The sequence below is a fragment of the Canis aureus genome, chromosome 33 (assembly GCF_053574225.1).
Source record: "Canis aureus isolate CA01 chromosome 33, VMU_Caureus_v.1.0, whole genome shotgun sequence".
Lineage (NCBI taxonomy): Eukaryota > Metazoa > Chordata > Mammalia > Carnivora > Canidae > Canis > Canis aureus.
Window position 1 is genome coordinate 28472166 of NC_135643.1, and position 288358 is coordinate 28760523.

General features: G+C 39.1%; 2 protein-coding genes, 3 long non-coding RNA genes and 2 pseudogenes across 32 annotated transcripts; 3 read left to right on the forward strand and 4 right to left on the reverse strand.

Moving 5' to 3' along the window:
* Nucleotides 1–10262: 10262 nt before the first annotated feature.
* On the reverse strand, nt 10263–109669 carry PAPSS1 (3'-phosphoadenosine 5'-phosphosulfate synthase 1). 2 transcript variants are annotated; one of them, XM_077882216.1, is made up of 13 exons: nt 109510–109664; nt 101649–101759; nt 95587–95701; nt 89554–89789; nt 83324–83462; nt 78086–78204; nt 61575–61688; nt 58924–59035; nt 57029–57234; nt 53929–54064; nt 40674–40942; nt 24534–24763; nt 10263–10983 (listed from the first exon to the last, which is right to left on the reverse strand). In XM_077882216.1, the coding sequence occupies exons 1-13, from the start codon at nt 109570–109572 to the stop codon at nt 10845–10847; spliced, it is 1989 nt and encodes a 662-aa protein (XP_077738342.1). In that variant the 5' UTR covers nt 109573–109664; the 3' UTR covers nt 10263–10844. The 2 variants fall into 2 exon arrangements, with proteins under 2 accessions (XP_077738342.1, XP_077738343.1); XM_077882217.1 differs by lacking the exon at nt 101649–101759 and having other exon boundaries at nt 109510–109669.
* Nucleotides 35981–36520, forward strand: LOC144303827 (large ribosomal subunit protein eL21 pseudogene; annotated as a pseudogene).
* LOC144303925 (cytochrome b-c1 complex subunit 7 pseudogene) lies at nt 90087–90861 on the reverse strand (annotated as a pseudogene).
* A 191-nt stretch (nt 109670–109860) lies between the features above and the next one.
* LOC144303835 (uncharacterized) lies at nt 109861–130053 on the forward strand. 3 transcript variants are annotated; one of them, XR_013370812.1, is made up of 7 exons: nt 109861–109976; nt 110249–110428; nt 111072–111482; nt 114778–114948; nt 117068–117164; nt 123497–123625; nt 129070–130053. It is a non-coding gene; the product is annotated as an uncharacterized LOC144303835 (long non-coding RNA). The 3 variants fall into 3 exon arrangements; XR_013370813.1 differs by lacking the exon at nt 129070–130053 and adding an exon at nt 122924–123084 and having other exon boundaries at nt 123497–125265; XR_013370811.1 differs by lacking the exon at nt 129070–130053 and having other exon boundaries at nt 123497–125265.
* A 21230-nt stretch (nt 130054–151283) lies between these two features.
* Nucleotides 151284–281486, forward strand: SGMS2 (sphingomyelin synthase 2). 25 transcript variants are annotated; one of them, XM_077882225.1, is made up of 11 exons: nt 151284–151430; nt 153747–153855; nt 179630–179797; nt 182903–183021; nt 228084–228193; nt 252269–252359; nt 259988–260687; nt 264524–264641; nt 270042–270195; nt 275157–275323; nt 276859–281486. In XM_077882225.1, the coding sequence occupies exons 7-11, from the start codon at nt 260233–260235 to the stop codon at nt 277060–277062; spliced, it is 1098 nt and encodes a 365-aa protein (XP_077738351.1). In that variant the 5' UTR covers nt 151284–151430; nt 153747–153855; nt 179630–179797; nt 182903–183021; nt 228084–228193; nt 252269–252359; nt 259988–260232; the 3' UTR covers nt 277063–281486. The 25 variants fall into 25 exon arrangements, with proteins under 25 accessions (XP_077738351.1, XP_077738353.1, XP_077738352.1 ...); XM_077882227.1 differs by having other exon boundaries at nt 151317–151430; nt 153750–153855; XM_077882226.1 differs by lacking the exon at nt 151284–151430 and having other exon boundaries at nt 153728–153855.
* Nucleotides 215702–257728, reverse strand: LOC144303836 (uncharacterized). Its single transcript, XR_013370815.1, has 4 exons — nt 257406–257728; nt 221367–221441; nt 216685–217232; nt 215702–216301 (listed from the first exon to the last, which is right to left on the reverse strand). It is a non-coding gene; the product is annotated as an uncharacterized LOC144303836 (long non-coding RNA).
* On the reverse strand, nt 236109–251982 carry LOC144303837 (uncharacterized). Its single transcript, XR_013370816.1, has 2 exons — nt 251348–251982; nt 236109–236333 (listed from the first exon to the last, which is right to left on the reverse strand). It is a non-coding gene; the product is annotated as an uncharacterized LOC144303837 (long non-coding RNA).
* Nucleotides 281487–288358: the final 6872 nt, after the last annotated feature.

Here is a 288358-nt window from a genome sequence, read left to right on the forward strand (position 1 = left end):
TAAAATCACATAACAGCGGGAGCGTTTCCAAACATCCAATTTCAAAATGCTTTGTTCATAGCAGGAGTTTCTTTTGAAAAGCAATTACTTTTTCATTGTTAAAACATCACTTTAAACTTGGAGGACAGATTAAGTGTGTTTATATTTTCAAGAAATGTCGGCTGGGTAGCAAACTATTGACAACAACTTGTCAGCACAGAAGAGGACAGCAAATTTGGAACACTTGTCTTTTTTGTTTAAAAAAATGCAAAATGCATCTTTAAGTTGAACAACTTTTTAGTACTTTGCCAGGAGACATATAGTGAGTGCAACTGTTAAGGTACAAAAGGATTTCCACAGTCTCTTTCCATCTCTTTACAAAATCCATTGTTTTATTTTCTTTTTGTAAAATTAAGTGTACCAGCATTCTGTATCATGGAAAATGCAATAATACTTCAGGACAGGATTGTAGTACATGAAAGAGAGAGGGAGCAACATCAAGCCCACTGCCTGGTGGGACTCCTGCTTTAATAAAGTGCAGAAATAACCACAACATATCTCCCTCCTAGCCTTTGCAATGTGACCTTGCAATTTGTCTTTGCAGCTTCCTCCATCAAGAGATAGAGACTACAGTGCACCCTTGAACAACATGGAGGTTAGCGGTACCCACCCTTGCACAGCCAAAAATCCACCTACAACTTTGGACTTCCCCAGAACTTAACTAGTAATAGCCTACTTTTAACTGGAAGCCTTATTGATAACAGAAGTCACTGATTAACATATATTTTGGGGAGGTACCTGGATGGCTCATTTGGTTAAGCAAGCAACTGTTAATTTTGGCTCAGATCATGATCTCAGGATCCTGAGATCGAGTCCACCCACTGGACTCCACACTCAGCAGGGGGTCCTTGAGATTCTCTTTCTTCCTCTTCTTCTGCCTTCCCCCCACTTGCATGCTCTCTCTCTTAAAAACAAATGAGTACATCTTTAAAAAACCATATATTTTGTATGTCATGCATATTATATACTGTATTCTTACAACAAAGTAAACTAAAGAAAATGTTATTTTAAAAAATCATAAGGAAGGGACGACTGGGTGGCTCAGCAGTTGGGCATCTGCCTTTGGCTCAGGGCGTAATTTTGGAGTTTCGGGATGGAGTCCTGCATTGGGCTCCTGCATGGAGCCTGCTTCTCCTCGCTCTGCCTGTGTCTCTGACTCTCTCTCTGTATCTCTCATGAATAAATAAATACAATTTTTAAAAATAAATAAATAAAAATCAATAAATAAATCATAAGGAAGAGAAAATACATTTATGGTACTGTGCTGTATTTATCAAAAACAAAAAACCTGCACAGTTTAAACCCATGTTGTTCAAGGATCAAGTGTAGTTTCCCTCCCTTTAAATCTGGGCAGCTTTGTGACTTGTTTTGGCCAATGGAATATGGCAGGAAAAAAAAAAAAAGGAATATGGCAGGAGCACCAGGGTGCATGTTTCAAATCTGGCCCACTAGACACTGAATGCTTCCGCTCTTGTTCCTGGAACTCTGTCCTCCCACCCCCACGCACCCCCACCGTGATCAAGTAGGGACTTCTTAGAAATGCAAATCTCTCCACCCCTTCCCTCTAGAGATTCTGCTTCAGTGGGTCTAGGGATGCACATTTTTATCAAGCATCAGAAGCCATTCTGATCAGGAGGGCTTCAGATAACACTTCAGAAAAACCTGTGAGTCTTGATTACAGAACAGCCTCAACTCTAAGCATATTATAAGAATCAGAAAGTACATATGAATTAGTGTTCACTCATAGACTGAAACATGTGCCATCTTTGCAAAATTCCTGAGTTTGGATCTAGTCCTGACTTTGCATTTTATTAGCTCCCTGATCTTGAATAATTTCCCTAACCTCTCTAAACGTCAGTTTTCCTATTTATAAAATGGAAATTTTATTTAGCTCCAAGGTTATGCAAGAATGAAATAAGCACTCAACATAGAACCTCGTGCACAGTAGATGTTCAGCTATTTATTATTCTTGTCTCATTCATATATTGTTACCTTAAAGTACCTACTCCTCTCAAAGGGTTAATTTGTGATTCTGGACACCTCTAAACCGCTCAACAGAAACTATCTCACACAAAGTTAGGCTCTGGGATCAATCACACCCTGGTTCCTATTCCAAACTCCACACCTATTAGCATGTGACCTTAAGACTTAACCCAAATGTCAGTTTTTGCATCTGTGAAACAGAGACAAAGGCATTACCTTATACCACAGGGCTATGAAGATTAGAAAAATTAATGTACAAAAAGCCCTTTACCCAATGCCTGGCACATTGTAATCCACAGCAAATACTGCCTGTTAGCATTATTTCCTCAGGGCTCATCCTCATACACCCTAAAATTCCAATCAAGGAAATTTTGTGTGGCTAGCTGTATCCTCTCTCTCTCTTGTGAGGAAAGCAAAGCCCCCACTCCAAACAGAATTCCTCTTAGGTCTCGGTGGCCCAAATTGGTCCTCATGGCTGATGATAGCTACAAGGGAGGCTGGGAAAACTGGATCAAGATCAGCCTAAGTGCTTCCTGAACCTTCCTCTAGGGCTTGGCACATTAGGACCCTGTCTGTAAAGAACGTGGAATGAAGACAACTCATAGTGTCCACCTTGAAAGGGAAGGAAGCAAACATATGTTCAACACCTACTATATGGAAAGTTCTGGAACAAGTACTGACATTTTTAAAAATCTCATTTAACATAATATCCCAAACTCCCCTGTAAACAGAGCTCTTTGCTTTTACCATATTGTCTCTGCTCTCTTTCAGAGTTATCACAGTATAAATCCTCATTCTAGACACCTTTCTAAAAAGACTGTCTTTTAAAAGTTTCCACTTAATGTAAATTTAATCACTCAAAACTGAGTTTTCAAGTTTGTCTCTAAGCTATGTTATACTTTCTTTTCCTTTATTAAGGTTCTTTGTTCTCTTTTATTTCTGGCAGTAAGAAAAACTTTTTATGAAAATCTTGAGCACAATACTTTTAATCCATTAGATATATGAATAAAAGGAACCAAATCCCTTCCCTATTGTTCCAAAGATTTAAAAATATAAAGAACTTAAGACTCCCAGTACAGCTATTATTCGCTATATCAGGATCACCTTGAGAGATTGCAACATTAAGATTTTTCTTTTGTTCTCATGTTTTAAAAGGAAACTAAATGCAAAGAAAAATGTTAATACAATGCATATGATACAAATTAAAACATGGAAGTCAGGAAATGCAAAGGTGAATGATCTCATAGGAACCTTAGCTCGTGTACACTGACCACATGCATGATGATCTATCAGCACTACATACTTGGCATTTCTGCTGATAAATCTGATGTTCTGACCACCAACCTTTGTGAATTTGTAATTGCCTGGACAGTCATTATAAGTGCAGAAGTGAAAAACTACTATTGGAATTATTGCTTTTTAAAATTCTTATTTTTACTATCTGCATTTTATCTACTTAAAAAATATAATTATTTGTATTCATAATTTTTTAGTTCCTATGACCAGAAGAAATGTTACTGAATCAATATGTTGCTAAAAACTGGTCTAGTGGTGCCAGGGTGGCCCAGTCAGTTAAGTGTCTGCCTTCAGGTCAAGTCATGATCTCAGGATCCTGGGATGGAACCCTAAGTCTGGCTGCCTGCTCAGTGAGGAGTCTGCTTCACTCTCTTCCTCTGCCCCACCTCCCCAACTCAGGCACACTCTCTCTCAAATAAACAAAATCTTAAAAAACAAACTGGTCTATTCGGTGAACAGTTCAGTCAACATAGCCCTGAACTGAGTCAGGCTGAATGTCTGACAGTTGGATTATTTAGACGTTTTAGTTTCATAAACAACCAATCTCACTTCCATCATACGAGGCAACTGAGCATACATCACCCTGATTTCTTTGACTTTGTGAGGTTAAATCTGCTGAAGGGTCTGGGTCTCCTCCCCTTAGCCATCGCCTCCTACCCACCCACTCCCCTCCAAGTCAGAGAAGGGAATGAAAGAGCGAGACACAGACTAACTATGGTGTGCATTGTTTCATGCCCCAAGCCTGTCTCTTCCTCTGGTAGAAACTCCATGCTGTAGAAGTGTTGGTCAGTCTGCTTTCCAAGCCAAAAGGTCTCTGACTCCACTATTCAACTCTGCTCTCGGAGCACAAAAGTAGCCATAGACCATGCTTAAACAAATGTGTATAGCCATGTGCCAACACAACTTTGTTTACAAAGACAGGAAGCACGCCAGGTTTGCCAACTCCTGATCTGGGGAACTCTGCTTATCTTTTTCGTATTTTACCAGGAATATGGTCTATTTTATAGCTCAATAACTCAGCACCGTTGTTTTTTTTTTTTAAATATACACTGTTGCCTAATTCTATTCTGTATCTTGTCAACACTACTCTGATTCTATAATTTATTCTTCTAATTATAAAGCTTCTAGCCCTTGTACTCCTGATCCTTTTATTTTTCTCTACCTTCAACAACAATCCCAATTTCCCCAGCCTTCATCTGCTGGGGGGTACAACTGAGTCAGGATACATGAGCTTTAATACCTGTATTAATTAGTGATTGCCATAAAACAAAGTGGCTTAAAACAACTACTTATTATTTTTCATGAATCTTTGGGTGAGTCAAGTCTCCCCCTCACTTCTCATAATTTTCTTGCTTATTCTTGGTAGTTATTATTCCAAATGAACTAATAAAATTATTTCATCTAATTCACACATACCCCCTAAAAAATTGAGGTTTTAAGTGCCTCAAACACTTATTAACCTTAGGAAGATTAATTTTTAAAATTCTTATTTTTACTATCTGCATTTGGTATGGTATACCATATACCAAATACTATGGTATTAAGTCTTTTCATCTAGTACGATAGTATACTGCTCCAGTTATTTTAGATGTTTTATATCTTTTCATAACATTTTATAGTTTTTCTCAACTAGATACTGTTCTTAATTTTTTGTTAAGTATTTTACAGGTTGTGTGGCTATCGTCATTGGGACATTTTGGTTCCTAAACATGGGAAATTCCTGGAGAAATCTGAAACCAGCCCCCACACAGGGAGGGCAAGGAGAGGGGAAGAGGCAGGCTACTGCAGAGGGGAAGTGGCAAGTTTAAGGAGCAGGGGAACCTATCTAGGAGGCTTGTCTAGGCAGTGTGAAGATGGATAGATCTCCACACCAGCCTACCAAAATCTTAAAAGATTATATACAGGGCTTAACAGGCTTTACTCACTTGTACTTTCCAGATAGTCCCCAAAACATTGCTCTCTCAAGTCTGCATCCTTGAAAAGGGCTCCCACTCTGGCAGTGGGGGGGTCACAAAAGCACATTTCAAAGCACAGGATGCAGGTAGGAGGAGCCCTCAGTTGACTGGGGTCATTGATCGCTGGGTCAATCAGCAGTCATGGTCTCCCTATGACTTCCTTCAACAGATATTTTCATTTGTAGTCAATTATAATTAATAGAGATTTTTGGTTTTGCACATTTATCTTATATCCAACCTCTTTAACAGAGTTATCTTTTAATTTCTCTTCTAGCAAAATGATGTTATACTCAATTTTTATTTCAATACTCATTTTTAAACATTTGCTTTTCCCTTCTCCTTTCTTCATATTCTTTACTATGCCAGTTATTATTATAAGCCCTAAATAAAATAATACACGTAAAGCACTTAACACAGTGTATGGCAAATAAAATTAAGCATTCAGTAAACATTAGCTATTAAGATTTTGATGATGTTTATTCAAGATAAATTTAAATTTTACACTATTTTTTATTCATCATCCTACTCTTAGCTATGAGATCTTTTGACAATATGAGCAGGAAAAGAATCCCCAGGTAGAAAACTCTGGGAACAGTATAAAATTTCGTATTTCATATTCCTAATACCCTAATACATTATATCCCCAGAAGATGAAAATAATTAGCTAATACATGCCGCACCATTTGTAGTGCAATTCTAAAAGATTTAAGATTTTATGCTTTGATCAGGGTATCAAACGAGCTGAACTCAACTTTTATATGAAAAGTGTAACACTTGCAAAATGTAGCATTAATATAACTAATGACCACATTAATTAAAGCAGACCTTCCTCATGAAACTTAATATTGAGAACTCCTTCTAATCCTGATCTTCCATTCCTCATTTTAAGACTTATCTTTCATTGATTCTGTTTCCCAAAGTGCTATTTTTTCAGTAATTTTGTTTTTTGCATTTGATTAGTCTATGCTTATTTTAGACAAATGTGTGTTTTTCTGCTTTTTCTCTTGGCAAAAATGCACTTGTTTTCTTTTTTTTTGTTTGTTTTTTCACTTGTTTTCTTAATATAGAAACACAGGAGAAGCTGGACACAAGGAAAAAGTGAGAGAAAAAAGTATGGCTGAATCGGGAACAGTTTTGATTGCCTTAGATTTGCATGTAACATATATGCGCATTTAGTCACTTTGCTCAGTGGGCTAGAGAACAGTATTATGAAGCAAAGATTATTACAAGGTATCCTCTCAAAGATACTGCTATCACTGTTTCTCCACCACAAGACTGCATCTTTACATATAACAATAATAAAAAAGGAGCAGTGTTTTACACACATTGTCTCATATAATTTCTGACTATAACCTTCACTCCATGGATAAGGAAACTGAATCCTCATGAAGCTGCAGGTCACAAAACCAACAAGGAATTGGTCAAATTTGATTTCCAAGCCTAAATTCTTAATAACAAAACTATACCCTCCTTTAAGTTTGTTCTTCAGCTATAGCCAAACATCTTGATATCTAAGCTTTTAACTTTCTTCTCATTCAAAATTCTTTAATGGGTACATGTGACTAGCTCATTGGAATTAGACCACATTAATAAAAGTCAAATTCCTACAACTGTGATATTGTAATACACATATACAGGCCCCTAGACCACACAAAATAGCACTAGCCACACCGAAGTTCAAAATCTTTTGGGACAAGTTCTGGGAAGCCAGGCAGGTGAATCCAGGTGTGTCAGATAGAATTCATCTTTCTTTTGAATTCCTCAAACTCAGGTGGTTTTTCTTGGGGAGGTAATTGTGAGCAAGGCCTCAGTATGTTTACTTTTAACAGATGCTTATGTTCTTTTGGGCAAGTGGATTGGTTGTGTTCTTGGGGGAAACAAACACTTTTTGAAGAGGATAGGCTGGAGCTGTTGTGAGAAAGGCAGAGAGGGAGCCCATGTTCTAATTCATTTCAGCGATGTTTTTCTTTTCCTGACAAAGGCCGATCATTATAGATGCTCAGGGTTGTCGTTCTGGAAGATAAAGGTCTGTGATGAAATTTTCCATGTTTCCTATTTCATTCCCTCAAACCTAGGCCCTAAATTCCCTGGGAATCTGGGGAAGCAGCAAGTCAAGACAAGGAGGTGACCTTAATCTTAACAAACCCCTGCTTAATCGGCTCTCAAGTACATAAATTTAGAAAGGCCGGCTTTTAGCTCAGTCCAGAGAAGACTGCCTGGAATTTAGGTGGGCAGGATGTTCTTTGTGCAATTTATATATAGCTATATTCAAAACAAGAATATGTGGAGCAGGGAATGGAATCCAGCAGAAATATAACCAAAGAGGTTTGTAAACCCTCTAAGAAATATACCACACGCATAAAAGAGGCCCAGTGGCCAAATACTTCCTTACTTTGTGAGCCAACCCACCCCTGGACACATATGTGCTAATAAAAATAGACCATATGTGGGGAGCATGACTTCCGAATTTTTCTTGATAAAGTATTTGAATGCTGACTTCCAAGAGATAGACATAATTGCTCCCCTCTTGAATAAAAATGAAACTCAAATATGTGGTCTTGATTACCAGAGTAGAACAGAGAATTGACAGATTTAAAACATTATATTTCTGCCAAGATGATTGCACTTTCTTTTCCTCCTTTAAAAAGTCTTTTTCCATTCCCTTTTCCAGTTGATGAATAGATAAAAATGGCACTAAGATTTCCAAGACCACTTGGCAGGAGAGGTTTGGTAAAAGGGTTGAATGTTTTAAAGATTGGTTTGGACTTTTTTTTATGAAGTGGGAAGAGGAAAAATTAAATTTCTGTGTGTATCAGAGTTGTAGATTAAAGACACACATACCAACCTGTGGACAGGCAGAAATCATTGGGTGCTTTTATTTTCTTCCTCCTTTCTCTAGAACACACAAGTGGGCAGCCAATCCCAAGGACCCAGGATCACATTGTCATCATGTCCCTCCTTTGGTGGCTGGAGGCCAGGAGGCACAGAGGAGACTAGATTCACAAAAGAATCTAGTTTTATATTCTATATATGATAGAACAGAAAGTTCCTTTTTAGACCACATCTCACTTTAATGCTGTTAACTTCTCTTCATGTTTTCATCTTGATTTTATGAGTACAATTTTGTAGTTTTGAAAGGATGTTTCCCTAAGTGCCAAGTTTTTAAAAATGTTTTCTACCATATTTTTAACTCTTAAAATATGCTGCTGAAATTTAACAGTATCAAGATTTTTATGTGAAATACATTTTTCTCACATGCTTATATTATAATCAGGGTTCTTGTTGGCAAACAATAGAAATTCCAGATAATTTTGGTAGCAAAGGAATTTATAGAAAGGCTATTGAGTATCTTATAGAATCTATAGAAAATGCAAGAGAATGAGGCATAGGAAATGATCAGGAACAAAAGGGTGCTGCTATGGAGGACTGATCCATGCTCACACCACTGGAATACTGTAGATCAGATACTATGTCTGCACAGGAGACCCTATCCCCATGCGCTTCCCTCCCACTAGACACTAATAGCCCCCAGAATCTCTCTACCACTGCCACCATGAAACCATAATTCATTTGGTCTCTATTATCTTTGTATCACTTCCCATTCCACATTTTAGGTAGGAGTTTGTAAATTACCTAGGTGTTATGTTATACCTTAGCTGTTTGTGGTTGGAGAATGAAAATCTATGGTGCCCTCCAACCTTTGTAAACTTATATAGAGTTCTCCTTAAACAGCTCTAGATAATGGGCTCCAAAAACATATCAACTGTCACCTCTAGTTGTTCCCATAAACATATCCATCCATATATGCTCTACATCATCACCTAATAATTTTTATTCAATATCCACTAGTGAATTAATCTATCCACTAGAAAATATCTACTCATAGTCTCTATACTATTTACCAACTTTCTCACTAACTGAATCCCTCTGTAATCCATTCATATTTTTTTTGCATTTTTCTATTTCTCTGCCTAATGGTATTTTATTCCCATTTACCTTAATGACTATACATTATCTCTATATATACTCTGACATCTCTTTTTAATGGTGAATTTTTAAGACCAGATCATGATTATTTCATGATCGCAAATAAAAAATGCTGGCATCCCCGGGGTGCCTGGATGGCTCAGTCGGTTAAATGTCCAACTCCTGATCTCAGCTCAGATCTTGATCTCAGCGTCGTGAGTTCAAGTTCTAAGTTGGACTCCACCCTGGGTGTGGCGAGCCTACTTAAAAGTTAAAAATAAGGGACACCTGGGTGGCTCAGTGGTTGAGCATCTGCCTTTGGCTCAGGGCATGATACTGGGATCCGGGATCAAGTCCCGCATCAGGCTCCCTGTGGAGAGCCTGCTTCTCCCTCTGCCTGTGTCTCTGCCTTTCTGTGTGTCTGTCTCTCATGAATGAATGCATGAATGATAAATCTTTTAAAAATAAATAAATTAAATTAAATTAAAATTAAAATGGGTACTTGGGTGGCTCAGTTGGTTAGGTGTTCAACTCTTGATCCCAGCCCAGATCCTGATCTTAGGGTCATGTGTTCAAGCTTTGCATTGTGCTCCACACCAAGCATGGAGCTCACTTACAAAAAAAAAAAAAAATGCTGGTGTCCCAACCAAAACTGTATATCCAGCTCCTAAATAAACATCTCCACTTGAATAATCTACTTGAGGATATTCTACAAAAATAAACTTGATACACTTCCCCCTCCCCAAATGGACTAATTGTTATCCCCCACTCCTTCTATCAGATCTCTGTTACTGGTACCACCACCTTAGGTGTTCAATAATACGAGAGATATTTGGGGAAACTGGTTGAGATTTTGGATAGACGGAGAATACATTATCATCTTCCTACTTAAAAATTCACTATGAAACACAGTTTAGGAACTAATTATTAGATTTCAGTAATGAAAGATGCCTATACTTCCCCTCCTCCATCAGATATGTTTCACAAGAAGGAAAGGTTATATATAACAAAACATCACAGAAATAAGAAGCCAAAAAGTTTAATGTTATTGAATAAAGAAAGTTCATTCAGGGCTTATACAGATCATAAGAACAGATTATAACAGCTAAGAGATCAATAGCTTATTGGAAGAAAGAAAGCAGTTTATATTTTCAATGTAGAAAAAGAAAATCTAATTGCTACAGATGTCTTGTAAAATTCCCAAAACAAAGTCTAGCCAAGTTTATTGTCTAGTAGGTTTTTTTTTTCCAAGGGATGAAAAATGAGATTCAATGTGTATACTATTGGTTACAACTAATATAACAGCTTGAAAAAATCATAAGACAGAAGCATAAATATAATATAAAAAGACAAGATTTTAAAATTGTACTGTAGGAATATTAACTATAATAAGTGGAAAAGATACATTAAAACCAGCCTTGTGTTACACTAGTTCAAAACAAAACTCATAAGGCAGACCAAAACCAATGCTAGTTAAGGAAAAGTGGTCTGTTTTTAGGAAGGGTGTCCAGACAGACACCACCACAAAGAAATGCCAACAGTAACTATGTGGTCCCCTCTTGTTACTCAGTAAAGTGTCAAAGGTGGAGTGACTGGGTCAATAGCTTAAGCTTTCTCCAAGGATTTGTAGTATTCCATCAGCACGGTCCAGGCTTTGGGAGCCATGAAACCTTCTGGAGGTTTCTGGCCTTCTCGGGCAAGTTTTCGCATTCGTGTTCCTGAAATAAATTCAAAGTCTTCATGGCTGAAAGATAAAAAAAGAAGATGTTTTCCCATTTTTAGAATCTTAATGATAAAGCAGTTGTTTTCCTATTCGTGGTAGATAAGCTTAATGGGAAAAAAATCTGGGTAAAACATAATACTTATAAATGAATGATCAATCTGATTTCAAATTTGTCATTGAATAAAAAACACCATGCTATCAAAAATGACATTTTTAGAACTAGGAAATGAATTTTAATTGAAATGTTTATTAGATCATTATATATTCACATACAATTGTAAGAAATAATACAGTGAGAGGTCATGTACTTTTTACCCAGTTTCCCCAATGATAGTATCTTGTAAAACTATAGCATAATATCACAATCAGATTATCAGCATGGACACAATCTACCAATCTGAATCAGATTTCCCCAGTTCTACCTGTACTCAATTCTCTATGTATTTAGTTCTATTCAATTTTATCACATATGTAGGTTGATGTATCCACCACAGTCGAGATGCATCAACAGTTCCAAAACTATGGCTGCCCTTTTTCAGCCATACCCATCTCTCCTCCTCACTTCCTCCTCCGTAGCCCATGCTAACTACTAATTTAGAACTAGAGATGCTTAAAAAACCCAAAAAAGTATTAAATCCAATTTACCTAGCACAGAATGAAAACTTAGAAAATTTGAATCTGTAAGGTTAAATGCATTATGGAACATTAAGAGAAAAACTATCATTTTTTTTTTCATAGCAAAAACAAGTATCAATAATTGATACCATCCCACTGGTAAGATACCATAAAAATAGTTTTTCTCCTCTTCTCATATTCAAAAACACACAAAGGTCCTTAAAACCATTAAGCTCTGAGCACCTACGCTATGCCACATACTGTCTACTAGTAATTTCATCCTCTTCCCTCAAACAAGGAGAGCCAATCTACATAGCAAACCAGGATCCATCAAAAGCTCTGCATCACTTAGATCACATGCTGTTTTTACTCCTTGTTAGGAGCTGTAGGTTTCCTTTTCACTTCATTATTTGTGGAGTTAGCCTGGGGGTCATAAATCATAAACTGCCACATGCTTATAGAAGGATGCCAAGTATGTTTTTTAACTAAGAATCACACTTCCAGGAATCTACATTTAGGAAATAATCAGATGCACACAAATGTTACACATAAAGAAAGCTATCTGAAAGTTGTTTTAGGATGTAAAATATTGTTGTTGTTGTTTTTAAAGATTTTATTTATTTATTCATGAGAGACACACAGAGAGAGGCAGAAACACAGGAAGAGGGAGGAGAAGCAGGCTCCATGCAGAGAGCCCGATGCAGGACTCGATCCTAGGACTCTGGGATCACGCCCTAAGCCAAAGGCAGACTACTCAACCACTGAGCCACCCAGGCGTCCCAGGATGTAAAATATTGTAAGTGACCTGAAGGTTCTAAATAAATTATGGTACAGCCCTGAGTAAAATAATCAGGACACAAAACTTTATATGCAATACAAATGCAATTTTGTTAAAATATAGAGCATGTGGAGATGCAGCTATAAAGAAATATACCCAAATATTAATAGTGGTCATTTCCATACAGTATTATGAAAAGTGCTTTTAATTTTGCTCATGTTTTCTGTAGTTTTCTACAATGATTTTTATCAATATCAAAATCAAATAAAAATACAAATATCAGTAATAATTTTTACGAGTAAAAGCTTGTTTAAAAAAATTTCTACCCAAAGTGATTTTAAATAATTTTCTAAAAATTAACCTTAAATTTACCTAAAACCTCAATCACTTAGAATACTGCCCCTGAAGAAAGCAGATACATAAGGTGCTGCAATAGCATTATGCTTCCTATTCTAGTCTCACAGTAGTTATAATGGCTTTTAATTTATATTTACAGAGCAGGCATTACTTAACAGTAAAGAGTGTACGAACAGTAAAAAGTATATGAATGGTGCTAGAGACACAAAAATGTATACTAACTAGTGATTGGATACTTACTAGCTTTCAGATTAGGAACTCAATAAATATTAGGTGAAACAGAAAAGAATGAAATGGTGTATGTATAGAAAAATTCTACTGGTTCAATACAGAACCATGTATAGTCTTAAATGAGTCACTACTCTTTATCTTCTGACAAAAAAAGGGGACTACAGGATCTCTGATTGCTGGAGTTAATCTGAGCTACTTTTATGTTCCCTTTTACCTAAATCTAGATTACTCCCACTAGAGATTTCTACATGACCTTCATAATGATCTCTTCCATAATCATTTTCTGATCTGCCTTCTCTCTGATCTTGCTCAACTCCACTTTAGGCAGGGCAATGCACATACCACCTTCCTAACTGGTCCACTTAAATCTATCTATGAGCTCTCAGACTGTGGGCTCCAGGCCAAGAAAGACCAAGTACTCCCGATCCAAATCGTGTACTGGTTTCTCGTCTCTCTTTCTGCTTTTGTCTGTGTGTTCAATGACCCCAATGCTCACTTGACTTCTAAAGCTTGCAACAAAGAGGCTCTGTGTACTTCTTTCATGAGGCCAGGCCCTATGCATCACCAAATTTGTTAGTTCCTCAGATCACTACCTCTTCAATTCACTGCTGGCCCCATTTCTGGCCTTTCCAACTCCCCAGTGGGATACCCAGATTTTAGTGAATCCCCCAATCCCCCAAACTTAAGTTTTATTCTGGAATACTACACTTGTAGGATATCAGTACAAAACAGTGTGACTCATTTCACAAGAAAATCATCTCTTATCATTAAGCAGAAAGGCACTACTTTATTTTTTTTTAAATATTTTATTTACTTATTCATGACAGACACACACAGGGGGGCAGGCAGAGACACAGGCAGAGGGAGAAGCAGGTTCCATACAGGGAACCCAACGTAGGACTTGATCCCAGGTCTCCAGGATCAGACCCTGGGCTGAAGGCGGCGCTAAACCGCTGAGCCACCCGGGCTGCCCAACACTACTTTAATTTAGGCACACACCTTCCCCTAGTTACCCTGCAGGCTTTTCTTATTCCCTCAACTCTGAAAAAGACGGGAAGATATACATATGCATTCACCTCGACATTTCAACAGCTCTCATCTGCTTAGGTAAAATACCTTTTAAATGTCTATGTAAATTTTCAGTGATGATCAATAAAAATGAAAGGTTAACAGATACTGCTTAAAAGACGGATTCAGAGAGCTTCAATCTAAAGGCTCTCACTTCTATCATCTCTTCAATATGCAAGACAAGTCAGATCTTCTAAAACATACAGGCCCATGCAGATGGCTGGTTACCACAGCTGACACGGAAAGTAAGCCAACATCTTTCTCTTATACAAATGACGATCTAAAGAAAGACAAAGAAATTGACTGCATGTGAGATGGGTTTAGAAAAGAAGCAAGACTGCAAAAGGAGATGTCAAAACATTCAGTAAGGTTGGGTTAGAACCAATTTGTAAATTTATCAACACTAAAATGAAAGCAGAGTTGGAGAAAATGGGTAAACTCTCCAAAGAAAGACGACTCAGCAAAAGGAAAAGCATTTGTCAAAGGAGTAGGAAGAAAACCAAGATGACATGGAGGTTATAGAAGAAGAGAAATTCTCAAGTGTTAAAGCCACACAGAAGCTGAGAAAAATGATTGAAGGAAAGAAGAAAGAGTGATGATCTGGAGTTAGAAGACACGGTTGTTAATGCAGGAGGGTCTCAACCTTCTCAATAAAGATGTGAAGACTGCCTTAAAGAGTAACAAGAAGCTGTGCAGGAATGGATTAATAACAGCATCAACACTGCTGACTCCAGACCAGCCAGGTTACCCCTGGGGGCAGGGCTTAGCAAAGCCCAGGTCAGAGGGGAAACCAAGAGGATAGAAGGGTCCAGATAGCCATCTGACTGTATCTAAACATCCTCGTTCCAACCTGATGTAAAATCAGTTAGTTTAGCTCAGGAGGTTCACTGATTGGCTCCCTAAATAAGCTTCACTGAGGAAAATTATAACCCTAGAGCTTTATGGCCACGTAAACTTTAAAGTTTGATTTCAACAAAGGAAACCTTGTGTCCCATGCATCAAGTGCCTGTTCTTGATGGCAATGAAAAAGAAGTGAGAGCATAGCTTGCAAGATGACTCTGTCCTGACTATTTGATGAAAGGGAAAAAGCCAGACCAATTATAGCTCGCTCTTTTCCCCACAATGCCAAACGATCTGGAACCCAGAAGTTTGCTTGCATTCCTTCTGAAATTGCATTTTAAAACCAAGGTCCCTGGGTACCTCTTTTCCTGATGCTATTTCACACTCCATCTGCCCTGCATGCCACAAACATTTCTTCATCACATGAAATGGGAGTTTCTATTCCCACATGGTGGTAGTTCCACTCCACCCTGGATACAGAAAACACATTTATTTCCTCTGCCTCATACTTGTTCTGTCACATAAGGGTTTTACTTTTTATCAGAAGTCAGGTGCAAGGACTTGGCACATTATCCATCATCAAATCGTATTTTTCACAGTTCATCTTAAATTAGATATCATCTTACAAAAATAATTAAATCTAGTAAAAACTCAGGCAGTTGGAGAATAATCTAAAATTAGCTCCCAACTTTACCTGTGAATAATCAAGAATCTGCCAGAAGCAGAAAAGGCCACTAAGTAAATGACCAAGAGGCTTTTACTACAAAGCAATTCTTATAAGCCATCTAATTACACTAGTTAACCAATCTCCCATGGCACCTGAAAAAAGAAAACACAAATATGTTTGATTTTTCTTCCTTCTCAAAACCACTTGGTTGTAGGTTCTCATAATCCACAGCTCTTAAAGGGGTTAGAATGGCAGGGAGGGGAAAAAGCACAGCATCTAGCAAGCTATGTGGGACCCTGTGGAATGGATCAGCGTCTTGTCCCACGTGGGATATAATAACTACATGTGGCCAGCATCTTGACAAACTCCAAAGTACAATGACTCTTGGCCACTTGTTGAAGATTTTAAATCTTTACAACCATCTGCTGTCTCTTAGTCCACATATGTGGCCATCAGAGCCACCAGCACAAGTTATACAAATGGACAAGAGCTGGGGTCAGCAGATGGCCCATCAAGTGTATCTTTTGAAGGTTCACACTCAATTAGATTGGCTTTTTAAAAAATGTTAACTAGACGATAAGCAATCTAATGAACTATTTTTGGTCTAAATAACTTTTCATCCAACTTAAAAGAAGCTCATATATGATACCGTGTAGATCAAAACACTAATTCTTAGGTGTGAGGTCAAAAGTCATCTCTTCAAAACCAGATTTTTTTTTTTTAAGATTTTATTTATTTATTCATGAGAGAGGCAGAGACACAGGCAGAGGGAGAAGCAGGCTCCATGCAGGGAGCCCAATGTGGGACTCGATTCTGAGACTCCAGGATCACGCCCTGAGCCGAAGGTAGACGCTTAACCGCTGAGCCACCCAGACATCCCAAAACCAGATAGTTATTTATGGCTTTTTTCCCAGGAACAAAAAACACTGGCTAACATCATACAACATAAATTTAACAATTTTTAAGTTTCAAACGAAAGACCAACTGAAATACACAAAAACTTATCTGGAACCTACTTAGCCAAAATCCTTAATTCATCATGTTTTTCTCCCAGCATTCCAATGTTATAAGTAAAAGCTAGAGAATAGCGCCTATCAGATATTCAGTCAACGAATTCCCAGGATTGTCCTAAAATGTACTGAAGTCAACTCAATCTTCTTTACCAAATAGGGTCATGAAACCTATACTCTACCACAGTGTAGAAGAATGGAGGTTTTTAACTGGGTGCCAGTGAACAGGTTTCAAAAGGATTCCAAAATATCTTAACGGGCAAAATGGGGATTCTGTGCTTTCAAACCAGGAAAGAGCATGTCAATTTCCACCTGCTTCTGAAAGAAGTCTCTGATTACTCAAGAGTGGATCCCAATTTTCAGAAAGCTAAACTCAGATGCTCTTAGATGCCCATCATAAAAAATAAAATTGGATGGCATGGGGTCCATGGCTGAACTCTGGTTATTGAAAGACTTCCTCCCAGCCTCCTGCCATGACTTATTCTGCTGTCTTTGGGTCCTGCTTCCTATATACAGCCTGCTTAGTTTCAGAAAGTTATAGACACAGAAATAATAAATTTTCAAAGGGTTTTTCAAAATTAGGAACCCAAACAGCTTACGTATCCATGAGTTAACCAGAAAATTAGGTAAACCCAGGACATGGCTAGATAATGACCACAGTAAATAATTTCCTTTATGTTTGTCATCAGGATTTCTTTGAGACACATGTGACTATCCTCATTTATTTAGAAACCAGGACTTCTATTACTCTCAGAACATCTAGATCAGCTCCAACTATGAAAGTAAAAAGAAGTCTGAAGTAATTAAAAAAAAAAAAACCACACACTTGGACATGTGACTAATGATGAATAATTAAAAAGAAAATAAGTACCCAGATATGCCAATATTGTTGCAGACCTCTGATTCTCAACAGAAGTGATTTTGCAACCTCATCTCCCCCACCTCAGGGTAAATATCCTAGAATGCACCAGACCCCCCACCCAACCAACAAATTATCTGGCCCCAAAAGTCAATAATGCCAAGGTTAAGAAAGCCTCCTAATTGTCATGTTTGTTTGTCTTTTTAATTTTTATTTATTTATTTATTTATTTGACACAGAGAGCGAGCAAGTGAAAGCAGGGGGAGCAGCAGGCAGAGGGAGAAGCAGGCTCCCCACTGAGCAGGAAGTCCAACATGGGATTCAATCCCAGGGCCCTGAGATCATGAACTGAGCCAAAGGCAGATGCCACCTAGCGCTCCTAAATGACATGTTATTGAGAAAGAAATTGATTTGATATTGTTATAATAAGGAAAATCACAGTCCTATCCCCCAAATGGCAGAAAACATAAGAAAAGTGAGAAGATCCCAAAGTCACAGGAAAAAAGAAAAGCAGAAAAAACAGTCAAGACACAAAACACAACACTGCAGCTCTTTCCTCCTGGAACCCTGCAGTAAGCAAGATCAGTGATGACATGGCACAGCTCTATAGTCCGAGGGGAGAGCATAGCCAAGTCCCAGCAGTGCACCATTTGAAGGTACAGATATAGAAAAACTATACTCCATGTGTGCTGGACAACGGGTAGAAGAGATGAGACTAGCTACCATCAGCAGATGCTACCTGCCCTTGGTGATACCCAAGGATGCAAGTGAGCTGTGAGGAAGCCTCTGGGCCAGTCAGGTTCTGTAGCACGGAGGGGCCTGCATACCTTCCTCGCTCCGACCTGTGATGCCCACACAACCACTGGGACTTGTGGCACAGAATGGTACCAGAACGAACAAAAGGAGCCATTGGAATGTGTACACAGAGCTTCTAATAATGTGGAAAGATGCTCATGAAAAGTAAATAATTAAAAGCGGGATAAGAAATTCTACTATGTCTGGAGCGACTGGGTGGCTCCATCGGTTAAGTGTCTGCTTTCAGCTTAGGTCATGATCCCAGGGTCCTGGGATCAAGCCCTGTGTCAGGCTCCCTGATCAGCAGGGAGTCTGTGTCTCCCTCTCCCTCTGCTCCTCTTCCTGCTTTTGTTCTCTCACACTATCTCAAATAAATAAATCTTCAAAAAAAAAATTCTACTATGCTATAAATTCAACTACGTTAAATGAATATAAATAATAAAATCAAAACAGAAAAAAATGGGTGATGGCATGAGTGTTATTTTTAAATTGCTAATATTATCTTTTTCTCCTTTTAAATGCTTTTATAATTTTTTTTAAACATAGGTTGTTTTTTTTATTGGCTGGCCACTGAGGGAACTCATCCTATTCATTACTCACCCAAAAATGCATAAAAATCAGGGTATCCCATCCACCCAGAAAGAAGCAACTTTTTACGAACAAAGGTTTTAAAGAGCAAGAGCACATGATTGTGGCCTATTTTTCTTCCACCAGGCTGGAGTATTGCTCTACTGGAATACCCAGATTACTCTATCCTAAGCTCTAAGGGAAATATTTTCCTGAGAACTGTCCCATTTGCTCTACTTTTTCTCTAGTACTTATATGATTATGTCCATTTACCTCATAAGGGTACTTAAAACTGGCCAGGGCTTTGGGGTAGAGAGAAGAAGATCTTTGGCCTTGTTTGGTTCAAGGCTACTTTGGTGTTCCTGGTAGTAAAGAGATAAATCTTCATCTAGTCTTCTAGCACAGCAGAATTCTTATTGGGACTTCTACATTGTTGGTTACCCTTCAATGTATGGCCCTCTCTCCTTGTCCCCACCACTTCTCACTTTCTGATGTTACAAGATGATTAAGTGCAGGACACGATTACTATTGGATTTTATAATGAAAATATTACAACATCGGGGCAGCCTGAGTGGCTCAGCGGTTTAGCGCCTGCGTTCGGCCCAGGGCGTGATCCTGGAGACCCAGGACGGAGACCCACATCAGGCTCCCTGCATGGAGCCTGCTCCTCCCTCTGCCTATGTCTCTGTCTCTCTCCCTCTCTGTGTCTCTCATGAATAAATAAATAAAATCTTAAAAAAAAAAAAAAAAAAGAAAAGAAAACATCACAACATCTCCTTAGGATGTCCTATCTATTTTTCCTAATATTAACCATCAGAGAAAATCTTTACTTTTATTTTATTCCTAGAAAACAAAAGCTTCTCACGGCTCTAGAATGGTTTCAACAGATGGGTCTATGAAAGGATGAAGACAAATAACATTACTACCACTAGGTCGGGATCCCTGCGTGGCGCAGCGGTTTGGCGCCTGCCTTTGGCCCAGGGCGCGATCCTGGAGACCCAGGATCGAATCCCACATCGGGCTCCTGGTGCATGGAGCCTGCCTCTCTCTCTGCCTATGTCTCTGCCTCTCTCTCTCTCTGTGACTATCATAAATAAATAAAAAATTAAAAAAAAAAAAAAATAAATACTACCACTAGGTCATTTGTATGGCAAAGGGGATTTGTGCAGATGCAATGAGTTACTAATCAAATGATCTCAAATAGCGAAATTATCTGAGTGGGTCTAACCTAATTACTGGGGCCCTTTTTTTTTTTTCCTAAATTTTTATTTATTTATTTATGATAGTCACAGAGAGAGAGAGGCAGAGACACAGGCAGAGGGAGAAGCAGGCCCCATGCACCGGGAGCCTGATGTGGGATTCGATCCCGGGTCTCCAGGATCACGCCCTAGGCCAAAGGCAGGCGCCAAACCGCTGCGCCACCCAGGGATCCCTTACTGGGGCCCTTTAAAAACAAAGACTTTTCTCAGCTGACAGCAGAAGGGAAAGTCAGGGAGATGTGAAGTATGAGACGGATTTACCATGAAGGAGGATTTATTGCTGGGATGGAGGTGTCCACAAGAAAGGACCTAAAATGGCTTCTAGGAGCAGAGAGCAATCCTTAGCCAACATCCAGTAAGAAGATGGGACTTCAGCCCCACAAGTGCAAGAAACTGAATCCTGCCAACAAGGGTCATCTTGGAAGTGGATTCTTTCCAGAACTTTAAGATAAGAGCCCAGCCTGGCCAGAGAATCCAATGTAGTCCACCCAGATTTCTGATCTAAAGAACTGTGAGATAATACATAGTATTGTTGCATTAGAAAGCTAACTAAATTAGCAACTTGGAAATGCTGAAGTATAGCTTTAAGAGTCTTCACACAGAAACCACTAGAAAAGAGCTTTCCTGTGGAAAGTATATAAAAGAAAGGAAGGCTAAATGAAAAAGTGCTGAGAGATGCCTACATTAGAGTATTTTTTTTTAAAGACACTAATGGTACATGAATTAAGATTTACTCCAGCATTGAAACTATGAAAATACTCTACTGATAATGTGGAAATAACCCGACCGCAATCATTTTCATCTACCTGTCTCTCCATTCACCCACTGCCATAAGGAACTCTTACTCATGTGTGCTTTTTGTTGAGTTGCTATTTTAGGATTCTGAACCATAATTTTGCATTTTTCTACCCAAATACAAAGATTTACTGCATAAAGGAGACATTACAAATAACTGAATTCTAAGTTTGTTTGTAATATCCGAAAGAATGGGGTTTTTAATCTTGTAGTCCTAAAACTAAATTTCCTTGAGTCACTATTACAGCAAATATGAACCTACTTAACTTCCTAAGTAAAAACAGATGATTTTTATCATAATTCCTATCAATATCTTGCTTGAAATCTTCATGAAGTTTTTTTCTCCCTAAGCCTTGTCTTACACTAATATTTAATTAAATCAAAAGCTACAAAATCATTAATTACATAAAAGCTGGCATTGAATAACGTCCATTAATCAAACATAAGACAACCTCATATGTGCATAATTAATAACTGTGTTTTCTCACTACATCAAAGACTATCGCCTTTCCACAAAATTTTAATCACTTTCCAACATATTCCCATCAACTTAATTATATTTGAACACAAATATAAAAAATTAGAAAACTAAGGCAGTTTTAAGGCTTCCCAAGTTACAATTTATTAAGATTTGGTAACTCAAAAAATTCCAAGAAAATGAGCCACTCATGCAACTAATATAGAATTCATCATTGGAAAATCTTATGAGAACTGATGTAATTATTTAGCTTTTGAATGATTAAAAGAGAGACTTAAAGCAATACTACACAGATTTAACAAAACATGAAAGTTATCAAGGGCTTCCCAGCACATCAGTCAACCACATACAGATGGGTTCTGGGTCCTGCGGGTGACTGAATCACCTGATAATGCATGCAAAGAAACCACAGTAATGAGACATAAGAACACGGAGAAGTGTAAAAGAAAAGCTCAGCTCTATTTAGTTTTGTTTCCTTAATTCACCAACATGCAAACTCACCTAAGTTTTAACTATCTGGCCACTAGCAGAATGATTCTATTTCTCTCCTTACTCTGTAACTAATCATTGCTTTCAGAACAAGATTACGTTCATAACATTGTACACCAACTAAACAAGACAGCTGCATGCTGGATGAGAAGTAAAACATTGCCCAGCACAGCATTCCATCTCTGACACTCCATGTTTTATAAATTTGTAGAAAGCTATGCTACCCTCCAACAAGGGTTCTCGGCTGGGGAGCTTTCAAAGAACTACTGGTGTGTAGGCCTGTCCTCACAGTAATACGTAAATTAGATTCTCTGAGGGTGGGCCTACATAATCTTAACCACAAAAGGATAGGACTGTATTAGAAACTTTTTTTTTTTTTTTACTTTCCTTAATATTTAATTTATATCTTTAGTTTCAATTACTTTTTGTGGTGATTTAGTTCAAAGTTTACTCAAATTGCTTTTATTTTTCTTAAAATTCTCTTGTTAAAGCTCCCGAGGTATCCCTTTGGAAGAAAAGGCCCATGTGCAATTCTTAGCACACCCCTCTTACAGCTGCACTGTTTGTAAGACAGTGAAATTGCACTGTGTGTACACATGTAAGTAAATGTACACATGCATACATATATATATATATATATTAAACATACAAACAACATACACAGACATATATATTTTTAGGCCGAAACAAAACATGCCACGATTTAAAACTATTTCTATGTGTTGGCAAACACTGGTCTTTTATAAAAGTAAAAATGGTCTGGATTATTGCAAATTCTTCTCTTGGTGTAGTTCAGAAGTATACTGGAATCTGGGCCACATTTCAGATCTTCAGAAAATAAGTTTAGAATAGCTTCTGTCTTGAATTCCACACCTAGGCCACAGAGTATAGGTAGGAGTTGCCTGCATCAGTTATATAAGCCTCTTCTGTTCATTGACTCGTAAGATTTTCCTGTATTTTAGCTATTGGTCGTCACTCTGAAAAGCCTGCTATTGCCGAAAATTATGCATTTGTTTTTCTCCAGAATTATTCAGATCATTAAATGGGAAGCCAATATAAAAATAGTATTTCTTTACCCAGCTTATCATTTATCACAAAGAAAGAAATCAAATAACACAGAACTTTATGTCGCTTTTAGAAACAAGAAATTGTTTTGATCTTTACAATGTTTCTTTTTCTTTCTTGTCCTCACCATTACAAAATGGGCCACACCAAATGAGGACACAGGGTCAGAATCAGCATTATTTCTGAACACAGAATTAACTGTAAAGTATCAAAGAAGAATGGATGAGGCTCTCAGATTAAAGGTTATTAGACCATGGCTGATTTTCAGTTAGCACCTGTCAGTAGAGGTAAATGTAAGAAAACACAAAAAATACTTGTGTTTTACTTGCTGAACATGAACTGTGATTTGTACAAAAGAAATAGATGTACTAAATAAGGAGATGTACATTGTACTAAAAAAGCATCAACAAAACAAGTATCTGCTAACATATAAAAATAACGATGCTACAGGATCATGGAAGTAACTACAGATTTTAAGTTAGGATGGAATCAACTCTTCCACTGCCATTATTATTATTATTATTTTTTAAGATTTTATTTATTTGACAAGAGAGAGGGAGAGGGAGAAGCAAGCTCCCCACTGAGCAGGGAGCCCAATGCAGAACTCGATCCCAGAATTCTGGGATCATGACCTGAGCCAAACTCTGCCATCATTTTAGAAAAGAAACAAGGCCAGAGGCACAGGGCTCTCTAGTCACAAAGCAAGGACAGGCCTAGAACCCATAACTTCCTATTCTAGAGCTTTACACTGCCACTCTAAAGTTAGATTGATATTATTGATAGATAACAATCAATACAACAGATACATGTTCATACTACCAATAATCTGTACTAAAAGTTTGTTCATTTTTCGCTCCTAAAATTTTTGAATAAGTTGTACTTTTATTTTAAAATATTTTATTTATTTGAGAGAGAGAGAGAGAGAGAGACTGTGTGTGTGTGTGTGTGTGTGTGTGTGTAGAGAGAGAATGAGCTGCGGGGGCAGGGGCAGAGGGAGAGCGAGCAGCAGACTCCCCACTTAGCAGAGCTCCATCCCAGGACTCTGAGATCACGACCTGAGCCAAAGGCAGATGCTCAACCGACTGAGCCACCCAGGTGCCCAGAAGTTGCACTCTTAGTAGTCAACAGCACAGGCTCTGGAGCTACACTGCTTGGCTTCAACTGCTGGGCTGCCATTTACTGCTCTGTGGCTTTATACAAGCTACTGAACTGTGTATGTCTCAGCTTACCACTAATCTATAAAATAAGGCTAATAGCAATACCATAGGATTAGTGTGAGGAATAATTAATACCTATAAAGCAAGTAGGAGAATGCCTATCACATAGTGATTTCACAAATATTAAATTCTCTCTCACTACATAAATTTTCTGGGCTTACCAGAGTAATCATCACTAAGTCTCTGGACTTAGTGCTCTATAACACACAGTAAATGACAGACACAGAAATGTCAATACTGCCCTTAAGAACTCTGCAACAAAATTCCTGAAATCATGAACCACGAAATCAGATTTACTTTTTATTTCTGCTTCTAACTGCTGGAATATTGAGAAGTTAGTCCCTAGGTTGGGTCTTTCTCTGAAATGGGTACAACAAAGCCTGCCATCAGAAAGTTATTGCAAAGCTGGGACAACATGGTGATATCCCAGGAGCAGCTTAGATCACAAGGTGTTTCATAGATTTGTGAATATAAAACTTACTGTTCAGAGTCATAGTAGTCCATACGCTTCTTTTTCTTGTTGTAAGCTGCAACTCGAAAGGGAACTATTTCCAAGGTAATTAGGCCAGGGGCCATTGTCAGCACTTTAGCACCATGAGTTGGCTCATAAAGATCCTTCCCTGTTTCTGGATGAGGCATACCAGCAGGGTCTCGTCCAACAATGTAAAAATTGGCTCCGGCAACCATCCGTGCTCTGCAATGCCACTGGACCTAGAATGGAAAATTTTCATATCCAATAACTATGCTTTTATGCCAGTATCTAGAAGTAATAAACAAATAATAAATGCATGTATACAGGTAGCCCCCAAATTTATAGTCCCCAACTTTATGATGGTGCAAAAGTATACACATTCAGTAGAAACTATTTCTCTAATTTTGAATTCTGGTATTTTCCCAGGCATGCAATATGCAGTAGAATCCTCTCATGATGCTGGGCAGGTGCAGTGAGCCACACTTCCTAATCAGTCGTGCAATCACGAGGGTAAACAATCCACTCATTTACTACCATTCTGCACCTGTAAAACCACTTTGTTTTTCACATTCAGTACAGCATTCAATGATATTATTCAATACTTCATTATAAAAGAGGTTGTGTTAGATGATTTCGCCCAACTGTGCTAACATGAGTGCTCTGCACATTTAAGGTAGGCTAGGCTAACTTATCATGTTCAGTAGGTTAGATGGCAAAACACAATGATAAAATACTTTTATGCCTCATACATGCCACCTCTTCCTCTAATCACTCTGAGATTCAGCACTTCATGAAAATTCTTCTCATCCACTCTGCCCCTTCACTGTAGATACATAAGACCTTTGCTAGACCAGACTCAGATTTTTTTTTAAGATTTATTTATTCATGAGAGACACGGGGGGGGGGGGGGGAAGGGAGGGATTGATTGAGAGAGAGAGAGAGAGAGAGAGAGAGAGAGAGGCAGAGACACAGGCAGAGAGAGAAGCAAACTCCATGCAGGGAGCCTGACGTGGGTCTTGATCCCAGGTCTCCAGGATTACGCCCTGGGTGGAAGGCAAGCGCTAAACCGCTGAGCCACACGGGCTGACCCCAGACTCAGATTTTTATCAAGAGTCAACCGACAATTCTGCAACTTAAGTGGATTATCATTTCGGCCTCATACAAATTAACTACTGCTTACAGAGTTAGATTTATTTATTTTTTTTTAATTTATTTTTTATTGGTGTTCAATTTACCAACATACAGAATAACCCCCAGTGCCCATTACCCATTCACTCCCACCCCCCGCCCTCCTCCCCTTCTACCACCCCTAGTTCATTTCCCAGAGTTAGCCGTCTTTACGTTCGGTCTCCCTTTCTGATATTTCCCACACATTTCTTCTCCCTTCCCTTACATTCCCTTTCACTATTATTTATATTCCCCAAATGAATGAGAACATATAATGTTTGTCCTTCTCCGATTGACTTATTTCACTCCGCATAATACCCTCCAGTTCCATCCACGTTGAAGCAAATGGTGGGTATTTGTCATTTCTAATAGCTGAGTAATATTCTATTGTATACATAAACCACATCTTCTTTCGATGGACACCGAGGCTCATTCCACAGCTTGGCTATTGTGGCCATTGCTGCTATAAACATCGGGGTGCAGGTGTCCCTGCGTTTCATTGCATCTATATCTTTGGGTAAAAGGGTGGAGGGGGTTGGATTAAATGATCTGATCTTCCTTACATATTAAAATTAAGCCATACATCCCTGGCTCATTGGCCATTTGGTACTTGAATGATTTTAAGTATCTAAACATAAATATTTAATGAGCAAAGTAAGTTCACCTAAATTTTTAAATTTTTAAATCTAACTCTGACAAGTAAAAAGGGCAATCTAAGTTCTCTGAATTTAGGTGAACTTACTTTGCTCATTAAATATTTATGTTTAGATACTTAAAATCATTCAAGTACCAAATGGCCAATGAGCCAGGGATGTATGGCTTAATTTTAATATGTAAGGAAGATCAGATCATTTAATCCAACCCCCTCCACCCTTTTAAAAGGAGAAAAAACTGAAGCCGGAAAAATTAGTACCTTACAGGATCACAAAGTAACCAGCAGAGGCCAGTTCTAATTTTGACTTGTAAAATAACCCAAAAATTTAATTGCCTCCTTGATTTATTCTAGAGGTTCAATGAGGAATTAAACACAACAAACATGGATGAGTCAATATTCTCCTGCAAGTGACCGAATAATTTCAATTTACATGTTACTGAGTGGTTTCCCTCTGACAATACTTTTAAAACTAGCAACTAGAATAAGCAAATCACATGTAGTAACTTTTCCAAGAACGCCTGGTGTGAATCAACTTAAAACCGACTGAAAAGGTAACGTGCTTTCAAGAGAATGAATGCAAGTCAGCCCATAGCCATCCTGTATCTGGTTTAGGAACTCAGGCTTTAGAAACAGACTGTTCTAGATTTAAATCCTGGTTTTGCCCCTTAATGATAGAATGCCTTAGTCACTTTCCTAATAGAAGCCTCAGTTTCCAAATTTGTAAAAATGACAAAGATAATGTTTAACCCATAAGATTGACAGGAGATTTGAAAACACTCAAGATAGCACATGGCGCTCAACAAAGGACAGTCACAAATACTGCCACTGTTACTATTACTCTATGAGAAAGTCCAGACAGTTCCAGTTGCATTTAATTGCTTCCTAGCCAGTGTTTCTAAAGAAAATTCAGTTACTCTATGAAAAACATGACATGCTGCTCAGAACATGGTCAGTAAAACCCTGAAAGCTGTCTGTTTATCCCTCCAGCACAAAGGCCAAGATGTATTATCTTGTTATGGCCAGTGTCATGCATGTTTGGAATACTGAATGCATATGAAGAAGGAATGTAAGGTGATGTCTACAGGTTTCCTATAGAGTCAAGAATCCGTAAGTAGCCAACCTAACAAGAGACTTATATTCTGCTTTACTTGAATCTGTCTGCCAAATAAGATTGGCTTTTTTTCTAATTACAAAAGTAATTTAACTCCTATGTGGCAAATAGAGCTACATGTCTTTACAGCAACTGATTTTTCTTTGCCCTGATCTATTTCTTGATGACAGAAACCTCAGTCTAGAGAATGAAAATGCCAGCGCCTTGTTTTTGCAGCCTTCCTTGCCATACAGTCATATAGCCATACAGTATGGGCATCTGAGCAAATAATAGGACCTCTGAGGAAGTCGGCTGAAGGATTTCTTTAAAACATTTTCCTAATAAAATTCTCAACTCTCATTTATCTGAAAATGTCTTGACTTCACCTTCATTTTTCCTTGAATATAGAATTCTAGATTAACAGACATTTTTGTTTTTCTTTTATAGATGTCAGTCCATTGTTTCTGGTTCATATTGTTCCTAAGAAAACAGCCATCATTCCTACTATTTCCCTACTGTTCCCTCTTCTTCCTTCTCTCCATCATCTATTTATTTTAGAGAGATAATTTTTTAAGATTATTTATTTTAGAGAGAGAGAGAGAGAGAAAGTGTGCAAGCAGGTGGTGGTGGGGGGGGCAAGCAGACTCCACACTGAGCACAGAGCTCAAAAGGGGTGCTCATCTCATAACCCTAAACTAAGATCATGACCTGAGCTGAAACCAAGAGTCAGACAATCACTTAACCAACTGAGCCACCCAGGGTCTCTATTGCTTTGCTTTTTTTTTTTTTTTTTTTTTTTTTAATTTTTTATTTATTTATGATAGGCACACAGTGAGAGAGAGAGAGAGGCAGAGACACAGGCAGAGGGAGAAGCAGGCTCCATGCACCGGAAGCCCGACGTGGGATTCGATCCCGGGTCTCCAGGATCGCGCCCTGGGCCAAAGGCAGGCGCCAAACCGCTGCGCCACCCAGGGATCCCTATTGCTTTGCTTTTAAAGGGTCCTCTTTATATTATGAAATTTCAGCAGATAGACTGCTTGTGCTTAAGTGTGGTTTTCTTTGGATTTATTAAGCTTCTTCAATTTGTAGGTGGACATTTTCCACCAAGTTTGGAAAACTTTTAACCAACATTTTTTTTTTTTTTTCAAAAAACCTCTTCTGCCACATTTTTTCTCTCTCTCCTTCTTTCAGAACTCCAATTATACATATGTTAGATGGCTTGATATTACCCACAGGTCACTGAGGCTCTGCTCATTTTTCCCCCTATATTTTTTTTTTTGCCAATAATTTCAAATAATTTTGTTTTGACTTCTTGCTCACTGACCTTTCCTTTTGCCAACTCCAGTCTGTATTTATGTCCATCCAATAGATGTTTTCATTTCAGATCCACCTTAGTTCTTGAATTTCTATTTGATTCTTCTTTACATAGTTTCCATTTTTTTGAGATTCTTCATCTATAACCATATTCGCTTTTAAGAAGCTTTAATGCTCTGAATTGCTAATTCCTACATCCGCATTATCTCAAGGTATGTTTCTAGCACTTTTATTCTGGATTATAGGTCACACTTTTCTGCTTCTTTATATTTTAATTATTTGTTATTGTATGGTAGATCTGTGCATGTTTTCTTCCAAGGAGTATGAATTGTATTGTTTTTCTTTAGAGTATCAATGGCTTCATTCTAGATGGCAGATAATTTACTGGCACCTCTCATTTTTTTGAGATTTACTTTTTTCCTTTTTGGGCATGTCACTTTATAGCTTTTTTTTCTTTTTCTCCTTTGGTAAGATTTATTTTTATTTACTTGAGAAGAAGAGAGAGCATAAGAGAGCACATGGGGATGGGGAGCAGAGGAGAAGATCCCAAGCAGACTCCCTACTGAGCCCTGAGCCCCATGTGGGGCTCAATCCAATGACCCTGAAATCACAACCCAAGCCAAGAGTCCAACAGTTGACTGACAGAGCAACCCAAGTGACCCACCACTCTATAGCTTTTTGTGCCAATTATCAATCTATCAATCTATCAGAGAGATCTATCAATCTCTCAATCTTAAATTCACCCTTCAGTACTTGATCTGAGATAATGGACTGAACTCTTTAAGCATTTCTCCCTTATAGTGAGCACAATGTTAAGTTTTATCAGTAGAGGGCATCATAGGGACATTATAGGAGGAAGGGGGCATCAAAGGTGACTGTGTATAGGGATACTGAGTGGCACTCTGGTCCATGGACAAGCCCAAAGTGCACAAGCCTTCAATGACCCCAAAGACTTAGCCTGAGCCCAATGACCACTCACTGCTACCTTCCTAGTGTAGACACTGATACACCCACCAGCCTGTGCTCACCTGTGTTCCAGAGGGCTGTTTCCTGCATTCACCTCAATATAGGGATCACACTCTGCACTGCTCTGGCAGCAAGCGGGCTCCCTCCCGATACCCTGACCCACCCTGAGCACTAGTCTGTCAGCCTCAGCTAGCCTGTTCACCAGAGAGTTGTTTCCTACTTTCTGGTTTCTGTGAGCCCAGACAGTCCACTGAATTTATCCACCATCTGGTTGGGATGAAACCATGCCTTTTTCAATGACATCTATAGCCCAGTCTTAGTGAGGGGGATCTCTTCTCCAAGTTTATCTTTCCTTTAGTAATCTCCCTCAAACCTAGGGTACCCTTTGAGTTCACTTCACATTTTTATGATTACTCTCTATTGAAGTTTAGTAATTCTTTAAACTTCCCCTGTTCAAATTCTAACATTAAGGTTCAACAATTATCTCACTTCACTTTCAAATCAGGTTTGAGAATTGTCTAATCAAAATGTTACACAGAATACGGTATACTCAGAATCAATTACTATAGTTAAAATAGGTATTTGTTTAGTTCCTTAAAATTAGAATTGCTCTTGATTTGTCGCAATATAGCCATCTTACCTAGAAGAGTATCTTACTTGTTTTTCTCTTACCTATCTTTAATTGACATCTCTTTTGATAAACAAAGTCTCATTTGCTCCCTGACTCCATTAAAAAAATGATATTCATCATCTATCCCTCTACTCCTGAACCTGGCAAAGATTTTGGTAAATTTCATTTTTAGCAGTTTCTGAAACAAAAAAATAAACACACTTTCCAAATTTAAAACTACATTATAAAAATATGTAACTGCACTATATTATTTACATATAATACCATGACTACTACACCATCCTCTCCTGCCCCAATTGAGAAATTCCACTATCCTAGAAGCCTGGCAGATGAAGTATATTTCTTCAATTTTTCTTAATCAAAAATACTGATATTTAATTAAGAGCCAAAACTCTTGATTTGGGCTTGGGTCACGATCTCAGGGTCATGAGATCAAGTCTCATGTTGGACTCCATGCTTAAAGCCTGCTTGGGATTCTCTCTCTCCTTCTGCTCCTTCTTCCTCTTCGCCCAACTCCCGCTTGTACACTCTTGCTTTAAAAAAAAAGAAAAAAAGAACTGAGGATAACAAATGAAACAATTTAAGTCCAACTTAGGTAACCTATTTCTTTATATATTCACTCTGAAATTTGCTTTTTTATAAGTGTAATAAATTTTATTAAAGTCAACATTCCATATGGCAAAACTCAAATACTCAACTGGTTTACAAAAGAATGTTAGGCACAGAAACCATTTTCTTACATAAATGTGCAAATTTTCCTTTCCAAACTATCAAAAGTGTACTTATTTTAATAGTACAGAAATTCTTTATAAAGTAAAATCCATGACCTATTTTTGTTGGGTAAAAACTCTTTACATTCATTCATCTCACGAATTCCATGTCAAAATAACCTTCTCTCTTCTTTGTACACTATTACATCCTTCTAATATTAATCTATTTTCTTGAAATTCCCAAATCATAATGGCCTGCCTCCTAACTCTAGCAGTAGGAGTCATTTTAAACTCTTTAAGTGACTGGGAAAATCTAGAGAGGCAAATGAAAAAGGAGGTTCATCTTTCCCATTATTAGATTCTGGGTTCTTATAGCTTTTGATCTTAATTGTGCAACTAGTACTCTGAATGCTTCTACCAATTTCTATCACTCTATATGGGTACTGAATAATATCTAGTCCTCACAAGAGTCACATTTCCAATGTGCAATCCAAAAATCACAAATTTGACTTAGAAGTTTCATTCTGCAGCTTGTAGAAGAGATTTACAATTTACAATTACTCTCATCACAAATCCTAAGAGTTTAGACCGTGGAATCCAAAGCCTTCATTCTGCAAATCAAGAAACTGAGATGTGACATTCAAATTACAAGTTTTCCCAAAGATTCCCTTTATTTCCAAGGAACCTCAATTGTTTGAGTCTTTGAAATAACACAACTGAAATGCAGGAGATGTATTTGTTCAGAGCCATCAGCAACCAAACTTATTTTATTCTTATAAATTATGATCCTCTGGCTGAGCCCAGCTTTGCAGAGCGAGACAATCGGGAAAAGAGGATAAATCCACCATGGCCCATCTCACTCCTGCCTCTCAAGCCCAGGGGCCCCCAAACTTGCTTTTGATAAAAGACAGAAGTACTTGATTTTCTTCTGCCTCTCCACCCTCTCACCTATTATTATTTTAAGGAATCATAGGTGGTATGGCAGTGGAAAACATTTCATGAAGTCCTTTACCAAGGTGAGAGAAGATCAAAATAGATACCAATTACTGAGCTCCTCCTAATATGCTAGTCATTGTACAAAATGTTTTATAAATATTTTCTCATTTAATGTTTACAGCAAATTGATCAGTTTCTATTCCTTTTTCAAAATAAGAAAATGGAGACTTGGAGTTTCAGTAACATGTCGAAGATACAAAATGACAAACTGAGAAAACATTATTCCTGAGTATCATCAACCCCCAAATCCATGCATACCTAGTCTTACTGAGTCCCTTACACTGTGTCAGGCCCTACAGAAAGACAGGATGTCAGGAGGACAAATTCTGGTTAGCACTACACTTAGGGAAGAAACAGTATAGACTACCTAACTGCATAAAAACTGTACTAACAGACCATACTAGACCATGATGCTCCCTCACTAAGAAATAAAAACAGATGTGGAGTAGAAAGAAACCAGGAGGAAAAAAAGGGGATTTTCTATAAAGAAACCAGGAGGAAAAAAAGGGCATTTTTCCCCCATAAAAAGCATCCTAAAACATCTGCAAAATCTAATGTTTCTGAATTAAATTAATAATTTTGGTTATCAAGAAACTATATATAAGCTAAAAATATATAAAATACCAGACTACTCAGATCCCCAAAATTATTTTCAAAATATACCAACAGATTCTAAATGTTTCTGTATACAGACCCACAACTGCTTATCCAAAAACCTGAAATCTGAATTTTTCCAGCTTTGAGATATAATTGACATATGACATTATCTGAGTTTAATGTATACAATACGATATATGTACATTTTGTGAAATTACCACAATTAGGTAATGCACGCATCTGAAATTGAAAAACCTCCATCTATCTAGTTTTTAAAAGTAATTTAGTAACAAAACCTGATCAAAAGTGACACAGAGTTTGTTATGGGCTCTACTGATCCCACTTGGTGTGAAAAATCATTCACTGTGCCACAGAAATATTAATGTGCTTTATATCCCAGGAGAATTAGGTAATATGTAACCCTAAAGATCCTGGATAAGAGCCTATGTCGCACTACTCCAGAAACATGAATAATATAAATGAGAAGACAAAATCATCAGACTGCAAAGATCAAAGTTTACAATTAAAACTGGGGAGTCTATGGCTCCTAATAATTAGGCTTAAATCTCCAGAAGAAATGTCTCTGTAGGTTGGTTGGAATTCTCAGAAATGCTTACAGGGAGGAACAGATTTAAATCCTAACAGACATCCTATTTAAGCTGCAGATACTGGTACAAAACACAAACTAAATACACTGGCATCCACGAGGCAATATATTCCTACTGTCCCAGTGTAGGGAACCTGCTCATTTGCACAGAAACAGTTTCTATTAAGGAGTCATTTACTAATGCATGGATAACTTTCAGGATAAAGAGAAATCCTTACCTCCAACTATATGTTTCCTCCAAAATTCAGCTGGTTATCCTTAATAACATGTCTTAACCAACAGATAAAGCTGTTAGTTGCACATACTCACATTCCAAAATACATCGTACTTTCAGCACTTTCACGCATTATTTATACTTTACAAAAACAGATTTAGTATTTTGTGAGAAGGGACAACCACAATTTCCTATAGTCGATGAATATTTCACAAAAATGAAAATGTACACATATAACACCTTTTTGGCATTAAAAAGTAACTCTCCCTCCACATGCGTCCCGTCCCCCACCCACCCAATTCCTAAAATGGAATTTAGGAATCAAGCTATTAAAATTATACAGACTGGAAAATCAGGGACATCCTGTTGATAACCAGACAGGCTTAACAGCTGCTCATTGCTCTGAAAAGTATTTGTGCTAGGGAAACAAATCTGGTACCAATGCCTTCTAAATGACCTACAGAAAATGATTAAAGGAGAGTCATTGTTTTTTATTTTATTATTATTAGTTGGCAAACAAGTATCACTGGCAGACTTTTTCCTGATGTCACTGGAAAAGCTACAAAAATGAATGTTTTTTTAATTACAAAAAAATTCTTCACTTAAAGCTGTGAATAAGCCAAATAAGTCAAACACTCAAGGGGGGCACTTGAGAAGAAGAAATGGATAGTTTTCACAAGCCATTCAATCTAACAGTTTACATCCTGCCAGATCATAAATCAGTAAAACATTTTTAAGGGTTTAAAATGCGGAGATGTTTATAAGAAATTCTAGTTTGTTCTTTAAAAGTTCAGAAGTTAAAAACTGCCTTTTGCTCAGGTACCAGATCCAGTGCTTTCTGACAAGAACCACACCTCTCAGCTCCTATCAGAGACTCCAGATAGACACCTAGAGGCCGATACAACTTCAAGGTGTTTTCATACCTTTTCACAAAACCTGAGTGCTCTGTGCAGCCCCCTGACTTCCTTGCCCTCCCACGCACTGCCAAAGCACAGGACCCTTAGAGATTTCCAGGCAGCAAGGAGCTCTGGAGAAAAGAAGAGCAGGCCATGGAGTCAGACTGGCCTGAGTTTCAGTCCCAGCTCTGCAGTCATACTGGTGAAGCTCGACTTCTAGTGAGAACTCCTCCAAGCCCTTGAAGTCTCGACCTTCAGTGTTCATCCATGTAGGCCCTGTGTTAGCCAGTTTTAGCAAACCTCTTGCTAAGTCAGGTTCACAGAAACTCCCAATCCTCAAAACATGTGATCAAATTCTTCACCACCCACCACCCCAAAGTGATATCTGATCAGCTGGCTTGCTTTCAGCAAGAATCCTGTGAGGTCTTTTGTTTTTTAAGATTTTATTTATTTATTCATGAGAGTCACAGACAGAGGCAGAGACATAGGCAGGGGGAGAAGCAGGCTCCCTGCGGGGAGCCCGATGCAGGACTCGATCCCAGGACCCCAGGATCACCACCTGAGCCGAAGGCAGATGCTCAACCACTGAGCCACCCAGATGTCCCTTTATGAGGTCTGTTTAACCACAACCATCTTTTGCCTGTAATTTCTGATCCTGTTGATTTTCTATCCACTGAGCACTCACCACCACCCACTCTGCCCACTGGCTATCAATCCCCACTTGTCTACATCCTATTCAGAACTGAGCCCAGTTTTACCTTGAGGTCTCTTTTCCCCCACTGTGACAGTTCCTGAATAAAATCTGCTTTTACCACTTTACTGCCCAGCTCTGATGTTCTCTGATGAACCACCATTGTGACCTGGCCTCTCTGAACTTCAATAACCTCTATAAAAAGGGATTACAGCTGTCTCACTGAGTTGTTGTGGGGATGAGGTTATACAATGTAGGCAAAGAATCTACTCAGTTTGTGACAGACACATTCCCAAGTACTCAAAAGGTGGTTATTCTCATGTTCTTTATATATTATCTCAAACACCTAAGGACATTCCAAATCAAAGGATGCATGCTCTGACATGAAGTCTGTTCAGGAGGTCATCACAGGCTCTCTGCCAAAGCTGAAATTCTGAAACTTCACACAGACAACAAGAGTCCTAAGGTGTAGGCAGCTCCCCTGATGTGGGGACAGAACCCCAAGGGTGTTGAGAACTTGTAGCAAAGTGGTTTGTTATTGTTTTTTAGTAAAAGCAGTTGATATTCATCACTATGTTCTGCTACCAACTAGGCAATGTGTTAAATGATTTACATCATCCTATCTACCCCTCATAATAACAACAAAAACACTGGCAGGTATTACTAATACCATGAGGCAGGTATCATAAGAATACAAAGACCAAGAATACAGATGAACAAAGAGTATCACAATGCACAATTCTAGGCTGTAATAAAATAAAAGTTTGAAAGCCACTGTACAGAGGTTCCTCCTCTAATGAATGCCAGCCAGGGCCATCCTACCTCACTATTTTGGAACTCCTATAGGATATTTTAAGAATTTATTTCCAGTCTATTTTCAAAACATGTCGCCACTTATTTTAAAACCTATTTATAGCTTCCTTTCGGCCGGAACCGCCATCTTCCAGTAATTCGCCAAAATGACCAACACAAAGGGAAAGAGGAGAGGTACCCGCTATATGTTCTCTAGGCCTTTTAGAAAACATTGAGTTGTTCCTTTGGCCACATACATGCGAATCTATAAGAAAGGTGATATTGTGGACATCAAGGGAATGGGCACTGTTCAAAAAGGAATGCCCCACAAATGTTACCATGGCAAAACTGGAAGGGTCTACAATGTTACTCAGCATGCTGTTGGCATTGTTGTAAACAAACAAGTTAAGGGCAAGATTCTTGCCAAGAGAATTAATGTCCGCATTGAGCATATTAAACACTCAAAGAGCCGAGATAGCTTCCTGAAGCGTGTGAAGGAAAATGATCAGAAAAAGAAGGAAGCCAAAGAGAAAGGTACTTGGGTCCAACTGAAGCGCCAGCCTGCCCCACCCAGAGAAGCACACTTTGTGAGAACCAATGGAAAGGAGCCTGAACTGCTGGAACCCATTCCCTATGAATTCATGGCATGATAACTGTAAAAAAAATAAAAGACCTCACGATTGTAAAAAAATAAAAAAAATAAAAAATAAATAAAACCTATTTATATAATATACCGCAAGATAAAAAAATATTCTGTGGAAGTTATAGTACATGGCCCCATAGCCAAACTATCTAGACTACTCTGTGATCTGAAACAAGTTTTTTTAACAGATCTACTTCTGTTTCCTCATCTGTAAACTGAGAATCATAATCATACCTACCCTCTTAGTGTTATTGTAAGGATGAAGTTGGCTAATGTATGTAAAAACCCTTGAAATATTGCTGGGCAGATACAGTAAAAACTCAATGAAAATGAGCTATTATTATATTCTATTTCTCAATCACTACATATAAATACAACTCATTTACTGTTTCTCCACTTCCTCTTCAGTGAAATTGGTTCAGTAACAACATTTTTGAGGTTGGTTAAGAAATAGTAAATTATTGTAAAATGCATGGCTAAATAGTCAGGCTCAAGGACCAAACTGGCTGAATTGAAAAAGATAATAAAGGGGTACCCAGGTGGCACAGCTCATTAAGTGTTGGACTCTTGGTTTCCACTCAAGTCACAATCTCAGGGTGGTGAGATCAAGTCTCGTGTTGGGCTCCACACCTAATGTGGAATTGGCTTGAGACTCTCCCTCACCTTCCACCCCTCCATAACTCATAAGCACATGCACTCTCTCTTAATAAATAAATAAAAAGATGAAAGATAGATACATAGATAGATAGATAGATAGATAGATAGATAGATAGATAATCAAGTATAAGTGAGGAAATACTTATTTTCTCACTTGGAAGAGTAAAATGGTAAAACCACATTAGAAAATCCAATGACAGCACTTACCAAAACTCAACAAATGCATACCTCATAACCCAGCAATGCTACCCCTAAGTAAACACCAACACAAATGTCCACGAAAAGATATGCACTAAAATCATACCAGCACTTTCCTTACTAGCGAAGCACTGGAAACTGCCACACACTCACCAACGGTATTTGGTATAGTCACATGATGAACACACGGCAGTACGGAGTATGACCAACTACGATAACTATACCCAAGAGGCTGAGTTCCAGAAACAATGTAAAGTGAAAGAAGCCAGACACAAAAAAGCATATACTGTATGATTTCAGTTATAAAAAGGCTGGGCTGGACACTGATACAACACTCAGGTCCCCCCAGGGAAAAAGGACTATTCCTCAGTCTCTAGGAGAGCTGCCAGCACACAGCCAGCAGCTGTCAGCCCTCTTCAGAAACTGCCTCTGTGGAAAAGAGCAGCAATGCCCAAGGTCATGCCCCTTCCCTGGGCAGCCAATCATGGTCGACATGGGGGCAAAAATGCCTATTTCTTGTGTAACATGTAACATTTCTGAGGGCCTTTCCAGAACTCCATAAAGGGTCAACTAAGGCTTCTCCAAGACTGAATCACAGCTTAACTTTTCCTCTGCCCAGTCTCACTCCCTTCCTCTCTTTTTCCACAAGCATTGATCCCAAAGGCTCTAATAAATTTCCTGAACTCTAATCTTGCTCTCAGCGTCTGCTGCCCAGAGTATCCAAACTTTGGCACAAGCAAACTGGATCCATGATGTGAGAAGTGAGCATACTGGTGACCACTGGGGGAGAATATGGAGGAAACAGGACAGGAAGGACAGCGTCTAGGATGAAGTGTTTTTTTTTGTTTGTTTGTTTGTTTGTTTGTTTTTAAGACTGGATGCTGGTTATATGATTGTTCAAGTGGGAAAAATCCACTTAGCCATTCATCTATGAAATACGTACTGTTCCCCACATATACTATACTTAAAAATGAAGTTAAAAGAAACTAAGACTAATTAGAAAATGCTCTGGAACAGACCTTTCAGGAATATTTAGTTCAGTCTCCTTGTGCACCAGTTAAATAACCATTTATCGTGCACTTAAACATAACTCAAAGAAATTTAAAGAAGCCGAATCTGAGATCACAAACCAGTGGGAGGGGCAAACTGGAACCACGCTTTGACTCCTTGACAGCAGACTTGTATTGTGTTCACCAGACCATGTCCTGGGGGGCAGCAACAGGCATCAAATCTCACACCAAGGAAGGGTTTGCTGTGGCCTGCTCACCAACTAGTCAGCTATGCTTGCAAAGAACACAGCTTTCCAGGAAGCCAAAATGCACTCCAAAGGCACCATTACGTATCTTCACCTTTGAATTTTTTTTAAAGATTTTATTTATTTGAGAGAGAGCAAGCAAGTGAGAGAGAGCATGCACATAAGCAGGGGGAGGGGCATAGGGAGAGAGACAGACTCCCCACTGAGCAGGGAGCCCGACATCGGGCTCAGACAGGGCGCTCAGGTTCCATCCCAGGACTTAAGATCATGCCCTGAGCTGAAGGTAGATGCTTAACCGACTGAACCACCCAGGCATCCCCACCTTTGAATCTTTCTTAAGAAACATACCTGGTTCTGAAATTAGAAAATATAAGAATCTTTGCAATGTAGACAAAACAGCATGCTTTAATCCTTTGTGGTGTTCTCTCAAGAAAGCATAATCTGTTTTACCAGAGCCATCTATTTTTATTATTTATCTATCTTCTCATCCTTACCTTTTTTTTAATTTATTTTTTTCATCCTCACCTTTTTAAAAGCAATTTTTAGTTTACTTAAAACATCATCTCTCTTCCCCTTTTAGATAGGAAGTAAGAAATGAAACACAAAGATGACAAGATATATCTTGAATTGGGAAGGTAAATCTCTTTACTTTTCTAGGTGGCCTATTCCTGACCCTGAACTCACTTGGGTCACTCCTACTTTAAAAACCATTCATCCTATAATTTTATCTGGGGAATTTTGGACCAAATGATTCCTTTAAAATGATGATGATGAAAACAGCACCAAAGGAAAGTTTGAGCAACTACTAAAACAAAATTTGTCACTTTATCTCCAAAACAATGTAGCGCCTCTTTGACACAGAAGTTGTGGTAGTCTCTAGGAAACTTAAAGGGTGATCTCCTGCCTATTTCTCATGAACCTGTGATACCACCAAAGAAGAGTAGGAGGAATTTTACCCACTGAAGTTCCAATGCATTATTTAGGCTGGATCTAAGAGAAGAGTCAAATAATTTTAATCTTTCAGGTTTTTTTTATTATTGTTTTTTCTTTCCCTGTTTTTCTTGGATAAAGAGAACTAAGAGTCTACAAACCCACAACTAAGCCCCAATAAAAATGTTTAGGCTTGAGCCTGAAGAATAGCCAAACACACTTGGATTTCCCTAACTTCTTTGGAGGAAGACATCACAGAATACATAGAAATTATTTAGATCCTTTTTAAGAGGGTTTGCTCCCAAATAAACTTAAATAAATTCATTTCCCTTCAAGAGCTGAAAAAGAATGCAATAATAATGTACATTCCAGTCTTCATCTTGAAAATTCAACAAGAAGCTGGCTAGGAATTTCCCACACACTGTTTTTAAGGTCATTTATTGATTTACTCATCTATTCAACAAATATGTCTTGAATACCTATTCTGTCTTGAAGCAAAAACCTGAGTAAGTCCTCTTCGATATGTATATGGTCATAAAAAGATCTCAAAACATTTTTTGACCACTAAATAAAACTCCGGAACCCTCTCCACACCCAATATCAAGAAGTAATTTTACTTCCTGACTCTAATTATGCTCCAGTCTTTCACAAAAGAACAGATGAAAAATGTCTTCTGAATGTTTTTTAAAGGGTACTAAGCTTACTTTCCCACTGAAATACCTTTGGCCCTTCCAAAATTCAGAAGCAGCAAAAATCAGACCAAGTCTGTCTCAGGAAGAATGACAGTACTTTGTTAAAGGGCTAAGAGGGTATTATCAGAGCTCTGTCTGTAACTGGGCCAACAGTTTTAAGAGGTGCTTCTGCTATACCTTTCCCTCTGTCTGTAGGGAATGTTCCCTTCCTCACAAAACTGAGACTAAGAACCACAATAACAGCAAGAGAAGCCTCTCCCTGTCTTCCCATTCCCAAGAAGACTAGTTTTGGGGGGTCACCTCTAAAGAACATTGTAGTGGAGCATGAGAGTACTCTGGGCATGCTGAATGTCTGGAACAGATCAACAGATCAGAGGAAAATCAACACTAGCTGTGTCAGTAATATAGTTTCAACTCTGCTACAGTGAAAATCTTAAAAGCAGTCTACCTCAGTTGGCCCAGCATACATCATGGGAGATGGGAAGATGGCCACCACTGTTGTTTCAGGATTCAGGATTCCTTCCTCCAGCACTGCAGCATGCTGCTTCATTCGCCACATCAATGGAACATCATCATCTTTTGTCCAGCCACCAAGAGGGTGAAGGAGAAGGACAGGGCGCCGATAGCCCCTCTCTAAAAGTTGCTTATGGGTATCCTGCATTAACAGAGCATGTCCATTGTGCACTGGATTGCGTAATTGAAATGCAAAGACAGCATCTGAAAAGAGAATTTCCAGAGTCAAGAATAGTACATTTCTAACAGCTTACCTTCCAAAGGACAAGTAATTCTTCTTAAAGTTTGATGCCTAGGATTAAGCAAACATACGTGTCCATAGAGACTGGTAAAAAACATGCCCTGCTTTGACCATTTACTCCAAGGCCAACTTATCCTATCCTTCTGCCATGTTTTTACTTTACAAATCTTACATGTCTGTGGATGTGTAATAGAATGGTCAAGGATTTGCAACAACTGTTTTCTGCATTCATGGTGAACAAGAATAACCAGCAGACTTTCTGGTCCGAACATCCTGGTCCAAGTGCTTACAATGGATATAATTTCTTGGCCTGTGCCTTAATTACACACCAGGTCAAACCCTCCACAGGACCTAAAACACTGCTTTATTAAAGAGAGACAGAAAGGTAAAGAAATCCATATTTTAAAAAATTTACTTACTATCCAAATATGCTCATTTATACTGATTACTTTGTTTGACTGGAACTCCATGTTGTTTTGTGATGCCAGGTCTGGATTTTGGATTACAGATTAGCAACAACACTATCCCTTACAAAAGCCATTGCTATTACCCAAAGATTAATTAAACTGGTTAACTCTGTATCTTCTGCTTAACCACCCTGGTTTTACTCCTGCACAGGGTTGAATCGGGAGACATTTTTAGAAAGCATGGGTCTTTAAGGTCATAGAGAAATTTCACAGTATAGTTCACAACCCAGTTAGAAGAGTTCTGTATTTTATTGCCCTGCTAACAACTGGTATAGAATCATGCCATGGTCATCCAAGCCTGACTAAGAAGAGAGGAAGATACTCTTCTCTCTAACAATTTTAAGCCAAATAGTACAAACATCTTCCCCAATCTGTTCTCAATTCTGATCCTCTTCTATCATGATGACCAACGGCCACAGGAGGAAATTTGTGGGAGTCTACTTGACCAGGGATTCAGGGTTTTTTGGGAGCTAAGATTCTCAACTGTAGGAGATGGAAGGCATAACTACAGAAAGGAGAAAGGTCAGAATAGACTATGTGGTACTGGATTAAGACTGAAAGGATCAGGGACACCTGGCTGGCTCAGTGGTTGAGCATCTACCTTCAGCTTAGGTCATGATCCTGGGGTCCTGGAATCAAGTCCCACATTGGGCTCCCCTTCTGGGAGCCTGATTATCCTTCTGCCTAAGTCTCTGCCTCTCTGTGTCTCTCGTAAATAAATAAACAAAATCTTAAAAAAAAAAAAAAAGACTGAAAGGATCAGCATAAGCTCACAGTTTTCAGCTATGTAGAGGATACAAGAACAAACATAAATGTGTGTGTGTTGGTACATTAAGTGTGTGTATGAGTATACACAAGCACATTTCTTAGTTCTATCCACTGAAAGATCCTACAAGCAACCACTACCCATGACAACGAGCAAAACAAAAGCACAAATTTTACATTCTAAATACCACTGGCAAAATGGCTGATTCTAAGGCTAGAGCAAGAGAAGTACAACATGTGCTAGAACATAAGAATGTGTATCATCAAGAATGGAAGGGCTCAAAAAATGATGGAAATGTCAAAAGTACATAGCAACCAATGTCTGACCCTATGATTGGCCCCAACGGTCAACCCAGGACAAGTTAAACACTAACAAAAATAATCATAGTAATGAACTGTAACCTACCGAGTAAAATAGGAATCTGTGAGTCGATAAAGAATAATAAATCAATAAAGCAAAGGAAAGAAGGGGGAAAACCAACCTTTTGGTAGGTAGAAGGTCAACAATAAACATAGGAAGAATGACATTAGAAAAATCACCATCTGGCGTCAATGTGCTAAAACTAGTGGGTATAAGTTTGATAACAACAGGATATTTATAGTTTCAAAATCTCTTCCCCAAAATACTTTTTAGTAAGTACAAAGTAATTTGTTAACTTTATAGCAGAAAATCCTGGCAAACACAATCTTAAACAAGAGACAATAGCAAACTTTTTTAGAAAGTTAACCTTAAAACAAAAGTTCAGGACGATCAAAATTGTAAAACACCAAATATGACAACTGCTTCCAGTAGTATCTCTGACAAAAATGTGTAGCCTGAAGCTAATCATGAGGAAACAGCTGATAAATCCAAACTGACAGACATTCAACAACGTAAATGATAGAATGACTCTTGAAAAATGTCAAGATCATAAACGACATAATAAAGACTAAATGACCCTTCCAGACTGAAGTAGACTATGAAAAGACATGACTGAGGGCAGCCCGGGTGGCTCAGCGGTTTAGCAGTTTAGCACTGCCTTCAGCCCAGGGCATAATCCTGGAGACCCAGGATGGAGTCCCGCGTCAGGATCCCTGCATGGAGCCTGCTTCTCCCTCTGCCTGTGTCTCTGCCTCTCTCTGTGTCTCTCATGAATAAATAAAATCTTAAAAAAAGAAAAAAAGAAAAGAAAAGAGAAGAAAAGAAAAGACATGATTGAGTCCTGAACCAGAAAGGAAAGGTAGCAAAGAAAAAACCTGATTGCTGCTGTTGGTTGTGCTATTAGGGACCTTATTAGGACAATAGCATGATCTGAATGGCATATACAGGTGAGACTGTGTTATATCAATGTTATTTTCCAGACTTGGATGAGGACACTATGGTTAGGTAGAAGACTATTACTTTTAGGAAATGCATGTGGACATACTAAGGGGTAATGAGGTATCCCATCATGTCTACAGCTTTCAAAGAGAGTGAGCACGAGAAAGCAAATAACATATAACGTTAGTAACTACAGATTCTGGATGAATATATGGAAGTTCTTGGTCCTATCCTTATAATTTTTCTGTAAATTTAAAAACTATTTCAAAATAAAAAGTTAAAAAGCAAAGTGAAAAATTATGACAAAAGACATATGAAGCAAATACAATATGTGAACCTTATTTAGATCCCGATTCAAACAAACTATTAAAAAACTGTGACTACTATGAAATTATTAGAAATCTGAACACTGAATGGATATCTGATTATATTAAGACTATTATTATTATTATTGTTACTTAGGGGCAATAGTGGTACCATGGGTGTCCTTTGTTAAGTCCCTATGTTTAAGAGATAAGTACTGAAATATTTAGATGAAAAAAGGGGATTTGAGCTCTGTGTCAGAATCATATGCAGGGGTGAGGCTGGGAGTGGGGTACAGATGCAACAAGATTAGCCACGAGTTAATAACTACTAGAGCTGGGCTACAGGCACACAGGGCTTCATTATACTATGATCTCTACTTACAAATAATGTAAATTTGAAATTTTCCATGATAACAAATTCTAAAAGAGAAGACACATGCAGGGTACCAAAAGAAGCATTGCTTTGGAACAGGATTATTTATGGGTTCAAATCATAAGTATACCAATTTCCAGTCATGGACTCTGGGCCTTAAGGACTGAATTTCACCTTCTACATTTTTTAAATGGGGGTGATACTAAGGTTATTGTTATGAAGATAATATAAAATACCCAGCATAGTGAAATGCATATTGTAGTCACTTCTATAAGTTCCTTAATTCTTAGAGAAAAAAAAGAAACAGAAAAGAAAGGAAAAGAAAAAAAAAAAAAAAAAGATAAGACATCTACATATTCTTGGCAAGAAACTGAACCCACTGTTCTACTGGTGGCTCAAAGTCCACTCTGGTACAAACTGACACTTAGCTAGTATCTCCAAAATGAGAACGTGCTAGCTCTGTGCTCATTAGCTTTTGTCCCCCTTAATCAGGAACAGGCGTCTAGCTTTGAATAGGACTCCTGGGTGATACATCTCAAGTATATGATGACTACATGCCTAGACTTCAATCAGGTCAAATCTGATTTTGTAAAATCACCATTTGGCAGGATTATTTATATGACAGGATGTGCAAAAGGAAACATGTAAAATAAATGGTCTAAAATACACATATTTCACAGATCCTAATAATTTATCTATGTAGGCTTTCTTTCCAAAAAGAATTAATCTAGCTCCACACTGGACATTTAACAGATAAAGTGAAGATGGATGACTTAGTAAAAGTTCACATTAGCAGCATATAAAGGACTTCACTGCCAAAATTTCTTCCAAGTAGAAATATTTCCTTATTAGTTCTACTCAGAAATCCAATGACCATTTGATCAGTCTGCCCATTTTTTTCTTGCCAATATTACCAAGTCTTTCCTAAACTTCTACTTAATCCCTCTTAACTATTTATCAATGAACTACACAAATGGCTTTAACTGTTAGTTCCAGACTGTATTTTCATCCTTACCATCTGGTTTCTCCACTAGATAACTTACATGGGTGAACGATGTAATAAGAGTACCTGATCCACTGGAAGCTTATAGTCCCAGGGTGCTGCCCCAGCTAACACAACCTAATATGCATCACTATTAGATTTTTGTTCATTAATTTGCTGGCAAGGATGGAAAAAAAATTATGGGCCACTATGGGCCTGGGGCCACTAATACTTACAGCCTCACACCCTCATCCTCTTTCTAAAGGACAGTGATTTCCTCTTTGTCACACCACTATCAGTGTCAAATATTTGTCTTTCCACTTATAATTCCTTATAGCTTAGTCTAAGACTGTTTTACCTAAGTCCGTGGTTTCAACTGTGCTTGAAAATGGGAAATGATCTACAAAATTACTGAAATTTAATATTAACATTTATGATTTCCATCTCTTTCTAGCTCTCTGTCCCCATATTCCTGGGAAAAGACCAGGAATTCTAGAATCTTTTTTTTTTTTTTTAAGATTTTATTTATTCATGAGAGACACACAGAGAGAAGCAGAGACACAGGCAGAGGGAGAAGCAGGCTCCCCACAGGGAGCCCAATGCGGAACTCGATCCTAGGACCCCATGATCATGACCTGAGCCAAAGGCAGATGCTCAACCACTGAACCATCAAGGTGCCCCAGGAATTCTATAATCTTGACTTCTACAGGGTATACTGTGAAGCTGCTGACACCATGCATAAAAAGCAAACTTTTTCCATAAAGAGCCAGAGTGACTATTTTAAGCTTTGCAGGCCACGGGGGTTTCTGCTACAACTATGCCAACCCTGGTGTAGTGGTGTAAAACAGCCACAGACAATGGATAACCAGTGAGTAAGGCTGTTCCTCAATAAAACTTTATTTATAAAAACAGGCTGTTGTTTACTAACCTCTGAAAGACAAATGAAATGTGGAGGACAGAAGTCAAAAGAGCACTGCAACCAAGTGGGTTGGTGTGAGAAAAAGTGTGAAGGCAGGAAAACAGAGATGTATCCAGGGAACAGAGAATCATCCATTTTGTCAAAGATGGATCCAAAACCTGGCACGAGATTATTATGTAGAATTTTGAATGCCAGGTTAGGAAGGACACTGTGTACAAAACAGAGGCTGTAAGTGAATCAGTCATGCAGTCATGTTTTACAGAAAATCAGTCTCCACAGGACTGTGCAGGATTGAGGTGGGGCAGAGCACAGCAAGTGGAGAAGACAAAACCAAAGCCTGCTGCTGAGGAACATGTTCCCCCATTTCCACTAAAATAAAACTTCCACCAATTCTACCATCCATTCCACATACTTAATTTATCTCTCCACAACCCCCCCCCCCACCCCGGATATGGACAGGCTCCTCTGACAGACCACAATCTATAGGCTGGTGAGTAAGGTCCCACACAATGGCAATAGTGAAGACAGGCATACACCCTCCCTCAGACCTCTCTTCATCCCATACCTCCATGTCTGAGGTGCACCAAGCACGGCTGTATGTTAGTGTCTCATAAATCTGTGTCCTCTGACCAAAGCTCTCCCCTAAGCTCCAGACAGACTCCCCAGCTGCCTTCTAGCACTGCATGGGCATCTGCGTCTCTACTCTTGCCAGCCTCCCTGTTGGTCTCTGGGCCTCCTCCAGCCCCCTCTGAGTGCACAGAGCCATTATCCACCTCAGGGCCTTGGACTCGGTTCCCTCCCTCGTCCTCCATGTGCAGTGAATCACCCTGTCCCTACATCTCAGCTCCGCTTGCTCCACTACTGGTGCACACATCAACCTTTATCACTTCTTCACTAGTCTTGGCTATGAACCGGCCCCCTCTTCCATCCAGACTCCATGCAGCCCCCAGAGCAGGATGAGGCAGGGAAGAAACCAATTTGGGACAGAATGGAAATGCTGTTTTAGATATGCTGCCCTGAGGTGACAACAGTAAAAATGGTCCTGCTCCCAGGAGCTTACAATCTATAATCAGAGGAGGAGAAATAAGCATTCACTAATCAGAGGATAAATGTGTGATCAAAGGAATATATGTCCTTCAACGCCAACAGGACATGACTGCATCTTTGTTTTCAGAAGGTAAGTCTAGTAACAGTGGAAGGATCAAGTGATAGAAGAATGGGACTCTATTCAATCCCTCAACCAATTCCTTCCCACATTACTTCATGAGTATGAGACCCCTGCCAAATCCAGCGGGTACCTTCCTGTCCTCTCCACTGCCCCTGACAACAAACACCAACCCACAGTCTTCACAGCTTCAGGGCCTGCTAACCCTGGCACTAGCCTTTTCTATTTTATCTTCCTCTTTACCCTTTTAAGTAAAAACCATGAAACGCTGAAGAAATTTGGGAGAGGGGATGAGATTACCCACAATGCACTATCCTAACATAGCTGGTTTGGGTTGTTTTGCACAATCTCCTGGTTTTCTCCTCATACATATGTTTTTACACACTTGTAATCATATGTGTATGACATTTTATACTCTGCTTGGCCATTTTGGGTCAATCACCTGTTTCTGACATCTTGTGGTCCTCTTGGAGCAATAGGTTCATTTCTGAGTCCTAGAAGTTCCTCATGGATTCATTCAGGAAACTCATTCGTTCACCTGGATTCAATTACTACGCACATACAGATGGCTTCTGTTAGCTGCATCTCTAATCCTTACCGTCCAATTCATCAGTTATAGCGACTTATGACTGAAAGCATTGCAATATATATTACTCATTACTGTCCTCATTCCCTCAATCCTTCCACCTTCGCTATTACTCAAGCCAAATGCAGGTCTAAACTCCAAAACCTACTCCTTCTATATTTCATGTCTAAGTAAAAAGACAGCCCAATAATGCAGGTTCTGTTCCTTTCCCTCTAGTCCAACAGCCAACACACTATGGAAACAAGTATGGTCTAGTATCTTTCCTTCCAGAAGATGGGAGAGGAAGAAGAAAAGGAGAAAAGTTCTCCTGAGCATGTGCTGATTTTGTGACAGGGGAAGGAAATGGCAACCATTAGCTCTTCCAGTGGTGGGAAAAGGATGAGCACTGAGTTCCCTGGATTCATGCAGGACGTGGGTTGCACACATCACTGCCAGCAAACATTGCTGTGCCATGGCGCAAAGAACCTGGCTCGGACCCTGCTCTGCAACTTCTCAGCCGAGTGCCCATAGACAACTTCAGCTCTCAGGGGAGGGCTGTTCCAATCAACAATAAGGTGAGGAGCAGGAAAGTGCTCCTGACTCTTAGTCACCCTTCCCCCAGATCTCTCAGAACTATGCTTTGCTGTGCTGCCCACAGTCAGAGCCCTGGTATGCATTCCAACCACTAAATCAGAGTTACATTTCCCTGTTCCCTCCCGTTTCAACTTCTTCTCTGTAAAACTGTCCTACGTACAGTAGTAATTAATAAGTCTCGTCTCCCAGTCCCACCCAAACTTTATTATCTGCCACTTTATCCAATCCAAAGTTCTAGTACCTGGCATTTCTGAACTTCTCTAAGTCAACATAGTAGCTGAATAAGAGTACTAGAGTACAACAGTTCTAGAGCTATTAGGAAAGGTGGTTTGTTTAATGTTTGTCTTTGGTGGGAGTTTTTTTTGTTTTTTTTTAAAGAGAGCTGGAAGTAACAAAGAGTTTGATTTCCTCTCCTTCCTCTGGACGGTCATAAATTACTGGTCTTTCTTTTACTTAAGCTGCTTATGAGGGGGGAAAAGAAATCAATAAGACAGGTCACTTGAGTAAATATGAACATATTAATTGGCATTTTTCACAAACTGGTACTCTTACAACCCCAAAGTATGGGAGCAATAAATTGATTTCCATTCTTTTTTTTTTAAAGTATTTTTTTTAATTTTTATTTATTTATGATAGTCACACACAGAGAGAGAGGCAGAGACTTAGGCAGAGGGAGAAGCAGGCTCCATGCACCGGGAGCCCGACGTGGGATTCGATCCCGGGTCTCCAGGATCGCGCCCTGGGCCAAAGGCAGGCGCTAAACCGCTGCGCTACCCAGGGATCCCTTGATTTCCATTCTTAAGCCTAGAAATGCTTTCAAATTGTGGTTAAAAAAATAATGCTGAATATGAAGCTTTTTGTCAACTGGGCTCTGCTGCTTGTTCTCTATTCTCCTCCTATTCCTTTTTTTTTTATTTTTCAAGATTTTATTTATTTATTCATGAGACACACAGAGAGAGAGGCAGATACATGGGCAAGGGACAAGCAGGCTTCCTGCAAGGAGCCCGGCATGGGACTCGATCCCAGACCCCGGCATCAGGCCCTGAGCCAAAGGCAAACAATCAACCGCTGAGCCACCCAGGCATCCCCCCTCCTGTCTATTCTGTCTTGTGTCTGTGTGTGTCAGGGTTTGGGGGGAGATAGTGGAGAGGAGCTGTGCTCCTGCCTCCAGCATGTGGGAAACATTAGCAGGCAACCAAAGAATAGAGAAAGTTGGGGGGAGTTCTTGCCCCAGTAGCATCATCCTTCTTTAGCACTGTGATTCTGGCCATACTCCCATCCCCCTACCGCCAGCTTCCAGTCACTGCCCCTCCTCACAGCTCCAGCATCTCTGATCCAGCTTCAGAAATATTTTCTCCTTCCAGAGCCCTCAGGAGTGGTAACACAACATGGTCTCAACATTCCTTTCAGGTTCCCTTAACCCTGCCACCCTTCTTCAAAGACTTGCTTTGTTAAATTCTGTTGAGAGCCTTGATCAGACTGACAGAAGTTGCCCACACTTTAGATTACAGTATCTTCAGCTGTTATTTGTGCTCAAGAAAGTTTAGTGCCTACAGAGACTATCTGCTTCTGCTTCAGCCTTCTCATGTATCATTCTCAACTCTGCCTAAAACATCATTCAAATGTCTCCATCCATTCATTAAGATGTAGTTTGTAGGTAGAGGTGTCTGGGTGGCTCAGTTGGCTAAGCATCTGACTCTTGACTTCGGCTCAGACATGATCTCAGGATCATGAAATCGAGTTCCATGTCGGGCTCCACACTCAGCAGGGAGTCTGCTTAAGGTTCTCTCTCCCTTCCCCCAACCCCCACATACTCTTTCTCTCCTTCTCTCTAAAATAAATAAATAAATCTTTTTAAAAGAAAAATAGGGGGATCCCTGGGTAGCTCAGAGGTTTAGCGCCTGCCTTTGGTCCAGGGTGTGAGCGTGATCCTGGAGTCCCGGGATCGAGTCCCACATCAGGCTCCCTGCATGGAGCCTGCTTCTCCCTCTGCCTGTGTCTCTGCCTCTCTCTCTCTGTGTCTCTCATGAATAAATAAAATCTTAAAAAAAAAAAAAAGTAAAAAATAAAATGTAGTTTGTAGTTAACTCTACAAAGCTTTCTCAGATTTCTTCAAATCTGATACTAGTATTAGCCTGAAAGAAGTTATGTCAACTTTCCCCTTGGTAGTCCAGCAAAATAGCAGTATTCTGTGTGTAATAAATACTAACTGGCTCTTACTTGGCTTAAGTGAAACCTATCCTTCTCCAGGATAGTAGCCAACCATCAGTGATTCAAAGAACCTGCCCTCTGGAACAGTGTCACCTTGCAATCACTGAGGTGGCTATTAAAGACTGCCGAATCCTTCCAGCTACAGAACAGTCTCAGAATAGCAAAACTGATCATACTAATGAGCATAAGACAATAGCTCACATCAGGTAATCAAAATTCTTGTTCAATGACAAGGTGGTGGCACAATCAGTTAAGTATCTGCCTTTCAGCTCAGGTCATGATCCTACTAGCATCCTGGGATGGAGGCCAACATTGGGCTCCCTACTCAGTGGGGAGTCTGCTTCTCCCTCTGTCCCTGTCTCCTGCTGCTCATGCTTGCGCGCCCATGCACGCGCGCACTCTCTCTCTCTCTAAAATAAGTAAAATCTTAAAAAAAGAAAAGGGGAGGGGAGGAAAAAGAGGAAGAGGTAGGAAAAGAAACCCCAGGTAAAAGAAAAAATAGTCTGTTTTCTCTCCTTGAACTATGTACCAGAAAGCAGAAGACTCCAAGCAGAGGACTTACTAATGGCCCTCCTAAAAAAGGGAACAAGAACTACAAAGGAAACTTCTGGGTCTGTTGCTTATTTGCCTTAGTCTAAAATGGAAAAGTAAACAAAATAATATTCCACAATCTTTGTTGTCTGATGTAAGGATAACTGGCTCTCAGCTACTTTAAACAAAGTTGCAATCACTCATTATGCAACAAATTCTCTAAATGATTTAAAATGTTTGGCTCTCAAAGAAGAGTCAAAAACAGATGTAATATTAAAGATTCCAATTATGCATAATTCCTTGATAAGACTCCTCACCAGTGCCAACAATTAATTTACTAACATGAATTACAGTTATGAATTTAAATTTTGGCAAAAAATTAAAGTAAATGAGGTGGTCTCAGCACATCTTCCATCAAACATGTTCTTGTTCACCAGAAAAAAAAAAAAAAAAAAAAAAAGGCAAAAGCCTCTATGTATTAAACCATCAGATTACTCTGGTTGCAAATGAAATAAGATACAACTAGAAGTGTCTTAATTCAAACATACATTAAGTCGTTGAATAAGAAATCTGGATATAGGGAATTCTAGAACTGGATCAGAAATTCAGACAGGGTAAGATTCTCATGGATTCTCATAGATAGTTACCAGAGCTCCAAGCACTGTAGCCTTCCATGATAGCATCCAAAGCAGGAAGAAAAATGATAAGAAAAGACAACTTTTTGTCCTAAGCCAGTTTCTTCTCAAGAAGAAGACCCTCTTCTAGAAGCCCCTCTCTCTTACAATTCAATGGGCAAAACTTACACTAGGACCCATAAACTGCTGGCAAAAGAGAATGAGGTGTTCTCACTAACTTACAGCAATCATGATATACTCCCCTCTGACTGGGTCCAAAACATCTTAGCAAAAAAGAAAACACACTGTAGTATAAATAGGCAGGCACCACATGTAGCATTCAGAGAAACTCCTGCACAAATAGTTTAAGCTATGCTTTAGATACAGAGATGAGCGACATTAAGGAGGGACGGAGGGACAGGAGTCCTACATTCAGATACTGTTCACGGGCGAAGCAGAAACTGAATAAATGAGGCAAGCTGGGTGGGAACTGCACAGCTCTGAACAGTGTGTGGCTGCTAGTTCCTGACCTATTTTAAGCTCTTATTTCAAATATAAGCAAAGTACTCTAACCTCTACACAAATACAGGTGAGACTAGCTTCAGACTCAGAAATTATGACATGTTAACCTCTTACTATGGACCAGGTGCCATTTACAGCACCTTACACAACTTACTTCATTTCATTTTTTTGTTTGTTTGTTTTTCTGAGAGAGAAGAGAGCATGCACGCAAGTAAGCATGTGGCAGGGTTCGGGGGGGGGGGGTGTAGAGAGAGGGAGAGAAAGAATACTAAGCAGGCTCCACACTTAGTGCAGAGCCAGATGTGGGGCTCAATCCCACAACCTGGAGATCATGACAGGAGCCAAAATTAAGAGTCAGATACTTAACCAACTGAGCCACCCTGGCACCCCCTTCACTTCGCTTTTTAAAATAAAACATTATTCTTTAAGTACTACTACTGTCTTCATTTTTACAACTGGAATAAATGAGCCTTACAAAGGAAGTAATTTCTCCACAACCACATGATTTCTAGGTCGTGAAGCAGGGGACAGTGTGCACACTAAATGACTATCAGGATCTGGAGTTCACAGAAGCTAGACACAACTCATGAAACGAAGTGTTCTTGACCAGGTTCTGTAGTCACCTGGGAAGGGGGTTTCTGGTTAACAAATATGGCTGGGTAGCCAGCTAGTTCCTTAAAAAGCAACCACATTAACAGACTTTTCTTGGCCATGCCCACTCCATTTATTTCTACACAGAAAATACTTTTTAAAAGCAGCACCAATGCTCAGGGCTTAACCATTTCTGTAGTAGGTGAGAATTAATTGGTTGCATGATTGCAGGATCTTTCAAATTCTTCCCACCTTAAAAAAGCCTCCCAAACTCTATAGTAAATGCTAGTCCCTGACACAGAAACTTGGATTTCTTAGTGTGGGTGCACCAGTGTAAATACATCATTTACCTACCTCTGAGTGAAAGATCTGGTAATAGCAAACTGTCGGATTAATAAAAATCCCATCCTGGAGTATTTTATTAAACAATATTAAGAACAGCATCTATATAGACTCTACTTGTACAACTCCATTTTATCCTAATCCAGAAATCTGAAAACATTATTAACCTACTCTTCAACAATTTTTCCTGTTATCTGTTTAATGTCTTTCTCTTCTACACCATAACCTCCTGTCTTATTTATTTATGGATCCCCAGGACTCGGCATCCTGGCATAAAGATGCACACCAAACATTTGTTGAATGAATAGCAAACATGATATTATTATTCTATTATTTTCTGCAGTGATACATTAAACTCATAAGATGTTCTGAAATATACAGCACACCAGTGAATTACTCCAATGATTTCTCTTCAATAGTTCTATTCAGCTTTAGCATATGAGTTAATACACAAATAAAACGTCAGTTTGTTATTGGCAACCATCTCCCACACAGTATACAAAATCACATTAGATCAAATTACACCAATATAATAAAACTGGCTAGGCAGGTCTAGATCAACTACTTCTCCAACATATTCCACAGCTACATTTATCTTTATTCAATATTCTCTTTTAAGCAAATAGAAAAATTCTTCTAGAACATCCCCATCAAGAAAAGATTCCAAGTAGTCCCATGTTAGATAATTAGATCCATGTCTTACCAGCATTCATATCTTTAAACTTTTGCTTTAGCTCAGTAGGAGTGAAACGATATTGATCAAGACCATCATTCCAGTAAATTCTGTCCAAGACCTGAAGATCTCCTCCAATCAGCCAATCTCCTTGTTCCATAACCATCTAATGGAGGAATAAGAAAGAAATTTTTTAAACAGAAACCAAGATCAAAATAAGTAAGAACATCTCTCATACAAGCTATTTATAGTTAGTTGTAAATTACTACTATCTTAAGACCAATGGTAAATCTTAGTTTATCAACTTGGTTTATCAACTCAGTTTGGTTTATCAACTGAATTGGGATTAGAGATGCTTTAAAATTAGAATGTATTTTATAACATCTCAGAGGGCTTTGTGATTCAACTATGATATTTATATATGAAAGGCAAACAAAACCAACATGAATAATCATGATCGTTAAGTAACAAACACATTCTCTTCATTGTTGTTGTATGCTAATGGACACAAGTTCATATCTTCTGATCTCACACCACCTCAAATTTCCCACAGCTTCACTAATGTTCTTTCCCTGCATTTGAGAGGATGGATGTTACCCCTGGGACCTGTTCATTTCTATGTAGCACAGCTCAAGCTCACCCTTCCCCTGCCCCCTACTCCCCTGCTTCAGTTTATATGCTAATAACATACCTAGATTGCTGTAGTCCCTCCCTATCTGGTCTTGCTTGCTAGAAAGTCCTTCCCTGTCCATCAAACCATTCATTCAATAAGTATCAAGTAACTGGTACATGCCAGGGTCTGCGCTAGGCACTGGGGAATGCAGCAGCAAATAGGAGAAAGATCTTCCCTAACAGAGCTTGCATTCTAGTAGGACAGACCGAGTAGAAATCAGACAAGTGTCAGCTAGTGATGAGTGTTACAGAGGAAACAACCAGGGCAGTGGAGCACAACACCCAGGGAGCAGCCTGAATGCCATTTAGGAAAAAGGAGTCAACAAAGATCTCTCTGAGGAGGGTGGCTTTGAACCTGAAATGACTAAAAAGATCCAGCAACGGAGATAAAATATTTCAGGCAGAGGGGCAGCAAGTAAAAAGTTCTGAAGCAGAAACAAAGTCCTGGAGCTTTTGTCCTTGAGTGGAAAGAGGAGCAGAGATAGAGTGAGAGAGACCATGAATAAGCAGGCCAGGGCTGGCCCTACTGGGCCTTGCAGGCCATAGTAAGGCACTTGGATTTTATTCTAATTACAATGAGCAACCACTGGAGAGTTTGAAAAGGTGGAGTGATATGCTCAGATATATATATATTTTTTTAAAGGCTCACTCTGGTTGCTCCAAGGAAAACAGACTACAGTGGGCATGAGGAAGTAGGATCACAGCTGGGACATGACTGTATCCATCTAGGCTGAAGACCTCGAGAGCTTAGACAGTATTGGTGCAAGCGGAGTGAGCTGGGGACACCCTGCACAAGAACCCCAGGCCAAGCTTCCTAAAGCACCACACGTTGTTTGTGACTCACTCACACTCACCAAGGCTGCCTGTGACCTCTCCACTCCTAGCAAGGCAGAGCAGCACAAAAGATCTAGGACAGACTCTAATCCTGATTCCTAACTGGCACCTCTACAGTTCTGGGCAAATTGAACCCAGCCTAAAGACTCCTCAGGATTCTACCTCCAAGGATCATTGGAAGGACCAAACACTAGAAATGTGGTTTGAAACACATGAAGCATAAATACATGTAAAACATTATTGTAACTGAACAAAATTTTAACATCTAGGGGTAGAATGCTAAGCCCTCTGTCTTCCCAAAGTCCTCTCTCCCACTCAACAACCAGCCATCTCTCAAATGCATGGAGTCTTTGTTCCTCCAACTCCCTCCAACTGGACAGTTTCCTCCTATCAAAATTCTGCTGGCTCCTCAAAGTTGTACACCAGGGACTATCTTAAGAAGCCTCGCAGATTACTCTAAATAAAAGTGGCACATACACCAATAATTGCTCTCTATTACAGATTATGGGAGATGGCTTTGAAGGCCAAAGTTCTAAATTCAAATCAGACCCTCATCCCATCTATTAGCTGCATAATTTCAGTCAAGACATTGATCACGAGTTAAGTCTCAATGTCTCTATGCATAGAATGAAAATGACACCCACTATATAGGCTTGCTATGTGGTTCAAAAAATTTACATAACTAATCATGTTTTGTAAACTATATGCTATTTGTTATTTAATAATAGAATTTTAACATTGAAGGACTGACACCATGACTAATTCAAACTCCTATTTTCTAAAGCAGTATATCTCCCTATTTTAAAAAGTTTATCATTTTTTATCCTTCACGAGATTTAGCACACTCACATCTAAACAGATGTCATAAAAATTTTCTAGATAAAGCTACTAAAATTTCACTTAATTTCTTTCAAAGGTCAGAGTGTACTTTAAAACAACAAAAATTTTACTTCAGTGATGGCATTTCAAATACAACACATAAAATATGAGGCCCTTTGAAAAGATTATTTGGATTTCAATGCTTTCATACCAGACACACAACATTCAATTAGAAGCCCAGACTAGATAAAATCACCCTGCCACTGGCTCCCAAAGCACCCTGCCCTCAAAGCCTACAGTACATGATGTCTGCTCCCCACCAAACAGTAAGCTCCAAACATGTAAAGACTGTGCCCACTGTGTACATCAGCCCTGTATTCCCAGAAGTAGCACCTAACTCAGTACCTAATGTACAGAGGATGTTTAAAAAAGATTTACTAGAGGTGCGTGAGTGGCTCAGTTGGTTAAGCATCTGACTCTTGATATCAGCTCAGATCATGAATCAGATCAAGTCCCACATCAGCCTCTGCAATGGGCATGGAGCCAGCTTAGGATTTTCTTTCCCTCTCCCTCAGCCATCCCCTTTTTTCCCTCTTAAAACAAACAAAAAAGATTTACTGAACAAATATTTATCTGGGCCAAAATGACAAGATCATGTGTTCAACACACTAATCAAAGATCCAATATTCATTCTGCAAAATACTAACAATTCCAACAGGATACTCAACATACAGGTAATGTCCACACTTCAACACAAACATTACTGGTAAATTGAGCTTAAAATGTGGTAAAGTTTGCTCAGGACCTTGATGTAAGGGTGGTTCTTGCATGTTGTTCCCCACTGTCTGGCACAGCGTTCCTCCTTCCTGTGCTCAAAAAACTCTGGGTTGCGAAGAATAGCCACACGGCGGCCCTCATACATCAGAGCAAATGCTGTACAGCCGTCCAGCCTCTCTTTATCTTCATGAGTAGCCGGCAGAACTATAGGCACTGACAAGTTAATGACACCCCCTGCAGGGCACAAAAGAATATAAAGCACACAGCCTGGATTACTCAACAGGCCTTACTTATGTCCACCCTTCACTTCAGTGGACACTCTTCAAATAATGAAAGATTTATGGGTCCGGTGACAGCACCTGGCACAGAAAATCAGGAAAGAGAACAAACAACTCCATAGGTTAAAAAAAAAAAAAACAGTGAAAATTAAGAGCATCAACACTGTGTAGCAATGTACTTTTCACAACATTTCATGAAAACAGTCTTCAGAAAGAAAAAATTGGTATAAAATCACAGCAGTAAAAGAAATGGCTTAACAAGGAAAACTCAACTGGTTAAGCCTAATGTCACCAAAAATATGCTGAGCACCTCCAATATATGAGTAAGACAAAGAACTATGTCTAAGAGACTTTCCAGGAAAATCTAAATCCTTTCTGATATTTTGAGTGGCAAGGTAAGTATACTTGAGCATACCTGGGATACTTGGGTTTCCTTGTGATAGGAGGACAAAAACACTCAAGTGTTTTTTATTTCCTTGTTTTTTAATCAGAATTGAATGAATGTTGGCAATTACTGGCCAAGAAACAAAGGAAGTAATCAGTGCCTCTATTTGAACCAAAATGTATGGTCAGTGAGACAAAAAGCACATTCTCAGTTTCCAACCTTTCAAGCTCTGAAAGTTGTTTTTTTTTTCTACTTGTTCTGCCCAGCTTAGAAAAATAAAATACACTCTCAAATTCATATGTGGATCTTATTTATGTACTGAATAAAAGCACACTTTTTTGGAAGTCATGGCATGCCTTCTTTGGACTGAAGATGTCAACAAAACCCATGATAACTGCGTGGCTGCTTTAAAGTTACCACCACAAGGTAGTGTTGAAAAGGGAAAATTAATAGGGAGATTTGCATCAAACCCAGACTAAATCATGACTAAGGAGGCAGTCTACAAAAACTTAACCACCGGTTCCAAGGAAGAAAAATTAAAAAGCAATATTTAACACTAATGTTCTTGTGATAAAGTTTCTTGAGAAGAATGATTAGGAATTATAATTTCTAAAATTGATTTCAGAATATCAGAAGTCATAACAGAAGAACATGGTAGCAATTTAGTAGGGCTCTGTGACATGTAAAAACATTTTCTTTAATGTAATAAACTAATCTTACCAACAGTATACAAAAGTTTCAGGTAACTGAACTGTCATTACAATATACAAAACATCAATTTCTTTGGCAAGTTTTTTTTTTTTTAGTGTTTTTAAGAGGAGAAAGAACCATCCCTTTAACCATCTATTTCAGGACTCCTTAGTACCTAATGTACAGAGGGAACTGGGATTCCCTGATTCCTTATTAGAACACTCAAGCATGGATCTCTCAGTAGAGCAAAATTCAGAATAGATGTGCACTTTTCAAGACAGGCTTCTCACAGTGATTGGTGGATACATCATAAGGAAACTATATTTGCTTTTTAAACCCATTTTCACCCTTATCCCCAGGTTTTCCTTTTCTCTCTACAATAAATCACAATCAGGAAAAGAAACGGGGAAAAAAAAGATCTCACAGTTCACTTAAAGTATTCAGTACTACTATAACTTAGTCTTAAAATGCTACTTCCATTAAAGACATCACCACTACTTTTTATAAAGTGATTTATCTGTGTAATTTCTCTTCTGTGCTCGATGTACTATATAATGTAAATAGTCTTACCATCCAGAAGACAATCAAAGTGAAGGCACTGCAAGTATTCTCTCTCTCTCATAAAGCCATTCAGTGGGGTTGCCCAACCTTCTGCCAAAACCTGCACCCACTGCATATCCACCTAGTAAACGAGACCGTAAAGTTTTCTACTTCATATACTTACGAACAAAAGCAGTAATAACCTCTAGGAGTTTAATTTTTAAAGCAATAGAAACAAATACCACAAGAATGATTACAGATTATCAAAACCTAATAAAGATTAAGGGCACTAGGAAAATGTGCATTAAATAACATTAGGCTTCAAAGCATTTCTATTAAGAATAGCATCTCTTACACTAGTGGTTCTCAAGCTTTAATATGTTATAAGAAACCCAGAGAAGGCCTTTATTAATATAAAGATTGTTCCATCTTCACAGATTCTATTTCAATCACTTTGCTCTGGGCCCAAGAATTTGTATTCTTAATAGGTCCCCAGAAAATGCTAACAAAGATGGTCTGGAAATTAGACTTTGATAACTACTGCCTTAAAACAAACTTTACATAAAAATATTTACCGAAACAAGTGCCTCACCAATGGCAAGAGTACCCCTCATCTCACAAAAATTCTATCATTTCTTATCTTTAAGATATCTAGCATCTCCTACCAGAACATTAAGGAATTGATGGACTATGTAACATAAGCTGGATATGCTCATTTTTTTAACTGAATACTTGTGTGCATATATTGTGTGTGTGCACACATGCACACAAGCATGCATCAGTGGCTCTCAAATGAGAAAAGAGGAAGCAGCTGGCCAAGTAGCGTGCAGTAAAATGTAGCTTACTCTGTATTCCCAAAGTATATTGGCCAGGGTATTCCACTTCACATTCAAATAACAGGTATTCCCCTCCTTCAAGTCACAGGAAAAATCGTATACCAAGACCAAACTGTTTCACTTACTTTCAAGCTTTCCTCTTGTCAATTATTCCTAAGCCTTGGACAATGGCCATTATTTGTCTCCACTGGAATCCAATTTTAGACGGTATATGTTATGAATTAAATGTGTGTGTCCCCCTCAAATTCATATGTTGAAAACCTAATCCCCAATGTGACTATATTTGAAGATGTGGCCTATAAGGATGCAACAAGGTTAAATGAAGTCATAAGGGTGGGGCTCTAATCCAACAGGTCTAGTGCCGTCATAGGAAGAGGAAGAGACACCAGATCTCGCTCTCTCCACTCTGTGAGAACACAGAGAGTAAAGCAGTTGTCAGCAAGCCAGGAAGACAGTCTCACCAGGAACTGCATCAGCCAGCACCTTGATCTTAGACTTTCAACCTCCATAACTGTGAGAAGAATAATTTTTGTTGTTTAAGCCACCTAGTGTATAGTATTTGTTATGGCATCCCACACTAATACACTATTTGACTTTAAGATGATTTTCTTCGTTAATTACTTCTCATACTGCCATGCAAAAAAACAAACCACTATATTATACCAGAGCTACTACGTTTCTGGGTTGCACTACTACGTTTCTGGGTTGCAGAGTTTGATCCGGATTCATATTCATTCATTCTCATATTCTTTCTCTCTCTCTCTGACCATGTATGTGTGTTCATTCCATGCAAAGTATGTCAGTGACAACATCTGTTCCTTTGCAACATTCATGTTCCTGAATGGCTCTGCTATCCAACTCTCCCTCTCTGCTCCTCCAGCATGTCTTAGCTTCTGGTCAGAGACCCAATGACAGAAAGTACATCAAGTAATCTACTTCTAATCAGGGATTTGAAAAGCCACTTAAAAAGCCACTTAACAGTGGCTTTCTCTAAGCCTAGAAGTTTGTTGGTGGGCATTTTTTTCTTTTCCTCCTCCCTTTAAGATTTGGTGGATTTTTACTAACTAAAAGAAAGGCTGGAAAATTCAACTTCTGATCCAGAATCTTAGTCCTTAATTTCCCCGTTTTTAAAGTACTTCTAAATGATAAAGCTTAAAATTCTCTAATATTTGAAAATGGTAAATTATAGTTTCCCTTGTCTTCATATGTAGTTTAACTCAATAGTTCTTTTTGGGTGGGGAAGCTGGGCGGGGGGGGGGGGGGGGACAATCAATGACATTGGAACTAAAATATATACAGAATTACTCTTAAAAAAGAAATTCAGGGTTTTGACAGGATTATAAAACACGTTTGGAAGGAAAAATGTTCATTTTAATTATATTTATAATATTTTGAAGCTTTAAGAAACCATTCTTTCTGATAAGCCCAAAACTTTTACACAATCTTTAGCCTTTGCTATTTCAAAATAGGTAAATACTGGGGGTGGCTCAGATAACCTTCTGACTCGATTTCAGCTTAGGTCATGATCTCAGGGTCATGAGATTAAGTCCCACTTCGGGCTACATGATGGGTATGGAGCCTGCTTAAGATTTTTCTCTCCCTCTTCCCTGCACTTAAAAAAAAGGTCAATATTATGACTAAAACCAAATCAAAGCCATGATATTTGGGGAATATGGTTTCACAAATTAAATACATTTCCCATGCCAGGAAATTGTGACATAAGCCACAACTATGCCCCCTACCACCATCACCCATGCCCTCAAACATAGCTATAAAACAAATTTTACAGATAAAAACTATATATAAGTTTAAATCACTTGGTATGAAAAGCAAAAAAGCACTTACTTTATTAATTTTCAAGGCTGGTAATGTTTCTGCATCTGTTTTTGCCAGATGGAGTTTATTTTCAGGCACATACAATTCTTTTACTTCGTAAGAAGCATCCACAGGTACAATATCCTATATAACAAAAAAAGTACAATTAAATGTTTGATTCAACAACTTAAAGTTCTCTAAAGGAAAAAAAAAATTAAGTTCTCCAAAGGGTGTCTTAATGAACAATAGCATTTCAAAATGAGACTTTAAAAATGAAGTATAAAAGAGGGCTCTGAATGTATTGTGTCTCCCCAGTCAACTTTCATAATGTCAGGGATCCACTCTCAGCACATACACATATCCCACATACAAGAAGTCCTTAAGTATCAAGTCCCATTACCTAGTGAAAAACAATACTTCTGAGAATGTGCCACATATGTCAAAATCAGGCAATTGCAAACAACAGATGACCTCAAGTAAAAGGTAACAATAAAAAGAATTTGGAAACAAAATCACTCTAAATATAATCTCTATCATCTTTAACAGGTCACAAAGCCATTTTATTCTTTCACATCTTTACTCCTAGTGTCACTACAGCCACCTTACCTTCTCGGTCATGCCACATGGTACTCTGAGTATGTCAGCTTTACTCCCACTGTTGAGGTTGGAGAAATAGTACTTTCTGATCCCACATGAAATGCAGCCTAGAAGTTTGAACTCCAAGTACTCATTTACACAACACTGGGACAGTGCTTATCTCTAAGAATGTACAGAAATGTATTTGTGACTACCACAACACAGCTCCTTAGGTGATCTTTACAGGCTTGCTCACAATACTTTGTCAGACCTTGAGGAATAATTACTAAATGTGTTTAATTACTTCAACTTTTTTTTTAAGCCAAATCTATTAGGGTCACCTTTATAAGCATGCAAAATGAGTAAGGGTTTTTCATACATGTATCTCATCCAAGCAATATTTATTATTCAAAATAAATTCTCAAGAGAATGAGTAGATAAGCCATAGTCTGGGAGAAAATACTTACAAAAGGCTTATCTGAAAAAGGACTATTTTCTAAAACACACAAAGAACTTAAAACTCAGTGATATGAGAACAAACAGCCTGATTTTTTTTTTAAAAGGGGCCAAAGACCTGAACAGAAATCTTACCAAATAAGATATACAAATGACCAATAAGCATATAAAATAATACATCACGTCATCAGGGGAATGCAAATTAAAACAAGATACCAGGACATGACATACCTATTAGACTAGCCAAAATGCAAAATACTGACAACACCAAATGTGGGTGAGACTCCGGAGCAACAGGAACTTTCACTGACTGCTGATGGGAATGCAAATAGTATAAACATTTTGGAAATCAATTTGGCAGTTTCTTACAAAACTAATCATGCTCTTACCATACGATTCAGCAATTGTGCTCCTTGGTATTTATCCAAATGAGCTGAAACCTATATCCATGCAAAAACCTGCACAGACATTTATAGCAGCCTTATTCATAATTGCCAAGACTCTGAAACACCAAATGTGGGTGAAGACGTCCTTCAGTAGGTGAATGGATAAACTGTTACATCCAGACAATGAAAAGACATGGAAGAACCTTAAATGCATATTACTAAGTACCAGAAGCCTAGCTGAAAAGGCTCCATACTGTGTGATCCCAACTATACGACATTCTGGAAAAGGAAAAACTATGGAGACGGTGAAAACATCAGTGTTGCCAGGAGTTACAGGCCAGGGGGATGTAGAGGGGAGGTGAACACCAAAGAAGAGGGAATTTTTAGAGCTGTGAAATTATGATACTGTAACAAAAGTGTCATTACACATCTGTCAAAACCTAGAGAAGTACAACTGGAAACTATGAATTTGTGACAATGTATCAGAGTAGGTGCATCAACAGTAACAACTGTACCACTCTGGTGAGGGGTGTTGATAGGATAGGCTATGCCTGTGAGGGAGGGGAATGGGGTAAATGGGAACTCACGCTACCTTCCACTCAGTTTTGCGCGAACCTAAAACTGCTCTAAAAAATAGTCCATTAAAAAAAACGCAAACAACAAAAGTGTAATTCAAAGTAAATATCAATGGAAGAATCAGATTTTTGAAGACATACCCTGCTACTTTCCTGACCATTAACTGTGGGAAGAAACTTCCAACTTATATCTGGGCTTACATTAATATCTTCAAGTAGAGAAAAAAAGCAGTCAGGTATGTGTATCAAAGCTAGATGATCTCATGAAAGGCCTGATGTCACTACTCAAGCAGCCCCTGTGGGTCCTGAAAAATCTTGAAAGATTTATTCTCTCACATTTCTCCTTCCAAAATTGGACAAAAGAGACGCAGTTCAGTATCAGCTAAATCATGTGTCAGAATCAGTCTGCTCGTACTGGTAATTCAAGGCCTCTGATCTTTCTCATGATAACGCAAGAATAAAGAGAGTAAACATGAAGGAAAGGAGAAAAGAACTAATAAAATTTAAATACAGGGAGGGAGGGAAGAAGAAAGAAAGAAAATAAAGGAAGGAAGAGAAAGAAAGAAGAAAGAAAGAAAGAAAGAAAGAAAGAAAGAAAGAAAGAAAGAAAGAAAAGAAAAGAAAAGAAAAGAAAAGAAAAGAAAAGAAAAGAAAAGAAAAGAAAAGAAAAGAAAAGAAAAGGAAGGAAAGGAAGGAAAGGAAGGAAAGGAAGGAAAGGAAGGAAAGGAAGGAAAGGAAGGAAAGGAAGGAAAGGAAGGAAAGGAAGGAAAGGAAGGAAAGGAAGGAAAGGAAGGAAAGGAAGGAAAGGAAGGAAAGGAAGGAAAGGAAGGAAAGGAAGGAAAGGAAGGAAAGGAAGGAAAGGAAGGAAAGGAAGGAAAGGAAGGAAAGGAAGGAAAGGAAGGAAAGGAAGGAGAAGAGAAGAGAAGAGAAGAGAAGAGAAGAGAAGAGAAGAGAAGAGAAGAGAAGAGAAGAGAAAGGCAAGTGGGCAGACAGCTTGCTCCAGTACCAAGTTTAACTCATTGTTCCTGGTATGCAGATACGAAGGGTACTTTCTGGGGGCCCCTCTGTCCCTTGAGCATCCTACTGCTCACAGGAGGAGGAAAGTGGAAAAATGAGTGCCTAAAACAAACCATACACCACACAGGGCACTTCATATACCTTCCAGGCCTTCTGCCAATGAAGCGTCCAGCAGGCACCCACAGCTGAAGGCTATTCGTTGTATTCACAGGGCAAATACTACATGAGGGCACTGAAGACAATGATGAAGGAAAGAAAGACACCTTCTACCAGCTGCCTCTTTTCTCTGTAGATATAAATACTATACAACCTTGTATTAATGAGGCAGATTTTTTTTTTTTTTTTTGAGAGCAAGAGCGTGAACATGGGAGTAGGAGGTGGTGGAAGAGGGAAAGAGAGAATCCCAAGCAGACCCCCCGTTCAGCATGGAGCCCAAGGAGGGCTCGGTCCCAGATGAGGTGAAATCAAGAGTCAGATACTTAACCAACTGAACCACCCAGGCACCCTAAAGCATATTTCTAATAATGCCAAGCTAAAGAGGGCATGTCTCAAATTTTACCAGTGGGGTCAAAGAAGTGGTAAATATACATCAACAATTTATACATGATACTTGATTTCACAGTGTACCTGAAGAGGAAATCACATATAGAAAAGTCCCTTGTTTTCTCTGTATGTCAACTTTATCTCAATCAAATTGGAAGGAAAAAAAATACTCTTCTTATAATCTAGCAAAAGAAATAGCTTAATCTATTCCATTCTGTGCAATAACAAGCAATAATTCCAGGAATTATTAATACATTTAAATTATAAAATAGCAGTAAAGAGAATTTGGAATTGAGAAAAACAAATCATCGCACATATGGTTATCATTGTCATTTTTATATATTCCCTTCCCATTACAGGGCATTGGTCATTTCAGGAATCTGTACAAAACCTATTATTTCACCAACTAGAAAATAAAAATTCAGAATCAACTTTTCCTACAAGAACAATATGACATGCATTAAGAGAACTGCACGCACTCTATCTGTTCAATTAGCTTCTTGGATATGTAAAGCTCTCAAAGATGTCTTGAGACATACCCATTTTTCCAGCTGCAAAATAAAGAACTAAAATCCTCCACACTAGGAATCAACTATAATTTTAAATTACACAAAAAGTCAGGCATTTGTTAGGATTTTCATGAGGAAGAGTATAATATAGTTTCACAAAACAGACTTAAAATTAAATACGTTAATCACAAAACATTAGAGACACATCTTCAAAGCCAAAAGGAGGCAAGAGAAATTAACAGGGGTCTACAGGTTAGTTATTTCTGACGTTTACACCTAAGATCTGAGTTCAAATTCTACCACTGCACTCCTAAGCAGGTTACCAAAGACCTCTGAACTGATCTCCTTCTCAGGTGTCCCAAAGAGACATATATGCACATATGTTACAGGTCTGTTGTGAAATTTGGTAACTCAAAATACCTGAACTGCAGGGACTAATGTTAGCTGGATGCTTACTACAATATCAGCACTGTCCCAAGGGCTTCATAGGGATGAATTCATTTAATCTTTATACAATCCTGTTGGGTTTTTTTTAAAGATTTTTTTTATTTATTCATGAGAGACAGAGAGAGAGAGAGAGAGGCAGAGACACAGGCAGAGGGAGAAACAGGCTCCATGCAGGGAGTCCGATGTGGGACTCCATCCCAGGACTCCAGGATCACGCCCTGGGCCAAAGGCAGGCACTACACTGCTGAGCCACCCAGGGATCCCCTAATCTTTATACAATCCTACCTAGGAAGATAGAAATCTTATCCTTGAACAGATTTGGAAATTGAGGCTCAGAAGAGGTTAATAACTGGCCCTGAATCTCTGCTATTCTGTCTTCCAATACACTTAACACACAATAAATAATATAGTGTGGTTGCTATATTCCAGGAGCTGTTCTGAACACTCTATGCATGTTAACTCAGAGAATCCTCAGTACAATTCTAAGACAGGCACTATTACTTCTTGTACAAACAAAAGAACTGAAGCCAGAGAAATTAGGTATTTTTTCCAAGGTCACCCAGTTAATTGATAAATGTTAGAACTGGGATTCCAACTGAGGTTCCAATATTATTCTCCTCCAAAAAAATAAAAAATAACTGTTACTGCTTCTCTCATGAAAACTAAGATACGAAACATTGTCACACAAATTGTCCTTAGTTAATCTTCATGATTTTATTAAACATTCACAATTCCCAAGGTTGTTGGTAGGTGATCTTTATGTGTTGATAAAGTTCTAGACAAAAAGTAAAAGATACTCAACATTTCAATTAGGCCTTAACATTTCTAAGAAGGTTAAGTGAGCAATTCTCAAACTTTTCCAAACCACATTACAATGAATAAATTGAAAACCTCCATTTCCACCACATTGGACCCCTTAGAACTTCAAAAACCCAGAATCCAGTAATGCAACAAATGACATAGGGACTCCAGGGAAGAGAATTTCACTGACACCAACCATTCTATATAAAGTTTTCTTTGCCATCTCTGAAGCCTACATTATTTTAAGGATAGGAGATCTTTTTTATGTTGTAGGGGTGACTATTCTCTTCCACTTCATTTACTGCTGATAACTGTCAACAGTTTTGGAGGGCCAGAGGAGAGCATCCAACAGATGAGTCTCCTGATCTTTGTTGGATGCAACGGGCATTTTTTAGCTGGTTTCCTAAGCCAGCATCACTAGATTCAGCTTACAAATACTAACAGCAGCAGTGCCCACTGCCCACTCTGATGCTCTAGGCATGTGGCTGGGTCCGTGCTCCCCATCTCCACCCTGGAATCTCTCCTCTCCACAACCACACTGGAGGTTACACCTACGCATGTCAATCTACTCCCTCTGAAAAGATCAATCTACTCCCTCTGAAAAGATGTTCAAAGTAAGAACTGAGAACTAACAATATTTCTATACATCTTTTCTCTCCAACCATATCCTAAGAAAACAAATATACAAATAACTTGTGAGCAAATCTATGTGTCTCCAAGAGAACTAGTTGGAACATGAAAGAGTAATATCTATACTATCAGCTCAACTAAATCATTTTTTCAATGTTTTGTGCACTCGTATGTCCATGAATACATTTGGGATAAATACATATTTAGTTAATGTGCTGCTTTACACGCATGAACAAAGAAGCTACAATCATTTTCCTTTCAAGAAAGGGGGAATTATTTTCTTGAGTCAAAATAATTTTTTTCATTATTAAACATTACACACAACTGTTCCCTTTTCAAAATTCACATCTAGCAAGATTTTTAAATGAATCTTAGCTTCACAACTTAAATATAAATTCTTCTGATGCCTAACTGAAGTAAAACAAAAGTTCAAGAGGTTGCTACTGTTTTTCTCGTCTAAAAAAAAAATTACATCAAGTGAATATTTTTTGATTAGCACAAACCTAACAGCATGAATTGAAAGGAACATGGAATATTTACTCAAAGGAAGCGAGTTCTATATAAATTCTATGTGTAGAGAGAAGAGAACTCTCTATCAGGAATACATAATTTTTAAACACAGACACACCCAATTTCTAGCACATTCTACTGACAAATCTTCTCAGTTTCCAAAACCACTATTAAACATCTAAAAGGAGCAAAACCACCTCAAAGTAAGACAAGATATCTGGACAACATAATGTGAAGTCCCTGCCACATGAGTTGTCCATTTTATTTGGGATTCATTAAGATTTCCAGAGACACAGTCAGCTATTAGAAAACAAAGTGTTCTTCTTCAACTTGTACATATAAGACCTTTTATTTCATAGCATTTCCTTTAAAACAAAACAGACCACAAGCCAGGCCAAAAGCAAGTGTTTATATACCTAAACCTCTCACCCACCAATGTTGGGAGCACTACAATCACCTAGCATTTATGGGTAAAGAGAATACAAGGGGGGCTCCTGGGTCGGGGCGGGGGGGGTCAGTAAACATTTCACATGCTATAAATCACGTAGGCCTAGAAATATTTATTATGAATGTATAAATAGTAAATTAATTCTAAATGTTACATGGGTTCTTAAAACTTTTTTTGCTTGACTCAACACAATCTAAGAGCTAACATATACTGTATCTGTAATCTTTGTTCAAAAGGACAGTTGTTAGGTTTTTATCTGGACCAACAGACAGAACATTCACTACCTGAAAATAGTACTATTCTTGTCTTCTCTTTCAAATCTTCCTAAAGAACTGTGAACATGTTAATAAACATAGTGATTCCACATTCTAAGTTTTGCCATTAAGTATTTTCTGTACTTTTTTCTTGAGCCAAATCTGCTCAACAGATTTGAAGGCTAGAGCTCATTCATATTTTATGTAACTTTTAAATTTCTATTATCTAAACTACATGCATCCAAAGCATGAACACCAAACGACATTCTGGCAACACTTTAAAACTGAGCTGTGAAGTCAGGTTTTTATGTGCAGTATAAAATCCATTTAGAGCACTAAACCACCATTTCATAAAAAGACAAACCTTTAAATAATTTATAGCACTAGTAAATCTAGTAGACTTAAAAACAGTATTTAAAATATCACTTTAGATTAAAACCAGCAGCAAGAAGCCTACATCTTTATGTCATAACACACCAAGTTAAAATGCAATACTAGCAGGCCATCTAGTGACTATCCAAGGGTTAGGGGAAAAATGTGAATCCAAAAATCCTCTGTATTTTTCAGTGTCTTCTATTTTCTTGAATAAAATATGCCCAAATGAAGCACATTAAGAAAATAAAGATGCTCTGACCAAGCACTGAGAAATTATTTATATAAATGAACATATTTCTTTGCCCCAATTACATTACACAGGCCAGATCAAAAGAGAAAGAAAACAATCCAGAGATGACTGAGGATACATAATATTACACTAACCAAAATACCTATCATCCTAAAATATCCTTTGTACAGAACATCAAAAACATGTTTTTCTTGGACAATGAAGCCATTATCTCAGAGTAAAGAACGTTAAAGAAACAATATCTGGTATAATTCATTTTAGGAGGGTCTCTCCTAAGTAATACCAAGCATCAGATAGAAAAAAATCCTTTGCTCTTATGGACAGCCCTTCTCAAACATCTGCATTCTCTAGAAAGCCCCAAAACATGCTGCCCTCTCTGCTCCAATAAAAAACTTTCCACATATTACAATGGGAAATATATATTTAGTCTTTGTGTCTAGTTCCAGGCACAGAGCTCTTAAAACCCTTGGAACCTCCTGATTGGTTAAGAGTGTGTTTGGTACAAAAATGTGATGGCTCCAGGCTAAGGTGGTCCTCAAGAAAGACCATGCCATACTTATATCAGAAGGCCGGAACTTTCAACTCCATCCCCAGAACTGAGCTGGGGTAGAGGCTGATGGAACCTCCATAAAAACCCCTAAAGGACAGATTCAGAGACACACTGAGTTAGTGACAGCATGCCCACAGAGTGTGTAGAAGCACCATGGCTCTCTCCCGGACCCATACCTTGTTCCATATGCCTCTTCCGTTTGGCTGTTCCAGAGTCACATCCTTTATAATAAACTGGTAATGGTAATGGTAAATAAAGTGCTTTTGTGACTTCTGTGAGTCAAATTACTGAACCGGGGGTGGGGGGGGGGGGTCTGGGTAACCCCTGAATGTGCAGTCAGCCATTGGGTATCTGGGCACCCAATTTATAGCTATCTGAAGTAGCGGCACTCTTATGAGACTGAACCCTTAACCTGCAGTTTCTTTTCTTTTTTTTTTTTTTTTTTTAACCTGCAGTTTCTGAGCTGTGGACAGTTACTGTCAGAACAGAATCAAATTGTTGAACACCCAGTTAGTGTCAATTAGTTGAGTATGAGGGGAAAAAAAAAAACCCAAAAGTCTAACAAATGGAGCCTGTAAGAGGAAATAAAACGTACTTACCTTTATTATTTTAGAAATAAGATTTTGTTTTATATGGTTTAATAACCCAAGGCACTCATTTACCATTTATTTTTTTAATACCTTTGCCATTTCTTTTTTTTTTTTTTTGTATTTATTTATTCATGAGAGACACACAGAAAGAGGCAGAGACATAGGCAGACAGAGAAGCAGGCTCCCTACGGGGAGCCTGAGGGGAGACTCAATTCCAGGACCCCGGGATCATGCCCTGAGGCAAAGGCAGATGCTCAATGGCTGAGTCACTCAGGTGTCCCTCATTTACCATTTAGATTTAGGTTTCAGGACCTAAGTAAATTAATTCAGCTGGCATGAGGTACCCCAGCTTTACAAGGTAAATTAGGTAACTGACAATCACTTCCTACTTCACACTACCTAGAACGAACCTTTCACACTAACTGGTGACAGGCATGGGCAGTTTACAACTTTATAAGTCAGTATTCCTTCCAATCCAGACAGTGCCGCCTCTGAACTGCTCTGAAGTACTTTGAAAATATTCTAGGGATGCCTGGGTAGCTCAGTGATTAGCATCTGCCTCTGGGTCAGGTTGTGATCCCGGGGACCTGGGATCAAGTCCTCCATCAGGCTCTCCGCAGGGAGCCTGCTTCTCTCTCCGCCTATGTCTGTCTTTCACTGTGTGTGTGCGTCTCATGAATAAATAAAATGAAAGAAAGAAAGAAAAAGAGAGAGAGAGAGAGAGAGAGAAAGAAAGAAAGAAAGAAAGAAAGAAAGAAAGAAAGAAAGAAAGAAAGAAAGAAAGAAAGAAAGAAAGAAAAAAAGAAGAAAGAGAAAGAAAGAGAGAAAAGTATTCTAAAAACATCAGTTCTTTCTAAGACCCAATACTCTCAAGTTCTCAACCCAATGTCATTTAGGAAAAAATGATCAAGGAATGTGAAAGAGAGCCACAGGAAAGGCGTATTTCAGAAACAAACTGGAAATGGAAAGAATCTAGGTATAAGGAAAGGCAGTGTAGAAAAGTGTGGGTTGCAGCATCTAGCAGACCATGTTCAAATCCCACTCTGCTCCCTCAACAGCACTGTCCTGGGACAGACAACTTCACCTCTCTGAATCGTCTCCCATTGGTAAAAGGAGGATAATTATAACTACTACTCTGAATTTTAACACATTACTGTGCTACCAATGTAACTACTAAAAGGCCTTGCCTCTGCAAGAATTCTTGCTGGTTTCCATCTCTGCACAAAACATTCCCTTCTAGTGAACACAATTATATTCTTAGACATAATGATGATTAGTGCAGAACCTCTAATCTTTATATCCCCACTCCTCACTTTGACCCCTGCCCTAGGAATGTCAGCCCCTTCACCTCGCAATCTAGATTTATGAAATTAGCTCTACTCTGTGACCTCACATAACCCATTTTTAGAAAACCTTACAGATGCCTCTGTGATGACAACAAAGTTGCACTGCATGTGCCACCCGCATCACCAGGGATAGTTTGCTTTGGAAGGTACACACCGCACTGAGTTCCCTTGCGATCAGGTTGCAGCAGGCAAATGGACTCCTTGTATTGCCAACTAACCATCAACTCCGAGCTGAATGTCAGGTATTCACTGGCTTACCGACATGCCCTAATGCTCATTTGAGATTCGACTTTGTAAGAAAAACGACTGAAGGAGGGGACGCCTGGGTGGCTCAGCATTTGAGGATCTGCCTTTGGCTCAGGGTGTGATCATGGAATCCAGGATCGAGTCCTACATCGGACTCCCCTCAAGGAGCCTGCTTCTCCCTCTGCTTGTGTCTCTCTGTCTCTCATGAGTAAATAAAATCTTTGAAAAAACAAAACAAAAAAACAAAAATGATCGAAGGAGAATCAACGCCAGAACAGAAATAGTCACCTGTGTATGTATGTATTTCTTCCTTTGCCTGTATTCTTAAATTCCATACCATGCTATAAAAGAAAAAAAATGAAGATATTTACACTGTCAGTCTAGTCTATAACTGTAAATAAAGGTGATAAGGACCAAAAATTAAGGTCCATGAGGCAGGAATTTTTACTGTTTAATTCACTGCCATGTCCTCAGTGTTTTACAACAGTACCTAGCATGCAGGCACTAAATTAACAGAATCAACCAAGTAAAACACAGAAATACATACTTTCAATGGGAAGTGAAGCCATATCTTTTCCCCAAAGGACAGTGGCACTAAAAGAAAGCAACTGCATTCTGCTCCTTTTTTCTCTCTAAACAAAAAGAAAAGGAGGAAGTGGTAGAGGAGCAGGAGGAGGGAGAGAGAAGAGAAGGAGAGGAAGAGAGGGGAGGGGAGGGGAAACAAGGGGCACCTGGGTGGTTCAGATGGTTAAACATCTGACTTGATTTGGGCTCAGATCATGATCTCAGGGTTATGTGATCAAGCTCCATGTCAGGCTACATGCTGGGCATGGAGTCTGCTTGAGATTCCCTCTCTCCATCTCTGCCCCTCTTTTCTATCTCTCTCAAAAAAATAAAAAATTTAAAAAAGGCAATTGCATTAAGGAGCCATTTGCATTTCTTCTGTTACCACCAAGCTTTAGAATAAAAATAAATAATTTTTCAAAAGAAAATTTCTCCATCTTTAATATAAGCAGAACACCTTTCTGGTTGTAGATTTAATTACATTGCACTTTAGGTACAATGACAAGGCTGTTGAAAGTAAAAGCCAGAGGCATATGGAAATCAATCTTAGGAAATCATACACTGGAATAATAGGTGTAGAATCCAGAACATCCATGAGCAAGTTATTTAGTTATCTTGGGAATGATAGAAAACATATATAAAAGTACTCAGCACAAAGACCACTTGGAAGCTGTCACAGCAATTCAAGTGAGAAGTGGTTAGAAGCTAAACTAGGAGAAAGGCCACTGGCCCTCAGATTCTAACAATCAAAACAAATACTTTAAAAGACAGTGCCCTACATTACAGGACCCTTAGAGTAAGTATTCAGTAAATGTTAATTTTTTTATCTATCCCTTTTTCAAACCTTGAATGAAACAGTCCAATTATCAGATTATCTAGCAGGCATAATATAGGGTAACATCTCTTTTAAAAAGCAATTCGTAAATCAGTAATTAGGGGATATTAGAAGAAAAGCTTTAATTAAAGTCACAGAGATGAAGGCAACGGCACCAAAACATAAATAAATAAATAAATAAATAAATAAATAAATAAATAAATACTATGACAGTGAAAAGATGCTCCATGTCATTCATCATCAGGGAAATACAAATCAAAACCACAATGAGATACCACCTCACAGCTGTCAGATTGGCAAAAATTAACATGTCAACAAACAAGAGATGTTGGCGAGGATGCAGAGGAAGGGGAACCTTCATACACTATGGGTGGGAATGTAAACTGGTGTAGCCACTCTGGAGAACGGAATAGAGGCTCCTCAAAAAGTTTAAAATAGGGGCAATTGGGTGGCTAAGACTGTTGGGCATCTACCTTTGGCTCAGGTCCTGATCTTGGGGTCCTGGGATCAAGCACCGTATCAGGTCCCCTCCTTAGCAGGGAGCCTGCTTCTCCCTTTCCCTCTATTCCTACCCCCACTCATGAATAAATCAGTAAAATCCTTAAAAAAAAAAAAAAAAAAAAAACCCACACCCTCTCTCTTGCTCGCTCTCTCTCTCTCAAAAAATAAAATAAAATAAAATAAAATCTTAAAAAAAAAGTTGAAAATAGAGCTACCCTATGACCTAGCAATTAGACTACTGGGTATGTACCGCAAAGATACAAATGAGGTGATCCAAAGGGGCACGTGTACCCCAATGTTTATAGCAGCAATGTTCACAACAGCCAAACTATAGAAAGAGCCCAGATGTCCACTGATAGATGAATGCATAAAGAAGACATGGTATAAAGTATCTATGTGTATTTTCCTGATGTTCTATAAAACACTTACAAATCACTGATTAGACATGAAAACTAGATAACCCAAACTAGCAGAAAATAAAAATCTGTATAGCTTTCTAACATTGATAAGACAAATCTCAAGTTAAAAAAAGGTAAGCTCCATGTACAAAAAAACGCCAACAAAATTATAATCAAAATAAAAAGGAAAAATACTGGAAACACAGACAACTACTCCAGAAGAGTAAAAGCAGAGCAAGAATAAGCAGTCTGCTGAAAATTAAACAGAGATTCCAGGATAGAACTTCATGTAACAAGAGGAAAAGCCAGCCAATCTACAAAATCATAAACATTCCTGTGCCCACCACAGAGCTGAGGTCCTAAAGCAGTACCAAGAACAGCTTCCAAAGAGTGACAAGTTCCACCAAGAAAAGACAAGACTCATGAACATGCCCTTTAGGAGTATACGGGAGGAAGAGGTGGCTGCAATAAAAGCAGGAAAGAACAGCAGCTAAATGTTTTAGCACTCTTCAAGGCTGAGTGAGGACTGGTGTGTCAGGTTCACAAACCTGGGAACCCCAAACACCAGCAGTTCTCTACACTCACTCACAAGCAAGTCTACCAGGGTGCTTGGACGCAAGATCGGGAGCAGGTCTGGAGACTAGAGAGCTCCCCGCAGTGGCACACAGGTACAAAACTCTGCCCAGTCCCTGGACCACTGTCTCATACAACACACAGGGTCTTCAGCTGATGGGGCAGGGCAGGAAACTCTCCCAGGGCCCACTGTTTCTAGAGGAAGGGTAGAAGTAAAAATAATCTGCTGAAGGGACATGGAGGAAACTCTCTTGGCCCAGGATATCCTGAACTGATACAAACCAGAAATCTCCATATGCATGTGACCAAGACCATCCAGGTTCAAAGCAGAGATTGGCTACCATGCAGGGAGGTGAAGGGACACTGACAAAGACCCACTCTAAGACCCCAGAGTATAGGTCCTGCCTAAGATTGGGGCTGGATCAGCAGAATTAAGAACCACCACTGCTTCCCCGTCATGAGCCTAAAACCAAGTCCTAAGCAACAGCGGACTCTTTCCACTGAGAAAAGAGTGACAGCACGTAGAGGGACTCAATATGAGGTGCAGGCATCCAGGGAAGCTCAGAGTGGAGCAGAAACACTAAGAAAAACCCGCTAGCAGGCCAGATCCCACATTAGGTACAAGGTAGGACAGCCTACCCCTAGAGGAATTTGAAGCTAGTGGTGCATTAAGAGTAGCTACAGAATAAGGAAACCCAAATCCAACTGAGCTACTAACTAAATTAACTCAACATACTACACTTACAGTGTGACACTTACAGAAATAAATCTTTGGGGGGGGGGGGTGGAAATAGTGACAGAACAGAGCATCTAAAAGCTGTGGGATAGTATTACATTGCCTAACGTATGTGTAACTAGAATCCCAGGAGGAAAAAGAATAGGGTCAAAGAAATATCTGAATAGATAATAGTTAAGAGTTTCAAAATCAAATAAGGGGAACAAGAAAGCCAAGGAACTCTAAACTGAAAGAAAAAAAACTAAAAATACTGCAAGACCTAGACACAACATACTAAAACTGCTAAAATTGGGCAGCCCTGGTGGCTCAGTGGTTTAGCGCCGCCTTCAGCCCAGGGTGGGATCCTAGAGACCCAGGATCAAGTCCCACATCAGGCTCCCTGCATGGAGCCTGCTTCTCCCTCTGCCTGCGTCTCTGCCGCTCTCGCTCTCTCACTCTCTGTCTCTCATGCATAAATAAAATCTTTAAAAAAAAAGGTTAAAAAACAAAAACAAAAACACCTCAGCTTTAAAAAAATAAAAATAAAACTGCTAAAATCTAAGGTATAAGAGAAAATCTTGAATTGAGGCAGAAACAAAAAGAAACATTACAAGGAGAGGAGCCAAGAAAAGAACTGCATCAGACTTCTCATCAGAAATACTGCAAAACAGAGGACCATGGAGCATCATCTTTAAAGTATTAAAAGGGGGAAAAAAAAAAAAAAAAAAAAGGAACCTGTCTAACCTGTCTACCCAAAATACTATGCCCAGCAAAAATAAAAAAAGGGGCCCCTCGGTGGCTCAGTCAGTCAGACACATGACTCTTGATTTCACCTTGAGTTGTGACCTCAGGCCCTGCATCAGGCTCTGCGCTCTATGAGTCTGCTTGTCCCTCTCCCTCTGCTCTTCTCTCCCAAATAAATTAAATCTTAAAAAAAAAATAAATGAGCAAACCAATTAGAAAGGTTTTATATCAAATCTTTCTCAACTCACTCCACTGTGCATCCCAGAGTACTATGCACATGCTGAAATCATGTTTCTAATGCACCTTCTAGCAGTTGAACGTTCATTCCAATTTTCATCACCTGGTATATAAATCCCTCAAGGACAGAGACACAACTGGTTAATCTTTGTATTGCTAGTGCCTCAAACTGTGACAAACTACAATAGTGGGCTTTTGATAGACGTCTGATTGCTGATGCTGTAAGAATGGATACTGAAGAGAGGGAAGCCAAAGACACAGCAGCAGGACCAGCACCAGAGCTCAGAAGCTAGTTAACAGGAAACCCAGACAGCAGAGAGACAAAGCATAAAACCTCACAGGATGGGGTCTCATGAACCTGCAAACAGTACAGCGGTGTGTATAAAGAAAAACATCAGAGCAGTACCATTATGCATTATTTCATTTATTCAACTAAAATGTTTAGATAAGGGAAATATATTAGGAAGGTGGGTCCCACGTTAATTATCACATTTACAATATGAAAAATTTCTAAGGCTAACCACTTATAATATATTCAGACATAGGTAATTTCTTTAAGTTATATGTCTAATATATCCAGTAAGAGATACTAGATGAAAGAGGTTTATGGTAATACAATTTTAAAAATCAAGAGAATGTTCAGATGCGATTGGCCACAGTTAGGACAGAATGGGGCACAATGAGGCATTGCTGTCTGTATACCACTATGTCAGGAGTCCCTGCACAGCACTAGGCAGCAAAGGTAAGGACATCCTGACTAGGAGAAGAAGGAGTAACTACTGACACCCATACAAAAGCCTGATCCTTCCCAACTAAGTAAACTATGTGACCCTCTGTTGGGACCAGGAGAGTATGAAGAAAGAAGCAGGGAAGGAAAGAAGAAGAATTTCTAAAAACTGAACTGGACTAAACTCTGAGAATCATGTACCTCCTAGAAGGCCTGTGTGCTTGAGAAGCCTCTTTACACTTCCAAATGCTCAGGAACCAGAGAAAGATCTTTAGGTCTTCAAACCTTGCCTCCCTAAAACTCAACCATAAGGATATCATCATGCTGCACATGTTACACATCTGGGCACTCTCTAAAAGTCTAGGAAAAGTTAACTACATTACTACATTATGTACCTCAAATTAAAAAAAAGTACAATAATATCAAGTTGAAGAGCTGAATAATCAAAATTGAATATATTAGATGTTTGTGCGGTAAAATTACTGGTAAATAAATAAAAGACTATCTGGCTTTCAAACTTCCTATGGTTTACGTTGACCAGGATATTTCTTATGTTGTATACACTGGCACCCCCACAACACCTAACACAGGGACATACATGCTTAGAAAACTGTCAGCACCATAAAGACTTTGAAATACAAACAGTACTCCATATTACCACCACCTGTTTTTTTGGCAGGGGAAGCGTATATGACGGATATACTTAATCTGATAATTCCCTCTTGGACCTTCTCTTACCCGTTCCTGTAGAAGTTCTACCACCTGCTGGACACAGTCGTTCACATCACAGGAGTCTGTCTTCAGCACCAGTTCAGGAGCTTCTGGTTTTTCATACTCAGAATCGATACCAGTGAAGCCTACAAAAGGTACCAGATGGTAGAGGAGGTGTAAATTAAAATGGGTTTATCTCTTCAGTGTGAGTCTCTGCTAAATAGAATGAAGTTCGTATTTACGCTGCCCCTTCTGAGTTACAGGGTTATAGTACTGAAACTTCTTTCTTGGGAGAAGATTTTTTTATTTTTTTAAAGATTTTATTTATTCATGAGAGACACAGAGAGAGAGAGACAGAGACACAGGTGGAGAGAGAAGCAGGTTCCATGCAGGGAGCCCGATACGGGACTCGATCCCAGGACTCCAGGATCAGGCCCTGGGCTGAAGGCAGACGCTCAACCGCTGAGCCACCCTGGTGTTCCTTGAGAGAAGCTTTCTTTTTTTGGGGGGGCGGGGGGAGGGAGAGGGGAGAAGATTTCTGATTAAACTTTCATTTCTCCCTTAAACATGTACTGTCAACTCTCATTCACATTTCAATTGAATTGCATGAACACCAAATCGCTGGTTCCTAGGGGAAACGTGGGGTTAGGTTCCTGCCTCAGTCACCACAAAATATTTTGATCATTCTTTGTGGTATGAAAACTAAAACACAAAGGCTAAGTGCCACTTTGTTCAACCTCAGCTGGGAACACATACTTGGAGTGACTAAAATTTTCGCCACTCTGAATGTGTCTACAAGTGACGGCCAAGGCAGTGTGAGTATTGATATGGGGGTTAAAAAACTGGGCAGCCCGGGTGGCTCAGCGGTTTAGCACAGCCTTCGGTCCAGGGCGTGATCCCGGAGTACCGGGATCGAGTCCCACGTCAGGCTCCCTGCATGGAGCCTGCTTCTCCCTCTGCCTGTGTCTCTGCCTCTCTCTCTCTCTCTGTCTCTCATGAATAAATAAATAAAACCTTAAAAAATAAAAATAAAAAAACTTAGTGAGTAGAAAAACTTGCAAGTATGGACTCTCCAAATAATGAGGGCTGTCTATTCTTCTTTCATCTTTTCTAAGGAAATACCTAAACTGCCTATGGAGAAATAGGAATTAATATCAAGGGATCCAGAGCATCTTAATTTCTCCATAGGATTATAGGATCCATATCCTATACCTATATGGAGTTTGGCTTATACCTAAACCCTGGGTATAAGACAAACTCAACAAGGTTCTCTTCCTCTCAATGCAAAAACTGACACCAAATTATAATCACAGGGATTATCTGTAGGCAAATTGAAGCTCTGCAGGCTGCTTCTGCCACCAGAATTAAGCATTCAGGCAAGATAAATTAACTACTGTTAGTCTTAGCAAAACATTATAAGGAAGGTAATCCTATGATATCACAAAATATACTCACAACCAAACAAAATTAGTTTAGATATTAATCATTATTTAGATTTTCCCTTTAAACATGGAATTGCCAAGAAGAGAAAGAATGCCTGATGTTTCCTAAGAACAGGCTGAGCTGAAGATATCCTGTTCCTACCCTACACCCTTGGTATTAATTACCCCATACATAAGTCACTTAGGGCCTATCTGCCTAGGAGTGCTCAGGTCAACCTTGAGGTAGAATGGTAAACATTAATTTAAAATCATTACTATTAAGAGGAACAGTCACCAAAAGAGTTCTAAAATATATACTATAGGGCATCTCGGGTGGCTCAGCGGTTTAGCACTGCCTTCAGCCCAGGACCTGATCCTGGGGACCCGGGATCAAGTCCCACATCAGGCTCCCTACATGGAGCCTGCTTCTCCCTCTGCCGGTGTCTCTGCCTCTCTCTCTCCTCTCTGTATTCTCATGAATAAACAAATAAAATCTTTAAAAAATAAAATAAAATATATACTATAGTCTACAGCCAACTTATTTTTTTCTATTTCATATTTCTTAGTATCACATGAAGTTCTGAGTCCAAGAAGGAGATTTCTGTATTACCAATATTCTTAATAGTCACAATAAAATAGCTGTGGAAAAATAATTCTGGTCAAAACACTAGTTTCGGGTTTTTGTTGTTGTTGTTGTTGTTTAGAGAAAGCATGTGCCTGGTGTGAGGAAGGGCAGAGGGAGAGAGAGAAGGAGACAATCTTTTTTTTTCTTTTTTTTAAAGATTTTATTTATTCATTCATGAGAGACAGAGACAGAGACACAGAGAGAGGCAGAAGACACAGGCAGAGGGAGAAGCAGGCTCCATGCAGGGAGCCCGAAGTGGGACTCAATCCCAGGACTCCAGAATCATGCCCTGGGCCAAAGGCAGGCGCCCAACTGCTGAGCCACCCAGAGATCGCCAAGAAAGAGACAATCTTAAACAGGCTCCATGTCCAATGCAGAGCCTGATGCAAGGCTTGATCTTACAACCCTGAGATCATGACCTGAGCCAAAATCAAGAGTTGGACATTTAACCAAGCCACTCAGGTGCCTCTAAAACACTAGTTTTTAAGCTCCAATTCTCAAATGGAGCTATACAATGGAATCACCAGGTCCCATCCCATGAGATTCTGATTTCACTGGTTTCAGATTTTTAAAAGTTCCCCCATGTAATGCTAATGCATAGCAAAGCTTGAAAACCACTGTTAGAAGACCTGGCTTATTATAGCATTTTAGCATTTAGCCCTGGAATTATCTTCCTAGCTAATTTATCCTATAAGTGATTATAATAAACATATACTTAAGAACAACATTAATGGGATGCCTGGTGGCTCAACAGTTAAGCATCTGCCTTTGGCTCGGGATGTGATCCTGGGGTTCCGGGATCAAGTCCCACATCGGGCTTCTGCATGGAGCCTGCTTCTCCTCCCTCTGCCTGTCTCTGCCTCTCTGTCTCTCTCATGAATAAATAAGTAAAATCTTAAAAAAAAAATGTATATTTAGGTAGATAATAACTATTACAGTAGTAATCATGAAAATAATCTAGCATTAGAATGGCTGACACAGGGGTGCATTTACAGTTTAGTAAATGTCACATAAAGGCCTATAAAAACCTGAGGTCTGCTGAATGTACGCAATCTCTTCTGCCCTCAAATGCTTACCACCATGCCTCTGAAACAGCATTGATAGGGAACTTTCAAGCCCCATTCTGACAATGAGTAAATGATTTTTTTTAAAACAAACAACTCTACAATCAGGAACTCTAACACCATGGCAAACACAAATAAATGTTTGTACACAGACACACACACACACATATATATTAACCTAAGGAACATTTTATCAACATCAACTCGGAGGAATTTTTAAAAAATATTTATCTATTTATTTGGTGGAGAAAGAGAGAATTCAAGCACACATGCACACAAGCAAGAGGAGGAGCAGAGGGAGAGGGAAAGAATCCCCTCATCCACTCCTGCTGAGGAGGGAGCCCACCATGAGGCTCAATGCCAGGACTCTGAGATCATGACCTGAGCCTAAACCAAGAGTCAGACAACCAATTGAGCCACTCATGTGCCCTTACTCAGAGGAATTTTAAAATGCTCAGGAAATAACAGAGAAAACTAAGCTAATACAAACACACTCCTAAATACAAATACATAATGTAAATTATACATGATTCCAGGTATTCTGCATGTGTTCTTATTCATCTTGGCATCCCAGCACCTTGGAAAGAGAAGGCATTGATCAATGTATGTTGACATCCATTTCCACTACCTCTTCTAAACTATCCAACAAGTATGTGTGTGTCAGGTATCAGGCTTTGGGCCTCACACTGTGCCAAACTCTAATGATACTCATAAGTAGCTTACTCCAGAGCCAGAGACAAAATTACCTCCCTCATCAATCGATCCTTGCAAAAACAACAAAACCAACTACATTAAAATAAGATTTAGACTTCAGGATCCTAGACACACCACTTTGCTTCTCTTTGTCAAATCTCTATTATGAAAAACTGAAGTGAAAACTGGTCATCAACAGACAGAGGGTGATACAGATGATACAGAGCTAAACTGGTTTCCCTCCCAATGTCATCAATTATTCAAGTCAGGCAACCTGTTGAGTCAAGAAAGTGCAGGCTTCATGGCTGAAACTGAGTCTCCATGCTGGCACAACTGGATGTCAGCCTGGCCTAAGTAACTAGACTTCACCATGGCAGGCAGAACTTGCCCCAACTGCTAACGTGTCCTCAGGTCCAAATATAGAGAAGCCCAAAATAATAAGCATTGTCCTTCGTGTTCCACCTTTTCCTACATAGGGCCAGAAGCTGAATGACAAAATCTTGAATTCTCAGAGCCCCCAGGAGCTTCTGTAATAGTCCCAGACATCATACTCCCTATTGGGAAGACATCAAAGTTACCTGTATAAATCATTGATCCCTACACAGTGCTGACCAAATAACTGATCCTTAATTTTTTTTTTTTTTTTAATGCTGGCATGTCTTCTGTTAACAATAATAGAACAGAACTAATATCCAAGGATGTCTAAAATATGATTGGTATCAAAGGCCACAGCAGACAGGTTCTGAATGAGGTCTCTTGCACCCAAATGTTCTTCTCCACAGCTGAAACTCTAGGAGCAAACCATAAAACCTAAAAAGCAAGGTATCTCTATTTTGATGGAATCGGCAATATGTTAATTCAACCTAATTCAATAATTGTACAAAGAATGATTAAGGGACCATTCCAAACACCATGATATAAACAAGAACAAGACACTCTTTGCTCTCGATAATGTTTGTAATTCGGGCATTTTTCCCATTAGCTATGGAATTTTCTTCATTTTCATGGGAACAAAAAGCAGAAGTGACAGCAGCTAGCAATTGATACCCAGTGTAATGATAGGTACCTAATTACACCAAATAGGTTTCCAGCAGTCCCTAAGGACCCAACCTTCTAAAACTCTGTCTTGTGAGTAGGATTCCAATCTGATCAACAATCGCAACTTATACACAGTGCCAGGTAGCACTGGTAGACCTCAGAGACACAAGAGTATAGTAAGACCCATCCTCTCTTCTTAAGGAGTTCCAACTTGTTTGAATACACCTAATCTCTTAGTAAAAACCATCAGTCTCAGATATGGTAAGATTAAATATGCTGGCTGGCTGGTTCAGTCAGGAGAGCACAGAGCTCTTGATTTCAGTTTGAGTTCGATCCCCACATTGGGTGTAGAAATTACTTAAAAGTAAAATATTTTTTTAAAAAATGCAAGCAAAGAGAAATTAGGAAAAACAATAATATTTACCTTTAATTTCTCCAGCCCGTGCTTTTTTGTAGAGTCCTTTGACATCCCTCTGTTCACAAACATGCAGAGGAGCATCAACAAATACTTCAAAAAAAGGTAAACTTGCACCTTCATGAATTTGCCTTGCATTGTTGCGATCCTTGGAAAAAAGACATACAGAAACATCATAAAAAGTGCTCATATGAATCAAAGGCACTAGAAATATCAGGGATGAATAAAAGTACTTTTTCAGCTGAGTCAATGGAAAATAAATACTACACAAAACTTAACTTACATTTTAAAATATAACCTGAGGTATTGCCTGGGACCCAGTCAGCTAAGCCTCAGACTTCAACTCAGGTCATGATCTCAGAGTCCTGGGATCTAGCCCAGTGTCATGCTCCATGCTCAGCAGGGAGTCTGCTTGAGGATTATTTCTCTCTCCTTCTGCTCCTCCCTACTCTCATGCGAATGCACTTGCTGTCTCAAATAAAAAAAATCTAAAAATATATATGTATGTATCTATAAACTGAAAAAAAATAAATCCAGGAAATCATTACGTTAACATACCCATTCTTTATAACAATTTTAAAAGGTATACTATTCCAAAAATCCAAGATACTGGGGAATTCCAGGAGGGAAAACAATAGATATCCCACAAAAACGTTCACCTAAATTTTTTGAGGAACCAAAGCCAAAGCCTAGCCAAAAAGCAGAGATGTCACCAAGCCTCTCTCTCATAACATGTTCAACTTCAGCCTTAGCTGGCTTGAAAGCAACATCACTTCCCAAGAAGTTCATTCAGAACCCTGAGGATGGTTTATCCACTTGCCAAATACAAACTCCTGTGGCCACTTCTCATCTCGTGCATTCCCAAAACTTTACTTTTCTGCCCTGCCCCTAACCCCCCTACCACTCTCTCTCTGGTCATCACCATCACTCCACCCCATCCTCTGGTACGGTTTCCTATCTGAGTCAACCTCTTCTTTCTGGTCTTAGCTAAAACCAAGTACCCCCTTGAGATCCACTCATCTTTCCATTCCCAAGTATAAGCTCCACATTCATACTCTGTACACAAGCAGTGGCAGTGTCTCCAAAGCCAGCCCCTGCAACTCCCACCATTCTATCCTCACTTGGTTCATTTTAGCATTCACATTCCTTTTGGCCCCTCTGACAAACCATGCCTACTTCCACTGTCACTACTCTCATCTTTCCTATTTCAAAAAGAAAATCTCCAGGCACGAATGCTCTCCACCTCCTCTCTGCCACATAAATGTATCTATATGCCCAATAACCTTTGTCTCTCTCACTCCTGCCACTTCTCCCTTCCAATTCCAGAGTCCCTTCTCTCTAATGGACCGGCCTTGTTCAATCCATTAGCCCTACTCCATCTGAAATCTTCAGCCTCTGCCCTCTCTACCTGCTTTATCCCCTGCAACAAACTACAAGTCACTCATCCACAAAAAAACAAGTGAATTAACAAATCACCCAAAATCCCTTAATTGTGGGTACTCTTCAGCCTTCAAATCACAGGACTTTCTACTGCATCTCATACTATGAACCCAGCGTATCCCGATGATGCTACTCCTTGGTCATTCCTAACGCAGGCTCCCCTGGGCTCTTCCTACTTTCACATCCCTTCAACACTGGTGTCACCCACACTTCTTTAGGAGTCCACTGAAGAAGTCCCACATTAAGTCCTTGAGCACTTTTCTTGGCAGCCTTCACAATGTCAACTATAATATATACACCAACGCTTAAGCCTGAGCCAAGCCCATTTTCCTGAAATTACACACTCGTTTCAAACTTCCTCCAAAATATGCCCACTTGGGAGATCCCACAGGTACCTCAAAATTAATATGTCCACAACTAAGTTCATTCCTTTTTCCCCAAGCTAGCATCCCATCCATACTGCCCAAATCAAGGATGATAACGCTATTTACCCAGAATCCCAAGAGTTATTCTGGTTCCTTCCCTCTGCCCCACACCCTCACTCTCTGTGCACTGTCACAAAGTCCTTTGGATTTTGCCTTTCAATATTATATCAACCCAGTTTGCATTTCTTCCCTACTCCCTAGTTCAACCTCATTCCTCCTCTGGTCAACTGCTATACCCTTTCATTTTTTATTTTTATTTTTATTTTTAAATTTTATTTATTTATTTATGATAGTCACACACACAGAGAGAGAGAGGCAGAGGCACAGGCAGAAGGAGAAGCAGGCTCCATGCACCGGGAGCCCGACATGGGATTCGATCCTGAGTCTCCAGGATCGCGCCCTGGGCCAAAGGCAGGCACCAAACCACTGTGCCACCCAGGGATCCCGCTATACCCTTTTAAAAGTTTGTTGGCTTCTAGCTTTGATCTACTCAAAGTCATACTCTAACACTGTCCCTGATAACAGAGGATGCAAATTCAACCACGTCACTAACATCTCAGAGATTCTCCACCACCATCTGGGTAAAATCCAAACTTCTTAAATGGAAAAAAAAAAAAAAAAAATCCAAACTTCTTGGTGTGAGGCATCAGGCCTTCTATACCTGGCCACACCATTCTCAGTCTTGCACTTGATGTTCTATTAATAATTAATACCTGCCTGGTTTACAAGGCTGTTTGGGCCTTATGCCTTAGCCATCCCTCCCCGCCAGAAAGCCTCCACTTCTCTCTTCTGCCTAAAGCAATGTGCTGGGCCCCTGGGGGGCCGGGCACCTGGGGGGGGGGGGGGGCGGCGGCAGGGGAGGCGACTCTAAAGCAGCACGACTCCGTGAAGTCTTCCAGGAAGCTCAACCTGCATGCCCAGGCTGACGGAGGGCCCTCCTTCCTCTGGCTTCTCAGAGAACCCACTGTATACTTGTCATAGTTCTTATTCTGATATAGTGATATTTTTTCATTAGCTTTACAACCATAGCATGTAGCAGAATGATTAAGTTGTGACCTTAATGGATTCTGACTGTCCTTTTTATTTATTTATTCATGAGGAACACAGAGAGGAAGGCAGAGACATAGGCAGAGGGAGAAGAAGGCTCCATGCAGGGAGCCCAATGTGGGACTCAATCCCGGGTCTCCAGGATCATGCCCTGGGCTGAAGGGAGGTGCTCAACCGCTGAGCCACCCAGGCGTCCCCCAACTGTTCTTTTTAAATGAAGCTCAACTTCAACCAGGATTCAATTAACTAAGTTAATGATTCTGAAATCCATCTCAATTCTACACAGCTTTCTTGAGTTCAATGACCCACTTAGATAGCCACCAGGATTTCAAACCTAATCTACCTAAAATGAAAGAGTCATCTCCTCCCTGCCCATCTTGTATTTTCTACCTAAATCAGTCCATCTTCTATTCAGAAAGCACCATCCTTTATGTTCACCCCAAATTCAGCAATCAGCCACCATATCCTACTGATGCTACAGGCTCAAGAGCCCTCAAATACACCCCATCTTTTCCATTCCCATTGTTGCTGCTTGAATTCAAAAGTCTCACTAGTCTCCTATCTCCAGACCACTCTTATTCCAGACTTTAAAGAGAACCTCACTAAAATGCAAACCCAGAGACAGCATTCCGTAATACAATCTCAAACTGTTAAGTCCTCTATCGGGCAAAGTTCTGAGCAACCAAGATTCATCATCAGACCTCTGCCAACTACTCTAACTTCATCTCCCCTCAAATTCATTCTACACGGCAGTTGTAACAAACTACCAACAGTTTCCCCAAAAGACCAAACTCCCTCACATTTCCATGCTGCTGCAAACACTGTACTGTTTCCTCTGTTGAAACAGCTTTCTTCCTCTGGTCTCACTGGTATGCTCTGATTCATTCTCTAGGACTTATTTCAAGCAGCATCTCCTCTGTGATTCTTCCACAGCACCTTTCATATATACATTTACCTAATCACCTGCTGCAACATATTGTAACTGTTCACATCTCTATTCCCACCAGACTAGCTAGGAACTATCGGGTTTATTTTTAGAACCAAGATGCCAAGTTCAGTGGTGACATAGAATATACATATCCCATATTTTTTTTTTTTACATATCCCATATTATGTGGTTTGATGTGAATATCACAGATTTTGACATGTCCTAAGCATAGTCCAAACCTCATTCTTCGTGCTTTTAGAGATGAGATCAACAAATTTTGCTCGATACTATGGAAATAAGGGGACCAAAAAGCAGATCAGCATATACTTTTAGAGACCCAGGTGACAGCTCTCCAAATCCCATGTTACTCTCTTCTCTTCCAAAGTTACACAAATTCCCAAAAAGTGCAAGAATATCAATTACAATATTACTATGAAAACTGTTCATATCCAAGGATTCAAGAACTCAAAACAACTATTATTCTCTTACACACTTCATTATCTAGTATACTTTAAACTGATATATTGACACTCTTCCCAGTATTTCAGGAAAATAAAAAGTAGGCCTCACAGGACCTTTTAGGACTCCTGCCATGGTTCAATTAAGTGAATCTTTATAATAACACTCCATGTGATACTTACCTATAACTCCTACAACTCATACTTTGATGCTGCTTTTAAAAAAAGTCTAACAATCCAAATTCATATACAGTACTACAACCATGCTTTTATTTATTATATTCACTGAATACTTATCACACCAGGCACTGTGCTAAGAGCTCTGACTGCATGATTTTCCTCAGAGAAACCTTATGACGTAGGCATTATCTGAGCTTCTGAAGGTTAAGTCAACTGGCCAAGGTCATAACAGTAACTGGCAGGGTTGAGATTCCAACCCATTATTTCTGGTCCCAAAGCCCCTCACTTTAACCACCTACTAATTTACCTGTTCTTTCATATCTGAGTTATGCTGTGATTTAATAAACACTAAATATCTACTGTGTTCCAGGAGATGGACTTGGTTACAAAGATAAACAAGACAAAGTTTCAGCCTTTGAGGAACCAGTGGAGTTTAGAGGTAACAAAGCATGATGGGTGAGAGCATGGATTCCAGTGACACTGGGTACATATCTTTGCTCTACCATGTACAGTATAAGACCCTTAGTAATTTATACCGGTCTCCCCAACCTCTGCCTTTTTTAAAGACTTTTTTTATTTGTGAGATAGTGAGTGAATGGGAGTAGAAGCAGGGGGGGTGGAGAGGAAAAGAATCTTTAGCAGACGTCACACTAAGTGCAGAGCCCCAAGTGGGGCTTGATCTCAAGACCTTGAAACCATGACCTAAGATGAAACCAAGAGTCAGACACTTAACAGACTGAGTCACCCAGGTGCTCCACCTCTGCCTTCTTCATTGGGTGATGAGAACTAAGTGAGTTAATTTATATACATAGTTGCTGTTCAATAAATGTTAGCTGCTATGATTTTTATTATTACTATTATTGCTGCTACTATTAGCACCACCAACCAATGAACTGGTATTCATAATAAAATAATGCATTAAGGTACAAAAATAAGGGCACCAAAGACAGATACCCCACAAAGACCAAGGGACAAAGGGAAGGTACTCAGGAGGAGATACCGAACCTGAATCTCAAAGCATGAATAGAAGTCAACAGACAAGGAGAAGAGTGCCTTCTGGGCAGAGACAAAAATCTCACAGTGAGAAATACAATGATTTTTTAAAAGAGAAATACAAAAAAGTGAAATGGTACTAAAATAAGAGGGAGGGTGTAATGAAAGAGGAGACTGAAGACCTGGGAGTAAAGAAGCCATGGTCAGGCATATGTGAAGAAACTTAAGACTTTCCCTGGTGTCTAACACATGTTGGGTGTTTACCGTATGTCTATTGAATAGTCAAGCCTGAAATAATTTGGCCACTGGCTTGAGGTCAACAAGTTCAGTTATACTTCTGGAGGGGGCGGGGGTCATAGCAGGTTTTATCAAAACTGAATTTACTTAGAAAGTCACAGCACAGAAATGTTGTAAGCTAATTATTTCAATTTGAATTTAGCTTCGGGGAACCTGGGTGGCTCAGTCAGTTAAGTGTCTGCCTCTGGATCAGGTCATGATCCTAAAGGCTCAGGTCATGATCCTAAGGTCCTGGGATTGAGTCCAGCATCGGGCTTCCTGCTCCACTGGGAACCTGCTTCTCCCTCTCCCTCTGCTCCCCCTGCTTATGCTCTCTCTCTCCCTGTCAAATGAATAAACAAAATCTTAAAAAAAAAAAAAAAAAAAGGAAGAATTTAGTTTCAAAGCACATGTCAGTGTTTAAACTGTTCTGCCTGACAGCATATTCTCAGTCAATGATATGAGAACAGCAATAGTACCAAAGCCACATACCTGAGTATAAGGTGATATAAAACTTGTGATGCATACTAAGCCGGCATCTGCAAACAGCTTAGCAACTTCTGCAATACGTCGAACATTCTCTTCTCTGTCTTCAGGACTAAAGCCAAGATTTTTATTGAGACCTTGACGAATGTTGTCACCATCCAAAGTGTAGCATGGGATACCATGACAAACCAAGTACTCCTCTAAAGCCATGCTCACTGTGGTCTTTCCTGCTCCAGATAAGCCTAAAATTCAACAGTCCAAGCACATTTCAGATGCAACGTTAAATGGATAACTACTTAGTAATAAAGAATTTAAATCACAGCTGTAATGACATTCATTATTCATAGCAATTTCTCAATAATACTTATCCCACATTTCTCTATAAGATTTACATCTTAGCTAGAAAAACATCTGCAGTTCAAATAAAATAAGCATTTGTGGTTTTGTGGTCTTTTTAAATCACAATAGACATTTATTTAAAGTAATACATTTGCAGCTCAAATAGTCCTCAATTGCACATTTCAGGTTTACCCAAACTCTTAAAAATATTTGAGAGAGTTGCAACCATAGATTTCAACTCTATGATTACTTCTTTGTCCATTCCTCTCTCTTCTTTGCTGAGTAATTTCTTTCAGATAGGCTTCAAGGTAGAAATTACACACCTTATGTTTTGTCCACCATTCTTTAGGCAAGATCTGCTTCCTCCTGATCAGATCCAGTGCTCTCTGAATGTTCAAACACCCTGTGGTTATAAAGGTTCTCAGGAAGCTTTATGGCCTCTTCACATCATCATTCTCATATACTGCATCAGCTCACATTAACTCCAGTTTATTGAACTGTGCAGCACTGGATACCACTTCTGAATACCCTCTAGCCACCGGCTTGATGCTATGAGAGCAGGTCTGTTCGCCATTCTGACCTGACTACAGCGTTGACTACTTAAGCATTTATATTTTTAATAATTCCTGTTTATGCCCTAAGGTATCCTAGAAATTACAGTTTCAGAGAGTATATATTCACTTTGTTCTTGTTACCACTATTCCAAAGCTACATGCCGAAGTAAAAAGAGTGACGTGCCCAAATTATTTTCTGTGAGGTAAGAAAAAGGACAAAAGTAAAACTAAATATTATAAAGTCACCTCTATATCCCAGGATCAACACATCCCATAGACTACCATGATAAAAGTATCTGGATATGCAATTTATAATATAATTAACTTTGAAAGAATATCCTCATTTCAACTCACCTTCCTCTACCAATGATGTTTACTTCCTAAACAACAAGAAGGAAAAGGAAAGCATACATTTATGCACTAATACTTGCAACCTTGATGAGTATATAAGTACAGAATTCACAGCTAAGACAGTGATCAGGTAAGAGATAAAAAGTGAGGTCTCATGTAGATTCCCTTGAAAGAAGTCATGATAGCATAGAAGGCTAACTTAAAAAAAAAAATGTTGTTAGGAGGATCAATAGTATTAGTTGCTTTATATATTAAAAACTTGTATTTGGGGTGCCTGGAAGGCACAGTAGGTTAAGTGAGAGACTCTTGGTGTCAGCTCAGATCTTGATCTCATGGTTGGGAGATCGAGCTCTATTGGGCTCCGCACCCAGTGTGGAGTCTGCTTGAGATTCTCTCTCCCTCTGCCCCTCCCTTTCGTGCTCTCTCTCTCAAATAAATAAATCTAAAAACAAAACAAAACAAAAAACGTGCATTAATAACAGATGGTATTTTCCAAAGACGGCTGCAACAGATTTTCCCATCTGCAATCTCTGAAAATGTGACATCGCCATTGTCACATCAAGAGGTAGAGTCTAACTCCCTACCCAATCTGGGCTGTACTTAGGATTCACCTACTGCCAAAAGGATGTAGTGAAAATAACAATGTGTGACTTCCAAGGCAGGATCAGGAAAAGCTATTATGCAGTTTCTCTTGGACCCTCCATTTGAGAGAAGCCTGCTCTTAAATATCCTGAGGCTACCATGCTAGCAGAATCAAGAGCAGGTGGTTCAGCCAACTAAGCTCCCAGCTGACAAGTAGCATCAAGTGAGTTAATGATCACTGACACCAGCCAGGTGAGCCTCTAGACATCAGGGAAAACAACCCAGCTGAGCCCTCCTGAATTCCTCAAGCACAAAATGGTAAGTAGATTAAAAATTTGCTTTATTCCACTAGGTTTTGGGTAATTTGTTACACAGCAACAATAACTGAACAAAAACATGGAGGCAGAAGTTTCTGTTTTTTGTTGTTTTTAACCAGCAGCTGAGCATTAAGTATGAGGGGAAGAAAAACTCTGAAACCTGAACTCTTAGACTTTTTATACATGACAAACAGATAATAAAAATATCTATTTACGGATGCCTGGGTGGCTCAGCAGTTGAGCACCTCCCTTAGGCCCACAGCATGATCCTGGAGTCCTGGAATCAAGTCCCACATCAGGCTCCCTGCATGGAGCCTGCTTCTCTCTCTGGTATGTTTCTGCCTCTCCCATTTCTCTCTCTCTCTCTCTCTCTCTCTCTCTCTCTGTGTGTCTCTCATGAGTAAATAAATAAAATCTTTAAAAGGGAAAAAAAAGAGTACCTATTTATACATACATGTGTATATATACTGATTTTATGTATATATTAAATTTGAAACAAAGTAAGAAGAGAAATTGCTAAAAACCTAATTACTGACATAGGAAGCTTCATTGAGATGATTACAGTGAACAGAGACAAAAAAGGCAAAGAAATTAAAGCAGGTAGAAAAGACTTAATTACTGGAGAGATAATATAAAACTTTGATAAGGAAAAGTAGCATACCTGAAGAAACCAAATGTACTAGAATAATTAGCCCCCTCCCCGCATTCATATACACCTGGAAGCTCAGAATGTGGCTTTAGTTGGAAACAGGGTCTTTGTGGATGTAATTAATTAAAATGAGGTCACACAGTATTAGCATGGGCACTAAATCCAGCGAATAGTGTCACTGTACCAGGTCCATGAGGATGAAAGCAGGGATTGGAGCTCTACATCTGCAAACCAAGGAGCACCAAAGATTGCCAACAACCTCCAAAAGCTAGGAGAGAGGCCAGGGCAGATTCTCCCAGAAGGAACTAACCCCAGAACCTTCATTTCAGACTCCCAGCCTCCAGAACTGTAAGAGAATTAATTCCTACTGTTTAGCCACCCTGTTGCTTGAAATAATCTATTTCAACGGCCCTGGGAAACTAGTATACCAACCAATATAAAAATACAAAACAAACAAACAAAGAAAAAATATATATATAAAACAAAGTTTATCTGAAATAAAATCTGAGAAAAAGCAAACTACACTCCAGAGAAATGGCAAACCACTCAATAGCTTGATGGATCCTGGTTAAGCCACTGAATTGCAAGAAAAAAAATCTTTACGTTCATTTCCAACAATGAAATGATTTTTTTTTTTTGTCAAAAAAAAAAAATCAACATAGGCTATAGAAGACTGAAAAACATAATTAACAAGCTTGATCTAATGAACATATAATGGAACACTGCACACTAAGGGAATAGATATTCTTTTCAAATATATATTTATAGGGCAGCCCGGGTGGCTCAGCGGTTTAGCACCACCTTTGGCCCAGGGCATGATCCCGGAGTTCTGGGATCAAGTCCCATGTCAGGCTCCCTGCACGGAGCCTGTTTCTCCCTCTGCCTGTGCCTCTGCCTCTCTTTATGTGTGTGTGTCACTCATAAATAAATAAAAATATTTTAAAAAGAATATATATATATATATATATATTTATAAAGACTGAATATATACTATATCATAAAGCAATCACCAAAATATTTATAAGCATCACTAGTGGTAAGATCAATGGAATATACTATGTTTAAGAAAAGGATTACTCAATATGCTAAACATCAATTTCCCCCAAAATTGACCTTTTCATAAAATGTAATCCCAAACTAAATCCCTACTAGGTTTTGGAGGAACTGGTTAAACCAATTATAAACTTTATACCTTAATGTGGAGGAGCCAAAGAAAAAAAAGTCAAGATGTTACTGATGAAAGAATAAGATGACTTACTTCACGGTATTTCAAGACTTAGAAATACACAACAGTAAAGACAATGTGGTAATAAGAGAGTATTAGAACAGAAGAATAGATCAGAGAGCCCAGAAATAAATCCACGCATAAGTAGAAAACTGACATATAACAGCTGACTTTGCATAAAAAAAACAGGATGCCCTCATCAATATATGCTCTTGAGAAAAAGGATTATCCACATGGAAAAAAAAAAATAGATTCCTCCCTCAAATACACACAAAAATCAACTGCAGGTAGATAAAGGGACTAGATGAGAAAGGTAAAACTTCTAAAATATAGGAAAAGAAACAATTTTTCAGGGATCAAGAAAAAAGGAATGCTCCTAAAAAGAAAAATCAAATTTCTTCACATCATTTAATACCAGAAGACAGTGGAATTAATGTTTTAAGACAATGGAATAATGTTTTAAGAATTCCAAGACAAAAAAAAGTATGAACTAAATATAAATTTTACCCAACCAAATCACTATAAAAAATAGGCAGACATTCTCAAACATAAAAACCCAGGGAATTCAAAATCCAGTGAACACTATCTTACAAAAACAACAATGAAATATAAACACTTAAATCTAAACCTAGACTAAGAGCTCATGAGTGGACATGCCATAAAAAAATTAAAAAATTAAAAATTAAAAATTAAAAAAAATTTTTAAAAAACTGATGGTAAGTTGATTGATATGGAATCAATTTACTTACAGAACTTAAACAAGCAATTATGAAAACTTAATGTGTTACGAACCTGGACAATGGAAAATTAACAATTTAACAACAATCTAGACAAGAATGAGTAGACTATGATGATGATGTCTTCCTTCACATAGAAACAAACAGACTTATCTATAATTGGAGCATGTAATTTAAAAAATATTTATAAATAAATAAAATCTTTTAAAAAAAAATACTCACAAAAAATAAGAATGCCACTTTTTACCAATCAGCAAAAATTTTAAGGATTGGTAATATCCATGTTGATGAGGATATTACAAAATGGAACCTCTCCCACACTGTGGATAGGAAAGTAAATAGGTATAAAATTTTGGTAGTTAATTTGACAAGATACATCAAAATTTTATTTTATTTTTTAAACTTTATTTATTCATGAGAGACACACAGAGAGAGAGAGAGGCAGAGACACAGGCAGAGGGAGAAGCAGGTTCCAAGCAGGGAGCCCAGATCCGGGACTCCAGGATCATGCTCTGGGCTGAAGGCAGGCACTTAACCGCTGAGCCACCCAGGGATCCCCTACATCAAAATTTTAAATATGAATCATAGAAGTAAAAGAATCCATCATTCTTAAAACCACTTCCAAAGTCTGGATTAACTGACCCTCTCTCCAGCCTACTATGACCGAGCCCAAAAGGAGACTCTGGGAAAACCAATGCAAGAACCAATCAGAGGCCAAAGCAAAAGAAATGGATGTGAAATTCTTTATCACTCATTTTTTCTCTTCATATGGTTTACATTATTAGCTTCTTGAAGAAGAATCCAGGTCTTGTTTGCATGTAAAAGTAACTTTGTGTGTGTTTTTTAAAAGGTTTTATTTATTCATTTTAGAGAGAAAGCACACACACATGAATGAGGGGAGGAGCAGAGGGGAAGGAAGAGGGAGAGAATCTCCAGCGGACTCCATGCTGAGCAGGGAGCTCTATGCAGGGCTCAATCTCACAACACTGATCAGGACCTGCACCGAGACCAAGAGTTGAACACTTAACCGACTGAACCACCCAGGTGCCCCTAGAAAGTAGTTTTAAGATGCATTCTGGTTTTCTCCTTTATTTCAACAGCAATTCTGTAAAGACTAAAAGGAATTACAAAAAAGGAAATATAATTAAGCAATGTTGTTAGTTACATATAGTGATGTTTCAGATACAAGAACAGCTCAAAATTTAAATAAATATGCTTCATCCTGGTTCAAGGCTGTGTATAAACACGCCTTTTGAAATTAACTGGTTTATCTCCTTGACCTTACCTGTTAGCCAAACTGTACAACCACGAAAACCACCTCTGGTTCCAACGACCTGACCTCTCTTGTTCCTGCTGACATGATGAGCTTGATAGGTGACATTAGTTGCTCTCTGCATCCCCTGGAAAAGAGAAACAAAAATTCGGATTCACCTGAGTCTTTAAAAAGTAAATACATATTCCTTACTGTCAACTATTCTATATAACATGCCAAAAGCAAACAAAAAGATTAAAACTAATAGCTGGGATCCCTGGGTGGCGCACCGGTTTAGCGCCTGCCTTTGGCCCAGGGCGCGATCCTGGAGACCCGGGATTGAATCCCACATCGGGCTCCCGGTGCATGGAGCCTGCTTCTCCCTCTGCCTGTGTCTCTGCCCCTCTCTCTCTCTCTCTCTCTCTCTCTGTGTGTGACTATCATAAATAAATAAAAATTTTTAAAAAAATAAATAAATAAAAAATAAAACTAATAGCTTTCTTTCCTTTATAGTACCTATCATGACCTCTGGTACTTTACATATGCCAATTAATTTAACCCTTAGAGCCACTCATGAACACAAGGACTCTTACTACCATGGTTTTACAAATGAAGATGTTAAACCTGAGAAAAGTTAAACAACTTGCCCAAGTTCCCATAACAAGGGAGTGATGGACTCCACAGCCCAGTCCTGCATTCAATCATTCACTCAACCAGTATTTACTGAGGCCCTACTAGTATACCAAGTGAACTAAACAGGATCCCCTACCCTCACTGAACTTATATTCCACTGACGGAGACAAAGAAATAAAACTCAACTGTAATATCAGAGAGTGACAAGTGCATTCTTGAAAACATACAGGGTAAGACTGAGAAAAAGGATCAAGGATAACTGCCTCTTTAGACAGGACAATCAAGAAAAGCCTCTGAGAAGGTGGCATCTGGGCAGACTCCTGAATGAAGTGTGGAAGGAATGTCTGTAGGCATCATAAAATACATGATGGAAAAAAGTGGACTGCATTGCTTATTCATGGTTATTCCACAAAAAAAAAAAAAAAAAAAAAAAGTGGAATGCAATTTTTCTTCCAAATTCTCTTCTTAAACAAAAATAGCATAAATTTACACAGGTCTCAAAGAATCTGAATGGACATTTCTCCAAAGGAAAACTACAAATGACAAAATAAGCAGATTAAAAGATGTCCAGGGATGCCTGGGTGGCTCAGTCAGTTGAGCATCTGACTTTTGATTTCAGCTCAGGTCAGGATCTCAGGGTATGAGACTGGAGCCGCACGTTGGGCTCCACACTGGGTGTGGAGTCTGCCTGGGATGCTCTCCCCCACTCCCTCTGCACCCCTGTCCCTCTCTCTCCCTCTCAAAAAAAAAAAAAAATTCAGTATCATTAGCCATCAGAAAAAGGCATATCAAATCAAAACCACAAGGAGGTTATCTCTACAACCCACTCGGATGGCTATAATCAAAAAAACAGTGACAAGTGCTAGTGAGAATACTGAGAATTTAGAATCCTCACATTGGCTGGTGAAAATGTAAAATAATAATACAGCCACTTTGGAAAACAGCACTTCTGCAAAATATTAAATATACAGTCATCATATGATCAAATAATTAAAAGTCCTAGATATATACTCAAGACATGAAAACATGTCCATGCAAAACATAATAACCAAGTTCATAGCAGCATTAAAGTCCAAAACGTAGAAATAAGTCAATTGTCCATCAATTGATAATTAGATGAAATATTTTAAAATTTATAAATCTATCCAAATCTGGTAATAAAAAGGAATGAAGTACTCAAACATGTTAAAACTTAGATGAACCTCAAAAACATTAAGTGAAGGAAGCCAGTCATAGAGACCATATACAGTGTTAATTCCATTTATTTGAACAGTCCAAAACAGGAAAATCTACAGAGACAGAAATCAGATTAGTGTTTGCCTGAGGCTGGGAGGTTGGGGGAATGGGGAGTAGCCGCTAATGGGTAGAGGAATCTTTTTGGGGACGATAAAAATGCTGTAAAATTGTGACGACAGCTGTACAACTCTGTAAATATACTAAAAACCTTTTAACCATATGCTTTAAGCAGATAACTTGAATGGTATGCAAATTTTATCTCAAAAAAGCTATTTTATACAAAACAAAAAAATGAATTACAGAGTCTCTATTTTCTCTTCCTAGGAAACAAAACATAATTTAGGTCCTTTTTTTTTTTTTTTCTTTTTTAATTTATGGGGGGGTGGGTAGGGGCAGAGGAAGAGAGAATCTCAAGCAGACTGCACTGAGTGCTGAGTCCCACATGGGGCTCAATTCCACAATCCTGAGATCAAGACCTGAGCTGAAATCAAGAGTCAGACCCCTAGCCAACTGAGCCAACCAGGTGCCTCTAATTTAAGTTTTAACAGCATGTCTTTATAAAATAGGTATGTGACAGCATTTTTTTTGATAAGGCGTTTGTATTTGATACCGCTTACAGCTCTTTTCAAGACAATTTTATTCAACATTCATTCAAAACTATTTACTGAAGGCATACTACACGCTTGACATTCTTCTAGGTGCTAATGAAACTAGAGTGAACAGTACCAACAAAAATCACTGTCCTCATGGGACTACTCTAGTCCACACTCCTAGAGCCATGGCTCTCAAGGGGTGGCCCCTGAGGAAGCAACTTCGGCATCTCCTGGGAACTGCTAGAAATGCAAATGATCAGGTCCTGCCTCCAGGCCAACTGAATGGGAAATTCTGGGGCAGGGCCCACAATCTGTATTTTAAATCCCTCCAACTGATAATGATGCAAGCTGGAGATTGAAAGCATGGGCTTATGGTAGAGATGGGGGAGAATAAATAATTATATAATTTAGGCAGGAATAAGTATCAAAAAGAAAAAAGTAAATAAAGCAAAATTGTGAAGAAATATCAGAGAAGTGATGTTCAGACAGGGTGGCCAGGCAAGGCTTCACCAAAAAGGGGACACTGTGATGAGTTCTGGGGAGAGCATCTCCAAACAGAGCACAGCGAGCACAAGGAAAACTGAAAAAGTGACTACGGAAATCTAGAATAGTTGCTGGGCAGTCCAACTCATGTGAAACCAACAATCAAATCCAAAGCAAAACTAGTCACCAGGATCATGTTTTCTACAGCCACATCAGGGACACACAATGGAGCATGAAACAACTGGGATGGATCCAACCAGGGCTGTGATTTGGCCCAGAGGTCTTTTTTTTTTTTTTTTTTTTTTTTTTTTTTTAAGATTTTATTTACTTATGTGAGACAGAGACATAGGTAGAGGGAGAAGCAGGCTCCCTCTGGAAAGCTTGATGAGGAACTGGATCCCAGGACCCAGGGATCATGAACTGAGCCAAAGGCAGACAGACGTTCAACCGCTGAGCCAGCCAGGCACCCCTGGCCCAAGTGGTCTGCAAAATGGGGAACAAAGAGCCTTGCAGGTATAGAAGCATGAACTTTGTTTTGGGGTTTTGTTTTGTTTTGTTTTAGAAATATGAACTTTGTAAAGGAATGTATTTGTATCCAGATCTTCAGCTTCTGGATGGTATTCCTTTCTAAAAAAGGGTCTGCCTGAGGTGTCAGATCTCTTTTCCCACCTCCCTCTCCATGATCCTCCTAATGTCCATGACAAAGTATCTCTGCCTTTCTGAGTTCTACTATCACTCACTGCAGAAAATCCTCTGGGGCAAAGGGACAATCTGACAATTCTTTTAATAGGCAACACCACACAAGCTGCACCCCTCCCCTACTAATCATCTCATTAACAACTGCATTTCCAGTGAAATTATGCTCTCCGCGTTCAATAAACACGAAAAATTATAATATGGGTCTCCCGACCTATTTCTTTTCAATGAACTAATAATGAAGCAAACATTACTTTACAGCTCTACATTTCTGAGATCTTCAACAAAAACAAAGTTCCACACACAGATATCCTCATCTCTTGGGAATCAGGGACACCTCTTCCCAGAGGTCACTAATGTCAACTCAACTCCCAGCTGCCGGGGAGGGGAGAAGGGAGCAGAGTCTGAAAGAAGGAGGGTTGAGGGAGTGGTTTGGAAGAGAGTGCTATGAAAGTTAGCTGCCTACACTTGCAGAACCTGTTTGGCTCAGGTCATTTTGCTTTGGGATTTATTCTAAGTTATTTCGCTTTGGGGCAAGAAGAAACATGTATCTAATGAATTTTAATTTATTCTGGCCCTGTACAGTATCTCCTGATTTTCTTTTTAAACTGAGTAGAATGTACAAAATTATCTGAGAAGCTATCAACGGTTGAGGACGTGGTTTGGAGAAAATAAAAGATAAGCAGAGGTCATCTGTTTTAATCGTTAGAAAAGAATGCTACCTGGGGGGTTCCTTGCATCCTACCCTTAAGAAAATTCTGGCAGCAGATATGGCAGGCAACCTAAGGAGGCTTATCGTTTACATATTTTCGATATTTTTCATATTAAAAAACAATCTTAAAAAAAAAGATTTGCCACAATCCCCCACCTCCCAGTTCTCAGAGTAAATCAAAGAGCATTTTTTAGTACTGGAATGGCAATGTAGTGGGATTATGCCTACATTTTCTGAGAATCTAAAGGCCACTTCCACAGGCAATCTTCTTTCAGTTCCCCTTCCTTTCTGTTCCACCCACGCCAGCAAAATCCTTCCTATAATTCCACCCAAAAGAAAGGTCATTAGTGACTCACTAAGGGCCAAGTGTGAGTTATTTCCTTCGGACTCTACATTCCTACTCTCAGTCCTCAATGCCCTAGGCTTCTCTCCACAGAAAGGAGAAATCAGGTTTACTGTTTCTTTCCTAAGAAAAAACCTGGGTGACTTAAAGAAATATTTATGTGGCTTGGTATGTACGCCAAGGCAGTCCCTGTAGTATTTGCTGCCTATAAGATTTGTTACTTAGGGACCGTATTTACACTTCCAGGTGTCTGTGTATGTGTTTTGACTTCCTTGGGAGGGCAGATCAAGCCCATGGGTCACAGTTCTTTCTATTTTCCTCAGTGCCCAACCTCTTTTCTTGTGCCTAGTCAGTGCTCAGTAAAAGTTAAATAGAAGGCATTTATTTTAAAGTCATTTGTTTTCGCTGCATAACTTGCAAATGAAGTGATCACTGCCATTCAGAAATCTTAAGTCTAGCAGAAGTGGAAAAATTCATTTCAAGAGAATTTACTCATTTTCTACCTTTGGGGTTAACCAACTATCAGTCCTGTTACTAGGGTAACATGAAGCCTCTGATATTTGATATTTGTGGTGCACATTTCCTACATTCTACAACTTCTGTCATAACACACCAACTGGCCCTGTGTGCCTTTTTTGACCTACCTTAATTTCCTCATGGCGGTTTCATTATTTTATCTACTTCCCTACTGGACAAATTAACTTCTTCTATGATGTCATTTAGAAAAAAATTCTATGCCTTGTGAGTTTATTATGATTTAATGAACAACTCTGACTTTTTAAGTGAAATTTGTAAGAACACAGAGCATGTACCAAATATCAAGCGTAATTCTGGACTTAACATCCATCACCCACACCATCACATGAACTGACTGCTAAATAGTGTCTTTCTTTCAAGGAGAATCTCTGAAATTATAAGAGGCATGTTTCTTTTATGTCTCAAGACATATTATGGAGAGATGGTAGGGTATCATGTGAATAAATTGAAGAGATGGTCAAGTACATACGATGAGAAGAAGCCTTTTACTTCACAGGGTTACTGATAACTTAGTTCAGGTACTGATAATTGAAGTTAGTTTTTTAAACACTAACAAGCCAAAGACAGCAAAAGTGAAGATCATACATTCCTGGAGGCTGAGAAAACTTGGAAATGCTCTACTTAAAACTCTGCTACTGCAAAACACATTGCACAGCAACACTGGAATGATGTTTCTTGACAGGAAGTAAATCTCAGGCTCTATCCCAACCTCCTGAATCAAAACTAAGTTACCAGCAGGCTTATTTGATTGCCATCAACCATCATGCATGTGCTCTGTGTATACATGACAGCTTTCCAATGAGTCTGTTTTAAAGATCAAGTAATATTTAATTATTTAATGGAGATTTTAAAATATCCATACCTTTAATGGAAGGGCCCCTGGATGACCTCCAGGTGGAAAGCCCAGCTCTAAGAGATTCCTAGAAGTCAGAAACGAATCTAAGACTATTTGATGATTGATCCCTTCGAGATACTGGGGATAAAATAAAACAAAAACATTTCAGAGAAGGAGACAAACTATAAACAGATAAAGAAATCATTACACCATGTCAGACCCTGCACCTCCCACCAGGGTGACAGTGGGGCACTCCCTACACATATGAAGGAGTTCAGAAGCTGGGCAAAGACTAGTATCTACCGCAGAAGTTGAAATTAACTACTAAAATCATACGAGGGTATACACAAAAGCATGTACACAAATGTTCACAGCAACACTACGCATAACAGCCAAAGAACAGAAACAACTCAAACGTCTATCAACTGATGGATAAACACAATGTGATCTATATCCATAAAATGGACTATTATCCAACTATCTAAAGGAATGAAGTCTGATAACATGCTACAACATGGAGGAACCTTGAAAACATTATGCTAGGGGTGCCTGGGTGGCTCAGTCAGTTAAGCATCTGCCTTTGGCTCAGGCCATGATCCTGTAGTACTGGGAGACTGGGATGGAGTCCCACATCTGGGTCCCTGCTCAGCAAGGAGTCTCCTTCTCCCTCTGCCCCTCCCCTACTCATGCACGCTCTCTCCCACACTCTCACATGTGCTCTCTCATAATTTTTTTTTTAAAAAAGAAAACATTATGCTAGGCTAAAGAAGCTAGATGCATATGTTATATATGATTTCATTTACAGAAAAGTTGGAATAGGGAAATCCAGAGACAGAAAGTAGATTATTGGTTGTAAGGAGCCTCAGAGGAGGAAGGGGTAGGAAAGAGAATGACTGCTCATGGGCATGGGATTTCTTTTTGGGGCAATGAAAATGTTCTAGAATTAAATATGGGTGATGGTTGTACAACTCTATGAATACACTAAGAAACAATGAACTGTGTGCACTTAAATGTATGAGAGAGAATGACACAAGGATGCAAGCATCGAAGAAAGAGAGAAGAGACAGAATGCGTACGTTCATCTAAAATTAGAAATTAGATTTTTGGATAATGTCTAATATTCCCACTATTTTTATTCAGTTAAAACTCATTTGGTAAAGAACTATATCCTTAAAAAATGATATCCTTAAAAAACGGTATTTCACAGAAATAATTACCACTTAGGCAAATACCAAAAAACGAAAAGTTATTATCTTCACTTAAATTATTTAGGAACTTGCTTTCAAAATAATTCAGGGGGGCAGCCCTGGTGGCGCAGCGGTTTAGCGCCGCCTGCAGCCCAGGGCATGATCCTGGAGACCTGGGATCAAGTCCTGCATCGAGCTCCCTGCATGGAGTCTGCTTCTCCCTCTGCCTGTGTCTCTGCCTCTGTGTGTGTGTGTGTGTCTCTATTAATAAATAAATAAAATCTTTAAAAATAATAATAATAATTCAAGGTTGGAGTTTCAGTGTTTTGTCATCAGTATACTATTAGTAATTGATCTGTCTCGGGATCCCTGGGTGGCGCAGCGGTTTGGCGCCTGCCTTTGGCCCAGGGCGCGATCCTGGAGACCCGGGATCGAATCCCACGTCGGGCTCCCGGTGCATGGAGCCTGCTTCTCCCTCTACCTGTGTCTCTGCCTCCCTCTCTCTCTCTCTGTAACTATCATAAATAAATTAAAAAAAAAAAAAAAAAATTTAAAAAAAAAAAAAAAAGTAATTGATCTGTCTCAAAGCAAAAGATGGTAACTTCCAAACTGATGGATGAGAAAATGTTACTATCAACTGGATTTTACTTTAAACTACTAATTTTTCATTTCAGTTATGCAATCAAAACTGTCTCCAGACACTGCCAAACGCCCCCCTAGGAGTGGCAAAATTCTATTTGGTTGCGAACCACTGGAGTAGAGAACTAGCCCTTTGAAATTCAATGTAACAGAGCAAAGCAAAGCTTATTTAATAATTCACATTTAGAGACACAACTATGAGAAGGGAAGGCTAACACTGCTGGTATCCTGCCAGAAGCCAGGGATGCAAAACTGCCCAGAACGATGATTCTAAACAGCTATTATCTCTTGAAATTTCCTTGCCCTGAAAGAAAGTAAAAATGAATACATAAATATGCATAGAGTAAAAAATGTTGGCAGCCATCCCAAAGTTACTATCTAGACCTGTCCTGTCCAATACAACTTTCTGAGACCATGAAAATGTTCTATACTGCACTGTCCACTACATTGGCACTAGCTACATATGGCAGTGTTAGCATGGGAAATGTGGCTAGTGCAACTAAGGAAAAGAATTTTTTATTTTACTTAATGTTAACTAAATTCAAGCTGCGACAGGTGGCTATTAACTATCAGATTAGACAACAGATATCCAGACCTTGCTATCATTCTTCTCGTTATTGTTGTTAATCAACATTAAGAGTACATTCTTAGCAGAGGTCCAACTTTCCCTCTTCTTTAGGCAATTTTTCCAGCAGCATCTCCCTGGCTTCCAGGGTAGGAAGATCAATACCTGACCCTGACCACAGTCAGGCCAATACTCTGAAGAATGAATATACTGGCCACTTCCTCAACTTTTCATCAGCTCTCTGCAAGCTTCTCTTTTGTCCAACTTCAATCTTCCCCAAAACCTAGAATGAGCTACTGGCCTTCTATGAAAGGCATCTAGGGACATATTGCTCAGAAAGGTAGAACTGGTAAAGGGAAAATTATCTTATTCATGTGTTTGCCTTTTAGTTCTCTTTCCCAGACAGAACACAATATCCATGAGAGTAGGTAGGACTGTTTTTACCACTGCATCCCCCAGCACATAGAACAAAGGGTTGTACAAAGTTAGGTGTTAAATATTTTATTAATAAATAATAAGAACACCACCTTAAAGAGTGTTCATATGCCAGGCACCACCATAGTGCTTCAAAAAAATTGACTTATTTAAACCTTACTATGACTCTAGGAGGTATGTACTATTATCTCCATTATATTTTATTGTCCACATTATTACCTCTTAGGAATGAGGCACAGAGGTGTTAGGTAATGTGCCCAAGATCACACAGATGATAAGGGACAAAACTGTAATTTTTTTATTTTTAAGATTTTATTTATTTGACAGAGAGAGCACAGCAGAGGGAGCACCAGGCAAGAGGGAGAAGCAGGCTCCCCCCTGAGCAGGGAGCCGATGCAGGACTCAATCCCAGAACCCTGAGATCATGACCTGAGCTAAAGGCAGATGCTTAACCAACTGCACGACCCAGACGCCTTCAAAACTGTAATTTGAATGCTACCACATATGGAGCTTATTCGGTAACTTAAGCTGTGCTATTAATGTTATCTAAGGCTTTTAATATCTGAAGCATCCAAGCTTACTCTGTACCATACTCCTTATCCCTATTGTTATATGAGCTCAGTGTAGACACAAAGCATCTGTAATGAAATATCACTACATAATACATAATAGCAGCATGCAACACAATACAGGGGTGCACAAACAACTCAGCAATGTACAAGAGCATGTGCACACAGAAAGGCCATACCATATGGTAAAGCAGCCCACAGCTCTGAAGATTTTAGCAAGTGAGAAAGGTTAACAGGCACCCCAGGCAGAAGGCTTATGCAAAACCATGAGGGTGGAAGGTACAGAAAGAAAGTTGGGGCTAGAGATGCAGAGCTATGCAAATGTGGGGAGTGGTGGGAGAGAGGGGACTGGAATGGCAAACCAGAGTGAGACTGTATATGCTTCTCAATGTCAGATCACTCTGTGGGCAGTAGGCTCCAGTTCTACTGTAAGGCAAGTCTAAGCAAGGAATTCAACCCAACATGATTCTACCAAACTGGTGAATAACACCTGAGCCTGAACTGAAAGACCCACATTTCCCTCAGCCCAGCTCACACACACCCAAGAGCAGATAAAAGCTGATCCCATTGGAGAAAGATTCTATCAGATGGAGAATGCTATTCATTACATCCAATGCTTTGTCAGACTGAGCTAAGAAGGAAGCTAATTAATGGAGCAAGCTTACTCCTGATTTCTCTTTACCATTCTTGTAGATGTATGGAGACATCTTCCTGTACTAAATAACATTCCCCAATGCTATGACATTACATTTTCCCATGTCTTTGCCTATCTCTCATGAATACATTTCTTTTACCTGCTCCCTCACAGGAGATACTACTCAAAGCTTAGAACTTACTCTCATTTTTCTCTATATTCTCTAACTCAGATTTAACCATCAAATCTTTATTTCCAACTTTAACCTAAATCAATCCCTATCATTGTGTTGTCCACAGGCCCCTACCAAGTATTTGAAAAGAGGCTAGTCTGAACTGAGAGGTATATATGTAAAATACACAAGTAAAATATCTTAGTAATTTTATATTGATTATGGTAGCATTGCAGTTACATTTTTATTGAAGTCTGTTTTAGATATATTGGGGTAAATAAAATAATTATTAAAATTTATTTCAACCTGTTTCTTTTTACTTTAATGGGCCCTCTAGAAAATTTTAAACTATATATGTGGCTCACATTATATTTCTACTGGATAGCATATCTACTAAGGCTGCCCCTCACACACAGCATGCTTAAAACTGGATCCATCACTAACAAAATCTATGACCTCTCTATGCCTCGGTTTCTTCATCTATAATGGGGAAATACTAATTGGAATAAAGAGATTAACTGTAAAAATAAATAATAAGTAAATAAATAAATACCACACACAATACTTACCATATGCCAGACACTGTTCTACGTATTTTTCATATGTTAGCTTCTTTAAATCTTCCCAATACCCCAGTAAGACTAGCACTTCCATTTTACATAGGAACAAACAAGCACAGAGAAATTAAATGACTAGCCAAAGGTTACATGGTTAGTAAATAGTGGAGCCCAGACCTGAGCACAGGCAGCATTAAATGACTATCTCTCATAACATCTACTTCAGAAATATCACAAAAACCAAGTTAATTTAGGTAAAACATTTCAACCTGTACCTGGCACACAGTAAACTCCTTCAGTGTTTAACTATTATCACCATTTCCCCAGTCCCCAACGTACTTTTCTGCATTTCTCAGCATGTCCCCACCTTTCTCTCCATTTCCCAGGTTAAAACCTCAGAATCAACTTTTAACCCGCCTCCCTCTTTTATCCCCTAATTTTAGTCAGCTACTTCTTACTCTTCTTTGAATGTTTTTAATGTACCTATTCCACTATTCCCACTACCACTTTAGCCTAACCTTGTACTCTCACACTAGGTGAATACCAAAAATAACTTAAATAGTGCTCATGCATGCTTCAAATCTACTAATTCATTTAAACCTCACTATAACCCTGTCTTTTCTCCAGGATTTCCACATCTGGGCTCTAGCAAGATCTAATGTTCTCAGTAGACCAGTCTTCATGGAAATCCAATTTTGTCATGTGATGGAAAATTTAAAGGTGTATGGGTTCTTTACACCACTGTCTATCAGCTGACTTAAGTATGTGAAAAAGAAATACGATGAATGTTCTCTATTGGGGAAAAAAAGACTTAGAAGGCCCATAAAATTAAAAATTCTAGTCTCTTCAAAAATCTCCCATGAAGGGACACCTGGGTGGCTCAGTGGTTGAGCGTATGCCTTCAGCTCAGGTCATGATCCCGGGGTCCTGGGATGGAGTGCCACATCGGGCTCCCCGCAGGGATGTTCTCCTTCTGCCTATGTCTCCGCATCTCTCTGTCTCTCTCATGAATAAATAAATAAAATCTTTTAAAAAATAAAAATAAAAAATAAAAATCTCCCATGGAATTAAGTCTTAATTCAGCAGCCAAACATTAACAACTGCTCAATCTAGTCCCACACTACCCATTCAAACGTATCTCCACTCCTCAATAAAAATTCTCCAGAGTAGGGGCACCTGGGTGGCTCTGGTCAATTAAGCATTCAGCTCTTGGATTCTGCATAGGTCATGATCTTATGGGTCTTGAGATCCAGCCCTGCAGCAGGCTCTATGCTCATCAGGAGTCAGCTTGAAGATTCTTTCCCTCTGCCCCTCCTCCCAAACTTCTCCTGCATGTTCTCTAGAGCTCTCTCTCAAATAAATAAATAAAAATCTTTTTTTTTTTAATTCTCCAGAGTAGATAAGATTTTTTCATTGTCCCTGGAGTAAAAAAATAGTATTAATTCTTATCCTCAACCCTTAATCATTCATTGCCTCTCTGCCTCACAAATTTAAGCACATTTCTCCATAAACCTCCCCAAACACCCAAAATAAACTAATCTCTCCTCTAATTTATGATAAAACACGCCTTATACCACTCACTGTGGTCTGATATACTCAGTACCCGGCAAATGGCACTAACAAGCGCGACCAGGCCATGAGCAATTGGAAGGTAAGCACGGAACCCTTACTTTTTATCTTCTCCATGAGCAGCACAGGTCTCTACAAAGCACACACGCACATACCGATTTGGCAAATAGTTAATAAATAAATTAGGGATGGTGTAACTGAAATTATCTGTAAATGCTCTTAAATTTAGACAACCTTATTTCCCTAACTAAAAAAATACTTCAAGGTACAGAAGTATTAGGTACACTAAGTAACATGGTAGTGGTTTCACCGCATCTTCAAATTCATTATCTTTACTCCTCAAAACAGCCCAGTGAAGTGCACACTATTACACCCTTGTTAAGTGGGCTACGGTTTAAAGAAATATTTTTTCTCAGGAGCCCTCAGCTACTAAATGGCAAAGCTGGGACCACAGACCAGGCCAGTAGTCCAGCGCTCTTTCCAATGTTGGAATTCACCTTTTATCTCCTTTTTCTCCTTATCACATAAGGTCGAATAACTAAAAGGAGAAAGGAATCAGATGAAAATCCTTGGTAACAAGATACGGTAAATTCACGACTTCAAATGAATTATCTGCCTGAGATGGCTTTTTTTTTTTCTTTGACTCATCGAGGGCAATGATGATCCGCAAGGCTGCCTTTAAAATTAAACCTCATCATCGTACTGTATTGTGAAATAAAAAACTATCTAAACCAGTGCCTTTCCTGACTCCCAAGTCCGACACCGCCTTCCCGTCCCCCTCCCCCACTGCCATCTACTCTATACTTACAAAATCTTAAGGCTGTTTCTCATCAAAGAATTAAGGAAGGAAGCAACCTTCTGAGGACACAGCACTTGACCATCAAATCCAACGGGCGGTCCTTGATAAACGTTATAAACCATTGCTCTTTCCATACCTTACTGTCTGCAGAAATCAAGTCCTTTAAAACTCCATGTTATTTGTTAGACTTTCCTATTTAACACCGAGTCACAAAGAACCTCAGTGCAGAGCAGTCTCAATTCATGAATGGCCACATTGTTGGGTACTCTCCCTTCACACTGAAACTCAGAAATAAATGGAAAGACGTGGCGAAGGATCCAAACCTGGGCTAACCGCACTGGCAGAGCCAAGAAAAACCAGAACGCACCGAACGCGCCCGCCTTCGCCTCCTCCGCAGAGCTTCAGGCCAATCCAGGGGATGCGCGCAGCATCCCCCGGCCGGGCTGCACGCCTCGGCAGCCGCCAGCTCACTCCCCAGATTTCCCTCCAGGTCTCCTCTGAGCCGAGGCGCTGGGGAAGGGTGCCTTCTTCCCCCTGAGGGTGGGTCGGACCGCACACTGCGCCCAGCCCGAGACCCCTGCCGCGCCAGCCAGTCTGGCACCCCCGCCCCCCCCCCAAACCCAGCTGGGAGGCGCCGCGGCCTCGGGTACCATCCCCGAGCCCCAGGGAGGATGCAGAGGAGGCGGGAGGAAAGCAGTGGCTCCGGAACGAGCCACAAGCCGGAGCCTCCCCGAGCCGCCTCCGCTCCTCCACCCGACTCACCCAGTTCTGCGCATTATTATTGCTCAGCTTGACTTTCTTGCACAGGCTCCCGGGGACCTCCATAACCGCAGAGCGCGCTCGGGGGCCGGGAGCCTCCGCGCCCACAGGTTAGTTAGCTGGCGGAGAGGCCGGCGGGGGCGGGGGCGGGGCCGGGCTGGGGGGCGGGGCCTCCCCCGCGCTCGGGTCGGCGCGCGCTGACGTACGCACGCACGCGCTCGTGCCTCCTCCTGCGTGGCGCGGCGCGGGCGCCTCCGCAATGGGGCTGGAGCCGAGAGGTACGTGTGAGGAGGGGCGAAGCGGCGGGCGCGAACCTTAGGCCGGGGTGAGGGGGCGGGGCCTTGGCGCTCGCGTCCGGGCGAGCGCGCGCGACGCTCCTCCCCCTGGCTTCTGAGGAAGGGGCGGGGCCGAGGGAGGTCGTCGTGGAAGTCTCCTGGCTTCTCCCTTGCCGGCGCCGCAGGCCTCTCAGGGTAAGGGCGGCACCTGGCTCCCGGCTCCCGGCTCCCGGCTCCCGGCTCCCGGCTCCCGGCCCCAGCGTGCTTGGCTCCTCGCCGCTCACGCCGGCTGGGAGAAGGCGTTGAGGTGGCCTCCTGCCCCTCTGGCTTCTCCTCCTTAAGCCTGGCCACCAGGCTGCTGTCTGCCCAGTCTGTATCTACCTGGCGCCCTGGCCACATTTTAAAAAGGGATTTTTCCAGCCGCGCAGAGGGAAGAACTGTTTTACCAGACAATTCATTCTCCACAGGTTCCGTTTGGTGGCTTTAAAATTCTGCTCAGCGCCCAACTTCAAAAAACAGTCAATGACCCATCCTTAGTCATCAGTAATTAATATCTCGACTGGGATGAGGTGGTTATCTGCAAGGAGCCTTGCACTTTGGAGACCTCTCCTCATACCCGGAGCTATTCTGTCCAGTAATTCTCTCAGGTAGGCTCAAAGGATCCCCTATGTTATTAGCTTTTCCGTAAATTCTTAGGGCACTGAAATCTAGGCGTAAGGAGGGCTGCTGGTTACCACACGGTAGAATGCCCACCTATGCAGAACATTTTCAAATCCACCTAATTATCACAGGGCTAGTTCATAGGAAAATGGGCTGGGGGGGGGGGGGGTTCCTCCACGAGTTCTCGCCCCCCTCCCATTACGCGAAGGGTTTTCCACAGCTTACCCGTGGCACAGAAATAGTTGTTTGAATCTCTGCTCCTCCTTAACCCAGTTTTTTCCACCTCACACCACACATACACCATCTTCAATCACTAAGACCTAAAAGCCATTGGTTTTTTTTAATAACTAGCAAATCAGCAAATCAATAAATATTTATTTCCCCTACTGTTAATGTCTTTTATTAGGCCTTCCCCATATCCAAGATGAATCACAACCAATCCCCTTAACTAGGCATCCTCCCACCTGTGCAACTGCTGCCCACACCTCTGTCATACACTCCATTACTAAAGTAGAAATCTGACCTTGACCATGTAAAATGCCAGTAGTTCCCTATAGCTTTTCCTAGGGAATGTTTAAGTTGAAGTCTGCATGTAGTACTGAATTTCAGTATACTTCTCGATTTTGCCAGTAACAGGAAGGAACTTGGAAGTTCAAATGAGAACACAGCACCCCATTTGGAATCAGCTGTCTCTCCAAGAAGTCCTCGGAAATGGTATTCAGAGGGAAATGATATAAAGAAATCACAATCTGGGCTTCTAGTTGTGCTCATTGCTTCTCAGTCCACATTTCTGAGCTTTTCCAATGAAAGACATTTTTAGAGTCAAAATACATCATGAGTTTGCATTGATACTCTCAGTTCAAAATCATGATTCCAGGCATCAGCAACCGAAAACAAGGAAATTACAAAAAAAGACTAGAATTAAACAAACAACAACAAAAACCACAGGATTATGTCGAAAGAACTCAGAAGCCAACTTCAAGAAGTTTTCTCGTGTCAAAGATGGCACAATTAGAGCTCTAAAGGGATAATAACTATAAGGTATTAAAACAAAATATGTTTAAATGTAGATGTTGATATGATATTGATGATGATTTTTTTTTATTTTTTTTTATTTATTTACGATTGTCACACACACACACACACACACACACACAGAGAGAGAGAGAGAGAGAGGCAGAGACACAGGCAGAGGGAGAAGCAGGCTCCATGCACCGGGAGCCCGACATGGGATTCAATCCCGGGTCTCCAGGATCACGCCCTGAGCCAAAAGCAGGCACTAAACCGCTGCACCACCCAGGGATCCCAATATTGATGATGATTAAAAGAGAATTCATTGTTATCCTTGGAGGATGCTAAGGAACCAACTCATTTTGAAAATATAAACAAAAGGAAAAAATTAAACATTTACCCTGCTTTCTCTGCATTATCTGTAAGTCAGATAATGAAAAAATTGATGAGGGGACCCCTGGGTGGCACAGTTTTCAGCTCAGGTCATGATCTCAGGGTTTTGAGATCAAGCCCCATGTCCGGCTCTGTGCTGAGCACAGTCACTTGAGATTCTCTCTCCCTCTCCCTCTGTCCCTCCTGCTTATGCTCTCATTTTCTCTCTCTCTCTCAAATAAATAAATAAATCTTTTTTTTAAAAATGGATAAGAAGGGCGTGCCTGGGTGGCTCAGTCGTTAAAGCATTTGTTTTCAGCTCAGGTTATGATCTGGAGTCCTGGGATGGAGCCCCGCATTAGGCTCTCTGCTCAGTGGGGAGCCTGCTTCTCCCTCTACTCCTCCCTCTTGCTCTGCTGTCTCTCTCTCTCTCTCTCAAATAAATAAAATCTTTTTAAAAATTTATGAGAAGTTTTCCTTGTAGAAATATAGCTAATAAATAAAGAAGGAAAGATTATAATATCGCCATCTTTACCTTCTAATCAAGTAATGGATAAAGACAATGATGCTCATGGCTGCTAACATCATAGAAATAAAGAACATCAGAACTTTTTTGCCTCCTCATGATTTTTTGCCTCCTGTAGTATTAATGCCCCTCAGAATCACCTGATTCTAACCAAGCTTTCAGGTCTAATTGCCAGTTTATAGTTAATGCAGAGAAAAGAGGAAGATGTAAAATCACCATATATGCAAGTAGCCAAATTCAAATTGTAGAAAAGCCTACATCATAGTGAACTGATTCTTAAATAATTCAACTAAAGGGGGAAAAAAACTAATGAAGAACTAAAGATTAAAAGAAAACTTAAGAGAACTATTCGACAATTGAAATATATGGAAATTTAACCACTGACTTGCATAGAGAATCTTTTTCCCATGGAGAATTTTTAATGTATATATAGCAAGGATTTTGAAGAGTCCCTGGATTCTTGATATTAAAAGCTAACAATTTTTTGGTAATAATAGCTCTAAACCTATGTAGCTCTAAAATTAGAGCTACATATTGAAAGATGTGTCAATGAAATGGCAATGCCATAAGTATTCAGAACTAAAATGAGGCTCTTGGAAATTAAAAGCAAGATAGCAGGAGTGGAAGAAAAGGTGAAGGTATCTCCCAGAATGCAGAGCAAAAAATTCCCCAAAATAGAAGTGGAATTTTTTTTTTTTTAACTTTTATTTATTTATGATAGGCACACAGTAAGAGAGAGAGAGGCAGAGACACAGGCAGAGGGAGAGGCAGGCTCCACGCACCGGGAGCCCGACGTGGGATTCGATCCCGGGTCTCCAGGATCGCGCCCTGGGCCAAAGGCAGGCGCCAAACCGCTGCGCCACCCAGGGATCCCCAGAAGTGGAATTTTTAAAGAAAAAACAGTCCAGGAAACCCAACATCCAAATATTAGGAATTCCAGAAGAGAAAAATCACAGGAGGAAATAACCAAGGAAATTATTCAAGAAAATTTCCTAGAAGTGAAGGACTTGAGTCTCTCCCCAAATGTCCAGCTCAGCACATAAAAATTGAACATACAAAACATAGCACTGTTGTTTGGAAATCCTACAAGCTTCCAAGGAGGAGATTTCAAAAGCAAACAATCAGGAATGAAAATAAATTGAGGGTACCAAGAAAAACACTGAGAGCTAGAAGGCAAATAGAACAATATCTTTAGAGTTCCAAAAGAATTTCCAACCTGAAATTTGGAGTTACATACACCCTTTCTCAAGAAATTATTGGAGGATATGCTCCACTTAAATGGAAAAAGGAAGACATGGCATTTAGAAAACAGGAGTTTCCACAGAGGAGACAGCTGAAAAGGAATTCCCAGGTTGATGGTGAAGGAAGATCTAGGGATGAGTACCATGTACTGGGTCTGGAGGATACTCAATCAGAAGGGTCTCCAAGAAGTCAGAAGGCCCTTGGAGAGCCTTGTTTAGGAAGACAAAATTAATAGAGCATCTGATAGAAATGACCATACTGAAAATGATTCAGGCAACTGAAACGGAGTTTGAGGTTATATTAGTCATAACTATTTAGAAAAGTAAGTCATCAAAAAGGACACATTTATCACACCCTTTCCAAACAAACTATATCTCTGGGTAATCAAATAGTTGATGAAGAATAGTTCATACTGATAAAATTTGAACTAATAAATGCAGAAGGATTGTTGGAACTTAAAAATTACCATTTTTGATGGGTAGCAAGGAAGACACTTGTTTTGATGAGCCCTGGCTATTGTAGGTAAGTGATGAATAATGAATTCTACTCCAGAAATCAATATTGCACTGTATGTTAACCTAAAATTTAAATTAAAGAGAAAGGAAAGAAGGAAGGAAAAGGAAAGGAAAGGAAAGAAAAAATCACCATTTTAGGGGCGTCTGGGTGGCTCAGTGGTTGAGATCTGCCTTTGGCTCAGGTCATGATCCCAGGATCGTGGGTCCCACGTCAGGCTCCCCATAGAGAGCCTGCTTCTCCCTCTGCCTATGTCTCTGTCTCTGTGTGTCTCATGAATAAATAAAACAAATCTTTAAAAAAAATGAATAAATAAAAATCACTATTTTAAACACCTGATGAGGTAATTAATATAGGCAATAATCATTAATGTCTGCTGAAAGTATTAGGTGAAAGATAGTGTGATGGTTAATTTTATGTATCAACCTGAATGGCTCACAGAGCGCCCAGATATTTGGTTAAACATTATACTGGGTGAGTCTGTGAGAGTTTTGCTGGATGAGATTAACATTTGAATCAATAGACTAAGTAAATTACTCTCTAAAGTGGGTAGGCCTCATCCAATCATTCAAAGGCATGATTAGAACAAAAAGATGACTCTTCTACAAGTAAGAGGGGACTCCAGGAGCCTTACTTCTTTGAGCTGAGACATTGGTCTTTTCCTGCCTTCAGACTTGAACTGAAACATTGGCTCTTTGATCTCAAGCCTGCTATCTTTCAGACTGGAACTTATGCCATCAGCTCTTCTGACTCTCAGGCTTTGGAACTAGGAGTGAAACTACCATCAGCCCTTCTCCAGCTTGCTGACTGCAGATCTTGAGACTTCTCAGCCTCCATGATCACGTGAGCCAATTCCTTATAATAAATCTCCATCTATCTATACTATTGGTTCTGTTTCTCTGGAAAACTCTAATAGAGGTAGGAAAGAGAATTTTACAATGGAGGGATGAGGCTGATACCACCTGTACCCACTTAGCGATTTTAGCATCTTCTAAAACTGGTATACCGGATATTATGTACCTTAAATGTGATATAATGAGAAATCCTCAGCACTAATTGTCCTAATTTGTGTTGTTCAAGAAGTAGGGCATGGAAAGAATATGATTACAAGTCATTTATTTGGGAGGTGATCCCAGGAAACACCATTAGTAAAGTGGGAACATGATACAGGAACATGAAGGAAGTCAATAAAGCAGCCATTGTAAGTAACTGGAGCTTAATCCCACTGAGTAACTCTGAGAAAGTGTTGATTATATGCTTCAAAACATATTATCTGAGAGGAGAGAGCTGGGATATTTATACCACTCCCTTCAGTCATTATTCAAGGACTATTCCTAGGGAGTGGAGTGTTCATTCCCTGGTAATTTTGGATTGCAATTCATACAAGTAGAGAGGGCACTGGTCCTAAAGAAAGCCTTCATGCGAAGAAATAGAGGTATATTCACAAGTGAAAGTCAGGATGATATGTTCCACAATAGTACGGGCTGAAAGGATATGCATGCAGCACCAGAAGTGTTTGCTATAACCTCTTATGAGTATTCTTTAAAAAAAAAAAAAAGCAAGGATATATGTCTCTCTTCTTTTTTACATAAGAGGTTACTTATTTTTAAGAGAACAATAAAGAACTCCACAAAGAGAACCACACACAAACACACACACACACACACACACACACACACACAAAGGAAAGAAAAAAAAGAAACTATCTTCAGAGTAAAACTATCATGGTGGAAAGGAAGGATGTTTACCTACATGGCTCAGCTCTTTTTTTTTTTTTATAAATTTATTTTTTTATTGGTGTTCAATTTGCCAACATATAGAATAACACCCAGTGCTCATCCCATCAAGTGCCCCCACTCAGTGCCCGTCACCCAGTCACCCCCACCCCGACACCCCCCGCCCATCTCCCCTTCTCCCACCCCTAGTTCGTTTCCCAGAGTTAGGAGTCTCTCATGTTCTGTCTCCCTTTCTGATATTTCCCACTCATTTTTTCTCCTTTCCCCTTTATTCCCTTTCACTATTTTTTATATTCCCCAAATGAATGAGACCATATAATGTTTGTCCTTCTCCAATTGACATTTCACTCAGCATAATACCCTCCAGTTCCATCCACGTTGAAGCAAATGGTGGGCATTTGTCATTTCTAATGGCTGAGTAATATTCCATTGTATACATAAACCACATCTTCTTTATCCGTCTATCTTTCGATGGACACCGAGGCTCCTTCCACAGTTTGGCTGTTGTGGACATTGCTGCTAGAAACATCGGGGTGCAGGTGTCCTGGTGTTTCATTGCATCTGTATCTTTGGGGTAAATCCCCAGCAGTGTAATTGCTGGGTCGTAGGGCAGATCTATTTTTAACTCTTTGAGGAACCTCCACACAGTTTTCCAGAGTGGCTGTACCAGTTCACATTCCCACAACAGTGCAGGAGGGTTCCCCTTTCTCCACATCCTCTCCAACATTTGTGGTTTTCTGCCTTGTTAATTATCCCCATTCTCACTGGTGTGAGGTGGGATCTCATTATGGTTTTGATTTGTATTTCCCTGATGGCAAGTGATGCGGAGCATTTTCTCATGTGCTTGTTGGCATGGCTCAGCTCTAAATCACACATACTTAGTCATAGTAATATACACACATGTGTGATGGTGACAGAAGAAGAAAGAGAAATAAATCTTCATTTTCCAAGGCGAGAAACCCATAGATATTGCCTAAAGCTTAAAGACCAAAAGTAGCAATACATCTATTATTTTAAGATATGGAAATATGTACGAAGAGATTTACCTGAAAGACTTAAGAGTCGTTGCCTCTAGGGAAGGAAAATTGGGAGAGGAGATGAAGATGATGAGGGATAAATGTTCTTTGTCTTAAAATTCCTTATAGAATCATTTCAGTCTAAACTATTTGGATATATCATTTTGACAAAAATGTACAAAAAAACTTTTTTAAAATATTGAATTCAAGGTCAAACGAAGTGAGCATGTGGAGACAACCCCAGATGTTTGGCTTAAAAAAAGGAATAGAGAAATGAAAGAGAGCTGAAGACCAATACAGAATCAAGGTAGGATTTTTTTTTAAGATTTTATTTATTCATGAGACAGAGAGAGAGAGAGAGAGGCAGAGACATAAGCAGAGGGAGAAGCAGGCTCCATGCAGAGAGCCCAATGTGGGACTTGATCCTGGGACTTCAGGATCCTGAAGCCGAAGGCAAATGCTTAACTGCTGAGCCATCCAGGCGTCCCAAAGTAGGATATTTTTAAAAGAAAGGATAAACTAAAGCAAATTATATGCTGATGAGCATGACCCCAACAAAGAGCAAAGGTAATTAACTGATGGATAGAGATCCTTGAGGGTTGGAATCCAGGGCACAAGTGAAGGTGGGCCTTTGATGAGGAGTAGGTAATACCTGCAAAATAAAGTAAAAAGAGAAGACAGGCACAGATGCCAGCCCATTGGTATAGGAGGTGGGATGATGAGAGACTTTGCACTGAGGGTTTTTATTTTCTCATGTAAGTGTGAGGTAAAGCCATTAGTGAGAGAGGACCATCTGAGAACTACTGCTCTAAATAATGGATGGGCATTCTTAGATACCTGAGATAGTTACCCTTATAACATATTGTATATTCCAACAGTCACTAAAACTGTAAAGAGCACATTAAATATTTTAAGCTAAACCAAGGAGCTATAAAAATTAGAAACCCCAGAGCAAAGTGTATCTTAACCCTTTCAGGAGCACAGGTATTCTCAAGAAGAGGGTAACGGTAATGTAAAAGCTTGGTAATATCATATTGTAAGTCACTCACCTAGGTGGTAGCAGAGCATCAGTCTCAGAAGGTGGTCTGAGATGAATAGAACTTAAAAGTTGCTGCACAAACCAGAGGTAATGTGCATGAGCATCCCATTCATCCCCCCACCCTCTCTATTGTTAGTTAAACCGCCACCAACTGAGAAATGGAAGGGATGATTGGAAGGCAGGCAGGGATATTTTATTTCCATTCGGAAGGAATCACTGGAGATTCTGAAGAATTCCCTCTCATCCAGTCACTTCAAGTCTCTAGGCTTGCAGGAGGCCAGTTTGTAGAGAAAATCACCCCTGTGGTCAAGGCCATTCCATTTCTTCACATTTTGCATATATGGAGAAAATACATGAATATATCTAAAGACATATCTTCAGCAAGGGGATTTGACTGAATAAAGAACAAGAGAAATAGGGCTGAAAAATCTTTGAAACATCACCAATTTCATCTGAAGCATTTTCTGGTGGTTATTGCTATTTTTTACCTTAGAAAAAAGCCCCCAAATAGTGAATTTCATAAGATGGGTTACTAAAAATTGTCATATTTTAGAATTATGGTTTGTTCATAATTCAAAAGAGATCTTTTTCACAGTGAATAGAGACAACTTGCTAGAGTTCTAGGTTTTCTACTAACTTAAGAACCTTGGGTAAGTCATGTAACTTCTGGGGCTGAAGCAGGGGATCAGTTGGATAAATTCATCTCAAGGAATTTTTCCAGTTCTAAAATTATTCTTGATTCTTTTTTTGTAAGATTTATTTTATTTATTTGAGAGGAAGAGGGAGAGAAAAGCAGACTCTGTGCTGAGCAGAGAACCAGACTTGGTCCCAAGACCCTGAAATCATGACCTGAGCTGAAGGCAGATGTTTAACTGACTGACCACCCAGGTGCCCCTTATTCTAGGTTCTTAATTTAGGTGTCACTTGTACCTGAAAACAAGAATTTAATCAAACCCACAAATTATCTGTAAGCACCTTACTGTGTAAAACATTGTGTCAATAATTTCTGTATGTTAAAGTAGCTGAGTAATAAGTAATGGGAAGCAACACCAAACACAGCATATATTCTTTTCCCTAGGTTCTTTCAGCATAATTATGATGAAATACATCCATGTTGTTATGTGTGTTGACAGTTTATTCCATTTTGTTGATGACTAGTATTCCACTGTACAGTGTTAAGATTTTGTTAAATTAACATTTGTTAAGTAAAGCACAGGTGCTATAGATGGTGAATTTTGGCTTAACAATAGAACACAAAAGAAATAAGAACCATTATTACTCATAATAAACCTCAAGGACCTTTATTACTCATAGGTCCTTGAGGAAGTACATGGCACACTTTGAGAGGCCACACAAGGCCAGGTGCAGGCAGAGAAAAAGGCAGGACCTGGGGCAAATGCCTTCATTGGGATCCCAAGGTGGAATGCTCTGGGGTTCCCAGGCTAAGGCCAGATTGATTAATTCAAATCAAAGAGAGCAGAGTTTCTGGTAAGCTCTACAGGGGTCTCATCTTTATTTTTTTTTTTTTAAGATTTTATTTATTTATTTATTTATTTATTTATTTATTTGAGAGAGAGAGAAAGAGAGAAACAATGAGCAGGGAGGAGGGCCAGAAGAAGAGGGAGAAGCACACTCCCCACTGGGCAGGGAGCCTGACAATACAGGGCTGGATCCCAGGACCCTGAGATCGTGACCTGAGCTGAAGGCAGATGCTTACTGACTGAGCCACCAGATGCCCCTCATCTTTTTTTCTTTTTTTTCAAAGATTTTATTTATTCATGAGAGAGAGAGAGAGAGAGAGAGAGAACAAGCATGGGGAGGAGCAGAGGGAGAGGGAGAAACTGGCTCAATCCCAGGACCCTGGGATCAGGACCTGAGTGGAAGACAGATGCTTAACTGACTGAGCCACCCAGGTGCCCCTGTGGGGGGGGGTCTCAGGGGCACATAGGGGAAAGTCCTAGAAGGCCAGGAAGACTGTTGATCACAAGGGCAGTTGGGGAGGTCTTATCAGGACATTACATTTGCTTGTGACTCTGTGGGCTGTTATCTAGGGTATGTGCTTGTATGAAGGGCTAGTGTCAGTTTAAGGTCCCTGCAGGTCCCTTGGTAAGCCAAAATAGATGCCAAGGCAGCAATATCATGGAGTAGTTTAGTTAAACTCACAATATGCGGATATGCCATGATTTGTTTATTATCTGTTGAAGGATATTTGGGTAACTTCAATTTGAGGCTCTTGCAAATAAAATTACCATGAACACTCATATGCAAGTCTTTGTGTGAGCAGATACTTTCTCCCCCTACCCCCCACCCAGGGAAAGAAACCTAGGCATATCAATACTAGAGGAATGATTACGCCATATGGTAGGCATATATATAATTTTTTGAAAAACAGTCAAAACCATTGGTAAATGGTGGTACAATTTTACATTCCTGCTAGCAGTGTATGAGAATTATAGTTGCTCCACATTCTTGCCAATAGATTGGTATGGTTGGTCTTTTTAATTTTAGTCACTGTAATAGTATGCAATAGTATATCATTATAGTTTTAATTTTCACTTCTCTGGGAGCCTGGGTGGCTTAGTGGTTAAGCATCTGCCTTTGGCTCAGGTCATATCCTAGAGTTCCAGGATCGAGTCCTGCATCGGGCTCCCCACAGGGAGCCTGCTTCCCCCTCTGCCTATGTCTCTATTCTCTCTCTGTGTCTCTCATGAATAAATAAATAAAATATTTTTTTTTAATTGCACTTCCCTAATGACTAATGTTAAACATCTTTTCATGTGCTTATTTGCTATCTGTATATTTTCTTTTTTTTAAAAAATAATTTATTTATTCATGAGAGACACAGAGAGGTGGAGACAGAGGTGGAGGGAGAAGCAGGCTCCCAGTGGAGAACCTGATGTGGGACTCGATCCCAGGACCTGGGATCATGCCCTGAGCCAAAGGCAGACGCTCAAATCACTGAGCCACCCAGGTGTTCCACTATCTGTATATTTTCTTTGGTTAAGGATCTGATCAGATCTTTTTGCCCATTTTCTCTTTTTTTTTTTTTTAATTTTTTATTTATTTATGATAGTCACACACAGAGAGAGAGAGAGAGAGAGAGAGAGAGAGAGAGAGAGGCAGAGACATAGGCAGAGGGAGAAGCAGGCTCCATGCACCGGGAGCCCGACGTGGGATTCGATCCCGGGTTTCCAGGATCGCGCCCTGGGCCAAAGGCAGGCGCTAAACCGCTGCGCCACCCAGGGTTCCCTTTTTGCCCATTTTCTAATTGAACTGTTTGTTCTCGGGATCCCTGGGTGGCGCAACGGTTTGGCACCTGCCTTTGGCCCAGGGCGCGATCCTGGAGACCCGGGATCGAATCCCACGTCGGGCTCCCGGTGCATGGAGCCTGCTTCTCCCTCTGCCTATGTCTCTGCCTCTCTCTCTCTCTCTCTCTCTCTCTGTGACTATCATAAATAAATAAATAAATAATTTTTAAAAAATGAACTGTTTGTTTTATTACTGAGTTTTGGAAATTCTGTATATATTCTATCTCAAACATTTTCTTCTTCATCTCAAGAAGTTCAACATGGGTCTCATTTTATTTTATATTTTTCTTTTGAGAAAGTGAGAGTGGGAGAGGCAGAGGGAAAGAGAGAGAAAGAATCCCAAGCAGGCTCCATGTCCAGCACAGAGCCCAGCTTGGGGCTCAATTTCACGACCTGGAGATCATGACCTGAGCAGAAATTGAGAGAGCCGGCATTTAACCAACTAAGCCACCCAGGCACCCCAACATGGGTCTCTTTTTAAAAATGTATCTTCCATGCCTCCATTCCACATGAGCAATCCTTCCCCTACTTGTTTGAATATATGTAAAATAACCATCTTAACATCCTTATCCACTAATTCTGTTTTCTGTGTTTATATCTCATCACATTGACTCATTTTTCTCAGTCTAGGTCATATTCTCCTCTTTCCCTGCCCCTTTCCTGCTCCTTACCAGACTCCTGATGTTGTGAATTTTACCTTCTAGCATGCTGCATGTTTTTGTAGCCCTGTACATTTTTTTCAGCTTTATTTCTGGGTCATGGTTAGGTTACTTAGAAATAGTTTGGTCCTTTCAAGGCCTTAGCCTATGACTAATTGTGCCCCACCACTCAGAATACCATTTTGAGTACTTTGCCCAAAGCCAAGGATTTCCACTCTGGCTAGTGGGAACACAGCCTATTTTCTGTTGGTTGTGAGCTCAGGGCATATTCCCCTTTGCTCCTTTTGGATGGTATTTTTCTCTGCCCGATATTAGTTTTTCTCACTTGCCTTTGCCCCAGTGCACTTTCTGCCATCTCTGGAGCTTTCTCTGTGGTAGTTCTGTCTTCTTAAGTACTATATCCTGTCATCCTGACTCCCAGCATCAACTTCCTAAATCAGCGGGACCACAGATTTCTGCCTGGATTACTCTGCCTGCACTGTGGCCAGGAAACTCTGTCTCAGATATTAAGCTGAGGCAGCTGTAAGGATTAATCTCATTATTTCCCAATCTCAGGGATCACTGTCCTGCCCTGCCTGGTATCCAATGTCTGAAAGTCATTTTTTCAAATATTATTTTAGTGGGTTTTCTTAGCTGTTTCTGGTGGGAGATCAGATCCAATCACTGATACTTTATCTTCCTAGAAGTAGAAGTTGCTTTTTTATGTGGTTACTTTTATAGTAATAACTTATTTGCCTTTTTTTTAGCTTCACTATTTAACATATATCCTTAGTGTAATTTAGTCTTGACAATTTAAAAAGTGTGTCATGTCTTTAAAATGATTTTATTTTTAAAGATTTTATTTATTTATTTGAGAGAATGAGCAGTGGGAAGGGGCAGAGGAAGAGAGAGAAGCAGATTCCCCGCTGAGCAAAAAACCTAATATGAGGCTCAATCCCAGGACCGTGAGATCATGACCTGAGCTGAAGGTAGATGTTTAAGCAGCTGAGCCACCCAGGCACCTCTTTAAAATGATTTTAATCTCTAAACTTACTCCTCCATCCTTTTCATTTCCTTATAGTGCCTCTAAAGGGGACTAGGGTGCACAGTAAATTTGGAAATATATGGAGTCTGAAACTAATGGAAAAGGAACTGCATATAACCACTGTACTAATTGATAAAGTCATTCTCCATAAGGGGACAGGTTAACAATTCTGATGCAACTGTACATATGTTAAACAAGTAAGTGGATGGCACAAGGTAAGAGCCAAGTTTCTTACCTTTGGAGTGAGAGTGACATAAGCAAGGGGGTTGGGTGGGAGGAAGCCATAAATTTGCTAGTGGATTAGTAAGAACTCATGTTTAGGGATCCCTGGGTGGCACAGCGGTTTAGCACCTGCCTTTGGCCCAGGGCGCGATCCTGGAGACCCAGGATCGAATCCCACATCGGGCTCCCCGTGCATGGAGCCTGCTTCTCCCTCTGCCTGTGTCTCTGCCTCTCTGCCTCTCTCTCTGTGACTATCATACATAAATACATAAAATTAAAAAAAAAAAGAACTCATATTTAATACAGATACAAATGATTACAGATAGAAATATTTATAGATGTGTTTATGTACCCATAAGTGATATACCTGTTTCTTTGTTCTGTCAGCTGAGAAGGCTCTAAAGAAACAGCATCCCAGTAGCAGTGAGTCCAGATCTTGGTTTCTAATACCATTTCCAATGGAAGAACTTTTTTCAAGAAATGGCTAATTCCAGGACTAGTAAAGAAATATACAAGGTGAGCCTGGAACACTTTGAAGTGTGAGAGTGTTTTTGAAGTACAAAAAATAAAAAACAAAAACAACAAAACAATGAAACACCACATTCATGTAGGTCTGTCAAAGGAGCCAAATGAAAGACCTCCCAGTGGCCAAAGATAGACAAATTTGAGGAATAAAATAAATAAAGTAGTATAGGGTTATCACAAGTATAAAATATTTTTGAGTCCATTTTGGCAAATAAATGACTGAATAAATAAATGGGGAGATGAGACAAATATCCCAAATATCCCATGCAGAAGAATTCCAAATAATTTATATAGATCCTCAAATCTCAAGGAGAGGGAACATAAATTTCTACTCCTTAAATATGGGCTGTGCTCACTTCCTCTACATTATGGAAACAGAAAGCAAAGGGTAACTTCACGGTGAAGAAGCTTGACAAATACCATCTCAGCCAAATAAGCAAGATCAACATTGTAAGTAATAAATCATGGTGATGGTATGTAGTGTTGGTATGATGTGATGAAAATGACACTTTACCCCTGTGGTCTTCCTCCAAAAACCCATAATCTTCCTCCAAAAACCCTTTTCATGAGGAAAATATCAGACAAATTCCATTAGACAGACAACCTACAAAATACTTTACCAGTATTCTTCAAAACTGCCAACATCATCAAAAACAAAGCAAGTCTGAGAAACTATCACAGCCAAGAGGAGCCTAAGAAGGCATGACAACTAAATGTAATGTGGTATCCTGGTTAGGGTCCTGGAACAGAAAAAGAAAGTAGGTAAAAACTAAAAAACTAAGGAAATCCAAATAAACCATGGACTTTAGCTAATAATAATGTATCAGTATTGATTCATTAAGTGTAACAATATCTCATACAAAGTTAAATGCTAACAATAGGGAAAACTGAGTGTGGAGGTATATGGGAACTTTCTGTACCATCTGCTTAATTTATCTGTAAATGTAAAACTTTTTAGAAAATAAAATCTATTAAAAAAAAAAAAAAAAGGAATCCTGACACCAAATGGTAAATCCCCAAATAATCAGTATCCACTGAGCCTGTCCGAACAATAGCAGGCAAGTTCTGTTTACTCCTGGTATCTCAACTTACTATCTCTTCTCACTGATATTCTAGATATACATTTCTGTGGTCTTATCTGAGTTTTCTGGGTGCTGTTTCCCACTCCATACCACCTTCTCCTAATAAATCCCCTAAGGAGTTGCTGTATTTTGACTCCACCACAGGCTTGGACTAGTGGCCAGCAAACCTTTCTCTTCATTTTCCACTGTTCCCTAGAAGAGCTCTGCTTTAGTAATTGGTGAAATTTGCACAATTCCAGCTTCCCTGGTGTCCATATGCTCGTTCCTTCCACCTGCACCTTCCTCCTATAATTAATTTTCTCATTATTCCTACCAGTAGTCAGTCAGTGGGGAAAAATAACCTATCCAGAGCTAGAATTTTTATCATATATTTCTGAGATCCTTTAAAGAAAAAATATTCGCGTATAGCCAGTTTATTCTACAGCTATTGATCAATAGAGTTTTCTACAACAGTTGAAAACACTGAGAGTTCATTTGTTAGCTGACTATCCTACCTATTGTTGGGCCTGCTAGTAGGAACTCCTACTTACTGTGTTCGCGTGCTCAAGGAGGGCCTTTTTTTTTTTTTTTTTTTTTTTTATGATAGTCACAGAGAGAGAGGCAGAGACACAGGCAGAGGGAGAAGCATGCTCCATGCACCGGGAGCCCGATGTGGGATTCAATCCCGGGTCTCCAGGATCGCGCCCCGGACCAAAGGCAGGCGCCAAACCGCTGCGCCACCCAGGGATCCCAAGGAGGGCCTTGTCAAAGCGGCACTGCTCCCCTGACTATAAGATTGAATAGAGTATTTTCTCATTCTGAATAGGAGAACAGGGATGCTCAGCTGGTTGAGTGATTGAGCGATTGAGCGATTGAGCGTCTGCCTTCAGCTCAGGGCCTGATCCTGGGATCCACATCGGGTTCCCTGCGAGGAGCCTGCGCTCCCTCTCCCTATGTCTCTGCCTCTTTCTATGTGTCTCTCATGAATAAATAAATAAAATCTTTTTAAAAAAATTAATAAGAAAACATAGGCCTCACTCCCTGACATCATGTACTAATTAGACTCTTTCAGATAGTAAGAAATAGGTACACAGATGGCCACCTTAGTGGGATTAATCTAAAGATGGGAGAAGAAAGGGAAAGAAGGAGTTTTCAGCAGCCACACAAAATAGGATAGTGAAGAAATAGCACCAAGGGTGACTACGTGGCTCAATCAGTTAAGTGTCTGCCTTTGGCTCAGGTCATGATCTTGGGGTCCTGGAATCAAGCCCCACCCTGGGCTTCCTGCACAATGGAGAGTCTGCTTCTCTCTCTCCCTTTGCCTCTCCCATCTTCCTTGTCCTTATGTTCTCTCTCTCTCTCAAATAAAGAAATAAAATCTTAAAAAGAAAAAAAAGGGATCCCTGGGTGGCGCAGCGGTTTAGCGCCTGCCTTTGGCCCAGGGCGCGATCCTGGAGACCCAGGATCGAATCCCACATCGGGCTCCCGGTGCATGGAGCCTGCTTCTCCCTCTGCCTGTGTCTCTGCCTCTCTCTCTCTCTCTCTCTGTGTGACTATAATAAATAAATAAAAATTAAAAAAAAAAAATAGCACCATAGTGCACCATAGAATGTAAACTCCTTTATTCTCCACTTCTGCTTCTTATTACTTCTACCTCTCCCAACTAACTGATTTTTTCACAAACTGCCCAAGTGACAGGATCTAATTTGATCAGCCTATCACAATCCAATTTAGGCTACCCCTTTTGGTAAAATCTCTCATGCCAGCATATCTTTTAAGTTGCTGGTTAACTGACAGGTGCCTCTAGGTCAGGTTGTCCATCTGGAGTCTAATCCCCTGCAACCAGGAGGTAAGGTTCTATAGTCTAAGGTAAAGCAATTAATTCATTAGAAAGCACCCATATGGGGGTTGTAGGTCTGGAAGAAACTCAGAATCATATACTCTTCTCTCACATAACAGATCTGTTTTCCCAAAGTTCCTTCTGTTGAAAATACCAATTCTTTGTAATGTCAACATGTGTTTTGTGGAAAAGGATTCTGTGATAATTCTGATTCAACAAATATTGCTAAGTGATTACTAAGTGGCAGATATAGTTCTATGCACTTAAATGTGTAGGAAATATGGGTTAAACTAAATTCTTATACTGTAAAATCCTGTTTTTAGTGTGCCATTATTATAAGCTCAAGAGAAGGGCTATGGTTTATACTGTCTCCCAAATCTTTTAAACCAAGTTCCCTTTTTCTGAAAAGCATTTCTTAAACTTCAGATTACATGAAAGATGTATCTTGAGAAAAGCTCGATTTTATCACTGAGGTTCCAGGAAATGATGTTGTCAAGGGACACATGTGCTGTAGTAGCTAGTCTCCACAAGATATCTCCTCTCCCCTGATGAACCACCCCTGCTGGTATTCACTCCCTTGTGTAGTCCTCTCCCACACTGGATCTAGACTGATCTTATGGCTTACTATAGCTAACAGAATGCAGCGGAAATGACTGTGTCCATTCCAGGCTTAAGCCTGATAATTTAAGAAATCTTGCTACCTTGCCCAAAGTCCAACATGAAGAGGCCACAGGGAGAAAGAGAGGCTCTGATACTACATGGAAAAGACCCAGTAATCCAACCAACAGGGAGAAACAAAGCCCTAAGCATCTGACTCCAGTGGAACTATACAAGCCAAACCGCATAGTTCAATCCATCCTAGCTAAAATGGCAGACATGTGAGTGAAGAAGTCATCCTGGACATTCTGGTCCTAGTGGTGAAATACATAAGCCATGGCCAAATCCCAATCCATAGAATTGTGAGGCATAATAAATGGTGGTTGTTTTAAGCCCCTGTTTTGAAGTAGTTTGTTAGACAGCAATTGGTAAACAATATATAAAAATAATTTTAAAAATTATTGCATAAACTTAATATATTGTTCCTAAATTATAAGTACATGTGTCTGTTTCAGAAATGACCTGTTTTAGAGGAAATATAAGTATTTATTTATAAATACTTGAATAATTTTGCTGTTTGCTACAATCGCTTACCTTTTATTTTTGGAAATAACCACTTTATCAGTAAAAATTAAAAACCAAATAAAAGAAGTTTTGAAATATTTAATCACAGAAAAGCCAATTTAACTGCATACTTCTTGCAGTAAACAAAATTAAAATACTTTCATACAATAAGGAACTAAGAAAAAATTGAACTTGAGGCATCCATTTGTTTATAATTGGCAAATCTAATTTAAAAGTGCATCTGCTCTGTTTAGCCTGCAAATATCAATAGCAATTAGGAAATTATAAATTCCTAACCTTAAAACAAAATCCAAATTTCAGTCAGGGAACTTTATCCTTTATTTATAAGTTTGGGGATACTAATTATTTACTAATTATTTACAAAGGATAAAATGTTAAACACAATCCTTCTTCCTCCCCCTCTTTTCCCCTTCTCTTCTGCTCTGCCTTCCCCTTATTCCTAATTCTTTTCTCCCTAGATGTCCAGAAAATTGAGTAGGTCACACTGGCCTGAGTATTTGTAAGGTAAAATTCTGAGAAACCCATGCATTCATTTCAAATAAGCCACTCAAGCCCAGACCTTGTGTTACTATGTTGTCATAGCAAGCAATCATCCCCACTTTAGGATTTGTCTCTTTCTAGGTGAGCAGTGTAGCAACCTAAAATGCATAGGATCCTAAATCAGAGCTCTTCACTCCTTACATAAAAGTTGTAGTTTTTATTGGACACAACATCCAGATATTCACATGAAAATTCTTCCATATAAGTATTCGAGTAAATGAAATTTATGAAAGCAAAGTTGTAGAATAAGAATTTAAATATTTAGGAGTAAGTTTTTATTTTGAAATCATAGGAGCACATTTCATGATAATATGAAGAAACACACTAGATGACGGTATGTCCAATAAAACACAAAGTTAATGTTGTTAAAGGAAAAACTGGAAGGAAGGCATTGTAGAGCATCAGAAATAAATATCTTCAAACTAATGTGTCATGGTGCTTTCTACATTTGTGTCCTCCCAAAATTCACATATTGAATCCTAATCTCCAAAGGTGATGGTGTTAGTAGGTGGGGCCCTTAAGGGCTGAGGTACGAGGGTAGAGCCCTCATGAATGGGATTAGTACCTTATAAAAAAGACCCCACCAAGATCCCTAGCCCATGTGAGTGCACAGCAAGAATGCACCAGCTACAAACAAGGCAAATGGCCTTTACCAGAAGGCAACCATGCTGGAGCCTTGATCTTAGACTTGAGATCTGGAGGTTTCCAGAACTATGAGAAATAAATGTCTATTGGTTATAAGTCACCCAGTATGTGGCATTTTGTTATAGCAGCCCAAATGGACTAGGTGCTTATTTCTATTGTTTCTCCAGGGCATTCATTTATGTCTCAGTTTGTAATTTATGCAGAAACCCAACTCAAGAACCAGAGTCCATAAATATTCAGGTATAGTTCCTTTAATGAAATATTTCCTCCCAAGATATAAATTGGTGATAATGGTCTGTTTCCTTGAATACAACAGTTCCTCTTAAGATTAGTATAGTAGGATCTGATTTATAATTAGAAGACAAAGGACAACGAAGCACCTGGGTGGCTTAGTCAGTTAAGCGTCTGATTCTTGATCTCAGCTTAGGTCTGGATCTCATGGTCATGAGTTCAAACTCCGTGTTGGGCTCCATGCTCGGTGTAAAGTCTACTTTAAAAAAAAAAAAAGGGATGCCTGGGTGGCTCAGTGGTTGAGCATCTGCATTCAGCTCGGTATGATCACAGAGTCCTGAGATCGAGTCCTACATGGGGCTCCCTGCATGGAGCCTGTTTCTCCTCCATCTGCCTATGTCTCTGCCCCTCTCTCTGTGTACCTCTCGTGAATAAATAAATAAAATCTTTAAAAATAAAAAAATTTTAAATTTAAAAGAAAAAGAAAAGAGTTAAAACTAGCTATTGCAAACTAAAAGATGAAACAAAGTAAAGTAAGATAATATTGTTACTTGACAGAACTCATGAATTCTTACAGGAGATAGAGATGAAAGTCCGCCCAAAATTGTAATATTCCTCTATTAAACATGTGTTTTTATGCCCCAGCATTTACCTTGGAATAGTAAAAATATAGGAAAGAGACTGAAAGGTCAAACCTGAAGAGAATGAAGCCATCTATGTTAAAAGAAAAACAAATGCAATTAACACTATGCTGACATTCAAATACTGGGCTGCAAGAAAGAGAAAAATAATTCTGTGTTATATTCAAGAGTAAACCTGGATAAAGCAAAAAATATAGAGAAATATATGTAAGTATATCTGTCATCAAATCCTAAAAAGGTCATTTTATCTGAAGAGAAATCAAGATGAATAAATTTTTTTATATATTTACTCCATTTTCTATTATCCTGTGTGTATGTGTGTTGTGTGTGCAGGGGTGGGGGAATATATGGGGTGTGGAGGTGGGAGATGAGGCTGGTATATATATACTATATAAAAACATGCCAAGTTTTTTTCATTTGGGCACCGAGTTGGAGGTACTATAAATGTTTGTTAAAGGAGAATTTTTAGGGAAAAGTCTTTGTTTACCAATTAACTATTTTATTTACCCAATAAAATTAGTGAAGTCTTTTGGTTTATAATGACTGAAATCATTTAAATGGATTTAAGCTGAAAATTAGGCCTAGCTGGTTCTAAGTGTTCAAGGATATTTGGACTGTTTCTATCTTTCCTTTGGCTCTGCTTTCCTCTGTGCCAGCTTTATAATCAGGAAAGTTTTTATCAAGAAATATCAGTTTGGGGGATCCCTGGGTAGCTCAGCAGTTTAGCGCCTGCCTTTGGCCCAGGGCTTGATACTAGAGTCCCAGGATCGATTCCCACATCGGGCTCCCTGCATGGAGCCTGCTTTTCCCTCTGCCTGTGTCTCTGCCTCTCTCTCTCTCTCTCTCTCTGTCTCTCATGAATAAATAGATAAAATCTTAAAAAAAAAAAAAAAAAAAGAAATATCAGTTTGGTCAGCAGTAACTCCAAGGCTTATGTCCTTGCCTAGCAACCACAGATGAAAGAGAAGAGCCAGGGCAGCCCCGGTGGCTCAGCGGTTTAGCGCTGCCTTTAGTCCGGGGTGTGATCCTGGAGACCCGGGATTGAGTCCTATGTCAGGCTCCCTGCATGGAGCTTGCTTCTCCCTCTGCCTGTGTCTCTGCCAATTTCTCTCTCTCTCTCTCTCTCTCTCTCTCTCTCTCTCTCTGTGTCTCATGAATAAATAAATAAAATCTTAAAAAAAAAAAAAAAAGAGCCAGAGTGATGGCAGAGAGTCAGGGAGAAGTCCTAGGAAGTGTCTGGGACTGAATCTCATGAGTCTGTACTGGATAATGTGCCTAACTATTCTAAATTAGTCATAGGACTAGGGAAGAGGGATGGTAGTGATATGTTCTGAGGCTAGACTCCGCCATAAGTCTTCCTGAACTTGTGCAGGAGTAACAGAGTAGGGATGGATGTTATCCCCACAAAAACCACAGGGAGGGATCCCTGAGTGGCTCAGCGGGTTATAGCGCCTGCCTTAGCCCGGGGCATGATCCTGGAGTCCCAGGATCGAGTCCCACATCAGGTTCCCTGCATGGAGCCTGCGTCTCCCTCTGCCTGTGTCTCTGCCTGTGTCTCTATCTGTGTCTCTGCTTCTCTCTCTCTCTCTCTCTCTCTCTGTATGTCTCATGAATAAATAAATAAAATCTTAAAAAAAAAAAAACACAGGGAAAGACTGGGGGAAGGAATGAGGAAAAGGAAAGTTGAGGGGTTCTTATACCAATGTAAGGAAGAATGAATGACCACTTGGCAACCCACATCTTCATATTAACCTGCCTAACATTTTTTTCTTTCCTACAAAGGTACACAATGGGTGGGGTGAGGGATCAGCTATTTGTGCTTAATAGTTATCTGAATTCTAGACCAGGGAGAGTTTTATCCAGTGAAAATAAAAATAGATTCAAGAAAAGGTTAAGGACTATGGAAATGACAATTAGGTCTCAGAGAGATGTACCACCTGAGCAGCTGGTCAAAGAATCATACCACTGAGGTTTTGAAGTTGTTTCTCTTTGTGTGCCTTTTCTGGTATGCCACCATCCTTTGAGAATCCTTTCTCTGCCTGGGCAATTTCCTGCCTTTTGATCCACTTCCACAAGGCAGAAGAAGCCAGATACTCATTCTCCACACTCAGCTCACAGATGGGTTGCAGGCATGAAGCCTAGGTTCCTCCAATCACACACTCATGTGGGATATCAAACCAGAAATGAGCTAAATGACAAGGCAAGGTGAAGACTGCAGGAAATCCTTTTTTGGTTTGTTTTTGCCAAGGTGACAGTTTAGATGTCATCTTTCATTGAAAGAGGACTTTACCTTCATTTTGACTTCAATCTATACATTTTAGCTAAGTTCTTCTTTCTAGCTTATGTTTTAAATCAGTCAAAAGACCTGATGGGCAAAGCATCTTCTGATGGGATCCCAAACTACCCCTCAAGCAATAATGACTGCCCTGTAAGACTCTGCATAAGTGACCCCAAGACAATGATTTAACCTGAACTTCATGGCCCATGTCCCCACCTACCTTTGTCCCGCATTTCCTTACTTAAATTTAGAAGTATTTGAAGACAGTCTTTGAGACATTAGTTCCCTGTCTTCCAGGTACTGGCCTCATGGAAATAATCCATTTATTGTTTCACCACCGCTCATCTCTTTACCTTTGTATTTTGTCAGCTGCGAGTGGTCTAAACTTGCCTGTTTGGGACACCCAGAACCAGGTGCTCTTGTACCCTTGGACCTCAGTTACAACATGATCAGAAGATGAAGTTCTGGCATCTCATGTCTAGAGTGAGTGGCATGCATTATAGCACCCGGTTTCATTGAAGCTGTTACTGGCACAATCTCACTATGTGATTTAGGCATTGTTTTTCTGAAATGCCTCGCCTCCAAACCTGGCTCTCTTGTCCTCCAAAGATTCTCTGAGCTATCTACTTTTCCTTGAGAAGTGTCTCTTCTCTTTAAACTAGCAAGGATGTTTGTATTTTTTTTTAACTAAGACCCTCATTAATACAGTAACTGTACTAGTTGGCGAGGGTCACCATAATTGCCATAGATCCACGGATTCAGTCTTAACCAACAGAAGTTTATTTTCTCACAGTTCTGGAGCTGGAAGTCTGGGATCAGATGTTGGCAGGGACAGTTTCTTCTGAGGCCTCTCTCCTCAGCCTAGAGATGGCAGTAGAAATAGCTATTCCTTGTGCTTTCACACAGTCTTGCCTCTGTAACCATCTGTGTCCAAATTTCCTCTTAAAAGGATACCAGTCATGTTGGATTAGGGCCACCCTAGTGACCTCAAATTAAATTAATTACCTCGCTAAAGACCTTATCTCCAAATATAATCACATGCTGAGGTACTGGGAGTTAGGACTGCAATATATGAGTTGGAGGTGGGACACAACTCATCATAGTGACCATAGCTGGGCTGGTGATCAGAAGATCAAGAGTTGAGGAGAAGAAATTTAGCACCATACTAAAGAAGAAGTCAATATATATACTTTTCAAATGAGAGTAAAATACTATAACATTTTTATATGAAAAAATATATATGTACTAAAGTTTGCCAAGAGTACAAACATAGATGTAAAAGGGAAAACTGAGCACCTGTTGGATGAGTTTACCAGTGCTAACACCGGACCTAGATAATAAAAATAAAATTTGGTCAAAATTATTTAGATAGTTGACTTAACTTTCTATCTAACGTTGCATAGTGACTTCAGCCTAAGCTCTGTAGTTATTTTAAAAGGAAGAATAGTACATGGATTAAGAGCATGGATATTGGAGCCAGTTCCTTGGTTTAGACAAATCACAGCTTGTATCTCAATTTTTTCATCTTAAGTGGGAGTTACTAACAGAATGATTATATAGAAGTCAAATATGTATTACATCCAAAGCACTTAGAATAACTGGCACTCACTAAAGCCTCAACAAGTGGGAGATTTTATCTAAAAAAGAAAAAAATCCCTCAAAAGTTGTAAAGATAAAATACATTTTATTTTTTTAATTTCCCATCCAATATATATCAATGACCAATTGCACTATTTTCCTATCTCTTCAAAGACTTGACCCTCAACCTTCTCCTCACATTTTTTTTATTCTTCCTAAAAGATCCTGTGTAATTGCCATTTTCTCCCTCACTCATTTCTATCCTCACATATATATACACATACATCTTTAGTAACCTCTTATTTTTTTAATTATAAAAACTGCTCAGTTACCTCAGGAAACTCTCTCTTGATCTCTGGCTCCAAAGTCAGAGTCAAGATGTTAAATACATTTTGAAATCATCTGTCCAGATTACACTAATTTTATGAGATCAACTCTAAAACTGAACACTAGATGGCAACATTCCTAAATTGTGCTGTTTTCCTAAGGCTGGGTTGGGAGTATATAATTCTTGAATTTCTGAAATATTTTGGCTTTGTTTTAAAAATAGAATAAGCCTTTGGATATCTCCATAAAGGAACTCTCCAGTGACTCATTTTTTTCCAGTGGCTCATTTTTAAAAATTAATTATTCTTGTTCATACCTTGTATAATCACTAATTTTTCCCTTCTAAAAAGAACAGGTGAATCTTGCTTGGTTTTTTTCCTTAAAATAATAGAAATATAAGTTGTGTCTTTTTAAATTATGTTAGATTCTATATGTGGAATTGTAGGTAAATTTAGTTCTCTGACATAACAAATAAGTTTTTATTTAACTCACAGGGATCCAGAAATGATATTTTACATGATAGACATAACAGAAGGATACGCACATTTTTCTCCCGTTCTTTATGTTTTTCTTATGGAATTTTGAGCTCAGAGATGAGAAAAAAATAGAAAATAATAGCTATTAATTTCCTCATAGTAAGGATGAGAAGTGCATTTTCTTTGAAAAGGGAATTATATAAATCTTCTGATTTTCCTTAGGAAATTAAAATATTAACTGGGATCACATCTCTTGTGAAATGTAAAATTTATTAAATAAAAGTACATTTATTGTTGTTAAGGCAAGGAGATTTTATTTATTTTTCTATATTTTTTTATTGGAGTTCTATATGCCAACATATAGCATAATACCCAGTGCTCATCCCGTCAAGTGCCCCCCTCAGTGCCCCTCACCCAGTCACCCCAACCCCCCCGCCCACCTCCCCTTTTACTACCCTTTGTTCATTTCCCAGAGTTAGGAGTCTCTCATGTTCTGTCACCCTCTCTGATATTTCCCACTCCTTTTCTCTCCTTTCCCCTTTAATCCCTTTCACTATTTTTTATATTCCCCAAATGAATGAGACCATATAATGTTTGTCCTTCTCCGATTGACTTACTTCACTCAGCATAATACCCTCCAGTTCTATCCACGAAGCAAATGGTGGGTATTTGTCGTTTCTAATGGCTGAGTAATATTCCATTGTATACATAGACCACATCTTCTTTATCTATTCATCTTTCGATGGACACCGAGGCTCCTTCCACAGTTTGGCTATTGTGAACATTGCTGCTGCTATAAAGATTGGGGTGCAGGTGTCCTGCCATTTCACAGCATCTGTATATTTGGGGTAAATCTCCAGTAGTGCAATTGCTGGGTCATAGGGCAGTTCTATTTTTAACTCTTTGAGGAACCTCCACACAGTTTTCCAGAGTGGCTGCACCAGTTCACATTCCCACCAACAGTGCAGGAGAGTTCCCCTCTCTCCACATCCTCTCCAACATTTGTTGTTTCCTGTCTTGTTAATTTCCCCATTCTCACTGGTGTGAGGTGGGATCTCATGGTGGTTTTGATTTGTATTTCCCTGATGGCAAGTGATGCGGAGCGTTTTCTCATGTGTTTGTTGGCCATGTCTATGTCTTCCTCTGTGAAATTTCCATTCATATCTTTTGCCCATTTCATGATTGGATTGTTTTTCTTTGCTGTTGAGTTTAAAGTTCTTTATAGATCTTGGATACTAGCCCTTTATCTGATATGTCATTTCTTCTCCCATTCTGTAGGTTGTCTTTTAATTTGTTGACTGTTTCTTTTGCTTACAGAAGCTTTTTATCTTGATTAAGTCCCAATAATTCATTTTTGCTTTTGTATCCCTTGCCTTCATAGATGTATCTTGCAAGAAGTTGCTGTGGCCAAGTTCAAAAAGGGTGTTTCCTGTGTTCTCCTCTAGGATTTTGATGGAATCTTGTCTCACATTTAGCTCTTTCATCCATTTTGAGTTTATCTTTGTGATGGTGTAAGAGAATGGTCCAGTTTCTTTCTTCTACACGTGGCTGTCCAATTTTCCCAAAACCATTTGTTGACGACACTGTCCTTTTTCCAGTGAATAGTCTTTCCTGCCTTGTTGAATATTAGTTGACCATAGAGTTGAGGGACCATTCTCGGGGTTCCACTGATCTATGTGTCTGTTTTTGTGCCAGTACTACACTGTCTTGATCACAGCTTTGTAGTACAACCTGAAATCCGGCATTGTGCCATGTGCCAATACTACAATGGTGATGCCCCCAGCTCTGGTTTTCTTTTTCAATATTCCCCTCGTTATTTGGGGTCTTTTCTGATTCCACACAAATCTTAAGATGATTTGTTCCAACTCTCTGAAGAAAGTCCATGGTATTTTGATAGGGATGGCACTGAATGTGTAAATTGCCCTGAGAAGTATTGGCATTTTCACAATTTTAATTCTGCCAATCCATGAGCATGGAATATTTATCCATCTCTTTGTGTCTTCCTCAATTTCTTTCAGAAGTGTTCTATAGTTTTTAGGGTATAGATCCATTACCTCTTTGGTTAGGTTTATTCCTAGGTATCTTATGCTTTTGGGTGAAATTGTAAATGGGATTGACTCCTTAATTTCTCTTTCTTCAGTTTCATTGTTAGTGTATAGAAAAGCCACGGATTTCTGGGCATTGATTTTGTATCCTGCCACACTGCTGAATTGCTATTTGATTTCTAGCAATCTTGGGGTAGGGTCATTTGGGTTTTCTATGTACAGTATCATGTCATCTGCAAAGATGGAGAGTTTGACTTCTTTTTTGCCTATTTGAATGCCTTTTATTTCTTTTTGTTGCCTGATTGCTGAAACTAGGCCTTCTAGTACTATGTTGAATAGCAGTGGTGAGAGCGGACATCCCTGTCGTGTTCCTAATCTTAGGGGAAAGGCTCCCAGTGTTTCCCCATTGAGAATGATATTTGCTGTGGGCTTTTCATAGCTGGCTTTTAAGATGCTGAGGAATGTTCCCTCTATCCCTATACTCTGAAGAGTTTTGATCAGGAATGGATGCTGTATTTTGTCAAATGCTTTCTCTGCATCTATTGTGAGGATCATATGGTTCTTGTTTTTTCTCTTGATGATATCATCTATCACATTGATTGCTTTATGAGTGTTGAACCAGCCTTGCACCCTGGGGATAAATCCCACTTGGTCATGGTGAATAATCTTCTTAATGTATTGTTGGATCCTATTGGCTAGTATCTTGTTGAGAATGTTTGCATCTGTGTTCATCAGGGATATTGGTCTATAATTCTCCATTTTGGTGGGGTCTTTGTCTGGTTTTGGAATTAAGGTGATGCTGGCCTCATAGAACGAGTTTGGAAGTATTCCATCCCTTTCTACCTTTCAGAACAGCTTTAGTAGAATAAGTATTGTTTTTTCTTTAAACGTTTGATAGAATTCCCCTGGGAAGCCATCTGGCCCTGGACTTTTGTGTCTTGGGAGGTTTTTGATGACTGCTTCACTTTCCTCCCTGGTTATCGGCCTGTTCAGGTTTTCTATTTCTTCTTGTTTCAGTTTTGGTAGTTTGTGGTTTTCCAGAAATGCATCCATTTCTTCTAGATTGCCTAATTCTAGCTGCTCATAATATGTTTTTAAAATCGTTTGTATTTCCTGGGTATTGGTTGTGATCTCTCTTTTTCATTCATGATTTTATTAATTAGAGTCTTTTCTCTTTTGTTTTTAATAAGGCTGGCTAATGATTTATGTATCTTATTAATTCTTTCAAAGAACCAACTCCTGGTTTTGTTGATCTGTTCTACAGTTCTTCTGGTCTCTATTTCATTGAGTTCTGCTCAAATCTTTATTAAATCTTCTTCAGCTTGGTGTAGGTTTTATTTGCTGTTCTCTCTCCAGTTCCTTTAGGTGCAAGGTTAGCTTGTGTATTTGAGTTTTTCCCAATTTTTTGAGGGATGCTTGTATTGAGATGTATTTCCCTCTCAGGACTGCTTTTGCTATATAAGATTTTGAACAGTTGTATCTTCAATCTCATTAGTTTCCATGAATCTTTTTAATTCTCTAACTTACTGGTTGACCTTTCATCTTTTAGCAAGATGGTCTTTAACCTCCACGTGTTTGAATTTCTTCCAAATTTCTTCTTATGATTGAGTTCAAGTTTCAAAGCATTATGGTCTGAAAATATGCAGGGGACAATCCCAATCTTTTGGTATTGGTTGAGACCTGATTTGTGACCCACTATGTGGTCTATTCTGGAGAAAGTTCCGTGTGCACTTGAGAAGAATGTGTATTCAGTTGCATTTGGATGTAAAGTTCTGTAAATATCTGTGAAATCCATCTGGTCCGTGTATCATTCAAAGCTCTTGTTTCTTTGTAGATGTTGTGTTTGAATATATGTCGTTTGCAGGAACTGCTGTATTGAAGTCTCCTACTATTGGTGTATTATCATTTAAGTATGTCTTTAGTTTGGCTATTAATTGATTGATATACTTGGCAGCTCCCACATTCAGGGCATAAATATTCATGATTGTTAGGTCCTCCTGTTGGATAGATACTTTAAGTATGATATAGTGTCCCTCTTCATCTCTTACTACAGTCTTTGGGATAAACTTTATCTGAAAATGAGGATTGCTACCCCTGCTTTCTTTTGAGGATCATTTGAATGATAAATGGTTCTCCAACCTTTTATTTTCAGGCTGTGGTGTCCTTAGGTCTAAAATGAGTCGCTTGTAGACAGCAAATAGATGGGTCTTGCTTTTTTATCTAGTCTGAAACCCTGCGTCTTTTGATGAGATCATTAAGCCCATTCACGTTCAGAGTTACTATTGAAAGATATGAATTTACTGTCATCATAATACCTATTCAGCCCCTGTTTTTGTGGGTTATTTCTTTGGGCATCCTCTTTCTTTTACAGAGTCCCTCTAAACATTTCTCATAGAGCTGGTTTGGTGGTCACATATTCTTTAAGTTTCTGCCTATCTTGGAAGCTCTTTCTCTCTCCTTCTATTCTGAATGAGAGCCTTGCTGAATAGAGTATTCCTGGCTGCATGTTCTTCTCATTTAAGACCCTGAATATATCCTGCCAGCCCTTTCTGGCCTGCCAGGTCTCTGTGAAGAGGTCTCCTGTTAATCTAATATTTCTCCCCATATAAGTTAGGGATCTCTTGTCTCTTGCTGCTTTAAGGATTTTCTCTTTATCTTGGAATTTGCAAGTTTCACTATTAGATGTCAAGGTGTTGAACAGTTTTTATTGATTTTAGGGGGGATCTCTCTATCTCCTGCATCTGAATGCCTGTTTCCCTCCCCAAGTTAGGGAAGTTCTCAGCTATGATTTGTTCCGATATGCTTTCTGGTCCTCTGTCCCTTTCGGTGCCCTCTGGCACCCTAATTAAATGTAGATTTTTCCTTCTGAGGCTGTCATTTATTTCCCTTAACCTTTCCTCATTGCCTTTTCAGTGTTTTTCTCTTTTTTCCTCAGCTTGCTTCCTTGCCATCAACTTGTCTTCTATGTCACTCACTCTTTCTTCTACCTCATTAACCCTCGTTGTTAGGACCTCCAGTTTGGATTGCATGTCATTTGATTTTTAATTTCAGCCGGATTAGATCTAGATTCTGCAGTCATGAAGTCTCTTGAATCCTTTATGCTTTTGTCCAGAGCCACCAGTAGCTTTATAATTGTGCTTCTGAATTGTCTTTCTGACATTGAATTATAATCCAAACTCTGTAACTCTGTGGCAGAGAGTACTGTTTCTGATTCTTTTGTGGTGATTTCTTCTTTCTAGTCATTTTGCTCAGTGCAGAGTGGCTTGTTAGAAGCACAAACTCTTCTCTCTGTAGCATTCCAGCTGTTCTCTCTTTAAATCTCAGGTCAAATTCATAGGTTTTCAGGATGATTTGAAAGTTATCCTATGACTTTAAGTTTAGCAGGTCTACTGCCTCGAATCCTCAGTCCTTGAGGACATGCACTCACTATTTAAACCCCTTCAATATGCAATACTTTCATCTGCCTTGCACCTTACATTCTTACTGAGAAACACTCTTCCTGGGATCTTGACCTGAAGACATCATTAAGAAAATAAAGAGACGCACAGCAGAAAGAGTCATGCCCTTGTCCCAGGGAAGCCTCGGCAAGGAGCTTTTAATACGAAGTTCATTTAGGACTCCAGGAAGAAAAGGACAAAGGATATGAACAGTAAACTAAAGAAGAAATGGAAAAAGCCACCTCCCACATGAAGAAAGTTGAAAATTAAAAGCATTTAAAAAAGCAAAAGTGGGACACCTGGGTGGCTCAGCAGTTGAGCATTTGCCTTCAGCTCAGGGTGTGATTCCTGGGTCCAGGGATCAAGTCCCACCCACATCAGCTTGCCTCTCCCTCTGCCTATGTCTCTGCCTGTGTCTCTCATGAATAAATAAATTTAAAATCTTAAAAAAAAAAAAAAAAAGCAGGGCAGCTCTGGTGGCGCAGTGGTTTAGCGCCGCCTGCAGCCAAGGGCGAGATCCTGGAGACCCTGAATTGAGTCCCACGTCGGGCTCTCTGCATGGAGCCTGCTTCTCCCTCTGCCTGTGTTTCTGCCTCTCTCTCTCTGCATCTCTATAAATAAATAAAATCTTTAAAAAAAAAAAAAAAGTAAAATTTCTGTATCTAAAAACAGATAAAGGGGGGGATCCCTGGGTGACTCAGCAGTTCAGCACCCGCCTTTGGCCCAGGGCATGATCCGGGAGTCCCGGGATCAAATCCCACGACCGGCTCCCTGCGTGGAGCCTGCTTCTTGCTTCTCCCTCGGCCTGTGTCTCTGCCTCTCTCTCTTTCTCTGTGTCTCTCTTATTTACTTATTCATGAGAGACACAGGCCGAGGGAGAAGCAGGCTCCACGCAGGGAGCCCGATGCGGGACTCGATCCCGGGTCTACTGGATCACGCCCTGGTCTGAAGGCGGCGCTAAACTGCTGAGCCACCCGGGCTGCCCAAATAAATAAAATCTTTAAAAAAAAGAATTATTAAAAAATAAAAATAAAAACAATGCTTGGTTTCCCCCCTCCTTATATTAATAGAATATACTGTCAGAACAGTTCAAAATCCCAGCTCAGAAATTGGCCTGCTACGTGATCCTGGTCAGATTTTTTTTACCTCTCTTTTCTGCAATTTCCTAACCTGTGAAATGGGATTAATCTGGAAAATGAGGGCTAAATGAGTTAATATAAGTAAAGTTCTTAAAAGAGTACTTCATTGAAATGATAGTACTTCAGGAATATGGAGTTAAATAAAATATATTATTTTTTAAATGTTTTAAAGAGTACTTGGCACATGTTTATCTAATGTATGTAGCAGTAATGTTAGCACTATATAAATGTTACCTAATATAACAATTCTAACTTAAACACAGATTGGAGGATTGGATATAGAATATATACTGAAACAAACAATGAAATTATTTAAATTACAATGGAATTAAACAATGAAATTAAAGGTAAGCAGGCAATACAAGACCAATAGGAATAATCTGATCTAAAAAAGAAGCAAAGGATTTTCTAGAAATGTAATTATTAAATTAGAAAAAATCAATAAGAAGATTAAACAGGTTTTAAGACACCTAGATATAAGGGCAGCTGGGTGCCTCAGTGGTTGAGCAGCTGCCTTTGGCTCAGGTCGTGATCCCAGGGTCCCCACAAGGAGCCTGCTTCTTTCTCTGCTTATGTCTCCACCTCTCTATCTGTGTCTCTCATGAATAAATAAAATATTTTTAAAAAGACACATAAAAATAAATTCAGATATATCAATAATCATCATAAAAATAAATGAACTAAACTCACCTGTTAAATGATAGATTGCTCAATTGTATTAGGAAATCCAGTCAAATACTGTTTAGAAGAAAGGGACATAAAACATAAGGACATATAAAAGTTGAAAGTAAAAGTAAATGAAAAGACATACTTGGCAGGTATTAGCTAAAGGAAAGTTTGATGGCATGTTAGCATTGAAATAGGTTTTATGACCAAACAGAAATCAAAAAACCCAAAACATTATTAAACAAGATTGAGTTCATCAAGAGTATATAATAATTTTAATTTTGTATGCGTCTGATAAGACAGGCTTAAAAATATAGAACAATAAGTAATAGAATTATAGAAAGATATTAACAAATCTACCACATAATCCAAGGTTTAATATCCATCCATTAACTTTACTCAGTGAATATATATGGGTGCCTGCATGCTAAGAAGTCCTACTTATTGGTGATACGGCTATGAATAAAACAAACAAAAAAATCCTCAAGCTTTTTGTAGCTCTTTTTATAATGGAAGGAGAGAACAAAATATACAACTAAATAAAACCTTGTAAAAATATACCCCAAATCTCATGAATTCTGAGATTATGGAATGGAAAATTTGCTTCCATCTACCAACAGAACCCCACAGGTAGAACAAAGGAAGGATGGAGACTAAAGCTTTTATCTTCTGAGGTTGGGAAATGGTATCTGGGACAGGTAGAGTGGGGGGAGCCAAGCAGAAAAAAAACACGAAACCCAGAGGGAAGGTGTTCAGTAATCTCCCAACTCAATATTCCCAAAGTGGGCCCAGACAACTGGCATGCTTGAGCCAGGAATTTCCTGGAACCATTGATGCTTTTCTGAAGTCCAATCAGCTACAGACGGAGTTGCTCCCAACAATGTGTAAGCTGGAATGGATAATCACCACCAGATGGTGCCAAACTGCAGTGGGGGGACCAGGATGGATGCGGACATTGAAGCAACAACCCCAGCACTGTGCAGGCTTTCCTACTCATTTTGTTAATCTTACTCTGAGAGACAGGAAGAAATAAATCAAAGACAAGGGTGGAAAAGAAGACAAAGGGTTTCATTATTTCACAAATGATAACGATAATCTCCTTAAAACTCTAAAAGACAACTTACAATAAGACATACGAGTTTACTGTGAGATCAATATGCAAAACTCAACTGCATTTCTATAAAATCTGATAAGCACTCAGCAAACATTTCTATAACAAGCACATAAAAAACATAATTTAAAAAGATTTTCCATTTAAATAGCTCAAATATAAGATGTTTAAAATTAAATCTACTAGATGTATAAGGCTGGTACAGGAAAAAAGAAACTATGAAATATTATAAAAGGACACTCAGAAGACCTAAATGAATGGAGAAATATGCTATGTTTGTGGAAAGGAAAGTTCAACTTTTTTTTAAAAAGTGAAGTCTCATCAATGTGCAGAAATCTGTTGTATTTCTATATGCCAATAATGAAGCAGCAGAAAAAGAAATCAAGGAATCAATCCCATTTGCAATTGCACCAAAAACTAAGATATCTAGGAATAAACTCAACCAAATAGGTAAAAGATGTGTACTCTTAAAACTATAGATCACTTATGAAAGAAATGGAAGAGGACATAAAGAAATGGAAAATCATTCTGTGCTCATGGATTGGAAAAACAAACATTGATAAAACGTCTATACTACCCAAAGCAATCTACACCTCTAGTATACTCCCTATGAAAATACCACCAGCATTTTTCACAGAACTAGAACAAACAACCCTAAAGTTTGTATGGAACCACAAAACCCTGAATAGCCAAAGCAATTTTGAAAAAGAAAAACAAAACTGGAGGCATCACAATTCTGGATTTCAAGATCTGTTACAAAGCTGTAGTCAAGACAGTATGGTACTGGCACAAAGACACATAGATCAATGGAAAAGAATACAGTATCCAAAAATGGACCCAAAACTAAATGGTCAACTAACCTTCGACAAAGCAGGAAAGAATATCCAATGGAAAAAAGACAATTTCTTTTTTGGTGTGGGGAAAACTGGATAGCAACATGCAGAAGAATGAAACTGGAACACTTTCTTATATCATACACAAAAATAAATTCAAAATGTATGAAAGACCTAAATGTGAGATAGGAATCCATCAAAACTCTAGAGGAAAAAAAAAAAAAAAAACTCTAGAGGAGAACACAGGCAGAAACCTCTTTGAGCTCAGCCACAGCAACTTCATGCTGGACACATTTCCAAAGGCAAGGGGAAAAAATGAACTATTGGGACTTCATCGGGATAAAAATGTAAAAATGTTCTACACAGCAAAGGAAGCAATCAACAAAACTAAAAGGCAGCCTATGGAATGGGAGAAGATATTGGCAAACAACGTATTTGATAAAGGGTTAGTATCCAAAATCTATAAAGAACTTATAAACTCAACACCCAAAAAACAAATAATCCAATTAAGAAATGGGTGCAAGGGGCAGCCCGGGTGGCTCAGCGGTTTAGCGCCGCCTTCAGCCCAGGGCGAGATCCGGGAGACCCGAAATCGAGTCCCACGTCGGGCTCCCTGCATGGAGCCTGCTTTTCCCTCTGCCTGTGTCTCTGCCTCTCTCTCTCTCTCTGTGTCTCTCATGAATAAATAAATAAAATCTTAAGAAAAAAAAAAAAAGAAATGAGTGGAAGATGTGAATAGACACTTTTCCAAAGAAGACATCCAGATGGCTAATGGACACATGAAAAGGTGCTCAACATCACTCATCATCAGGGAAATACAAATCAAAACCATAATGAGATACCACCTCACACTTGTCAGAATGGCTAAAATTAACAAATCAGGAAATGACAGATATTGACAAGGATTCAGAGAAAGAGGAGCCCTCTTGCACTGTTGATGGGAATGCAAACTGGTGCAGCCACTCTGGAGAACAGTATGGAGGTTCTTCAAAAAGTTTGTTTATAGCAGCATTATCAACAATAGCCAAACTATGGAGAAGAGCCCAAATGTCCATCGACTGATGAATGGATAAAGAAGACGTGGTATATATATACACAATGGAATATTACTCGGCCATCAGAAAAAGAAATTTTGCCATTTGCAACGATGTGGATAGAGCTAGAGTGATTATACTAAATGAAATAAGTCAAAGAAAAATACTATATGATCTCTTCATATGTGGAATTTAAGAAACAAAACAGATGAACATATGGGAAAGGAGAAAAGGAGAAAAGAAGGGAAACAAGCCATAAGAGACTCTTAATGATAGAGAAAACTCCAGGGTAGTTGGAGGGAGGTGGGTTGGGAATGAGGAAGATGGGTCATGAGTATTAAAGAGGGCACTTGTGATGGGCACAGTGTATTGTATGTAAGTGATGAATCACTGTATTCTACTCCAGAAACCAATATTGCACTGTATGTCACTAACATTTAAGTTACAAAAAAATTAAGTGCTAGGGTCAGGGCCAATTACATTGTTACATTGGTTCATGTGGTCTTTAGCACACCCCTCTGCAATGGGTGTTAACCACATTTTGCAGGTGAGGAACTTGAGGTGAAGAAAGTTGCGCTGAGCCCCATATCAGTGATCTGTAGAAGTGGGACTCCCACTCTGCCAAGCACAAACCCAGGATAGATCCTGATTCAGCTACTTCCTGTTTTTCCAGCCACCAGCAGTTTGTGGGTCACTTAAATCTGAGGAGCCACAGTTTCTTCAGGTGGACATAATAAGGAGGTCCACAAAATTTAGCAAGAATTACCATGTGGCATTGCTTAGACTAGCAGCAATAAACAAAATAACAAAACAAAAACCCTACCTGAAATGTCCACTAGAAGCTGATTTACTGAGGTGATGTGGTGTATATTATATGGTGAAGTATATTAAATTAAGTCAACTAAATAAATTAATATATTCAATTTCATAATTAAATATATTGAATTAAATTGGATGTATTAAGTAAGTGTTGACAGCAGAAGATGCTCATAATAAAACTTAAGTTACAAAAAAGTACTTACTGGGAGACTTTTGGGTTAAATATGATAATAAATATAACTAATATCTATACAAATATAAATAATACAATAAAAATGAATTCTCCCAAAATTGACCAGTAGAGCTAATATAATTCCAGGTATCAACAGAAGTTTTTGTGAAACATGACAGCTGATATTGATATGTTATATGGCAAAGGGAAGTATCCAAGGCACTCCTTAATAATAAGAGGGAACTTGGCCAACCAGACACTGAAACTAATGATGAAGTCATGATAATTGATAGTGTTGCTTTGGCAAAGGGAAAACCAAATGACTAGTTGAACAAGAGAGCCCAGAAAGATTCAAGAACATATGGAAAGTTGATATATGACAGATGTTGCCATGCTGATCAGTGATGAAAGTTCAAACTTAGATTAAAGAAACAGATGAGTTTCTACTAATAATAAATAAATAAGGAAGAAGGAAGAATTTTCCCATATAGTAGAATTTCATGCAGAAGGAATGATGAAAAAAAAAAAAAGAAGGAATGATGGAGGTAGAAAATCACCATTTGGCAAGCATTGTAGTAAAAATTGACTCAGGCAAAATTATCAATGGATTCCAAAACTATTGGGTTGATATTTGATGAAGAACAGGATAGTTACATAGTCTCAAAGATCTCTCCACAAATTACTTATTATTTACAATGGGGGAAATAGTGCTTATAAAGTGGATAAACCTGGAAGACATCATCTTAACCAACAAATCCAAGTTGCCATCACCAAAAATGGAGAAAAATGACATATGGGTTTCCTGAGTGTTGCACTGAAAAGGACATGACCTCACTTACATAGTAATCCTGCCAAAAATTCACAACCTAAATCTAATTATGAAGAAACATTCTATGAAGAAACCCCACACTGAAGGACAGTCACAAAGTAATTGGCCTGAACTGTTAAAAAATCTGAAGGTCAAAAAACACAAAGACTGAGGAACTGTTCCAGATCAAGTGAAACTGGAGAAAACTAAACAGAATATGTGACCCTGACCTGGATCCTTTGGTAGGGGATGTGGGCTATGGCCATGGAGGAGTGGAGTGGGACAGCTATAAAGCATATTTTATTAGGGTAAACGTGAAAATTTGAACGTGGACTGTAGATAATTGAGTAACATAAGCAGTGTTAAATTTTCTGATTTTGATAACTGAGTGTGTTTAATACTTATTTTTAGAAAACATACACCCAAGTATTTAGAGGCAAAGGAGCATGCTATATGCAATTTATTCTCAAATGCTTCAGAAATAACACTATGCATAAGAGAAAGAGAACCAGAAAACAAATATGGCAAACTGATCATTGCTGAATCTATTGAAGGGTATGCAGGAACTTTTTTGTAATATTTTTAAAACTTTTCTGTGCTTTAAATTGTTTTAAAACAAAAAGTTAAAAAATAGCAAGAGAATGATAAATACAAAACCTCTGGGAGGGAGGAGAAACCAGAGAATAGGAAAGGGAAGAACACAGGTAGATGTAACAGTACTATTATGTTCCAGTTCCTAAATTAAACAATGGGATTGTGGACATTCATTTTATTATTTAGCTTTAACAATGATATATACTATATATTTTGTCCATATCAAATAATATATTTTAAAAAAGAGTAAAACAAAAGAGTAAACGGGAATTCAGTAGGTTAAAGGTCTACCTTCAGTTCAGGTCATGATCTCAGGATCCTGGGATTGAGCTCCCTGCTCAGTGGGGAGTCTGATTCTCCCTCTTTCTCCACCTGCTTGTGCTTGCTTGTGTGCTCTCTCTCTCTCAATAAATAAATAAATAAATAAATAAATTTTTAAAAAGAGAATGAAAGAGAAAACGAAAAACATAATACGGCATGAATCAGGTATCTGATGAGCTATGTGTATGTGTGACCCACATGCCCTTGAGCATGCTTCTTTTCCTTCCTGCAGTTCACTTTCTTCACCTATGGAAAGGAGATAAAAGACCCACTGTGCATTTTGGTTGAAAGGGCTTGGCAGTTAGTGCTCATTAAGTGGCAACTGCTTTTTTATTTGCTCTGATAAGGCAGAGATAAAGGGAGTACACCTATGGCAGTAGGCTTGGTTAAAGTGATAAAGGTTTCAAATCGTCTATATAGCCAATTGGAAAAGAGGGTATCTAGGGAGTAAAATTGAGCTCATGTTGGAAATCCATCAAATAATTACAAAGCCAGTGAGCTCTGTGTATCTTTTTCCAAACTGTGCTTCATAATCTAGAAGTAAGCTTTGGAAAAAAACAAAAACAAAAAAACAGATATTTAGGTTGGAAGGTCTAGAGGAAGGTCAATGAAGCAAAAAGTCTACTGAGTATGAGGCAGGTTTAACTGGTCAGGGCATCCTGCCTAGGCAGTAAGCTTCCTTTTATCTAAAATTCTGAGAAAGGAGGCTATTTATAGGAGGTGGAAGATATAAAGTAAGCTGATAATTTAGTAGATTAATTAGACACAGTAGGAAAGCACACCTAGCAGAATAATGCTTTTCCCAGTGCAATTTAAATGAATCCATTCCTGCCTCTTTCTAGCACATAAAAAATAATTCTTACATGATATATGTACACTCTGTTTAAACAAATTCCCTTATGGCTTACCTACTTTTTATATACCAAAAGCCTTGAACAAATTGCAAAAAACAACAAAAAAGCCAGCAAATGTGTATTGAGCAGCCACTTAATTTAAAGATAGCTCTGTTATAAGGGACAACATAGAGGAGCTATTATAAGCCAGTCCATAGTTGATTTAAATTTAATTTTTCAACATTAATGGCTTTATAAAAATGAGTATATGTATATACACATAGCTAACTTAAGCTCATCACACATAAAACTAAATTCATAAAGTGTGAACAGTAGAGCAAATTTGATGATGTTTATACATTACTAACAGTCAATTCAGTGAAGAAATCAATAATATCAATTGTTTGCCATCTCAAACCCCAACGGTTTTTCCGTTTAGATAGCATACAGAGATTATCTATCACCCTAAGTCACTAGAAATATTGCCAAAGAACAACTACCCTAGCTGTTAGTATATAGGAGATGCTTTTGGTTACTTGATTTGGTGTTTAGTTTCTTAAATATTAATTATTTAAATTTTATATCAACTATTATCACTTTATTTTTATATTGATATAATACATACATTCATTAACACAGTTTTATCCATAATTTTCCTTTCCTTGCTTCATATACTGTAAATACACAGATAATTCCAGAGATGAAGGCAGGCATATATAATATTAAAGTTGGGGATTTTAAAAGAAATTCATTATAAAATTCTTAGAGTTATATGTACAAGAATTGGTAACCCGAATATCGCCTTGTTTTTACCTTGGCAGTTTTATATCAGCCACTGTGTTCTCCAGAAATATAATTATACAGAGAAGTTATAATAACTAATGTAAATGTACTGAGAAATGCAATTTTAAAGGAATTAGAGAGTATGGAAAAGGATGATACACTTGCAGAGACATAAGAATGTTGTATTTGAATCAATGTGATAAACTAATCACAGGGAGGCACTGGTGAAAGGAAAGGATTTTCAAAAGAATGATAAGTCATGTGTGAACAACTGAAAATCACATTTTCCAAGGCAGTTCAAAGAATGGTAATGTTAATCTTATTTTAATCCTATTGATTAAAAAAAATGATGACTCAATTCATTACTTATATTTCTGCCAAAATTATCTTTGAAAAACAAATTTCATAATGAAAGGTAAAGAAAATAATGTGCTATCACAGGATTTTAAATAAAAATAGGGGTTTCTGATTCAATATGGTAAATAGAACGCAACACTTCCATTCTCTCCTGAATGCCCCTTACAGTGACAATAATCATATCTAAAATATACAGGTCTAAAATATTTTTTTAAAAGCTCAGGAGAGAAGACACAGTAGGAAGGAAATATCAACATGCTTTGGAGGATGGAAAGCTGATGACTTAGAAGAGTAGGAGAAGCTGAACCTGGGTGTCTTTGGCAGGAGGAAAGAGAACAAGCTGCAAAAGCTTGAGAATGGGGTTTTGTAGAAAGGGACTTTGAGGTGCACATCTGGGATTAAGAGAATCATTTAGAAGTGAGTGTAAGTGACATTAGGTCTCATAGAGCCTGGTGACTTTCTCTCCCAAATTCTCAGATTTAAGATTGATTCCCTATAGAGCATGAATCAAAAAGATTCTGAGCTTAAAGACAGCAGGTACGGAAAGCTCCAGGGGAGCTGAGGGGCTAAAAATTGGTAGATTAAATGGAAGTCCATGTAATTATCAGAGAAAAACATCCTCACCTACCTACCACCAGCCCTCTTTCCCTATCTAGGTCCTTGAACGTGTCAGCCAGACACAAGACCTGAGTCTCTTTCTGTGCAGAAACTGAATGCCCCCTGAGAATACCCTGCATACTCAAAGCCATTTGTAGGCCATTTGTAGGCACTCAAAGTCTCAAACAAATAGGAAGAAAACCTGTAAAGAAGAAAATATGATTCTAGAAACAAAGGATCCAACAGAAAAGAGGGTAAGAGGATTTTCCAGAACAATAGCAAAAGACAGTGAAGGATGACAAATCATAAAATGGGGCTAGAAAACAATCAGTCAAGATTGGAGCAAGAGAGCTAAAGTTTCTGGAAATAAATTAAAAATGGAATTCAGATTATCTGACAAGTATTGGGTTATGTGAAAACTTACTTAGATGACTACCAAATGAATTATTGACTCCAGGGAAAGAGAAAAAAGTGTAATAATGGTATATTACTAAGGTCAGCAGTGAAAAATATGTTGACAGTCAAAATAATGTGAATATGGGATAAACCTTAGGAAGAAGGAACATAGGGTGGTTATATAAGAGGTAGATCTTCATTTACCAATGTGAAAAGATCAATTGATCATGTATAAAATGGCTGTATCATGATACAGCAGCATAAATAAGAATTTTTATGTAAAAAGATAAATACCAGAAGGCATAAAGATCAGAAATTGATTGGTGAGATTGGGCACAGGAAGGGGTGGGTCATTTTTTTTAGATTATAATTTTTTAAATTATAACTTTCAAAAATAAAATAAAATAGAATAAAATTATAACTTTCAAAAAACTATAACTGTTATATTCTACTATTTTATTAGTGAAAAATAGTAATACATGGGCTTACATTCTGTATTTCTCAATAATTTTTAACCTATGATTGCATTTGATAAACAAAAAATAACCACCAAACCCATGTATTCTTTCAATGTTATTTGGAAATTAAAATAAAACAAACTTTGTAACTAAAACCAATTTAAAGCAATGAGACAAAATGCTGTTTTGCTTTCAAACTGAACATGTCCCTCTTGCCCCTACTCCAGAATTAAATAAGAACATGCCTCTCCATCCTTGCAAAGATAACAGCTGTTCACTTTTTCTCGTTTCCTGGCTGAGGATCTTAGTGTCTCCTTATTTCAATCAATCCAATTTAATGCATTCGATACAAACTCTTTTCTGTCTGGCTTTCAAAGCCTGTTCTCCTCTTTCCCTGCCCTCTACCTATGTAACCTTATTTTCCATTACATCACAAAAGGCAACTCCTGTTCATGTTGGATGGCTCTCTCAGAACCAGGCATACATACCCTAGGCCATGCCTGCTCTCATCTTTTAAGTTAAGCTATTGCCTGAATACTTGGGCCCATCTCAAGGACCTGGCCAAGGCCTTCCTGTCCTTCAAGAGGAGCAAAGGTATTTCTTTTCTTTTCTTTTTTCTTTTTCTTTTTTTTTTTTTTTTTTAAGATTTTATTTATTTGGGAGGGAGAGAGAGAGTGAGCAAGAGAGTCCACAGGAGTAGGGGAGGAGCAGAGGGAGAGGGAGAAGCAGGATCCCCACTGAGCAGGGAGCTTGATGCAGGGCTCCATCCAAGGACTCCAGGATTACAACCTGAGCCCAAGGCAGGTGCTCAATCGACAAAGCCACCTAGGCGCCCTGAGCAAAAATATTTCTTACCACAATTCTACTATTTTATCATCTTCAAAACTTTGGTTTTTGTCATTAAAACTTATAGAAGAGGGATCCCTGGGTGGCTCAGCGGTTTAGCACCTGCCTTTGGCCCAGGGCGTGATCCTGGAGTCCCAGGATTGAGCCCCGCATCAGGCTCCCTGCATGGAGTCTGCTTCTCCTTCTTCCTGTATCTCTGCTTCTCTCTCTCTCTCTCTCTCTGGGTCTCTCATGAATAAATAAATAAAATCTTTAAAAAAAAAACTTATATAAGAAAAAAACTGAATGAAAGAAACCTTTTATGACCTACTTGGGCAAAAAGAAAATTTAAACAAATGAACATTTGTCCAAATTCAAGAGACTGTGCTAAATCTATTGCATTGGTACCTACCAATAACTTTCAAAATGTGATGTGCCAGTGATTTTTTTTCAGCATTATGCCATTCTCTATGAAAGAAAGATCATCTTTTTAAAGCACCCAATCCCAACAACATGAATACACATATAATTTGTCATTGTCTATTGGAAGGGATAAATAGCAAATTAAGGCTACATTAAGATAAGCCAATAAATCTGATTAAAATTTTTTATATTTATCTTTTCTGTTAATTATTTAAAGGTTCTCATTTTTATTATATTTATTGTACAAATAACACAAGAATACCAAAGAACCAAAAAAGGGAAAAAATTATCTCTACTTTCACTCAAATGGTTTTCACTTGTTCATGTACTCTTCCATTTCTCAACCCTATTCATGTGTAATTTTACATACAAAGCATTCAACTTTTTACCCTTGGTATTGTAAACATTTTCATGTTGTAAGGCCTCCTTTGTGCTTAACATTTTAGTATTTATACTATAATCCATCTATTAATAGCCATATAAGAATTCATCTATTGCAGTACCATAATTATTTGTGTCTCTATCATTAGTCATTTATAATTCTTTCCAATTTCTTCAGTAGGCTGTGAGCAAATAGGCAATCATATGCACTGACAGTACTTATCAAATTTTAAATGTGCATATCCTCTAACCTAATAAATCTACCTCGTGAAATCAATCCTTGAGAGATAATTATAAAAGTATGCAAATATAAGTATGCTACTTGCTGCGTTATCTAATGGTAAAACTAGAGATGTTCTAAAAGATCCATAATAATGTAATAGCTAAATAAATTTGGTATACCTGTATATAACATATTACATGGTGAATTAAAGATAACGAGTTAGATCTGTTTGAGTTGACTTAGGTTGACAAACTGATGAATGGTGGGGTGAAGGTGGGAAAAGAGGTTTAAATAAATAGTTGGAGGATCCCTGGGTGGCGCAGCGATTTGGCGCCTGCCTTTGGCCCAGGGCGCGATCCTGGAGACCCCGGATCGAATCCCACATCGGGCTCCCTGCATGGAGCCTGCTTCTCCCTCTGCCTATGTCTCTGCCTCTCTCTCTCTCTCTCTGTGTGACTATCATAAATAAATAAAAATTAAAAAAATAAATAAATAAAATAAATAAATAAATAGTTGGAGCTCATTGTTGTAGGAAAAATACCAAATGTGTGTATTTTTTTTTTTAAATTTTTATTTATTTACTTATGATAGTCACAGAGAGAGAGAGAGGCAGAGACACAGGCAGAGGGAGAAGCAGGCTCCATGCATCGGGAGCCTGATATGGGATTCGATCCCGGGTCTCCAGGATCGCGCCCTGGGCCAAAGGCAGGCGCCAAACCGCTGCGCCACCCAGGGATCCCTAAATGTGTGTATTTATAATAAATAGATACATAGGTGTTTGCACATACATAAGAAATAGATATAGATTATTAACAAACTCTTAATAATGATTATCCTTAAGAAGTAAGATTAGGCTGAGCAGTAAGAGAAACTTTTAATTTTTCTTTATATCCTTCAATATTATTTGAATTACCACAAACATGTATTACTTTTGTTATTTTTGAAAAATAAAATATAAATTATCTAAATAATACTCATTAGGGAATTGTTACTTTATTTTCATAGGTGGTTCACTCCGTCAGCTTTTTTTTTTTTTTTTTTTTTTTTTTTTGCTCCAGTAGGAACAGGAGACTTGGCAAAGCTGGTCAGTCCTCTATACCTAAAAATGAAGGGACCCCAATCTTCTCTGGAATTGAACTCATTTTGGATCACCAGTATGTTCATTAGGTAATGAAAATTAACTTTGTATTTTGATGTGTTTCACTCTAAGTATTAGAGAGGCTTACTTAGATCAATCCGAAAATGCTTTCAACTTTAGGGTTTCTCAATTTTGCCCTTCTTAGAAACTTTGCGGTTTTTACAAACAGGAAAAGTTTCTATCAATCCTCAAAATCATCTAGAATTGTTAATTCTAGATTTTGTTTCTTTATTCTTTCATCTTATGCAAACTGGAGTGCAACTGTACACAATCAGATTTCTGACTGAGAAAATTTTTAATTTAAATTTAGTTTAGAAAAATATGTAACAGATAAAATAAAAGTATACTGCAGGGTTTCCCAACATGAGTACTACTGACATTTTGCACTAAATAATTCTTTGTTGTTGGGGATGTCCTTAAACTCTACCTACTAGACGCCAGTAGTGATGCCAGTTATGACAACCAAAAAATATCTTTTTTTTTTAAAAGATTTTATTTATTTATTCATGATAGTCACAGAGAGAGAGAGAGGCAGAGACATAGGCAGAGGGAGAAGCAGGCTCCATGCAGGGAGCCCGATGTGGGATTCGATCCGGGGTCTCCAGGATCGCGCCCTGGGCCAAAGGCAGCCGCCAAACCGCTGCGCCACCCAGGGATCCCCAAAAAATATCTTTAGACATTGCCAAATGTTCCAAGTTGGGAACTGATATAATCAAGAGGATTCAGCCACCAGAAAGAATAGACTAATTCTAAATATATTGATAGAAATTATTTCCAAAGTAAAATACTAAGTGAAAAATAAAATGTCCAAAAACAGTGTGTTGAGTCTGCAGACAGTATACTGATGTAGTATGGAGCTAACTACCTGAAGTAGAATCCCAGCTCTTCTAAACTGGCTGTGTGACCTTGGGCAAGTTACTTACCCTCTCTAATCCTCCACTTATTTATTTTTAAAAGGTACTATCATACAGCTAAATATATATCATGCACCTGGTGTGAGGATTAAAGAAATCAATTTCTGTGAAATACTTAGTACAGAGACACCTGGGTGGCGCAGCAGTTGAGCATCAGCCTTCGGCTCAGGGTGTGATTCCAGGGTCCTGGGACTGAGTCCTGCATTGGGTTCCTTGCAGGGAACTTGCTTCTCCCTTTGCCTCTGTCACTACCTCTCTTTCTATGTGTCTCTCATGAGTAAACAAAAAAACTTTAAAAAAATGAAATACTTAGAACAGTGTCTGTCATAAATGTTGTCATTTGGGATCACTATCATCACCACCTTTTGTGAAAATATATTTGTAGACTATCTCCGGAAAGATTATAAGAAAACTGTCGAGAATGGTTTTCTCTGGGCAAAGAGATCAGGAAAACATAATTTACAATGGATGCTCTTTGGGGATTTTAATTTTTTCTACTATTATTTATTCAAATATTAAAAAAATAATTTAGCTTAAAAAGGTTTTATGAACATATGTTGAACTCCTACCTTATATTTTTTTAAAAAGATAGATTGAAACTTCTGAGTAGCTAGCTATTTTATCTCTGCTACTAAAATAACCAAAATCTGCTTGTTTGTGATGACAAGGTAACATCAAAATTGTCTCTTTTTTTTTTCCCTAGGAGTATAAGAAAAAACATAGAGAATCTCCATTCATTTCCAGTTTAAAAAAATAACAATTTAATCTGACCTTATTAAACATCTTAATTTATAGTGAATCCCATGTTCACAGAAATAGGAAGGCAAAGTGGCAGATGGTTCAAAATATTGTGTAGCTTTATAATGTGATTTTTTTTTTACCTTTTTACTTACATTTGAAAGTAAGTATGTCTCACCAGCACAAATATCTGTACAAAATATCACTATAACAGTGGAGAGGCACTAGAATTGAATTTAATAAGTAAAGGCAACAATTTATCAGAACATGTAGTTCTTTCTTTCTTTCTTTCTTTCTTTCTTTCTTTCTTTCTTTCTTTTAGAGAGAAAGGGAGAGCAGGGGATTGGCAGAGGGAGAGAGAGAATCTCAAGCAGACTCTGGGCTGAGTGCAAAGCCCAGCATGGGGCTTGATCTCACAACCCCAAGATCATGACCTTGAGATCATGACCTGACCTGAAACTAAGAGTCAGATGCTCAACTGACAGAGCTACCCAGGTGCCCCAAAACACATAGTTCTAATAGTTACAGAAATGCACTTATTTGAAAATGTTTACAACTAAATGCCCATTGCAGTGAAATATGAAAAAGAATCAACTATTAAAAGATATTAAGGAGAAAACCTAGATTTCTAGTCTGGCACATAAAGAGTTTAGAAGTCGTCACGTGGTCCTAACAACAAGAAGCTGAACAAGCAGAAAAATCAACAACTCCTCTTAGATTCCTCAGAGAAATGAAGTCACAGGGCAAGCCACTTCCCCTGCCCCCCTCCATATTGGAGAGATAGGCAGATACAGAGAATTACAATTTACTGGAGCAGAAACCTCCATGGGAACCAGTACTAGGATGACATGATTGTCTATGTAAAAATATGAAATAACCAACAACAACAACAAAAAAATGAGCCTGGAACTATTAAGTGATTATAGCCAAGATTGCAGCATACAAAGTTTATATACAAAAGTCAGGGGATCCCTGGGTGGCTCAGTGGTTTGGTGCCTGCCTTCGACCCAGGGCGTGATCCTAGGGTCCCGGGACCGAGTCCACGTCGGGCTCCCTGCGTGGAGCCTGCTTCTCTCTCTGCCTATGTCTCTGCCTCTATCTCTCTCTCTCTCTCTCTCTTTCTCTCTCTCTGTGTCTCTCATGAATGAATGAATGAATAAATGAATGAATAAATAAATAAATAAATATTTTTTAAAAAGTCAGCTGATCTCCTATATACCAGCAATGAACAAGTGGGTTTTAAATTTAGAACACATTACCATTTAGCACCCCAAAAATGAAATAAATGAAAGCAATCTTACAAAATATGTACAAGATCTATATGAGGAAAACTACAAAACTCTAATGAAAGACATCAAAGAAGAACTAAATAAATGTAGAGATATTCCACATTCATGCATAAGAAGACTCAATATTGTCAAGATGCCAATTCTTCCCAAATTGAACTATACATTCAATGCAATAGCAATCAAAAGCCTAGGAAGTTATTTTGCAGATATTGACAAACTGACTTTAAAGTTCACACAGAGGGGCAAAAGACCCAGAATAGCAAACTCAATTTTGAAAGAGAAGAACAGAGTCAGAAGACTGACACTACTTGACTTGAATACTTACTACAGAGCTACATTAATCAAAATAGTACAGTATTGGTGAAAGAATAGACAAATAAATCAACAAAATGAACAAAGAGCCTAGAAATAGACCTACATAAGTAAAGTCAATTAATCTTTGACAAAGAATCAAAGATAATCTTTTCAACAAATGGTACAACTGGCCCACATGCCAAAAAAAAAAAAAAAAAAGGAATCTAGATATAGACACTTTTCACAAAAATTAATTAAAAATAGATCATAGACCTAAATGTAAAATACCATACTATAAAACTTAAAGATAATATAAGAGAAAACTAATTGACTTTGGGTATGGAGATGACTTTTTTTTAAAAGATTTATTTATTTATTTATTTATTTATTTATTTATTTATTTGAAAGAGAAAGCACAAGTGGGGGGAGGGCTAGAGAGAAAGAGGGGGAGAGAAGCAGACTCCCCACTAAGCACAGAGCTCCATGCAGGGCTCCACGTGGGGCTCAATGCAAGGTTCAATATGGGGCTTGATGTAGTGCTTGATCAGACTCAACCCCAGAACCCTGAGAGCATGACCTGGACTGAAATCAAGAGCTGGTTGCTTAACCAATTAAGCTACCCAGGAGCCCCTAGAGATGATTTTTTAGATACAACACCAAAAGCATAATCTATAAAAGAAATGATCTATAAACTGACTTCACTAAAATTAAAATCTTGTTCTCTGTGAAAGGCAATGTAGAGAAAATGAGAAAATGGCAAGATACGTACTGTAAGAAAATATATGTAAAACATACATCTGATAAAGGACTGTTATCCAAGTATACAAAGAGCTCTTTTTTCCCTCTAGAGTTATTTGGCACATTTCTATATTAAAAAAAAAAATAGAAACCATTTGATACATCTAAAACACACACATACTATAACTGAAGCATCTATCTTTAGCATCTGAAATATGAGCTATTGGATAAGGCTGTAATTGTAGATAGCACGTCAATTCCCAAACTGAAAGATTCCCTTATTTATCTCAAAATTGCCATGGGAAATGCTAGTTGTGCAATATTAGCCATCTCTCCTAGGGGAACACTCTACCAATGCCTAGACATGACATTTATCTTCACTAAACACATATCCTTTGCCAAACCTGTTTGTGAAGCAATTCATTTGGAAGGTTTAGTTGATCAATCTAGTTTGCAGCCAATACACCTTCCAGTCCTTCAGTCAAAATTTGGAGCATGTCTTCAAGCCAAATTGGATCCCATATATAAAAAAGAACTATGAGCTAAACTTTAGTAAAACAATCCATAGTAACCACATAATCAAGATGAAAGCTTCACTGCTAAGCTAGGTTAAAATTGTATCCATATAAAAGGCACAGAAAAACTTTTTTGTTGTTTTTATAGTCAAAATAAACCAACCAAACTCTTTAATTTTCTCCCTTCTCTTCAACTAAAGAATTTCTCCACTGTGTAGTATAGTTTAATGGTTAAGACTACAGTTTCTGGAGTCAGACTGCCTACATTTGACTGGCACTTCCACCACTTACTAACTCCACATCCCTGGCCAAGTTATTTAACTACCTCAGGGCCTCAGTCACACCTTCTGTAGAAGAGGGCAGGCAATACTACTAGTTTCATAGAGTTGTTGAGGATAAATGAGACAATATAAGTAAAATTATTGGAGTATTTTTCCATTGGCACAGAAAATTATCATTATTTGACACTATTCCTCATTTAGTTTCCCAATTGTCCGTCTAAATCTTCCAACTCAGAAAGTAAAATTACCATTAAAAGGGGATTAGGTCTCTCTCACAGCTTACACAATACTTGATGTGTAGCATGGACTCACTACATTTTTCTTAGAAGAAAACAGGGTGGGAAGGAAAGAAAAGAGAAAGGAAGGCGGGAGGGAGGAAGAAGAGAAAAGAGAAGAGAAGAGGAGTGAAAAAGAGGGCAGGTATGGAAGAAAGAAAAGAAAAGAAGGGAGTAAAACTGAAAATGTATAGCCAGGAGTAGAAAACCAATAATCATATGCCATGATCTCATGTTTGTGAGTAGAACTCTCCTATTAATTTCACAGGTAACTTGATTGTTCTTCCAAATCTGCTTATTTGATACTTTTGATATATATATATGTACAATCATAATGGCTTGAATACTTCATAGATATGCTTTCTGGCTAGCTTTCCAAAACTTTAAAAATATTTAGTCCATTTAGTTCACACAAAAACACTGAAAGATATGATGGAACACATAGAATAAAGCATCAATTCATGTACACAAACTAATTCAGAGTTTGGTTTTTAGACTTGTTTCCCCCAAAGCATTTCCATTGGGTAGGTATTGATCAAACAACTACATAGTTTAATTTGTTAATTAATTAATTTGTTTTTTTTAAAAGATTTTATTTATTTATTCGTGAGAGACACAGAGAGAAGGCAGAGGCACAGGCAGAGGCAGAAGCAAGCTCCCCGCAAGGAGCATGATGTGGGACTTGATCCAGAACTCCAGGATCACACCCAGACCCAAAGGCAGACGCCCAACCACTGAGCCACCCAGGCATCCCTAATTTGTTAATTTAAAGTTTTGTAATCTTAACACAAAATAATAAGATTGTTGTACTGTTTAAGATTTTTTTTAAATTTTGGAGTTATTTGCTGGGTAGTGAAATTATAACTATACACAGCAATAAAAATAAATGACAATAATATTATAAAATGTAAGAATACCTTAAAAATTGTGCATTACCCTGTAATTTAACTAAATCCAATTAGAATGAATTTGGATGGTCTAAATGATCTAGCTTGGCCTCCTAAATTTTCCCTTAAGAATCAGTTTTTCTCTTTGTATCTGATAAACTTAGTACAAAAGTACTTGTTAATAATTTGAAGTGACTTATTTTTCATGATTTTCCAAAAATGCTAATGCCTATAGAACACATATCTTCTAAAAATATTTTTCAAATATTTTTCCAAAATTTTGTGCTCCCCTGATAGAATATTTTTATTCATTACACAAACATTTCCTTGTTTATATTCTTGTGTGGGATAGTTCTTTTTAAAACACTCTAATTATCCAAATATTTATTTTACAAGTGGGATCATAATTTTTGTGGCTGCTTCATTTGGAAAGAATACAGTGTTTTACTACAAAAGGACACTAAAAAGCCCTTTAATTCTGGTACTTCTTGCCCTGTGTCATAAAAACAGGCTAGGATTATGGAGGAAAAAGATTAGAAGGCAGTGTTTATAATTGTAGACAAAACTATGCCCTAAATTAGCTACAAAAACTAAGTTTTTTTAAAAACATTACACTCAGAACTATGATTTTAAACCCCTTAATTTAACTATGCTTTGCCTTTGAAGACAAAAACTCCCTGAACTCTAAGTGGTTTTTAGATTTTAACTCTAGTCTCTCATTGAACCTTCAAGTCCCAAGGTCACTATTTGTTGGATTACAAGTAACATTTGTAAGAGAATCCCCTCACCATGTATGTGTACTTGCCAAGTACCATTTCTAGAGCTAATTTCTGTCCTAGTAACCAAAGTGTGAGGTCATAATACACCCAGTGGGTAGAACAAAGGCTATGAGACTTTATTGAAAGCAACCCTTTTGCTTTCAAGATCTCTATCTTAATCATGTTGAATTTTTTTTAAATATTTATTTATCTGAGGAGGACAGAGGGGGTGCAGAGGGAGAGGGAGTCTTAAGCAGACTCTGCCCACCGAGGGCATGGAGCTTCATCTTACCACCCTGAGATCATGGCCCTGAGATCACAACCTGTGCTGAAATGAAGAGTTGGACACTCAGCCAACTGCACCACCCAGGCACCCTTCTCATGTTGAATTTTTAAAGTACTAAATAAAAGTGGAAAGGAGAAGAGAGTGAAAAAATGATTTTTTTTCTTGGCTTCTATAAGACTGGACAAAAGCCTATGTTAAATCTTATAGGAAATCTAGGTTATTGGATATTAATGTAATGACTGCAAAAGGGGAAAAAATATAATCAGATAAACATTAAATTACAAGGGGACGCCTGGGTGACTCAGCAGTTGAGTTGTCTGCCTTCAGCTCAGCGTGATCCTGGAGTCCTGGGATTGAGTCCCATAGTGGGCTCCCAGCATGGAGCCTGCTTCTCCTCCTCTGCCTATGTCTCTGCCTCTCTCTCTCTGTGTGTGTCTCTCACGAATAAATAAAATCTTTTTAAAAAAAACTAAAAAATAAAATAAATTATGAAATGTGACCTGCATAAGTATTTCTCAGCCCCAGTACATATTAGAATCACCTGGAAAGCTTTTAAATACTATGAAATGCCTGGGCCCCCTGAGATTCTGACTAAATTGTCATATAGTGGAGGCTATGCACTGGCATTTTTCAAATCACTGAGATGGTTTTAATGTGCAAAAGGGCTGATAACACAGATCAACATCTAGCCAATTAAATACTTGGGCAGATTTTTAACCAAAGAAACTTGTTGCTTTAGCACCAATAAATACTTACAAAGAGTCTGCACATACCAGGCACTGTGTTAGGCTTGGAGAATACAAAAATGTGAAAATGAACAACTTTGAAAAATAAGAACAGGGCAGCCCTGGTGGCGCAGCGGTTTAGCGCCGCCTGCAGCCCAGGGTGTGATCCTGGAGACCCTGGATAGAGTCCCACATCAGGCTCTCTCTGTATGATGCCTGCTTCTCCTCTGCCTGTGTCTCTGCCTCTGTCTCTCTGTCTCTATGAATAAGTAAATAAAATCTTTAAAAACAAAAAGAAAGAAAAACATAAGAAGAACATAAATGGCAATAACAGCTAAGGTATTTACTAATAAGAAATGAGGATCGATGGTTCTAGGATTCAGGTCAACACTAGAAATATGAGTCGAAAGTAAGATAGCCAAAAAAGCCTCCTGTCAGGTTTACACACAATCAGGTTTTAATGAAAAATCCTGGGATACCTGGGTGGCTCAGTAGTTGAGCATCTGCCTTTGGCTCAGGTCATGATTCTGGGGTCCTTAGACCAAGTCCCACATCGGGCTCCCCACAGGGAGCCTCCTTCTTCCTCTGCCTATGTCTCTGCCTCTCTTTCTGTGTCTCTCATGAATAATTAAATAAAATTTAAAAAGAAAAATCCTGACAGTAAAAATGTCCATCATTTCACTATGAATAAGCCAAAAGACCTCCCCTAATACAAAGGAGATGGAAATCACAAATGCTGAAAAGCAAGAAAATGCAAAGAAATCAGTTCACGTTAGTGCTTTTTGGTAGAGAGAGAGGGGGCTGTTTACTTCGAACAAGTAAAGTTGGGGAAAAGTCCAACTTCCTCAGCCAGAAATTTAATATGGCTTTATTTTTCTTGATATATAAATTCTAAGGAACCATGACAATCCATGTTCAACTGTAATGGCATAAAGATACTCCAAAGTTAAGTGAAATTACCTGCAGATTATTAATAAATGAATTAAAAACCTTAATTTGATCCATAAGGGGGCACTTTCACAAAAGTTGACAGTGTGACCTTAAAAAAAACATAAACAATATCTTGGGCTTCATTTGAATACCCAAACAATGAATATCAGTGCTAGCGTGTCTGATTCCAGAGTGAGAGCTAATAATTGTGTTTCAGGAGGAAAATCTGGAGAGTACGTATCACCTGTTAGAAGATATTGATTAAAAGTATATCAAGTTTTCTTCAGATTTCAAGTTAATCTCTAAGCAAAGCCACCTGTAAGAAAGCATTCTTCTTGAGAAAACTGTAGCATTTATCTTTACTCTCCTTGTACTTCATTTCCTGAGAATTGCAATGCTTTTTCAATGGTGAGTTCTCTGAAGGAGTTCTTGTCAACTGATATCTTTAGAAGAGTCCACTACTTTTATGTCAAAGATGTTTACTACCATCCCCACCACTAGTAATAATAATGTTTTTGGTAATAAGACCATCCATTGGGCCCTATTGTATACCAGGTCCTTCGTGCCTACTAAGCTTTTTCTATTACCTCATTTCATCCTGATGATTAACTTATTTATTCATATTTTAAGAATGAGAGGACTGCAGCTACTCAAGATTTTAAAATTTGCCCAAGGCTACAGAACTAGGAAGTAGCAAAACTAAAACGCAAGTTCTCCAGTTTCCTTTCTCTTTTCCAATTTGGAAATCTAACACATTCCAATAATACATACATACTGTAGGAAAATCCTGAAATATAAAACAAAGTTGACAAGAATAAAAAGGCATAGCTGTGAAAAGGTAACTGTACAAGGATTTTCTGTGTGATTTTTTCTATCTTTTTGATGTACCTGTTCAGCAGCACCTATGATCTCAAGTACTGAGCATGGCAACCCCTCTGTGCTTCCTTCTACATGCAGTCAAAACCTGCCCTTTTGGAGATTTCCTGATCAGGCTCTGTGCCCCATACCTAATGCTTTAGATAGAAGAACACCCAAATGTACAAAAGGTATATCTCCTTTCCTACTTCCCCCATGGTTATCATTCTTTCTGCCCCATCTCTCCCTTGTCAAAAAACAAAAACAAAACAAAACAAAAACTGGCAGAAGAAACAAAATCCAAATGACCAGACAAACCAAGAATTTCCACCAAAACACACACCAAAACAATATAACAAATCACAGGGAAACAATGTCTCATGTCTGAGTATAGAGCTAGAAGTTACCATCAACCCAGATCTCAGAGAATGAGACAGCATGCAAGCCTTAGAATTCAACAGGAATCTTATAAAGTATGCTTTAATCTCTAATGAACACACACAGACACACATACATAGCTTATAGCTGCCTCCCTAGTACCTTTCTTCTTGGGTCAATATTTCTGAAATACAAATTTCAGGAGTATAGATTATTGTGACTTCTTGAAGGGCATTTTGGAAATAGCTACAGGAATGTAAAATATAGTTAATCTATAATCAGCAGTTTTGTTTCCAGAGATCTTTTCTTTAGATCTACTGAAATTCGTACACAAAAATTATGCACAGGATAATTAGTAGTGCATGGTTTGTAATTGAGAAAAATTGGAAACCACTTACATAGCCCATCAATGGAGGGACTATTGCAGATGCTGGGGTGATAGTGGTGCCACCCTCGCTGAGTTTGATTCCAGTGGATATCTGATTTATACTGCAGGAGCTGTCTTAGCCTGAAGCACATTCGGAGTCTGCATTCTGGAACCCTTCCATTGCTACCTCAGACAGTACCACTGAGACATTTTAAGATTAGCTCTTTAATGCTGGCATAGCAGGAACAACTAAATGGAGGACTGACCAGCTACGTTGTGTCATTATTTGTTTTCTTTAAATGTTCCAAGAGTGCCATGAAATTAATCCACTTTAAAAATTTTTTTTCTATCCAATATGCTTTTCTCCCTCCAAATGACAAGGGATTCACATTTCTCTGTTTGCCTTTCAGATTCCCTTACAGTGTGACAGTGGCAGTCAGGTATCCAAGTCACATATTAAAACATCAGAGCCACCACTAGGATCCTTCCAGAGTTTCCATGGTTTTCAGAAATTGGGAGGCATATGGAAAAGAGTGAAAGTCCTAAAAAACAAAAAACAAACAAACAAACAAACAAAAGAGTGAAAGTCCTTTATAGCCACTTTCCCCAAGCAGAGAGTTTCAAGCAGAGGGACAAGGATTATAATGTATGTTATACCACAAACGCAAACATTTCAGAATGTAAGCAAAACATTATCTTTTGGAAACTAATCGAATAACATCTACTGTGAATCTTTGAATGGGGTTATAGCCAGACATTGTGTGCATTTTCTAGAAGTTATCTACTAACACAACTAATTAGGGAAAGATGGGAAAGATCAAAATCAATGTCTAGACTATATATTTACTTTAAATAAATACAATTTTATTATTTTCCTATAGTAATATATATTAAACTACCACAGGAATCATGCCAAAAGTATTAATAAAAGATACAGAGTATCCAGTTTTAGATTAACACATTAACTATATGTAAATTAGATTTAAAAACAATTTGCCTAAAACAGTCCCTAAAATCTTACACCCACTATAAATTTCTATATCAAGCCATTTTGATAAGTCTTAAGAAAAACTTTAGCATAATTAAATTCACTGTTAGCACAAATTCAGAATTAGTTAAAATTTAGAATCTTAAGGTTGGAAGAGATCTTAATTAGTCTAACAATCCAACACTCTATAATATCCTTACCAGTTAGTAAACATATATTTGTTGAGCACATACTATGTGATAATCCCATTGTAGGTAGTTTTTAGCCTATTCTGAAGAAATCTACAAAAGGAGGAACTCCTCACCTCACAAAGCAACAAATTCCTCTTTGAGAAGCTCTGACAATTAACCATAAGCTGGCAGCAATGTATCCTCGGAAACTTTTCTTAGTACTTTTGCCTCTGACTTCCCTTTTGCACATATCAATATTCTGTTTTTAGTTTCATACTGCTTGAACTACTTGGAGCATTTAACACTAATGAACACACCTTCTTTTGAATTTCTGTTCTAGTTTCATTTCTTCTCAAATTACATCTGATCCCCTGGTTATAACCTATTATATATATTGCACCCTACACTTTTCCTAGAGAACACTTATGAGAGTTTGTAAATAAATGCTTAAGAGCATGGACCTTGATGCCAAGCTGCCTGTATTCAAGTCCTGCTCTAACATACCCTAACTTATTTATACTTATTTATACTTTAGTTTCCTCACCTATAAAACAAGGGCAACCTACTTCATGGGTTGTTGAGTATTAAAGAAGTTAATATTTATAAAGTAGTTAGAACAATATAACTGACAAGTACTAAGCACCATTTGTTTGTAAATTAAATGGATGATTCTGTAGGTCTCTGCTAGATTGTAAATTGTGCGAGGATGAGAAATCCTGTCTACTCTGCTTACCGTGTTATCTTCACTGCCTAGTTCTGTGTCTTTTGCATCAGAGTGCTTGTTGAACAAGTGAAGGAATAAGTGTATAAGTGAAAGAAGACTGAAACAATGTAACTGAGACAGATTTTATTGTTTCATATGGAAAGAGTACACACCCACCTAAGGCTCATCCCTATTCTAGACAATTTCCCTGGAACATTCCTTCCTTGAAAGCACTTCACTGACTGCCCTTGGTCTTTTCCTCTGACTTTCACATTTCTGATTACAGGAGCCCAGTGTTGGGAAATGCTTCTGGCCCCTTTAGTCTTGGCAACCTGCATAGATACCACTTTCTAGCATTCTGAACGGGCTCCCTGTTTGGCCTTCAGTTTTGTTCCTGACCTTGATATTGGTGTTTCCCCGAAGTCCAAGGTCCTCAGCTTGTGTGAGTTTAGGCTGACATGGGAACCCAGGTCTTCTTACTTAGGGATGTGATGCCATCTAGCCTCTAGCAATCTACAGTTCTTGGATAGGATTCTAGCAATCTGCAGTTCTTGGATAGGTTAGGAAATTTGGCAATCTACTACACAAAGTACTTTTTATTCTCCTCTTTATTTCTCAACCAAGGATCTTTCCATTTTGGCCAGATCTAAAGGTGTGGCTCCTATTCAAGGTTTGCTTTGCATGCATTTGATAAAGTCAGCTTTGCATTTGTAACTTGACTCCGTTTTGTTCTTATTGCTGTTGTTGAGTTCTCTGTCATGTTTTAAAAGGAGTACCTTTTAGCATTTAAAAATATTTTATTTATTTATTCATGAGAGACACACAGAGAGAGGCAAAGATACAGGCAGAAGGAGAAGCAGGCTCCATGCAGGGTGCCCAATGCAGGACTCGATCCTGGGTCCCCAGGATCACACCCTGGGCTGAAGGCAAGCACTAAACCACTGAGCCACCCAGGCTGCCCTCCTTTTAGCATTTAGATCCCGCAAAACACTGGGAACATGCTAGAAATTCTTTGGCAAAAGGGAAGATTATGGGAATACAAAATCAACACCGCTATAAAATAGGTGGAAAAGATCCTCATTATCTCTATGTAAGTATAAGTAGATTCTAGTTACCCAGATACAAGTCCTTCTCTAAATCTAAGACCATAAAAGAGTTGACTACTAGAGTTGACTCCAGATGATATGGGTTTTTTAAAAAAATTATTGAAATGTTCAAACCCTTCCAAAGACACCCACACGTGTACACACATGTACATCACATTTCAAAGTTAGTATCTCAGATTTTTATAAATGTTGACTTTGTTGTTGTTGTTGAAGATCTAGTTGATGATATTATTTGCTATTTGCCTGATGTTAGGGTAAAAGTTTAATTTTTTTTTTTTTTATCGAAGAGACTCAACACTTCAGTGGACTAAAAATAATGAAGTCTATTTTTCTCTCCTTTAACAGTCTCACCAGATGAATTAGGGGGCAGCTGTGCTTTACATAGTTATTCAAGGATCAAATTTCCCTCCATCTTTCTAACTTACTTCATTTGCCTTTCAGATCATCACACTTACCAGGTTAACTTTTTATTTTTATTTATTTATTTATTTATTTATTTATTTATTTATGCCTCTCCTCCTCAGTTTTGGGAGGGCTAGTTCTCCCTCATCAACTCTACTTCTAAAGGTTATGGTACAGGGTTCAGTCCTTGGATTATCTTTCTTTTCTTTTCTTTTCTTTTTTTTTTTTTTAAGATTTTATTTATTTACTTGAGAGAGTGAGAGAGACCATAAGCTGGGATGGGAGAGGGAGAAGCAGACTTCCCGCTGAGCAGGGAGCCCAACTTGAGGCTTGATCCTAGGACCCCAAGATTGTGACCTGAGCTGAAGGCAGCCACTTAACCCACTGAACCACCCAAGCACCCCAGATCATCTCTTTTTTTCTAAATCACTCACTCCCTGGGTGATCTTACCCAGTCTTGCAGTATTAAATATCATCTATATTGATGATTTCCAAATAAATACTCTTAGTCTATTTTGACCATATTTTTACTGGTCACTTAACACTTCAGTTGGAATCTAATGGGTACAACCTTGACATGTCCAAAACCAAGTTCCAAATATTTCCCTCCAAGTTCTCCTCTAGTCTTCCCAATCTAAATTAATGGCAATACCATTTCTCAAGTTCCTCAAGCCAAAATCTTGACTCTTCCTTTTTTCCTATCTCATACCTCATATCTAGTCCCTCAGTAAATCCTCTTGGCTCTACCTTCAACATACATCCAGAATGCAACAGCTTCTCCCTCTCCCCCCCCCCGCCCCACCCCTGCCCTGTTGCCTTGTCTATTCCTGTGTTTGGTCTCATTTCATTTCCTATAATGGCCTAATACCTAGTCAACATTTCAAATCTCCCTTCTCTGCCTTATTTTTCTCCTTAGCATTTGTTCCTAGAAAACTGTACATTGTACTTATTTACCTTTTCTTATTGTCCATCTGAGCTCAAGCTGGGATTGGGCAAAGGCAGGGATTCTCGTTTCTTGTTCACTGATATATCCTCAGCACTTAGAATGCTGCCTGCAGGGAGTGGACTCTCAGTAAATGTTAGCTGCAAGAATGAACGATTCTTGCTTCTCCTCCATGGTCTAAAGAGGCATGTGCATGCAATTGTTTCAGGGCCTGAACCTGGAAATGGCACACATCACTACCATTTATGTTTTCTTAGGGAGGTTTATGGGCCCACCCAGAACTCTGTAGTTTAGAAAAGGATGGAAAAAAACTTGGTGAACAGCTGGTAGTCTCTACCTTACCTGTTATTTACACAACTCATTTGTATCCAGAATGACAACTAAACCTGAATTTGAAGTTCCAGAGGTAAATTACAAGCTGAAGGTAGACCAAGCTGTTCAAGAGCTTACAAACCCAAGAGTATTTAATAAACCATTGATCACTAGTTTGCTCTTTAAAGCATGGCTGAGGCAAATCCCATTTGAAAGGCTCTGCCAAGTCCCAGAATGTTACTAATTGCTTTAGACAGAAACTGCCCAGAACACACAGACTGTATTTTTAGACTTTTATTATTTTATTGCTCAAAACAACCTGCAGAAATAATATTGAAAATGAAGAGCGAAAAGAAGTGTGAGTCAAAACTCCTTAGACAGTATAATGAAAGAAACTTGTTACTGAGTTTCTGATTATCTCCTCAATTTCTAAAACTCCTGAAATAAAACAGTGGACTAAGTTTCCTCCTTCTAATAGATTCTAGAAATCTATGAAATGACTTCCAGAGAACTAAATGATGTAGAAGTATGGGGTGTGGAAAGTCTATAATCCAAAGTCCAAGCATAGATCTTCGCAGGAAACATAATATCAGATGTTGAAATTAATCAGTAGCCTAGCAGTAACGTTACTGTGCTTTATCTAAAGTTTAAAAAGTTTTAAGCCCCTTGCAGTCTTATAAAATAACTTAATCGAAGCTAGTTCCCACAGTTAGCAGAATTTATGTTGTTTTGTGTCACAATATAAACATAATATAAACACACACACACACACACACAAAAAAAAAATTTGTTAATGAGGCCCTACTGTTTCAGCAAATGAAATGTATTACATATCTGAAAATGGTTCAGATGTATTACATATCTGACCATGGTTCATATCAGAAGGATTTATTATTTCCTCAACTGCAAGAATTCATGATATATTTTTTTAAGATGTATTTATTCGTGATAGACAGAGAGAGAGAGAGAGAGAGAGGCAGAGACACAGGAGGAGGGAAAAGCAGGCTCCATGCTGGGAGCCCGACGTGGGACTTGATCCCGGGACTCCAGGATCGTGCCCTGGGCCAAAGGCAGGCGCTAAACAGCTGAGCCACCCAGGGATTCCCGAATTCATGATATTTTAAGCAGTAAGTTTTTTCCTCTGCCAAAGAATCCAAAGAAACCATTTCAAGTAAGTATCCTTTCCTCTGGTTTTCAGTGTCCCATAAAGGATATTCAAATAAAGGCAGCTAGTGGGAGGAAGGCAGGAAGATGGGGCCTTTCAGTTGTATACTTAAAACTAATATCTCAATTGCTATAACTAAAAAAATCAGCTTCTAGATTTTTTTCTTCAAAGCCCTTTTAAGTAACTAACAGAATTTTGGATTTCATCTGCTTTACAATTTATTAACATATGTAAAACATTAACACGTAGGACATACAAAGTAAATATTTAGTTACTATTCTAGAAGTTTCTTTTCTTAATTATGACTATCTCAGAAACTCTCAGTTTATTGAAGAAGTTATATATCTTGATGCTCTCAGCATTTACTTATTTTTATTTTTAAGGACTTCACAACTTGTTTGGAGATTATAAAGAATCCTCATACAAAGTGAGACAATACAACAAAGAAATTAAATAGTGTTTCCATTTCAATAATACTTGAATATACTTCAACTATAACACTAAACAAAGCACCAACACAAATCAGAAAAGCAGAAGGGATCTCTATGCAATGCTAAATAAAACAGTGATTAGTGATGCACCCTTTCCTTCTTTACCAGCACTTCTCAAATACTAATTAATAAATCATTAGAACAACACTTTTAGAGATCATTCCTTAAAATATTAGCATGATACCTAAATGGGTCCTTAAGTTTCTTGAAAACTACGTAAGTGCAAAGAAAAATTAATTTTTAAACAACTAAAATGTGGTACAAACTTTGGGGATCTATCACAACCTTGATAAAGCTTTGAATGGTAATCTGAATTTTACCCTCTGCCCTTAGAGCCATGTTCACAGCTGAGAAGTGCTCATTTCCCTTGCACTCTGTATGGAATTTCTGGAGTTTTAATATGGGAATTAATGGAGTTACCTGGGTTGGCTTAGCCGGTTAAGTAGCTGGCTCTTTTTTTTTTTTTTTTTTTTTTGTAGCTGGCTCTTAATTTCAGCTCAGGTCATAATCTCAGGGTCCTGGGAAGTCTGCTTGAAGATTCTCTCTTCCTCTCCTTCTGCCCATCCCCCTGCTTGTGCTCACTGACTCTCTCTCAAATAAATAAATCTTTTAAAAAAATAAAATAAGGGATGCCTGGGTGGCTCAGCAGTTGAGCACCTGCCTTTGGCCTGGGATGTGATCCTGGAGTCCCAGGATCGAGTCCCACATCAGGCTCCCTGCATGGAGCCTGCTTCTCCCTCTGCCTGTGTCTCTGCCTCTCTCTGTATCTCTCATGGATAAATAAATAAAATCTTTTAAAAATAAATAAAATAAAATGCGACTCAATGGACAATCAAGAATTAGTAACGATGAAGCTTTTATGTCATACTGAGTCTGTATTGTTCATTGTTAAGACTGGCCTGCTATGCTTTCTAGAAGGTCAATTGCACAATCCTGTGGCATATAGGACTTGAGAAATATTGTTCAAACTTCATACTGCTTAGTTCTATGAATCCAGCCCTCATCTGCCAAGACTTTAGAACCATTTTTCTTTGTGGCCATACTTCTGGTTGTCAAGTATGTATTTATTACTTTCCCATTTCAGTTATACAAATGAGAGGAAAATGAAATGATTTTTCTACAGAGTAAGGCACATAATAAGTTAAGCATGAGTTCAGATTTATTGCCTTAGGAGTAGAGGCCGTCAGTCATCTACTGAGCAGGGTATGGAATTCATATATATTGTGCAATCCTAGCACTTTTTTGTTCTCATTCTCAATCTTCTGAAACAATTATTCCATTGCCTCTCCAACCCATTCAGTTTCATTCTATAGCAGTCACGGTTGTCATCTTTAATACTTACTTAAAACCAAGAATTTAATATTCTTCTGACCTAATATATCTGTAAACAATAGATCATATATTTTATGTGATAGTCTATAAATAATGCTTTTAGACAACAACTTCCTTCTTAAATATTTAATGGTTGAACTCATAAAAACATACCTTGAAATGATAGCCCTTTCCTCTACTAATCCATAGGTTTTCCCTGATTCATTGGGATTGTAGGTTTTGACACATAATTATACATATGCTTCCCACACACCAAACTTAAAAGAAAGAGAAATCACTTCCCAGGTGAAATGCAAAATATGTTGAATTGCATACTTACAAAAAAAAAAATCTTATAAGGTACATGCTCCTTGGGATTATTGTGAGGATCTTAATCAAAAACAAATCCCAGCTCAGGCTTTGCAAATGTGGGCAGCACCATAGGCATTCTTTGGAGTGTTAAAGATTTGCAGCTTGGTATTTTTTGGTTACTCTTTCCTAAGAAACATACAGGAAAAAAAATTTTCAAGCTGAGGAGAAGGGTCAGTGAATGAGTTATTTAAACTCCCCTTTTATTTCTTGAGCTGATGGGTGGGAGGGAACAGCTTGCAAGGAGAGGTTCTGTTAGAGCAGGATGTTGGTTGAACAACTGTCTTCAGACTCACCTTTCAGGAGGGACCCTCTCTATTTACTGGCTCCTCCTTCTTGGAAGTTTACCCATGTGCTCGTGGCATTTAAAGTTTGTGGGAGATCAGTTAACATGAAGTATTTTCTTGCATGATTGCATAGTTTTCTCACAACCTTGATAAACCACTATCACCACCATTGATAACCTACAAAATGTGTTATGAAATGTGACCCTGTTTCTCTCACATTACATCCAAGGTGACACTATAATCCCTTAAAAAAAAAAAAAAAAAAAAAAACACTGCTGAGAAGCACTATCATTCAGGTCTGTAGCTGGGGTATCCCCCAATCCATTTGCCCACTGCAGGTCACTAACAACCACACTCCATCGTTAGGATAAAAATCACAAATGCTCAACATTGCCTAAGAAACCTGAATGGCATGTTCTCTGCCTACCCCCAACTTCAAGTCATACCCATGTCTGTCTCAGGCACCATGCGACAACCATTCTGGCTTTCTTATTTATTCTTCAAAAGGGCCAGACTTTCCCCACAAGATCTTTGCTGTTCTTTCTGCCCAGGATACTTTCCATCTTCCCAGTACTTATCTTCTATCCCTCACACACACAGGCACATTCTCTGTCTCTCTCTCTGTCTCTCTCTCTCTCTCTCTCCTAAGTTCAACTCCAGCCTTCAACTCTCAGCTCTCAGCTTAATGTCATTTCCTCAAAATATGTCTTTCCCCAATGCCCAAATTTAATTTAGGCTCTACTATAACATGCCTCAAAGAATCCTGTACTTCTCTTTTAAAACACATATCATGGGGCACCTAGGTGGCTCAATTGGTTAAACGTCTGGCCTTTGGCTCGGCTAGTGATCCTGGGGTCCTGGGATCAGGTCTCATATCAGGCTCCCTGCTCGCACTCCCACTCCCTCTGCTTGTGTGCTCTCTGGCAAGTAAATAAATAAAAATTTTTTAAAAAATAAATAGAACACATATCACTTTTTGAAAGTATGTATTTATTTTTATGACTCGGTTTTAAAGCTTTTTTTTTTTTTTCTCAATAGGCTCATAGCAAACTCTGTCAAGGTAATCTGGGTCTCTCACCTCTGTAATTCTGGCAACTAGTATGTAGTAAACAAATAAATATCAGTTGAATTTTTTTTTTGTTTTGTTTTGTTTTTGCTTAGGACATGCCTTTTAATTGTCATAGAGCCAGTTCATGCTCAGAGATTGTTATCCAGCCCCAGTCATTCAACCATCCTTCAGAAGACCAACTAGCTCATTCCCTGACCGGTGCTAGCAGAACGCCAGGTACAGGTAGGTGGCCACAAAGTGCCTGTGCATGATAGTCAGAGGCTATTTGTATGCTTTCCTCTGTTCTCCACACAGATTGTATACTTTTCCCACTTTCTTCTAGACATTTTCCTCCACTAGCACAGTTAGAAGGCATTCAAGCACTCCCAGCAGCTGTTTGCATGTCTTCAAATGTTAGGTGAAGCTAAGGAATGTAATCTTTGCAGTGCCTCTACTCAAATTGTCGTATGTTATTGGCCCTGAACTCCAAGGAGACTACTTTGTAGAAGTGCCAAGTCTAATCCCTTATCCACAGAGTTCTTTGACTAGGAGAGTTTAATGAGCATGCCACTACTTTGTTGCAGGACAGCTGTTGCCTCAAGGCCTCCTTATGAGCTATGGGGAAAGCCATAGTTGAAGCATGTTCAAGCTGGCAGTGTCACTGGCGCTGAGACAAGACACATGCAACTCTATCACACGCTCTTCTTTCCATATCATGTTATGAAGAGAATGCTGCTCAGTTATAAAGTCTCATGGAGGGAACTTTGTGGCCCTCTATAGGCAGTCATCCATGGAGATAAGCATAATCCTAGAGCCCCCGGTAATAACTCCTAGTCCTTGACAGGCACTAAGTCATATGTATACTCTCCACGGCTTGTCCTTGACCCCTGGCTGTAGCCACACCAGAGATACCCCTTAGCATTCGTAAGGCCATAGCATGACTAGTAGCAGTTACAGATAAATTATTGTTAGAAATTCTTACTCTAAGCCAGCTGACTTTACATTTCTTGGGCCATTTGTTTTAAGTGTAGTTCCCTTGCAGTTCCTAATAGGTCTTGGCTATACATAATTTATGGCTTCTATTTTTAAAGTGCTATCAGAAATCAATAAGAATATAAACACACCACTGTTATAAATGTCCACATAGCAACTGTCATCCCATGCCATGCTATTCTTTTCACAGAGATAACTAGAACAATTGATGCCCTTTTTATATCAGTTGTTTCACTCAGGTTGAGCCACAGCTGAATGAAATATGAGCTAGTGTTAAGGAAGAGCACTCTACCCTGAGACTTTTAACTCAGGATGAGTCATTTAAAGCCTAGTTAGAACACAGCAGCACTGTAGCACAGTTGAGGTTTCAATATATTAAAGAATGTATGCCATCTAGGTTATGTTGGGATATTTCTCCAACCAGCAAATCTAATTAAATTACTATCATGCAGATCACTTTGTGGCATTTATTGAAGTCTTTGACTGTATTACATGTGTTTTGCAATTTAACACCAGAATGTGATAATTGCTTTATTAATGGATCACCAATATCTTCATTAAGAGATCAACCAACATTTATTAAATGCCTACTATGTACCGTCAACATGTCAGGTATCAGTGTTACCTGATGAATAAGTCGTATTCCTGCCTTCAAGGTGTTTCCAATCTACTCTGTTTCCATATTTAAATTCTTCTTAAACTCTGAAATATGGGCAATAGATCTCATTCATCTCTATATTCTAAGGTTGCCACTGAGTAGCTGGCATATAATAGGTACACAATCATGCTTATTATTCAAGTTAATGAATTAACAAATAAATGAATGACTGAATTAAGACACAGAAGCTCCTGAACAAATATTTGAAGATCTAGGCTGCCAGAATCCACCAGACCAAGAAGTAATATCCATTTTTTCCTCTCTTGAGTTTAGAAAACAGAAGAGACATACTCTTTGCCACCATTCCTACCACTTGGCCCTCACCCAGCCTCCATACCTATTTTCCCATGCATACATCATTTCCCCTTGCTCTGACATTTGTTCTATATGGACAAATTGTCTAGAATAACATAAGGACAAGGGTGTTGGGTTTAATAAATAGCTAATTAACCAGGGCTTTTTTTTAATTTAAATTCAACTTGCCAACATATAGTGTAACACCCAGTGCTCATCCCATCAAGTCACCCAAAGCCATAAAATACCTAGGAATAAACCTAACCGAAGAGGTAAAGGTTCTATACTCTAAAAACTACAGAACACTTATGAAAGAAATTGAAGAAGATGTAAAGGGATGGAAAAACATTCCATGCTCATGGATTGGAAGAATAAATATTGTGAAAATGTCTATACTATCCATAGCAATTTACACGTTCAATGCAATCCCTATCAAAATACCATGGAATTTCTTCAGAGAATTGGAACAAATAATCTTAAGATTTGTATGGAACCAGAAAAGACCCTGAATAGCCAGAGGAATGTTGAAAAAGAAAACCAAAGCTGGGGGCATCACAATGCCTGACTTCAAGCTGTATTACAAAGCTGTGATCATTAAGACAGCAAGGTACTGGCACAAAAACAGACACATAGATCAGTGGAACAGAATGGAGAACCCAGAAATGGACCATCAACTCCATAGTCAACTCATCTTTGACAAAGCAGGAAAGAATATCCACTGGAAAAAAAGACAGTCTCTTCAATAAATGGTATTGGGAAAATTGGACAGCCACATACAGAAGAATGAAACTGGACCATTCTCTTATACTATACACAAAGATAAAGTCAAAATGGTTGGGAGACCTAAATGTGAGACAAGAATCCATCAAAATACTAGAGGAGAACACAGACCAAAAACCTTTTTGAAGTTGGCCACAGCAACTTCTTGCAAAATATATTTATGTAGCCAGGGCTTCTTTCCCCTTCCGTTTCCCAAAGTGAGTCACAAGGTCAGTTACCATCAGATTTTGATTTAAGATTCTTTCAATATGTGCATTTCCTTCTGTGAATTTATTAGACCCAGCCAGTGCTTCGGGGGCTCAAGAAATCAGGTGCTTTATAGGAAGTAGAATATAACACAAAAGTCAGTCAACTACTTGGATTCTAAAATCCACCATGTAAATAAACTTCGGGTTTGAATGGGGCACCAGATTAGCCTGTGTTTCTCTACTGATAATGGCGAGAGTCAAGTTATCCCACTGAGTCTGGAAAGAGCCTATGCAAGTGATCACTCAGCAGGTTGCCTGAAGATACTAAGGCGCCAGCATTGAGCACCTGGACACTTCCATGAAGAGATCCAAGAAGAAATTGGGCTTTCTTGATCAAACTGTGGGCAAAGCTATAAGTAATGATAAAGGATGTTCAACATAATGTCCCTTCTTTGAATATAAATCTTAGCCTAGACATTTTTGCTTCTGGGTATGAAGTAATCAAAATTCATAAATCACTTTACTTTGAAGACTATAATATCTATGTGGATCAGAAAAATCCTCAAAGAACTCTTTGGGAAAAATTATTTAGTCGTTCAACTTAAAAACTTACCTGCAAGGTGACAGGCAGCGAATTAGGTGAGTGTAGACCAGTTCCTGTTCCAGAGGATCACACAATCAAGGGAGGGAATAATTCCAAATGTATCAAATGCTGTGGAAAAACTTAGACAAACCTCTCTCAGGGCAAAATGATAAGAGCAACATCCTCTATTTCATGCAGAAGAGGATATGTAGCTCAGTTTTTAAAAGTGCAAGTCTGAAGGCAGATTACCCTATCCTACAGCCCACCATCAGGCCTCAGGATTGAGTGAGCCAATACAGGTCAAGCACTTCATAAACATTTACCACTTGCTAGCTACTCTCCCTGGACTAAAATGCCTGACTTATTCTATTCATTTCTTTTTGAAACACTATCTGCTCCATGTGCAACTTCACTTTTTTCTCATTATTGAATAGCCATCCTCTCCCCCAAAACTTTAGTAAAAATCTAAATACATATTATTATTGTTCATTAGCTGCTAAAAGTTGTTTCTAAGACTAATGAGGATATTGTCCAAAAAAAAAAAAAAATTCAGGCCTCAAGGAACATAGGTCCCAAGGGCAGAGCCAATTGAGGTGGCCCCAAGTGCAACACCAAGGAGTACTCAAGTCTTCCAGTGTCTAGGTAACCAGTGTTTTCTTCAATACACACGGATATATCCTTGAGCCCAGGAGAGACAAAACTGACAAATTTTAAGGCAGGACCACAAGCAGTTCCAAAATACCTATTTAATTCCAAAAGTTTTCCTTGGGCTACATTTTGAGAATAGGGCAGGGAGGGGAGGTACATTTCCCTACACCTTCACTTTCCATAGGGAGAGGGGTAAATTTCTAGCCCTAGGAAGAGAGAAAGTATTGGGAGCACAGCTGGATACTCAGGCAAGAAGAAATTATGTCTCTGATTGGTGATGTGGAGAAGAAGTTTCAGAATTTATCTTCAGTTCCATTTTCTCTATTTTAGACACCTGGTCTCAGGGTGTTGTTGGCTAAACTGTGTCCCCATAAAAAAGATAGGTCAATGTCCTAACCCCCATACCTCAGCATGTGACGTATTTGGAAATAGGGTCTAGATTACAGAGATAATCTAGTTAAAATGAGAGCCTCAGTGTAGTTTTTATCCTAACATGACCCATGTCTTTATAAAAAGGGGAAATTTAGACTCAGAGATGGACACACATAGGGGGAAGTCCACATGAAGAGAAAGGGAGAATGCTATGTGATGATGCAGGCAGAGGTAGGAATTACATTGCCACAAGCCAGGGAACATCCAGAGCTCCCAGAAACTGGAGGAAGCAAGGAAGGATTCCTCCCTATAGGTTTTAGAGGGAGTGGTCCTGACAATACCTTGATTTTAGATTTCTAGCCTCTAAAACTGTAAGATGTAGAGTTCTATTGCTCTAAGCCACCTCACTTGTGATACTTTGTTACAGTAGCCCTAGCACACTAATATACCAAGACAGACACTTACCTTGCTTACTCTGCCCCTACAAGGGAAGACTGCATATCCTTCCTGGCCTCTGACTGAGACATTTGAATCAAAGTGGGTGAAGTGGGGGTGGATAAGGCAGGGAGGTGTTGGATCATGTTAGCAAACCCACCAACACGGCTCCTTCTCTAAACAGCTTTTATTGGTAGCAAAGCAAACATTTAGACCAGCATCTTATATTTCAATTGTTGAATTTGAAGGTCTGATTTTCTAATCTAAACTCCAAATCTAGGCAGAGGCACATAGTTTGCATATATTAACTCACTTAACCTTCATAGCAGCCCTATAAGGGTATGTCTTACTGTTGTTATACCCATTTTACAGATGAAAAAGCTTAGTCCTCAAGCAGTCAAGTAATTTACCCAAGGACAATGAATGGTGAGGATTGGGTTGTAGGCAGCCTGGAGCGAGAGTCTGTCCTCCCTGCCTATGCAAAGACTACATTCTGAGAGCAATCCATTAAATAGCCCTATTAAAAAAGAGATCTCATGGTCAAATATATAAAACTAATCTTTGATGAAAAAAGTAAACATTTCTTTAGTCTCTTCTGATCTTCTCACAGCTTTTACAATGCCAATGTGCTTTATGACTCTTCATTAGGATATGGAGTTCAGCATTTGGCCACAGAGCACTTTTCAAGAAGTATCTCTTGGGATTAATGTTCTGAGGAACACTAGTTTGGGAAATATGGAGAAACTACTCTGGTAGGGGGAGATACTTTTTGGTTTGGTCACAGATACAGGATTTTTTGTAATTTCTATATGTCAGTTAAAATACTAAGAAATTCCTTCCATTAAATTTTACTAAGAGTTATATGAGTTTTCATAGGTAAGGCTGGGCCATTCAGGCTGACACTGACACATAACCAAACCATTGCAGTAAAGGACAGTGGAATTGTTGTAACAGAGATACAAAGCAAGGTCAGCAGAAGACAAGGCTACATTTCAGAGGGGGAAAGGGATAATTTCATGGATGAGGTAGAGTTTGAGCAGGACTTGAAGGATAGGCAATTATTTAGGATTAACTTAATTAATTTTAGGCCTAAATCAATTCTGCTCCAGGATAGAGTCAGAAATCCTAGAGACTCTGAAGGTCAGTTATGATCCTAGAGTTTGTACAGGGGTAGTAGTCCTACAGCTAAGCAAAGACCACAAATTGGCAGCCCCTAGGAAAGATGTGACCAACAGACTCTTGTTTGGCGAGCATAATGTGCTGGTACATATATGTGTATATGTATGTACAGCATTCCTCCTCTTATCCATGGTTTCACTTTTCACAGTTTCAGTTACCCCAAGTCAACTATGGTCTGAAAGTAGTATAATCTTCCTTCTGACATATCATCAGAAGGTCAATAGTAGCCTAATGCTACGTCATGACAGACTGTGGCCTTCACTTCGCTTCATCTCACCACATGGGCATTTTATCATCTCACATCATCACGAAAAGGGTAAGTAAAGTAAATAAGCTATTTTGAGAAAGAGAGAGATAACATTCATGTAACTTTTATTACAGTATGTTGCTGTAATTGTTCTATTTTATCATTAGTTATTGTTGTTCATCTCTTACTGTGCCTAATCTATAAATTAAACTTTATCGTAGGTATGTATGTATGGGAGAAAACATAGCATATATAGGGCTTGGTACTATTGGTGATTGGAGGCATCCACTGGGGGTCTTGGAATGTATCCTCCATGGATAAGGAGGGATTACTATACAAGTGTAGGTTTAATTTAATACATGTACTCTTGGGTCCCAACATCAGTCCCATCTGATTTACCAGCCTGGTCCCTGAAGTCATCTGAGTCTCCCTCTTCTAGGGTGGTATAACTATGCACTGCAGCTAAACGATGCAGTGCCTCTACTCATCTACCAACATATTAATATGACAATATCATGGAAAACTTGACAGTTGGATCTCTGTTGGGGAATACATATGAAATATCCCTCTGGATATGGTACGCTGATTCTTCCTATATTGGTTATCACAACCTCTCTCCAAAATGGATAAGCACATACCTGTGCTTAGCCCTGCCTATAGCATTTGAGTTCAGTAATTTTTATAATGGATTATATTACATTAAACTTGGCAGATCTATCATTCTTTTAAATATGCTGGGAACAGGAGAAGCATAGGATGCCAAATAATTTAAAACGTAATCTTTAAAAATCATTAGATAATGATCCACAGGCCAACTAAGTCATTTCCCTTAGGGGCTTTTTAGGTTTGTTTTGAAATCTTTTATAGTTTTGGTTGTTCTTCTGAACAAATATAGTAGTTTCATTAATGTTCAGAAGGTAAACAGTGTATGTTTACAACATATTGTTATGGTTATAGGCACTCAAGTGTAATAAAATGTATCCTTACATATGATACTCTTGTAGAGCTTTGACCACAAGAACTATTCTATGCCTCCTTATAATTATTGCCACACAGGGTCTGGACAAAGATACCAACAGAAAGCTATTGTGGGCCTCTTACCATTTTTCTCAAGAGGGGCAGAGGTAGGAAATCACTCTTTTTACTTCTCCTATGGAATTCAGTCCTCACGACTTGAAGCTATATCACGCATGGAACTGGGTTTTCTTTTCTCTTGCAATAGACATCTTCTTGTGAGGACACTGATTCTGAGAGATCACAGGATTCCACAGAGCAGTGCCACAGAAATGCCCCAACTGCTTCGGCAGAGGGAGAAGCAGGCTTCATGTAGGAAGCCCAATGTGGGACTCGATCCCAGGACTCCAGGATCATGCCCTGAGTCAAAGGCAGGTGCTCAACCGCTGAGCCTTCCAGGTGTCCCTCATTCAATGTACTTTAAAAAGCTACAATGTATAACTGATTTTTATCCAGTATATACATACAGTTTTTAAATATCCAGCCAGTACTTAAAAGGCTTTAGTAAACACTAATAACACTGCCCTACCCAGTCCACAATCCTGCTCGCCACCCTACTCACAGTAAAAACCACTTCCAACTTTCATGTTGCTTCTACTAGCAATTATTTATGTATTTAAAATTATATTATTATACTGCTATTTATTGATCTATTTTAAACATTTTCTCTATACTTCCTGTTACAGAAGTTGAAGTATGTCATGAGAGATGTACACACACACATACATCCTTTTCCTTCCTCGTCCTCTCAGTATAGCTTTATTACAATTTTTGGCTGTCAGCAATCATTTACATTACTATATCCAGGAAATATTCACTGTTCAATCCAAGTTGCATATAATGAATATTTCCTTTTCATACAACATTTTCTTTTTTCCTGGAGTCAAAACTACCATTTCTTTAGCTTCGCATATGTCTACCGTTTATTTTATTTTAAATTCTTTCCAAGAGATCTACTGAACCTTTATGAATAAATATTCCCAAACATTTGAACACATTCATACCATTTTTCACCTAGAGACCTCCCTCCATAAGCCCTCTGTCTTCTGTTCTAGTTGGGAGAGGTTGGCTGCCCTCTAGAAAGGCTTGGGGCATAACAACCTCTTCACTCTTCTAATGGATCCTCTTGCATTTATCATCAATCTGAAAATGTATTAAAAGACACAATCGACATTTATTTCTTACTTACTGCTGTGGACTGAATTGTATCCCCCTCTAAATTCATATATTATGGGATGCCTGGATGGCTCAGAGGTTGAGCTTTTGCCTTTGGCTCAAGATGTGATCCCAGAGTCCTGGGATCGAGTCCCACGTCAGGCTCCCTGCATGGAGCCTGCTTCTCCCTCTGCCTGTGTCTCTGCCTCTCTCTGTGTCTCTCATGAATGGATAAATAAAATATTAAAAAATAAAAGAATAAATAAATAAATAAAAGAATAAATAAATAAATAAATAAATAAATAAAATTCATACACTGAAGCCCTAACCCCATGTGACTGTATTTGGAGATAGTGTTTTTGGGAGGTAATTAAGGTTAAAGGACATTATAAGGATGGGGTCCTAATTGGATAAGCTTGATAGCCTTATAAGAAGAGGAAGAGAAAGAAATCCTTCTCTCCACCATGTGAGGACACAACTAGCTTTCTGTAAGCCAGGAAGAGGCCTTTCATCAGATTTCCCAGCTTCCAAAACTGTGAGAAATAAATAAGTGGTTAAGCCATCTAGTCTAGGCATTTTATTATAGTGGTCTGAGCAGACTAAGGCAGTACCTTTTCACTGGGTGAATCTGAAAAATATCAGTATTTGTCAGTCTTAGGGTTAATTTAGGTTCTCCAGAGAAGAATCCTCCAATCTGTTTACCAGTCTATTGACAGAATTCTGAGAGTGTAGCAGAGAAAAGAGTCTAAGAACTATAATTCAGCACAAAAATGTTCATTCTACCCACATTCTTACAACTCCGTGCCTTGTTCTGTCCTTTCACTGGACTAGGTGTCCTGAAGTCAAGAATCTCTCTCTAACCCAGTTTCTCCAGAGAATAAGATTCCTTGAGCAGGCTGGTAGCATATGGGAATGTAGTCTGCTGGCTGGGTCATGTAAGGAAGGGGACCAGTAAGCTCAATCATTGCATAAAAACTTTCAACCAACATCTCTGTTTTCATCCAGATACTCACCTCTACCTTCTGAAGTATCTGCTGGATCCAAGTGCAGAACATCTAAAGAGCTCTACATGGCAAACTGACTTGTTTCTCATCAAAATTCTTCAACTCTGCTACTGTGCCCAGGTATCTAGGTATATATGCTGCATGCCCTGCTAAGTCAGCTTCTACTTCGTATGCGTTCCATTTTCCAAAAATGTGTTGACATGGCCTTATCTGCCATTGCCTCCTTTCCCATTAATTTTGACCTTGTGGTTTATTATCTTTTGTTGTTCCTCTTTTCTTTCTTGGTGGAAATATTTTAAGATGCAGTCCCCCAGTATATCCTCAAGCCATTCTGGCAAACTCTACCTTGGTTTCCATCTCCCCATAAAACTGTCCTTGCCAAGGTTGGCAAGTATCTCTATTATTGCCAGTGTGGTGGGGGCTCTTCTAAATGTATCTTACCCAGCACAGTGGGACATGATACTGTTGATCTCTATCTTCATGCCCCACTCCTCTCCAAACATCTGCTGGTTTTCTCTCGCATAACTGCTTCTAATCACCCACCTCTTTTATTGGTTTCTCCATGAGAACAAAATGTTGGAGTTTCCCAGGTGTTAATACTGGATCTTCTCTTTCCTAGTTGTGACTTTGTCTTGGGTAATTTCATCAAATTCTTATAGGTTTAACTATTTTCCACTCCCAGATTAGTATTTCCAGGCTTCCCCTCTCCTCGGACTCATCCATCCAACTGCCTAATTTTTTATACCTCTTACACACCCACAAATCCTACCCCTCATCGGGGAACTTCTCTCTGTCTCTAGGTTGACGTCACTAGTCTACAACCATTGTCTCCTGTCTCTAAAAAAAATATAGTAGCCACGTCAAATAAAGCTCTAGCATCAAACTTGTGACAATTGCTGGGAGGTTCCTGCATGGGAGCTACCAACATCTGCAGGGACATATCTTTTGACAATTGGGAGAGAGGCCCTCACTCAGAGATCCTCTTGCCTTCATATACTCCAAGTCATTATCCTCCAAAAAGAAAAGTTTTCCCATTAATTCAAATTTCTTCTATTTTATGAAGAGGGAAAAAATGCTGAGATGATCTTTTAAAACAATTCACTGTGGTAGAAACCACCAAAACAATACAGAAATCAGAAAAACAGCAATAAAATTTTCCATTTGGGGAAGGGAGAAAAACACAACTAGGAAAGCATTCCTTTGCTTTTTTCTCTCTGCCACCCAAGTTCTATTTGTACTTGACAAGGCCAAACTAAACTTTTTGCCTTGTTAGGAACTGCAAGGATTTTTCCATTCTTTTTTTTTTTTTTTCTTTCTCCCTAGACCACAGCAGCTCTCTTCCAGTATAGCTAGTTGACTTCAACTTTTCACCATAATTCTATTGGATTTCTCTCCCCATTTTCTCTGGAGAATGTTATTTGAGTACATATTTCAGTGCAAAAAAAAAAAAAAAAGGAAGGAAATTTTAGTTGATTTTAAAAAAAATTACTACTCAGTAAAACAAGGATGCTACCAGATAAAAAAAGAATTCTTTCTTTTAAACACGTCTTCATTTTGTAGGAACTGTATATTCATCCTTCTGTTGTTGGTGCTGTGAAAGATTTCAGGGGAGCAGTCCTAAGACGAACGAATTGCTTTATTAAATGGTGGCCCAATTTGCTTTGGTTTATTGACTGTTTCATTCATTGCCTTAATATTTCTGCTCATGCAAAGGAAAAACAGTGCAGTGGTTCTGAAGCCAGATGGTTAGGTTTAAATCCCAGCCTAGCTACTTAGCTGTGTGACCATGTGCATGTCGCTTAACCATTATCCCTCAGTTTCCTCATGCTGTTGATATACAAGATTGTGACATGGCCAGTGTATTCTAAATGCAATTTAAGTGCTAGTTACATCTAAAGGCTAGGTATACATTTGTTGCTAGGAATCAAATGATAGGTAAGACCAACATCTCACTCTACGGGGCTTTCTAGTTGTAAGATTTAAGCAAACAACTTCACTTAAGCCTCAGTTTAATTATTTGTAATCCAGCATCTCCCTCATAGGATTGTTGTGGGAATCACCAAAGATATGCTAAGGAAAATGCTTAATAGGGTGTGGTGAATATTAAACACTCAGTGTGAACTAACATTGTTCAGCAATAAAGGCAGATAATTAAACAGCTGTAGGGATGTAATAACTTATGGTCGTGAAGTTTAGGGTGCTATACAACCACCCACTAGAATATCTAAATTGAATGAGTTAGCCCAAAAGAGAAGTGGAAGACAATTTTCAGACAGGTGAAATCACTGGTTTAAACAAACTGGAAGTTTCAGATAGTGAAGAATGACAACTGGAAGTGGCAAGCTTTAAAATCAGAGCAGTAGGTAGAAATCAAGTCCTAATAGACCTTTCAGCTATTCTCAGAGTTGTAGTTCATCCTGAGAACTGGGTGAAACGAGATGTCATGTAATGGGCTCAGGTAGGGGAGTCACCTTTAGAAAGAGCCTGATGGCTGCAAGAACATGGAATGGGCTGGAGGGGCCTAAACCAGAGGCAGGAAATCTTTGGGAAGCTACTGCCCGTTCTAGGTTCTAAGTGAGGGATGGAAGGTAGTGGCCTGGGACAGGGTAGTGACAGTGGGATGTAGAGACTTGATGTGCTTCCTTGGTCCTGCCACTTTGGAGAGCACTTCCTGATTTCAGTTTGCAGTCCTCTTTTTGACTTACATAGATTCTCCCGTGACCATTTCTTTGGCTCACCTCTCACCTACCAAAGTGAGGGGAATTTTTTGTTCTCCTGCAAATTCCCAAAACATCCTGCCAGGGCAGCAGGCCCTTAAGAGTTCACCAGTGTTTGCTGGTTTGAGGGCTGATTGTTTCCCACAAAGAGAACAATTCTTAATCAAATACTGCTTGAGGCTCATACCATTTGTTTTGCATGCTGCCATCTGGAGCTGCCCCCAGATATGTCATGTGACTGGAGTGCTGCAGAGATGATTAGGACTGCAGTTTTCCATCTAGAAAGTTAATGTTTACCTCACTGGGAGAAGTGCAAGTACTTAGTGAAATGAAATAATGAGTTACCAACTTCTTCACCACCTGACCATACTTTATCCAACTACTTAAAAATAGTTCCTCTAGAAACAACTTGGGTATTGGGCAATGAAGAGGGTGTATTTAGCTTTTTCCTGGGAACCCAACCCACCCCAGTCATTTAATTCACCACGAGAGTTCAATGTGACTCGGCATAATCAGATACAGGAGTCCTGGGTTGTGATAAGATAAGTAAGCAATAAATATCTTATTCAAATAAGAAGACATGACATTTTAGAGGTTATTTGCCTCCATATTTCTCTCCTAGACCATTATGGGTTTTGGGGAGGAGAGAGTTTTATGGGTTTTGTTTCCAGCACCATCTTTGTTCACTAGAAGCCCCATCAGAATAGCCTCAAGCAAAATCATAGGTAAAGGAAGTGAATTTAGACAGCACTTCCCACTTTTTATGACTCTGCATTGCCAGCCTTCAATGCCTTCACTCGATACTCTCTTGGAAATAGGAAAACTAATGAACCAATTCCCAGTTAAGTCTTTAGTATGTTTGTCTTAGTATCAGGTGGACGTAGTCCCAGCGAATCAAAGGTGATCTCAGATTCAGAGGGCCTGCAGAATTTGCTGAAAAACATAAATTTGGGGGTCATGAAGCTAACAGGAGGAAGTCCAAGTCAGAACCAGTTTACTTGAGATCAACGTCCAACCTGAGAGCCATGAACATCAGGTCTTCCTGCCCTCCTCTCTGGCAATCCCCTGTGTAGCCTTGACATTTAATTCCACAAACCTTCCAACACACTAACTTCAGATCTCTAGCTACCACTACAGTAGCAAGCGTCACTCTGTGGGACTTATGCCAAAAGTTCCCTTGACCAGCATTGGGTTAAATAATATCCCTTGCAATTGTGCCCACTCCAAAATGATAAATTTATAATCTGTCTCTCTCTCTCTGAAAGCAGCAGCCTCAAACCTGCACTTCAAGTTCATGGAGACTTCAGGATTTATCCCTTTTCCTGGTCTCCACTATCTCTAGTTTTAGGGCCTCTCTGATCTGATTCCATTCCTTCATTCACAGAACTAAATTTCATAGGTTTTTTACTTTATTTGATATTGTTCTAGACCAATTGCTATCATCCTTGGCTGTACACTGAATCATTCAAAGACCTTTAAAAAAAATACTGTGCCAGGGCACCTGGGTGGTTCAGTGGTTGAGCGGCAGCCTTTGACTCAGGTCTTGATTCTGGGGTTCTGGGATTGAGTCCTGCATCAGGCTCCCTGAAGGAAGCCTACTTCTCCCTCTGCCTATGTCTCTGCCTCCCTGTGTCTCTCATGAATAAATAAATAAAATATTTTTAAAAATTTAAAAAATACTGTGCCTGGGACCCACCCAGAAATTCCAATTTAAGTGGTTTGTGGTGTAGTTTAGGCCTCAGGGATTTCTAAAGCTCTCCCAGTGATTCTAATCCACAGATAAGGTTAGAGACTGCTGGTCCAGAGATATAGCAATGACCAAGAAAATAAGGCAGAGCTCATATTCTAACAAGTTCAAATTCTATCCCTCCTCTGAGTAAACAATGCCTTAATAACCTCACCAGTGTACCCTTCTACTAAACTGGCTCTTCCTGGTTCTGGTCCTAGATGAAACCATCTAACTGCCTCTTCTCAAGCACTCAGGTGTCCTGGCACAGCTGTGTTAAAGATATAATTCTGCTGATTAACTTCATTATATATTTACGAGCTCCATCCTCAGCTTGGCTCTCAACCTTGGCAAATTTTTACTTATCTTTTGCCAGCTTCCTTTCTCATTTCTGAAAGCAGATATCTCCAATCTTTATCTCTCTCTCTCTGAAAACCCTCTATCAAGATCCTACCTTTCTCACTCTCAGCTGTTAACTCAATCTCTGATTTAACAAGTAGTACAGGAGTAAACTCCAGGTCAGAAGCTTTGCTTCTCTGAAATTGCTCTGGCAAAGGACACCAGTGACCTCCTTGACAAATGCAATATTTGCTTCCCTGTCCTCATCCGCTCTATAGCAGAGGGTATTGATCATGACGGTTCTTTACTTAAAATGACCACAGTCTGGTCAAGATAATGTGGAATTGGAGGCCAGGAAATAGGTGGAGATGAGAAGAGCAGGCTGCTTTCCTTTCACTGTCTCCTTGATGAAAGCCCAGTTGTGCCAGAGAACTCTGCTATCAACAGACAATGCCTGGGAATCCATGGTCAGATTACGTGGCCAAGAGGTCATTTGCTACAGGCAAAGGGCCCCATAGTCTTAGTTGACTAAATAATTGGCAAATCATGACACTCAAGAAATCATTTTGCATCACTGTACCCTTTAGAATGTTTCCACAAATTAATTCGAATTACTTAAGATCCTGAGTATGAGTTATCTGCAGATTTCTGAGGAAAGGCTATTTAGGGAATCTCTGAATTACAAAGCTCAGAGTGATTTTTGTTGTATATTTGTACAGTCTTGTAAAATCCCAAGTCCCTTTAACTTGGGACTATCTGGAGCAAACCTACATAACTGCTTACCTTGCCTTCATGGTGGCTTCTTTTTTCTCCTAATTTTCTAACGTTTAAAGATAATGTTAAACCTGACCAAAGAGCATTTTCCCACCGCAGTTACAGATGATGTAATGTTAATAACTTAGGCTACATTTAAATTGTATAGTAGTTAGTATAGGGGAGGGGTTTGGGAGAATAATTGGTTAAATTAAACTCTGAAGTCATTGGTCTTTTTTTTTTTTTTTTAAGATTTTATTTATTCATTCATGAGAGACACACAGAGAGAGAGGCAGAGACACAGGTAGAGGGAGAAGCAGGCTCCATGCAGGGAGCCCGATGCGGGACTCAATCCTGGAACTACAGGATCACGCCCTGGGCCAAAGGCAGGTGCCAAACCGCTGAGCCACCCAGGGATCCCTGGTCTTTTTAATTTGCCCTACTATGCTTATTCCCAGCTGGGATCTTCCAGTTGAGAATCTCGATGGAGTTCAATGCCCTTAGAAATACCTTATCATAAACCAACCTGTCATGGACTCCCAAAACTCTGTAGGAAGCTATGATGGTTATTCTCCCTTTGCCCTTCCAGATCCATTCTCACCCTACTCAGCCCTGTTCTGTAGCCTTGGACTCTGAACTTTCCTGCCTGTACCATCTGACCTTCCTTCCTCCCTCCAGGTCAATCACCAGCAGGAAATCTAAGAGGAGAGAGGTCAGGATCACTGTTCATCTCACTCTCTGCACTCTGAATGGCTACATTTCTCCACCTAAGGCCACAGCTTCTGTCTAGCAGCTTCTTTTTATGGTGCTAGCTCTTACTGGCACTGGAGACCTCTTTCCCTCCCTTCCTCTCCAGGCCCAGAGGTGATAATGACTTCCAATGTCCCTGGGTGCTTCATCATTTCTTGTTTCATCTTTGTACTGGCTTCTCTAACTACATCCTTTATAAATAGTCCCTTCATTAGACTATTTAGTTAATCTCTTTGGGTATGCCAACTTTTTCCTGCCAAGACCCTATTTTGAGTATATGTACACCCATATGCCTATGGTGCAACATTTTGGTGAATATAATTGCTACTATTATTCTATGTTTTCCTCTTAACTTTTTCTGTTGATTTAGTTATATACAATGGGAACTAACTAGCATGTTGCGAAGGGTGTTATCCTAGAGATGATGGGGTAGGGGGAAGCCAGGAGCCAGAAGTGGTTGGCCCTGGTAGTCACAATTAAAGTGGGTTCTAAGCAGGTTGTCATGCAGTCCATGAGATGGGGCAAAAACCTTTGAAAATAAATGTGAAATAAATATATTAACTGTTTCTGAGTGAAATATGATCACATTCTGATAAATGTAATTCTAATGTGTTCATATTATTTTCCCAACTGTATTGAGAACACTTTGAAAATTGATTGATTTAGGGAGCACACATGAATGGGGGCGGGGGGGGGGACCTACAGCAGACCAACAGACTGAGCAAGGGGCTGATCTCAACACCCTGAGATCATTTCCTGAGATGAAATCAAAAGTCTGACCCTTAAACTAATGAGTCACCCAGGTGCTCCTGTGTTGAGAACACTTTGAAACCAGGGATATATGCTACACCTTTGGTCTCCCTTATAAAACTCAGCATATAGTAGGTACTTGATAAATGCTTATGGGATAGATGGACTCAATATAGATGAAAAGTGCAGTTAATCAAATGTATTTATAGAGTAGCAACAGGTGGCTAAGTGGAGAAACCTAGAATACATATAATAAATAAGATAAATTTTCTCCCTTCAAATTTAATTGGAAGAAAAGTAGATATAATGAATGAAACCAGACCAAGAAATAGATGGTTAAAAGAAGGACGAGATTAATTTATAAGAACTAGCTAAGAAAGGGCAAGTGAAGGAGAGAATGAAGAATGGCAAGTTAGGGGTAGGAGTGGGTGATATAATGTTAAATTAAGCAGAAAACAATGGATTTTAAAAACACAAAAGAAAATAGTACATGTTTTTAAAAATTATCATAGGCAATTGCTTGCTTCTGAATCTTAAAACATTCAGATTAAATATTGACTGCAGACTAAGGAGCCATCAGAATCTAAGAGGATGTTGTAAAGATTTAATAAAGGAGTTAGTGATATATGAAAGTAGTCTGGCTTCTTTTCAGTGACATTAGTATAAAAGCAGGTGTTATTTAATGTGAAAATTATAATTGTATATATGATACAATCTTTAGTGGCCACTGCCTGAAAACACACCAAAGATTAGAATTGAAAAAACTGAGAAGCCAAAGATTTTCATCTGTTATTATTCACTTTCCATATCTCTCCATTCCTGACTATATTTAGTTACCAGAAAGTTTTATATGATATACATATGGTTGTTATAGTATTTATTACATAATTAAGGTATTGGCTGGACACTGTCACATAGAAAGCACAACACTACACAGTTATTACCTCCTTTCATCGTAGAAAGGGCTTGTATAAAGAGGCAGACTTTGTACCCTTCCTATTAGACATTTTAGTCTGAACTAACAGCTGGGAAGTCAGATCTGCATAAAGTTAGCATGTCCTCCAGCAATATCATCCTCCTTCACATTTTAAATTAGAGAAAAAAATATATGTTTAATCTGCAATTCAAGTCCCACTCCTTTTAAGAAGGGCAAGTTGGGGGTAAGGTGATATAATCAAATATAGTGCCCTGATAAACTGTGTGGAGGAAGATGTGTGCGTGCACATTCTAATTGGAATAGAACCAGGAGGAACATTTGGAGAGGCAGCCAAAGGAGAAAGTGCATGTGGCCTAGGAGGTAAGCAGGCTGTCCAGATGTGTCCTATAAGGAAGGGGTTACTTTCCTGGTTTGAGCACCAGGCTGTGAAGTCTGGGCTTTAGTTTAGTTGGCTTAAAATTCAACTTTGCTAGAATGCAAGGTGACTGGCCTATTAGAGACTGACTCACAAGAATTATAGTCACAGAACACTCTAAACATTAGAATATAACTATTAAGCTTGTTAGTAAATTTTCTTCCTGCAGACTAGTCTGGACCAGTGACTCACACAGGGAAGGAGGTTGGGAGTAGAATTGGGGGTGGGAGCATGACCTTCCCTATTGAAAAGAAGCCTCAGTGTCCCTGGGAAAGCTGGTTACAGCTAAAGTCCACCCTCCCTTCTCCCTCTGCCTCTTACCTAACCTAGCCTGCCTTGTGATTCCGATAGTCCCTTCCAGGATGGCATGATGCCAGATTTAAAATTAGTATTTCTTTAGGAAGAGTGTAATTTGCTCAACAATATAGGAAAAAAAGGTAGAGAATCCTTGCCTTGGGCTGAAATTGTCCAATTTTTTCTCAACATTAGAATTATCTAAGGCGGGATGCCTGGGTGGCTCAGTTGGTTAAGTGTCTGCCTTGGGCTCAGGTCATGATCACAGGGTCCTGAAATCGAGCCCCACATTGGGCTCACTGCTCAGTTGGGGTGCCTGCTTCTCCCTCTCCCTCTGTCTCTCCCCCCCGGTTTGTGCTCTCTCATTCTCAAATAAATAAAATTTTTAAAAAATCATTTCAGGCACTGACTTAAAATGATGTCTGGAATCCCTCCCCTGAAGATGGATTAAGTCATGGGTGGGGGCTTCACATGATGATGATTCTTATGAATCAAGTCACTGTCATCATTTTTTGCTGCTGCTGCTGTTGCTGTGTTTTTCTAAGGCACTTGTTCCCACTACCCTCCAGGAGACTCTCAGAACTCTCTGCCATTTCTCATGTAGTCCCAACACTTACCCCTTTATGGTAGAAGTGAGTGGCATACAGTAAAAACAAAGCAATCTTTACATTAGCCCAGACCCCAGAAATTAGACCTGCCCTTACTTCTGGTCCAAATACTCTATTTCAAGATTCTCCTGAGTGGTACTGGGAGAGGACTCGGTACTGTTTTCTTCAGCCCAATCAATTTATTCCCTTTCCATACCTGCTCCATCCAGAGCTGTGCACTATCCTAATTGACTCCGTGGCTTCCTATCTTGACCAGTAAAGCATGGCCCCCCAACCTCCACCCCTACTGGATCTTTCTCTTTTTCTTCCTCAAAGAGAGCTGTTCAGAATTTTAAACCTATTTTCTCCTGCCTATTCCCAAAACATTGTCACGATTTGTCATTCACTGTCAAGCATATCTAAGTACAGGTAGTTAGGGGCCAGTTAGCGGCTTTTGGATCCTAAGAGAGGAAAAGGAGAGGAGGAGGGATTCTTATAGTAATTTGGCCTCTGAATGGGACAGCTAATACAAAATGAGAACATTTGCACTGAGATTAATCTCTGCTTGATATATCTCCTGAATTCTATTATGCTAAATAAGTAGGTCTCCTCTTTAGCCTTTAGTTATATTACACAAGACTACCTTTTACTGCCCTGGCTTTGGGAAAAGATCAAGCTGTCCCCTCCAGAAAAGGTAGGGAGGGGGGTGAGTTTAGGGAGAAAACCTCCTCCACCCCACTCACCTGCCTCTTCTATCTCCATACATATTTCCATATACTTATTTCTATAATACTCTGTGATTTTCCCAGATCTCCCTGAATCTACCCATGGCTCCCTAAACCCTACTCCTATAACCTTTGAAATTCCTACTTTATGATCACAAATTCTCCTATCTGCTCAATTGTGTCTCTAAATATCCCTTATATTTTTTGGCCTTAACTGCAATCTGGGGATATGCTTTCCCTGCAGCCTGTCAAAGATATCCAATTATCTTCTCATACTCTATGTACTTTGAAGTTGAAAAGTAGGGTCTGTGTCTCTTTGATTTCTAGAGATACTTCTGGACTGAGATTATGCCAGGCTTTCATAAAGTGCCCTGCTCATTTGAGGCATTCACATCTTCTATACTATCTTCTTTCTTTCCTCGTTCAACTCATTATTAATTGTTTGGCACCTTATTTACTGTCATCTTTTCTGCCCCTTGTCTGGCCCTCATTCTGGGTAACTTCAGCATCCATGAGAATTGTTCTTCTAGTGCCCTCAACAATTTCTCTTCTTCCCTCCACCTCATCCACCCACATTTCAGGCCCTGCCATTGCACAAACTGCTCAGATAAGTAGTTCATAAATCTCACCACCCAATCTCCCGTGTTTCCAAATTCTTCTCTCTTTCCCCTAGTTCCCATTTCTGCAATGTCTACAGGATCTCCAGGCTACAAATCCTTTTACTTTTCCCTTATCCATCAGCCCCCTCCTCCTTTTGCTTTTCTCCTTGACCATCTTTTATTCCCTAATCCATTACTTCATCGACACTGTCCTAAACTCCCTCCCTCCTGTCTATCTCATCTACCACCCCCATTATGCCTGCTGGTACCCCGTGTTTGAGCACTGCTAGAGAAGGACATTCTTATACCACTAGGGCCATGACTTCAGTCTTCAGTACCATCTCCCAAATTTATGTTTTTTCTAGTTAATGTCCTTTTTTAAAAAGATTTTATTTAGGGACGCCTGGATGGCTCAGCGGTTTAGAGCCTGCCTTCCACCCAGGGCATGATCCTGGAGTCCTGGGATCAAGTCCCGCATCGGGCTCCCTGCATGGAGCCTGCTTCTCCATCTGCCTGTGTCTCTGCCTCTCTCTCTCTCTCTCATGAATAAATAAATAATCAAAAAATATTTAAAAAATTAAATAAAAGATTTTATTTATTTGAGAGTGAGCAAGAGAGAGAAGGAACAGGATTAGGAGCAGAGGGAGAGAGAAGCAGACTCCCCTGCTGAGCAGGGAGCCCAAGGCGGGGCTCGGTTCCAGGACTCCAGGATCCTGACCTGATCCGAAGGCAGATGCTTAACAGGTTGAGCTACCCAGGCGCCCCTAGTCACTTCATATTCTTATTCTTCAGTGTGACTACTTTAAACTGGTTTCATTCTTTCTAAAACCACCCACGGCTCCCACTTCCTTACTCTCAGTTGACGATGTCACCTTGTGGTCTGCAGAATGGGACCCCAGAGATGTCCACACCCTAATTCCTGGAACATGTTAGGTCACATGGCAAAAGGGACTTTGTAGATGTGATTAACATTATGGGCTTTACTATAGAAAGAGTAGCTTGAATTATCCAGGTGGGCCCAATGTAGTCACACAAGTCCTTTAAAAGCAGGAAAATTTCTCTAGCTGAGGCAAAGAGATGCAGCAGGACAAGAAGTCAGAAAGATTCCAGTTGTGAGAAGGATTCCACACTCCGTTGCTGGCTCTGGGACAGCCTCTAGCTGGCTCTGGGACAGCCTCTAGCAAGGTGGCTCCCAGTTGACAGCCAGCAGAGCAACACAGAGACCTTGATCCTGCAGCGAGAGGGAACTGGATTCTGCTAACAGCCTGAATGGATCTGGAAGCTTGCCAGAGCCTACTGATAAGAGCCCTGCTTGTCGACACCTTGATTTCAGTCCTGGTGAAACCCAGAGCTGAGAAACCAGCAGAATCTGGAGGACTACTGACCTGCAGAATGGTGAGCTAATACCTTGTGTTGTTTCAAGCTAGTAAGTTTGTAATTTGTTACAGCAGCAAGTGAAAACTGATACACACCTCCAAACTCACAGAAAAATGGAAGCATGGAGAGCAAGAATTTTAACTTCTTAGAAGCAGTCTACAAACGTGATTCCCATGCTGCTTTTTTGCCCTTTTCCCTCCTGTGGTTGAGGAGCTGTTCCTCCTCAATTTCCTTAACACTTCATTCTCCTAGTTTCCCCCCCACCAGTTTTGTGTTTTCAGGCCCATCTGCAGTGTTCTCCTTTGCCAACCCTTTAATGTTGGGCCCTTTCTTGGACCTCTTCCCTTTTTACTCTGGACCCTATTTCCAGGCCGTCTCATTTTTTTCCCAGTGGCCTCCTCATTATCTTTCCCATGCTGACTATTCTAAAATTTATTTATTTATTTATTTTTTATTCTAAAATTTATATCTCCAGTTCCACTTATGTCATGGTCTCAGCATTCCAGGATGGAGCCCCACATTGGGCTTTCTGTGCTCATCAGGGAGTCTGCTTCTCCCTCTCCCTCTGCCCTCCCTCCCCATGCAGGTGCCCTTGTGCTCTCTCTCTCTCAAAACAAACAAACAAACAAACAAACAAACAAAAAACAAAACAAAACTATGCTCTTTGAAGCCAGAAGTACTGGTTTTATGCCCTAGTGATATCACTTACTTCAATGTGATCTTAGGAGAATAATAATCTCTCTTATCTTTGGTTACCTCCTATGAAGAGGAGGGGATTTTGAGTACCTACCTCATATCATTGGTTAAAGGATTAAATGAGATAATACAGCTTAGTCCCTGGCATATAATAAGTACTCAGTAAATCATAGGTGTTTGGTCTGGATGGGCCTGGCAAAAATGAGCATCTAAATTCCAAATCCAGAAGGTAAACAGCCTTATTCTCTAGTTGTTCTGGCTATCATTGTCTCTCCAATGAGACTATAGACCTCCTATGTCATGAACTCCTAGAACTGTCTTCTTAAGTTCTAATGTTGCTTATGTTGCTATTTTTAATTTCAAAAATAATACAGGTTTTCATAGAAAAATAGTCCAAAAGTACAAGTTTCTTCTTCACACTCTGCCCTTCTGTATCTCATTGTCACGAGGTAATATAGTTTGGTTCTGTATTTTTTTCATGGGAGTGGTGTTTGCCAAAAAAGGTGTGTGTGTCTGCCGTGTGTATTTTCCCTCTGCTCCTTCACTGCTTATATTTGTCACTAATAAGGACAGTTTTCCTTCCTTCCTTCCTTCCTTCCTTCCTTCCTTCCTTCCTTCCTTCCTTCCTTCCTTCCTTCCTTCCTTCCCTGATTGATTTCAGATATAGAGAGAGCACATACACCAACAGGAGAGGCAGAGGGAGAGAGAATTTTAAGCAGACCCTGTGGTGAGCACAGAGCCCAACCCTGGGCTTGATCTCACAACCCTGAGATCATGACCTGAGCCAAAATCAAGAGTCAGACACTTAACCAATTGTGCCACCCACGCATCCCAACAAGGACAGTTTTCTAAAGTCAGAGCCTATGGGATTATTTTATTTTATTGCCTACATAATTTCCCATAACATGGAGTTACTTCACTATTGGTTTGTTTTGTTCATTTATTTCACTCATTGAATACTACATGACAGGCACTACACTGGACCCTGGAAAAAATCATAAATAATGCTGCAATAAACATTCTTATGCAAAAAAATTTTTTTTCTTATGCAAAAATTTTTAAAGAAAACTTTCCATTGTGAGACTGATGTTTAGAAGATGCACATGGTGATTCTTAGATAAGCAGCATGGGCACAAAGTAGGAACTCAATAACCATTGTTGATTGAGTCAATGATTTAGGTTATGTCCAAAGTAGGAGTTATTATAAGGAGTTAAGTACTACAAATGTTTCCCTAACAATCAGTATGTTTTATCATAACAAAGAAATATCTATAAAATGATATTTACACTATGCATTGGTTTAGAAAAAATTGACAAGAACACGCTGGCCAGCTCTTTCCTTCCCGTAAAGCATTCAGCAACTATAATTTTTGGAAGGTGACTAAATCTAGTACTTAGGAAACTTTGATACATTGTAAGAACAAAAAGTTAAAAAAAAAATCTCTTTCTGTGAGAAGGACAAGTTACTATTTTTCACAACATAGAAATTAAGATGAATAACTTGCTTTCTCATATGTTAACAATGAATAAAATGTAAAAAGTTCATGCAACTCAATCACAATTATACCATTACATTTACTGGAGAATATTTAAGTGAATAATAAAATGACCTAATTATTTATTTCATAATATTTAAATCAAGGCACATTAATAACCACAAATCCAGAACTATCCATTAAACAGCCTTCCATACATGGGATGCCTGGTGGTTCAGCAGTTGGGTGAACCTTTGGCTTAGGTCATGATCCTGGGATCCAGGATCGAGTTCTGCATCGGGCTCCTGTGGAGAGCCTGCTTCTCCCTCTGCCTATGTCTCTGCCTCTCTCTCCTTCAGTCTGTGTCTCTCATGAATAAATAAGCAAATCTTTAAAAAGAAAACAACAACAAAAAAACAGCCTTCCATACAAAGAGGGGCCCTCCCCAGATGGAGCTGCAAGATTTACTTCATATAGTAAGACAGCAGGATGTCAGGCTTTGTTCTGAGCTTTTTAAATTTCATCCTTGTGTATAGGCCCAAAAGCCCACAACATCATTTTTTGAGAACTGTAGAAAACTTTATACTTCTCTCCATAATGTCCAAATACTTGAACCTTATAGGATATTCACCCAAACTTGCTTGTGGCTATGCATTAGAATGCAGTCCCTTTGTGTTACCAATGGACAGGATATTCAAGCTTCTGATTAGGTCTGTGATTCTCTACAAAAAAAAAATGTTGGTTTGAATATCCATTTACTTTGACTGCATCCCAGCAAACTAATCTATTTGCTATTGTCCTCTGGGCAAGATGCCTAGGCTTTGTAAAATTGAACATGAACTCCTCCTGAAAAGGAAAGATGAACCCAAGGAAAATAAACTTCAATTGTTGGTGTTCTCTTCTGGGTTCTTACCTTTCTGTAGTTTTTTTGTTGTTGTTGTTTTGTTTTGTTTTTTTAAGATTTATTTATTTATTTGAGAGAGAAAAAGAGAGAACAGGGCATTGGCAGAAGCAGAGGGAGAAGGAGAGAGAATCTCAAGCAGACTCCCTGAGAAGAAGTGAGCAGAGGAGGAGCTCCATCCCACAACCCCTAGACCATGACCTGAGCTGAAACCAGAGTTGGAAGGCTGAACCGACTGAGCCACCCAGGTGCCCCTTACTTTTCTGTAGCTTTAAATGAGTGCATTTTCACCACAGTGATGCCAAACCTTTGATTAATTTTGGGAGCCTCTTCTTTTGGGGGAAACTTCTGATGTGGCCTCTTATACTTATGTGCTTTGGTACTGCCCTGCATATTTTTTCATTAGAGTGGTTTTTAATTACCATAGATAAAGGGTTGTTTACTTTCATGATTTCTGCAATAGGCACCTAGAGATGCCTCTGGATTATTTTTGTTTTATTATATAGAATCACCCACAAGCCAGTGCAAATTCTAATCATTACCAATCATTACCCTGTCCAGAAGTAGAAAACAAACATAAAATAATCGTCATTTAAATTCAATCAAGGTTTGGCCACATTCTAATCCATCCTAGTTAGAATCTGAGACTGACCTTGTTTACTTTGAAAACTGCCCAGCAGGTGTATGAATAGCAACTCCAAGAAACCTAGAGCCTTGACCATTTTTTAAGAAGGCAACACCCTTCTAAAAACATAACTGCTGAGCTCATCAAAGAAACCGCAGGCCCCAGCGCCCTGTGCTCCAAAAGCTGCGGAAGAGCGCAACGTTCACTTGAGCAAAGAACTACTCTTTCAACTGTTTATTTTGGTTACGGTCGCTTGTCCTTAAAGAGAAGCAAATCAATTAACAGGACGAATGACATGGTCGTTAGTCACCGAAGGGAAAGTATTATTAGCCTCATTAACTTGGAGCACCCTTCCAGCTCACACCTAGAGTTAGCCGTCCAGCGGACTGACCCTGCCAGGCCACCCCGGGAGGTTTGGAACCCCACCTCCGCGACGCAGGCCTGGGCAAACACCCTTGGAATAACCGCTGACGTCCCCAAGCCCACCCACGCCCAAGTCAGGAAGCCGTTCCTGAATAAGGCAAGGTGTGGGCGCGGGGGAGGGGGGGAGGGTGATCCCTTCCCGGCCCCATCCTTAAAAGTTGCCGGGAGTGGCACCCAAAGAACTTTCCCCAGATTGAGCTCGGCCACGGGTGCGGGAGGTCTGCTCCGGGCCCTGGGGCTCTCCGCCGGGAGCCAATCGGCCCTGCCTGCCAAGCCCCTCCTTCCCTGCACCTTTAGTGGCTGAGCCCCGGGAGAGTCGGCTGGGGTTTCTCCTTAAGAAGTCGCACCGGTTTGTCGAGCTCTGCTCGGCGCCTTGGACAGCCACGGCAGCGGGAGCGGGCGCTGCCGCCACCCGGCCGGGTGAGTCACTGTTTGGAAATGGAGTGGGCGGGCGAGGGTGTGAGAGAATGAATGATGTCAGGAGCGCGCAGGGCGGCGGGCGGGGAGAGCGGGCTGCCGGGCCGCGGTAAACACCGAGCGCCGCGCCGCGCCGCGGGCCGAGCGGGCGGGGAGACCCCGCCCTCGGCGCGCACGGAGCCGTCCTCGGCCGCCGAGCCCGGCCGTGCTGCAGCGCCGCGGGCAGCGGCCTCGGGGGCGGCGGCCGCGGGAGGCAGCGGGAGGCAGCGGGAGAGCGGGAGAGCGGGGCCGCGGCGCGCACGGACAGACCCCCGAGCAAACTTTCTAGCGGCTTCGGTGCGGGGGGCGGGGGGTGGCTGCGGCGGCGGGCTCCGTCCCCCGGCCGAGTCCGCGCCTGGGAGCCGGTGCCTCCGGGCTGGCAGCGGCGGGAGCCCCAGCTGGGAGCGGTAAGGAGCGCCCGGAGGGGCCGGCGCGGAGGTGGGGCGGGGGGGGGGTGGACTGGGCAGAGGAGCGCGCGCCGGGCGCCGCGCGGGGAGGGGGAAGGTGGGTGGCGAGCGCGGACGTGGCTCTAATTCGGCCCCCGCGCGCCCCGCCCGCCCCAGGGCATCCTTGGTCCGTGTTGCCTGGGAAGGGGGTTGGCTGTGTGGCTGAGTCTCCTTGCGCTGAGCTTTCGTCTCATTCATTTGCAACCATTTTTCGGGGTAACTCGGTCCTGGCGTGGAAAGGACCCAGATTAAACCATACCTTGTCCAAGCCACTCGGGAGGGCAGGACTGAAGTTCAGAAGGTGGAGGAGGGACGGTCTTGCTCTCTTCCGAGAGCCACTTACTGACGATGTGTGAACAGCAGTAGTCCAGCCCTGGGCTGCCCACCCTCAAACCTTGGCATCCCCGAGCCACTCCGCTCAAGGAAAAGGGAGGGTTGGCTTCTCCGCGCGGATGGGTGGGCATGGACCCGTCTACCCCTCCCAGATCCGGATCGTCGTCAATAACCCGCGGCCACCTCTTGAAACAACTCGGATGTGCTGTAATCTTTTATTTCTATTTTCAATCTTTGCCGTTCTTCCGTTTCATCTTGTCTGCTCTAATATGACCTCAAAACGTTTTGACGTTTATGCTACATTTTGAAGAGCTTCGACTGTGCAGTGACTCTAGGTTGGGCATGGATTTTGAATGTGAACTTTGCAAATCCTTGGCGTCACTCTTAGTCTCATCTATTAACGGTAGGTTCTAAGTTCTGTTAAACATTGACTCAGTAAAATGGGACTGTAACTGCAGATGATAGGTCTCTCTCGCTTTAAAACCCTCATTACTCTCATAGTGTCTGGCACAAAGCAGACCCCAACAAATTGTAACTGTTTACATATAAATAATGGTGTATTCCAGAGCTGGCATGGCTGACAACCAATTAATGTCCACAAAATTTCCTGCCTATAAACCTGGTGGGCTGAGGTTCAGCCTGGGAAATCCTTTGGCAAGTTCCTTGGATCTTCAGGAAGTTAAGCATTTCGTTGTGGATACCTGAAAGGCTTTTGGTTGCAACCCGGTTTCACTGGAACTGTCGATTGCTGTTTAAACTGAGTCAGAGCAACCAGTGAAAAGTGACAAACCTAGAATTTGCAGGAAGACTGGACAGATGGAAAACTCTAACCTTAACCTTTTTTTAATTTTTTTCTCCAAATAGGCAGTACGGAATTTCCTTTTTATAGTCCTTTCCTTGATTTGTCCCTTGTCTTACCTCACAGTAGTCTTCTGGTTGAAGTGTTGTTTTACGAGTTAATATTTAATTTGGTTTCTTTAGTTTTCATTTTTAAGTAAAGCCTGTTGACTTAGGAACCTGGAGGGAAATACTGGACACCTTTGGGTTGCTGCCTCCTGGCCTCAGTTTCTCTTCTCCTGGGATCTTACAAAAGCCCGAGGAACTATTTGGAAGGATAGGAAGTATTTGCTTGGCTGTTATTGGAAAGATTTGTTCTTAACCATATCTACAACAGCTTTTAGGGTTAAAGGTCACAGGTTTTTAATACCACCTGATGTGGAAAGGTCTTGGGGGCCTTGGAATCCAGGAGGCTATCTGGTGGTAACTTACTTGCCATATTTGAGCAAGTGACTTAAACTCTGGAAATTGGGGAGGACTTTAAACAAAATATGGGGCAAAATAGGATTAATCTTACATCTATTAAAATATACAATGGAATACAAACGGGAACTTTCTTTTTTAAAGAAGTGATACTTTGAGGGTTTTTTTGGGAGAAAGTGACAATTACTGAGAATTTTAGATAGTTTTGGATGAGAGTAGCCTACCCACCTTAGTTCTCTTATGGAGGAATTGAAGCCTCTAACCTGAACTATCACATTTATTCACTTCATTCAGTTGTTAAACATTTAGTGAGAAGCTACTATATTCTAGCCACTACAGTAGGTACTAGTGATGCTACCATGAAGATTTTGTAACTGTCCTTGAAGCTTCCGGTCCAGTAGAGAGCGCCCCTCACCTTGATGATGGGGTGGGGTGGCGGGGGGAGGGAAGGAGCAAAAAAGGCGGAAAGGATGGGGAATTGGGAGGAAACCAGAAGTGAGTAGGCTCCCTCCTGTAAGCTGCCTCCTACTGGTAACACAAGATCTAGTGGCTTTACAATGAGTCCTGAATTGGGGCTCATACATTCTTATGAGGCTGAACAATGCAAATATGCCTTGCTTTGCCCAATAAAAATATTAGAGATAGACCATTAAGAAAAGTGTGTTTTTAAAGATTTTATTTATTTATTTGAGAGAAAGAAAGAGCAAGCGAGCATGAGCGAGTGGGAGAGCACAAGCTAGGGGGAAAGGCATAAAGAGAGGGTGAAGCAGACTCCTCACTGAGCAGTGATCCTAATACGGGGCTTGATCCCAGGACTCTGGGATCATGAACTGAGCCGAAGGCAGACACTTAACCAACTGAGCCAACCAGATGCCCCCATTAAAATAATCTAAATGAACCCCAGAACAAACTTGCTTAAATGTAATCTGAAGAGTAAATTCAGCTAAGCCAACATTTATTTACTGTGAGCAAAGCACTGTGGTAGATTTTTGAGAAGATAATCACTGTGTGAGAATATTCCAACTTATTACATTTTCCCCGTATAATAAGTAGTATATTACTTATGGAAGTTTAAAAGTACAGATTAAACAAACCAGCAGTCACCCAGAAAATCACTTAATGTTCTATCCTCAAATTCTTTTTCACCTCTGTAAAAACAAACGACACAGAAAGCTAACATGTATTAAGAACACTGATTTGGAGAAATAACTTTCCTGAAGCTGCACTGCTAGAAAGCCATTCTCTACATAACTGAGTTTGTTTCCTACACACTGTTTTCTAACTTGTTTTTTCATCCAGATACGGACATCTTTATCACTAAAATACTCCTATACAGCAGCTTTTATAGTTCTCTATTATATGGCTGCATCCCAACTGAACCAGGCCCTTGTTTAGGGACAGTTTGTTTCCAGTTTTACTATTTTAAGCAACTCTGCAGTAAGTATCCTTCTAGCTATATCTAAGTGTATATCCATGATGATTTTAGTAATTTTGCATTTTAAAAAGTGAATTATAGGGCACCTAGGTGGCTCAGTGGTTGAGCATCTGCCTTTGGCTCAGGTCGTGATCCCAGGGTCCTGGGATCGAGTTCCGCATCGGGCTTCCCATGGGGAGCCTGCTTCTCCCTCTGCCTAAGTCTCTGCCTCTCTCTGTGTGTGTCTTTCATGAATAAATAAAATCTTTTAAAAAAATGAATTGTGATGTTTAAAGAGGCTGCCTTTTTTTTTTTTTTACCATTCTTACTCAGAATTAGAAAACTTTCTCTTTAAAATGTAAGAGTTTGAATTTGTGTTCCTTTAGTGTTTCTCATAAGATTTCAGCAATAGGATCAACATTCTCTGTGGAGCTGCACAATAGGTCAGTAGCTCATTACGCAAGGGATTTATCTGATGAAAACAGAACACACAGGCTTTCTTAAAGAGATATTTGGCCTTGTATTTTGTTCTTAGCCATAAAGCTAAACTTTTGTGGGCAAATAGAGCAGAATGGAGGAATGCTAATTTTGCCAGGTAGCTCTCTAAAAGAAATTCTTCTACAGTTTGCCTTTTGAGTACCCAGTAAGATGGACAAATTAAAAACTTCAGACATTGCATTTAGCAGATTTCTAACTACACTAGGTTTAGACTAAGCTCCATCACTTTTAAATAGGTCACCTTTTTAAAAACCTTATGAGTTTGTTGTTTGATCTCTTGAAAAGCATATCATTGGTAAGACATTTTGGGGTTGATTTAATGGAAGTGCAATAAATTTCCATTATAGGTATAAAGCATTTCTTCATTTAAGGATCCTCAAGTTTTATTATAATATCATACCCTCTTTGCTACCCTGAGGCAAAATTTAAATTTGGTTTGGGTTTATATTTCCATTTCCAGGGATGGTTACTTTATCCTCACAGTTTTGATAAAGGATGTTGGATTATGAGTAGTGGTCAGTTTACCTTCTTTGTACAGAAACTTAGTTCGATTTATTAATTGCTAACAACAACTTGTAATTCAAAGCAGAATGTAAAGAAACAGGTAATAGAATGAAAGTATAAAAGGGAGGGTGCCTGGGTGGTTCAATCAGTTAAGCATCTGTCTTAGGCTTAGGTCATGATCCCTGGGTTCTGGGACTGAGCCACACATCAGGCTCTCTGCTCAGCAAGGTGTCTGCTTTGCTGTCTCCTTCTGTCCTTCCTCTCCCCCGCCCCGTCTCCCACTTGTGCTCAAGTGTACAAAGCGTAAGCTGTTATTTGCGGATTGGTTTTCCCTATTACCAAACTCTAATTTGATGATTTGCTTCTCATTTAAGATTCAGGTGTACAGTTTTGTTAGTTTGATCACATCACTTAAGACTTTCAAACCAAACTTGGCATAGTCATAGATTTTTTTTAAAAAGAAGCACCAAATGGATTGAGTGTTCTGTATGTACATCTTTTCTTTCAATATACCCCTCCATACTGGTAAAAAAAAAAAAAAAAAGAATAAAACCACATATGGAAATTGTTAAAGAGGAGGGGATGAAAGGAAATGAAAGGTAACAAATTCAAAGCAAGAGTGGCAGAAAAGACAGCCAGCTACTAAAAGTCAAATCAGGTGAAAGAGTCTGGAAGGACCCCTTCAGGTAAATGTCACTTCTCTGGTAGTGCTTGCGCCGAGGTTCATTTATGTGATACCTTTCACCTGTGGAAAGAAAGCTGCCCGGTTGTCAGGGCTAGCCTTAGGCAGACTTGAGAAGGAAGTGAGATACCCACCTTCCAGCATCCTTGACTCTTATGTTTATCCTAGCAGTACTCACTTCTAGAAAGTCTCAATGAGTAGCTGAATAAAGGCAAATTGCTATCCAACTGAAGCTGTGGAACTAGAGGTATCCTATTTATGGAGAATTGGGGGATGTGTGTCTACCCCCTGGAATTTAATTACCTCTTTTTATTAAGATGATTAGAAATGTAAAATACATGATAAGAATTAAACTTTTTTTTTTAAGATTTTATTTATTTATTCATGAGAGACAGACAGGCAGAGGGAGAAGCAGGCTACATGCAGGGAGCCTGATGGGGGACTCGATCCCGGGACTCCAGAATCACATCCTGGGCCAAAGGCAGGCACTAAACCACTGAGCCACCCAGGGATCCCCAAGAATTAAACTCTTGAAAAGCTTTTTCACAAATAGGAAGGAACTGAAAGGAGGAGGAGCCCTGAAGGCGGAAAGACCACTGCAGAAGCAAGGATGGGAATGTGGCAGAGGCAACTCTATGCCCTCTGGAGGATCATACCCAATCCTGAGGCTACTGGGGATTGGCTCCTCCTCTTGGAACTGGGGTCCTGTGTGATCCTGGAGGGGCTGGCCTGGCAGGCGTGAAAACGTATGTCAGAGGCCTTCTTTGGCCTGTTCCACGATGAGATCCATCCTGGGAAGACACCTCTTAACACACACTCCACTGGACAGGGTTAAGAATTACTTTAAATAAGTAATTCTGATCTAACATCTACATAAAATGTAAAGGAATGAGTTTTCATTTAGGGGTAGAGAAGTGGGGCAAAGCAATACATGATTTTGGATCATGGACCACTTAACTAATTGAGGTGCCTTGGAGGCATACCTTTAGATGGCAGTCCATCTCCAAAGAGAAGTGGAGACCTCTCAGGAAAATGCTTGTGGCAGTAGTTGACCATGAAGCCAAACCTTTAAAACAGAACTGGTCCTCCAAGCTTTATCACACCCAGAAGCCGGACGTAATCCGGTAAAATAGTAATGGTTAAATAATGGGAGAGACTCTGAGATAGTATTTTAAAATCTACATTAGAACCTCTCTTCATCTTCAGACTGACCTGCAAAATAGAAACTGTGAGCTCTCCACTGTGGAGGTAGGGAAACCATTTTTAGAAAGGTTAACATACTCAAGACTGCAGAGCTGGTAGGAAGTAGAGCAAGGGTTTGAAGTGAGAGTCAGATGATTCTAATGCCATGCACTGCCTGATATCCCTCAAGACTTTCTGTAATCTTCCCATTGACTTTGAAGATATGGTAGTTTGGGGGCGGATAATATATTTTTATATGGGATTGTATGTTTACTACCCCATCTTCTGGGATACTTATCTGGTCTGTGCTGCTTTAAGATCATGAAGTAGCCAGAGGGATGAACACACATAGGGTTAGGCCCACCTGGGCAAATGCAAATCTGAGAAAACAGTAGCAGCTGTATGAAATATAAGGCCTCAGGGCTTCCTAAAGAAAGACACACTTATCGGGGAGGAAGTGGGATGTTGTGGGTCCCAACACCCCTCCTCCCCACTAGGTGACCTTGGGCAGCTTCCTTAGATGAACCTCCATTTCCTGGCGGTAAAAAGGGAATAAAATATTTACTTCATAAGGTGACCATAAGACCTATGGAACTTTGTGAGTAAAACACTGAGGGTAATGCTTGGTTCGTATACCTACTCAATGGCTTAGCTTTCATTATTTATTTATTTATTTATTTATTTATTTATTTATTTATTTATTGCATACAGGCTACATCTCTAACTTTTAAAACAAAATGTTCAATCTGATTATCTCAAAAATCAAATGATTTCTTATTTCTTTTATAATAGAATAGCCATTTGTCACATCATGCCTATATTGGTAGGGTCCTGTCCTTTACCCTTCCCTCATCCTTCTTATGGGGGTTAAAATAAAATCATTGAAGTTGTTTGTACACTGCCATTGAATTCAAGAACTTTCGTAAGAAGTGTATAACATCAGCTGTGAATGCTGAAAAGCTTTCAAAGCAGCAATCACAATATGCCAGCCCTCTCAGCAGATGCTGCGAGCGTTAATGTAGCACAACTGTTACTGTGCCTTACAGAGCTCAGCCTTCTGAGGGGTATTGTACCATGAACACCACTGTCCCAGAAAATGCCTGGGGCCATTAAGAATCACAGACCCCACTGTCTTCCCCGATGCTGTGAGTCTTTCTTTAGGAGGCCCTGAGACGGTTTATTTCACACAGCTGCTAGTGTTTTCTGATATTTGCATTTGTTCTGCAAGTTGTTTAAGGTCCAGTTGTGACCACCCCAGTAGCTACCAAACTTTAATAGTAAGAGAGGGTATTGTTTTTATTAAATTATATGTGTGTGTGTATAGGAATATATCCTCTTTGATGGATTGATTAGTGCTGAAAAATACACTAATAGTGGAATATAGTTTGATTGGCCAGTTATAAGCAGCAAGAAGGAACACTTAAAATTGTATTTACCAAACACTTAAAGCACTCAGTATTTGCCAGGATGTTTTTCTGAGCACTTATAACTTTATTTACTTCTCCTTCAGACACTCTGAGGTGTATTTTATTGTCCCCATTTTAAAGATGCCCTTTCAAGACAGAAAGATTAAGTCACTTGCCTAAGGTCACACAGCTGGTACAAGGCAGAGTTGGGTTTTGAAAGCAGACAGTTTGGCCGCAGAGTCAAACCACCAAACTGTTGATTGTAGAATCTAGGATGTATCTCACAACTTAAACATCACACCTGTCCAAACATGCCATCAAATCCCTGTGATTTACCATGTGGAGGATTAAACCAGGTCCTATATTTCAGTATAAGTATTGAAAGATGGCGATGCTTAATTTTCAATGTGGTATTGTCAATCTTCTTTTTTTAAGATTTTATTTATTTGGGGGGGGCAGAGGGAGGGGGAGAAGCAGACTCCACACTGAACAGGGAGCCCAATGCAGGGCTCAATCCCAGAACCCCGAGATTGTGACCTGAGCTGAAGGCAGATGCTTAATGCACTTGAGCCACCCAGACGCCCCTCAAATGTTTTTCTCTGAAAATTTCTGAGTGTTTGGTCAGGTTTGGTGCTGAGTCTGGGAAAGAGGTGAATTCTTCCATTTCCCTGATTGGTGCACTCAGCTCAGCAAGAAGATGATCTGCAGTCTTATACCTGCTACTCTAATGATACTTATTTTTTAAGTTTTAGAGATTTCACCTATTATAAAATAGTTGAGAGCCCTACTGGGGGAGAGTAGCTTGTACATGTGAGGTTTCATTGACTGTTTTCCAATTAGTATTGGAGATGGTGGTAAGCAGAAAAATGGCCCCTCAAAGGTTTCACATCCTAATCTCCAGAATCTGTGTATCCCTTATATTATACGGCAAGAGGGAATTAAGGTTGCTCATCTGCTGAGGTTACCATGCAGAGATTTGCCTGGATTATCAGGTTGGACACAGTGAAAAAGAGAAGCACAAGAGTCAGAACCAGAGGGTCAGAACTAGTAGAACTTTGAGTTGAAAAAACTCAGAGGACCATTGCTGGCTTTGAAGATGGAAGGGGGGCCACGAGCCAAGGAATGTATGCAGTTTCTAGGAGCTGGAAAAGGCAGGGAAATAGATTCTCCCTTATGGCCTCCAAAAAGGAATGCAGCCCTGCTGACACTTGGATTCTAGCCCAGTGCAACTCATTTTGTACTTCTGACCTCCAGAACTGTAAGAAAATAAATGTGTGTTGTTTAAGCCACTAAATTTTTGGTAACTTGTTACCGTAGCAAAAGGAGACTAATAGAGTTACCAGAACAAGCTGCATTTGGATCTGTTCCTTAGGCCAGCCCTGGGAAAGCTGTTTATTAATCTGTTGATTTATTGTTATGAGCATATCAGGTGTAGCAAGTGTTTACATTTGGGGGGCTATCCTGTTTTATATGCAAAATTAACCACTTTAGGGGTAGAGGAGTTAACTTTTGACAATTCATTTTGATAAATGACATCATTTTTTACACCTAGCAGATGTTTAAAACGACAGTAAGTACCAAGGTTTCAGAAAAAAAAAAAAAAAAAAAAAAAAGTCCATGGGTTTTGGAGCAAGTTGCACCACTTTGGGCCTTTTTCCATCAGAGCTGCTGGGCAGAAATGTGGCTCTGCATTGCACATAGTGGTCCTCATCACCCTGCATTTGCTTGGGGGGTGAGATGATAGTCCAGATGTGGTGGGTATTATCACTTGAGCTTTGATTCCAGATTCCCTTTAGTTTTTTAAAATTTACTCTTTGCTTATATAGCAATGTTAATATGAATTCTCTGAGAGCAGGGACACATCTATGCAAGGACTTTCCAAACTATAATGAATTAAATAAAAGACGGTTTTGTTCATTGGATCATCTGTAATAAGTATCCAGAGGGTTATAGGCCTCCCAAGTGGTGATATCTTGGAGTTGAAGCATTAATTATTTAAATTAAAAATAATAACTTTAATGGATGAGGTTACTTTTTTTTTTTTTTTTTTAAAGGAATCCTCCAATAATCTTACCTTGTAGCTGGGAGACAACTTCCATTAATTGAGGGTCTCTCCTTTGTCCAATGTAGAAATAGCAGTGTAAGGAATAAAATCTTGAGTATTTCCCTGTATTAAAAAATGAAAGCTCATGTAAGATTTTTAAAAATAATTTTAAAGAAATATGGGTGGAAAATTACCTGGATGGCATAAATATATATTTGGCAGTTTCTAGGGGGAAGAGACTGCCTTATGTAAAAATACTTTAAAAATTAGAAACTCGTAAGACCACAGAAATAGGACATTTTCATATTTGCATTTCCTTTAAATATATCCTTTTTAGATTTGGAGTCACTTTGTTAGTTTAGGAGGGAAATTATAGATGTATAAAAAATAGGATTGGATTGATTTCCTCTTATAAATGAAGATTTGGAAAAAACAATGTAGAGGAAAGAGCGTTTCAGTCTGTATTCTAAAATGCTCTGGGAGGAGATTTTTTCTAGGTTCTGTAGGAACTTCTTGAGTCCTGTCCTGGGGGATGCAATGTTCCTATACAACTCTTGACTCATTTGCTTGCATTTTATCCTCATCAAGTAATTCCTGGTTAATAGTTTGCTTTTTCCTGTCAATATCTCTATAGCAGAATGAGGTTGTCTAGGTTATGTAAGAGGCCTAGTAACCTTTGCTAGTACCAGAAGGTATCTATCCTACCTCCTAACCATCATTGATAAGTTAATGGATTGGTGTTTTCTGCTGCATCTCCCATTAGTATGAATCAGTTCCCAACCTCTTTCCTGGGTGAACTGATGAAAGAGTTTCTGGGCAAAGACCAGACCTGGGACCAATGTGATGACCTGCCCCCTCCCCTGGAAGTAACCATCCGTTAAGAACCCAAGGTTGTCTAATAGAAATATATATGAGCCCCACATAAGAGTCACATACACAATTTGAATTTTCCAACAGCCACATTTTTTTTTCACAGAAAGTTAAAAAAAAAAAGGTGAAATTAATTTCAACCTTTTAACTCACATCAAAATGTTATATTATCAATTATGATCAATATAAAAATTCTTGACATGTTTATGCATTTCTTCTAAATCTTTGAAATCTGGTATATGTTCTGTGCTCACAGCACATCTCTGCATGGATTGACACTCTGCAAGTGCTCTGTGGCCACGTGTGGCTGGCAGCTACTCCACTGGGCAGTGCAGCTCTGGCTAGCTTTATCCTTAAGCAGCAACACCCTCCGTGAAGCTGAAGATAATTCTTTAATGGTTGCCATCCAGTGACCCTGGTGTGTTGTAGAAAAACTGAATGATGTCATGGAATCGCCCGAGTGAGCACCAGAGAAAAGTGTTTCTGGTGCCTTTTGCTAGAAAGAGTGAAAAAGCCGAATGGTAGGGTGGAACATGTCTCTAAAGTTATCTGTAACATAAATTTTTGAATTTCGATGTCAGGAGGTGTGCCTGGACCTACAAAAGAAAGATTTAGATAATTAGACTCAAGCTTACAGAAAAGATGACTGTTAATAGGGGTTTGTGAACTGTGATACCATAAGATGTGTGCAATGTCTGGCTTGGTGTCCCCTCACTGTCAGATCTATTTATCTGCCACCATCTTCATCCTGCTCTTACCCTATTTATATGCATAACGCTCCTCATTAGTATATGCACTTGCTCAGTTGCTGATGGGAACAATTTGAGAAGCGAGACTACTATAAAACCTAGATGACAGAAGTCATTACTTGATATCAAATATCGTCTGCCAGGAACTTTGAGATTAGAATAGAAGACACAGGCACAGAGTGAGAGGGAGAGAAGGGAGGGGAGGGAGGAAGGGAAGAATGCAATTCTGTGTAGGGAATATAACTAAAAGCAGAGGATTTCATAGCAAAAAATTCCCCAGCTACTGGACAAGCCACTGTTCTCATGAAATTCTCGAGAAAGTTTGCTTTGGGTTTCAGAAACATGTTGACTAATTCAAATACCTCCACAACACAGATGGTTGAGACATAGTCCCAAGCCTTCCTCAATTCCTTCTGAAATTAACGCATCCAACACAATGTTTTGCACACTTGCCATGCTCTAGACTTTATTCTTGATTCTAGGGATTCAGTGAACAGTAGTCAAGGTTTCTACCCTAGTGGAGATTGAGTTTATGTGTTGAGAGAAGAGGCTGAAAAGAGAGGTTGAGCAATGTAAACAAGTCAAACCAATAAATAAACAATAAAGTTCAGAGTTGGACCTGTTCTTCAAAGGCAACATGGTCATACTGTGGAGTGACTGGGAAAGCCTGCGCTATCAGTCAGGAAAGGTTTGTTGGAAATAGCGAGACTTGCAGTAGGGGGTAAAGGAGGAGGGTAAAGAGGAAGAGTGTGTGTGGCAGCCTGGGAAGGAGAGTGGTTGGTCACAGGAGAAGAGGGGGGGAGCCAGAAGTGAGGCCAGACCCGGCAGTGTGGGGCTTGCAGACTTTGTAAGGAGAATGAGCCTTCTTGCAAATGCAGTGAGGAGGTGTCCTGAAGTGGTCTAAGAAAGAACAGGCATGATCTGATGTATATTTATAACAGACCTCGGGCTGCTGAACAAAAAATGGAGTAGAAGGGGATGAGAGTAGAAGCAGGATCAGTTGTGAAGCTACTGCATAAGGAAGGATGCGGCCAGCAGTAGGGTGGCTGTGCTGGGGAGGGAGAGTCCTGGATGGATTTGAGAGGGATGGAGGGAGAATTGATAAGACTTGTGGTGAGGTTTGGATGAGTGACACGAGTGAGTAGAAGTCAAGCAGGACTTCCAGATGTGTGGTGGGTGAGAGGATTATAGGAAATAGAGTTGTGTCCTTGCCATGGGTTTGTTCGAGTTGCCTGTTAGTCATTCCTAATGGAGACAGGAGTCAGATAGCCAGCAATGACCAAGAGACCTGCATTCAGGTGTGAGGTCGGGGTTAAAGCTGTTTCATTACGGGAGTGGTGGCATATAAAGTTACAGGGAATCTCCAGGCACCTCGGGAGATTTCATAGGCAGAGAAGGGAGAAGGAGATCAGACTCCAAGCAGTAACAGACATGAGAGCTCAAGTAGGAGACCAGGGAGTAACCAATGAGGCAGGAGGAGGACCAGAAGAGGGGTGTTCTGACACCAGCAGAATCGGGTGTCTAGGGATCCCTGGGTGGCTCAGCAGTTTAGCGCCTGCCTTCGGCCCAGGGCGTGCTCCTGGAGTCCTGGGATCAAGTCCCACATCAGACTCCCTGCATGAAGCCTGCTTCTTCCTCTGCCTGTGTCTCTGCCTCTCTCTCTCTCTCTTTCTGTGTGTCTCTCATGAATAAATAAATAAAATCTTTAAAAAAATGGGGTGTCTAGAGCAGGTTGGCATCATCAGTTCTGATGTAAGTTCTTGAGAAGTTGAGGAAGAGGAGAACACAAGTATTCATTGGGTTTAGCAATATGGAGGATTTCTTTAGGTGATCTTGGTCTTTAGAGATGTGACTACGGCACCAATGAATTGGCCTCCAGCATCTCCTGCAGGAAACTTTCCCTACTTCTCCACATCATCTTTGCGGGCTAGGAGTTGTCTCTCTGTTCCACAGTACTGAGGTCTTTTCTCTGTCACTGGGCTACCATGTCCTAAATCATACCATGATTTCTGTTGAAATATGATTCTGTAAGACTGAGTTCTTTAACAGCAAAATTTATAAGTTGTGTTTTTGTTTTTTGTATTTCCTAGCACGAGGCAGACATTCAATATGTATTTTCTGAATTAATGCATGGAGTATTTTTGAATACTGCATTTTTGCTTGTGTTACTTACCCATGTGTTGTGGCAGGCAGAGGCCAATGAAGAGCACAGGTTTTCAGATTCTGTCTGCTGCCCTCTGCCTTTTACAGTGGTGGTCCTGCTGGGCTGAGGGTAGCTTTGGTCCCTGGTTTGCACCCTCACCCCTCGGCTCCTCCCCCTCCCCCCCATACCACTTACTAGTGGCAGCTTTGGAAGCCTTGCTTCGCTCTCTCCTTCTGGTCCTCTCTCCTTACCTCTTTCACTCATACCTAGTACCTTCTTGGAAGCACCTGTGAAAATAATTTCCCCTTTCAGAAACCACATCTCTTCCCCACCATCACATTCTTTGAGTGAAGTCATCTGCAATTACTTCATACAATTTACCACTTTTACCCCATTGTGTACTTACACATCTTCAGGCCTCAAGGCAACTGACTATAGCAACCTCAAAAGGGTTCTTTTCAGCAAGTTTCCTCTTTTTTTTTTTCCTTGTGGTTATTTTCCCCATCAGAGCTGTGTGGAAAATTTTTTTCTACAGTATTTCTATCACTTTGTTTTCCACTTCATTAACCTCCTGTTGCGACACCGCAATTATACTAGTTGCTGTGGAGATATTAAGTGCATTGCTAATAATGGAGGATTATTCCTTTAGGTGGAAGAATAGAAGCAAGAGGAGAATATAAGTCTTGTTTTTGTGCAAATGTTTCCTAGTAACAAAAATAACTAAGTGGTACTAAAGACTGTGGTGCAGAAATATCTATATGGGGTTGGCTTATGTTTGTTTTTGTTTTTGTTTTCTTTTTTTCTTTTTCTGGCTTATGTTTTTAGAAAGAATTGGCTTTCTTAACTAAAGAAGATATTAATTTAAGCTTCTGGTCCTCTTAGAGATGAAGTCCTTAGTTTAATACTTTATTCATTCTTTATATTCTTTGTCTAGTGTTGTCCCATAAAGACCAAATTTTTTGTGGACTTTTAAAATTTTTAAATCTTTTAAAACCTACTTCTTAAAACCTTTTTTAAAAAACTTTACTAGGGCAGCCCCGTTGGTGCAGCGGTTTAGCGCCGCCTGCAGCCCGGGGTGTGATCCTGGAGACCCAGGATCGAGTTCCACGCCGGGCTTCCTGCATGGAGCCTGCTTCTCCCTCTGCCGTGTCTCTGCCTCTCTCTCGCTCTCTCTGAATAAAATCAATCAATCAATCAATCAATCTTAAAAAAAATTTACTAGAGGATATAAATCTTAATATTGTTCATCCGATTTTTATTTAATGAAATCTTAGTTTTCCAAGGACCTTTTTTTTTTTTTTAAGGTTTATTCATTTTGGAGAGAGAGCTCATGTGAGCACGGGGTGGGGCAGAAGGAGAGGGAGAGAGAAACTTTTAGCGGACTCCTCGCTGAGCTTGGAGGCTGATGTGGGGCTTGATCTCATGGCCCTGAGATCATGACCTAAGCTGAAACCAAAAGACAGATGCTTAACCAACTGTGCCACCCAGAGGCCCCTCCATGGACTTTATTTATTTATTTATTTTTTAAAATTTTTATTTATTTATGATAGTCACACACAGAGAGAGAGAGAGAGAGGCAGAGACATAGGCAGAGGGAGAAGCAGGCTCCATGCACCGGGAGCCCGACGTGGGACTCGATCCCGGGTCTCCAGGATCGCGCTCTAGCCCAAAGGCAGGCGCTAAACCGCTGCGCCACCCAGGGTTCCCTCCATGGACTTTATTAGAATTAAAGTGATCATGTGTCCTGGTTTGCTCAGGATAGCCCTGGTGTATAACTGTTGTCCTGGTGTAATTATTAGTAAGGCTATCTTGCACTCTCAGAACTGGCCTGGTTAGGATGTTAAATTATGGTTACCCTAAAAGAGGCCACATTTAATTTTTTAATTTTTAAAGATTTGAGAGAGCGAGAGCAAGGGGAAGAGGACAAGGGAGAGAATCCTCAAGCAAACTCCCCACCAAGCACAGAGCCTGATGTGGGGTCGATCCCAGCACTCTAGATCATGACGTGAGCTGAAGCTAAGAGCCAGACTTTTAACAGATTGAACCACCCAGGTGCCCCAAAGGTCACATTTAACTAAGAAAACTAAGGGAATGAAGTACTTTATGTATTTTTTTGTTTTAATCCAGATAACATATATGTACATATTTTTAGATAGCTATAGATGGATATACATATGTGGATTATATACATCCATATATACACAAAAATGAATGTGTTTTTCTTTTACTTCCTCCAATAATAGTTTAAAACTTGCCAAATGTCATGAGGTATCTTGAAAGACACATGTATACTTATACACACATGTATACACACACACACACACACACACACACACAAACATTTCTCATCTTAATAATTCCCTTTCACTAAAATTCGTTTTACTGTAATAATGCCTGACCTGGCTCTTCCTAAAACAGACAGGAGCTATTTTCAGGGACTAATGTCCAAATGTTAGCTATTCTGATTTGAAATGACTTCTCATATCTCGTTTGATTTCCCTCTGTCTAATACAAATGCTCACCTGTAGTTCACATGAGATTTTTTTTTCCCTGCATGTAGTAGGATTGGGTGTGTACCCTAGACTATTCCATTGTATCATCTATTAGCAGCTCAATTACTGATACACCCAAAGGTAGGACAACAGCCACTAGAATAAGAAAAGTCTTTTAAAATCTTGGATACTTTTTTTTTTAAAAAGATTTTATTTATTTGAGAGAGAGAGGACAGCATGAGCAGGGGAAAAAGCAGAGGGAGAGGGAGAGGCAGACTGCCTGCTGAGCAGAGAGCCCAACATCATGCTTCATCCGGGACCCTGGGATCATGAGCTGAGCCAAAGGCAGACACTTAACTCACTGAGCCATCCAGGCACCCAAAATCTTGGACACCTTGAGAGTAAAATGTACCCTTTAGATATTCAAACTTGCATTTAAAAAAAATATGCACATTCCTTCCCTAATCCACCCCCTTTAGTGTCAAGTTTATTATTGTAAACACCCTGAAAATTGTATTAAGATTTTCATCATTGATTGAAGATCCTTGGGAAAATTTCTGGCAGTTGATGTTCTGGGGGACCTTGAGGTGGCTTGAAAAGAAAGGAAGAGTTAGTGAGTTGCCAGTATGGAAGGCTGTCTCTAGGGGTTTATCTCCAGAGAAGGGTGCTGACACATCCTTAAGTACATCAGGAGAAAACAAGTCGGTTGAAGGAGGAGGGCTTGGCAAGAAGCAGAGAGCACCCTTCTGTGCCAGGCTGGGTGTGCAGTTGTGAACAGACAGACATGGTCTCTCCCCTCAGGAGCCTACAGCCTAGTCAGGGAGCCAGCCACCTGATTAAAACAAGAAAACAAGTATATAATCACAAGTTGTGAAAGTGGGTCAGTGGTGCTGAGAAAGAACAAGAGGGGAGACCTTTCTAAGTTTGGGAAAGCACCCCTTGAGGAAGGAACATGAAAGTTGAGAAGCGAAGGCTGAGAAGATGCTGGCCGTTTGCAGCTGTTTGTGCAAGCAAAAAACCAGTGGTGATGTTGCTCTATCAAGGTGGGACTCGGGTTAAGTAATTTGTTTTGGATCATTTAGCCAATTAGTAGCAAATGAGGGGGCCCTTTGGATTCTTTTTTTTTTTTTTTTCATTATTGCCTTTTTAGATAGTTTTTTCCTAACGACTCCCTTCCCCCTGTGAAATTTTAATGCCCTTTGGAGGATCACAAACCATTTCTTCCACCCTGAGAGCACCAGTTTTCACCAACGAGAATGGCCATTCTAGTAGTAATTGTCTGTGGGGTTCATTTTAGGACAGTCAGAAATAGGCTTCTATTGAGTTCACATAGTAGTATCCTTGGATCTCCAACTGGATTTGAAGTTTCTTGAGGCAGAGACCATCTCCAGGAGCAACAATAGTAAGAATGGATGGCACTTACTGTGACACTTTTTAAAATCTTCCTTGAGATTGGGAAGAGTGAAATAAAAGTGTCTGAAGTAGAGTATGAAAAATCCTAATTTATCTAGTTTAATTTTATATTTAGATGAAGAAACTAAGACTACTAGGAACGCTCTTTAATTCATTTTGGCACCATTTTCAGGACACTCTTGGTCAGGACCAAATTCAGGAAGATGTGGATCGTCAGGAGTAGTCCAGTTTTATTGTATAGCCAGCCTGAAGATTGCATGTGCATCAAGTTGCGATCCTACCTAGGGAGATTAAGTTGGCAGATTCTTCCAATACTTTTCTAAGACATGATGAAGATTGTGAAAACAGTGCTGTATAGAAGGATAAAAAGGAAAATATGATTAAATGATCACTTCTATGTTTCAGAGGCAGCACATCTAAAAGGCAGCTCTATAGGAATTTAGGAGAAAAGCAAACTAAAGATACAGGAACCTTTTTAAGAGAAGGAAATTAAGGGAGTGATATCACTGTTTTTTACCACTGAGATTCTTTTGTCATTAAGGTTGCAATTATACACGTCTAAAGGATGTGAGTTTATCAAAGATAATTCATGTAATATATAGGGTTGGGAGAAATTCAGGGAATATATCTGAAATTGGGTGATGGAATTGGTTGGCCTCTTTTTCTGTATCTGTCTTTGTGTGTTCACATATGTGAACATCAAGCTTGTTCTAGTTTTCTGGCCAACGGTCATGGAAATTGGAGAAAAGGGCACCTGTCTAAATGACCAGGTCTTGTAATGTCCTTCTGTGCCTCTGAATTTTGGAGGTAGGCTCAGTGGATGACACAGACTTCTAAACTTTGCAGTGATTATTTACTTCTACTGTATCTTCATTCCCCCCCCCCCCCAGTCACATACAGATTTTAATTTTTCTTCAAGATCTCTATTCAGTGGTGTAACCCAAGTCTACTGCCCACTTCTCCCAACCCTTTCTAATCTTTCTTTTTGGTTGTTTTGTTTATCTTCTTGACAAGTTCATCACCTCCATAGTAGGTGAGCAAGAAGCAAGAAAGTTATGAAACTACAGCCAGGTGGACGTAATTTATAAAAATCCCTCCAAAGAGTAAAGTGGAAAAGACAAAAAGTAAAGATAATGCACAGTATCAGTCCCTAAACCTCACTTATATTCTTTGTGCTTCATTTGCACAAGCAGTGGAGCCCTAGCCCTACTTAGCCATCATGAAGAAAATGAAGCTGAATTGGGTTGGTTGGTTGGTTGGTTGAAATGATGTCCTTGCACTGCACTTCTAAAGTGCTATTTGTGAAACAATCAGGGTTGGATATATACTTTTTTTATACAAGTACTTAACTACCTATTTTTGAATTCTGAGAATCCTTCGACTCCTTCCAACATGAAACCAAAAACAGGAGATGTTGACAAAATGCTTTTTTGAATCCTTTGACTTCAAAGACATTTTTATTCATTTAAATGAGATTTGGTTATCTTCTATGAAGAATTTGGGTTGACTCTTTAAACCTAGTCAGAATTTAACAAATACAGCTGTCTGATGAGCCACCTTTATTATTAAATATTTGTTTTTAAATCATGTTACTAACAGTTTTTAAATATTATGTCTGGAAACGGAAGTAGTGGAAGTGATGTGTCAGCTGTGAATTGCTGTGGACACAGTTGTCAGTGAGAAACAGAATAAGCTGAGGGTGTGTCAACTACAGGACACTGGAAACAGAACTATGAGGCCCAGACTCCTGGGGGTCAGCCTCCATCCTGAGGCTGCTTTCACAGGAAGCAGTTTTAAGGTCTTACACCCTTTGGGTTAGGACTAAAGAGGAAAATCATTGTGCAGGAGGGTTCTACTTTATAAAAGGCTTTCAGGGTAATTAGGTTCTATGAACAACTGTGAACTGAAGATGTAATTCATAGGAGCCTTAAGAAGGCTCGATTGAAACTGAGATGTATTAATTTAAAATCACTGTATACCACTTACATGGAATTTTGCAAATGGCAGAAAAATATCTTTTGGACCTGGCCACTATTTCTTTAGTCAAATTTCTGTCTTATCATGTTGGCTGCATGTGAACTGATGGCAAGGTTCTTGGTAGAAGGTTCTTGAGGCAAAAGCACCTGGAGAACTCTTCAGTGAAGGGGCTTCATTAATGTGTTTGCCTACAAGAATGTTCTTAAGGAATGTCTTAGGTGTCATGTTGGAAGCCCCATTAAGTCTTCTCTTAGGTATGGTTTCATCCCGATACGGTTTTGCAAATAGCACGTTATGGATCTGTGCTAAGCGACTCCCTCCGTGTGCGTAGGCTGTACTGAATGAGGCCCTTAACTTCAGCAGTGATGAGATGTGCCCTGACATTTGGTATACAGAGCATGGCCTTCGTGTTTGTTGGAATGAACATGTATGTGGAATATGAAAACCTATGGGGGCCATGATGGAGTTATAGATCTAAACATATTATACCACAAAATGGAGTGTTGCCCTGACCACAGAGGTTGCTTCATCAACATTAAATAGTGTTTAGAATGCTCTCTACATTTAGAAGGCTTAAGTGCTTTTGAATTATAAAGCAAATTGTCTTTGTTCTTGAAGGATATATCAGGGCTGTTTTTGAAAATAACTTTGGAATATTGCTTTATAGCTTAAATCCCAATATTTGGAATATTTTTAATTTTGAAAAACTTATCACTATCTTAAATATGAGTGAGTTTATAGGTAAATTGAAGAAGTATTTTTTTTTTAATCAATAGGTTTGATTTTTTGGAGCAGTTTTAGGTTTACAGAAAAATTGAGCAGAAAGTACAGAGTTCCCACATGCTGCCCCTCCCCCTACTCCCAGTTTTCCCTATCATTAACGTCTTGCTTCAGTATCCTACATTTGTTATCATTGATGAGCCAATATTGATACATTATTATTAACTAAAGTCCATAGTCTACATTCAGGTTCACTCTTTGTGTTATATATTCTATGTGTTTTGAAAAATGTGCAATGACATGTATCCACCATTACAGTATCTTATAAAATACTTACTCTGCCCTAAAAATTCCCAGTAGTTTACCTTTACATTCACCAGCCCTAACTCCTAGCACTCACTGATCTTTTTTTTTAAAGACGTTTATTTTACAGAGTGCGAGGAGAGGGGCCGGCAGAGAGTGAGGGGAAAAGGAATCCCAAAGACTTCATGCTAAGCACAAAACCCAACATGGGGCTCAATTAAACAATGCTGAGGTCATGACCTGAGCCAAAATCAAGAGTTGGACATTTAACCAACTGAGCTACCCAGGTGCCCCTTTGTAAATATATTTTATCAAGTTGAGGAAGTTTCCCTGTAGTCTTAATTAACTGAGAGTTTTTATCATGAATGAGTGCTGGATTTTGTCAAATACTTTTTCTGGATCTATTGATATGATCATGTGATTTTTCTTTAGCCTCTTGCTGTGATGGATTACATTATTGATTTTTGAATGTTTAATTAGCTTTGCATGCCTGGTACAAATTGTAGCTATAGTGTATAATTGTATATATTGTTGGATTAAATTTGCTAATATTCTGTTGGGGATTTTTTTCATCTTTGTTCATGATGAGAGATATTGGTGGTCTTTTCTTTTTTAATGTTTTTGTCTGGTTTTGGTGTTATAGTAATGCCTCATAGTGTGATTTAGGAAGGACTCCCTTTGCTTCTGTCTTTCAAAAGAGACTGTAAAGAATTGGTATCATTTCTTCCTTAAATGTTTGGTGGAATTTACCCATGATGCCATCTGAGCCAGGTGCTTTGTATTTTGGAATATTATTGATTCAATTTCTTTAATAGATATAGGCTTATTTGGATGATCTGTTTCTTGTATGAGTTTTCTCAGATTGTATCTTTTAACTAATTGGCCCAGTACACCTAAGGTATCACATTTGAGGGCATGGAATTGTTAATAGGTTTACATTATTTTTTTTTAAGATTTTATTTATTTATGAGAGACACACAGAGGCAGAGACATAGGCAGAGGGAGAAGCAGGTTCCCCACAGGGAGCGTGATGTGGGACTCGATCCCAGGACCCTGGGATCACGACCTGAGCCAAAGGCAGATGCTCAACCACTGAGCCACCCAGGCATCCCAAAGCCAGGTCTCCTAATTTAATGAATTATTCTTTGCCCATGATGTTTCTCCCAGAAAGCCCCTTTGCTTCTTATTTTCATATTTTTTGCTGCTGACAAAGAATAGCACACCCACTAATACACTATTACAGTTTAACCAGGGTACCATGAAAAGTGAATGTGTATACCCTGACTGGCAAGAGGACACATGCATGCATTTCTTTTACACATTTTGTTTGTTTAGAGATGTGATGGAGAACTGGGATTATATACTATCTGTAAACCTTTCTGCAAGTATAAGTTAAGAATTCTTGACTTTCCCCTGTAACAAGCTCTAGACACTTCAGGGAGATGGGGGTGGAGTGAATTGGGAGTTCTTTCTATGTGCTGAACCTCATCCTTCTCCTGAAGGTGGCATATTCGAAGGTCAAGGTGGCAACCAAGGTGTCCAAGGCTATAGAGAGTGCCCTGAAAGCAAGAGAGAAGAAGCATGGTCTTTAATAATGACATTCATAGTGTTTACTCCTTAAACTTTAACTTTTTGTGCTTGAGGCATAACCTCTGACCACACATAACTTAGAAGCTCAAGGAAAAAGCATGTGGCTGACTTACTTGCTCAGCATCACCGTCCCATTTTGTGGCAGCTCATTAGAGCCTCAGGTTCCACCATCAGGCTTCTGGTTTACATCTAAATGCTCAGCTGTGGCCCCTACCCCCAACATGTGTTCATCATCCCAGATCTCTGGGTGCTTTGCTTCATCTTCCTTTATCTTGCTCAAGACTCAGTTACAAAAAGTTCTATCAGTGAGCCCCTCATTTCACTTCCTTCTTTTTTCTTCCTCTTTTCTAGTTATTCCTGGTTCTTTCATTGTTCTTCTATTTGGACACCAAATAATTCCTGAGAGTTTACTTCCTCGACTCTCATTTTGTTCCCTACACATCATCCTTAATCTAATACTTACAAGAAGACCTTGGGGCACCTGGGTAGCTCAGTTGGTTAAGTGTCTGGCTGTTGGCTTCAGCTCAGGTTGTGATCTCAGGGTCCAGGGACCCCTAATTCAGAGTCTGTGAGATTCTCTCTGTCTCTCTCTCTTTAAAAAAAAAAGGGAGGGAGGGAGAGAGAAAGAGAGATCGATCTTAAAAGATGTTGGCTCTGTGAAATAAGGATTATGTCACTATACCAGTATGTAATTTGCCCTGGCATTGTTTGGAAGGAGTGTTGGAAGCCTGTTGGATGAGACCAAGAGATGGGTGGGCACAAGGCAAACCAGGTAAACTATAAAAGAGTTGAAGGAGGAAGTGTAAATTATTCATTTTTAAAACCAGGTTTCTTACCAGAGAAGCAAACTGCTGATAACTAGTAAGGAAGCCAGAGTCAACCACCTCTTAGAAATCTTAAGAGCAAGGACAACAAAAGAGTAGGAGAGAAAGAGATAAACTGGAAGAAATGGTCCCAGATCCAAGAGATTGGCATGGCTGGGAATCTGAAGGAGATGGCTGAGGGAGAGATGGAAGGTTTGCATGGTTTAGCTCTGGATAAATGCCTTAGGTGTAGCTTGTCTGCTTCTTCTGTTAACTTACCGGGTATGTACAGGGTACTGTAGGATCCCAGTGGTTTTGGTTGTAATACTTAATGTGTGTCCTGAGGAGCTACACTGCCTCCAACAGATATAGTCTCTCCTTGACCAAAGGTGAACTCTCTCTGGCAGCCTCTTACTAATAACAGCCTCCTCCCAAATTTGTTTCCATCTTAGTTCATATTTATCCATGTCTCATTTTTACTTCTAGCTTCATTTTTATTTTAAAAGACAAGATTTTATTTGAGCCAGAGTCATCATAGTGCATATGTACAGTTTGCTTTAATTTTATGAGCTATATAATTATGCCATATTTAACCAGAGGGGCTGACCTCTTTGCTGTTTGGTGGTACATTACCACAAATGGTATCTTGCTAAAAAGAAAACTTTTAAGTTTCTAGGACAGAGTATTTTTATTTGCTTACCCCACACACAGTGACCAAAATGAAAAATAGAGTTTATTATTTTTATCCTCAGTACATAATGATATCATTATTAGACTTTGTGCTTATGGTGTTTTTTTTGAATTGTAAATATGGTAAATAATATTTGGAAATTTGTATTGGGATTTTAGCCTCATCTTTTCTCTTTAACTTTTTAATTATAATAACTACTTATGTTTATCTTAGAAACATTTATACCTGGATAAGAAGGAAAGTTTAAGTCACATATAAATCTATCACCTGTTACTATTTTGCATTATATTTGCATCATTTCCTTCGAGAAGGCTTTCTTTGTTCAGTCTTCCAGAATGGATTAGGGCCCCCTCCACCAACTCCACATTTTCCTCTCTCTCCATCGTACCAGTTTGGTAAGTATAGCTATGTAGTCGATTGTTAGTAAAGATTTACTTGTCTCTTTTCTGTAAACTCCATGAGGGAAGGGACCAATTCGGTCAGGTTTTCTACTATCTCCAGGGCACACAGCCAATGGTTATTTGTTCATAGCCTAACTCCTTCGTTGTAAGATAGTAGTCAGCTGTGTTCCTGAAGAGTCCTGTGTAAGCTCCTTGCAAGTCAGATAAGGAAGTCACTGAAGTAATCCTACAAAGGGCAGGGAAGAGGGAAAGCACTTTAATAACATAAAATCGACAAATTTGACGCCTTGAATATTTTCAGAAGCAGAGTCCTTGGATGTACCTATGGCAGATATAAATGAGAGAGGGAAAGAGAAAAGGAGGGGTAGGAATGACCCACCCATTTAGATGGGTACCTTAAGAGTAAAATTATGTTATGAGAACTCAAATAGTGTTTTCTAATTATAGACTCTTAAATTTAAAATATCTTGCTTGAAAGGTCACTCTGTACCTCCCTCTGCCTAATACAGACTGCATTCAAAATATCCCAGAAATACGAGTCAATTTTTTTTTTAAGGCTAGAGAGAAAAGTTGAACAACAGATTAAAAAACCCCATGTCTTGCAACCTTTGCTTTTGATAGTTTTTCTGTTAGGTCTTCCACAAAGAAATGACTGGCAATCTAGTCCTTTCCTTCATGATACAAAGGTATTACTGTTAAATCCAAACTCCTAAACTCCTTAGAGTAAAAGTCATAAGAAATAAGAAGATCACAGTGGGTATCACAGTAGTGAAATATATAATTACTTAACTTTATGAAATGCTTTCAGATCTTCTGCAATAAAAGAAAATAACCCCTTTGTACTTTATTTTTTTTCCCTTTGTACTTTAATACTGAAAGTGAGAAACTGTTTAACCTTATTAGTAAGCAAAGAAACGCAAATCAAAGTGAGATGTCATCCTTTCACATATTAAATTGGCTATAAAAACAAAAACCAGGGGCAGCCTGGATGGCTCAGCGGTTTACGCCGCCTTCAGCCCAGGGCCTGATCCTGGAGACCTGGGATCGAGTCTCACATTAGGCTCCCTGCATGGAGCCTGCTTCTCCCTCTGCCTGTCTCTCTCTCTCTCTCTCTCTCTCTCTCTCTCTCTTTGTGTCTCTCATGAATAAATAAATTAAAAAAAAATCCTCATGCTCCTCTCCAGGACTATCATAAAATACATTATATTTTACAAACACCCTAAAAACGTGAACAAAGATTCAGCTCTGAGCCTCTAACACTGCCGGTAACAGTAAAAAGCTGGAAATAACTAGGTGTCTAACAGGATCTAATCCTTTAGATTGCTTAAATACACTGTGGTAGATGGACACAATGGAATACTGAAATACTTCCTTACTCTGTTTAGTGGGGAGTGATAAGAGATTCATTATACCCCCAAGAGTATAAAACAGTAGTATGTCTGGCTTTAACAACACTTCACAAGTATTAAAATGAAAATATATGGCAATATTTGATTAACAATTCAAAGACTAACACTGAAGATAAATTCTTAAATAAGTAGCCTTAAGAACAACATACTTTGCCTGATGGAATGAAAAAGTTGACAAGTCTCTGGGACATCATCTTATTCATAGGACTTGTGGAATAGCCAGGGAAGTTCAGTGGCACCCTGTCTTCTAAGTATAGGACAGGAATATCTGAAGCAACAAAAGGTCCTTTTCTAGCTAAGGTCTGTTCGCTAATAACTAGTCTTTTTTTTTTTTTTTTAAAGATTTTATTTATTCATAGAGACACAGAGAGAGAGAGAGGCAGAGGCACAGACACAGGCAGAGGGAGAAGCAGGCTCCATGCAGGGAGCCCAACACGGGACTCGATCCAGGGTCTCCAGGATCACACCCTGGGCTGCAGGCGGTGCTAAACCACTGCGCCACCGGGGCTACCCAATAACTAGTCTTTAAAATAAAAATCCATCTCTTTTCCAATTTATATTTTTTAAAATATTTTATTTATTTATTCGAGGGAGAGAGAGAGAGAGAGAAAGGCAGAGACACAGGCAGAGGAAGAAGCAGGCTCCATGCAGGGACCCCAGGATCACACCCTGGGCTGCAGGTGGCGCTAAACCGCTGGGCCACCCGGGCTGCCCTATATTCTATATTCCAACTTACATCACGATAAAACATGCCTTAACCATACTGGCTTTTGTCATTTGGAAAATCTCCATGTTTTACTGCCAGGTAGAGCCTGAGATGACTATGACAGAAGGAACATTCTTTTAAATTGTTTAATCCCCTGAGATGATTATGGCCGTTCTTTGCCAGACAATGACTCTAAAGTCCATTAGACATAGATGCTTCTAGGGAGAGTTGCTTTCGATGCATCAGGTTACTCAGGTCCATCTCCTGATGCTGGAGAATTTGTCTTACAAATCTGGAGCTGTCTCCTCCTCAGCTCTTATCAGAAGCATGGCTGAAGGAAATGAAAATACAGGAAAAATTTCTGGTGCAGTTGTATCCCTGAAATGAGCCAGACAATCATAGTTGCTTATTTGTATCATATTGCCTTGGCTTCCTACCAAAGAAACTCTAGAGAGTTATGCTTTGGAATCTATTGAGGGACGCGCTGAAAAACCAGCCTATGACATCGCAAGATGGACCACCTGGTCTGAGCTGTTGCTTATGGCCCGCCTCCTGTGCACAGACTTGCTGCGAGCGTATTTCTAGAGCTAAGTGTCAAGAAAAGCTTTTTTCCCCTGGGGAACAAAACATAGTTCCCCACTCTTCTTTCTCCCAACATGTAGGGATATGGAGATACCTGTCTCTCGCTAAGTTTAGAAAATCTTGTTTCTTCTTTTGCTTTACCTTGTATAAAGTAAGTGAGCTAAATATGCAGCCAGCTCAGTGCCAGTTTTTGTCACATTGTAAGCCTTAGGACATTCTATTACCCCTTGTCTTTCTCTGTTTTTGTTATTTAACAGTAGTGCACAATATGCCAGGTGCTGTTACTGAACTCTTTGTACATATTAATCTCTTCAATCCCCTTCAAGAGCCCACAGAGTTAGTACTATTGTTATCCTCATATCTAGATGAAGAGACTGAGGCACAGAGAAGTTGGGTATCTTGGCTGAAGTCACACAAGTGCTGAGAGTGAAGTTCGGTTTCAGAGCCCTTGTTCATAAACCACCCCCACATCCCAGCTATGCTGCCTTAGCAGTGCAGTGATTCCCTAACCAGAGCAGGCGGGACAATTTTATTTTGTAAGTTATATCATTTACATGAAGTTATGCAGGGTACATATATTTCAAATTAAAATCAATCATGAACTTCTGTGATAATTTTTTTAATGGGTCTTTTCTTAACATGACACACAAGGATGTGTGCATAGAGCTTTTGGAGTAGTTAGGATGAATTTACATTCTACCATCCCTCCCCCTTTCCCATTCTTCTTTTTGACGAGGGGACACATTCTAAGTTTGACTAGAAAGGTACCATGTTAGCTATTGAAAAAAAAAAATCTGTCAACTGGGGCGCCTGGAGGGCTCAGGTGGTTAAGCATCTGCCTTCGGCTCAGGTTATGATTCCGGAGTCCTGGGATCAAGTCCTACATCAGGCTCCCTGCTCAGTGGGGAGTATGCTTCTCCTTCTCCCTCTGCCCCTTCCTCCCCGAGCTCATGCTCTCTCTTTCTCACTTGCTCTCTCTCAAATAATTAAAATCTTTTTTAAAAAAACATATAAGCTGAATATATTATTATACTATCATTAATAGCAAGTTATAAATAAAGTCTGAAAAAATCCATTAAAAAATTACAGCAGCTGTATATATTTCAAAGAGAATCCTCCAGCATTGTCTTAGGAACCAACAGAGTGTACACCTCCTAGCAGCATGGGGGTCCTCTGTGCTACGTGTGGGCAGTCCCTCCACCTGGCCTGCAAAGCTCTCAGCACCCCAGCCTCTCTCCTCTGCTTAGCTTCTCTGCTCCTCTGATCAGAGTGCTTTTAGCAGTGCCTGCCTTCCCATTCTTCAAACCTGCCTGGTTCATTCCTGCCTCAGGACTTTTGAACTAGCTGCCCCTTTGGCCTGCGATGTTCTTCTTCCCTGGTTTCCCACCCCGACCTCCCATATCCCCTACTATTATTGTCCTAAATAGCATCCCCTCAGCATCCCTGGCCACTTGCGCTACATGAGCCACATCAGCCTTGCTCTGATTCTGATTGACCTCTCTGGGTGGCATTTCTCACAGTCTTCATGTTTATCTGCCTGTTTGTTTCCGCATTAGAATGTGAGCATCGGGGCAGCCCGGGTGGTGCAGTTGTTTAGTGCCGCCTGCAGCTCAGGGTGTGATCCTGGAGACCCGGGATCAAGTCCCACATCAGGCTACTTGCATGGAGCCTGCTTCTTCCTTTGCCTGTGTCTCTGCCTCTGTCTCTCTGTGTGTATCTCTCATGAATAAATAAATAAAATATTTAAAAAAAAATAGAATGTGAGCATCATGAGGGAGGGGGATCTGTTCCACCTCTGAACGGGGTCTGGTGCATATTAAGTAAATGGCAGTGGCATGAATGGCTGAGTTGCTTTTCTTCTCTCCAAATGCCGGTACCTGGTAGAGTCAGTGTTTTCCTGGTGACTCCTCCAGGAGGACAGTATTAGCTCTTCATTTCACCTCTATCCCCAGAAAACCAACAAAACATAACAACAAAACATCTTTCTTATTGAACCTCTTGCTTTTTTTCATTTTTTAGAGCTGTCATCCTCTGCCCCATCTGACTTCACAGAAAAGATCTGCTTCAAGACGGGGTGTCAACTGCTACGAGAACCAAGGTGGGGTTCGGCAAGCTGCCATCTGCAAACAGTAGGTTCACTGCTTCCTGGTGCTAGGTCATAAGCATGATTTGCATCAGCTAACTGGTTACCTACCAGTTGTCCTGCAACTTCTCTGCTATCTTCCCTTTCCAGTTAAGACATTCAATTAATCTTTTAACTGAGAATTTCCTTAGGTGAGTCTTAGATTTCATGTTGATCCAGGTGAGTGGATGTTTCCTCACTCATTGGATTGTTGCCTTAAATGACTAAGAACTAGAAGTGATACCAAAACCTCCTAACCTCTTCACATTACTGCCAAAAGGCAGTCCTGGGAACTGCCTCACCCAGGCATTAAGAAAAGTTGGTGGCACTACAAATCTTCAAAGAAACATCTGTCCGCTATGCACCTCTTTGGCCACATTACTGAAATGGTTACTAGCAAAGTTATTTGGTTTTTGGTTATTTAAACCAAGGTTAAAAGGTTGTGGTAGTTAAACCCATTCCATGCCCACTGAGGAGGAAGTTTTCTCTTTTAGGATTGATATTGTGCAATTCATTTCACTGCCTAGACTAGTTTGAATTTAATTTGAAGGATAATTTTATTCTTAAATAAAAAGAGATGTTACTTTTTTTTTAAGATTTATTCATTTATTTTGGAAGGTGAGGGAGTAACAGAGGGAAAGAGAAACTTAAGCAGACTCTGTGCTGAGTATGGAGCTCCATACGGAACTCTGTCTCATGATTCTGAGATCATGACCTGAGCCGAAACCAAGGGTCTGAGGCTTAACCAACCTCACCACCCAGGCACCCCAGCAGTTACATTTTTAATGTAAAATATTTTTTCTTCTATACAGCTTATGGGCACCTTATGAAAGTGTGGTGTTTGCCTAAAAAGACTTCAGCCCTAAGATGGACTCCAGGGTCTTGTAATCCCAAGTTAATTAAAAATGATTTTTTATGAATATTTAAGAGTCATTGTTCAGCACAACATTCTATAGACTTGTTTGTCTTCTATAAAATTCAAAATAATTCTAGGAATGTTGCTAGGATTAAAATGCCTATATAGAGCCGATACTAGGAATGACAACAATTTCTGGATATTTGACCCCCATGATATCTCCCTCTTTGTCTGGTAGTGTCTGTTCCATTGAAACTGGATGAAGAAAAGAACTCATTTATTCAACAAATACTTACTGAGCAATTTCTTCGTGCCAGGCGCTCTGTTCAGTGTTGTGAATAAGGCAGTGAACAAAACAAAATCCTTGCTTTCAGAAATGGAGCTTTTAAGAAGCTCCCAAATTTCCTCAGCAGATGAATGGGGAAAGGGAGGCATAGAGAACTTTATTCACTGCCAGGTGTCCGGGGGAAACCCCCTTCAAGATGACAGGCAGACAGGATGAAAAGGAAAGAGTGGAAATCTGATCTGGAAAGTAAGATAAAGCAATCTTCCACTCTAGTGTAACCGATCTGGAAAGTAAGATAAAGCAATCTTCCACTCTAGTGTAACCGCTGCAGAAATACAGAAGCCTATTAAAATGAAACACACATGCAAAAAGGTAGCAAGTTGATATAACCTAGACTTAGTAAAGTAACAAGCATCACTTTTCAAGCATGTCATTCAGGTTCACAGATACTGCCCAAATTCTGCCTCCACACCACCCTCTCCCGGCCTCTGTTATCAATGTCTGATGCATCCTTCCAAGTTTCTCTGTATGCAATTTATATTCATATTTGCTCTTTTCATAAAGTAGAATATAGTGAACTATACTTCTGTACAATGTATGTTTTTCTCCTAACGTATGTAGGAGGGTTTAACAAATCAGTGCTAAGAGAGCTTCCTCATTCTTTTTTTTTTTTTTTTCCCCTCAACAGTTACAGAGTAGTCCATTGTATGGATGTACCACAATTTAAATAGTGACCTATTGATGGATATTTGGGTTGTAGCCAGTCCTTTGCTCTTAAACAATGCCGCAATAAATAACTTTGTATATATGTTATTCTGCATGTACACAAGTATATGTGTATAAATTTGCAGAGTAGAATGGCAGGTCATAACATGTATGTATACTTTTGGTAAGATATCTTGTCAAATTGCCTCCCAGAGGGAGTTTTTCTTACTTGCATCTCGGCTGGAAACTTGTGAGGGTAGCTGTTATCTGGATCTGAATTTTATCACCAATCTGGTAGGCTAAGTGGTTCTGAGAGTAGTTTCAATTTAGGAACACTATTTGTTCAGAATTTTCAGTGGTATTTTATAAAAGACAATGTTCAGAAAAGTAAATAGGACTAGAATTCGGGGGGGGTTTTTTGTTTTTTTGTTTTTTGTTTTGTTTTGTTTTGTACAACAGGCCATCTTAAACCTTCTATTATGTGATTGAAGACCATGGTTGCTGCCCACATTAAAAATGCTACATGTTAAATACTGATATATAGGATAAGAGTGCTTCTCAGGCTCATGATGTACCTAGGTGACCTGCTAAAAGTAAGACCTTTCTTCTATAATTTGGCTTTATATTGCTAATTGAAATAGGACAGCATACACATATGAGTTAACAAAGCAGGCCTGAGACTGCTCTCCTTAGAAAGGCCTGCTTGCAACCTTGGGTCTTGGCTGGCATCTGGGAACTTAGATTTGAGGGGAGTTCCCACCATTCACTTGTTGGCATGGCTTGCTGTGCCTAAACTGTGCAAGCAAGAAGGTTTCTGTTGAATACCTGCTTGCATTCCAGGAGTATGGAATTTGAGTACATGCCCAACAGCAGGTTTCTGTGTGACCAGCCCCAAAGAATCTTTAGACGCTGAGTCACTAATGTGCTTCCCTGGTAGACAGTATTTCACAGGTGCTGTCACAACTCAGTGCTGGGAAATGAAGCACAACTTATGTGATTTCCGTGGGAGAAGACCTTTGGAAGCTTGTTCCTGATCGCCTCTCAAATTTATCCCATGTGCCTTTTGCTTTGCTGATTTTGTATCCTCTTGCTGTAACCAATTATAGCCATGAGTAGGACTATAGGCAGGGTCCTACGAGTCCTCCTAGTGAATCATTGAACCGGGAGTGGCCTTGGACCCTGATTCAATTAGCTTTGCAAAGATTTTAATATTGTAACTCAACAAGTATTAGTGGTAAGTGACATATTTTTAGAATGCAGTTAATTAACCTTTTGGCATTATATTTTGACTTGTAGTCTATGTTCTGTTGTAAAATATATAATTCCTCAGATTTCTGGACAGTGATTTAGCGTTTACATCTAACAAATAGAGGTGGCAAGAAGGCTGCTGGATAGTGGAGGGCTTTATGTTTAATCGTGAATCCACAACTGGTTCTTTGGTCCTCTCAATGTCTCTATTTAGGCTCAAATGCTTTTTGAGCCTATAATCTGAGTATTAGATAAGTGGATTTACTGAAATTCCTTTAGACTCATGGCCATAAAAGTTTAGTTAGGCAGTCTGATTTTAGCTATGCCCTGATTCTGAAGCTTACCTGCAAATAGTCCTAGGAACTTCACTTAGGACAGCAGATCTTTGTCGAAATGGGACATAAGACCCCACTATTGAAATAAAGCTTATTTTTAAATCAATGTATTATGTTAGCATCCCATTTTAAATGTTTAAGTATTCAAATGGAAAACTGGATTAAATGTTAAACACAAAGATTTGTGTAAGCTACTTTCTCTAAAGAAATCAGATGGCTTCTAAAGAAAAGTGTTTATATGGTTTAAAAATATAAAATGTAGTCTAAAGCAATGGTTCTTAATGCTTGCAGTTGGTTGACTGGCATATTTGTGATGATAATGACTAAGATTGAATAACATTATGGCAGCTGCTGTTCTTACTGGTTCATATATAGAGTCTCACTCATTTATATAGCAACCTTATGAAGTAACTACTGTTCAGTCCATTTTGAGATGTAGGGGGTTTCAGGACTTGCCCAAAGTTAAGTATTGGGTAGAACTTGATAGAGTGAATTTGAATCCTCTGTGTTCACCGGCTGAATGCTTTAACCACTCTGTTTTCCTGGGTCACATAGTAACATCTCCGTGGTGCTACACATCATAGGTTACATAAAGAACCTTGTACATTTACCCTTGGGTATAGGGATGACATGATCATTTTCTGCTGAGTGTAAGAAATGCTCATCTCCTTGGTTTCTAAGTGTCTGGAGTCTTCAGTGGAATCCTTACAAAATACAAAACTGAGCATGTCACTCCCTGATCCCATTATCTTGGGGGCAAAATCCAAATATAATAAAAAGGTAGGTTCTTTAAGAGCCTACCTTTCTCCATTTCAGCCAAGCTGACTTTCCTTCTGTTCCCATACATACAAACCACATTCTCCTTTGTTGCTTAAAACCTATGCACATACTATTTCTCTGGCTTAAATAACCCCACCCCATCCCACCTCCTACCTTGCCTGACTCCTCTTCACTTTTCAGATAGGACTTGAGAGGCCCTTTCTTCTAGAAAGTTTCACCTGACCTTCCCGAACTAAGGGGTATACCTTTACAGTGTGTTTCTAGAATCTTGATTTTTAACTCTCCAAACGTTTATCTCCCTGTGTTATAGTTACTTTTTTCCCAAACTAAATCCCAAGCTCTGGGGGGACAGGGACAAGGTCTGTCTTGGTTCACCTGACCACAACAAATGTTCTTCCTTTAAGATTTTATTTATTTATTTATGAGAGACACAGAGAGGCAGAGACATAGGCTCTCCTGTGGGGAGCCCTATGTGGGAACTCAATCCCAGGACCCCAGGATCATTCCCTGAGTCAAAAGGCAGGCTCTCAACTGCTGAACCACCCAGGCACCCTGAATGTTCTTCTTTTGTGACTGAAACTTGCATGAAGCAGATGGTCAGCAACAAATTCATGAACTTAAATCCTGAGCTTTCTGCTGGCAGTTTCATTCCCAAGAATAACTATTTTGGGAATCCTAGGAACAGAGCCTACTATCCTCAGTTATATCCACAAGCCCAAATATGTTATAGTTATCAACTATGAACCCTAAATTGGGAGAACCTACTTCAGGCATGGTTAAGGACTTAATACTTTGGAGAGGAATTCACCCCCATATTGCTTGCCAATAGTAATTGTAACCATTTAGCCAATTCTAGATAACGAGAGCAACTTTTTCTTAAGTCTGCTATGAAATTTGTCTGGCAGACTTCAAGAAGTTTTTAGACATGGAAAGATTTTTTTCCCTAAAATATGCCCTTCAAAAAAATGTTGAGGAAAATAAAGTTTTAACATATGTTTAAGATAAAAATCTTTGGTAAGTACACTTACATACCCCTTTTATAGCTGTCAAGAACAAAGTAAAATTTATATCATGTATTAGACTTTTTAAAAAGGTTTTATTTATTTGAGAGAGAAGAGAGCACAGTGGGAGAGGGAGAAACAGACTCCCTGCTAAGCAGAGAGCCCAACGCAGGGTTCAAGTCTAGGACCCTGAGATCACAACCTGAGTTGAAGACAGATGCTTACCCGACTGAGCCACTCAGGTGCCCCCACATATTAGACTCAATAGTCTTACAGAAAACATGCATACTGGAACCCCTCTATTAGGATGAATATTATATCATGCAGGGAAGAAAAAGACAACTTCCTAAACTACATTTGTATCCTTCAGTCCATAAGCATTAAATAAATTTAGGATTCAGGACTTCCCCACCAAGATTATGGGTACCATTTAGGTACATTCTTGGGTTTTACTTCCTGTGTCTAGAGCAGGCATGGCTGAAAAGAAGAACAAAAAACCCACTATTGGTATGTGTATATGTGTGTGGCTGTTTCAAAACTACTTTTCTTCCTTTGAATATTTAAAAAATAGTTATCACTAGGAAAAATGGTGGATCCATAAAATATCAGGGGAATCAAAATGACTGTTGGAGAGTTTGGTTTCTGGACTGATGTAGGCATGCATGCTAACTTAAATTAGAAGACAAAGATCAGCGAGGTGATCTCAAGCCCATTGTGACATCTCTATTCATGTTGGTATTTGAAAGTAAATCCCTTCAATTCTGAAGCTACTTATATCTGATCATCAAATCTTTTAGGTAAAAAGACAGGTATGTTTATAAGTGAAAAAGGTTTTCTGGCCTAGAATGTTCTGCGCCAAATGCATCAACCCTGTTTGTTTGAAAAAAATTGTTAAGCATGAGATGAAAATAAGTGACTCATTGCTGTTTAGTAATATGTTATATTAACGGAATTCATGAACTAATTCTCAGAGGGCTGGAAGGTAACTTCCATGACAGCCTATAATTTCAATTCACTTTTATATGTAAGAATCTTCTAATTACTTTTGTCTTATTAAAGTTTTTCTACAGAACTCCACAGGGAAAATAATATAGCCTGCATTTCAGCTATAAGGGATTTACTGATGCTATGCACAGCATACTATATTTTGAATTTTCTGACTTGGAAAGAACTGAAGGAGCCTCTACTAACAGTGACATGTGAAAGAACAGTGTCGAGGTTAAGCATGAAATCAGCACTATAGGGCTTGGAAGAGGTCGTGCTAAATAAATATCTGCCTTGTGTCTGAGTGTACCTGTGTCTGAGTCACCTTCCTCCTGCCAAACACAAACAAGTTACTAGGCAACAGGAATGATTCAGACGCTCTGAACACTTCACCACAGTGACATGTCCATCCACAATATTTCCAGGAAATGTCCCTCTTATAAGTCACTGGGGAGTGGGATAATCATTCATGCAGGCACTGAAGGCATCAGATGACCCAGGGCGAGTAGCTGGGTGTTAGGAGGTGGGACTAATATTTGAAAGGAAGTCACCTCACAGGGCAAACAGATGGTTACCTGCATGGTAACTGGGGAGGAAGGGTGGAAGAAGGAAAGACGAACCCTCTCCCCAGAAGGATTCATGAGGAAGGAAATCCATTTCTCTTTGGGAAAAAATAGCACATTCGTAATTGTAAAAATAGGCCAAGATCTCAGAGAATCACAGCATAGCATGGTGGCTAAGAGCATGAACTTTAGAGCTAGATTGCCTGGGTTCATAGCCTCTGCCCATTCACTAGTATTCTAAATTTCACTTCCTCATGCCTCAGATGGAGGTGACGGTGGTGCCTACCCCACAGAGTGGTTGTGCATATTAACATACTAATATTTGGGGAGCACCAATGTCTGTTATCATAAGCTCTGCAGAGTGTTACCATGCCTCCTGCCCTCCAGACAACTCCCTAAGTGGTAGGAGCAGAATGGGGAGGGAATGAAGGAGAAAACCGAAAGAGGGGAACTCTAAGAATTCATTTATTCTTTTATCACTTTGAGAACTGCAGTTAATAGAAATTATAATTATAGCATCCTTAAGAAATTATAATTATAGCATCCTTAAGAAACAATTACTATGTACTTTGTAAGTTATTTATATGTTCAAAAACTACATTAGAATTATGCAGAGGGAGAGGGATATAATCAGAGGTTGCTTGTGGGCTTCTGAGGCATCTATAATGTTCTGAAGCAACATACGAGTTTTTGCTTTACTATTTCTTACACCTTATGCTAGATTGCCCTTCTTATGTAAGATACATTATAATAAAGAATGTAGTCACGCTAAGTAAAGCATCTCAAGTCAGGTGAAACTTTTGGGCTTTGTAGCACACATGGAAATCCTAATTATGCAGCTACATTATTGACTCACTCCTTTAGAAAAGAAAAGACACCTGAGGTTCTTGGGAGAGGGGTGAGATAGATCTGGTGTCTTTGAGTGTGCGAGCTGACATGTTCATTCACAGCCACTCTAGTGCCCTAGAAGCCAGGCACTTGGCTGGTGGCCAGCAACATTGACACAAGTCAGATGTGGGCTGCCCTTGCACCTTGCACCCCAGCAGAGGAGGTAACCCACGTAGGCTACCACCACCTGCATATCCTCCTGAGCTGAGCTGTACCAAAGAAATGGAAAAAGCTTAGGTAAGGGGAGGAAGCCATGGGATTAATTCCAACTTGATCTTTTAAGAGGCCTAACTTCCCCTGAATTTATTTCTTGAAGGAAAACAGTGTTACTGCCCTTTGGGCTAATGGAACAGCCATTCCTGGACTATGTTCGATGTTCTGTAGTGATTCAGCAGTGCTATGAGAAGAGTTGTAAGATGAGGAACCTTAACTTCTTCCTGAACTTGTAGAGAGTCTCCCTCTGGTTTTGTCAGGTGGGAGTGTTTCCCAAGGAAGGAGCTGCTATAAAATCAACAGGAAGAAAGGGGTTAGGGGAGTGGCTCTCCAGGTTATCTCAAAAGCTAACAATATTAGTTCATGTAAAGTTATTTAGAAAAATAAATAAGATAAAATCATTTAGAAACTCAGGTTAGTGACACGACCTAAGTAACTGATACCATTTTATTCAGCAGCTATAAAGATGTATTACCAAAATAATAGCCTAGTGCCTAAGATTAACTTATGGATCTCTATAAAAAGTAAGAGAAAAGCTCATTTAACTCTAAAATTTTCTGACTTTTCTTGAAACCACAGTAGTGCTCACTGAATTTAGTATTGAGGGTAGGATCCTTGTTTTATATGCAGTCTCGTACCTTGAAAAACTTTGAGTGTAAAATGTTGATTTGGGGATTCATAAAGAACCTAGAGTCTTTCTATTAATTTAGGTTTTCAATGTTTTATCAGAAATCTTTGTTACTTGATGGAAAACTGTATTAATCATTCCTAGAAGATTACTGAACATATATAACTTATTTTCAAAAACAGAAGAAGCCATAAATAATACTTAAATAGTTCAAATAAACTTTGATGGAGTTCACTTAACTCCATTTATTCTAAAAATTTGAGGGAGGAATTTGTTATTTTACACAGCTTTAATACTTGATCCTCTGCTTTTCCAAAGTTACTTATCTGGGTGTGTGCACATGCGCACACATGTGTGTTTCTATGTGTGTATATGAATGTATGAATGTTGGTGTGTGTGTGTGTGTGTGTGATGTCTGAGGTTAAAAGTGGAATAGTCTGCTACCCAGAAAAAAAAAAAATCAAATCTAGGATTGCTAATCCATTACCAGAGAAGTCTAATCTTTTTTGATATTTTAAGTTGTGTACTATTAAACATTAATGCTAATAGAATATGGATAGTTATGCTCTTTAAATCAAATTATACAATTTCAAGTTACTTAGGTATTTTTACTTCTCAATTTTAAATATTTTAGAAAAGTCCTTTTTTAAACACTACTTTAAATATAGTTTATACTAACTTGTATAACATTTCTTAATTTTGGATCTGTATCTGTATAATGGTCAATTAGTATAATAAAACATAATGCTTGATTCTCTTGTATCTTTTGGTATTGGCCTCTGAACTTGCCCAATAGTTTTTTTGTTGTTTACCTTGCATCTAAATTAACCATTACTTGTTCTATGTGATGTGAGCTTTCATTTCAACCTTATAAAATTATGTTCTTCAGTTTTAATGTCTTATTTATTCTTTAATTAAACTGAGATTAGCAACTCTTTGTTAAGATCTTATTTAACTGGCTTCAGTCCTGGCACGGAAAAGGTTCAGCCTCAGCCCTCCCCTGCTCCCCAATAGTCTTCTTACTACATTTAGACCAGCTAAATAGTGAATGGAACCTAGTGATGTTTGTGTGCTTGTTTGTTTCTTCCTTCCTTCCTTTCTTTTTTTTTTAAATGAATCATTTTCTGCTTTTTTTTTTTCTTTTAAGATTTCTTATTTATTTACTTGAGAGAGAGAGCAAGCTCAAGCTGGGGAGCAGCAGAGGGAGAAGCAGCCTCCCCACTAGGGAACCTGATGCGGTGTTCCATCCCAGGACTCTGGGATCATGATCTGAGCTGAAGGCAGATGCTTAACCAACTGAGCCACCCAGGCGCCCCTGGATATTTCTTCCATGAATTTATTTCCCTGTTCATGTGGCATATTTTGACAAATGTGATTTCTGACCATAAGAAACAAAGATATAAGATAAACCATATTTTTTATTGTAATATGCCAATGGCCAATTATTTGACATAGTCCCTTACTTGAGAATGTGAGAGGTAGGCAGAAGGAACTGAGGACCAAAGAGATTGCTTCACTTCTTATCAAGTGGTGGTTTTAGGGTTTTAAGATACTACCATGTAGGGGATCCCTGGGTAGCTCAGCGGTTAAGCGCCTATCTTCGGCCCAGGGCAGTCCGGGGATCGAGTCCCATGTTGGGCTCCCTGTGTGGAGCCTGCTTCTCCCTCTGCCTGTGTCTCTGCCTCTCTCTCTCTCTCTCTCTCCCCCTCTGTATCTCATGAATAAATAAATAAAATCTTAAAAAAAAAAAAAAAAAGATACTACTATGTAGATTCAACCTGTATTTAATTTGCTTCTGAAATTATCAAGGACATGTAGGGGCTGTGGTTGCTGAGTAAACTTTTGTCATTCGTTATCTTAATAAACCCCCATGGACCTGTTACCCGTAAATTATCTACACCAAACTAAACTAAAATACCAGACATTTTTATGTCTTTGACAGAATGAATTTCTTACCCATAGGACCAATCTCATGGTGGTGTTCTGACCTCTAATGAGAAATACCTAGAGCAGTGACTGTTAATTCATTCTTTAGCAGTAAGTTACCTTACCCTACTTTATGTGAGAAATAGGATTGATTTTTTCTTTTTTGCCTTTTTTAGATGTCTTTGTTGAGATTACTATGCATCTTTACTTTCTTTTTATAGGATATATTTTTTAAATATGGCAAAAGGTCTTAGAAATAAAATAATGAGTTTGTATTAAATGAAACTGAAACCCAGGGTTCATACATTATGTACCCAGGGTTAGTCATGGCTTATTTGTGGCCAAATGCAGAGATAAGGATTCTGGTCTGTTCTGATCCAGGGCCTCAGCATGTCACCATCACATTACTTTATAAACTTTTTAGCCATGGAACGCAGATTTCAGATGAGATTTCAGGTAACCCCTCCAAAGCAGAAAGAAAAGCAAAGCTCCTTTTGTTAGAGATGGGGGCATGGAGACATGTCTACATAGACTCCCTGAGATTCTGCACTGGAATGTACTTCTTCTCAGTATAGTTCACAACACAGATAAAATGTGTGGCTGGCCCCTTTCTCATTCCCAGCCATGTCCTTATTAGCACAACAAAGTAACCCTGGTCTGGTTCTACTTTTCCGGAGCATTTCTGTGCCCTATATCTGAAAGAGAATATAAATGGAAAAGTTGGGGGATGCCTGGGTGGCTCAGTGGTTGAGCATCTGCCTTCGGCTCAGGGTGAGTCCTGGAGTCCTGGGATCGAGTCCCACATTGGGCTCCCAGCATGGAGCCTGCTTCTCCCTCTGCCTCTGTCTCTCCCTGCCTCTCCCCATGTGTGTCTCTCATGAATGAATAAATAAAATCTTTAAAAAAAAAAAAAAAAAAAAGGAAAAGTTGGGGGAGGTGAGTTGATCCAGTCTGGGAGTCATAACAGTAAAGTTAACGTCACGTCTTCCCTGTTGACTCTGGAACATTCTCACTCTGTGTCAAGAGGAAGCAGCACAGCAGATCTGCCTATGAGAGTCCACTGATCTTGAGGTTGACTCCTTGGATTAAGTGGGAGTGTGCTGTCACATTTCCTTTAATTTGCTGCAAGAATTCATCCTGAAGCCATGTGCTCATTTGCAGATGTTTTCTTTCCTCAAAAAGTGGTAAAGTGACCTATGGAATTAGAACCACCAAAGTACCAAATGCTAAGTATCCACTAAGTGCTTAGTAGCTGGTGACTTTGGGCAATTCACTTCACTTTACTGTGTTTGCTTATAAAATATGGGTAGTAATAATATCTATCTCATAGTTGTGATGAAGATTACATAATATAAGTAAAGCATTTGGAATAGTGTTTGGCTGATAGTAAATACTATTATGAATGTTAGCTGCAGCTCTTATTCTTAAATGTAGGTCATATAAATTTTAATCATTAATAGGATACCGATTCAAAAAATTTTAAACACTTAAATATTCCAACCTAGTGTTAGCTAAAATATGAATTAACTAATTTTATTGGCAGAGAGAATCAAGCCTAATAGTGGTAAATCCCAGCTAGCTAGCTTTGCATGATCGTAATGTTGATAACATTGTTTAAAGTGTATATTTGTAAAACTTTCCCCCCCAAAAAAGCTTTCTTAAAATAATACAAAGCCAAAAACATAGTACAAATTGGATTGTTAAGGCCCTAGAGAAATGTTCACTTTTACCTAATCATTATGTATGATCTTATTTTCATAGGTAAGAAAAGCTGCACCAAGTGGTCAAACAACATTTCCTAGAAAACTCCTTAACCATTGATACTTAAATATAGTTTTCTGCTTGCACTTTGGTGAAAATCTCTGCAGAGAAAGTCTGTTTACTTAGGCAATTATCTGCTGAAGAACAGCAATGTCCCTGATAAGTGCATTTTTGTTTTTAGGAGTTGGTGCCACTTTCAGAATAAAGTGGAGCCATTTTCGGCTCCTGTAACAGTCAGGATTCCAGAGCCTTTTCTTTAGAGTTAAGTTCTTCTTTACCTACTAGCACCTTTGTCTCTGTCTTTATTACACCCAGATATTTGCTAAATAAATAATTCACATTTGAAAAGCTTTATGGTTATTACATATAATGTTTAAATAAAATGCTGTGGGTTTTCTTATCATTGACAAACTTTGAACTAAAATCTGATGTTTCTATAGAACACCATTTATGATGAGTTTGCATAATAATTGTGCATGAACACATAAGTCAAAAGGCCTATGTGAAGAATAGTAGCCAAACTGTGGAAATATTAGACCCAAAGAACCACAGGGGAAAGGTTAATTGCTAAACAAGCCAGAAGTTATAAATTGGCATTTGTTTTTAAATGGGGACTTGGGGAGAGGAGAGATGGCTTTATAACCTCACTGGGCCAGGGTGTTGTATTTGACAGTTCATTTCTGAGTCCAGGAATTATAGCAAGAAAGGTTTCTTGGAGGAAATGCCATCAAAGCTCTGAGACATGGCACAGGAGAGGCAGGTAGGTAAGCAAGAGGGTAGAGGTGAAAAGGAGGTTTAGGCTACTAAAAAAAAAAAAAAACAAAAAAAAAAACCAAAAACTATATAAAGGCCTGATAAGAGAGGATATGGTGTGTGAAGGGAACAGAAGGTAAGTAAATGTCACTTAGAAGCACAAGATTTAAGGAAAGGAAAAAAAAAAATCTCAAAAGCTGAGCCTGTAAAGGAAGGCAGAGGCCAGATTATAAAGGTCCTTGTGAGCAATGTCAAATGTCAGAAGACACACCCTCTGAGAAGCAGTCTGGGGAAAAAAAATGTAGATAACAGGAGAAAGGTCACCTGACTGGGTATTTGTTATTATGGAAATTATGTTAATCTTGTTTAGCCCTGGGAATGGCAGTAAGCTGTTTTGTTTGTTTTAAAGAGAACCTTTATCTTAAAAGAGGCAGACTGAAGTTTGTACGGATGAGATGAAGAGATATCTGGGATTGCTTCAAAAAAATCCAGGGTTGGGGGATGGTGAAAAAGATTTCCTGTGACATTTGTTGTAACTGATAAGGTTCCCTACACTGTTCTCTCCACTTTCAGTAGAACATGTTTGAAATGTTCTGTTGTACTTTTTTTTTTTTTTTTTTTTTAAGTCAAAATAAGCAATGGATTTTGGCCATAGATAGCCATTTAAGGGCTTTCAAGAAACCAGTAAAACAGGAAGTGGACCGGGAACGAAACCAGAGAGGGAGGGAGGGCTGCACCAAATAGCCAGTGCTGGTGAATCCTTCCCCTGCAGGGATGGTGGTGCCTCACTTTCTCTTGGGCAAGATTGTTTGTGACTTCTTAGTGAACTTCTTAGTGAACCGTTGTCTCAATATTTTCACTTCGTGCTCTGATAGTACAAAATACTAGCGGTGCCCCATATTTCTAGCACTATATCAGCCTGCTTTGTATTTGAAACATGATTTTTTATGTATCTTTTTGGTGGATGGATATAATCCATTTACAGTTTATTGTGGCTATTGGTATCCCGCCCTTTGTAAGTCAGGATATTCATGACCTGAACTAAGCTGGAGAGAGCAGACCTAAGTAGATGGGTGGAGAATTAAAATGGATAGGACCTGGAGTGATTGTCAGTGAGCAGAGGAGGGAGTTGGAAGCTGAGACAATAACTAAGAATTTATTTATCCGGTGAACCCCTTGGATGGAATTCACTCTTTTCTTTCAGATGCTCCTCATCAACCCATAATCCTTTTTGACATTCTTAAAATGTGCCTCTGAAGTATAGATACATATTAACCAGAATGTGATTTTTGGTCTTACTCAGTTTAAGCTTTGGAAATGGGCTCCTAATCTCCTAATATTGCTGCAGATTATGCTACAACGGGAGGTGTTAAAAGCAAAAACAACATAAAACAAACCAAAGTGGGGGGATCCCTGGGTGGCTCAGCGGTTTAGTGCCTGCCTCTTCAGCCCCTGGGCCTGATCCTGGAGACCCGGGATCAAGTCCCGCGTCAGGCTCCCTGAATGGAGCCTGCTTCTCCTTCTGCCTGTGTCTCTGCCTCTTTCTCTCTCTCTCTCTCCTTGTGTCTCTCATGAATAAATAAATAAAATCTTAAAAAAAAAAAAAAAAGTGGGAAAAAGATTTTTTCCAGCCTGTTACTTTGGTTTTTTTTCAGCCTGTTACTTTGTTTCAATTTTTTAATATAGGTTTTTGATAACATAAGTTTATTTAAAAAAAAAACAGTTTCAAAAAATTATTTATAGTCAAATACTTTTGTGAGGGCTCATCAATGAAAATTAGATTTAATGGAAATAAGATTAAGTTTGGAATTACATCTTTCAGCTTCCTGATGCTAATTGAGCATTGAGTTTATAGTGTTTCCTGGCTACTTCGTGGCATCATGTTCAGGTTTAGAGACAGTGCTTTTAATCATCCTGTGCTTTTCTAAATCTGCTTCACTCTGTAGAAAATAATTCTGACCATAGTTTACTCCCAAGGACAGACCAGTGCTAAACTGAATAGGATAACTACTTCACTGATTTTCTATCCACTACCAATATGTGAAGCTTGGCATTTTTAGTCTTTAAAAATATTTAAATTCCAGTTTTGTTAACATACAGTGTAATATTAGTTTCAGGTGTACAGTATAGTGATTCAGCACTTCCAAACAACACCCAGGAGAGCTTGGCATTTTTAAAGACTATTTAAATTTTTTTTTTTTTATTTTTAAAAACGTTTTCAGTTTTCATCTATTTATTTAGACTTTTAAAAGTCCTGTTACGTATGTTTTAATATACATCTATTTCTATATATATCTCTCTCTAGTCTTTTTTCCTCCCATTTTATGTTCATTATTCAAATTTTCTTTTCAGTTTTACTTCTTTCAGGTATATGGTTTTATTAAACTTCAAATGTTATTTCAGGCTCTAATCTAATTTATGAAAGTTGTTTTCATTGTTCTTTGGTCTTTTTTAAGTCACTTCTGGTTGGAAAGATGCGGGGGCGGGAGGGGCAGTTACTTAACCAAAAAATCCCTTGAGAATAGGAGCCAGTTTTCTCTTCTGCTACCTTCCTTAGCATTTCCGAGCCAAATTCTGCACAGAACGGAAGACCAGAAATAATTCTGTCTTCTATGTTGGCCGTCCATGTATTTGCCTTACCTTGCAGGCTTTCAGCAGTGAGTATAGCAGTTACTATGTATTTAACCTTGGAGTATTGCTTGAGTTTGGTCACTTGGTTGTCATTAACCTTGGGGTACAGTTTTTGAAATTTTCTATATCCATAGTTTCTATTCTACCTATTAGGATTCAATGATGAAATTCCTGCGTTGAAAGTCTAATTGAATTCTAAATCCTTGTTAGCTATTTGCTACCTTCAACCTTTTTGTTCCCACATAATGCCTTTGTTTTTATTCTTCCTATGATTATAATATTGTGTCTTTAACCTTTTCTTAAAAGTCTCATGTGGGTTAAACATCTTAGAAGATAGCACTGGTGTGATCAATTAAAAGTCCATTATAATGATTATAATTAGAATATTAAACATGCATTATTTTTGGTCTATTAAAAATGTAAAAAATCTCAAAGGCAAAAATCCATTATTTATTGGAGCATTTCCAGTGGAATTTCTTTTTTAAAGTTTTTAAAAGTTGTATTTGTACAGATTTCTAGAAGCTATTTACATTAATTGGGTCTCAGCAGGTTGGAACATAGATGTTCTTGATATACCTTTGACTTGATGATACAGTGATTTTTTTTTTTCTGATGAAGAGTATTCAATGTGAAATGTTTAAATAGACTGTTATCTCATAAGCCTAGAGATCTAGTTTGAATAATCCTCCTGTTACTCTTGCCCCATCCTGTTTTATTTTTCTTCATAATAACTTTAATCATTTTATTATTGTTGTTTTACATAGTTAGCCGAATGGAACCTCTGTGAGGGAAGTGACATTTTTTAAACTGTGGTATCCCTACAGTATTTCCTAGAATAAACATTAAATACCCTTGAATGAATAATTGTCTTTGTCTTTTTAGCAGTAAAATCAAAACATGCTCTTATTTTTTCAATACAAAAAAAGTAGAAAGTAAATGTTCCATGTAGTATCACCTTTCCAGTAAGTATGTAATTTGTTTACATACACAGCATAGTTTTTCCCCCACAGCAAAGAATCATGCTATATATGTAACACCATTTTGCAATTTTTTCACCTAACATGGTATGATGGTACAGTAGTATTTTATTGTACAACTAAAATGTGTTTATAATGTAACTAGTCCCATCTTGATGGACAGTCTTACAAGTCTGGAATCACATCTGTATTTTCAAAAACTAAACTTCCAAAAACTAAAGGCCCTCTCATCCTGTCTGTTCCTCCTCCCCTCCTCCTCTTCGCCTATGCTCCCTCCCCTCCTCCCCTCAGTAACCCTTGGTGCCTAAATACTTCTTGAACTGACCAAAGCTCTTTATAGTCTTTATTTACCTAAAGTGGTGTGAATATTTTCATATGTCTGATTCAGATGTATCAATGTTTGAGTATCTAATGTTTCCCAGATCCAGCAAGGGGGTAGTGGTGAGCTGTGGGACCTAAAATATGCTATACCTGTATACAGGTTTTCTGAAAGTCAAAACTCTGAATTTCAAAATGCATCTATTGCCCAAAAATTCTGATGAGTAGATTTGGAAAACAATCTTTTCACGCGTGTGCAGGTATCTTTAGACAAGTTCCTAGAAGTAATTCCAAAGTGTGTAATATATAGCTTTTGGAATTAGGGGGAAAAAGCACTAATGTAAATTTTTTAAAAAAGAAAATATAGGATTAGAATTTTATAGTACTTGGGATTGTTAGTAATACTTACAGATTTTTGCAAACTGGCTTAAATGACTGTTTCCAATCATTCAATTTAAAAAAAAAAAAAAAAGCTTTTTAAAAAGATTTATTTATTTTAGTGGGGGGAGAGGGTCAGAGGGAAAAGGAGAGAGAAATCCAAGCAGACTCTGCATGGAGCCTGTCCCTGGACTCAGTCTTACACCCTTGAGATCAGATCTGAGCCAAAACCAACTTTGCACCACTCGGACACGCCTAATCATTCTTTCAATTTTTAAAAATAAGTTTTATATATGGAATACATGCTGTTTTGAAGACCATAATTTATTTAACCGATCAGGCATTTTCAGGTTATTTCTGAAGTTTTATTATCATAAAGAATAGAGGCTAAAAACTATGAACTAATGATGAGTACAATAAAGCAAAAATCCACCAACTGTCAGGAAAAAAGGGTATTAAAATGCTCAAGTACACAAGCTTATAAAATATCCACAGTGTGCAAAAATTACCAATATTTGAAAAGAGGGCTTGGGGATTTGCATTTTTGACTGAATTGTCTCCTCTGTCAAATCTGGTTTGGCCTGATTTCTCTGCTTTTGGCCCCTGGTTTTATTCAGGTGAAATTATACCGAATCAATGACTGGTTTTGTTTTGTGAAATATTGAGTGACCTCCATTATGTGGAAATTTATAAAACAGCCCTCACCCCTTTATTGCAAATAAACCTTGCAGAAGATAACCACACTGCAATATAATTAAGTCTTTTTTTGAAAGACTATATATATAGTCTTTCAAAATTAGTCTTTTTTTGAAAGACTAATTTAATTGTATGTGTATGTCAAGTTAGGGCTGTAACACTTCATAACTGTTAGTTTACCAGACTTTCCCTAGCAGCAGCAATAATGCAGACAGGTCTAAAAACACATTTTAGACATATATTTTTTATTACACCTAATTGAGGCTGAGGGAAGATAGGAAATCAAGAGATTTCAGTTGATAAGTGTTTCCCTGAAAGCAGTAATAACAAGTAGGCATAGTTTTGGATAATTTTAGCTATAAAATAATACGTTTATAATGAAAATATTTTTAAATGTGGACTGTACACAAATGTAGGAGGGAAAAAAATCTCATACTCCTGCCACTTACAACCATTCTTAATACTTGTGTTCTGACTTTTCTATAAGTGCGTTCTTTACATACTTAAAATTGTACAAAACAAGATACAAATTCTCCTTTTTTTAAAAGGTTTCCTTTATTTATTTGACAGAGAAGGAGTGGGGTAAGGGGCAGAGGAAGAAGCAGACTTCCTACTGAGCAGGGAACCCTATGCAGGACTCCATCCTGGACTCCTGGATCATGACCTGAGCCAAAGACAGATGCTTAACCCACTGAGCCACTCAGGCGCCCCACATTCTCTTTTAACTCTGTCAATACTATTATAGTTAAAATAGCCATCAGCTTTTTTTTTTTTTTTCCATCAGCTTTCTTGATTATAAGAATGATTAATGTGGAAAATTAGAAAATACAACATAGAGTAAGGACAAAATTAAAATCATCTTAAATTCATCAAGCAGTGTTAATATTTAGTATATTTTCAGATTTTTTTCTCTATGTAATATACATCTTTATATTGCTGAAATTATACTATATTTACTCATTAAAATCATAAGCATAATATTCATAAACTGAAAATAATTTTTCAAATACGAGTGAACACTTTTATTTCAGAAAATTTAAAGAAAATAAGAAAGTACAGAAGAAAATAAAAAAGATTGGTAAATCCCACCACTAGCATTACATCTGATATTCTTTTGGTTTATTGACTTGGTTTTTAAAAATTCATACATTTACATTTTTATCAAAATAATATGGTGCTTTAAAAAAAAAAAAGATGTATTTATTTTAGAGAGAGTGAGGGATGGTGAGGCAGGGGCAGAGGGAGATAATCTCAAGCAGACTCCCTGTTGAGTACAAAGCTTATTGCAGGACTCCATCTCGTGACCCCCTGAGATCATGACCTGAGCCAGACTAAGAGTCAGAGGCTTAACAGACTTAGCCACCCAGGCACCCTAGGTGCTGTTTTTTAAACAATAAATGGAATGTATTTCATGGATGCTTCAAAATGTCTACTGCAGACATTTAGATGTATTTAATGTATTATATATATTTTAATGTACTTCACAGATGCTTCTAAATGTCTCCTGTAGACATTTAGATTGTTGTTTCACTGAATATATTTTTGGATACTGTTTTTTCTATATTCTTTAAGACTTGTTCTAAAATAAATTCTCAGTAGTAGTTACTATGTCAAGAGGTATAAGCATTTGTAAAGTTCTTGACATGTTTAAAAAGAGACAGAATTTAAAAACAATTATACCAATTTTTGATCCTAAACTTGCAATTTGTTGCAGGTTTTTTGTTTGTTTGTTTTTGTTTTGTTTTGTTTTGAGAGAGAGTGAGCATGTGTGAAAGCTAGGGCAGGGGGGTGTGCAAGGGAGAGGAATAGAGAGAATCCAAGCAGGCTCCATGCTCACCACACCGCAGAACCCCAGATGGGGCTCGATTTCACCCTGAGATCATGACATGAGGCCAAAATCAAGAGTTGGATGCCTAACTGACTGAGCCACACAGGCACCCCTCATTGCAGTTTTTATGCTCCTTTTCAACTGCATCTTAAATTATAATTTAATGGTCTTTGTTTCAAGATAACTTTCTAGTGTTCTTCTTATCCAGGGGTGACAACAGGGTAGAGGTTGGTGTGTTAATCTGTCAATGAGACATTCTGTAGGAAGTTTTTGTTTCAGTAACTGGGAGATATTTAATCACAGGAACTCTTTTGCCTATGATATGTCAGAGGGGTAGGGGAAATCAGCTTCAAATAGTAAGTAAGGAAAGGGGTTCTGGCTATGAGACAGGCCCTGACAATTTTATCCCTTCCTTATGTTTCCTTTCCTGCCCACTTTCCACTTGCCCTGTGGATAGCCAACGTAAAAATTCCTCTCTGTTCCCTCTGTCTCTTCCCATGCCCTCCCAATTCCATTTGAGGGGGGGCTTTCCTAGTTAGGGTCCTGAAATCACCTGGCTTGGACATAAAGAATATGAGAATGAAACACTGACTTAATGTACAAAGAAAGCAGAGAGCCAAGGCCCCACATGAAAGCCTGGATTAAAGAATAGTAACTATATTATTTATATAGAAGCTATTCATATTTATGTTATATTTGTTTACATATCATAGTTTCTGCTCAATGAGTATCTGACATTTTCATATGCTAAGTTTTAATTATGGTTATGTTTATATTGCTATGGTAGAAATGTGCCAGTGTGGGTAGTCCCCAGATTTCCAATACTGTGTTGCTAAGTCACAGAGCCTACCCCCTGTCCCTACTGGTTTGGCTTCCCATCCAAATACTTCCCATCCAAGTACTCCCGGCTCTCCTGCCTTTGATACCAAGGATTGATGCTCCCCTCCTGTGCCTCTTTGCACTCCTCAAGGTATAAACTGCCCTTACAGAGAACAGAGCTTACTTTGGGCCCCTACAAGCCATCTAAGTGTAGCTCTGATGTCTATACTTTTCCATATTTTTTTTTTCTCTTTTAAGGCTTCATTGTAAGAACTCTTACTCTTTTTCTGCTTCCTCTTTTCTCTTCCAAAACTCTTCCCTCTTTCTCTAATTATCTCCTGGAGGGACAGCTTAGGTATATTGGAACTAAATGTCTCATGTTATGGTATACCTAAAAGAAATACAAAATAAGAGCTGTGTATCCTGTTCTAGATTTTTGCTGAAGGGAAACAGGCCAGTGGCTAAGGATCATTATGTAACCAATGGTGTATATACATCCACTCTTGTGATCCTTATTGTACCAGCAGTCCCTAGGCTTTGTGGTGAAGTGGTCAAGCTCCATACAGGGGGTCTTTAGTCAAATAGACAAATAAAAGTCTTGAGTGAGCTGTCTCCTGTCTTGAGAGAGAAATGTATCCAAATGTTTTAATGCTCAGAGATTCCTGGATCATTTGCTCTTGCTGAAGACATTGGGATTTAGTCTTAAAGAATCTCCTTTTCTATAGCAAACCATGACCATGTCTGTTGGCAATCATTTTGAGTATTCAGATACTTAAGCATTAATATTTACTAAGACAATATTTAAACATGATGGTATATAAACTAGATTTATTTCCTCCAAATGAAAATTTTTAATTTTTTAAAAAGATTTTTATTTATTTATTCATGAGAGAAACACAGAGGCAGAAACATAGACAGAGGGAGAAGCAGGCTTCCCACAGGGAGCCTGATGTGGGACTTGATCCCAGTATCCCAGGATCACACCCTGAGCCAAAGGCAGACATTCAATCACTGAGCCACCCAGGTGCTCCTGAAAATTTTTTTTAATATGCCAACTTTCTGGTAATAATTATAGAAATGTATGCTTTGTGATGGTTTCTTTTTAAGTCATTAGGATAAATGAAAATTCAGTAGGCAAATATTTTATAGATATATTTCAGATACCAATATAACACTGAAATTGTTGCATTCCTTGAAAGTGTTAAAATGGCATTGGTAGGGGATCCCTGGGTGGCTCAGCGATTTAGCGCCTGCCTTCGGCCCAGGGCGTGATCCTAGAGTCCTGGGATTGAGTCCCACATCCAGCTACCTGCATGGAGCCTGTTTCTCCCTCTGCCTATGTCTCTGCCTCTCTCTGTGTGTCTCTCATGAATAAATAAATCTTTTTTAAAAATAAAATAAAATGGCATTGTTAGACTCAGGATTTTAATCTTTTAAATTACTTTTTGCTGCCTTTCCCCCAGCGTATGCTAATGCTTGTATTGGATCAAGTTTGAAAATCTGGGTCTCTTTGGAGACCCAAAATTAGGAAACATAAATCATCATTATCAGGTTTTTTGCAAAAACAAAATCCTAGATTAGAAGCATTGGTCAAATAAGAGCTTTTGAGAAACAAATAATGTATTTAAAATACAACATGGCAGCTTAAATTCTGAGAAACTAGAGCCAAATATAGTGACCTTAATGGCTTTGGAGAAAGTATTGCTTTTTATAGCCTCATACCATTTGAAAGCAGTGGCTTGTTCGGCCAGTCATGCAAAAGAACATTTTTGTGGTTGGCATCAGAAAATGAGAAATGTAGGCTTTATACAGACCTTTCTGGGTCTTCCATGGTCTCTTTTTTCCTATTTTTTTCCTTGCCTTATAGTGAAAACCATGCTCTGCCTTAAGGAACCAGGTGGGCTGGAGCACAGGACTTCAAAACACAGAGAAATACCTCGCCTTCATGTTCCCCAAGCACCTTTACCCTCTACCCAGTCCTGTATAACACCACACCCAAATCCCAACAAGCAAATGGGGCAAACCTCCTGAAGGTACAGATTCTAGGTGCTTCCTTCTCCTTAATCTTGTATTGTTTTAATTGTTGCTACAAGGAAGTGCTCCCCCTAAAAATCTCTTGGATTGTATTAAGCTGTTCCTTGAACGTGGTTGTTGCCACAGCACTAAGCAGAAATACAATAACCATTATATATATATATTAAGATTTTATTTATTTATTCATGAGAGACACTTGGAGAGAGGCAGAGACATAGGCAGAGGGAGAAGCAGGCTCCATGCAGGGAGCCCCATATGGGACTCGGGACTCAATCCTGGGACTCCAGGATGACGCCCTAGGGCAAAGGCAAGCCCTAAACCACTGAGCCACCCAGGCGTCCCTAACCATTATATTTTAAATATATATTAAAATGTCTAATTGCAGACTTTAGACCTCTTACAAGGAAATTGTATCGGAGTGTGTCTGGGTGTCATTCCTACAACAGCACTGGGGATTGAGTAAACTTCCTGTTCTTTGGCATCTGCCCTCTGCTGTAACCACAGTATGTCTTAACTGCCAGCACCTGGTTAAATGCTTCTCCTAAAGCCTCACCTTTGCCTCCACACTACTGCAAGATCTTTTAACTCCCTTGCGGAGTTCTTGCTTTCAGGTGATTTCACTCACATCTCAAAGTGGTAGTAGCCCGGTAAACAGCAAGCCGGTAAACAGCAAGCAGTTTCAAGATGTCATTTTTAAATACCCATTTAAATAGGCTATGAAATTGTATAAAATATCTCCACAGTTTGGTCACCACATGGTGGAGGGAGAAATCAGTAAGTGTATTTCTAAGTAATCTGAAGGACGTGAAATAAAGGAGCTTTATTATAGTAGAGAATTATGAAATTATCCTTAAGGAACTATTCTTTTTTTCCTTCTCTCATTTTTTATCATGGTTTTCCAGTAATAATGATATGCATCCAAATCTAGAAACATTTTTGTTTTTGTTGAGGAAATACACCGTTAACTTGACTCTGATCTACTTACTCCAAAGGAGGTCTTCTAATATCATTCAGAATATGTTGTGTGGTTTGGAGACTGTGTGAAACTGTTCGACCCAGCTTCTGCTTTTCTTTTAGACCAGCCACTGCTCTTAGGAGAAACCATAGACTCTAATATTAGGCTTAACTATATTAAAAATGGAGTTTTTTACAGTTTCTGGAAAAGTCCTCATTGCAATAGGTAATCTGTGTTCCTATTCCAAAGTAGTAAATATAAAAGCCCAAAGGAATCCATTTCTGTGTATATAAATCTTTGGGTATATAAGGAAGAATAGGAATGTAGAAACAGATCATTATCACTGCTGTTTAGTTAGGCTGTAGACTTAACCTTTCTGCTAAACACCCTGGGTGTTTATGCTGAACAAGTGCTCGTGGCTTTTGTTTGACCATAAAACACGGAGGAGGTAGTGCCAGTCATGGGGGAAAGGGGCAGTGGGCATGCTTCTAGTGACCAAACATCTATTCTCTAATACAGTTCAAGTTCTCAAGAGTACACATGTCTGTTTAAACCAGAGGAGCCTTCTTTTGCTCATGTGCTGAAGTAGACAAGCATCATTGGCACAAAGGTAAGATTTCAACCAGCTAATTTTCTGAGGCCATGGGTCTATCACACTTCACTTCCAGTGACTTTAGAAAAGAGGAATGGGAAGTAGAAAATTCTAGCCTACTTCTACTGAAGGCTGAAAACAGCAGATAAAGGAAGAAGACAACACCAGGAGTACCCTGTATCACCCCACCCTCTGGAAACTGTCTGAGCTTTCCTAGGTGTCCAAAGTGGAGGTCAGGAGAAGGGTTTAAGGCAAACACAAGGCAGCCTTTGGGGAAAGTGCTTGATGTGTCCCTGACTATACCCCTTAACTCTGAGAATGTCTGATTTAGAGTATATCTAAAGGAACTTAAAGAATTTTTAAAATATTTCCTAGTCTTTGACCTCGTTTTACAGCCCTCTTCTATCTGCTGGTTCCTGGTCAGTCTGTCTGTGTTCCTATCTGTCTGGTGGCTCTGTCTAACCTATCTACACGCTCATTCACTCGTTCATTGATTCATTTATTCTCCACACCACATATTACACATTGTACCGCAGATTGTCTGCTTGTCTTTCCCTGGGATTTTAGCTCTCTTGAGTCCACCCCACTACCACCCTGCTCCTGTGAGAAAACCTCGGTCCCTCAACCCTAGGATGGTGATTTTGTCTTTCCAAAATACACTGGAATCAAATCTGATCATCGGAATTCTGCAGCCATTGCAATAAAAAAGAATTGCAATAATAAAATATAAACAGCAAAAATAATTTTTATTAATAAAAATAAATTTAAAAATAATAAAAGCCATTGCAATAATAAAGGCAGCTTAGGGTTCCTGAGTGGCTCAGTTGGTTGAGCATCTGATTCTTGGTTTTGGCTCAGGTCATGATCTCAGGGTCATGAGATCTAGCCCTGCGTCAGGCTCTGAGCTCAGTGCCTCACTGCAGAGTCTGTTGAGATTCTCTCTTCCTCTGCTCCTCCCATTGTGCTCACTCGCACTCTGTCTCTCAAATAAGTAAATGAATCTTAAAAAAAAAAGCAGTTAGGAAGTAGAAGCCAGATTTTAAAACATCCTATGAAACATTTTACAAGTCAAATCTTAGGGAAGGTACTTATTATTATATCAAACTTAAGTCAGAAACAACACAGGCTGAGTACTGCTCTCCCTCTCATGCTGCACTATGGCCTGGAGATGATCCCTTCTTGTGAAACACTCCCAGTCCCACGATTTATTGTTTTCCAATTTACACAGCTAATATTTGCTCTGTATGAATAAGTATTCCTTTCAACAAGTATTAAATTGTCTACCTCACCAGTTAAAGTGACCGTTTTTTTTGTTGTTGTTAGTGAGAAAGAAAATGAACCATCTCTTTTTTTCTTTGAATACAACTCGGTAAATTTTAAATCTGTTAGAGGAAATCCATCTTTTTTTGTCTTTTCATATTATTTAGTTACAAGGGTTTTTCTGGAGGATAGTTTATGCAAATTTTCTTAAGTGGTTTGATTTTCATTGGTTGGTTCTTGATTTTGTCTGTAGAAAACTTAGAAATGTATATTGCAGAATCACTGCTAAAGAAATGCTCAACTGACTACAAAAAAAAAAAAAAAAGAAAAAAGAAATGCTCAACTGGTGAGTACTACACTTGACAGGAATCCAGTCACATGAGCCTGGAACATAATAACAGCATGTGGAGTAGCCCTTGGTTTTCTGGTTCCTTAGAAACAACTTATCTCAACAGACTATACACACACACACACACACACACACACACACACTTAAAGCTTAATGGGGTTATTACTCACATAGTATAAAATTCATGTAAGGGCACAACTAAAATGATTTTTAGTAAATTTGCTGAATTGTGCAACCATCATCCTTAATTTAGGACCTTTCCATCCCCCCAAAAGAAACTTCCAACCCATTTGGAGTCACTCTGCATTCCCACCAGCAGCCCCAGGCAACCAGTAGGCTGGATCTTTCTCTTATGACAACTGGATATGGAGCTAATGTCCAACCTTCTCAAATAAGGGATAGTAAATCAGTACCAGAAATCAAAACAACTTTCCTCTACCCAAGCATATCTCTCCCCAAATTCAGAAGTTCGGATGTATCTTTTAATTTTCAAATTTAAAAAATTCTTTTTCAGATCCATTCCCAGAGTGTTGTCACCCTACAAAGCCTGCCCATTTCCTTGTCATCATACCTATACAGCTGTGGGACCTAGTGGCAGTATAAAAACTTATTATAAAGGTCTGACAAAGACTCATGTTACTTTTGCTGGGAAAGTATTTCACAAAAATACATGATAATTAGTAAACTGATCCTCTATTAAGTTTTCAAGAACTCATTAGTAAAAATACTTAGCAAATTTTGTGAGTGCTTCTGAAATAGAATCCCATGACTGATATGATATCCTCGTTATCTGTAAACATATTTAGTACTTATCCATTTTAGGTGAGAAGAGTTTTGTAAGCAAGCTAAACTCTAAAATTGTTAAGAAAGGAAAGCTAAGATGTCTTTGTTTCTGAAAAAAGTTTCTGGGCATAAAATATCTTAGCTAAAATGGATCTTGTTAACATAAAGTGATATATTATGATTTTTTTTTTTTTTTTTAATTCATAGAGATGCAGAGAGAAAGGCAGAGACACAGGCAGAGGGAGAAGCAGACTCCATGCAGAGAGCCTGACGTGGGACTCGATTCAGGGTCTCCAGGATCACGCCCTGGGCTGCAGGCGGCACTAAACCACTGCACCACCGGGGCTGCCCTAAAGTGATATATTATAAACTTAAATGGTAGTTTAGAGATGGGAAATACTTAATTGGCTCTTCCCTTTTCTCCTCCTCCCACAGGAGGAGTGAGTTATATATTAAATTTTTTCTAAGTGTATACAAATTTTTGCAAAATTACAAAGATTTAAAAATGTGTCTGATGTTACCTAGAGGACTTTCCTATGTATTTACGCATCTCTTCTTAAAAAAAAAGAAAGCTATTAATTGATAGTCACTTATTTATTTATTTGCTGATTGTATTGTTGACTTCTACATGTAATGGCACTGGAGGTGGTGGTGTGCCAGTAAGAATAGGGGCCCCTGAGGTCAGATTCCTGGTTCCAGTCTAGCCTCCTACCTGTCTGGCCCTGAGCATCTCACTTTATCTCAGTTTCTTTACAATACTTCCTAGAGTTATAATAAGAATTAGTTACTTAAGTAGTATTTTCTGAGAACTATTCTACAACTTCACTTTTTAATGGCTTTATGGTGACAATTGATTTTTGAGGTTTTCTGGTTTTTTTTTTTTTTTTTTCTTTTTTCTTTTATAAGTCTGAGGAAGCTTTTATGTCTGTTAAGAAACTTACTTACCAGGTGCTTGTTTCCATTGATTTTTCAATTCACTATAATTGTTTCAAGACCTGGTTTTTCCTAAGCCTTTAAGGCCTATGTATAAATTTCTTTTATTCATAATTCCAACTTGCAAATGTTAAAAACACATTTTCTTTCTTCAGTGTTTAACTTCCTTTTTCAACAGATAACCTCTTTTTAAACATTAAAATCCAAACATAAACTTAGATAAGCTTCCTTAATTTTTAAACTACATTTACACATTTGTCTTAACCACTGCAAATGCACAATGAGCCTGGCATACAAATCTAGCAAGCAAACCATTTTTGAGTTTTGAGTGGAGCCCGTGTCTCCACTCTGGGAAGCCATCAGCAAGCTTCGGATTAGGACTACTGAGGAGATGCATATGTCATGAGTTTCAAACTTGGACCTTTTCTAATGGTCTTGAGTATCTGTCACATGCCCCTTTCCCATTTTTTAAAAACCATAACCTCTGATATAAATTATTAAGATTCTACATCTCCTTTTCAGATCTAAGTTTATTATTTTATTTTATTTTTTAAATATTTTATTTATTTATGAGAGACACAGAAAGGCAGAGGGAGAAGCAGGCTCCATGCAAGGAGCCCGACGTGGGACTCGATCCCGGGACAGTGGGATCACACCCTGAGCCAAAGGCCGGCACTAAACCGCTGAGCCACCCAGGGATCTCCCCCAGATCTAAGTTTATATTTAATTGGATACTGCATCCTTCTTAGGTAATATTTATATATTTGCCTCATACTTTTATAGTTACTATATAAAAACATAGTACTTTATAATATTAAAATAAACAGAATTCATTTAACTAATCCCCTCTTGTTGGATAGTAGATTATTTTCAATTTTCTCTTATAAATGACTGTTGAAAACATACTTGTAGAAATATTTCGTGTACATTCTTATTTCCTTTGAATAAACTCAAAATAGAATAACTGGGTGCCATTATACCAGTATTAGTTACTGTAATATATAGTCTTATACCTACCAGTGTGAACCATGGAATCATTTTGTCAAATTACGTAAAATCATCCTGAGATAATTAAGGGGAAATGACTAATGTAGGAATATGGTAATATCAAACCCTTTACAAAATTGAGGTGATAGAAATAGAACAAGTTAATAATGTGTTTTCTGGTAATTTGACAAAAAGATTCCAAAGTTCATTTAGGGCAGAAAGAGAAGTAACAGTGGAAGACTTTCTACTACATATTGGCACGCGTATCACATGCTACTGGCATTGAAAAATGTGGCTCTGTTTAGGTACTTCTATTTCCTTTATTGAATACTTTCTCCCCCACCAAAACCAAGTAAATATTGATTTGTATCAAATGCCTTTTTTACTTCATTCAAGATAATCATATCTTTTTTATTTGTATTTTTGTGTTTTATTACAGCCCTTTTCTAATTTGAAACCTTCCTTGAATTTCTAGAATACATCATGCTTTGTCCGCCCAAAAAACTAACAGTGTCAGTGTATCAAGAGTTTCAGAGTTTTGCACTTGCCTTTAAAGGAAAATTAGTCTATAGAGGTCTTTAACTTTTAAAATATTCTCTAGGTTAGCTTCTGGTATTTTGCAATGTAAGAGGACTTGGAAAGCTTTTCATTTTCCTTGTGCTCTGGCATAGTACCCAAAACAAATGAACTAATGGGATTACTCTCCATCCAGAGAAACTATTGTGGCTTTTGTCACTTTCCCAGATACTTACTGTAGGAAAAGATCACCATAGGAATGAAGATGTTGTAATTATCATCTTGATGGCAATCACTGTTCCAAGATTGGTTGACACAGGATGAATGTGCTCTGTATATTCAATCTTCTTAATGAAATCCCAAGGAAAATATCAGTCCTGCTACTAATGACAATAAATGGGCTTTGCACTCACAAAGTGCTCTCACTCCCAGGAGCACAAAGCTCTTCATGATTAATTATTTCAGTCATCCTCACAGTTGTCCCATGAGGTGGGTGGCTGAGTGCTTCCTCTTAGGGAAGAGAAAAAACAAAACAAAACAGGTAACTCATTGGATTTTCTTCTGTTCTACATTCTATGTTCTAGAACGGGATACCTACCTTATAAAGCCTGTCAGTATGTTCACCAGTGGACCAGGGCTTCAAAAAATCACAGGCTTCTTTCACATACGAACACCAGGCTAGGAGCAGATGTGGAATAGTAAAGTTGGGAGGGAATTTTGATGAGTTTGGTAAGATGCTGTGTGTGGGTTAGTCTAGACTTGGTGAGGAAGGGCAATGGCTGAGTTAGTGTTTTGGCGTCTCTGTTAGAAGTGGTGATCCATGGTGTCAGAAGTTTGTTTTTGCAAATATCTTCACTATACTTATGCTTCCCACAACACTGTGCTAGGGTTCTACAAAGAGTATTTGTCAATTCTCGTTTCCAGAGAGGGGCACTGGTCCTTTCACATCCTGCTCTCGTGTGTTAGTGGCTGTGGTTTTTCACAGGGATCAGATATCTGCTACTCAGCGATAACTCTAGCCCCTCTCCATCCTCCAGTGACCCTCCATCTCTCTCCAATTCAACTTTCCTCATGCTCTCACTTCCCCAGAGAAGGACAGTGCCTCTCTGTAGACACATCGGTCTGGGGAGTAGGGATAGAACTAAAACTATGTTTGTTTTGTTTTCTTTTGCTAAAAGATTTATTTGGAAGAGAGAGAATGAACAGGAGGGGCAAGGGGAGGGGCCTGGGAGAGAATCTCAAGCCGACTCTACACAGACCCTGATGTACAGTTCCATCTCATGACTCTGAGATCACCATTCTGAGCCAAAACCAAGAGTCGGATGCTTAACCGACTGTGCCATCCAGGCGCCCCTAAAGCTACATTTTTATCTAGTGATCCCCTCATCCTTTCTTTTATAGTATGCCTTTCTGTCTACTCCAGGAGTTTTTTTGTCACATGAGTTCTGTCTCTCCAATCAGACTGCAAGCTCTTTGGATGAACGTCCACCGTGGTTTTTAAACCCCTTTTAATTCCTGCCCCGTTGCTCCTTCAGCACTAGCGTTTTCAGGTGCACAGTAGACACTTGTGGTAGCTCTATTTGCTATCTATACTGTCAACAAATATTCCCTGTACTTACTATGCCATTTTAACTTTTCCCCTTTTTCTTTCATTAAATAAAGGCTTAGCTGTCCCACTTTGAGTTTTTAATCTCCCTATTTTTTTTCCCAAAGTTCCCCTGAAAGGGAGGTCTTTAAAATGTGAAGAATTCTGCTTGAGTTGTGCAGTGTACTCAGGGCGGGGACTAATTATGAGGTTTGAAAACCTCTTCAGGTGGCCGGGTTCGGCAGCATGACGAAAATACTGCTTTCCTAAATTGAGAACAGCTGGGGCTGTGTTGCCAACAAGTATAAAAGAGTTGGTGCCGGTGCTCTGTGTTGGGAAGAAGTTTTTGCTCTCTGGAGCTCGCAGAGCTTAAGCCGAAGGCACCCTTTCCTCATCCGTGTCATGGTGGTGAGTGCCTGGAGCTGGTCTCTGGGTGTCAGTTTCTGTTGTCTGGTAGATGATGTGGTGGTTGTCTCAAAATGTTCCTTACTGATTTGCCATGCCAGTTGTGATATTTTATCTTTCAAGTTACAGATAGAATGCGTTCCCTCAGTAAGACACAGATAGCTAAGGTTTTGTGTATCTTTTCTCTATTATTTTGAAGGCTGTCAGCTTTCCTGGTATATGGTGTGCATCTCTACATATAAACGGATAAACCTAGGCAGTGCCATTTCAAGTATCTTGAATGTGTGGTCCTCACATCTGTTCTGAAAAGTGGTCACCTGAAGAGACTCCAGTTTTTTAAGGAGAATGTAAAAAATGGGCTCATTGACCAGTGGAAAGAGTAACAGTTATTCAGTGCATGTGAGCAACTCATCACAGTTTTGGTTCTTCCAGGTTCATAGAAAAGCTGCAGTCTTAGGAAAGAGTGATGTGATCTCCAGAGAGGTTCTAGCTTATTGTGACTTCATGGTTAGCAACAAGTAATAGTGTCTGATGAAGTGTTTGCAAAGTTGGATCCTTATTTCTATTTAAAGAAATTTTAAAGGAATTGATTATTAAAATGTTCCTATTTATACTGACATCACCTCAAAAAGAGACAAGAATTCCAAGATAAAACAACGCAATATTTTATAAATAAACTCCGTCTCAACAGCTTTAACCATGTTCTGACAATATATTTATATAAAGAAATGGCTTTGGTATTTCCTTATTTTGACAATCTTTTTGTTTGGATGGTCGACAAGTGGACAAGCACGGTTTCTGAACATAATTTTTGTTTTATTTTTGCAGGTGGGATAGTGACACCTTTGGGAGAAAGAAAATTGGTTTCCCCTCTTGAAAGTGGCAAGTGTACAGCAGGTAGCTGCATGGAGGGAACAGTAATCAGATGGCTACCTTCTACCTTTTGTGCTAGGAAACAAAATCAGTTATAGGAATCCATGTTGATCTCAGAAATAGAAAGATTTAAAACCGTTAAGTTTGCACAAAGAACAAGAACTTTACCATCTCCTTTTTGATCCGAAGACTGGAGAACAATGGATATTATAGAGACAGCAAAACTTGAAGAACATATGGAAAATCAAACCAATGATCCTGCAAATACTTACACGAGACCTGCTGAGCCTCCCGAAGAAGAAAACAAAAATGGCAACAGTAAACCTAAGAGCTTATCCAATGGGTTGCGAAAGGGCACCAAAAAGTACCCAGACTATATCCAAATTGCTATGCCCACTGAATCAAGGAACAAATTTCCCCTGGAGTGGTGGAAAACAGGTATTGCCTTCGTGTATGCTCTTTTCAACCTCGTCTTAACAACCGTCATGATCACAGTTGTACACGAAAGAGTGCCTCCCAAGGAGCTCAGCCCTCCACTACCAGACAAGTTTTTTGATTACATTGATCGGGTAAAATGGGCATTTTCTGTATCAGAAATAAATGGGATTATATTAGTTGGACTATGGATCACCCAGTGGCTGTTCCTGAGATACAAGTAAGTAGGTCTACTAATTATGGGGCTTGCTATAAGTCTGTATTTAAGGGGGTAGATGTGTAATTGAAATGGTCTTCCTCAGTTTTGTCTGATAAATTCAGTCCTATCCAGGCATTTGATGACAGGAAGCAATGGAAGGATCTACCTCGTTGAATAAATAAGCATTTAAAAAGCAACTGTGTATGAGAGGTAACCATGAGGATGCTATGGATATATCATGGTCGGTGATTCAGAGTTGATGAATTCAAGGTGCAGTTCCTGATTTCAAGTAACTCAGTGCTGTGGTATCTGCATGATAAATCAAGAGGCTTAGAGAGGAATAACATTCACTTCATCATGCTTTTGTTATTTTAGGCCTTTAACAGGTGGGGAATGGAGTTGCCTGCGAACTTGCCTCTCTTACTCATAGTGTGATGACTATATCGGTCTATAGTCAATAGCATTCCTTGAGGTTTGCTTCTATTCAGGAGTTCTCAAACTTTACATTTCTTTTTATTTTACCTATTGGCAATCCAGTCACAAGAATGTAAGAAACTGAATTTAGACGTGGGTCCATGCGGTTTGGGTTTGAGATTTCCGAAGTAAATGTGCTGTCCAGTTTCCCCATGGCACCATAATAGAGCCCTTAGTTCACTAGTTTCAGTCTCCCTGTTTTGGAATAGGGGCAATCAGGAAGTAGGAAAGCCACGTACTTTTGCTTTAAAGGCACTTAAAAATAGGACATAGCTCTGAAGTGGTTATTTTTGCTTCCCTATGAAATCTGGCAGCTAGTCTATAAAAACAAGGCCCCTCAATTCCCTTTCCATCTCATTTATCATTCAGATGTTTTGTTCTCTACTAAGATTCTAGCAATTAAGTCCCTAAAATATAAGTTTGATCAAAACATTGCCCATAAACTGAGGCTTTTGAAAATGTTATGTGTACTTAGTCGATACTGTTCAAAAACTCACAAATGGGATTTCTGCATGAATGCCACAAAATTATTTATAGAAGAGAGAACTCATGCTATGTTGTTCTTTCAATTGCTAGCTACTTTGAGAGTAGAATTCAGTCTCTCTTTGCCCAAGAACTCCCCAAACTCATGTTGGCAGTTTTGAAAACCTTGTTCCACAAACTGAAGTTGTTCCTAAACATTTTCCTTAGTATGTATAAGTAAAAGGCACCTATCAACTATCTTTCCCTAGAAATTTTTACTGCCAAAGTTGTTAAGTTATGGTATGCCAAAAACCAACAAGATTTGTTGAACATTAGTGTTTCTCTTTTTGGTGTCTACAACTGACACTGAAAATAAAAGAGCCTACTTAGGCCAAACATGTTTGCTTTCTCCCTTAACTGAAACCAATGTTTTCTTCATCTATATGTGAAAAGAGACATTTTCCAGGGTCTGGTAAGTAACTGGCTTCTATCTAGAATCACAGTCTCAATTTGAACCTTCATCTAGAGAGTTATTATGAGCTGCCTCTCCCTGACTACCCTGTCAAAACATGTATGGGCGCCACACGTCAAAACTTGTGGGGGCACCTGGGGGGCTCAGTCGGTTAAGCATCCAATTCTTGATCAGGTCATGATCTCAGAGTCTTAAGATCGAGTCCCATCCAGTTCTGTGCTGGGCATGGAGTCTGCTTAAGATTCTCTCTCCCTCCCTTTCCTTCCACCCCTACCTCCTTGAAACAAACAAACTTCTGGTCACATAGCTGGCCACACATTTTAATGATCTATACTGTTTTGATCACAACCCATCATCAGGTTGGTTTGTTGGGGGAAGTCATACCTTTTTTTTTTTTTTTTTTAAGTTTTGAGGTAGAATTGTATCATTTTAACAACTAGTAGAATAATTTTTATAACCTGTTTTGAACAATCCTAGCTAAATGAGAAATCCTACTTACTCTCTCTTGTAAAAGCACCTTCAAAGCTGTGGGGGAAAAATAATTAGCAATGGTTATTTTTCTAAATAAGGTTGCGGAGTGCACATTTTACCTTCTAAGTTAATTTTCAGTTCTGAATACAGCTGAACTCAAAATGCCAGAATGAATATAATTGACTCATAATAATTCTTACTTATTACTTCACCTTGTCTAACAGCAAGGAGCACACAGTTTAGCGCTCTTTCTGGTCTGAGGTCGAAGCAAAGGGTGAATTGTTTTTCACTTAACCAAACAGAGAAACTCAGCACTGATTATCACTTATTCCTTTTCAGTACTAGAAACGACAGAGTTAGTATGGCAAGCCTTTGAAAGAAATGGCCTTGCACTAAAATACTTTCATCTAATAGTCTATTTTTTAAAGATTTACTTATTTATTTAAGAGAGAGTGAGCACATGCATGAGCCGGGGAGGGGCAGAGGCAGACAGAGAAACAGACTCCCTGCTGAGCAGGGAGCCCAATGCGGGCTCCATCCCAGGACCTCAGGATCATGACCTGAATGAACCAAAGGCAGACGCTTAACCAACTGAGCCACCCAGGTGCCCCTCATCTAATAGTCTAGGTAGTTTTCTTCTCTATATTTTGACCCCAGAAATCCTGGAATATTCTTAAAATAGCTACTGGAAACAGGCAACTAAAATTATATTCGTACATAATTCTGAAAATTAGAATTCCCAGCGGTTACCTGAATTAGACTTTGATCCACATCAGACCACAGTCTTTAGAGAAAACTAAAAATATGCCACATGCCTGAAACTGCCTAGTTTTCCAGAAGTCTTTTATCAGTATTAGTTTTGAAAGTTTGAGAGCTCCAAAAATGAGAGACCTGTAGTAATATAGTTTATGTGCTAGGGAAGTTACAACTATCAATTCTAGGGGCTTTCTGGACCCCACCCATCTCAGAATTTCCAGAACCCAGTTTATAGACCCACCCCTAATTACACAGCAGAAAATGAGTTGTCCTCTTCAGCTGGACATAAGGACACTCAGAACCCTTGAAGCCCATTCAAATACACATGAGACAGTGGTGCAAACAGGGAGAGCCTTTCCCATCTCGGAGGACAATGTGCACAAAGTCAAAACCACTGGGAACCACTGCCTTGGAGTTAGGACTCAGTGGTACAGGACAGGGACTGGTGTTAATCAAGACCATTGTCCCCACCAATATAAAGTATAAAAGGACTTAAGGGATTTTTTTTTTTTTAACCTTTTTTGATCAAGGTTGAACAAAACAAGGGTAAACTGATCAGTTTACAGCTTTACCATTAAATGTCCATAAATGCACAGGGTGCTTTGGACATTTTCAAAATATAATTCTCTGAAAATCTATATAGTCATAGACAAAAGTTTGTGCCCAAGTTGTGAAGATACTTTTGGATGGTCTCCAAATAAAACTTGCTTATATAACCTAGGTTAAATTAGTTGTCCCATTTCCCTATGTGTCCAATTATGTAATATCACCTTAGTTCATTAGTTAATTCCTCTGTGACTGTGGCTCATTTATACCTTTGCTATGCTCTCAAGAGAAGGTTTTATTAATGCGGTGAGTTGACTGAAAACATAGAGCAGTTCATTGAATTCTTTGGCAGAGAGTGACTTTTTAAGGATAGGTGGTTGTCTAGAAGCCTTAATCTAGTATAACGTCCTCCCTCTACAGATCTTCCTTTTGGGTCCTAACCCACCTAGATTTATTATAATAGGTGAACCTTTGTTTCTGAAAACTGCAGTGTGACCTCTCCACGGAACTGTAGGTGTGGGCCGTTCACATGTAAGTCTTTTGAGCTATGAAACTGTGGTCTATTAATGCTACTCTGTATTGATTATTCTTTATTCTGTTAAACATTGTTTTATATTACATTAGGAGGAGAAACAAGGAGTAAACCTGTTTTTCCCTATCCCTGTTTTTCCTTTAGGTCAATAGTAGGACGTAGATTCTTTTTTATCATTGGAACTTTATACCTGTATCGCTGTATCACAATGTACGTTACTACTCTTCCTGTGCCTGGAATGCATTTTCAGTGTGCCCCAAAGGTAAGCACCTCAGAGTTAGCATGTAGAGATGAAGAAAGCTGTTATTGAACACCTGCTTGCTGTATGATATGTTAGACCCTTTTATAGGTATTACTTTTTGTTTCTCTTTGGATTTGGGGGGAAGAAGTTCAAATATGTTTATAAAATATGTATCTTTGTGCATCAGAAATTCATTTTCTGCTAACTAAAAGTTACAGTGGGTGTTCAACTCTGCTTTTTTGCCTTCTCACTTATTCATTCATGCACTCATTCAGGCTGCAAGTGTTAAGCTCCTGTTATGTAGAATTCCAGGCTCTATAACAACAGCAATGACCAAAGCAAAGTTCTTCTTCAAGAGCTTATATTCCTGCGATGTGTACGGAACTAGAGGGTATTATGCTGAGTGAAATAAGTCAATCGGAGAAGGACACTCATCATATGGTTTCACTCTCATGTGGAATATAAGAAATAGTGAAAGGGATTATAAGGGAAAGGAGAGGAACTGAGTTTGAAAAATTAGAGAGGGAGACAAACCATGAGAGACTTCTAACTCTGGGAAACAAACAAAGGGTTGCAGAAGGGGAGGTGGGTGGGGAGATGGAGTAGCTGGGTGACAGGCACTGAGGAGGGCACTTGATGGGATGAGCACTGGGTGTTATACTATATGCTGGCAAATTGAATTTAAATTAAAAAAATAAAAACCTTATAGTCTATTGAGGGATGATAACTGAAAATTAAATGCATAACTTGTAACATGATGATGAGTCCAGTCACTATCAGATAAAGAACAGAAAAGCTGCATAAGGGTGATGGGACGCTGAGGGTAGACAACTTTATAGAGAAATCAGAAAGGCTTCTATAGTAAGAAAGCATTTGGGCAGGAAATGAGATGAGGAAGTGAGCCCTGTGGATGGGGGGGAGCACTAGGCCAAGGAAATAGCTTAGTCACAGTGGATTCAAGGGATGGCAGGAGGCCCATCCCTTGGCTAAGGAGAGGTGGGAAGGGTGGAAGTGGTACAGGCCGTGGGTCCTCTAAGCCCTCGTGGCTCACTGAAGTGAAGAGAGGTCATTTGATTCAGGATGCATTTTGAAGGTAAGGCCAACAAGATGTGCTAATAAGTTGGATATGAGCATAAGAGAAAGAAGTCAAGGATGACCCCCAAAGTTTTTAGCAAATGGAAAGATAGAATGGCCTTTTGCTGGATACATTGTGGGAATGAGTACTGAAACTGTCTTAAGCAGGATTTACAGTCTCTCCAGGTAGAGTTATTTCTTGAGAGAGCTGTTAATCATCTTAAACCCCAGGATGCCCTGGTTTATAAAAAAAGAAACTTACAAATCATGTGCTTTCTGGACACAGGAATGAAGCCTAACATCATATTTTACTGAACACTAAGCAGATGTCCAAGGTGGAAGGAATAATAGAGTTGTTCTAAGGAAGTCAACAGTCTCCCTCACCAAATATAGGTGTGGTTTGGAGAAGCTATAATTTTCCAAAACCATCAAAGCAGAAAGTATCTGTAATTAAAACAGTGTACATATTGAATTTAAACATTGGCCGATTTTTAGTGAAACTAATTTAAGGCATGGGAGAAGTTCAGAAACATAATAAACACTTCTAACGGGTCAAAGCTATGTGTTAAATGAAGAAATGGGCACAGAAAAGAAGGCAAGCCCATCCTAGTAATGGATGAGGTTTGCGGAGATGAATTGCTATGATTATAGAAAGAAAGTAAATTAAAGATTATCCTCCCAGGAAGAGTTGCAATTTTCAGAAGCCACATCAGTAAACGTACCACTGGATAACCAAGCTACAAATACTCACAATGGAAGCTCTGGTGGCATCCTAGCTAATCAGCCCCCATGTTCAGTTGTCAAGACCTCTTCCTGCAGTAGAAGCAGGCTATAGGTGCCTGAGTAATGGTTCGGTAAAACAAACACACAAATCATTTTGACTGGAGGTGATGTGGTGTTACAAAACAGGAGTCAGAATTGTGTTCTAAATGTGGTTCAGCCACGGGCTTTGAGTGCTCCTTAGATTTTTGTGGTTACAAGGCTATTAGGTAATCCACCTGCCTCCTCTGCTGCTGACTTCATAGAATGCCCTTCGTGGCTATGAGAAATGCTGGAACCATGTATGCTGAAGCTGCTCACTTTGGGAGGGTGTCCGACATAGTCCTCGATGCCTAATCCAGCTTGTTACTCCGTAGATACAATCACCACAAGTGATTTCACAAGATTGGTGAAATCCTTGGCTTTTGGTTTCCCAGCTGCTCCTCCCTTATCTATTCCTCAGGGCTCACTCTAAATCTTTTTGCTTACAGTTTGCTTCAACCTACCAATCCAAGTGTTGGGATTCAACCTACCAATCCAAGTCATAAAATCTGTGTTCTGAGAAGAGTGCTTAAATAAATTTGGGCCCAGTTATTGGGACTTGCCTGAAATGATTTAGGTTCTCAAAGCCATTTTGCCATGTACAAGAATGTTGGGCTGGGATAGCTATTGTCCCTTCCCTGAGAAAGCTCACATATCCTCACCCTGGCCATAGGTGCCCAGAGGACTTTTCTTCTGAACTGAAGGCACAGTCTGCAGGGTGAGTTTGCTGGTTCAGCAGCAGCCAAGTTGCACTGTCTTGTACTCTATTGCTGTGGACATGGTGTGCAGAGGTGACAGCGTAAGGACTTAAGAACATGGAGCACCTGTCTGCTCTGGCTCTTGTGATCGAGGCCTCTCCTCTTAGCTGTCTACAACTTCAGTTCCATAGCCTGTCATGGCACAGAAATGGTGTCCAAAAAATGAAATTAATAGGAACTAGAGTCTTAAGTGATGAGTGATAGGGGTCCCAGTGAACCAGAACGGAATTAGAAAAAGACACCATTAATCCCAATTCTCACCATGAGCCTCTCGAACCCTCCCCAGTTTTCTTTCTATCCTCTTTTTTTTTTTTTTCTTTTACTTTCTTGAGGGGCTATTTAGCATTTATACTGAATGTGAACTGACAGGATAACAATGAAAAAATCGATAATGAATCCCATGCTATCAGAAATCTCCATTCACCCTCTCTGCTGAAAGGAAGAGGGGAGAAGACAGCATGTGTGGCAATAGTTTCTGCTTAGACCTTTGGGCCCATCTGATCCCAGGTAAAGGGACTGATGGCTTCAAGTGTTTCTGCCCTTAGAAAGTTGGGATATGTGAGCAGATTTTAAAAAATGTATTAGAGTCTTGAAATGAAGAATAATGTGTCCTTTTAAACTGGAAACACAGCAGTTGGGCAGCATATGTACTTTTTAATTTGATCTCAGTGTTGACAGTTGTTTGTACCAACCATGTGATGAGAAATTCCTGAAGGACTATGATTGATATGATAAAGCACAGGGTTAGAGCCTATCTTCCATATCAAGGGCCTATCACATTATGTAGTTTGCAGTATACCCTTCCTGAGGTACACCTGAAATGAGTCCTATGACTCTGTCAGCAGTACTTAATCTTCTAGATCCTGTCTTTTCAAGGTAGGATCACCTGTTACTTGGCATGTTGGTTTGAGGACTATGTTCTGGTTTTGCCACCTGGGCTTGCCCTAAGTAAACTTTTGGAGAAAATGAGTTCTCATCTTACCCTCTAATTGTGGTATGCCATTTTCTCTTGCAGAGTCTTATTCTCAGCTATCAACCAGTCATGGTGTGTTTGCCTTTTTACATGGGTCATCTGAATACCAGAAAGCTTTCCAGATCCAGATGATTTTTTTTTTTTTAATCAGGAAGGTTCTAGGCTCCCCAATAGTGATGTTTTAGGCAAGGAATCCTGTCCCGATTCCTATTGTAATGGATAGGATGATTTTCCACTTCCTTTAGAGGCTAACTGAATCTCCCAGACTCTCCTCCCATCTATCTGTAAGCATCCTATCCACCTTCAACCCTTTGCATCCACTTAGGCAGGATACTGCCTGTCTTTACCACCTGTTTAACCACCATCATGGCTAAACTGGCCATGCTTCAGGGGCCAGTTGCCCAAAAGAATCATCATTCTGTATAAAAGGCAGCATGTCATAGAACTGTCCCCCTAGGTCCCAAATGAATAGTCCCTAGTGGTCTTTCTGTATTTCTCTTCTTATGTGTACTATTACCTAACTATATTTCTGACTATCATTTTTTTATTTTCTAAGTCTATTCACCTGATACTAGATTGATCTGAAACCCTCTATCTGGGTCCCAAGTGTTTCAGTATTTCAATTTTCCATGCCTACCTTTTTTTTTTTAAGATTTATTTATTTAGGGCAGCCCGGGTGGCTCAGCGGTTTAGTGCTGCCTTCAGCCCAGGGCCTGATCCTGGGGACCCGGGATCAAGTCCCACGTTGGGCTCCCTGCGTGGAGCCTGCTTCTCCCTCTACCTGTGTCTCTGCCTCTCTCTCTCTCTGAATAAATAAATAAATCTTTTAAGATTTATTTATTCATGAGATATACAGAGAGAGAGAGAGGCAGAGACACAGGTAGAGGGAGAAGCAGGCTCCCCACAGGGATCCCAATGCGGGACTCAATCCGGGATCCCAGGATCACAACCTGAGCCGAAGGCAGGTGCCCAATTGCTGAGCCACCCAGGCGTCCCTCCATGCCTACCATTTTGACCAACTCGGTCTGCTGCTGTTTCTTATATACTTAAGTTTTAATGAGATATAAACTTTTGACTATTGGGCCAAACTCCTGTCCTAGCCCATCATTTTTTCCTGTGTCATCATTGTAGCCTCTGGGGGCTTCTACATTGTTGTCCAAGGGAGCTCTCTTTTCTGACACTTTGCAACAGCACACAGATTATTTCCTTGGAGGATGTTTTTCCTGAGCAAAGCTATTCCTTTTTAAAGCTGTCGATACATCTCTAGTCTATCACTTTCAAACCTATTTAAATTATGTAATGTGTTGCAACTCCCCTTCTTAACTGTAAATATCTTGATCAGATATTAATACAGCTGTATGCACACTTTAGGCTGCCCACTTAACACAAGGTCCCCGAATACACTTTAGAATATTAGTAATGTGGCATTCAGCTGAATCAAATATTAACCATCCAAAACCCTGACTTCCCCCTACAAAGAGGAAAGAAAGTAGCTTTGATCTTTTTAGTGCATAGCTGTGGTGAGGTCATTGGTTATTAATATTTTTAAAAGCTTTGCCCAAGGACACACCACCACCATAACATATTAATAGTAACATACTGAATAATTTAAAACATGTCACTAAAACTTGCCAGTGCAACAAATAAACCCTAATTTGAGGAGCTTCCCCCTTGGACTCTTTTTGGCTTTTTAGGTTAAAAAGAAAAAAAAAAAAAAAAAAAAACACAGCCTGGTAGCCTAGGTACCATACAAATTAGGCTGAAGTGTGATTTTATTGGCTTGTAAAGTTTCTTCCTGATATTTTTGTCATTCAGCTCAACGGAGACTCTCAGGCAAAAATACAACGGATTCTACGATTGATTTCTGGTGGTGGATTGTCCATAACTGGATCCCATATCTTGTGTGGAGACTTCCTCTTCAGTGGTCACACTGTTGTGCTGACACTTACTTATTTGTTCATCAAAGAATGTGAGTACTAACTCCTTCCCATTCTGTTGACCAATGGGAGGGATCCCTAGGCCTGGAAACTGATGGGAACCCTTATTCCTTTGGGATTGATAGCTGTGAAACAGACAGGTGTGTGCCTGCGTGTGTGTATGTGTGTGTGTATTTAAATGATTTCCACTAGTTCTATGTGATTTGGACACTGGAGGCTTAAGACTTGACCCTTGGATCCTCTGAGATTCAGCATGCCTCCACAATATCTCCCTCCTTGGTTAGAACTTCTCAAGGTCTGAAAAGCTATTTTAGTGTTGCAGCTAAGAAGAACACAGTGTTGTTTATTGCAAACAGGATCAGTGTATTGGAAAGCCAAATGTAAATGACTTAGGAGCAAAACTTCCATTATAATGAACTTCCATTCCATCCTTCTAAATAATTTACTGTTTTCCCCTTTTTTTAGATATTTTCTTGTCCCATTCCAATTTCATCATTTTCTAGCTGACTCCTATGATTTAATAGGCATCTTCAAGGAACATTTTGCCAATATCGATCATTTTTTTTGTACAAAACAACATGGAGGCAAGAATGTGAAGTATCTTTCCATATTTATATGCTTAATCCCCATTATACAAAATCCTTGTGTATCCCATCAACTTTAATGGCTGTTATAATGTCTCCTTCATCATGAGGTCTATATTTTAGTTGCCTGGCAGATCCAATTAATGTGGATTTCTGAGGTTTGAGTTAATTAGATCCATTATGTCAAAGTCCTTTCAAAGTGAGTGATCCTTTTTCCTTTATTTTTGCAAATCTGGTTAACCTTTCCCTTTAGCCTTTAGTTCCAGTATACCCCACAGTGTTTTATAGAGCTTTATCTCAACTTTCTTTGCTTACTCAACATTGGAAAGAGGTCTTTTGGCAAGGCCCAGCAGAAGGATATAATAGGCTGAAGTGTGATTTTATTTTAGCGAGGCCCAGCAGAAGGACATATTAGGCCTCCTGCTCTGTTGTCCTGCCTTTCCCACCCTCTCTTGGCCTATCATTAATCCAAACATGTTTAGCCTCTCCTAATAGCAGTATGCACATCAGTTTATCTGTCAGTGGTGTGTAAGTTAGATCTTGTCCCATAGATTTCTCGGGGTTTTAGGTTTAAGTTCTACTTTGAGAGTATCATGACAAAGAGTTGAGATTCTCTACAAAGAGTTGAGATTCTCTACCAAAAAGATGGAGTCCTTTTTTGGTAAAAATTGTGTCACTTCTGAGTTGTTTCCTTCATAAATGCTACCTACACTCTTAGGGTACAGAGAGTAGCATGTCAAGTGCACAGCCTTCATTATACCTGACTTTTTTATGGTGGAGGGTGTTCTGGACCTTTCCCCTTACTTCTACCCTCACCTTTACACTGTGGGAGGTGGTAATAGGAAGAAACCTGAGTCTGTTTCTTTTTTTTTTTTTTTTTTAAGATTTTTATTTATTTGCTTGTTTGTTTATTTATTTATTTATTTATTTATTGAGAGAGAGAGAGACAGGCAGAGGGAGAAGTTGGCTCCATGCAGGGAGCCTGATGTGGGACTCAATCCCCGGTCTCCAGGATCAGGCCCTGGGCTGAAGACGGCGCTAAACCACTGAGCCACCCGGGCTGCCCCCTGAGTCTGTTTCTGTACCAGTATCAAGGGGTTATCTCTTCCAATGTCATTGTCTACATATCTAATACCTAGTTGTTGGTTATGATGAGCCAATAGAGTGATCTGTGTTATGATTCTAACTCTAGCTTTTGTTGGGAAAAGTTCCCCCTATGTGTAAGATCAATTATTTTCCAGTCCAGAGGTGTCCTTGAGTTGGAGGAGTTTCTCTCTCCCTCTCTCTCTCTCTTTTAAAATTTTAGTTATTTGAGAGAGAGAGCACAAGCAGGAGGAGTAGCAGAAGGAGAGGGAGAAACAGACTCCCACCAAGCAGGGAGCCCAACACAGGGCTTGATCCCAGGGTCCAGGGATCATGACCTGAGCCAAAGGCAAAAGCCCAACCAACTGAGCCACCCAGGTGCCTATATTTGCTTCTCTCTAATATGAAAATCATAAGAAACTTATAGAAAAAGATGAGGATGAGGGTGAGGAGGAGTTGCATGCTGGAGTAAAGCTGTCATGAGTTCAAAGTAACGAAGAGTACCACCCCAGGAAACTGAAGGTCAATTTTTTTAAATAACCAAAGACCAAGCGATGTTAACAATAATGGCAAAGGGACATAATGCTCTGTGCCAGACACTATTATAAGCCCCTGATGCAAAATAACTCATTTAATCCTGTAGCCACCCCATAAGGGAAGCACTGTTTTCCCCATTTTTCAAAGAAGAAATGTAAACATAGAAATAGTGAAGTATTCCCACAGTCCCCAGTTGGTAATTAGAAGATAGGGTATTCAGACTCAAGCAGGCTGACTCTAGAGGTTATGCTGTTAATTTCTTGGCTCTCTTTAGAATATTTGGGAACCCAACCAAGTAGTCTGATCTCATAAAATTGCTAAGGAACAGTTTGAGTATATTGCTCATTATTGTTTTTCTCCTTGAGAGCAATAGCAAAGCAACTTGTGATTATTTTTATGTTTTAACGAAGGCTATTCAGTATGTAGAGAGATTTTCTTCCCACGACATGATTTTGGCTTGAGGTTTTTAAAACTTTCTAAGTTTATATACAGCAGTGAAAGAACTATATTCTGATTTTTCTAGTTTTTGGTGAGAAATGAAACAGCAAATCTCTAATGCTTAATAGAAACCCAACTCTAGAGTCAGTTCTGTACATAAATGGAGCATTCCATGTTTGTGCTTGTTTCCTATGCAATTAGGAAAAAACATCACTTTCTAAATTATACCATGTGTTATTGTTCTGAGTAAGCAGTGGTTCCAGTGGTTTCTTTGAGCAGTCTGCTTCTAGAATTAAATGTATCTTTCATATATTTTTTGTTTTCCTGCCTTTTGATCTGTTTGGTCTCTTTCCTATTTTCCTCAGTTGTCATGAATAGATTTGAATGTCATCAAGAGAACAGATGAAAACATAGGAACAGGACCATTTTATGGGCTTTACAGAGGGGGGCTTTACACAGTTGTGCAAATATTATCCCTGGGACCTAGGTTCCTTATAAAGGAACAGAAAGTCCATTGTCTGTAAGATTATTCAATGACACCTAGGACTAGGATCTCACAGACAAGCGAAGTGAATTAATATTTGTATCATCATCTTTCAGCTCAATGTTATCCCTATGGTAAAATGGAAAAGCAGAAAGGGATTACCATTTTCCCATTTCTATTTCAAAATCATTTAAACATTAAATGTTTTCTTTGAGTCAGCCAGTGTTCTCAGTTAGTGAGCTGTGGTCCCAAAGTGGTAGCATAATTGGGAGTATATTTTTGTGGAAGAGCAGTATTAGTATTTCCAGCCACTCCTAAAACTTCATTTTCAACTCCACGAGTAGTAAAATGGTCGTTTAGCCCACCTCTTTACTCCTTATCTACTTCAGCTTTGCTTCTTGTGGATAAACAAATACAAAATGGTTTGGGTTTGCCCGCAATCAGGAGTTAAACAGTTTTAACTTCTAAGGTAATAAATATCGGGTAACTTATAAGCAAAGGAAGCTGGTTGGTGTGGGAAGGGTGGAGACTGTAGGTCTGCAGAATGCATATTTAGTGAAACATTCCGATTTCTAAATGTCGGTTCAATTTTTAATATTCTTAGCGTAACAGAACAGTTATGGGGCTTGGATCTGGCCACCTGGCTATAAAGGGTAAGGCCTCTTCCAGCTGTAAAATTCTGGAAGTCTATCAGTTATCTGCTAGAACTTAGTGGCAGGATAAACCAACTGAAAAGAAATAAAGGAACACATTCAGAATGTAAAAGTCAGACTTTCCAGTGCAAGTACAGGTTTATTATCTCTCTGTTTCAATTGGGACCAAAAGAGCAACAGCTTTTTCACCAAAAAATATTTTTCATTTGAATGATACCTGATTTGGTATTTCATCTAAATTTCTGGAAATATGGACAGCCCGAGTGGCTCAGCGGTTTAGCGCCGCCTTCAGCCCAGGGCGTGATCCTGGAGACCGGGATCGAGTCCCATGTCGGGCTCCCTGCGTGGAGCCTGTTTCTCCCTCTGCCTGTGTCTCTGCCTCTATCTCTCTTTCTCTGTGTCTCTCATGAATAAATAAATAAAATCTCTAAAAAAAAAATTTCTGGAAATATGGATCCTTTTGCTGTTCTACCATTGTTCTGCACTTAGAAATAAATATCACTATGAATATAAACACAGGTAAATATGAAATAAATTTGTGAGATTATTTACTTTGTGAGCTAATAAAGCTTTAAAATAGAAAAAAAAAAACCAGCCATTAAAAAGAAAGAATAGCATTATTAGCGATGAACCAGAGATTGCATACACACCTGTGTCATTACTGCTTGTGTGGGCAGGCTGTGGCATGTGCGATCCTGTTTCACCTGATGAGTGCTCTAGTTCTCTCTTACAGCCGATCAATATAATGACCTTCTAGAAGTGGACTCACTAGAAGGCTAAAATCCACAAGTGAATGGGCCAGAATCCTCAGTTTTGTATAGGGAGTGTTTATAGTTGCTATCAGCAATAACAGTATAAAAGTGCTGAGAAGCAAATGTTGCTGGCCACAATACCAATTCCAACCAACCTAATAAACAATTCTGTTCTCTTCCTTATTGAATAGCTTAGCAGTGGGCAAGGTCTAGAATGTCTAGAGAATGACTATTCCCCAGTGAATGACTATTAGACAGACCTGCTACCAGTGGTCCCTCTCCTTCTCCCTTCCTACCTGAGCAAATCCTGGCTAATGACAGTGACTCTTGGGGTTAATCAGTTTTCTCCTTCCAGTAACTTCCTGATCTTAGATTATCCTACTTAAGATCATTAATGTAGACTGTAATTATTAAATTCATCTCTGGAAATCTTATTAACTCTATACTTTTTCTACTGTCTAGATTCACCTCGTCACTTCTGGTGGTATCATTTAATCTGCTGGCTGCTGAGTGCCGCTGGGATCATCTGCATTCTTGTAGCACACGAACACTATACTGTTGATGTGATCATTGCTTATTATATTACAACACGGCTGTTTTGGTGGTACCACTCAATGGCAAATGAAAAGGTGAGAGCAGTGAAGTTATCCCTGGATGATTTGTTTTCTTTAAATGTAGTGCCCCTTGTTTCATACAGTAAGATTTCTGATAGCTTAGTGGGAATAACCACCAATGCCACTCATGTGTGTGGTCTATCAGTTCCCTGAAATGTCTACCCATTACTGCCTCTTCAAACAAATAATGTCACAAATAGAAATGACATTCAAGGATAAAAGTTCTGTGTAATTATAGAGCATGGTGTTTTACTAATTCAATTAATCAAAACCAGAGTTGAAGAAGTATAAATGCTAAATTAAAATACAGGGACTGGGCAGCCCAGGTGGCTCAGCAGTTTAGCGCTGCCTTCAGCCCAGGGTGTGATCCTGGAGACCCAGGATCGAGTCCCACATCAGGCTCCCTGCATGGAGCCTGCTTCTCCCTCTGCCTGTGTCTCTGCCTCTCTCTCTACCTGTGTCTTTCATGAATAAATAAATAAAATATTTTTAAAAATAAAATAAAATACAGGGACTTTCTCTATAGAAGCATTGTAGTGTAGCTTGGTAAGACATGCTCCCTGCCCTCCAAAAACTTAATTCTGAGGAAAAGGCAGCAACTATCTTTAAACGTCAAGCAAAATAAGTAGTCCATGAATTCCTGGATTTGGTACATCTTTTGGTGATACTGTGCACTCTTGCTTCCCTTCTTATATACTTCCTTATTTGTTACTGCTGCCTTCTGTTCCCAGATAACCTTTTTTTTTTTTCTTCTACTATTTATGTTTAAGAGAACTCAAATGCCACATCTTCTAGGAAGTCTTCCTAACTCTTGCTCTCTTCTTGTGATCCCAAGTTGGGATGAGTCCTCCTCTTCTCTGTGTTTTCCTAGTCCAGGTATATGTGCTTGGTGTCCAAGAGTAAGTCTGTGTGGCATGACTTATCTCTGGATAGTCTTGCCATATTGTCCGATGCATATAACTTGTGAGCAAATGTTAATCCTGAAAGGTCTAAACACCACCTTTCATTTAATGACATCCACTGATAGATGCCCATGCTATGGGTTATTTTGTCTCTGTAGCTCTACTTCCCATTTTGTAGACTCTCTCATTTCCACCTTCCTTCTTTCTAATACTTCCATCTGGATATCTCCTGACACCAGCAGACCAAAACCTTCACCTCTAGTCTTAAATTTGCCACCCTGTGAGCTTTCCTCTCACTCTTCCATCTTCCTCAGCCCAGATTCACCTGCTGACGCATCCTAAGAACTGTTTCTCCTGGCTAACTCTCACATCCATTCCTGAGCCTCTACTCTTACTGGGATTGCAGGCAGAGGAATTTGCATGAGCTGGAAAGTGGGGAAGGCCTGGAACCAGAAACATGTCAGAATCAGGGAAAAGACAAAAAGACAATTACTGCCTTGTGATCCTGATTCTGCTGCTTTCTCTGTTATGGTACAATGAATGACAATTTAATTAAGAAAAACATAGGATGCAAATCATGGAAAATCGGTCTAATTTTCTTTTCTTCTTCTTTTTTCTTTCTTTTTTTTTTTTTTAACTTTTTTACAGAACTTGAAAGTCTCTTCACAGACTAATTTCTTGTCTCGAGCGTGGTGGTTCCCCATCTTTTATTTTTTCGAGAAAAATGTACAAGGCTCAATTCCTTGCTGCTTCTCCTGGCCACTCTCCTGGCCCCCTGGCTGCTTTAAATCTTCATGCAAGAAGTATTCACGGGTTCAGAAGATAGGTGAAGATAATGAGAAATCTACCTGAGGAGCAACACAAAGGCATCAGCTCTTATACCAAAAGAGTTAACGCTGTAACCAAAGGTATAGTTTTGGGGTTTTATTTTAGAAGAACTGACTGGCAAAATGAAGAAGTGGACCAAATTTCGTGTAAATGATTAGAAAGATGAACGAGGTATTACCCTTTGACTGGTATTTTTATTCATCCTGAGAAAGGTATATTCTCCTGCAGCTCTTCATCGGTGACAAGCCCCCAAACTGGGATTTTACTAATGAGCTTGTTAAAGAGGTGCCAAAGAACATACTATTCCTTTCCTTATTCTTTATCCACTAAAGCACTCTACCGAGTTTTTTCAGGATTTTTTTTTCCTCCAAGGTCAGAAGAATTTGTTAATGTTTTAAATAAAATATCTGGATATATACAGCTACTGTGTAAATAGAATAACCTAATGTGAGCGTGGTCTTAGCATTAGGCTTATTAATGAAGGGGAAATCTATCGGTTGTAAGTAAACTTGAGATGAACTTTGTTTTCCACCTTGTGATGGGGAAGGTCTGGGTCAGGTCTGGGAATGTGCACTGCTGCTACCACCCAATGCACTATGTATCACTTTTACTTTTTTTTAAACTGATAATTTTATTAAAAAAAAAAAAAAAGGAAAGGTGATCTAATATGGAAGTATTTGACACATCTCACAGTTTTATGTGTGTAAATATTTCACTTTAAAATCTATGAAACACAGAGCTATTTCTGCTAAACAAGTGGTCCTTGTGTATACATTTATATGCTATCTGCCTGGTAAATTTGCATCTGGCACCCCCAGAGCAGTCTGCTGCTCCAGCACAGGCCGAAAACGTGTATTTATGTGAAAGTATGCTCATGCCACTTGGGGAACAAGCCTGTGTTTCTCTCCCGTCCTACCCTGGGTGAGCTCTGTTTGACAGAGGCTAATTGGAACTCAGAAATGCAGTTGGTCACATTTCACCGAAAGCTCTTTCTTCCTAGTTACATTGTACTTTATGGAAAAGCCAAGATGGAATCCAAAAGTGTAATGTATCCTTGCCTTTTAGCAAAAGACTCAGCTTCTTATAGACTGGTCCTAAGGACATATTTGAGCCACAATTGAGTAATTTGACTTTGATCTTGAAATTACACCACGGTGCTGCACTATAATCTACTGTTGGAATCAGTCTGCTAGACAGTTACAGCTACTCAGTAAAGGAGGACAACTGTTTCTAAAGTTCTTTGAGGTGACACAAAAAGAAGATGGATTTTTAAAAATCAGATCAGATTATGTGGTCACTTGGTTCATTTCTTGAGACTTCTAGCAACTCTTAAAAAAGATTTATGGTTACAGAATCATCCACACTAGATCAGCAGACAGGCCAATGTGGTAGAAACGGGCAGTTACTTTTATTTTGAAGGTGAAAATTTCCCTCCACATGAGAATGAAAAATATCCCTTAATTTGTCATTATAAACTAGTTTGCCTTGATTTGGTACACAAAATTGACCTTCAGATTGCTTGAGAGAAGCACAAATATAAATCTTTTCAGAAAGGTCATTTTTCTGGTGCTAAAATTCTGTGTATGTATGCAGTATGGCTCTTTCCCTAGGTAATAGAAGAATCACTGAAGGGGAGAGGTAGTTGAATTCAAAGGCAGGAAAAAAAGATACTCTTCATCTAGTTATTTAAAACGAGAATTGAAATCCTGAATATCTTTGGCAGGCTTTGAAACGCAAGGATTTTTCTGGTATTTGTTATTAAATAAACCAATAAGAAATATACCTATAGCTTACCAGATGTGCTTGGGCAGAATTCTCTCATTTGTTAAATATTGACACTTGTGATACTTAAGGCGTTGTGCTCGAAAACACAGAGTTTCAATTCCTGCTGTCTGATTATTAGAAAAAGCATCTGACACTGAAGCCTGGGTTTTGTGCTCTTGACATTGGTATATTCCTTGAGCATCATAACCTGATAGACCCAAGAGCCTTATTCAGGAGTGTCCTAGATAACCTACTTTTCTTCAGCTTAAATAAGGAAGAGTATTTAAGATTGAAGAATCATGATATGTTAATTATTGGAGACCCTCTAAACAGTAAACCTTGCATTTTGGTCAAGTGATGCGGTTTTTTAAAAAAAATATACCATCACCTTTTAAAGAACTTTAAAAACCTCTCTGACCTCATGTGTGGAGACACTATTGCTCACGTGTTCCTTACATGTATGTGTCATAGATGTCTAATAGACACTGAGGAAGCATGTGATTTGAAGAGAAGGAGGAAAAACACCAAAGTTTCAAGATGGGAAAATAAAAGAAATAGAGAAACTCCTTTACATTTAGCAAAGCAAACTTGAGGCTTCACCTCACATGCTACTTTGGGATATAAAACTTAAACATTACTATCTTGCCTTTGAAATGGTCAAATTTTGGAGTTCCTTTTCCTTGCTAATTACCATACAAGATTTTACCCATTATTCTTGTGTTTGTAGACCAGTGCTCCCGTTTGAAGCTTTTCTTGTAATTAGCCCTTCTGCACAATATAATGTATAATTCCCATAAATTATGGCATATTTGTTCCAAATTCTTTTAAATGGAAAATGGGTTCCTCTTAGATTCTATTTTTTGAGCTCCTCTGCAGCTCTGAAAATACAACATTGCTCCCAGTTCCACCCAAAGTATTTTAAATTTGTTGTTTAATTTACTGGCATCTTGGAAAACGAGGTTTGCTGAGGAAGGAAGGCTGTTTTGGGCAGACGAGCCCAGGCCCCTGGTCTGGTGTAATGATGACCTTGCAGAAGGTTCTTTGCTGTATACCAGTGCCCCCTCGTGGAAATACATTATGTGACTCGGAACGCAAACTTGACACTTTATAGAGTATATTTTCAAGTTTTTAAAAGACGTTTATTTGGGGTTTTGTTTTGGGTTTTTTTGCCAATAACTTGAAAGCATCATGCAAAAGGGATTACTTTAAAGGTATTTTAAACCTTTCCTGAAGGGAAGATGTGCTTAGATCCCAGGGAGTTGCAATTCTGATCTCTTGTCCATTTGATCAAAGAAAATTTGCAGACCATTTTACCTCTCATTATCACAATCATTAATGTCTCCCTTTATAACTACCTATACTTTGTTTACTTTGAAACACCAGGTTGGCAGTCTTTCTTATTTTTTATTTTTATTTTTTTACATGCTAGAGCTCATGCAGTTTCTTTTAAAGTTCACATCTTGTTTCTTCAATATTTTAAACATTTCCTTTTTATTTCTTTGTTGTTTTTGTTTTGCACTGTAAAACTGTTTAAAAATTTAAGCCGGTCTTAACATATTCACTTCTGTAGTGCAAGGAAGTGTGAGAAGGAATTTCTTGATAAATGAGTTTACAAGTTTTAAATGGAGCATATTATAAGTAATATACTCTGTGTTGAAGGCTTTTCTATTTGTATGTATAAATATTTCTGGTATTTTTTTAATGTCCTTGTGTTGCAATAATTTAACTCCTTTGACTTACTTGCTAAAAATATTTCTTCTATTAAGAAGTGCTCTTGACTTCAATACCTAAACACTGAAAATCATGTCAAAGGTACCCAAAGATAAGTTTTTATACAGATACACACCTTATAAGTTCTGATTTATTTTATTACTCATTAATCTAACTATGCTGTGTTCTAAATGAATCATGAATGAGAATAGTTCTTTTGTTATGGAATTATTTAAAACTGTCCTTTAAAAGAAAAAGAAGAAACTGTAAACATAAGCTAATCTAGTTGCCAAGTTGGAATTCATTATTTAATTTACCTCCTATGCAATGATTAATGCTGCAAAATGTATGGTTATGTTATAGTATATTCATAAAAGAAAAAGCATTACAAGGTTTGAGAGGTAGCCAATTGCATTCTTTCGGAAATTTACCGTACTGTTTCAATGTGTTAAGTGCCTTGTTGTAAAGTAAAATTTTAAGTCTAGAATTCATTATTTTCCTGACATATTTTTCATTATGATATATTACTGTATGCTATTGTAATAATTTTATTAAATGCTTATATTTTAATCAAACATGTAAATTTCAGAAGCTCTTTTCTCCTACCCCCAGTACCTTAATCATTGGTCTATCATATAGAATTTGTGTTCAGGTTTGTTGTTGTTTTTTAAAGAGGAAATTATCTTTGTTTAGAAATGTTTTCCGTGCTTTTGCTTTTGTGTTTGTAAAAACATTTCAGGAGGAATTTAGGAGTGGAATGATAGTTTATACTTCTAAAAATGCCATTTTACATTTACATTTTAAGTGCCTAATTTTTAAAACTAATTTATGTTTCTACTCTAAAAAAGATATGTGTACTTGGTTTCTAATCTCCTTGGCTTTGCTTTAAAAAAAAATAGCAAAGAAAAAAAAAGCAAGAGCCTATACTTTGTATTTACCAATAAACCACAGTGACATCAACAGTCTTTTCAAAATTAGTATTACTGTTTCTTTTGATTTAAAAAAAAATGTGTTTTCTTTAAGGTTTTAATTTTTTGTTTGGTTTTAAGTACTTAAAACCACAAGAGGATTATGTTCTCCAACCACTATTTTTGAAATAAGCTGATAACCTTCAATTAATAGAACTGCAAGTAAACTGGAATGTGGTGTTTTTCCTACCCTTGGATGTAAGGTGAAAAATAAGAATAGTAAAAGGTCATTCATGGGGAAGTAAAAAAAAAAAAAAAAAAAAAAAAGCCAGCTACATGCTCCGTGATTCTGATTTCCTTTGCTCACAAAAGACAACATCTTTAATTCTTCAAGAAGAGCAGAGTCCTTTCTTTGACTCAGTTCTGCAAGAAATGTCATCCTTCTCCCTTCACTAACAGAGTTGAGAGGGTGGGAGGGAATGTCGTCTCTTAGTCTTCAACAGTCAGTGCTTCTGTAGATTGTAGCAAGTTGTTTTTGGACCCCTGAGGAAAGATGAAGGCATGACCCCCAAGGACAAATTTAGTAAAAGCAGTTCAGTGGGGCACGGGAAGTAAGATAACATGGTTCCAAGGTTAAGTTGTCGGTTATAGTTCAGGTTTTTTCTTTAGAATGATCTGGACGTGATAGGGTACTTGATAGATCAGAATAGTCTTTCTGCTACCTGCACCCAAACCTTGGATGGAAAGCTCATTTCACTGATGATCCCATTCTCCTGCATGAAACATTGGCCTATCGGTTTCATTGTCCACAGACTTGAAAACTGCCCAAATCTAGAATGCAGTACACAAGAAACTGATGCAATCCTCTGTAGACCTTGATGTCTAATGTTTCCTTTTCTTCTAATAGATGAGAATATCAGAAGCAGAATCACTGGATCACTCACAAATGTAAATTAGAATAGAAATGGATTATGGACTACTATGTGTCTGCATAATGCATATTTAATTCCTATGTGGCACCTGTAATGAGGCATAGCACTTTACAGTTCTTTTATGCTTGACATACATTCTTTAATCTTCACAAAACCCTGTGAAAGTAGGTAAGGAAAAGAGCTGTGACCCCATTTTGTGAGATGAAAGAGTTCATAAGGGTTAGAGCTGGAACTTGAGTTTTGTTTTCTTCTTTCTCTTGCTGCCTTCCTGTCATAATTACTGTGACCACCACTACCATTTGTTAGAGATGTGTGTTTTTTTGTTTGTTTTGAGGGGGAGTTTATTCCCTTATCAGTTTAAGAGGGAAACTGGTCCTTGGAACAATTTTTTTTTGTCAAATACTACTACTTTTTCTTATACTTGCAGTATAAATGCACTGCATTTCAGAGGGGGGAAAACCCATGCTAAATGCCTCAAATGCAAAAGAATCCCCATGTGTGTGAGCTCACAAATTTGCTTGCTAGAAGCAAACTTTTGAGAGGATGGCACATTATTAATGCACTTTTGTCTTAAACAGGTTAATACAGGGGACAAGAAAGTACATAAGAGCTTTATCTCTGACTGTTTCAGGGATTATTCCCAAAGGAATGTCAAAAGGAGGAGAGATGGGATGACCTGCTTTCAGAGGCAGCAAAAGTCTGAGGAAATGGAACAGGGTTCTTGAGAGTCCTTGTAGTCTGAGTTGATTCTAGGCTCCCCAAAGGACCAAAGTGAATCCATAGGAACTTTTGGTCCTGCCATGAACTCTGTTCTGTTCTAATAATCTGCCCAAGCCAACATATGTGCTTGTTTCTGGACAGGTTTCTGGGTGCATGACTTCAGTACTTAAATCCAAGCATTTATCTCTTCTGAGTCACTTAAATGATGTATTTCTTTGGGTAAAGAGAAAAGCCACTATTTTTGAGTTAGCGACCATGTATCAGGCACCACTAGCTGGTTTACTCCTGTTTATCACAACTCTTGTGCAAGAAGACTCTCATCACATTCCCTTTATAATTGAGGGAACTCGGAGGTAAATATGGCAATACCAAGCCCAGGAATGCCAAAACCCATAATTTTCCCGTTGCTCCAGTGTAACAGAAGAGTCACCATATGTAAGGAATTCAGGAAAAGAAGAAAAGCCTCTTCCAGAAATCTTTTGACAACCAGATTTTGTGTTGTTGAGACCAAAGTTGAGAGTGCTTGAGAGTGAGTGTGTTAGCACCTTTGACCCACATTTTGACAATTGATGTGGTGAATGCGTCAAAACCCTATTGCACCCATCCCTCTCCTTCCATCACACACCTGCTTGAGGCCAACGGCAGAGGGGCTCTGGTACTGTAAAGAGACACCCCCAGAGCGTACTCAAGATCCCCAGGCATGCAGCTCTTTGTTGGGAGGAGATGGCACTTTTGAATATATTTTGTATTACATCTAGTTTTTCCAGTGTTTGCAGGGAATGTTTGACATCAGACACTGGGAAAAAGACATTTCCCCTCTTAGTCCATTTGGGCTGCTGTAACAAAATACCATAAACTAGGTGCCTTAAACAGACATTTATTTCTCACAGTACTAGAGGTTGAGAAGTCCAAGATCAGGGTGCCAGGCCAGCAGGATTGGGTTTTGGTAAGGACATTCTTCTGGTTTCCTCACATGTTGGAGGTGGAGGTGAGGAGAGAGAGAAAAAGCTTTCTGCTACCTCTTCTTACAATGACTCTAATCCCATCATGGGGCCCCTACCCTCATGACTTCATCTAAACCAAATTACTTCCCAAAGACCTCACCTTCTAGTAACATCCTATTGGGGTTAGGGTTTCAGCATATCGATTTTGGGGACACGAACATGTGGTCTGTAACACTTGAGTTTTCTTAAATATATAGACCTCTTTTTTTTTTAAGCAAAGTACACTGCTTTTAAAGCATAAAGTCTTAAATGTTTTGGGTCCCATCGCTCTTCTATCCTGGGAGCCCAGTCCATGGATAGCACTTTCCCACACGGTTTTCAACGAGCAATGCCTGCTGCCTGGTCTGGCTGCTCCTCCAGTCATCCCATCCTCTGTCCTGCGGTGCTCAGTCCAGCCACACGATGTGCTCCCCCACCCAGAATATCACCCTTCTCCCCCAGAAGGCAGCACAACCCAGTGGCCCGATGCTGCCTGGGTTCAAATCTCATTCTTCCAGAACTGGCTGTACATGGAAGAGGTTAAACACGTTGCCTAAACTGTGTGCTTCAGTCTCTTTATCTGGAGGATGAAAATAATGAAGAATCTGTGCCTCACAAAGCTGTTAGAAGGACTAAATGAAAAAAAGTCATTGTAAGATACACATTTAGTGTTAACTATACTCAATTAACAAGTGTTTTAGGTACAATGATTCTAGCACTGAAGCTATTAATGTATATCTAGGTCTTGCCTGCTTAAAACTTCAGCTTTATCTTCTCCTTCTCTGAATTCCTCCCTAAAATGCACATATAAGCTAATCACCAAAATCACTGCTGTAAGGTTTTTTTTTAATCCTATTTCTATACCAAATTAAGGCTCCTTAAAAGAAGGGAGTCTTAGTATTCATTTTAATAGCTGATAAAGTTTTTATCACATGCAAGATAGCAAATACCTGTTGAATGAATTTTTTAAAGTCATGTGTATTTGAATTAACAGAATTCATAAAGATTCATTGAAAAGGAAATTGCACATTATGCCATCAAATAATTTGCTATTAAAATAATAGAGGCATTTGCCAAACCACCAAATGTTTATAACTTGAAATTGTTCAGTAGCCATCGTATCATATGTATTTTGTAATATTTTGGTCAAAAATATGGATTGAAAAATAAAGATTGAAGTGGAAAATCCAAAGGCTTTGGACTTGACCCCTATACTTGAATCCTGAGGCAGTTGCTTCCCAGCCATCCAACTTTGGGCAAGTTACTTTACCTTTTTGGGACATCATGTTCCCTCTATAAAGTAAGAGTGAAGAAACTTACCTCCTAATGTCACAGTGAGGATTAGAGGCACTTGATACTTGACTTACATTAATATATATTAAAACCTAATCGGAAAATAAGATTCATGGAATTCTTAAATATTTTAAATTTTGGGACACCTGGGTGGCTCAGTGGTTGAGCATCTGCCTTCAGCTCAGGGCGTGATCCTGGGGTCCTGGGATTGAGTTCCACATCAGGTTCCCCATAGGGAGACTGCTTCTCCCTCTGCCTAGTCTCTGCCTCTCTGTGTCTCTCAAGAATAAATAAATAAAATATTTTTTAAATTATTTTTTAAAAATAAAAACTTTAAATTTTATTATAAATATGAGAGTTCTTTAAATTGTAAGAACATAAAAATGAAACATATTCTACTTCATATGAGATACAGATACTTCTCATGTTATGTAAGCTTTTGGATTTCAATTGTGAACAGGCCAGGTGTTTAAGCTTATTTCCAAAAGCCCACTCTGCCTGCCTTTCCCACATTTCATACACTAATAAGACGCATGAATTATTTCTATCTCTCCAAAAACATCCAGAAAAATGAATGATGAATTGCTAATGTGGAATTATTTTTTATTAGAAAAAATAATTTTTCTTATTTTCTAATAAAAAAAATAATTCAATGAAATAATCCATGGCTCATGCTGGCCCTGCTGGCCCTGATCATGAAATTAAGAGTGATCATTTTATCCTAGTCTATCCTATCCTAGTAGCTAATAGCTGATTCATCACAGTGGGATCAACGTTTGTACAATGTTTGTACAATGTTGTGCTGCCAACAAAATTACTAGGTTTCACCAGTAAGTAATTTAGTGAGCTGATTTGCACACGACCTGCCTATGTATTGAGGGGACACCAGAATTTGGGCATTTCCAAACAACCTTGAGATTGTTATATTAAAGAGACTTGAACTCAAAAGCAGAAAAAGTGATAAAAGGCTATATACAACCTGTATATACTATACAACTTTCCCAAGAGAAATGATGAGAAATCCACTGTGGGAACTATTTAAAATTAAATTGCTCAAACATAAAAATTCACAAATATACAGAAACCAACACATTCTTAGCCAATGGGTCAAAGAAGAAATCACAAGTGAAATTTGAAAATACCTTGAGACAAATGAGAAAACACAACATATCAAAACATACAGGATACAGTGAAAGCTCAGAGGGAAATTTATAGCTGTGAATGCATGTATTAGAAAGAAATCAATAACCTAACTGTAGATCTTAAACTAGATGAAAGAGAGCAAACAAAATCCAAAGCTAGTAGATGGAAGGAAATAAAGAAGAGAGCAGAGACAGGAATAGAAAATAGAGAAATCAACAGAACCAGATTTGGTTGTTTGAAAAAAGCAACAGAATTGATAAATCTTTTGCTGGAATGGCTATGAAAAAGAGTGAGAAGGTTTAAATTACTAAAATGAGAATGAAAGTGGGGACATTACTGGGGATTTTACAGAAATTTTATAACAGTACTATGAGTAATTGCAAATTGGTAACCCATATGAAATGGACACATTTCTAGAAACATAAAACCAACCAGTGCTGAATCATGAAGACATAAAGTATCTGAATAGACCTATAACTAATAAGGAGACTAAATCAGTAATCAAAAACCTCCCAACAAATAAAAGTCCTGGACCAGATGGCTTCCCTGGTGAATTTACCAGATATTTAAAGAATTAACACAAGAGGCGGCTAGGTGGCTCTCTGTCTGTTAAGCATCCAACTCTTGATTTCTGCTGAGGTCATGATCTCAAGGTTGTAAAATCCAGCCCCACTTTGGGCTCCATGCTGGGAGTGAAGCTTGCTTGGATTCTCTCTCTCCTCCCTCTGCCTCCCACCTCTAAAAAAAAAAGAAAGAAAGAAAGAAAAAAAAGAATTAACACCAATCTTTCGCAAGCTCTCCAGCAAATTGAAGAGAACACTTTCTAACTTATTTGATGAGGCCAGAATGACTATGACACCAAACCTAGGCAAAATCACTACAAGAAAACTTCAGACCAACATCCCTTATGAATACTGACTCAAAAATCCCCAACAAAATACTATAGCAGAACTGAATTTGGTAGCATGTTAAAAGAATTATATACCATAACCAAGAGGGACTTATTCCTGGAATGCAAGAGTGATTTACCTTGAAAATCAACATACTACATTAACAAAGTGAAGGAAGAAAAAAAAAAAAAACGATTATTTTGATTGAGGCAAAAAGAGCATTTTACAAAATTCAACACTCTTTCATAATAAAAACACTCAACAAACTAGGAATGAAAGGAAACTACATCAACATAATAAAGGCCATATAGGAAAACCCCACAGCTAACACCATATGTAGTGTCTTTCCTCTAAGATCAGAAAAAAGACAAAGATGCCCAGTCTTGCCACTTCTACTCAATAACAATCTAGGAGCTTCTAGCCAGAACAGTTAGGCAAGGAAAAGGAAGAAAAAGCATCCAAATTGGAAAGGAAGAAGTAAAATTAATTCTGTTTACAAATAGTATGGCCTTATACGTAGAAAACTCTGAAGATTTCACACACACAAAGACTATTAGTTCAACAAATAGTGTTGGGAAAACTGGCCGGCAACATAAAAAAGAAACTAGGCCACTTTCTTACACCATACACAGAAATAAATTCAAAATGAATTAAAGACCTAAATGTGAGACTGGAAGCCATAAAAATCCTAGAAGACAACACAAACAGTAACCTTTTTGACATTGGCTGTAGCAACTTTTTTCTAGATGTGTCTCCTGAGGCAAAGGAAACAAAAGCAAAAATAAACTATTGGGACTTCATCAAAATGGAAAGCTTCTGCAAGGAAATAATAAAACTAAAAGGCAACCCACCAAATGGGAGAAGATATTTGGAAATTACATACCCTGTAAAGAATTTGTGTGTGTGTGTGTATATGTAAATATCGAAGAACTTCCGCAACTCCATACCAAAAACCAAATAATCCAATTAAAAATGAG

Coding starts and splice junctions, on each gene's coding strand:
- PAPSS1 (XM_077882216.1), bottom strand. CDS start 109,572: ATGGAGGTCCCCGGGAGCCTGTGCAAGAAAGTCAAGCTGAGCAATAAT. Junction 101,760..109,509: donor ATAATAATGCGCAGAACTGG/GTGAGTCGGGTG, acceptor TTTTATCCCCAG/TATCTCGAAGGGATCAATCA. Junction 59,036..61,574: donor CAGCCTTGAAAATTAATAAA/GTAAGTGCTTTT, acceptor CTCGTTTACTAG/GTGGATATGCAGTGGGTGCA.
- SGMS2 (XM_077882225.1), top strand. CDS start 260,233: ATGGATATTATAGAGACAGCAAAACTTGAAGAACATATGGAAAATCAA. Junction 270,196..275,156: donor TTATTTGTTCATCAAAGAAT/GTGAGTACTAAC, acceptor TCTACTGTCTAG/ATTCACCTCGTCACTTCTGG. Junction 275,324..276,858: donor ACTCAATGGCAAATGAAAAG/GTGAGAGCAGTG, acceptor ACTTTTTTACAG/AACTTGAAAGTCTCTTCACA.